General features: G+C 44.1%; 2 protein-coding genes across 7 annotated transcripts; one reads left to right on the top strand and one right to left on the bottom strand.

The window, feature by feature from the left end:
- The first annotated feature begins 19506 nt into the window (after positions 1-19506).
- Positions 19507-56371, top strand: ERAP1 (endoplasmic reticulum aminopeptidase 1). Its single transcript, XM_066603017.1, has 19 exons — positions 19507-19634; positions 30640-31184; positions 32094-32232; positions 33592-33726; positions 38995-39115; positions 39200-39354; positions 41848-41961; positions 44421-44552; positions 46127-46258; positions 46367-46441; positions 46659-46816; positions 48692-48771; positions 50297-50480; positions 51588-51744; positions 51844-52028; positions 52231-52389; positions 54666-54806; positions 54884-54965; positions 55424-56371. The coding sequence occupies exons 2-19, from the start codon at positions 30703-30705 to the stop codon at positions 55568-55570; spliced, it is 2778 nt and encodes a 925-aa protein (XP_066459114.1). The 5' UTR covers positions 19507-19634; positions 30640-30702; the 3' UTR covers positions 55571-56371.
- Positions 56372-59590: 3219 nt separating this feature from the next.
- CAST (calpastatin) lies at positions 59591-208439 on the bottom strand. Of its 6 annotated transcripts, XM_066603012.1 has the most exons (40): positions 208395-208439; positions 205685-205747; positions 189581-189656; positions 172349-172414; positions 144035-144130; positions 106835-106879; positions 103466-103516; positions 97790-97897; positions 97116-97184; positions 96231-96287; positions 94800-94898; positions 93290-93373; positions 93168-93212; positions 91940-92032; positions 90498-90563; positions 89086-89139; positions 88235-88333; positions 85352-85435; positions 84927-84974; positions 84377-84472; positions 81795-81878; positions 78387-78485; positions 77658-77741; positions 77526-77573; positions 77000-77095; positions 76722-76811; positions 74957-75061; positions 73821-73904; positions 73146-73193; positions 72534-72626; positions 72300-72389; positions 70797-70889; positions 69766-69858; positions 69651-69686; positions 69217-69312; positions 68387-68458; positions 67839-67907; positions 64068-64136; positions 62676-62739; positions 59591-60276 (listed from the first exon to the last, which is right to left on the bottom strand). In XM_066603012.1, the coding sequence occupies exons 3-39, from the start codon at positions 189620-189622 to the stop codon at positions 62683-62685; spliced, it is 2808 nt and encodes a 935-aa protein (XP_066459109.1). In that variant the 5' UTR covers positions 189623-189656; positions 205685-205747; positions 208395-208439; the 3' UTR covers positions 59591-60276; positions 62676-62682. The 6 variants fall into 6 exon arrangements, with proteins under 6 accessions (XP_066459109.1, XP_066459108.1, XP_066459111.1 ...); XM_066603011.1 differs by lacking the exons at positions 205685-205747; positions 208395-208439 and adding an exon at positions 202403-202489; XM_066603014.1 differs by lacking the exons at positions 67839-67907; positions 205685-205747; positions 208395-208439 and adding an exon at positions 202403-202484.
- Positions 208440-287709: the final 79270 nt, after the last annotated feature.

The raw sequence follows: 287709 nt of genomic DNA, 5'->3' as shown, positions 1-287709 counted from the left end.
AGGTGATCAAGTTCTCAGAAGTTTACGAACCTTTAGCCAGAATTTTTCAGATCCCTTAGAGGATCTCTGTTTATCGGGAGATCCATTTGGGGGACCCCAAAGCTATTGAGAGAGGTTTATCTCCCTCCGCAACTTTATTTTCTTCCTCTGATGAGGAATTTGAGCATACTATAAGAGAAAGGCCTGTTGGTAAAAAAAAAAGGTTTTTTTTTTACCCCTCACTTTTCTTCAGACTGTGATGGAGATAGGTAAGAGGTCTGTTCACCTTCTTTGCAGTTTTCACTAAGGTCTGACATGGGAGTCTCCCACAATACATGTGAATAAAAAGGCTAGTACTGTGGCCATTGAACCTAACCTGAGGCACTTGCCTCATCTAGTGCCTTTACCCCAGCTTCCATGAATTCTAACCAGATGCAGACAGGGATACAGAATCAGATACACACTTCTCTGCTTTGTCCGAAAGAGGTAATGGCGAGAAATCCAAATGCTGAGGGTTGCCTTGAGTCTCCTCCCCAAAAAATTTGTTTTCACAGAGATGGGCAATTTCTACCTCGTCTCAGGTAAAAGAATTCGCCCAGCTTGTCTTTCACTCTTCCCTGTGTGACAGGATGACAGGAGTTGTAGTAGATGGGAGATATACTTCTCCCAGACTCCTATTATTCTGTAAAGCAGGAGGGAGCAAGCTGTATGTTAAGAGGCATTGTGCATTCTGTCTCTCTCTGCTGTAGGCCTCTCTCATACAAGCATATTGTTATTGCGCATCGCATGGACAATATGCAGCCAAAAAAATCACGGCATGCACTGTCTTGGTGCGTATTATGTGCGCATACACTCCAGAGGATTGGCATGTCATTGCATGTTTGCTGCATGCTCGAATGGGTGTCTTTCAAGAGGCCCACCTCTGCTTACGGCCATCTGAACTTGGCCTAAGGCTGGTCTCACATGGATGGGTCGGATTCTGCATATGGGTGCCTGCAGCGGAATCCGGCTCCGACTGCGGCCAGCGTCCACGCAAAAATGTTCACATTTGTATTGCACATGTCCGGACTGCTCGCCATCTGACATGCACAGTACATGGTTTTTTTTTCAAATTTTTTTTCACGTGCTGTCACTAGGCAATGACGCTGGTACCCGTGACCTATTCGCAATGTCAATTACGGATGGGCCACAGGTTGGACAGCTTCCATTGAAGTCAATGGAAACTGTCCATGCGGAATCCACACATGAATAGAGCATGCTGCGATTTTTATTTCTATGAGCAGAAATTGGAAGCGCTGTCTGCTCATGTGAGCGGACAAGCCAATGTTCTATTTTAGTTAATGGATGCAGAAAACCGTGGATCGTCTGCGCAGGTGAAGATCGCAGATTTCGCATTCCAAATCCGGTCGTGGAAGACCAGCCTAAAAGCCCGTTTAGACGGAACAAGAGTCAGGCAAACGATGCCCGACACTCGTCCCTGCAAATACTTGCTTTTGTGCTACTGCATGGGTGCTAGTATCGCTGGCTCACAGCGGGGAGGCTGCAGGAGATTTCTCTCCTCTCGCTCCCCCGCCCCACTCAATTGACTTAACATAACAGTACTGAACGGCCGCTATTTACACTGAGCGATCAGCGATCTGCTCATCGTTCATCGTTTATGCTGCATCTCAGTGTAAATAGCAGCTGCTCAGTACTGAACAGCTGCTATGTTATGTCAATGGAGAGGGGCGGGGGAGCGCGAGGAGAGAAATCACCTCCTGCTGCCCTGCTGTGAGCCAGCGATACTAGCTCCTGCGCAGCAGCAAGGAAGCTAGTATGTGCGGTGACAAGTGTTGGGCATCGTTTGCCCGACACTCGTTCCGTCTAAATGGACCTTAAGGGAACTCATTGGTGGACTTGTTTTGTTTATGTGGTTGGGCTGGAGGGAGTAGCCCTCTAGTTGGCAGTTAACTGTTTGTTTGTAAAATTAGAGCCAGACAGGCAGATTTTTATTTTTGTAGAAACGCCTGAAAAGGCTGATGTCTGTATTGCTGCACTACACCAACTTGCGTTTGGAAAATCCGTGTGCAGACTGCTTGCATTGAAGGTGTGACCTGCGGCATGCATCCTGAACGATCCCCTGCTGATTTCCTCAAACTTGGTAAAAAAGGATGAGCTAGTTCTGTGAAACATTATTGGCATTTCTGATATCTAAGCCCTGCTGGCACCATAGATTGAGCCAGTCTTGCTTTCCATTACTAGGATATTGTCCAGAATGACATTACTGACCAGAACCTTGCAAAAGTCTATTGTAAAATTGCTGACATTTCAGGTTCTTTGCTGATGCTATCTAAAGCAGAACAGGATATAGTCAGAACATCATCCAAAGTGCTAGGACATTATTGTGTGCTAAATTAGCTCTTTTAAAGGCCACTAGCAGAGCAGTGCTTAGGATTGATCAGACCTAACCAACATCAGAACAGCTCGTTGGTTCACTTCAGCAGACATAATATACTTAGCCTTGAAGTCCTATGAACTCCCTAATCTCAAGAGCTGCAACTATTTGGCCAAGATTTTATCAGAGTTATCAAGGGTAAGCATACAGTTTGCAGAGTTCAAAAAGCCCTTACGTACAGAGGGTTGAGCCAAATCCCAAGGGCAAACCCGAGACTTGCAAGGACAGGCTAGAAGAGGTTTCTCCAGTGCTTCCACTCCTGCAAAAGTTTTATCTTCAAAGTCTTCTACTGCAAAGAAGTCCATAAAGTCCATCTTCAGTAAGCACAGAACTACCACTTCCTTCACATTCCTGTATAGCTTACCACGGAGCTATTTTATCAGACCATTGGGTCATATATGTGATGAAAAATAGCTTGGCACTACTGCCAATAAAGTTCCCATTCCAAAAGAGACCTCCTCAGTATAATGCGCTACCAATCCTTGTTCCTTCCCTTTCTGAAAATAGCCCTGGCTCAGAGACAAAAGGGATGGAAAAGTCACATCTTTCCCGCAGTAAAATTGCAAAGATTGATAAGACTGGTCCTAAAAGTAAAAGCTTTTAACAAGATTATAAAACAAGTAAAGTTCAGTGTGGAAGGTATTCTGTGACTCTGTTACTGACGGATGCGTTCCATATAAAGGTGAAGTTGAAGGCCACATTCCTCGTCATTTTTAGGAGAAGATTCTACCAATGGAAAGTGATGTTCGGCTTCTCAAATGCTCCATACACATTCTCAAGAGTGATGAAGATTCTAGTATCTCACCTCAGAATGTCCGGAATTGCCTCTCTAGTATAGCTACTATATACGATCTCTTAGTATTCCAAATGGAGATTCTCTCATAGTACAGAGAGACTAAATTCTGTAACTGTTTGTAGGCACCAGGTTTGTTAAAACACTACCAAATGTCTGACGCTCTTGGGGTTTTGACCCAACCACCTTACCTATAGGCATCCCTCCAGGGAAATGTTCAAAAATCGAAGGCTCATGTGCAATCCACTATGACCGCAAAGAAGCTATCCCAAAAAGAGTGGGAGTGTCTGATAGGAAAACTGGTTTCTACCATATACCAGCCTTCAAAACAGTCCCTGCTCAATTCAGCAGTTGCAATTCTGGTTAGCAACACATTTTCACAGGTAGAAGCCGTAGAATGCACAATTCTACATTCTCCAAGAGGTCTTGAGGGAATAAATTACTTAATCCATCTGAATACCTCTCAACTAGGCCCTAGATATTACAGTAACAACTGATGTGTCCTAAAAAAGATGAGGTGATATCACCCAGGAGTTGGCAATGAAATTACATTGGCAAGCTTCCGACCTTCACCTGCATATCAGTGTTCTAGAGGTAAAAGACAGATGGCTAGGACTACAGGCATGGGTTCCATCTTCACTTCTACCTCACATCGTGTTGATCTGCATGGACAGCAGAACAGCTACAGTTTATGTCACCAAACACAAATTCCTTTACAGGGAGGCTCTGGATTTTGGAAATGGGCAATAGAGAACAAGTTAAATCTCGCAGCTTAGTACCTACCAGGCCATTCCAAAGAGGTAGTGGATGCTCTTTTCTAAGGAAAAACATCATTAGCTACAGTAGATCTGAGGTTTGAGAGCCACAACAAAGTAGTCCTCCATTTTGAGACAAGATGTAGACCTCTTTGCATCTCAATTGACGACACTAGTTTTCATGTTCATGCTTCAGGTATCAAACTGACATATCAATTAGCCCTGACTATGGCAGCAAGAGTAGCATTATTATTATTGATTCACATTATCGAACCATGGCTTACAAAAACTTCAGGAGGTTTTCACTTTGTCCTGAGAGAAAGGTTGAAAATAGCTCACGTTAAAGGGGTTTTCAGAGTAATTCGTGTCAGTAGTAATATGTACTCCTCTCCCACTGCTGCACTACTTCTCCACCGCCGTTTGCCATCTCCGGTCTTCTGTTTACAAGCAATGCAGCGGTCTTGTAGGTTGTCAAAGTTGGCCACCCAGATGGTCCCATACATGTTCTATTTGTGATAAATCTGGCAACCGGGCAGGCTACAGAAGTGCGTCAATGTTGTGGAGGCATTCCTGTGATACACTTGCTGTTTGCGGCCGAGCATTATCCGTTGGCAAATGCCGCTTGGAAGCCCTGCCATGAGACTGCAGGATGTCCTGAACATATTGCTGAGCTGTCGTTGTCCCTCGTACCGCTACTAGGGATGACTGCAGATTTTGGTGCAGATCTGTAGCTTATTTTACATTTTTAATTGAATTAAAATTGAAGGAGTGAAATCTGTAGCAACTCAGCGACGTGTGAACGCACCCAAAGGGTAAGTTTACATATATCGGATTTTCTGCGGACTGTTGTTTCAGGAAAATCTGTGAGACGAAGGCTTTATGTTCACGGTCGAATTGGTAAACCGCTGTAGGTCTCCCCGCAGCATTTTATTGGTCTTTGTAAATACCGGGTCTACCGGCAGAGACGGCATATGCCTGCCCCATACACAATGTAATAGCAAGGAATTTGATCCAGAAGAAGGTGTATACACACTTTTGTTGGAAGATCCGGAGTACGGGAAATGACACCCACCTAAACATTTGGTAGTGTAGACTAGGGCTACCTCTGGAAGGTGTTTCTGTGTATCGGAGGGTTTTGTATACCACCTTCTTTTCTCAGGTGCAGTGTGTAAATATGTATCTACGGTATGTATACAGTACTGAGGTGAATGTAAGGAATATACGTAATCGCTATGTAGCCTCTGTTCCCCAAATTTCCGTACAGAGAACATGCTGACATATTGTATAATGAATAAGCCACAAAATGTGGTATTTGTTTAATATGAGAAGTGCAATCTGTTCATGTAGCAGCTTTTTATATATTCTTTCTCCAGCACTGTGAATCAGTGTGTCAAGCAAGCTACAGTATTAAAGGAGCATTAATATGAGTATTTACTAGTGCTTTATCCATAAAAGGACAAGCAGGCTGGGAAGACGTGACAATCAGAGAAACATTTCAGGAAGTTGGAACGGTGAGAAGGCTACATGTATTGAACAAGGATTACCATATATATCTATGCCACACACATCATGTAGATTAAAAGTTGGATCAGTACAACACATCTAGATCTCATAAACTGGAGAAATGTTTAACTACTGGAGCAGTAGTGTTGGTTTTGCTAACAAAATAACTATTCTTCTATAGCTATTCAATGCCCCAGAACACAGAATATTATTTGTTGTTATGTAACATCTGTTTTCTATCGGTAATACAGCAGTCTGAAAAAGTGAAGCTGTTCTTAAAGGAATTGGTCAAGTTTTAGTTACAGAAAGAAAAGGTTTTCTTGTGTATAATTGGACAGATTTATCAAAACTTTCTCCCAACAATTGTGCCACCTGTAAATATACCTACACTGCTTAAAGCAAAATTCTGTCCCGGGAGAAGATGCTGGAAGGGGTTGTAGTCTGTATTCTCGGTGGTCTTTCTGTTCTGCTCGTTCTTGGTGCCATTTTTGGGTGGCCATTTTTAGACTAGCAACTGGGGGGCTTTATATCGGGGAGACAAGACAAAAACTGAGAACTAGGATGAGATCTCATCGCCACTGAATTACCTGTAGCAAAACATTTTTGTGGTCACAGACATAACATAGAACAGATGAGAGTTATCATACTGAAGGGCAACTTCAGGTCACAGCGTCACAGAAGAATTTCGGAGTACAAATTTATGGCCATGTTTGATACCCTCAAGAATGGAATGAACCTCAGCCCGGGATTCTTGTATAAGTGGAAAATATGAAAGGTCTGAAGGAGGTCAAGAGGGATGTCCTCTTTCCAATCATTTTTTTTCAATTATTTCATAAAAATTCAGAACTTGACTTGTAATAATGTTGCCATCCAATATGTGGTGCTGCATCTCCTTCCATGTGCAGGTTGAAGGAGAGTTAAGACACATCACAAAACTGTCACATTCCTTAGCTCAATTGACTGATTTAGTATTTATGTCTCAGATCAGTCTGTCTGTTGTTTTAAGTCTCAAATTTCAATCAAGAGGGGTGTCTTCTCTGCGTGTATATATTATATATGTGCCCCAGCCAAACCAGTTCCATTTTAGCCTGAGGAAGGACCGATAGAAGATCCGAAAGCTTGCTGTTACATCATGTATTTTTGTCAGCCATTGAAAGATGTCATATCTACAAGATTACTTGGTTTCTCTCACTGAGAACAATCACACTTTAGACTAGCAAATCATGCTGTTAATGGTTGCGTCGATGGCTGCGACAGGGACGTAGTATACAAAATGGCAGTACTAGGTCAATCCGAGCCACGTTATGATAGTTTTGTGGCTGAACATTTGTTATCGCCTTGGGTTTCTCTGTCATTGATAAAGGGTCATCTGAGTCGTATGTTGAAATTACCCTAGGTGGTTTCTGTTTTCCTTGGCTGGCCAATCTGTTTGAGAGGGGGTTTATATATAGTTACTGATTATTCATCTTTCTTGGGTTAAGTTGGTCTAGTTCTTTTTTTCCTTGGTGCTGCCATCCGGATCAAGCTAAGTAGCTGGTGTATTATTTGTATCTTTGAGTTGCTTCTGTCATTGCTCCTACTGCCATTAGTTGTTACCACCTTATTATTGACATTTTCTGTATCTACCAAGGCTAGGTAAGTATAGTTGGCCTAGGTTCGGATGAGGGGTCATCCTTGTTGAGACAATTGCTCCACTTGAGGCAGGATTATTTTTCCCCCTTTGGCTGGTAGGCCTCGATTCCCCATTTTTCTCTTGTTTGTGTTGGGTGATTGTTTTAGTGCTTTATGTGGGAATTTCTGGAGTTTATTTGTACCATGTGAACACTGTCTTCCATCCATGCTCAGCACAGACGTAACACACAGACCGTGCATTGGTAGTGTTAGGACTACGAATGAAGTATACTTGCTCTATGATTAGCCAGCGCTGCTCATGTGATCAGTGCTGGCCAATCAAAAAACAGCAAATAGAATGGGCGGACCACCTTTACTCTACAGTCCAGGAAGAGAATTTTGTCATGAAACCATAGGGTCGTTTCTAGGGTAGTTTCACGTATAGCCTTTTTCTGAAAATTACTGCAGCAGTTTTTTATGCAGTTTTTTTAGGTAAAGCCAGAGGTGGACCAAGCAGCAAGGAAAGGTCTACCTAATATTTTCTATTCCTTTTGAATCCCCCTTGGCTTTAGTTAAAAAACTGCATGAAAAACTATCACAAAATCTGCAGCATTTTTCTGAAAAAACGTATGTGAAACCATCCTTCGGTCACTTTCACACTGCCGTACTGTATTTTAGCATGTTGGAATGTAATCTAAACACAGAAATATTAGAATGGAAAGATGTGGACCTCTTCCACATTTTGGATCCACTCCTGTGTCAGGTGTTCATCTTGTGGTGGTAGCAGGATTACTGTAGGTTGTAAGCTTTTCTGCAGAGGTGGGTTTTCAGATTACTTTTGAAGCTTTCCCAGGTGGTGGAGTGTCTGATGGGTTGAGGTAGTGAGTTCCAGAGTACAGGTGACACATGGATGAAATCCTGCACATGATTATGTGAGTAACACATTAGGGGGAAGCAGAGGAGGAGGTCTTGTGAGAACCAAAGGTTACGTGTAGGGAGGTATAGGGATATAAAGTCAGAAATGTATGAAGGTGACATGTTGTGGACAACTTTGTACGTCATAAATATCTTGAACTGGCTAGCCAGTGAAGGGAATGGAAGAGGGGAGAGGCCGGAGAGTAATGGGGAAGGTGGATTAGCTGGGTAGCAAAGTTGAGGATGAATTGGAGGGGTGCAAGGGCATTGAAAGGGAGGCCACAGAGGAGAATGTTGCAATAGTCTAGACAGGAGGTGGGGAGGACTTGTGTGTGCAGTTTGAAAGATAATCTGAAGTCAAATGTAACACAGAGACAGCAGACTTATGGAACTGGTGAAAGTATGGAGTCATCAATACTGATTAGTAAGTCTGGTGGGAGTGTTGACTAAAGGTGGGGGCGGGGGGAATGATGAGTTCAGTTTTTTCAATGTTAAAGGGGTTGTCTCGCGGCAGCAAGTGGGGTTATACACTTCTGTATGGCCATATTAATGCACTTTGTAATATACATCGTGCATTAAATATGAGCCATACAGAAGTTATACACTTACCTGCTTCGTTGCTGGCGTCCTCGTCTCCATGGTGCTGTCTAACGCTGTCTTCTCCTTCCATTTAGACGCGCTTGCGCTGTGCGGTCTTCTGCTGTGTTCAGTGGAGCTGCTCCGGCGTGCTCGTGCCGGAGAGCTGGTCTGCGCATGCACAGAAGACCTCGGCGGCATGAGCACGCCGGAGCGGCTCCATTGAACACAGCAGAAGACCGCACAGCGCAAGCGCGTCTAAATGGAAGGAGAAGACAGCGTTAGACGGCACCATGGAGACGAGGACGCCAGCAACGGAGCAGGTAAGTGTATAACTTCTGTATGGCTCATATTTAATGCACAATGTATATTACAAAGTGCATTAATATGGCCATACAGAAGTGTATAACCCCACTTGCTCCCGCGAGACAACCCCTTTAAGTTTTAAGAAGCAGGGAGAGAAAAAGGGGGATATAGCAAATAGACACTCTGTTATTCTGATTAGGAGAGAAGTAACATCTTTGCCAGAGAAGATAGATTTCAGTGTCATTAGCATAAAGGTGGTACTGGAAGCCATGGGACTGTATGAGCTGTCCTACAACATAGGTGTAGATGGAGAAGAGTAGGGGTCCTAGTGCAGAGTCTTGGGGGATACCAACAGAGAGAGGGAGAGGATAGAATGAGGAGTGCAAGTGGGAGACACTAAGGCTGCCTGTCCACGGCCGTTGCGGTATCCGCTGTCCAGGAGCAGAAGCCTGCAGACGGATCTCCACGGCGAGCCTATCTTGCATGCTGCGATTTGCCATCCGCGAGCGGAGTGTTACCATGAGGCCGGTGAGGGACCCTGGGTGGCAGTGGCGCGGTTCGCCGGAGCGTCCTGGGATGACGTTCCGCCCTCGTTCGTGACGGCGCCGTGCTCCAGTGTGCAGGCACGGCATGTGACGCGCCTGCTATGAAAGGCGCGCACGCTCTATCTCTGAGTTATAGTGGCTGGCTGTGAGCTCCGGTTAGCCGGCTTGATTGGTCTCTACCCTAGGGGCGGAGACTCCTGAATATAGTCTGGCAGCTGCTGATAGCAGTTGCTAGTTATTGGTTCCGTCCTCTGTGTGTTTGACCTTGGTCCTGCTCCAGTGGAAATTACCCTGTCCCGATCCAGCTCTGCCTGTGTTCTGTGGTTTTCTTTCCCGTTGGTTATTCCATCTGCCTAGCCTGTTAGTACTAGTGAGTAGTCACCTGTATAGGTACGGCGGTTCCTTCCTGTCCTGCCACTAGGCAACGTAGGGTCAGAGTTGGCGGCCTGGACGTGTCCACCTTCGAGGCTATCTCCAGAAAGGGACATTGGCATGGGTGAGAGTCAGAGAGCCCCCACCCCCCCATGCGTACCTATGCACCCCACTAGTATTGTAACATAATAACTGGCCCAAAAAATATTTTCCTGCGTTTTTTTGGGGTAGGATTCACTGTGTGAAAGAAGTCCTACAATGCGATTACCGGTCACATTCATGACCTGGCTGGGATGATTCAGGGCCTGTCGGGGCATCTCAGCCATCATGAGCAGCGGTTGGTTGTGCCCACTGATCCAGTACCAGAACCTAAATGCCTATTACCCAAGGTGTTTTTGGGGGACCGGAAAAAATTATTTGTCTTCGGGGAGGCTTGTAAGTTATATTTTTGCTTGCGGCCTCGTTTCTCTGGGTCTGAGTCCCAACGGGTGGGAATTGTTATGTCGTTGCTCAGAGATGGGCCTCAGTCATCGGCCTATTCTTTACCGTCTGATTCCACTTGTCTGCAGTCGGTAGATTCTTTTTTTCTTGAGCTTGGGAATATTTTTGATTAACCTGATCGTGCGGGTTATGCAGTCAGTAAGTTGTTGGCTCTACGCCAGGGACGCCAGTCGGCAGAAGAATATTGCTCTAGTTTCGGGCAGTATTTTGGCAAATCTGCATGGAACGACTGTGTGCTCAAAGATTTATTTTTGGTAAGCCTGTCTGACGCAGTAAAAGATCTATTGCTGTCCCATCCTACACCCTCTACTTTGAATCAGGCTATGGAATTGGCAGTCAGAGGAGATCGTAAACTCAGGTCTAGAAGGGAAGTTAAGCTAGAGGCCCGTCAAGAATGTGGTGTCATGTCTCTGCCGACTTCTACAGCCTGTACCCCATTGTCAAAGCCCAGAGATGATGGTATGGAGGTGGACCGATTGAGTCCTGGAGAGCGGAGGTGCTTCCAGGTTTCTAACCAACTTCGCTTTTACTGCGGCAAGGCTGGTCATCGCATCGCATCCTGCCAGGAAAGGCAGCTATGGAAGAAGCAGGAAAACTTCAGCTCCTAGGTGACTGTCGGGAGGGTCATCTAGGAGGTCAGGTACTCCCTAAATTACTGGTGCCTTGTAGTGTGTCTTCGAAGGCTTTACACAGGCATTTATAGATTCTGGGTCGGCCGCGAACCTTATCCATTTGCAGTTTGTAAGACCACTGTTGTCAAGTTTTACCACATTAGGTTTGTCGATCCACTTTACCAGTATTGATGCAACCCCTCTGTCCTCTGGGGTAGTGCGTTGGAAGACACCAGAACTTCGGTTTGTGGTGGGCGCATTACATTCGTAGGTTATTTCATTTCTGGTCATGTAGAAGATGTCCGTGGATATCGTTCTGGGATTGCCGTGGCTAAGGACGCACAATCCTCAGTTCGATTGGACTACGCTGGAGCTAGTTCGGTGGGGAGGGTTCTGTCAGGATCATCTAACGCCTGTTACATTGTGCTCCACCGATACTATTAGTATTCCAGACTATTTACGGGATTTTCAAGATGTGTTCTCTAAGAAGCTTTCTGAGGTATTGCCCCCACACCGCGGATGGGATTGTAGGATTGATCTTGTCCCGGGTAGCCCCATCCCTAAGGGGGCCATATGTATTCTGTCAGGTCAGGATTATGAGGCTCTTAAATCCTATTTTTCAGAGGCTTTAGCCAAGGAACATATAAGACCATCAAAATGACCAGCTGAAGCAGGCCTATTTTTTTGTTGAAAAGAAAGATGGGTCTTTGCGGCCTTGTGTTGACTATCGGGCTTTAAACAAGATCACCATAAAGAATCAGTGCTCGCTCTCTCTGATTCCTGATCTGTTGAATCAGGTGGTGGGAGCATGCTGGTTCTCTAAGCTTGACCTTCGGGGGGTTTATAATCTCATCCGTATTAGGTCTGGTGACGAGTGGCAAACTGTGTGCAACACCCCATTGGGGCACTTTGAGTGTCTGGTTATGCCCTTCGGGTTATGCAACGCCCCTGCGGTTTTTCAGGGGTTTATGAACGCTTTCTTACATGATTACCTACCGTAGGTGTTTTTATGGTTGTCTATTTGGACGACATTTTGGTGTACTTGTCGGATTGGGACACGCATGTCAGACATCTCCATTTGGTGTCAGAGCGGCTATGGGAGAACCAATTGTATGTTAAATTGGAGAAGTGTCATTCCTTGGGTATATCATTACTCCAACTGATGTGTGTATTGAGTCGGACAAGGTTGCTGCAATCACACAATGGGTTGAACCAGATAATTTAAAGGCTCTCCAGCGCTTTCTGGGGTTTGCCAACTTTTACAGAAAATGTAACAGAAATTTTTCAGTGATTGCACAACCGCTGACTGTTCTCACTAAAAAAAGGACCGGACTTGACATTGTGTTCTCTGGAAGCTTCAGAGGCGTTTGTGCAACTTAAGAGGGCCTTTTCCACCGCGCCGGTGCTTGCTCAGCCGGACCCTCAGAAGCCCTTTTTCGTGGAGGTAGACGCTTCTGAAGTTGGAGTTGGTTCAGTCCAGGAAGTGGAGGGCCGCTCAGGGTATAGTCCATGTGCCTTCTTTTCCCTTAAATTCAGTAGCGCCGAACGCAACTACGATGTTGGGAACAGGGAATTGTTGGCAATAAAATGGGCATTTGAGGAATGGCGTCATCTTCTGGAGGGGGCCCAACCCCAGGTGACAGTCTTCACCGATCACAAGAACGCAGTGTATCTTGAGAATGCTAAGCGGCTCAATGCGCGGCAAGCCAGGTGGACGCTTTTCTTCTCGAGATTCAATTTTACAGTCACGTACCTGCCGGGAGATAAAAATGTGAAAGCTGATGCCCTCTCCTGCAGTTTTGCGACTCCGGAGGTTGGGGACTTTTCTCTGGAAGGCATCCTCCCTCCAAGTGTCGTGCATGGAATACCGGTCAATATAGTTTCGGATCGGGGGTGCAATTCGTGGCCCAATTTTGCGTTTCACCTGCAGACGAATGGGCAAATGGAACGTAAAAATCAAGACCTAGTACAATACTTGCATCTTTTTGTGGGCGAGAGGGTCTGTCGATGGGTAGAGTTTTTACCCTTGGCCGAACTTGCCATAAATAATCGTATAAGTTCGGCGACGGGGGTGTCACCTTTCTTCTGTGTGTTCGGTCGGCATCCCTGGTTCCTGACTTCCATTCCAGTACCTACAGTTTGTCCTGTGGTTGATGTTGTTACTAGTGAGTTGCGGGAGGTCTGGAATGGTGTACACCAGAACCTGGAGGAAGCAAGTGGTCGTATGCAACTACATAGTTGTAAAAGGTCCACTGTTTTGGAGCCATTTGAGGTCGGTCAGAAGGTCTATCTGTCCATGAAGAATTTAAAATTGAAGCTCCCCTCGGTAAAGCTTGCGCCGCGTTTTATCGATCCCATTGCCATAACGCGAGTCATTAATCCTCTTGCCTATGAGTTGGATTTACCAGGTTCTTGGAGGGAGTTCCATAAATCCCTTTTGAAGTTGTTTATCCCTTCTTTCTCTTAAGAAGGACTATCTGCTGACTGTAGATACAAGCTGGTGCTTGGTGCGATGCTTGTTCCTGTGTTTTTAAAAGCACAGGAAGAATTATCGCTGGGACAACCTGTCGGGCATCTGTTGTCTGATAGGTCGTCCTGTGTAAAAGCACCCTAAGGGCTCTTTCACACAAGCGGATATACGGTGATGGCATTTTTACGTTTTCCCGCCTGCTCTGCATAAGCGCCAGAATGGGCGTTCTTGCCCGATCACGGCCAGCGTTTTCTCGACCATTCACACGACCGCGAGCGTCATTTTTAGCAAAAAAATACGCCGCACCCTGCAAAACCCTCGCTTTGCCAAAATCCTCGGGATGCCTTCCAGTGCTTATATAGAGGCACCTGTAAGCTTTTGCAGCATTGGACGCTGCAAAAATGCCTTCCCCTCCCTTCTTTTCCCTGCTCCCATAGGAGTCTATGGGACCCGCTGGTGTATATTGGCCAAAAGATAGTTCCAGAGCTATCTTTTGGGCCACCGTATATACGCCAGACGTATTTTGGCCGCTTATGTTCCATCTTTCATGGTGCTGACGTATTTACGCACTGTATAATCGTCCATGTGAACGAATGCACTGGGAACCAATGCTTCACATGGGTAGTGTATATACGCCCGGGCGTGAAATCGCAGTGTATATGCACTCGTGGGAATAAAGCCTAAGGTAGATAGAGGACACATCTAGGAAGAGGAGTATGGGGTAATGTTTTGAGGCTTTTGCAGTTAACAAATCGTTTCTTTGGTTAGGTAGCATATGTTAGAGTGGTGGGGTGGGAAGCCGGATTGCTGTGGATCGAACAGCGGGTTGGAGGAGAGGTAGGAGGACAGTTCAAGGTGGATGTGCTGTTCCACGAGTTTTGACGCAAAAGGTAGCAGTGATATGAGGAGGTAACTGGACATAGAGGAAGGATTCAGGGATGGATTTTTGAGGGTGGGTGTGATCTAAAATACATGATCTAAAATAGTGTTGTGTGAAATAGTTAAAGGGGTTGTCTAAGATTAGAAAAATCTTTTAGTCCTGGACCAGCTCTATTCTTGTCCAAGAGCAGTCTATGGTATTGCAGTTCAGCCTCGCTCATCTAAATATGCCTGAACTATTTTACCAGACTCATCCTATGGATAAAACTGCTGCTGTTTCTTTAGTGATGCATATTAAAACCTCCTTCTGGTTCCGAGGAAAGCTGAGTGATATCTTCTATTTCCAATGCATAATGGCTTGTCAGCTTTGAAAATCCAGTATCAGCTAGACCAGCATCTGAATAAAACATGAGCAGATATAAAAGTAGACAACTCTGACTCTTGTATTAGCTGGTATTTTTATTGTAGGGAAAATAGTAGGTTGTCATGTATTTCTAATACTATAGCTGATATTTTTATTCTAGTCATAGTGAAGGTAGATCCCACACCCCAACCCCCCCCCCCTTTTCTCTATGAGATCAATTATAGGTTTTGGCAAATATAAAATTAAAAAAATCAAAAACTGCACAGCTGCCATGCATATTATCAGGATAACTAGCTATGCTGTGGCTGTGTCTATTGCTCAGCAAAATATATACTTTATTTTAACCCTTTCAAATCCACTGTCTGATGTCTAAAGACATTCTGATTGAAGGCTGTACAGCTCCGATGTCGGAAGACGTCCGGCAGGGTATTCTTACTGTAGATTACTGGCCACTCTGTTGTCGAGGGCCTCTCCAGCATGTTCTATACCGCAGTACTGGCTCTAGCCTGCAGATGGCACCATTGTATAATGGCAGAAAGAGAAAGCCCCCTAGGAAACACTGAATCCAAAATGGGATTGCAAAGGGTTAAATAATGACAAACTGAACCAGACACAGATATAGCTGGGATGAAACGTTTGGGTGAATAAGGCCTTTGGCTGCCCCTCAACAAGTTTTAAGTCTCCTACACAGCTCTTTCTGTTTCAGTTAATGCCTGTGTTTCAACCTATATATGAAAATGATAATCATCTCTCTGGTATTACTGGTGAACTACACCTGACTCTAATCCTACAAAATCCCTGACTTTGTACAAGTGCACCTAGAAGAACCTATGTTGTTTTAAAGGCAAAGGGTGGACATACAAAATACACCAAATACTAATTTTATTAAGATTTCTCTTTTGTTCATTCACTTTACATTTATTAGTGGACAAAAATAAACTACTGTATATTAACACTTCTATTTTTGAAAGCATTCTTACTTTGCAGCATTTTTGCACACCTGCCTAAAGGCCCTTTTACATGAGACAATTATCTGTCAAATTTCATCCAAACGGCCGAAAATGAGCAATAATTGTTACATGTAAACTCGGGCTTCGTGCACTTTTTGTTTGAACGATGGATTTTAGTTCACTTTAACACCATCGTTCAGCTGCTGAAAGACTGAGCAAATACATTTCATTTGAATGTATTTTGCTCATCTTTCAAAAGACTGCAGGATTTTCTCCTCGCGGAATGTTTACACTAGCCGGGAGGAGAACAACGGAATGTGTTGGCAGCTGTTTGCACAGCTAGGCGTGTGTTTAAACACACACTGAGATCTGCAAACAACTAGTGCAGGTCCTTTTACATGCAAATGAAGGTGATAATGTGGTAATTTCCATTAACACTTTATGCAAATAATTTGCTACATGTTTCAATCTTTCAGTCCTTTGAAAGATTGTATTTGCGTGTAAAAGGGCCTTACAACTTTTGAACAGTACTGTATATTCATCACTTCCTTCAGGTGCAGTGTTTACTTAGTCCAAGGTGTGAAACTCTGACCTAAGTAAATTGGTCCCACTGTGCTCAAACCAGAAATACAGGTTTATTTCATTATCTCCACAGTCCACACCTTTACTGAATACACATAATTAATGCGAGGTATGTAATGTAGTTTACCATAGGGTTGGGTGTCTGAATCTACACAGCAAATTTGGTAAAGCAAATTTTGAAGTAGAGCAAAGTGTTGTGAGAAATCCGGGAACTCGGGCTATGTGAAATATTTTCCTGCTTTATTTAACAATTAGTGCTTATACATACAAAGTGTTGAGAGAAAATGGTGTAAGGGGACACAATTAGCTTAGTGGCCATATGTCACCTGTAGGTAAATGGGGTATTACGAAATACATTATAAAGTGTTGTGGGGTTTTGTGTCCTCTTTATGAACTTTTGTGCTTTTCCTAGGTCCATGACATTTATAATGTTGAGATGTGACTAGAGATGAGCGAGCATACTCGCTAAGGACAATTACTCGAGCGAGTATTGTTTTTAGCGAGTACCTGCCCGCTCAGAAGAAAAGATTTGGGTGCCGGCGAGTTGCGGGAGTGAGCGGGGGGGGGGGGGGGGGGAGGGAGAGGGAGAGAGAGAGATCTCCCCTTCTCCACCGCCGCTCCCCGCCCCCCTCCAGCACCTGAATATTTTCTTCCGAGCGGGCAGGTACTCGCTAAGGACAATGCTCGCTCGAGTAATTATCCTTAGCGAGTATGCTCGCTCATCTCTAGATGTGACCGAATTCAGTCAATTTGACTTAATGTGCCACAAACGTGCACTCAGTTTAACAGCGGCCATGTATTGTTCATGAATATTGGTGAACGGGTTAATTTAAATAATGTCAAAGGGCATTTCGCAATAAGTATGGTGAGAGAAGTGTACCAACATCAAACTGATGAAAAAATTTGAGTCAAATTAACAGATTACTTTCAACAAGATGGCGCACCGTGCCGCACATCTAAAGCAAGCATGAGGGAAATTGAAAGTTGTTTTGGTGACTAATTCATACTGAAAGATTTGCTGCCACCAGGATCACCAGACCTGACCTCATCTGATTCCTTCTTGTGGGGTTTACTAAAGGGCTGTATACACAGGAATACATTGTGAAAAATTGACGCCCTCAGGCTGGATTCGCACAAGCATATTTGCGTAGTGATTTGCGCACCCACAATTTGTGTGAGCAATGTGCAGTGAATCACACTCATTAATTACAATGGGTTTGCTCACATAAGCATTTAGTTCACGCAAAAAAATATGCAGCATGTGATATTTGCCTGCACATTTGCACACAAAAACAGCATATATTGAACTAATTCCCTTAATTGCGCTTTTCAATAAATGGGAACATGGTGCACGATTTGCTTGTGCAAAAAATGCAGTAAAACGTGCACGTGCAAATACACAACGCCCAAATGCACCTATGGCCGTGTGACACCGGCCTCAGACATGATGTGGTGAGAGGCTACCGCCATTACTGATGTCTTTGCTAAGGCCGCTTTCACACGGCTGAGGAAGTATCACACGAATATGAACCCCATTCTTTTGAATGGGCTCATACATATGAGCAACATGTCCTATTTTTTGGCGGTCCCTTCGGAACGCCTTGCCCATTATTTTCAATTGGACCTTAAAAGCCATCACATGGCATTCGCATGCTGTATGAATGGTATGCCAGTGCGATGTGATGCTTCCCATTGAGTGTTTCACAAGTGCAGGGATAGCAATTTCTCCGAAGTGATGCAATAAGTTTTTGAATCGAACACCCTTCACATCGGTGTGCAAAAACGTACGAAGGCAAGTGCGATATCGTTCTCACCGGTGCGAATGTAGCCTAAGCGCCAGTCTACACAGCCGTTAGCGCATTTCAGCCACATAAATATGCTGTGTATTCATATGACCAAAAATCGCTTGCGTTCGTGTATTTCGCCCACTGCGGTGTGTTTTTGTGAGCACACTGCGTATTTGTACACTCAAAAATGAACACAAACTTGTACTGATAAGCAACGAATATGCAGGTTTCCTGCATATTTTGCGTGTATTTATGCACAGCCATTTATTTCAATGGGCTTCTACTGTGTTTAATGCGCACCAAGATAGCGCAAGACCCGCTTTTCTTTTTACACATGATCGCACATTGCGTGAAAAAATCCGCTCATGTGAACGAACCCATTGAAATCAATGGGTTTTATGCAGATGCATATTACACATGCAAAAACTGCGGCATAATACATTATACAAATACGTTTGTGTGAACTAGCCCTAAATAGCAGCATGAACCAACTGCGCTCCATGCTCATGTCTATTCACTAGCCGCAGAGCATCCTGGGGTGTGCAAAATAGTGCAATCATTAAACTATAGAATACGTGTATAGTGGCTTACTTACTTACAAGGTGCTCCGCTAAAATCCTATTTACAGCCCCAGAAAGTTGTATTTCAATTTTGGCCCCTACGGACTACCGAGTTGTTCCGGCCTGCTCTAGGCAGACCTTGTTTTGCAGCGTACAAAGTGAATATATGCCAATTTTAACCCTTTCCAATCCAATTAGTATCCTGATTTTCCTAGGGGGCTTACTCTTTTTCTGCCGTTATACAACGGCGCTATCTGCTGGCTAAAGCCAGTACTGTATGAGGTGACACATTGGATAGGCTCTGACAGCAGAGAGGCTGGCAATGTGCAGTAAGAGAACCCCGACGGACGTCTTCCAACATCGAAGCTGTACAGCCTTAAATCATAATGTCTTCAGACATCAGACAGTGGATTGGAAAGGGTTAATAACCATTAGGCTAGATTCACACGGGGCGGATTTGCTGCGGTTCGCCATTGCATATCCGCACTGCGGCAAAACCAGTGCGTTTGCAGTGCCAATGTATTTGACCAAAAATCTGTTCTCACAGGGCGGAATTTTTCCGCACTGCCGCAGTATGAGAATGCAGCTGCGGCGCAGTTTTAGAATATGCAGCATGTCAATTATTTTGGACTTTTTGCTCATAGCCTCCATGGACGCAGCAAAATCCACTGCAAAAGTAAAAAAGCCCTGCGGAAAAAAACGCTTGCCGATTTTCTGAGCCAATAAAGCTGCCAAAATACGCAAGGAAATCCAAAAAGAATCTTTGAGGCGGTTTTGTAGCAGAAGCTTTTTTTTCTGCGGCAAAATCGCAACGGAAAAGCCGCGGCAAATCCACCCCATGTGAACCTAGCCTCAAAATGAGAACGTTATTGAGTTATATTGGGTTTCTTAGCGAGAGACCCCCCCCCCCCAGTATTGCTGTAGATTATACTGCGGTGTAGTATATAGATCATCACACCACATAGCTGCAGAGTCTGGGCCGCACTTCCTGTGTGCTCAGCAGCTAAGAGTGAAAGTGAAAGTGCTGAGAGCTGGAGTCCGGCTTTTGGAGGCCTGAGATGTGTCTTCATGTACCCTACATGCTGTCTACGGCCTGAGGACTACATTGTACAGTGACTGAGCGCCGCCGCGCAGGTGTCAGGTGTGTACGGTGCCCACGGCTTGTTCCCTCCAGCAGCTGTTGGCTTATTGCTTCTTCACCGTCACATCTGTTCAGCTGTGAGAACTGTATTGTTCTAATACTGCACAAAGTATTACATGCAGATGCAGCTGAGCTGAATGTGCGCAACATTCTGGCCAAATTGTATCTGGTTTCCCTGCATTTCTGTTCATGCCATATGACATACTCAGCACTGCTGCTCCTAGCACCTTCAGCTCTGCTACATCTGTATGACTGTTGATTGCATTGCGGCTGTTTATGATTTTTACTACTTATTACCTCTTATGTGAACTGCAGAACGTTACAGTTTTTAACCCTGCGGCTTTGCGTATCGTTTCGGTGTATTTTTTTGTGATAGTTGCAGTTGTTTTACGTGTTTGTATAGGATTGTTTTACTTGTGTAGATGTGTGCGCTGCGGGGAATTCACGAGGGGAAGGTAGTTTCTTGATCAGCATATCTGAAGTTAACAGGAAACAGCATGGCCGACTGCCTTTGTCATTGTAAGGTTATAATGGCTGCCGTTCAGAATTAGCAGACGGTTGGCTTCAGATTACATGACAGGATGGCTGCTGGAAATCCCCCCGGCTGTCATCTGTGACTATAGGAGCGGCTGTGCCCTGCAAGGACACCTCCATCACTTGTCTGTGGAGAAGTGCGGTATTATGTGAACATTGCGTGTTCCTTCTTCGTGTACACGGATGTATATTGGCTTTGTTCTGTACGGCGCCATGACAGGACTTCTAATAAGATATAGTCCACCAGCAGCAAAAAATGTAACCCTTCCTGGGGTCAGGCTGATATATGCCAAGCCGAGTCAGAACCAAAAAACCAAAAGGTTCCAAGTACAAGTACGTATAAGAACATGGCGCAGAGGCCTATGGCCTACCGGTGTCACACAGCCTCTGTGCGCTGCCATACAGACTCAGTAGGGCTTGGTGTGCCTGAGGATACACAGAGGGACAGTCAAGGCCTGCGTGTCTCATTAGAAGTCTGTATAAGATAATGACTGGCAGCATAGGCGGATATGCAAGGATACAAAAAAACTCATGAGGAAGGCCACATAGGCCGAAACGTCGCTATCTGTGTAATGGGGCAATAAAGGTGTTTTTTTGTATCCTTGCATATCCGCCTATGCTGCCGGTCATTATCTTATACGGACTTCTAATGAGACACGTAGGCCTTGACTGTCCCTCTGTGTATCCTCAGGCACCAAGCCCTACTGAGTCTGTATGGCAGCACACAGAGGCTGTGTGACGCCGGTAGGCCATAGGCCTCTGCGCCATGTTCATGCAGTTACCTAGCAACATGAGATGCAGACAATCTCTGTACTCATGTGGAGATGTCGTTGTACCACCCAACATGGGCCCTACAAAAGCAAGATGGCTGCCATTCATTCAGAGCCTGGTAAATTTTCCAATAATGTGCTGTGCTGCGGCGGCGCTGCTGACTCCATCGTAACTGTTCTTTTCTTGATTCTCACCCACACGCACATTTTAGGAGGGTCTTGTTTCTACGGCGTACACACTGCAGCAAAAATGACATGATAACCTTATTCTATGGATCAGTACAATTACTACAAAACCAAACTTGTATAGTTTTTTTTTGCTGTACTAATTTTAAAAAATAAAATATCTTAGGAAAAAATTATTTTCTGCTGCCATCTACTGACAGCCACAAGACTTTTTTATTTTTTTATTGACATAGTTGTGCGAGGGCTTATTTTTGGGGGGGACATCCTGCAGTTTCTACTGGTACCATTTTGACTTTTTCATTGCTTTTTATAATTTTTTTTTCTTGGAGACGGAGTGACCAAAAAAAGGATTTTTGACGTTGTGTATTTTTTTTTTGGACGATGTTCAGTGCGGGGTAAATAATGCGGTATTTCAATAGATAATAATAATCTTTATTTATATAGCGCCAACATATTCCGCAGCGCTTGATGGATGCAGCAATACCATGTATGGTTTTTGGTTCTTTATTTTAGATTTTTTATTATAAATATGGGAAAAAGGTATTTTTGAAACATGAATATCAAAAACTACTTCCTGTAGTCATCCAAGTGTGTGTTGCTACTAATAAAATGTAGGTTTCTGATAAACCGCTTGACAGATACATAAGACAGAGGTGTCATTGTAATCAGCAGGCCTGTCACTACCTTATTCAGCTTTCAGAGAAAATAAAGGTGGTCATAGAATGGTAGAGTTGGAAGGGACCTCCAGGGTCATCGGGTCCAATCCCCTGCTCAATGAAGGATCACTAAATCATCCCAGACAGATGTTTGTCCAGCCTTTGTTTGAAGACTTCCATTGAAGGAGAACTCACCACCTCCTGTGGCAACCTGTTCCACTCATTGATGAAAATAAAAAAGATGGAAAATCAAAGTGACTTAATAACAAGTCTTATTAACGATTGGGAATGGGGAACTCAGAAAACCATGCACAGACAGACTGTTTGGGGTGACTGCCCCTCGTCAGTGTGCAGCAGGCTTCTGGCTTAGTTCGTGAGATGCCTATGATGTTGGTCAGGAGGGGTGTCGTGTCTCCTCAAGGAGAGCATCCACAAAAGTGTGTGGAGATACCTAGGGGATGAGTGGGTCAGTTCCCATGGAGAGCACCCAAAAAGCGGTGTGGGGACACCGAAAAGAGGAGTAAGGAGACTTATAAGGCAGGGCTATCTCCTCTGGGAAATATATGCAAATAAGAAGGATAGGGGTGCCCTCCTTGAGGAAACAAGACACCGATCCTGACCCACGTCATAGGCATTTCATGAAATAAACCAGAAGCCTGCTGCACACTGATGAGGGGCAATCACACCGAAACAGTCTGTCTGTGCATGGTTTTCTGGCTTGAGTTCCCCATTCCCAATCATTGATAAGACTTATTATAAAGTCACTTTGATTTGAAGGAATGCTGCCATCCAATAGATGGTGCTGTAGAGGTATTTTTCCATCTTTCTTATTTGCATAAATTTCCCAGAGGAGATAGCACTGCCTTGTAAGTCTTCTTACTGATCTTTTAGGTGTCCCCATACTCCTTTTGGGTGCTCTCCTTGGGGAGAGACTATGCTATCCCCTGACCTACTCACCGCCTAGATACAGCCCTTTAGGTATTTGTAGATCGCTAATAAGTCTCCTATCAGCCTTCTTTTTTGCAAGCTAAACATTCCCAGAACCTTTAACCGTTCCTCATAGGACATGACTTGCAGACCACTCACCATCTTGGTAACTCTTCTCTGAACTTGCTCCAGTTTGTCTGTCTTTTTTATATTGGGGTGCCCAGAACTGGACACATTATTCCAGCCAGATGAGGTTTGACTAAGGAAGAGTAGAGGGGAATAATTACCTCACATGGTCTAGACTCTATGCTTCTCTTAATACATCCCAGAATTGTGTTTGCCTTTTTGCTGCTGCATCACACTGTTGACTCATGTTCAGTCTATGATCTATTAGTATACCCAAGTATTTCACATGTGCTGCTGCTTAGCCCAATTTCTCCCATTCTGTATGTGCTTTTTTTTCATTTTTCTTGCCCAGATGTAGGACTTTGCATTTCTCGTTGTTAAATACCATTCTGTTAGTCGCTGCCCACCGTTCATCCGGATCTTTTTGAATACTCTCTCTCTCTTCTCTAGTGTTAGCTATCCCACCTAGCTTTGTGTCGTCGGCAAATTTGATCAGTTTCCCATCAATTCCCTCATGTAGATCTTTCCCTTTAACCCCTTGAGTGGCGGGTTTCCTACCACCCTGTCGTGCCCACCAGGGCAGGTTTTTTAAAATGGTCTAATCATTGAATTTCAACTAATTTTGCAGTTGCGTTTCAAGAGCCATAACTTTTTCATTTTTCCATTGACATGGCCATATAAGGGCTTGTTTTTTGCGGGACAAGTTGTGATTTTTTTAAACAGGGGGGAGGAAAAAAAGAAATGGGGAAAAAAGAAAAAAAGGGGCCCTGTCATTAAGGGGTTAAATAATGCATTAACTTCCTTCTCTGGGTCATTATGACGCATGGATACCACATGTGTGATTGTATTTTTGATTTTTTACAAAGTAAAGGGAGACAAGTGTTTTTATTATTTTTTAAATAATTTTTTAACTTTTTATTTTTATTTTTTTTTTTTTGTCCCTTTGGGGGTCTTCCACAGGGACCCATCAGGACCCCCTGATCACATTCCGGGGGTCCGATGGTGACAGCCCTTTATATGCTGCAGTGACAGCTCTTTACATGCTGCAGTCACATAGACTGCCGCATGTAAAGGGTTAACACAGCAGAGATCGGAGGTTTTCTCTGATCTCTGCTGTAAGAGCAGGTACCTAGCTGTCCTCTCACAGCCAAGCACCAGCTCTCCCTGCCACAGAGACAGCAAGCCGATGGTCTCTATGGCAACCTGTAAACAAAGCAGGAGATTGCCGGCATATCGGCAATATCTTCTGCTGGTTTTTCAAAGACCTTGCTTTGTTCTCTGTGGGTCTGTGCAGGCAGAGCACAATGTCACAGCATGTGGCATTGTGCTCTGCAGCTCCCATAGTGATACATAGCCTGGAAATCTTCCAGGGGGGGCTATAGTCCCCAGACTATAAGTCTCCCCGTCCCCCGGGCTTGGATCTCCCATGGTTAATGTAAAAACCGCATTAAAACCAAGCAACATACTAAGTTCAGCCTTCCAATACCTGCTGTCCTTATTATTCTCAAGGAGGGTTATACGACTAATTAGGGATTTCCCGCTCTTATCTTTCTTATTTAAGGCACTTCGCGGTTTATAGGACCAGTCTATTCCTGTGTTACATCCCACTAATCCCCAATAACGGCAGTCTTCTCCCCAGACGTTATCAGTGGCGCAAACATATTGTATTCCCCGGGTATATAAGTCATATAACCAGCTGGACTGAGCTAAATCTGGCCTGCGGTGGGATCTTGCGCCTAGACACGGGACCACAGTACAATAGTCGAAGGAATATGCGGCTACTTGAGCATTGGACGAGTTATACTAGAAGGTAACCATACCCCCATATTCTTCCGACTAAGGATTCCAGTTGCCACCCTCCTCTCTCACTAGCCCTAACCAGAGTAATGTCCTTGGCACAACTAAGACTGGTCTCCCGGATCTGAGGCTTTCTTACAGTATGAAGCACGGATCCATGTAAGTCTTTCGGCTAGTTTCACAGCTGTGGCAGTAGTCAGAAGCACCTGGTAGGGGCCATCAAATCGGGGCTCAGGAGGGTGCTTCCTGAGGAACTTCTTGACGCACACCCAATCCCCAGGCTGCAAGATATGTGTCCCAGTGTCTGCCTCTGAGTCTGGAAGAGAACACCTGTGCATAGGCTTTGGTTAGTTCTTTAACAACGAAAATCACATACTCAGTCAACACATCAGATTGTAATTGTAACCACTGAGGATAGTAACGACCTAGCCTTGGGGCTAGCCCAAACAATCTCATAGGGAGATAATGTATAATCCCCCCTGGGTTCATATCTAACACTGTATAAGGCTATTGGATGACAGTCTTTCCAAAGTGGCGTCATTTTTAAGTATCTTACTTTTTTAGCGTGCCACTACGTCTCTCCACCTTTCCACTACACTAAAGGTGGTACAGTATGTAAAAGGCCTGGGATACACCCAGAGCAGACATGACATGTTACATTCACCTGCGAAGTTTATACCTCTGTCTGACTCTGAATCACCTCTGGTACCCCATATTCACAGTTTACCTCGTTCATGAGCTTCTTTGCGGTTACCTACTTGTTTACCTTGGTAACAGGGTCGGCCTCCAACCTGCAAAGACATCAACAAGCACGTATTCATACTTCCCAACAAGTGGGAGCTGAACGTAGTCAATTTGCAATCCCTGAAATGGGTAGAGTGGTCCCGGCAAGTGTGATGTGGCAAATTTACTTCTGCCCTGTCTCACCTATGGCATAGATCATGCTAAACCGGACAAATGATGCAGCAGCTACAGAGAATCTAGAAGTCGCCCAACCTCTTTCAAGCGTCGTCGTCATTACTGCTTTACTAGGTGGGTCTTTCCGTCCATCAGCTGGGCCATCATGGGATACAGGAACTGTGGTGGGCAAGTGCTGTTGACTGGTCACCACACGCTGTCCTGTTTCTGCTGCTCCCATATTAGTCCATTTATTCTTTCCTTCCTTGCTGGCTGGTAACTGTAAAAGTCTTTAGCATATCAAAGTCCAAATTTTTGTCAATGTCCAAAGTTTTTTGCCACTGACTCATGCTGTCAGTACCTTTCTTCTTTCTTCCACGGCTTGAGGGCCGCTGCCTTTGCTGCGCTGTCAGCGAGGGTGTCGTCTCTCGCCTCTCCAGTGTAGGAATCGGTGCGAACTCTCAACTTTGTCAGGTAGAAGTAGGGCCTCCATGCGACTCTGTACCGCTGCACCATACTCAATTGGTTGTCCTGCTAAGGTAAAAAAACTGTCTGGCCTTCCATATTGGGCCGTAATCATGAGCTGTGCCAAATGCATACCAGGAGTCAGTGTAAAGGATTGCCGGTCTTACCTCTCGCCACTCTACACGCCTCAGTGAGGGCTTCCAATTCCGCTTCTTGTACTGTGACATGCGGAGGCAGAGCTTCTGCTTCTAGGACATCTTGTTGTGTGACCACTGCATATCCGATGTGGAGTCATCAGTCCTCACCCTGATACCATCTGCAAAAAGCTCAACATATGCATTATCAACAGAGGTTCTGATAACTGTTTGCATACCTGCAGTTTCTTACTGAATTAGTACTAAATAATCGTTCTGATGTTCTATTTCACATGGCTCGGAATCTTGTAGCACAAAATCATTTATTTATTTTTTTTTCAAACCCAATAGCTGATCTACAACACCTAGATCATCTATGACCCAGATCACCTCTGCCTCCCCCCTTTTGAACAGGAATACTCAATGCAAAAAGAGTCATTGCGTTCAAACTAGTAAACCAAGAGGCACAAAAACAAGCACTTTGTAGGTCAAGGTGACATTGTATGCAGCGAAGTCTGAGCAAAAATCTCCTTACAAAAAAAATTTTTTTTTCCCTTTCAGGTTGCAGTTAGCATTTTTTAACACAAGGGGGCGCCACACAATTCAAATTTTACGTCACCCAGTGTAATAGTATTTCAGGGTATGGCCAGCGTTTAGCTTTTACTCTCCTGTCGGAATATAATTATAGCTTCAGTGTAGACTGACACTAGAATATACAAAAGACTTAAAGAAAAACTAAAGAATACGGATGAATTAACATCCTACTCTGGGCAATTCAATCCCTCTTTCTTCACATAAAAAGTTAAATTACTTCACCAAATTGCGTGAAAAAAGTTTGCTGGGTGACTATAGGGAAATTATTTCATCTGTAGGAGCCTTCCATAACATCATCTGTCTGAGTAGGCATTGGAGAAGCGGGCAGTGGAAAACAGAGCCCCTGGGAACATGAGAGAGCGTCCCCTGTCATGTATTCCTGGTCTCTGCCCCCCATGCATCAACTCCAATCTTCCATGCACTATAAACCAGCTTAGTCATCTACTATGTCCCAAGCTGCATCTTCACAAAGGTTTGTTTCCCTGAACTTATCACACATCCAAAGTGGCCACATCTTGGAGCGTAACAAAGTCTGGTCAAACAAAACCTTACTTCAGACAATCATGATGTTAGCACTGGATACAGTGGCATTGGGGAATATAGGCCTCCCAAATGCAGCAAAATGGCCGCCAGAGGCAGAAAGGGGCGGGGCTACAAATCTCCCAAGTGAGGCAAAATGGCTGCTGAGTAGCAGCACGTCCAGGTGAGGCAAGATGGCCGCTGGAGGAGGAAGGGGCGGGGCCAGGTCCTGTCCCGGATGGGGAGGGACCGGAAGTAACATCACACACCCTGAAAGTGAGCACATGGGGGGGGGGGAGTAACTTCAGGGTGGGGGCAGGCCTCACTACATTTACTGCAGAGTCACACTATGTTGGATTGTAAACATTGCAAGCCAGCCGCCATTACAAGGAGGGGCTGCAGTCAACACAAAGACATTACATTGTTCATTAGCAATACACATACCCCCCTACATGCTTTCCCCTCTTCAATCTCTTGACTACGTTATACCTTCTCCTAGCAATCTAAAAACACCTTTCTTTCTGCTAGGCTTCCTGCTCATCTTCTGAAACTTTCTACAGCCTATCTTATCTGTCCATGACCTGACATTTCTTTCTGCAACTTTTCCTGATCCTTTCCCATCAGCAACCAAATCACAAGCTCTATGACCTTTGTCCTTGTTCACTTTGCTCAACTCTATGCTACCTGCTTATTCTATTCTATTCAAAGTTTCTATTCATTCTATTCGAAGACACAGTAGTGTTTCTCTTGTAAAATCTGCTTTCTTCAAATCCTTCCCATATAACCTCTTTCCCACTCAGATTACAATACGCATTAATTCTATAAAACACAGGGAAAGACAAAGTAAACAGAAAGGGTTAATTGAGAAGTGCTCTTAGTGGCTTAACTTCAGTCCACTCTCTTACCAGCACCCCTCCCCCAATAATCAACACTGCACATTCTTTCTATAATAGCAGACAGACGGGATTACTGGAGAATACCCACAACGGCTCAAGGTATATATATATATCCACCTTTATATCAACCCAAGGTATATATCTCATCTACCTTTTTTAACAACCCACCGTCTAGTAATCCCCAAGAGCACTCCTTGTACACGATCTAGACAGGACATTTAGCTATACACAGAGACTGACGATTATTTTCAATGACCAAAACTTCAACAATATTCTGGAGAAATCAGCCGTCACACCACGGCTATATTCACCCGTAAATACCTTTCCACATATGAGAACATAACACGCTCAATCATATGGTAAGTATACGTATCATAAATCTTCCTAACCTCACACTAGTTTTACCTAGGAGCACGTGTCACTGGCGTGTTCCCTCAGACTTAAACAGCCGAGTCCGCCCTCCCGACACATTAACCCTCACAGAATTTATCTCTTGGTCTTGCATAAACAATTTTTAACCGTCTCAGACATAACAGCCACAGCATACAAAATACCCCTTAAGCAGGTTAAAACGGTGGTCTTTTCCGAGTAAGAAAGAACTATATTACCTGCCTTTCATTGATTTATCACTCTGGACCAGGAACAGGCAGAAAAGCAGTCAGAACCCAGATCACATCGGTAGATTTACATAAAGCAATCTTACCGTGTTCTGTAGATTTTCGGGCCCCTGAGTTCTGCGTGCCATCCACCGATCTCTGTATTTTTCCAGAATGAAAGAAATCAAAATCTCTTAACTCGGTCCACCCAGGAGACGCCACTGAACTGGATTATAATTTTCTCCAGCAGGCTTTTGGGGTATTTTGTCGCTTCCAAATTGAGTATTGTGTAGAAGCAGTATGCGCACACTGACCAAGTCAAACACGAGGTATCAGTCTCATGCTCAAAATGGCTCTCTGCCCAGAAACAGCCAGACAGGGCCTTTTATTGTACAGACACACAATGGGCGTGCAACAGGTTACATCAGTAACATATAGGATTCTCATTTGTCGGATCATATATAATCCCCCCTCCTTCCTGCCCACCTTCTCTCAAGTCCAATGTATAAGCAAGTCTTTGTCTTTAACATGTGTCCAAATCTGAAAGTGAAAGTAGATATCCCTTTGTTCAAGAAGATTCTGTGTGTGGAGGATGGGAGGACTGGGAAAACACTCAAGCAATAACATAACACTGTGATTTAACTCTTAGAAGCTGGTTGTGCAACTTGTGTAACTTCTATGTACTTAACTAACATTAGATCAGACATCCATTGTCTAGCAAATACTATGATTAGATTGTGTGTGTGTCCTTTAAACTCTTGAGCTAAAAGTCATTACAACAACAAAATACATTTGGGTTATATTAATCGATAGACATTTTATAAATAATCATCATGTCTATCACACTATGAGCAGTGGAGCTCCTCCCGGAAAATTTCCGAGCGTGCCACTCAAGGGGTTAAGCAATCAATAATGAAAACATATACAACTTTTTAATGCATTTTTATTGTGTCTTGTTTTTGAAGATTGTGTCTTGCAGTCATTAAATGTGTACATTCTTTGTTTATGTCCAAAGGTTGAAAATATGCATAGGCCTAATATCTCTCATAGGCCGCCTGCAGATGGGCGAGTCGGATCCGGCGGTGAGAATTCTCGCCGCAGGACCCGACCCGAGCGCCTGCAGGGACCAGCGCGTACTCACCCGCGCCCTCCGGCTCCGGCTGTTTGATGTGCCGGCTTGCCGGGCAGGCGGCGCATGCGCTGCCGGCGGCGGGTGAGTGACATTTCTGTGCGGGGCTCTCATCGCACAGAAATAGAGCATGCAGCGATTTATTGCGCGGCCAAATCGTGTCCGTCTGCATAGGATTGCGTTTGTTAACGCAATCCTATGCAGGCTTTCAGCGGCGGAAATCCCGCAGCGGAATTTCCGCTCGTTTGCAGGGGGCCATAGTTAAGGATTTCCTACATTGTTTCCAGTCTACATATACAGAGCTTGTATTTCAGTGCATAGAGTCAGAGCGATGTGGCCTTCAAGATGCCTTCTTCCATCAATATTTCTCTGTGCCTCTGTAGGAAATCTGAGGCAAATGGAAGTACAATACAGGCCCCATGTACATGTATGAAGACCTTACTATGGAGCTGTAGCATGGCCGTGTGCATGATGTTGCCAGTGAACCATCGCCATAGTGGCCCATGATCATTATTAACTGCCTACCCAGATCACTCTTAGATTACTCCTGGGGCATCTTTTTTCCTTCCATTGCAATATGAGTCCAGGAAATCTTTGCAGAATTTTTTTTGGAACTATGCAGTTCTGACCATCAATATAAAAAATGATGGGATTGTCTGTGGAAGGATTATGGGTTTTTCCTTTTGGTGCTTTAGTGTACAAATGACATTGCTTAAAAGTGACAAATAAGACTAATGTTTTGGTCAATGTTAACATTTTTTGTGCCATTGTTCTTTTAGGTTCTAACATAACAACTTCATCAATTTGTTGCTGAAAAAACATTTCTAGAGGTGAAGGCAACAATGACTCTTCTTTTCCACCCGGGAGTTTTATGCCTCTTCTGGACATTTTACTCTCTGGCTACGACCGCTGAGAACTCGGCCAACGCTCAGGACGCCTTTCCCTGGAAAGATCTTAGGTTGCAAAAATATATCATCCCTTTGCACTATGACCTCTCTCTACATCCAAACTTGACCACGCTCACATTTACTGGACTTGCGAAGATCACAATTGCTGTAACACAGCAGACTAGTTTTGTCATTCTGCATAGCAAACATCTCAGCATAACCAAGACGAGTTTGGAAAGGAAAAAGGGGAACAGGTTAATACAACAAGACTTACACGTTCTGGAACGTCCTTCAAGTGAGCAAATTGCACTTCAAGCTGCTGATCCTCTAAGCCCAGGAGAAAACTATACATTGCATATTGCGTACAAGGCCAACCTTTCTGACAGTTTCCATGGGTTTTATAAAGGCTCTTATAGAACCCCAGATGGGGAGATCAGGTAAACCTGCTTTCCGATACAGTATGCTGATTTCTGATGGCTAAGAAGATTCAATTAAAAAAAAAAAAAAATTTGTTATTTGTATAGCACCAACTTATTCTGCAGCGCTTTCAGGTAATTTTTTTATTTTTTACCCCCCACCAAGCTGGGTGCGCATTTTACTGACCTCGGAACAATGGAAGGCTGAGTCAACCTTGAGCCGGCCACCTGAACCTGGCGGGGATTGAACTTGCAACCTTCAGGTCGCCTGCAAACGGTCAGATTTGCATTGCAGAATCCGTGGTCGGCGTCCGCATTGCAGATCTGCAGCAAATACCGTTCGTTACATGCTATGGAAAAGCGCTTCTTCCTGCACACTCGCGGAATTGAATTGTGATTTCCGCGAGTAGAGGAAGAAATTGCAGCATGTTCCACTGAAGGCAATGGAAGCCGTCCAACTCGCGGCCCTTCCACAATTGACATTGCAGAAAGGTTGTGGATTCCGTATCATCACCTAGCGACGGAGCAGGAAAAATTAACCTTTTAAAAACTCTTTTTTTCACGCCTGAAAAATGTATGTAAATATGATGCAAATCATTTTTTTTTTTTTTTGCAAAAACACATTGCAGACTCAGGAAATTGTAGGGAAATTTCTATATTGTGGTAAGATTGCATTGTGTAACAAACTATGTCTTTGGGTATTTCTAGTGTGCAGATACTGCACTATAACTACCACATTGGGGGACACCATATTGTTCAATCACTGTCATTGTCATTCACTTCTCTCAGTTGTTGGGTCTCGTCCATGTCCTTACTGCAGAACCCTTAAATTGAGCAGTATTAGGCTTGAAGCCACCCAAAGGTGCTCTGAGTAGGGTCTTTACGATACTGTTGGTTTACAGTAACTGCATTGTTAATTCCTGTCTCCAGGGTGCTGGCTTCAACCCAGTTTGAGCCTACTGCAGCACGTATGGCCTTCCCATGTTTTGATGAACCTGCTTTCAAAGCCACTTTCTCCATTAAAATCCGAAGGGAAGAGAAACACAATGCTGTGTCCAATATGCCCATAGTAAGTATTTACTTAGGAATGCTATGTCAACAATTTATAAAGACTGAAGAGTAAAGGTGACATAAAGGGGGTATTCCCAACATGGACATATATGGCATATCTACATGTAAATGTCTGATAGATGCAGAATGCTCAGCTGCTTCCGTAAATCTGATAGAAGTGAACGGAGAGAGTCAAACACATGCGAGGTCACCTGCCCATTCATTCTCTACCTGGATGTAGTGGGTGGCATTTGCCTCACCTGTTGGGTTGGCAGTGTTCTCCACATCTCTGCACCTGCCACACATGTATGGTATGTCCTGAGGATGTCCATAAATTTTCGTCTTGGAAATACCACTTTAAATAATGGAGAAGTTAAGGAGAAAACAAGAGATGTTCTCCCTTTTACCTCTTATCTTGGCCCCCATACAGCTGCACCAACATACTAACTGCACTCGAGCCTTTGGCTACTTCTAGCCTCACCACTACTACTTCCTAACAGTCCTGCAGATTGTGAGATGGGGCACCAGTGACTGTCTTGTGCATTGTGCTTCTTCAGATCTTTTTAGCTACTTTTACACTAAAAGACTTTTGCCGAGATGCAGAATGGCTTTGAGGACAAGTCCCGCTGTCGGCACACCCGGCATGCAACTGATTGTGCTGGGGCAACCTGTGGCCAGCCTGACATTTCGCCTGAAGCAGATGTAGTATTTACAGGGCAGTTTTTCACATGACTGGCTTGTAATAACGGAGTGGCAGGAGGTCTGCCAAGATGGGAGCAGCTCTATGATTTGGGACATAGAGGAGGGTTCACATGACGTACATATGCCTTAATAGGGCATATGAACAGTGGAGGTAAAGCCTATTTAAATGTTTTTTGTGTGCGTGCAGTATGCTTATAGGCCGATTATCAAGGGCGGACACACAATATGTGCAGCTGAACAGGGACCCAGGAGGTAAGGGGGCCACTGCCACTTTAAAAGCAGCTAAAAGGTTCTTAGTAGGGGCATAACTATAGGGGGTGCAGGGGATGCGGTTGCACCAGGGCCCAGGAGCTTTGGGGGGCCCACAAGGCCTCTTTTCTCCATATAGGGAGCCCAGTACTATGAATAAAGCATTATAGTTGGGGGCCCCGTTACATGTTTTGCATTGGGGCCAGAAGCTTCAACTTACGCCTCTGGTTCTTAGTATTAGATTGCATGGACCTAATGAAGTTGAGAGCTCACAATCGCTGGAGATTGTTAAAGAGGCATAATGGAGGTGCTGTATACTGTTGGCTTTCTCTGTCTGCATCTGTTCTGTGAGTTTTTCACTGAAAAACACACTGAAAAAATGTATCCACCCCATGTTCACTTCACTATGTGGCCATTCCTTTTCCAGGTGAAGACTATAAGTGTGGATGATGGGCTCTTAGAAGACCACTTCGGTGTCACCGTGAAGATGAGCACCTACCTTGTGGCTTTTATAGTCTCAGACTTCAAATCCATCAGTCAGGTCACAAATCATGGAGTTAAGGTAAAGATTCACATATACATATTATAGTTCAAATACATTTTATTGTGACAAATCTTGCAGCGTTTTGATTGCAACTTTAGGTTACTTCACAGATTTTTTTTTTTTAAATAAGGAAATAAGAAAAGCAATTGCATATATCAACTTTAAAGTCCATTGTGCTTAAAGGGGTTGTCCCGCGCCGAAACGGGTTTTTTTTTTTTTTCAACCCCCCCCCCCCCGTTCGGCGCGAGACAACCCCGATGCAGGGACGTACAGAAAGCTCACCGGAGCGCTTACCTTAATCCCCGCGCTCCGGTGACTTCTATACTTACCTGTGAAGATGGCCGCCGGGATCCTCTGCATCCGTGGACCGCAGCTCTTCTGTGCGGTCCACTGCCGATTCCAGCCTCCTGATTGGCTGGAATCGGCACGTGACGGGGCGGAGCTACACGGAGCCCCATAGAGAACAGGAGAAGACCTGGACTGCGCAAGCGCGGCTAATTTGGCCATCGGAGGGCGAAAATTAGTCGGCTCCATAGAGACGAGGACGCCAGCAACGGAGCAGGTAAGTATAAAACTTTTTATAACTTCTGTATGGCTCATAATTAATGCACAATGTACATTACAAAGTGCATTAATATGGCCATACAGAAGTGTATAACCCCACTTGCTGCCGCGGGACAACCCCTTTAAGGAGGGCTAGCTAGATCAAAAGGGGAGATTTTAGCGAGAAGATGGGGTCTCGCTGTGAGAATTATTCTGGTGACAAAGAGATTGTATCTATATGGTGGTGCACCCTTTCGCTGCCTCTCCCCTCAATTTTGGTTTGGGATATGAGACTGGGTCACCCGTCTCTATGTAAGTTGAAATTCTAGTATGGACTTCTCCTTTGCTGCCAACATACATTTTACTTATCCTAAAACACAGACATGGGTGGTGGGTAAAAGGGGGTGGGGGGTAGACCGGGGGGAGGAGGAGGAGGAATAGGGGAGAGGGTTAGTGTTGATTGGAAATGAGCGGTGCTGATTGTGGTAGGCGCCCTCCAGGCTCCAGTCCAGTAGATAGTCTAGTCAATTGAGCCTTGATCAATCCATTTTTTGAGGTTGTCCGATCCCCTGAATGCAACCCATGGCTGCCATATCTTGTAGTAAGTCTCCCACAGTTTTGGGTCGTCTGCTCCCAGTTCGTCAAATCTCATGAGGGTGTGTAGTTCCTCCACCCACATACCCCTAGTTGGGGCGTTTACTGAGCGCCAAAGTCTTGGGATGAGTCTTCTCACCGCTATTATAAAGTGTTTTAACAGGCTCGATTTGGCCACTCTCATGGCCCCTGGAAACAGTGAGAGCAGGGCAAGTTTGGAAGTCATTGTTAATCTGTGTGGCTAACATGGTTGTACAGGATTGTCACTTCTTTCCAAAGATTAGCTACTGGTTGGCAATCCCACCATATATGAACCATGGTGCCTCTGCTCCCACTGCATCTTCAGCACTCCGGGGAGGACAGGGGGAAAGCCTTTTGTAGTTGATCGGGGGTCCTGTACCATCTCGATATTATCTTATAGTTAAGGTCTTGGATTCTACCTGCTGTGGAGACCTTATGGGTAAAGGCCCAAATTTTGCCCCAGTCCTCCTCGGTGAGGTTTTCGCCCAGTTCCCTTTCCTAGGCCTCTTTGTAATTCGGGGGCTCATCCCCCGTCTCCCAACCCAGCAGCATCTTGTATATTCTAGATATCGTATGCCTCTCACTTAGAGTCGTTAGACAAAGCTGTTCGAACTGCGTAAGGGGCGCCATCAGGTTCACTTTCAGTGTCAGCGAGCTCACAAATCCCCTTAGCTGCAGGTATTGAAGCCAGTAGCCTGGCTGTGGTGGGGTCTGGTCTAAGATCTCAGTCATGAGTTTAAGTCCCGTCGATGTCACCACATCTCTTAACCTGGGGGTTGGCGTGGCTGGGAGGGACAGCAGTCCCTTCCGGCTTTTGGCAATTTCAAATAGGGGGTTTGCTGTGAGTGGTGTTAGCAAGCCTGGGACTGTGACCAAACCGTATTGAGGTGCAAAGCTTGCCCATGTGTTGAATAGTTGGAGACTGAATGGGGAAATGTTGGGGATGGACTTAACCTATCTGGGCGGGATCCAAGGGGCTCCGTAAAGGCCATCGATCTCTCCTGAATGCTCCATTTCCACCCACAGCTTCGAGCTTCTATTTTTCATGATGTCAAGGGCACAGTTTGCAATGTTAGCCTTGTGGTACAGGGAGAAATCTGGCAAGCCCAAGCCGCCTTTTTCTTTTTCCCTCGTCAGCAAGGAATAACGTAGACGTGATTTGTGCCCCTTCCAAACGAAGTTTGTGATCAAGGATCTGTTTTTTTTTTTAAAGAATGCTCTCGGGAGCCCGATCGGGGTGGCCTGGCAGATGTATAGAAATCTGGGCAGCACGTCCATTTTTATTACGTTCATTCGACCGTTCCAGGAGATGTAGAGGGGATTCCATTTGTCCAGGTCCTTTTCCAGGTTCTCGACAAAGGGAGTAAAATTTAGTTTGTAGAGTGAGGAGAAGTCTGCTGAGATGTTTACCCCCAAGTATTTTAAGTGTGAGCTAACCCACCGGAAGGGGAGCACCGACCCCAGGCGGGAGACCTCGGCCTGCGGGAGCGAGATGTTCAGGGCCTCTGACTTCTGTGCATTAATCTTATAATTATTGACTCTCCCAAATTTTTCGAATTCTTTTAAGAGCACGGGCATTCCAACTCGTGGGTTGGATAAGTATAATAGCAGGTCGTCGGCAAATAATGCCATTTTGTGTTGGAAGGAGTTGATCATGAAGCCTTTTATTGAGTCATTACTACAGATTGCACACATATACATATTAGATACTTATAACGACACTGACCTAACCACCTATTTCTTATTCTCTCCTCCCTACACATTTTTACATGGCAAAAATATTCACATAAAGGGCATCAAAGGGAAACTAGGTTGTCTTTTCAGTAAAACTGCAAAATTCACTAGGCTTTCACTAAAAGACACAAAACTTGCAAATAACTTATGATAATTTGGTTTTTTTTTGTTGAAGGATGGGCTCTGAAACCTAAAACTTAGCACAGCAGGCATGAAATAGATCCAGTGGCTCAGGGTACGACTCTTCTGTCTGTTGGTGTGAGATTGCTACATTGCAGAACACCCATGCGGCACATTTTGTTAGTTTCTCAAGATTTCTCTCTATACGTGTTTATGAGAGTCGGGGATATTACTGTATCTAATGTCTATGGCCAGCTTACACTGCTGTATACTAGACTATATTATGTCAATCAGAAGCCCTTAGGACTCTCTCACACAAGTGCATCATCATTGCGTGTTGTGTGTGATTTTCCCACTCATGAGACTCGATGCCAATAACCTATTGATTTGCATTGGGCCACTCACACCTGTGTTTTTTTTGTGCACGTAAAAATCACAGCATGTTCTATTTTGGCGCGTATTACACGAACATTCGCGTCAAAATAGTGCATGGGGATTGGCAGCATGCAGCAACTGCACATGTGATTGCATATCTACTGCTGCTTGCATGCCTGGCTACATGCATTAGTAACAATACGACATCCACATTGACAATATTTCAGTCGTACTATATATTAACCCCTAAACATCACTACTTTGGATGCTATAAGACCAGTGTGCAAATTTATACATTAAAATACGTGCAGATGTTTTCAATTTTATGACTTCTTAACATTTAATATGTCTCACGTATGTTTTAACAGATATACACATATAGTTGAATGTGGCTCATGACCACCACTCATAGTTCACAAGGTACAAACAGTTGGAGACTCCTGGTGTGGATAATTATCGTAAACCCACACATTGTAACATGTTTTCCTTGTACCTGATACATTATCACACCCTTTGGATACTGGGACCATCTACAGTAGGACAAGTTATTTAAATAGTAACCCCATGCAAAAGGGTAGTACACACTGTGAGCATCCTAAGGCAGCGGGTGGTGTATAGAGCTTGCCCAGGAGCCAAGCTTGCTTCATACAGGGCGGATGTCGGTTGCTTGTGGCACGTCTTAATAGAATGCCTGCAGAGATAAAATTTACTGTATAAGTATGGGGACTAAGAAAAAAAAGTTGAAGTTTTTTAATTATTATAAAAAATACAAATATAAGTTTTAAAAAAAAAAACCTTTTCCATTTTTGACATCAAATCAAAACATAAACATTTGGTATTGCTGTGTACGTAAATGTCCAGTCTATTAAAGTAAATTATTATTTATACTGCATGATGAATGCCAGCAGAAAATAAAATAAACAACGCAAGAATTGCACTTTTTTGGGTCACCCTCATCTCCAAGAAAAAAGCTTCAAAAGTTAGCAAAAAGCTGTATACAACCCAAAATGGTACTGCCTGAAAACTACAGGTCATCCTGTAAAAAGCAATCTTTCACACAACCCCAAAAATGCAAAAATCAAACCGTTACTGTGGTCAGAAGATGGCGCTAGAAGACAATTAAAAAAAAAAAAGATTTTATTTTTTTAAAGTAGCACGAGAAAAAGAGAAACTATATAAATTTGGTATCACTGTAATTGTACTAATCCACAGAATAAAGTTAATTTAACATGTTATTTCTGCTGCATGATGTTTACCCTATAAATAGGACCCCTTAACCCTCCCCACCTCTCTATCCAAATAGGACCCCTTAACCCTCCCCACCTCTCTACCCAAAAAAAGAGCAAAATAGGTTTTGTACTTCTATTTCATCCCACTTAGAAAATTTGAAATGTTCTTTGAGTGCATTAAATGATACCATTGAAAAACACAACTGCCTGATGGCTATGTTGATGGGAAAATAAAGAAGTTAGGATTTTTTAAAAATGAGGAGGAAAAAGCGAAAATGGAAAAAATGGCTCGAGACTGAAAAGTTTATACAGAGGCTTGAATAACACTCACTCTAGAGGGATTGGTGAAATAGCTTGTAATGTAATAATGTAAGCTGTTGCGATAACACAGATACTAGAAGTGTTCACATTCAACCATTTTTGTTTCTTCTGATATGCTGGTTCAGGACTAACAAAGTATTTTTGAGCACTGAACTTGAGGCTCTCTGCTTGGCACCTGCCTCTTCTATGTACCCACGGGCCAGCTGGCTGATCTCACTGTAATCAGTATAAGATGTGCAGCCAATGTAAAACATTGGTGAAACGTCTATGTATCTTTTGCATGGACTGACTGTTCCTTTCTATTTTCATATGAAAATGTGCTTAGTAACATGATCTGGTTTCTTTCTAGATATCTGTCTATACTGTTCCACATAAGCTAGATCAAGCTGTGTATGCCTTAGATGCAGCAGTAAAACTTTTGGACTTTTATGAAGAATATTTCCATATCCCGTACCCGTTGCCAAAGCAAGGTATTGTATAATTGACTGACGGATCTATTTCAGGATGTGTTTCTGTTTTCATGACTTTCTAATGACTTAACCCAAATTATTTAGATCTTGCAGCAATACCAGACTTCCAGTCGGGTGCAATGGAAAACTGGGGTTTAACGACATATAGGGAATCTGCATTACTCTATGATTCGAAGACATCGACAGCCAGCAATAAACTCTGGATTACAATGGTTATTGCTCATGAGTTGGCGCACCAGGTCAGTAGAGAATAATCTGAATTAATGTATCCAATTCCCATTCTCCTGACATATGCACCACTGTAGAACTACAGCTAAAAGTAATTGTTTCATCCCAAGACCACACATTTAGCATTTATCACTAAGGGTGGTACATATGATAAGTGTGTGATATACAACAAGGCATCCATCTTTTGGTTTATACTTAGCATATTTATAATTGGGATACCAAGTTAAAAGGAAAAAATAGAGACCAATTAGAGCTGATCCAGGCATATTTGTCACGCAGAGACGACCCAGTGATCACATAATTGTAAAACTTTTGAACTACTTTGCAAAATCTGTTATGAGCCCCTCCCCCCGCTTCCCCCTTCCTCCAGGTATCACACTTAAAGGAGATGTCCCGCGCCGAAACGGGTTTTTTTTTTTTTTAAACCCCCCCCCCGTTCGGCGCGAGACAACCCCGATGCAGGGGTTAAAAAACCCACCTGCACAGCGCTTACCTGAATCCCGGCGGTCCGGCGTCTTCATACTCACCTGCTGAAGATGGCCGCCGGGATCCTCTGTCTTCATGGACCGCAGGGCTTCTGTGCGGTCCATTGCCGATTCCAGCCTCCTGATTGGCTGGAATCGGCACGTGACGGGGCGGAGCTACACGGAGCTACACGGAGCCCCATAGAGAAGAGGAGAAGACCCGGACTGCGCAAGCGCGGCTAATTTGGCCATCGGAGGGCGAAAATTAGTCGGCACCATGGAGACGAGGACGCCAGCAACGGAGCAGGTAAGTATAAAACTTTTTATAACTTCTGTATGGCTCATAATTAATGCACAATGTACATTACAAAGTGCATTATTATGGCCATGCAGAAGTGTATAGACCCACTTGCTGCCTCGGGACAACCCCTTTAATTTTTGGTATTGATCTTCTCATTTAAGGCATAGGGACTTTTTGGACCCACTTAAGCTTCAGGTCTGAATACCCTGAATGGTATATGCAATGGAAGCAATGACCCTGTCATGACATGCATTCATAAATACATGTATACATATTCAGAAGCTTACCAAGTTGTAGGGAACAGACCAAAGGAAGTGTGACTGCATGAGTAGTCTGTAACTATGGAGAGACACAGGTCTGTATAGAACAAAATACACTTCACAAAAAGTAAATTTAAAGGTGTGATATATACTGTATAAAGAACTGTAGGTAAACTCACCTGGCTTGTCAGGGAAGCCCAAAGAAAGGGCACACCAACGCACCTAATGTCCAAAAAAGGCATCAGAGCAGTCCAATTATAAAGGCAGGTTTCTTCTCCCCCAGTATAGATGAACAGGATATATGCAGCTCATTTCGGAGATCTATTGGATAACTGCCTCCTTTTTTAAGCAAAGAGTAAAACTTATTCTGTAAAACTCCAAAACACGTTGCATATGTCCTGTTCATCTATAATAAACCCCTTTGACTGTATGAATTACTGCTGGTGGATGCCTTCCTAGTGTATTGCAGGCAGGTTTTTGACCTTAGATTATTGTTAAGTGCACCTGGAAGGGGGTGAGCAGCATTTTATGCTACCCCCTAATAGAAGTGAGAACCATTGATATTAAAGGCCCATTTAGACTGGACGAATGTCGGGCAAGCAATGCCTGACACTCATCCTCGAAACATACTCGCTCTAGTGCATCTGCACGGCAGCTAGTATTGCTGGCTCACAGCGGGGCAGCTGGAGGAAATTCAGTACTGAACAGCTGCTATGTTAAGTCAATGGAGAGGGACGGGGGAGAGCGAGGAGAGAAATCTCCTGCAGCCTCTCTGCCCCCTGCTGGTTACTCTGTGAGCGAGCCAGTGCTACTAGCTCCCATGCAATAGCATAGGAGCGATGACACACAGGGACGAGTGTCTGGCATCGTTTGCCTGACATTTGTCCCGTCTAAATGGACCTTAACACTCAGTATCTTTATACATTACCCAACCCAACCCTTGAGCACTCGCTGGTACATTTTCTCTTTCCTATGTTATAGGTTTGCATAGGAACTGTAGCTACAAATTTGAAGGATAGCTTCTAGGGTGCCATAGAAAAGTTTGTTTACAAAGATGAACATAACTTTCACATCGGATTACAGCACTTATTGCATTACAGTATATAGTATAGTAGTATATTATACAGTAGTACATAAAGTTTTTATCTATATTGAGATAGACTATCCTACGAGGTAACATTCAGATCCTGAGGATGCTGCAACAATGGCCAGGTCAGTACTCAACATATAGTGGGCCTATATAAGTGGTGCAGTACATTCTAGCTAATTGGACAAGAGCTGTCCTTTTTGTGCTTGATGGAGTCCCTAGACTTTACCTTTGTACTGCCCTAGCATCCTTGCCATCAAGAAGTAGGGGTGCTGCCCAAAACAGTAGTGTGAGCATAGCCTAACTAAGTATTGATTGTTTATTTATTTATCACAATTTTGAGTGATTAGATAGTTATCAATGAATGGTAACGGTGACTTTTTTCTTGATAGTGGTTTGGAAACCTGGTAACGATGGAGTGGTGGAATGACCTATGGCTGAATGAAGGATTTGCCAAGTTCATGGAGTATGTTTCCGTAAACATTACTTATCCAGAGCTGCAAGTTGTAAGTTTATTTTTCTATGGCTTATTTAAAGCAGATCTGTCATCTGACTATGTTGTGTATCTAAGAAAGGAAAAACTTGAAGTAATTTGCACCAAATTTATTAAAAGTTGCATGCTTTTTAATAAATTTCACACATTTCGGATTATCTAAAAAGTAGAAAACAATATCCAAGCCGCTATTATGGTTCATGAAGTATTTTATTTACGCTGCATCATTGCAATGTATATAAAGTCGTCATAAAGTTTCAATAAAAGGTAACTGTTTTTGTTTAAGAGCAAAACCCATTAACTTATGCAGCATATTTAACTGTATCTCCAGTACTGGTCTCTCCCCGAGATCCATGGGACTGGAGAAAATAGGAAAGAAGAAAAGGAAAGTTAGACATACTAAGAAAAAGGGAGGGAGGGAGGGAATATTACAAGGAAAAAGGGAAGGGGCCTAGGGTAATGGGAACAACCTGTCCGATTAAGTCAGGGATACACCATACATATTATGTCCAGTCACATTTCTAAGGTTCTTTGAGAGGATGGCCATTTGGGCTAACTCAGGGCATGACAATAAAATTATCAAGCCAAGAATTCAGGCCTGGTGAGGAACGGAACTGGATCCAGGCAGCCCACGTTGAATAAAATGTAGTGTGCCTCAGCTCGCCTTTGGCACATAACTCTTCCATATATTTCAGGTTATCCAATGACTCCAGGCACATCAACCTCAAAGGAGGTGTTGTAGACTTCCATTTCCTGGGAATAATCTGCCTCGTAACAAGCAGGAAAAATCTCAGGAGAGAACCTTTACTAAGCCTGCTATTAGCAAGTGGAGATTTGCATCATAATTTGTACCATTTTCATGCTTTCTTCTTACTGACTTTGACAAACTTGGTACCCACACCTACACATTGTAGACCATGCCCACTTTTTAAATCTTTCTTTCAAAACTGGCAAGTGATGATAAGAAAAGTCACAATTTTTTTGCCAATACGGATGCTCCAGAATTATGACTACACAACAATTATAACTGAAGAACCTGTACAGAATCATATATACTGTATAGAAAGGCTGGGAAAAAGTGAAAAATGGTTGCAAAATGTACCTTGTAGGAGGGAAACAAAAATTTAAAGCCCATATGGGGGCAGGCAAGGAGGGAATGACAATACTAAGTGTATATGGGGGGTTGTTTATTAGACACAGTATAAAAGTGTTGCCAGAAACCCTATTTTATGCAAGTAGAACTAGAGTGGCACAGTTGTGTTATCTATCAGTTAGGGCTTAGTCAGACGGGCGTTTTTTGCCGCGATTTGCGCATGCGCATGCGTCCGGCGATTTTTTAAAACCATTGCTTTGCAATGGTATCGGACACATGAGCGCTTTTTATGCGCTCGTCCGAAAAATTATAGAACAAAAAATCGCAGATCGCACCTATCTGCGATTCCTGTTCGCTTCTGTATATGCGCTCAATGGGGCCGGCGGCAGCAGCGCCGACCCCATTGAGAACATATAGAAGACAAATCATTCTTCTCTGCCACAGCTGTAACAGCTGTGGCAGAGAAGAACGATGTTTGCCCATTGAATTCAATGGAGCGGCAATACAGCCGCTCCATTGAAAGCAATGGGCTGCCGGCGTGCGCGGGGTTAATTGTCGGGAAGGGGTTAAATATATAAACCCTTCCCTGCAATTCATGCTAAAATGTGTTAAAATAAAAAAAAATTGTATACTCACCTTTCCGCTGCAGCCGGAGTCCAGCCGCGGCCGCTGTCAGTTCTCCTGAACTGCTTCTCGGCACTATTCAGCCGGCGGGGCTTTAAAATCCCCGCCTGCTGAATGATCTGCTCTGATTGGTCACAGCCTGACCAATCAGAGGCCGGTTTCACTCACACACCCATTCATGAATTCATGAATGGGTGAGTGACTGCTGCCTCTCAGCGCTGAGCCAATCAGGGGCAGGTCTGACTCACATCCATTCATGAATTCATGAATGGGTGTGAGTGAGGCATGCCTCTGATTGGCTCAGCGCTGAGCCAATCAGGGGGCAGGTCTGACTCACACCCCCTTCACACCCACTGCAGGACGGCTGCCCGGAGCTGCAGGCAGAAGGTGAGAATGCAATTTTTTTTTATTTTAACACATTTTAGGATGGATTGCAGGTAAGGGCTTATATATTTAAGCCCTTACCGACAATTCATCCCGGGCTCGCCCGCAGCGCATTGCTTTCAATGGAGACGGCTGTATTGCCGTCTCCATTGAATGCAATGCGCTGGACAGCTCCGGCCCGTTTCTAATGAAACGCGGCTAGGAGCAGATTTTCGGGCGATTTGCGGGCGACTTGCGCGCACCGGTCACGCGATTTGCGGATGCGCATCCGTCATGCGATCCGCAAATCGCGGCAAAAAACGCCCGTCTGACTAAGGCCTTACATGAATGTCCGTTTTGATGGAACTACTGAGCCCTTTTTTTCTCTGCAGGAAGACAAATTTCTAGACAAATGTTTTAGAGCCATGGAAGTAGACTCTTTAAACTCTTCCCATGCTGTATCCACCCCTGTGGAGAATCCTGAACAGATAATGGAGATGTTTGATGAGGTCTCCTATGATAAGGTAATATATCATCCTTACTGATTACGTCATACACTAAGGCCGGCTTCACACGAGCGTGACGGGCTCCGCTGCGGAATATTCCGCAGTGAAGCCCGTCATGGCGCCCCCCAGAGACCCCATACTTACCAGCGGAAGATAGCGTGAAGACGCTTCCCCGCCCACCGCCGACGCGTCATGTGACACGTCCACCGCGTCACATGACGCGGCCGCCCGTGTCACATGACGCGCCGGCCGCGTCATATGACGCGGCGGCGGTAGGCGGGGAAGCGTTTTCACGCTATCTTCCGCTGTGTTACAGCGGGAGATAGCGTGAACGGACGGCTTCCATTGACTGCAATGGAAGCCGTCAGCGCGTACACCCGCGGCAAATAGAGCATGCCGTGGGTGAGAACGGGAGATTTCACGGTGCGAAATTCCGCGGTGGAATTCCGCATCGTGAGCATTGTGCTATTAGGTTCAATAGAACCTAATAGCTGCGGGCAACGCAGCGGATTTTTGCCGCGAATTTACGCGGCGTAAATCCGTTCGTGGGAAGGAGGCCTAAGAGGGGCCATACACATTAGATCAGCCAAACTCCGCAATTTCAGCATGTCCATTCAATCATCTAATGTGTATGGTTCTAACTCTTCTCTGATGGCAGATGTTCACACTTGGCTTAGCATGCATGTGTATGGGAGGGATATCAGGAGTGATCCGCTATTAGCCAAACTAGCCTTCACCTAGCAGCTATCCAATGTTTATGGGTAACCTTAGAGCTGGAATGGTCTAGCCTTTTTGGCAGTCTGAGTTAGATGATCTGGGGACCCATGGTATGTGGAGCATTATTTTTCTTATATACTTCTTTTTCGAAAGCCCCAGTGCCTCCTAAAAAGTCATAGCATTCACAGTTAATTACTTATTGTGCTTGCTCTACTTCTAAGCCTTCTTGATACATGTCACTGATGCTCCTGTTCCGTACTCCAGAGTATATTAGCCATCAGGAAGTGTTTGAGGCCTATATAATCTAAAAGCGCTGCTCAAGAATCACACATCTGTATATCAGAAACGTGAGAGCTCCTAGATGGTGAGTGACTAAGGAAACTTATACCCATGCTCCTCTGGGTAATATGCAAATAAGGGAGATGGAACAGTACCTCTTCAGCACCACCTATTGGAATGCAGCTTTTCTGCAAGTGAATGTTAGACTCTTTATACAAGCCTTGTAACAATGACTGGGAATTAAAAGCCAAGCCAGAATCCATACACAGACAGCTGTTTCGGGGTGTTTGCCCCTCATCTGTGTGCAGTAGGTGTCTGACTTGGCTAGCGAGAGGCCTGTGACATGGGTCAGGAGTGCTATCTTTTCTCCTTAAGGAGAGTACCTAGATGGTGAGTGAGTGAGGAGACTTAAAAGGCCATTCACATACAAAGGATGCCTCTTTTTAGTCTAGACTACAAATAAAGCCGTAATGACTTGCCTGTTGCATGATCCTCTAGTATGGCCAACCGATGTCCTTGAATAAAGCTGAAAACTCTTAATATAATGACTACACTACAGAATTTTCCATACATTATTTCCAGCATCTATCTTACAGGGTGCTTGCATTTTAAACATGTTGCAAGACTACATGGGTTCTGAAAGTTTTGAAGCTGGCATTATACATTACTTACGTCGGTTTACCTATCGCAATGCAAAGAATGAAGACCTATGGGACAGTATGACTGATGTAAGTTCACTTATATAACTTCTATCCTGTTACAGAAAGTAATGGTGGATAATGTAGCTTTCAGGGATTCATTAAACATTATTCCATATCTTTCTTTGCATCCATCAGATTTGTCCTTCAGAAAACAGTGTCAGTGGAAATAAGGAGAACATTGGATTCTGCAGAAAGGGAAAAGAAAAATCTGTATGTAACACATGTGATTATCATTTAGCAATGAAATTATAATGCAGTATGTTAATCCTAAAGCACCTTGTATCCCACCGCCCACTTACAGTAATTCAGAAAGGCAAGGATATGGCATCACATCTCAAGACTACTGACACTTTCGGGATATTTGGTGATTGCCAAGATGTTTGCGCTAAGTTAGATTTTCTGATAAACTTCTGTTTCTTTCTTTCAGCACTGGACAGATAATAATATCATCGATGTGAGGTCCATGATGAATACATGGACTCTACAGAAAGGCTTTCCTTTAGTTACTGTAGCAGTAAAAGGAAAGTATGTCCATGTACAGCAAGAGCATTATCAGAAAGGTGCCAGAGATGCAGAATCAGCTGGGTAAGTTTCATACCACGTTTCCCCAATAATAAGACACTGTCTTATATAAAATTTTGCCCCAAAAGAGGCACTAGGTCTTATTTTGGGGGATGTCTAATTTTACCTACCTAGCAGGCTTTGTCTAGGTCCCTCCCGCTGCTCTCCACAGCTGTAGTGCGGTTCCTGCAGTCCTTGGCTGCCCATACAAGAACACTTCCACAAAGACATGGATGTGATTGATTCTTTGGGTGCTGCTCAGCCAGTCAATGCAGTGCTCAATCAACCAATATGATGGCTGTGATTGGTTCTTCTGGCGCTGCTCAGCCAATCAATGCAGCACTCGATGAACTAATCACAGCCACAGCGTTGTGCCAATTTATAAATCCCACCTTATTTTTGGGTTGGGTCTTATTTTTCAAACCTCCCTGAAAATCCAGAAAAATCAGGCTAGGGCCTATTTTCTGAGTAGGTCTTTTTTTTTTTTTTATTCTTTATTTAAGGTTTTTATAAATTTTCCAGAAAAAGAAAACACAGGAACAAGTCCCTCTGTGAGGGCAGTGCAATCAGTAACATTTCAAACAGCATAGAGAATGCCGATCGTAGTATGCTCCATTCCCAGAGCAAAAGGATGGTGCACCTCTCAAGGCGGGTTGACCAGTAGGTCTTATTTTGGGGGGAAACAGGGTAGTAAGTATTATTTAGGATAATATGGTGGCATGCATTGTCTAATCTTCTGAAAGTGGTATGCCCATCTCAGATAAACATGGCTGAGATGGGAAAACAACCTGTACGCCATGGCCATTGATGACTAGGGGTATGAAAACAGCTGAACCGCTGCTCTGCGCTGTTTCTGTAGTGAAGTGAATAGGAGTTACAGAAACGGCATAGCAGAGCTTTCATGACAATTATATTAGTTGGCAATAGAAAGCAGATTGTGCTTTTGTCATATCTGAATTCTCAGGATTGGCTGGAGTTTCAAGTAAGTCTGTCATTTCCATTTAACTTATCTAAGTAATCCGTATAAATGAGGTGCCAACAACAGATAAATCCACATCTCCGGTCTGCCTAAGCTGGAGACGCTGTGGTTTCTTGAAAGACTGCATCGGCACCGCACTTGCAGCTTTGGCTCATGCGTGTGATATCATTGAAGCTATAGAATGTTTAAGGGAGACCGCTCCATACATTGTGCAGTGGCCTAGATTGGTACTGCAGACACAGCTTCCATTCATTTCAATAGGACTCAGCCTGCAGTACCAACCCAGACCACTGCACATGTACGGAGCTTTCTGCTTTCTGCAGCAAAACAGCTAGAATTGGAACAACCCCATTAAGCTGGGAAGTCCAGTGCTGGTGCCATCTTTCAGGAACACACCTGACCTGGGGATGGCAATCAATAGTATGAGAGGCATGGTTGAGCATATGGATGGGGAGAGAGCCCAGACAAGTTGGGCAATGGAACAATGTATTGGACGGTTTGACAATAATTAGAATACTGCACAGAAAACTGGATTTTTTGCAATTGCAAACACTGAGGAGGGGAAAAAGGTGTAAATGTGTCATCTGTTATTGGCACATTATTTATAGGGATGACTTCAACATGCTAAATGGAGATGACAGGCTTCTTTTTAGTGTTGGCCAAAAAGTAAAACAAGCAATTAGAGAAAAGTTCATAATGTTTTCAGCTACAGTACATTATGAGCGGGGAAAATACTTATTTTTTTGCAAAAAAAAATTCTAGCTGCCACACTATCTTTGCTTTAGATACATTGTAACAAGTATGAGGCGGTCCTGGCACTGGCCCAATCCGAAGTCTATGACTATAATGTTCCAGTATGTATTGAACTATTTATAATTCCCTGTTCTAACCTTGTTGCTTTTATATCTCTATTACCGTAGGTTGCTTTGGCATATCCCCTTGACATACATCACCAGTGAATCAAACACAGTCCAAAGATTTTTGCTAAAAACTAAGAAAGGTAATCCACAGACAATGGGACAGATTTATAATGCACACAAGAAAATGGTATAAACCAAATTTATTATGTTTGTCCTAACATTCAGATATGAATTTATTAAGCACAGTGTTACTTACAGAATTCTGATCTTGATCTGAAGGCTGCTGACGAAATGTGCCAAATGCTTTACCCTTTCCAATCCACTATCTGATGTCTTCCTACATTCTGATTGAAGCTTGTACAGCTCCAATATCAGAAGACGTCCAGCAGGGTATTCTTACGGTCTATTGCCAGCCACTTTGCTGTCGGAGCCTCTCTGGCGCACACACACTGGCTTTAGCCAGCAGATGGCACTGTTGTATAACAAGAAAAAGAGAAAGCCTTTTAGGAAACCCTGAATCCAAAATTGGATTAGAAAGGGTTAAGAGAATTGTGTCTCTTACATTTGGCGCATCATATACCGTCAGTGCAGCACAAACTGAAATCTATACTAGCTATGAGGTGGTGAAAACTTTCGTAATTATTTATACTAATTTCTGGCTAAAACTATGGTAAATCTGTTGGACCAGTGGCAGTCCCACTTCAAATGGTAAGCCCTATCCACTTTCTTAAGTTGGTAAGTGCGGGAAAAGGACTAAAAAATAGATTCATTTAGCAAAATTGCGGCTTGCTCAAAAATATGCAATGTTATTATGTCACATATATGGCCAAAACTACTGCACAGATGAACACAGCAGACATATCACCGTAATCAGTGTGACTGTCACTAGCTTACGGTGCTCTCAGTGAGGGCCGCAAGAACATAGTGACAGTCTCTTTATGCATTTCGCTCACATACCAATACTTAGATTGGATACAGTAATATCCACTTCTCAGCTGGTAGCAGCACTAGCTACTTAGGGGTTTGCAGTCTCTGAATGTAAACAAGTGTTGCCATTCACTGACAGCAAAATTCTTCCAAGTGCTGAATTGACACAAAAAGTACGGTATATTAGAAACGTTTCCTTCATTCAATGACTTAAGCTTTAGGATTGATTCACATCAGTATTTAGCTTTTCATGTCTAATGGATTTCTTTTTCAAAAATGTAATTCCATACTGCTATCAGGTGAAATGAAACAAAACAGGAACCATACTTTGTTTCTTTAATGGATCCAGCAGACAGATGTGTCAAAAAGGACCATTTCTGTCAGTTTGTTTTCATTTTGTTCTGTCTACATCCATTTTTAATCGATCAGTTTTGCATTCTTTTGTCTTTCTTCCCGTTTGCACATGCTGAATTTTCCTGCTCCTCCGACAGAAAAACAAAATAGAAGACAAACCTGCTGATGTGAACGAGCCCTTATTTATATAAAACTGGAAAAACCCTTTAAAATATTGTCGGTTCATTGGAGAAATAAGTCAAATCTTTACAGCTGTAACAACTGCGTCATTTCTGTGGGATACTAATATTCAGATGTCCAATGTTGAGAGCTGCCCCATTCCTTTTTAACTAATGGCACAAAGGAGTATCTATTAACACGTTTTATTTAATTATTTGCTTCTAGATTTGCTGGTCCTGTCGGAAGAAGTTGAATGGATCAAGTTTAATGTGGGAATGAACGGTTACTACATGGTTCACTATGAAGATGAAGGCTGGGATGCGCTAATAAAACTTTTGAAAGAGAATCATACAGCAATTAGTAGCAACGATCGGGCCAGTCTTATTCACAATGCCTTCCAACTGGTGAGGTAAATGGGTCACTGAAAACCATCTTTAACTTTGTAGTTAAAGGGGTTGTCCCGCGGCAGCAAGCGGGTCTATACACTTCTGTATGGCCATATTAATGCACTTTGTAATGTACATTGTGCATTAATTATGAGCCATACAGAAGTTATCAAAAGTTTTATACTTACCTGCTCCGTTGCTGGCGTCCTCGTCTCCATGGTGCCGACTAATTTTCGGCCTCCGATGGCCAAATTAGCCGCGCTTGCGCAGTCCGGGTCTTCTGCTGTCTTCAATGGGGCCGCTCGTGCAGAATGCCGGCTCCGTGTAGCTCTGCCCCGTCACGTGCCGATTCCAGCCAATCAGGAGGCTGGAATCGGCAATGGACCGCACAGAAGAGCTGCGGTCCACGGAGGGAGCAGACCCCGGCGGCCATCTTCAGCAGGTGAGTATGAAGACGCCGGACCGCCGGGATTCAGGTAAGCGCTGAGCGGTTTGTTTTTTTAACCCCTGCATCGGGGTTGTCTCGCGCCGAACAGGGGGGGGTTAAAAAAAAACAAAAACCCGTTTCGGCGCGGGACAACCCCTTTAAAGCAGAGCTTCTTGTAAGCCATCCATAAAGTGTGTTAGTCAAAATGACTGATCTGTAGGACAGCAGCTGAGGCCGTCCACTCAGGTGAGCAGGAAGTTTTAGCATCCCTATATAGTAGATGCCTTAGAAAACAAGAAGCATTGTGCTTTCTAAATCCTTTTCATGTGTAGTAGATCTGAATGACTGTGTAACCTATAATAATATAATTATGCCACTATGTCTGCCTCTGTATTCAGATGACTATCTCTGCAGTCTCCTGATTCTGAACTAATAAAAGACGATTAACGCTGGCTTATTGCTTCATCGTTAAAATTTTACCTAGTTTCCCTTAAATGGGGAAAATTGGATTCTAGTTCTTTTTTGGCTTCCTCTGAATCAATACTGGGTGGTAATAGGCTAAACTGGATGGATCTGTGTCTTTTTTCGGCCTTACATACTATGTTGTTATAATGCACTGATAAAAGCCAGAAAGGTTCCCTATATACTGTATACTGGCTGTCTTCTCTGTGCCCCTATCCAGCAGTTGTTCTTTCTTCTTCAGCATTGGCCGCCTACCAATCGACAAAGCTCTCAACTTGACAATGTACATGACAAGAGAAGATCGGATCATGCCAGTTTTCCAAGGAATGGATGAGTTGATCACAGTATATAAACTAATGGAAAAGAGAGACATGAAGGAGATTGAAGAGCGAATGAAAGTAATTCTAGATAAATGATTGGCATTGAACAGATAAAAGTCGCATAACGGTTCCCCAGTGTCCTAAAGCTTATAGCACTGTGCCCTTTCCTCTTCACAGGCTTATATATTAAACCTTCTCCACAACCTCATAGATGCCCAGACATGGACAGATGATGGCTCGGTGTCCGAGAGAATGCTCCGAAGTTCTCTGCTTCTGTTTGCTTGTTTCCGGAAATACCAACCTTGCGTTGAGAAGGCCCAGAAGTATTTTAACAGCTGGAAGGAATCCAATGGTTCATTAAGGTTTCTGCATATTAATATTATTTACCTTTAAAGCGCCATTAGTTCCAGTGTGCGGCACGGATAACAAGGGTTGCAGTACATAATTATTTGACAGTATTCGAGCTCAGCCTTTATTACAGGCTGCACTTCATTGTACAAATACCCATCTTCAGGTGGATACTGTATTGTTCTAGTAACGTGCAACCTTTTATTTTTTCCTCAGTTTGCCACGTGATGTTGTCTTCGCGGTTTATGCAGTAGGCGCTCAGACAGCTGAAGGTTGGGACTATTTGTTTGAAAAATATAAAATGGCTACAACCAGTGAAATGGATCTCATTCAATTTGCGCTGACTGTTACTCAGGATCAAGACAAGCTGAAGTGGTAATAGCCCATTTCACATGGCTTCTGAATAATCTATTCACTTATGGTACATAGTTTACACTTAGATGGGATTGGCCATGAATAATATTCCTGACATATTGATTTGATGTCATAAATGTGTCACTGGTGAAATCCATACCACTCCTGACAAGTATTGGCAGTCAGAGCCCCACCATTTGGACACTGCCTATCAAATTAGTATGCAGAAATGTTATTTGTGAGGACACTTATTAAAATCTATGTTGGCATGGCCCATTTATGTATTTACAGGTTTGTTTTCATTTAACAGAAATATAGTTTATTCAGACCTACATATATTGGTAATTAAGTAAGTCTTAAGGCATATTCCCATTTCAGGAACCCCATTCCAGTGTGCTGCAAATCCAAAAATAAAGTACTCACCAATTATCTGTGTGGGTCAAAATTGCCTTATTGTCTTCAAAAACCTCAGTGTTCATTGAAGTCTGTTCATTGCTAGGGAAACTGACCACCTCCGCTATGGAACGGATATGACCAGCGTTTCCAACTTAGTGTGCAACGATCTGCTTAGATCTCAATAGCTCCTGCATAGCAACAAGCCAATCCAACTGACAGTTGTAGCCTACAGGGATATACACATGGACATTTCTTCACATGGACCCGTGGTCCACATGCAAAAACCTGTGTTGTGTCTTATTCCTGTCTATTTCAAAGATAACAAATAGGACATGCCAACTCATGTCAATGTCAGAGTCTGTGTATATTGGACAGCACATGGATGCGTATCCATGTGCTATGTGTTGTCCGATGCAAGTTACAGCCGAGTCCCACAGGTTCAACTCACATTATGACTAGTGTGCACCTAGCCTTAGGAATAGCAAAAACATCAACTCCCTAATATGTTGTTAGTGTAATGTTTATAAAAGCACATAGAGGAGTTAAAGGAAGTTTCACACCGCAAGTATTTTATGGCATATCGGTAAGGCATGGCATAAAGCACCGGTCACTGGAGGTCTGGCCACCGGTTCCACTAGTTCAGAAGACTAGGTGACTAGTCACTGCCACAATTGAAAAGAACAGAAGCTATAGAAAGTGCCATTTGAAAGCATTCGATACTCTCCATAACTGCCATTTACAGGAATGGTGGGGGTCCAAGAGGCCAGATCCTCACCGATAAGTGTTCCATGGCATCCTATCAATCCTCTAACATGAATACACCTCTAAGGTTCTGTCCACATTTGCGTTATTTGTTTTCTGGCCATTATTTTTGACAGCAACAATAGTGTGGTGCGATATGCTATTGTCAAAAATACCAGAACCCCCATGAAAACCCGACCTACTCCATTATAAGTCTATACGACCTGCTAGAATTTGAAAATGTATAATAATGGCGTAAAGAAAGCATTCGTGGATCTATTTTCAATTGAAAGCCATGACGCCTGTGTGAACAAGACCTAAAATTTCCAGGTACTCAAAGATCTGTTCAGCTATCAAGCATTCTGCTGCAAGTGCCAAAACAGTTCCAACTTTGGAAGACGCATTTCAATTGTTTTTAGCACATGTATATTACAGTACATCTGCTCTATACGTTGTCAGTATAAGGCTGTGTTCACACAGAGTTCAGCTCTAGTCAACTGTGCTGTTGTGTTCAGAAAAGGGTATAAACTTAATGAAAATGAGGTCAAACAGACACCAAAGTTTGCACCTTTAGTCTCTGCTTGCCTGATTAACCCTTTCCAATCCAATTTGTATCCTGGTTTTCCTAGGGGGGGGGGCGCTTACTCTTTTTCTGCTGTTATACAACGGCGCTATACACTAGCTAAAGCCAGTAGTGCATAAGGGGACACGTTGGATAGGCTCTGACAGCAGAGAGGCTGGCAATATTACAGTAAGAGAACCCCGACGGATGTCTTTCAACATTGGAGCTGTACAGCCTTAAATCATAATGTCTTCATAGGTCAGACAGTGGATTGAAAAGGGTTAAAGTAAATGTACAGTTTGAATACCATTTTTGGCTATTTAAATGGAACCTCTAGATCAGTGTTCCCCAACTCCAGTCCTCAGGGACCGCCAACAGGTCATGTTTTCAGGATTTCCTCAGTATTGCACAGGTGATGTAATTATTGTCGGTCCTCAGACATTGCCACAGGTGTTCTTACCATAGGATATCCTGAAAACATGACCTGTTGGTGGTCCCTGAGGACTGGAGTTGGGGACCTCTGCTCTAGCTGGAAAGGCACAACATAGAGCCGGACGCTATGTGAGCACAGCCTAAAAGGTTTTCCCATCTTCCCTAGGCTCATGGAGGAGACGTTGAAAGGAGATCTTATAAAAACTCAAGAACTCCCACAAATTGTTGTGTCTGTCGGCAGGAATCGAGTTGGTCATATGTTGGCCTGGAATTTTCTGAAGACTAACTGGCATCAACTTATTAAAAAGTACGTGGCTTCTTCATGCACTTCTGTCAATAACATATCAGACGTGTCTTTCTGATGGAAATCCTTGCATCTTGTAGGTTTGAGTTGGGGTCCCGTACAATTGGTGACATGGTTGTTCGAGTTACAGGACTGTTTTCTACGAGGGAGTGGCTGGAAGAGGTAACAGGATCCTTTTTTTTCCCAATTCAGTTTTTATTAAACTTTTTATAGCTAAAACAATTTGAACATTACAGTAATGAACTGACAGACATTCTAAGGGTACTTTTACACTAGCTGACGGATGTCTGAGCGATTACAGGCGACTGTAGGCTGTGTACACACGGGAGCTGAAAGGCAAGTGAGCGGAAATCACTCCCTTGTCTGAGTTGCTCTGTTTTCGGCTCACCTAAAAAATGAGCGTCTATCGGCCCATTTAAACAGGTTCATCTATCGATCGTCTGCTTAGGGTGCTTTTAACAATGGAGCAGGAAAGCGGAATTCCCAGCACAGGTGTGACAGCACCCATGTATTCCGTTTTTTCCTCTGGCTATATTCCTCCATGGATGTGGATTCATACCCATACCTGTTAATGCCGCCGCACTGAAATCTAATTCACCAACTCTCAATTTCTATTTCAGGTAACACATTTTTTTGAACTGTTGAAAGAAAATGGTTCCCAGCTTCGGTGTGTCCAACAGGCAAGAGAAAACATGGAGGAAAACATTAGATGGATGGATAAAAACTTTGACCTAGTTAAAACCTGGTTAGAAAATAATAGTTTATAGATAGCAAGGCTTATTTTTTAGATGATCATGTGACATGTCGGTCTAAGTAAACCCGGTGCCCGGCTACAAGTCACAGATGTACTAAGAGGGACAAGCCTCTTAAAGGGGTTTTCCGAGATGTATAATTTAGACAAATTCAGCTCCCCTGCCATCAAATAACAAATAGGCTTATACTCGCCTCTCCCTCTATCACTCACGTGCCGGTGCTCCGCCCTGTTCCCCTGTTAGTTTACAGGTTGCAGTCCCGCCCAGTTTACGGGACATCACAGACACGGCAGCCAATAACAGAGCTTATCACTGAGCTCTGTTATTGACTGCAGCGCCTATGACATCCCGTAAATAGGCTGGGAAAGCCTGTAAATGTGACCTCAGAGGGGAGACCCAGAGAGGCTGCGTGGGAGACAGCGGAAGCAGAGAGAGGCGAGTATAAGCAGAATATCAGCTAAATTACACATTTCTGAAAACCCCTTTAACGCATTTGTCTTATCTGGTGGCACTGCCAGATGAAAGCTTCCCCCAGCTCCAAGCATCCAGGGTTCCTTAAATGGGCCCGACTGTACTCATTCTTTGTGAGGCAATGTGAAATTAATTTGATGACTTGATCGATATCACTAGCAAGTATGTCTAAAACCAGAGTGTATTAAGGCCCATTTCATTCAGAAATCCTTAGCTGAATGTATCTAATTTGATCGCCTCCTTGTAGGAGACGAATAAGGATTTGTTTATAATGATCCTCTAAGTGAACCTGTTGTCTATATACAGCTTGCTAGAAACTGACTAGATATGAGCGAGCCTATTCAGTAAGGCAGTTACTCGAGTGAGCATCGCTCTTCTCGAGTAACTGCTTAGTGATCCGAGCAGGCTCGGGTGGGCTACGAGGGTGAGCGGGAGAAAGAGAGAGAGATAGCTCTCTCACTCTTCCTCCCGCTCCGCTCCCCCCGTTGCCCACCCGAGCCTGCTCGCATCACTAAGCAGTTACTCGAGAAGAGCGATGCTCACTCGAATAAGTGCCTTACCGAGTAGGCTTGCTCATCTCTAACTGTGACTTTAAGTCACCATGTCAAATTCCGAATCCTTTACACGTTAGGGCTCCAGACAGGCTTTCCATGTCTCTGTTCAGTTTTTGGAGCAGAGAAACTGAATTCACACAGAATTGAAACATCTAAATTTTTTTCCCCAGTGATTTCAATGGGTTTAAAAAAATACAAACAAACCGCAAAGCTTTTAGTTTTCTTCCGCTAAAGAAAGCGAGACCTAACAGAAGGAAACAGAAAAACTTTTTTTCCAAACCAAAATAGAGCCCTAATGCAGGTCTGAACCAGATCTAATGTTTTTTTTGTGATTGGACATAAATGCTGCTAAAATATGCAAATGATTTGATTTCTGTATCCTGATGCAACAGCCCCCCCTTGAATAGCATCTTTTTTTCATTAACATAAAAACTAAATTGTTTCTGGTATTCTATTTCTATAGTGGTCTAAGGCTGCTTTCACACGGAGCGATAAACCGTTCGCACGAGTGACCAACAACAGTCGGCTCATTCGCTCGTACAGCCCGTTTTATACAGGCAGATAAATAGTTTGCAGTTGTGTTCACTTATCGATCAGTCATTCATGGTTACAGCGAATGTAAACGACTAAACTTTCGCTGTTCACACGCAACAACGCGTGAATAATTATTTTTATGCCTGCATAAACTAGATGGATGAGAAGCGAACAAATCTTGTTTGTCCTTCAATCATTAGCAGTTTTTATACTGAACGATTATTGTTCAAATGAGCACGATCCAACGACTGAACAATGATCGGTCCACGCAATTATTTACATGCATTTATCTGATAGAGCGCTCTACACGCCCTGATAGACCTGTGACTCCAGTCCTCAGGGACCCCCGACAGGCCATGTTTTCAGGATATCCCATAGCACCACCACCTGTGGCAATGTCTGAGGCACTGTCCATTAGGACCAGCGCAGGACTAAATGCAGATTTCTGTGGAAAGAAATCTGCTTTGGGTTTTTTCAGTTGTTCCCTGCTGCAGCCATTGGAGAGTTGTTCATATAGAATGAGAGATCTGTACTCCATAGCTCAGATCAGAAAAGATTAGGGATTTAGCATTAATTTTTGACAGTGTAAAGGTGGAGGACATTTTTACTGAAATGTGTGTGTGTGTGTATATATATATATATATATATATATATTTGGCTTAAAATCTTTTGCCATTGGCTTTTATTAAAATCTTCCAACAGTTTGGCTTCTGCAGCTTCTTTGTATTACATAATAGCACAAACTGCAGAACATGCGCTACCAAATCTGCTTGGTCTCCAGCCTCTTCCCCTCATGAATGATCTTCTAAGCAGGTTAAAAATCAAAAACAAACTGTTTTGGTTCTAAATAAGCTTAGAAGATCATTCAGGAGAGAGGAAAGGGGCCAGAGACTCAGTCTGACAGATCTCACTGTGAACAGCATTCTGCAGTTTGCTATCTAATGTGCTACAAGGAAGCTACAGAAGCCAAGAGGATTTTTAGCCGATAAACAAAGTGTCCCCTAAAAACGTATCCATGGCCTTTAAATACCATACCAATATTTTAAAAAAAATTACTTGATTTTTCTATGTATGCTGACAATACTTGATAACACAATAAAAGGTGGTTTGTTTTAGCCCAATGGCTCTTTTTTTTGTACCTTTCATATTAAAGGGATATTCACAAGATCACATTGGTAGCGCAGTGTGTTATATATCTAAAATCCTTAATCACACAGACATGAGTGAGGGCATTATAAGGGGTCATCCAAGATTCCCTTTAGACTGCTTTTATTAAACATGGTCCATTACAATAAAGTTACAAGTGTGACGCTTTGGTAAGATGACTGTCTTTTACAAGTATGCTGGATAATTTGGAGATGGCACTCTGCACCAGCTATACTCCTTGCTGTGGAAAAAACTGCAGTCATCCATCTTTCTATCGTAAAATCATTAATCTTTAGCACATGTTGAGCGTGTGCAGAACAGGCTGTGCCTCTTCTCTCTCCCTTGCGTTCAATAAGCTCAGCTCCCCCTCCTCTGACAAAAGGTTAATAGTTTCCTATGGGCAGGTATGGTTTAGTTGATTTTATCAGGACTGTTGGAGATAGCAGAGCTTCGGGCCCCCTCCCTGCTTCACATTATTTAAATACAGGAAAGAACAGAAGGGTTAATCTGCTCCAATTAACCCTTTAAAGTCCCATTTGCATGGGACAAGCTGTCAGGCAAACGATGCTCAACAGCACATCCCAGTGAAGCTCGCTCCTATGCTGTTACACAGGAGCGAGTATCGTTGACCTCGCTCAGAGCACAGCTAGCGTGGAGGTGGAGCATCTGGGAAGCGTTCTCCCCTCACCTGCCTCCATTCACATGGTATGTCAAGTTGTTCAGTTTTCTGCATGCAATAACTGAACAACTCTTATTCAGTCTCTGCTTTCATTACCATAGGAAGACTATCGTTCAAACGCCCACAGGAGCACGGGAACTTAAACAACTCTGAACGATAATTGTCCCGTGTAAATGGGTCATTAGTGCATAGGCAAAGTAGTGTTACTGGTAAATACGCAGAATTGGGAGGTGTTAGCAGCAAGGAGGTGATGTAGGTGCTTCTAGGAACTGTAGTTTCCCAGATAAAAAATCTAATGATGTGACTAAGCAGAAGGACTGATCTGTTTCCAATGTGAAGAAGCCTTCAACAATGGGAGTAACCGATTCTAAAAACAGAAGGGAGGCACAGAGTAAGCTAATTTGCACCGGTGGTATTCTTTTTAATGATGTTAGAAAGTATTGGGCTTTTGACAAGAATGCTTGATTGTGGGATAACCCCTCTAAGGAGAACATTTACCCTCTGCAGTGCACATACAAAGCATTTCTACTACAGTGCGGCAGAAATGGCCATGTTTTAGCCGTCTGCATGTTACTGCTGTACTCTTGGGTTCTTAAGAGCCAGAATTCCTTACAAACCTCCTGCGACACGATGACAAACGAGACCAGCACATGGGTTTTCATTAAACTTTATTTTCGATAGTGTTCCACAGTTATAAGTTTAAAGCAAAAACAGACCTTATATCACTTCCACTGACACACACCTAGTAAAAAAATCTATTTCTCTGCACCAGGCTATGTACTATCCATATCAAATCCATTTATTGGGAATCAGTGCAACCATCTCCTAAAAAAATATAACGTTTTAATAAAGGCCTGCCCATGCCAAAGAAGCCCCATTACATGTTGTGTGCAGAAAGAACAGGGGATTGGCGAGTAAAAAAAAGGCACAGTTCTTGTAAACAGAGGATGTGTTTTACATTATACTGATCGACGTGCAGCCTGTGAAACATCCAGAAATACTTCCAGTGCTGCCCTCTCACCATGCATACAGTCATGTACACGTTTATCCGTAACCTCACACGTTTTCAAGCTCACAAATTCTTTGTGGAAAGTATGTGCAAAGGCTTCGCGAAGCCTTAAGTTTATTACTTACATTAGACATTTCATAACTATAGAAGCTTTGCCCCTCAAAGAACCGGAAAACAGATTTTGCATAGAAGAAAAAAATAACTAATTTAGCGCTTCCATAAAAACAACTGGGTCTGAGGAAAGGTACAGTGTGGAAGGCATGTGCTTGTAGGAGACTTTGTTCTTCTTAAGCAGTCCTTATACACAAAACTAAGATGGAACCCACATCTGAAAGAAAAGCACAAAGAGCAGATTATCATCAGCATTTACGTATACAGGAATTCTACACAATGCTTAACCCTTTCCAATCCACTGTCTGACGTCTTCCAACATTTGAGTAAAGCCTGTACAGCTCCGATGTCGGAAGATGTCCAGCAGGGTATTCTTATTGTATATTACTGGCCGCTCTGTTGTCGGAGGCCTCTCCGGCATGTCACATACTGCAGTACTGGCTGTAGCCAGCAGATGGTGATATTGTAAAATAGCAGAAAGAGTAAGTTCCCCTAGGAAACCCTGAATCCAGAGATTGTATATAGTTTGCAAAAAATAGAGGACTGATCTGGTCGCAGGAAAAGTGAATACAGCCTTAGGGCGCCCACCCACTGGCGTTTTTTTTCCCTGCGAAATTCGCAGCATTTTTTTCTCTGCAGGGGTCTATGGGACTTGTAATGTTAAAATCGCGATCGCGCAAAATCGCGATCGCGATTTTAACATTACAAGTCCCATAGATCCCTGCAGAGAAAAAAATGCTGCGAATTTCGCAGGGAAAAAAACCGCCAGTGGGTGGGCGCCCTTATACTTGCCTTATGTTTGCCCTTGCAACAAGTAGTCATAAGGGTAAAAGCTGTAGCAGTCAGTAATGCTCTTGTTCATCAGTAAGGTCACCAGTAGTGTCCCTACAGATCATAAACATCATGATGTATTCCTATAGATGGAGGGACTGCATCTAGCACAGCTTCCACAGCTTTTTGTCGTTAAGACAATTACCATTTATCCAATATGAATTAATCTGGCATGTAGAAAATGACACATACAAGGTCTAGCCTAGTAACTGTAAGGGTACCCTTACACAGGGCAAAATCACTGCGGGCATTCCGTAACTGAATGTCAGCAGCAATTCCACGTTGTCAAAATCCACATCTAAATGGTGCTAATTTGGCATGGTTTTAAATTGCAGACCAGCTACGGTATTTAACCATTTTATTTCAGGGGTTGAATCCCACAGCATAAATAGACATGCTGCAGATTTAGAATCTGCAGAGTTTTTCAAAAACTCTGAGGATTCGTTGCAGAAACTTTCTGTACAATGTGATTTCTGAAATCCCCTCCATGTGGCTTGTACTGTCAATACTGTGAAATTTCCACAGCAATTCTGCAGCGTTTACTGCCCTTGTGAAGGTGGCCTAAGGCTTCTGTCACATGATGATTATTTTTTTTTTATCTCCAGCACCAGCTCACAGTCTTGGGTTTTCATTTATGCAGAAAATTACATATGGACAAAGACAGGGATGGAACCATAGGCTTTCATCTGTGAACTAGAGACCTCTTTGGTCTCCATTTTACATGGTTTTCATCCACTCATTCTCTATATCTGGATGAAAAAGTGCCAAGAATGACGCTTTTCTATCCAAAAAAGGGTGACCGTAATGGAAACCATCTAAAACAGAAACTAAAGAGATCTCCGTTAAACCCTAAAATTCTGTAGAGTTGCTGTCTAGGTTTCCGTCCCCAAGTAGTTTTCTGCATAGGTGATGGAAAGTCAAGGCAGGGCAGATGCTGGAGTGTAAAATGTCCGGTGATAGAAGTTCAGGTGTGCAGGTGGTCCAAGTATATGGATCCATGCGATGTACACTGTATGTTTGGTACCTCTGAGACAGCTTCAGCCTTGTCCACACTTAATTAGGCCAGGTACTGCACCTGGATGTGGACAGGGTCTGGCGATAACCCCCTGGGAATGCAAGTAAATGGAGTACTTTATACCCCCAATCACATGCCCTGGAATAGATCTGCATGGGATAATGCACGCGCTGCAGATTGTAATATCCCTAGTTTGTTTATTACTGCCAGAGATTCTGCACAGAAAAGCCATGGATTACAATAGGACTAATCCGCGTACGGATCCATTGATGCATCCGTGTCTGAAATCAGAGTTTCACACTTGGATGTCTGCTGTGGATTGCTTGAAGAAAATGATTTGCTTAAGGAAAATCCAATCCATATGAATAGAGATGAGGGAGTATACTCGATAAGGCACATTACTCGAGCGAGTAGTGCCTTAGCCGAGTATCTCCCCGCTCGTCTCTAAAGATTCGGGAGCCGGCGCGGGTGACAGGTGAGTTGCGGTGGGGAGGGGGGGGGGGGGGGAGAGAGAGATCTCCCCTCCGTTCCTCCCCGCTCTCCCGCCGGCACCTGAATCTTTAGAGACGAGTGGGGAGATACCCGGCTAAGGTACTACTCGCTCGAGTAATGTGTCTTAGCGAGTATACTCGCTCATCTCTACATATGAGCATAATATTCTCTGGTATAAGCAGAGCATCCATGGGAGAAGAGTTCCCACAGTATATTGGAGCAAAGCATACTTTTTTCTTAATGCTTTTTATGTAAATGTCATTACTGTGCTGACTTACCAATGGTCTAACTTTTGTTCGTCTTCTGGGCACTAGGCTTTTCCAATGACCTCTGACTTGTGGACTAGAACAAGGACAAAAGCACAGTGTTTAATATATACAGGTATATGTTTTTTTCAAAAAGCAAAAACTATGCGCCCCAATATAATGTATCAAATGTGTCTGCTTTTTAGTAGGATGTCCGGCTACAAGTGATCATCTGTAATCTGGCAACAAATGTTTTAAAGGGGTTGTCTCTGACTTTACTACTGATGACCTATCCCAAGGATAGGTCATCAATAGTTGATTGACTGTTTTCTGATGCTTGGATCCCTGCCAATCAGCTGATATGGGGCCAGGGGAAATTAAAGGGAGCTATGCCTGCAATTGTAAACTAAGCACTTGCATTATAAACAAATCGGTCTGCTTCCAGCTCAGTCCAAAATGACAGGTGGCTCAATATGAGTTGATCCTTGAGAATAACAAGCAGCAAGACCCCCCACCAACCAGCTATTGATGTCTTATCCGTTAACTAGTATGGTCAGGTATGGTTAACTGCTAAACCAAAGTATCAAGTACAAAGTATAGTTAGAATCATTATTAAAATCAACAGCATGGGAAGTTAATGTCACAGATAAAAGGCTAATCAGCAGCAGCAAAAAAAAAAAAAAATGTTTTCAAGACAATGGGGCAGATACACTATTGTAATGTGCCAGTTTTCTGTCTTGGATGCTTGGCACCATATATAATATGTTTTAGACACCCATTTCCAGTGGTGAAGACATGGTAAAGAGGACCTAAATGTGACAAAAACTATACCAAATAATGGTGCATAAAGACAGAAATGCCTACAGATGCACCATATTTATCACCCAACGTGTGTCATGGTGTTAAAATTGACCAGATTTATGATTTATCACCATCTAAGTTTGCACTATTTAATCTGTCCCAATGTTTAAACACGGCTTCCATTTCTTCTTGGTCACCTGCACTAGAAACATATTGTAGAACAGAATGACTGTTGTCAGTTTGCCTCCACACAGTTCAATTAGTCTCTTAACATGTGTGTTGGTATGGCAGGCCAAGTCCCATTTATTTCAATAGTATTCAGCCTTTACCAACCCGGACCATTGCGCAATGTACAGAGCTGTCTGCTTTCAGCAGCAGAACAGCTATATACACAAAGATACCAGCCTGGGAAAACTGCTGAATCCTGGAGATCTTGGGTGGTAGACCCCCACCGATTTACTATTCATGATCCATCCTGAGGATATGTCATCAATAGCTGGAAGTTGGACAACCACAAATTGTAAGATGATGAAGAGCATTATGCAGCATTTCCTATAGTACATAATTATTGTGAGGTTTTGTATAAAAGCATTGGTCAGAATACTCCAAATGTATCATTTATACCTTTGAGGAATCTGGAACCTTCCCTGATGGCTCTGTTTTGCTGACTGAGGGAGTCTTCTCCACCTTATCCTGCAACAGAGATGAATGATTATGCTGCTAACTGACCATCACTGCGCACAACCCATTTTAGACTTAGACCCAAATTGTGTAAGAGAAGAATCAATAAAATGTATACGCTTGAGCAAGAACTATAATTACATACAGTAATAAGGGGTTGTATCAGGTCAGACATTGATGGCGTAATGCTAGATATCCGATCAGTGAGGTTTTAATCAGTGGTGTTGCTGCATAGTCCACCATTGAATCTAATAGGTTTACCATATGAGTGAAGCCACCAAGAGGTGAAGTGGCAGAGCTCTTTTCTAGCACAACTAGGATGTTTTATCCCCCCACAGTGATTAAAATTGACCAGATTTATGATTTATCACCATCTAAGTTTGCACTATTTAATCTGTCCCAATGTTTAAACACGGCTTCCATTTCTTCTTGGTCACCTGCACTAGAAACATATTGTAGAACAGAATGACTGTTGTCAGTTTGCCTCCACACAGTCCATTTAGTCTCTTAACATGTGTCATGTCAGGATACACCAAATACCTAGAATCCTACTCTTAGGCCTCCCTCACACAGGCGTTTGCAGTAAATGCGTTTACTGCGATTTCAGCATCGCTGGCATGCATTATGCCAGTGTTTTCAGCACAGCTGATAATGCAGCCAAGTAAGCTGAAAAGGCACTTGTCTGTGCCTGCAGGGCATCTCTTGCTGGTAACGGGGTTTCAAGACCACGCCTCCAGCAATAGATTGCTATGATTGGCTGAGCTGCGAGCCATTCATTCATTGAATGGCTGTGATTGGTGCTGGATTAGCCAATCAGATCAATCTCTTCCTGGAGACATGATCTTCCAACCCCGTAACTAGCAAAAGATCAAGACTCTTGACAAGAGTCAGGGACCCAGACAGCGCCAGCAGCACAGAGTAGAATTTTTTTTTTTTTTGGTAGTGCAGCTAGCGCTGCCCAAAACATGGCACCAGGCTTTGCCGTGCTTTCAGCAGCGCTGCTAACACTGCCCATTCATTTGTATGGGCAACACAGGGCTAAAAACTGCCAAAAATAGGACATGCATCGCTGTCAAAGAGCAACGTTTTGTCACTTGTGTGAATAGCCCCATTGAAATGGATGGGAGCGTTGTACAGCATTTAGCGCTAAAAGCTGTAAAAAAACATCTGTGTGCGGGAGGCCTTAGTCATTTAACAACATGTTCCAGGAGACATAGATGCAGCAGTATGTGAAGGATGAGGCGTCACGTGTGCTAACTGTTCCATCTGGTGGTGAATTTAAATAATCATCAAAGATCAAATTTGCTATTCTTGCAGCCTTTAGAGCAAAGCCAGACAGATCTGCATGTATATTTGCATCTCCAGGTGATCCAGGCAGTAATAAATTAATGCATGAGGTTTGTATTGTGATCAGTGATTAAATATTTAGCATGTTCCTCTGTACGACACTGGAAAATATCGGTGTTAAACATGACATCCAAGTGGGATCTCAGCAGTTTACATTTACTATTAAACAATATTTGCAGCCTAACGATGAAGTAACATCCACTGACTTTCTGGCCTTGTTTGAAAATTGTTCTACAGCACAGAAAGAAAGGCACTTGAACAACTATCTAGCAATCCATCATTTATTTGCAGATTTGTGAATGCCCTATGGGTTCTTCTTTCTCACCATCTTAGGCTTATCTTTTAGAGATGCGTGAGCATGCTTGGTTAAGGCAATGACTTGAGCGAGCATCGGTCTTTTCGAGTAACTGCCTACTCATCCGAAAAGAGTCAGAGGGCGGCGGAGGTGGGGGAGAGTGAGAGAGATCTCCACCCCGCAACCCCCCACCGCCCCCCGAATCTTGTCGGATGAGTAGGCAGTTACTCGAAAAGAAGGATGCTCGCTCAAGTCATTGCCTTAACCGAGCGTGCTCGCTCATCTCTATTATCTTTATATGGCCTGGTGGGAGGAGCGTTATCTGTATGCCTCCCAGATTGGGTGGTATGGGAGGTATATAGATGACCTCCTCCTTACGTTGGGCCAAACTCTGTGGATGACTTCGGCAGTTATATCCAAGATAATGGGGATAATTTGAATTTTTCATTGGAGCATTGTATGGAGACTACTTCCTTTTGGATTTGTTTCTCATTGGTAATTCACTTAATCATAGAATTTAGTCGAAGTTATTTAGAAAGGCGGTTGTGGGCAACACTACTTTTTTCAACGAGTTGTGATCCATCTCATACTGTTAACAATTTGCTTGTCGGCGAGTTCGTAAGGGCTAAAAGAGCATGCTGTCTTGCTTCTGACCATGATAGGTTCAAAAAAGGGGATACTCCAAGTCTATTGGCGATGGCAAACCTAGAAGCTCTTATCTTCCAGATGACAAGAGTAAGACAGATACCAATAGTTCTATTATTTTTTCTACTACGTTTAGCAAAGATTTTTCTGCTGTAACTAATGTTATACGTAACAACTTGCCCATACAACGCCAAGATGATGCTTTAGCGGTTATTTTGAACTCAGGAGTATGTTATGTGGCTAAAAGAGCTTGTACAATAGGCAATAGAGTTTCATCAAGTGTGTATAATCCTTTCCCCTCAAAACACCAAATGGCTTAATTGTCATGGCTGCTACCCATGCGGGGGCAGTAGATGTAATCTGCGCCATAAAATGATAGAAGTATTTTCTACAAAATAATCCTACATGTTACAATCCATCAGTAATTGCAATACTACCGTGTTTCCACGAAAATAAGACACTGTCTTATATTAATTTTTGCCCCAAAGTGTCTTATTTATAGGGGTGGGGGGCCTTATATTTACCTGGTCCGCGGCATCCCAATGGTCTTCGGTGGCGCTGCGGTAAATTGTGTCCTCCTTGTCTCACAGCTGAGCTTCTTCCTGGTGACAGGTCTTTGAATACCCCGCCTCAAGCAAAGCAAGTGGTGTGATTGGCTTATCAAGCGCCAGCAGCCAATCACCACCGACGCTTGATGAGCCAATCACAGCCAGTGATGTCATTCACTGAATGGCTGTGATTGGCTCATCAATCGCCAGCTGTGATTGGCTGCTGGCCATCAATTGCAGCGTTCGCTTTGCTAGAGGCGGGGTATTCAAAGCCCCGTCACTAGCAGAAGCTGAGATAGCAGATGGGGAGGACTGAGCAGTTTGCCGCAGCGCTGCCGGAGACCATCGGGCGCCGCGGACCAGGTGAGTATTGATTTCTTGGGGGAAGGGGCACGTTAGCTAGGTCTTTTTTCCGGTGGAGGCTTGAAATATAAGGCTATCTTGGCTATCAGCTGTTATCCTGAGCCGGTATCTTTGTTTACTGAACTATTCTGCTGCAGGAAGCAGACCGCTCCATCTATTGCGCAATAGCCCGAGTTGGTATGGCAGGCCAAGTCCCATTTATTTCAATAGTATTCAGACTTTACCAACCCGGACCATTGCGCAATGTACAGAGCTGTCTGCTTTCAGCAGCAGAACAGCTATATACACAAAGATACCAGCCTGGGAAAACTGCTGAATCCTGGAGATCTTGGGTGGTAGACCCCCACCGATTTGCTATTGATGATCCATCCTGAGGATATGTCATCAATAGCTGGAAGTTGGACAACCACAAATTGTAAGATGAAGAGCATTATGCAGCATTTCCTATAGTACATAATTATTGTGAGGTTTTGTATAAAAGCATTGGTCAGAATACTCCAAATGTATCATTTATACCTTTGAGGAATCTGGAACCTTCCCTGATGGCTCTGTTTTGCTGACTGAGGGAGTCTTCTCCACCTTATCCTGCAACAGAGATGAATGATTATGCTGCTAACTGACCATCACTGCGCACAACCCATTTTAGACTTATACCCAAATTGTGTAAGAGATGAATCAATAAAATGTATACGCTTGAGCAAGAACTATAATTACATACAGTAATAAGGGGTTGTATCAGGTCAGACATTGATGGCGTAATGCTAGATATCCGATCAGTGAGGTTTTAATCAGTGGTGTTGCTGCATAGTCCACCATTGAATCGAATAGGTTTACCATATGAGTGAAGCCACCAAGAGGTGAAGTGGCAGAGCTCTTTCCTAGCACAACTAGGTTGTTTTATCCCCCCACAGTGATTAAAAGCCCCTGATGACACATCCTGAGAGAACTTCCTTTATTAAGACAAAATTGTATCCTAGATTATATTATCAATGTTTTATTATGTTTGATTAGGGCCAAAATGTCAGCACTGATGAATTTTTAGAGATGCTGCTGTAGGTTATTACCTTTGAAGACTCTTGAACCTTCCCTGATGCCTTACATACGGGAGTACTAGAGGAACTCTTCTCATCCTTGTCCTGTAATAGAGAAAAGATTGCCTTAAAGGGGTTGTCCCGCGGCAGCAAGTGGGTCTATACACTTCTGTATGGCCATAATAATGCACTTTGTAATGTACATTGTGCATTAATTATGAGCCATACAGAAGTTATAAAAAGTTTTATACTTACCTGCTCCGTTGCTAGCGTCCTCGTCTCCATGGTGCCGACTAATTTTCGCCCTCCGATGGCCAAATTAGCCGCGCTTGCGCAGTCCGGGTCTTCTCCTGTTCTCTATGGGGCTCCGTGTAGCTCCGCCCCGTCACGTGCCGATTCCAGCCAATCAGGAGGCTGGAATCGGCAATGGACCGCACAGAAGCCCTGCGGTCCACGGAGACAGAGGATCCCGGCGGCCATCTTCAGCAGGTAAGTATGAAGACGCCGGACCGCCGGGATTCAGGTAAGCGCTGTGCGGGTTGTTTTTTTAACCCCTGCATCGGGGTTGTCTCGCGCCGAACGGGGGGGGGGGGGGGGGGTTAAAAAAAAAAAAAAAAAACGTTTCGGCGCGGGACAACCCCTTTAAGGAGTTTTGGTTTAAAGTGAAGTTCAAGCTAGTTTCAGACTATATTAAAGTGACACAGGAATCTCCTACTCCCACAGGCTGCTGATGGGAAACCACAGGCAAACTGCCATCTCACTGCAGTCCACTACTACATGATACTACCATTTTCACACTTCATGGTATACTTTGGCAGATTGGATTCTTTATTGTATTTTCTACTTTATGAATTATTTTATACCTTTGTAGAATTTTGTCTTTTGTCAGTTGAACTGGCTTCACAAGATGCAAAGCCTCCGGAGAGCAGATCAATAGCTGTGTCGTCATCCAAAGATTCCTAAAATAAAAGTCTTAATTACAGATACAGAATTCTACAGGAAGGGAATTTTAGTGTGTGCATGTTTATGTCAAAGGGTAGAATGTAATAAGCTGCCATAAACCTCTAGCAGCAGCTTATCTCCCAAGAGAACACCCAACATGACCCATATTCCTTTTCGGGGAGGTCAGGAAACTCCCATACACATTAGATTTTAGCAGGATCGAAGGACAATGACAAAGTTCAGCAAAGTTTTGTCTAATGTGTATTGGCACCTTTAAAAAGCCCAGACGCTACAGAATTTATTAAGATCAACATATAAGGCCATAGTAAAAGAAAAGGTAATGTTATCGGCTTACTTTTGGTTTTGCTGGTTCTGGTTGTGCAGGCTTTCCCTAAAAGTAGACATGGATGAACAATTAATTACCAATACACTATACATTACATGCCAAATTATATATATTAGAATATTACCTGGTCTTTACCGTCCAGCAAGTGTCTGTACTCCGGTGGGATTGTATCATCTCTGTCGCCAAGCCTTTCGATATGCTCTTTTTTGGCCTTCTCCTGCACATAGAGCAGATATTACACATCAATACCACATTATATACAAACTCTTTATGTCTGCCTGTTGCATCACATTACCACTAGGTGTTGCAATGCTGCTCGCATACAGAATGAAGAAATATGTATTTAGACGGCTTACGCTTGTTTTTTTATAACCTTCTTTATATTCTTTAATGTACAGTATTCTTGTTTTCTGCTTCCTTTTATATTTACATTGTGTTCTCCAAGCAAAACCCCCTCATATGTCAAATGACAAAGACCAGTTTTTCTCAGACTAGGAGGTAAGGCTTATGGATGAGTCTCCAGGTTATGGTGTGGAGTAACTGGTGGGGCAATTATAACAAAAATGACCACCTGCTGCACAGACCTTATTCTTTTTCTGCTTCGGCAAAATAATTGACTCCTGTTATGCTTATGACTAGTGGGCTCAGAAGAAAAATAAAAAAGCTAAAAAGCACACAGCTCCATACATATTGCAGTGGTCCGGCATGGTATGGCAGGCAAAGTTCCTATTGATGTTAAGTACTGGCACACATCAGCTCTGTGTACTGGAAGAGAGGCCCAGTTAACAATTGATTGGCAGGGGTCCTAGGCAGCAAACCTCTACCAATCAACGATTGATGACTTTAGTCTGAGGATAGGCCATCAATAGTTGAAAGATGGAAAGCCTCCTTTAAGAATTTTTAAAATCAATTTTATTTGGACCTTAATCGATGCAGAGACTGGTGAAGCCCTCGTGTAGTTGAAAGTTTGAGAATCCCTGCCAGATCAGAGATAGAAACATGTAGAAGTAATATAAGTATTGCACACAAATTGTATTTAGATGGAATAGGACAGCAGAAGTAGAATAGATCCTGCATACAAGACAGCTACTATATGGTGCATGGTTTTAAGGTGAAGACCAGCTGTGAAGATTAGGACATTACAGTTTCGCTCACCTTTACTACATCCACTACAGGCTTATTCTCATCTGGATCAGGTTGTCTTTCACCCAGAGAACCAGAGAGAAGATCTAGGGCATCATCAGGTATCTGCATATCATAACATACAATGTAAATATATTTTTAGCAATTCTTGTGAATTTCCAAATTAGAGCCACATTCCTGGCTACAAACTAGGTAATAGGTTTTAGGGTGGTTGCACACATTTTTTTGTAATAAGAAAATTCTACAAAAGTTTTTTTTGAGCCAAAGCCAGAAGTGAATCACACAGGAAGAAGTAGAAGTCTATCATTTACATTTACAATTCCTTTTGAATCTACTTCGGACTTTGGCCTAAAAAAATGCATGAAAAATTGTTACATTTTCCAAAACACCAATCAGCTTTTCAGAATTCCATTAATACAACTCCATATCCAACTGCAGCAAGCAGTGTGCCCTCAGTGGGTCAGCTAAATCAGTCATGTAGATAATGACATTTCTTAAATTAGGCTTCATTGCTTATAAATGTATATCAGGAAACAATGAAAAAAAAAATCTATAATGAAAAAAATGCATGTGATAGTTAAATCTGTATGTTAAGAAACTAAATGTTTTGATGCCTTGAATGCATACAGATGTATATGTATATAATAGGTGGCACTGCAGAGGCACTGTACCATCATCCTTTTGCATCCTGAAGAGGTAAGCGTATGTCTCTTGTTTCAGGAAGGGTATCATTTCTCCTTAAGGAGAGCACCTAGAAGGCGAGTGAGGAGACTAATAAGGCCATCAATACTCCTCTGGGAATTATGCAAATAAGGGAGATGGAATAATACCTCTGTAGCACCATCTATTGGAAAGTAGGATTCCTGCAAGTCAAGGTTTGCATTTCTAAGGCTTGTATGAAGTCTATTCCCAGCCTCTTGTTTCAGAAACCGCTGAAGAAGCAGCGCTCTACTTTCTGCAACTCCCACACAGTTCACTTGGGAGAGCTGCATGCAAGTGCAGACATCTCTCCAATGAAACAGGTGTGGATGATTGGCATTGGTAAATGTGGGTCAGGAGACACTTGTTCTCCAGGTTGGTGATAAGAGGACCCTGCTTTTCAGGATTTATATGTATTTGCCTATCATTACAAAAGCAAGTGGCTAACATTATCAAATCTTTATTCTTCCACCAGCAGAACATGGCACATTATCAAGCAGATCGACCAAACTTTATACACACATTACAACATTGTTTCTTCTGCCCGGACTGCTATAATGTGCTGCACTTACTGTAAGTTTGCCATAAAAGGCCCGGCAGCCAGTTTATCAGCTAGACTCCTAATAAATGTGCCTAGCCAGTCTCACATGTCGGTTTTCCAGGCTCTTCATTACCTGTATATCTCAGAAATGCTTTAGCTGAGAAAACCCTTTAGCGATAGAAATCCATGTATAGCAATAATAAAAGTGAACTAACATTACCACTAAACATGCTGTACGAACAGGAAAATGTAACCTCATTCATTCCCAAACTTACGGAGACTGGGGATTTTGCTGACGACGACTGTACGGCAGAAGCTTTAGAACAGGAAATAGTTTCTTCGGATTCTGGTTTTCCAGGTGGCTTCTAAAAGGGAAAGTAAAAGAACTTTGGAAATTAGTGTTTTCATTGTTAGCAAGTACTGCACCTGCTCTAGTGGGCCATACAAAAAGTAACTGTCTAAACCACAGAGGTTACATATAAAGCAGATGGAGTTTGCACACGACTTACCGCAGAGGACTGTGATGGTGCACACTGTGAGGGGAGAGGAATAGTGTCAAACCCTTCCGACAGAGCGTCCAGTAGTTCATCCTCGCTCATCGCCTGCATAGTCATAGTAATATAATGGAATAGAAGAAAATGAGGTTGAGCTGCAATGTTCGAATACAAAGGTAGAACTGATGCTTGTTACAGGAGCGGAGCTGAAATTTGACACAACGGCGAACAGTATATGGGAGACAGTATCAGGTGCCCCATGCCAGAGACAAAAAGCTTTTGCCTAGCAACACTAACAAACAAACGCCTCCCCCAGAGAAAACTATCTGCGTTCCTAGCAAAAAGTAGTGGTCAAATAATAAACACTATATATGTAGTCTACGTTGTTCAAGCAACAAAAATAATACATGTTTTCTACTATACAGGTATTCTATAATAGGTACACAATAATGATATGTATTAAACAAGGATACATGGTTACATGGAACAACTATCATTTACAGTACATTCACTTGATTGAACGATTATATGAATGATAGCTATTCCACATAAAGCCGCCTTAATGCCTTTAATTTGACTTAGGTCAATGAACCAAGCATCACAATACATTAAAAACCAATAGCTCACCTTTGCCTTTTCCTCAGGTTTTGGCAATAAAGGCTTCCCGTCTTTATCCTGTTATCAGAACATAAAAAAAACTAAAGCATTAATGTCTGTTTTTGTTTATTTACTTACACAATTGCAGAGGTGGTATATACATAATATATGGTTTTAACAAAACATCATCCATTTGAAAACACAAATGCAATGCTAGATTATAAAACAGATATTCTAGATGTATTGTCTCCAGCCTCTGAGATATCACTGAGCACACAGATGCAGAATATGGCCGAATGCAGACGGCCAGGTCGGATTCCAACGGTGAGATCCTCGCAGCGGGATGCAACCCGTGCCCCTGCAGTGACCTCCGGCTTACCTGTCCAGCATCTTCACTCTGCACGGTGGATGTGCTGGCTGGCGCAGAGCTGCACATGCGCAGTGCAGAGCCTGTGCATCATAGATTACGTGGCCATGCGAGCCTCGCACTGAAATAGGACATGCCGCGATTTCTCCCCCGCGAGTGGAATTTCGCAGTTGATTCCCACTCGTGGGCATGGAAATGCATTTTCAATGCATGTCCTAAGGACTGTATGTACTGCGGGATGTGGAGCTCCGGATCCCGCGGTGCAAATACACCCGTGTGCATTAGGCCTATGTCAAGACGCATCAAGTTAATGAATCCTAAAAGAACAGTCTGCCTACCTTAACTTCCTTCAGTCTGTAGTCAGGGGGTATGGTTTCTTCATCCTCGCCAAGCTTTTCTTTATTTTCCTTGCCAGTTTTTTCCTGAAAAACACAGCAATGATGTTGCTTTATTTTAAGACAGATAGACTGTATATAAGGAAGAATGGTGAGGGGGTCAGGCATACAGCCGTATTAGGAATTCATGTTTTCAGATATTTAATATAAAACACAGAAACTTGATGCAGAATAAAACCACAAGGTCCATCTACTCCACCCTATGGTTTCTCTCTTGGGATTGATCTAGGTTTATCCCAGGCAGTCTGACTTCATTTATTGTTACATTTTCCAACCAAATCTGATAGACGTCTGTTCCAAGCATCTACTACTCTTTCAGTAAAATATTTTCTGACATTGCCTTTGGTTTTTCCCCCCAACTAATGTCAGATTAGTAGTGTGTCCAGATAATACTATGCCCATTGCCTGTAGATTTCATGTAGGGGGACAAGGATGAGTTTTCTCATGGATGCCATAAGAATCGGAGAGAAAAGGTTTTTTGGCATCTTCCATTCTATACTGTTTTATTGAGTACCTATTGGTTGTTGGAACGCAGCATGCCGACATACAGTGTCCATAGCAAGGGGCAGTAACATGGACTGGAAAAAGTCCACAAGTTAATCAGAGCATGCTGTGGATTTTCAAGTCTGCAGCATGCTCATTCTGTTGTGGAAAGCCTTTGGAATTTCATGGCGGATTCCATCCCTTGCAAAGTACAGGGTAAAATCTGTGGCGAATCTGCAACAAAATCCACATGCAGCACATACTTTTTGAGTAACCTTCCTGTACGCTTCTCAAAGTTAATTGTAAGCCAAATAGACAGACGGCTATAATGTGATGGTGTCACTGTACAGTGAACACTAATTAGGGTTGCAATGGAAATCTGAGCAGGTCTTGTAAATTTATCTCCAGAGTCATTGCTAACACTCATCAACCTTTAATTTTAGTTTCATTAAAAAAAATACAGGAGTGTCACACATTACCGTGAAGCTATGTTACTAGTGGAAGTCTAGAGATCTGTATTCAGTAGAGCAGTATGACTTAAATATCAGCTATAGCTTAAAAATTAGAAAGGTGCATCTTTCCAGAAGCAAAATTACCTTAACTTTATCTACAGCAGGTTTCTTGTCTTTTGGGTCTTCTTGCCTAGTGCCCAATGTGCCAGACAGGGCATCAAGTGGGTCGGCTTTACCTGCAGGAGCTTTCTAGTATAGAACGACATTAAAACACATAAGAGGAGTAAGATATATAGCTATGCCAAAGCAGATTTAATATGTAGTATTATTGTTGCCATAGGGCCCTTGATACTGAGGACACGATGTTCCTGTGGTTGGTGTAGGATATAATACCACACCACTTACTAATTTTTCATTTTCAAGGGAACCTGTGCTTTCCCCTAAGCGGCCCAGGCTGCAGGATATAGTGACAGACATCTGATTTCAGCGTTCTGTCACTTATACCGATTAGTTTAGTTGTTTTGCAAATCTTACTTTTAAAACTTTCCCTACCCGTCTGCCTGCAGATGCCAACTGGTAGAAGTGATAAACCGTTGAAATTAACATGTCAGAGCTAATTCCCAGGACCTTAGCCCCGCCCTGTCCCGCCTCCTCTCATTACAAATAGTGCAGAGGGGCGGAGAGGAGGCAGAGATGGGGTGGGAGCTCAGAGCACTGCTCCCGAATCTTCCAGCCTCCCCCACCTGCAGACAGAGATGCCGTATATTGGCCGGCGTGAATACCCGGCCGATATACTGTCGTCTGAAACAGCCCTAAGGGACGTGACAGGTTTACCTTGAACAGACAAAAAAAAACAAAAAAAAAACTATACTTCATTTATATGGTATATTATTTCTGTCCTGTCTGTTGGTTTGATCAGCAAAACTGCCACCTCATAAATGAAATTCTCAGGAATTATGCATTTATTAGCGTATTAGCGTGATAACAGATGCTTTCACAGTGAATGATGGCTACTTTATTGTATTTCAGGTGGCATACTCGTTCAGAATCCTCCTGACTAAATTTTGGTGTTATCCTAGTTAATTGAAATAAACAGGTTATTTGGCTAATAAATACTTCAGAGAACTGAGAAATAATATTAAAAAAAACAAAAACAAAACATAACCATGAGGATCTGAAAGATTACATTTCTAGTGTAGTAAGGCCACTCTCACATGTGTTAACAAAATGGCACATTTTTAGCGGTTTTGTTTTACTACGATTCCACAAGGCATTTTCAAATGCATTCTACTGTGTTTGACAGCGTTTATTAGGGCACCTCATCATTGTAATGGGGGATGAGGTACGTTAAAAGATGCTAACGTGCACGAAAATAGAGCATACAGCACTCGAAAATCATGGCGTTAGAAACGCTGCGTTCGATTGCTAGTCTGCAAAGCCCCATTGAAATCCATGGAGGCGTTTGAAATGCTCGGGTGACATTCTTATCAGGGAGCTTCATGGACTAAAAGGGTTAAACCTATCCTGTAAGGTGACTGCATATGCATATAGGCTATGCCACCACTTTATACAAAACATGCATAGAGAATATGTATACAATTTTGTATGGTGGAGGCCCAGAGGTCAGACTCACAAGTGCAGAAGCTGCGGTGCTAATTCAGCCCTACATCCTCTTTACCGATCTTGCCTGCTCAGCACCGTGTTGCTTGCTTTTATAGAATATTGTGATGCAACACGGACACCCTGTAAACTGTGTAACTCCAATTCACCCCCTAGTATGGTTTTGAAATGTTGGTAAAACCAGAACATGTAGAGTAATCTATACAAAACATGCAATCTGTAAGCAGGAGTATTCAGTAACTTTCTACATAGCAGTAACAATAGCCAGTCTTAAGTAGATGCTACTTACAGAAGGCGCAGGCGCGGCTTTGAGAGCCGAACAGGAGGCAGAGGAACTAACCACAACATCGGCATCTGACTTTTTTACTTCTGGAGCATCCTGAGATAACAGAAATATCAAACATGTAAACAGATTCTCCTTTTATAATAATGCAAAAATGTATTTAGTTCTATAATGTATTTATCGCTTTTGTGAAATACAACAATTCATAACAAAATTAGCAGAATTGTGACTTTGGACTCACATCTGGAACGACTGGCTGCTACATCTAAAATATAGGCACTTACTTTGGGTTTGACAGGAGGAGCCTGCTGTCCAGCTGGAGGCTGGGGGCATGAAAACTCCTTATCAAATGCATCGGTCAACTCGCTGTCGCTCATGGGCTGAAATAAACAGGAAAAAAATCAATTACTGAGGGATTCTTCAAATGTTAAAGGTAAGGCCACTCACACATGCTGCTTCTTACTGCCATGCAACCACGGTACAACGCCGTCAATGATTTCAATGGGGCCTCGCAGACATGCGCTTGAACGCAATGTTTCTAATGTGGCGATTTTCAAGCGCTGTCTGTTCTACTTTGTGTGTTTTAGCTCTTTTTAACGCGCCTCATCACCCGTCACAATGTTGGGGTGCATCAAAAAGCGCTGCGGCATGCGTTCAAATACACTGCTCAAAATCATTGCAAAAATTAAACAATTTCAAGCGGGAGCTTTCTGAACGCATGTGTGAGAGTGGCCTAAATCTGAGGCTCCGGTCACACTGGTATCCTGGCTTCTGATTTTACTGAACTTTGAAATTAAAAAAAAAGTGTACCTTTTCTTCAGGAGTTGGGGGGGCTGCTGGCTTTCCATCTTCTTTTCCCTGAAGAACACAAACACATTAGGAAGGGCTGACGAGACAATCACAATGGTAAACTAAGTTGACTGTCCTGGGCCTCATACTTACATCTAGGAGATGTCTGTATTTCGGGGGGATTGACCCTTCTCTTTTCCCAAGCTCTTCAATGTGAGTGGCTGTTCTAGAAGCTTCCTGAATCAAGAAGCCAAATATACAGAAACATTTGAAATATATTTACATATTCTTCACATAAAAACGGCAGTTCATGTGATGGAAAGGTAGGCAGAAATACATGAATAATGGATACAAAACAAGTAATGCTGACTGGTGAAAAGTGTGCACTGTAAGGAGAACTGCCAACAATTTAAAGGGGTTTTTACGGTTTGATGACCTTTCTCCGTAGCCCTATTAATATATAGTGAAATAATAGAGGATTCCCTTAGTAGCAGAGCAAGATTGCAGGACGTACAGTATAACGCCACGCTGATTATGAGTATCATGTAAGGCTAAGGTCACACATTGCGGATTGGCCTATGGTAAAATCCAATGTACATTTCATTTAGGATTTTGATCTCTGCTGATGCTGCAGTTTCACTCTACTGTGATTTAATGTGCCTTTTCTGTGCGGAATCCGCAAATAAAATTTTTTTTTGCTCTGTTCTTATGGAATGAGATTTGAGCAAAACCTCTAGTTATATGAATCCTACCTATACCATTAGTTTCACAAGTGATTTCAGTAGCTGATCATCTTGTACTTTGGAAACTTAACTGAACATCCGGGCAAGTTCTCCATTACCTTATCACTACAATTCAAAAGATAAAAGTATATAGAATTACCGTCACTTCTGGACCCGTGTACACAGGAGATTCTGGGACATTGAACTCTGGGCCATCCAAAGTACCCATCAATTCATCTAATGCACTCTCCATACCAGCCTAAAAAACAAATATAAAAATACTGTAAATGCAAAGTTTTAAAAAATGTTACATTATACAATTTGCCATATTTAAAAGGAATAAAGTGGTTTTCAAATACGCGCTGGCACAAAATACCGGCAGAAAAAGGCCTGCATGCAGGACTATGTCATCTGGTAAAATGCTGGACTGCTGAGCGGAAACCAAATGGACCCCATTATAGTAAGTGGTGTCTGTTCGGTTCTATCATAAAGCGGATCTGTTTGGGCAGGGGATTCCCCTTTCATGCTTCCATAATTGAGCAGGAAAAGGGAACTTCCGACACAGATGTGAAAGCAGCCTAATATATTACACATAGTATGATAGTTTACAAGTTCATCATATTATGTGTATAACCTAATACATGTGAATAGCAGCATTAAGGTCTATGCTCCATCCTTTGGTGCTGCATTGTGGTTCCATACAAGTATCCTTAAGAGTGTATGCCTCTCATTCTATACAGAGGCATAACTAGATTTTGTAAAGAACTTACTGTAAAATCTATTTCTCGTCATGTTCATTGGGGGATACAGCTTTGACCTGGGTATATAGCAACTGCTGATTGGAGGCGGACACTAAGCAGACTAACGAGTTGGCTCCTCCTATATATACCCTCTGCAGGTACTCAGCTAACCAGTTTTGTACGCAAGAAATAGGAGCGCCCCAGTGGGGCTTGTTACCAAATGGTAGGGCTTACAATAACTTAGGAGGGTGCCAGTGCGACCATAGACAAACAAAAAAGAAACCCTACTGGGTGGGTGCTGTGTCCCCCAATGAACATAATGGGAAAGATTTTACGGTAAGTTTCTTACAAAATCTAGTTTTCTTGTCTGTATCATTGGGGTACACAGCTTTGACCTTAAGAAATTGCAAAGCAGTACCCAAGGGCTGGGAAAATTGAAGAAGCTGCATGTGCAAAGAAGCGTAATCAGTAAGGATGAGCGAGTATACTCGCTAAGGCACTACTCGTTCGAGTAATGTGCCTCAGACGAGTATCTCCCTGCTCGTCCATAAAGATTCGGGGATCGCCGCGGCTGACAGGTGAGTTGCGGCGAGGAGCAGGGGAGAGCGATCTCCCCTCCGTTCCTTCCCGCTCTCCCTCGCAGCTCCCCGCTCCGTGGTGGCCCCCGAATCTTTAAGGACGAGCGGGGAGATACTCGTCTACGGCACATTACTCGAACGAGTAGTGCCTTAGCGAGTATACTCGCTCATCCTTAGTAATCAGCTCTTTAACCACGACCATCATTAATGGGTGCCTAGGCATCCAGCATTCTCCGAGACAGAGCATAAAGGGGCCTGAGTAAACGGAACCATCCCACCACCAGGAAAAGGGTTCCCGACGAGGAGCTTCCAATAAGGCACCTGTTGTCTGAGAAATATGTGCCATAACACAGCCTGAACATATGACATCTCTGGCACGGTAACCCTGCACTGCCGCGAAGTGGCGCCAGTGCGAGGGTTACCAAACTGACGCTCAAAAATCACGAGAAAAAAAAGTTGCGATTTTGCAGCGACGTTATCGCGATCGCCAGCATGAAGGAGCCCTTAGTGCCCTATGGCCAGAGACACATATCAGATGATATTGCTTTTCTCAAAGGAACATTTACAATCAAGCAGCAGAGTGTAGATCTCGGGTACACACAGAGCATTTACTGCTTAGCAGCTTAGGCTCTGTTCACACCTATATCAGAGCGTCCGGCATGAAATGCAGGACTTGTTTGGCCGGTAAATATCAGACAGCATGACGGGAACTCAAGGGACCCCATTATAGTTAATGGAATCGTTCAACACCGTTCGTTTCAGTCCTGAAACAAAACCGTTCAGTCAGGGGATTCTGTTTTTCTGCCCACATAACAGCAGAAAAAGAATCATAAATGCAGATTTGAGTGTAGCCTTAGTAAAAACTGAATTTGCTGTCATAAAACAAACATAAGGCACAAATGTCCAAAGTGTCATTGTGTATTTTTATGACAAATATGTGTCAAATTCGTGTAACATACTGCAACTGCTTGGAGACATAAGAACAGCGATCCCCGCTGTTAATCCTCTGCATCCATGTAGATTGCAGCATGTAAAGGGTTAACAGAGGGAAAGCGCTCACTCTGTGATGTCATCAACACACTGGTGTCCCAGCTTGCCATGGCCTGGGATCACTATTGTATGCGATAACTACAGAAGTTCTGCAAGGCATTATCATATCAAGCATAGCCGTTATGGTTCAAGTCTCCTACAGAGATATATAAAAAAAAGATAGCGTGAAAAAAAAAAAAAAAAACAAACTTTTGTGCATGTTCCCCCTATCTGTATAGAAAAAATAAAAATGTAAGAGTCCCACATATATGGTAACATCATATCTGTAAAGACCTGTACAATCAATCAATTGAACACACTATTTATCCTGCACGGCGGGAAAAAAAACCCGTATAAATGTAGGCAAAAATATTTATTTTGCTTGTTTTGCCACCTGAAAAACACAATAAAAGTGATCAAGAAAGTCCACACAGAGCTCAGTCCATGGAAAAATCAAATATTTATGGGACTTTGAAGGTAGTGATGTAAAAATAATGATTTTTTTTTTTTAAAAAAAAGGGATGTTATTGTAGAAAAAAAAAATCATAAACGTACCGACCCACATAAAAAAATGTATCATGTCATTTCTGCTGTACGATTAGTGCTGTGAGAAAAAACAAAAACACAAAACAATGGCAGAATTGAAGTGAAGTGTTTTCTGTACCTGCTTTTAAGAAGAAAAAAAAGTTTTACAATACATTATATACACCCAAAAATGATACCAAGAAAAACTACAGTTCACCACACAAAGAACAAGTCCTCAAACAGTCGTGTCAACAAAAAAAATAAAAAAAAAAGGTATGGCTTTTGAAAGTGGAAAAATCGTTGCATCTTCCTGGCCAAAATAGGCCATGTCCCTAAGGGGTTAATATACACCAAAGTAGCAAAACGTGGAAATGTAACAAAATAAATTTTCCATCCCTTTATACTGTTTGCTGGTCTGATGTGGTGTTGGCAAGTAGACAGCATTACAAGACCTGACAGCTGAGAAGAGCCACAAGGAAAACATGCAAAAAATCACGCCAGATGGCATGTACTACACAGTCTGAGTCAGTCCTCATAAACGTGCCCCCATGTACCAGAATTGGGTTTTATGCTTGATTAGAGAAGCTTTGCATCACAAACCAGCTAAGTAACTTGTGTTACATACAACAGAGGAGAGTTTACTTCCATGTACATGTGTAAATCGTACACAAACACTCCGGCTTGGAGTATACTTACAGAGGGTGCTGGGCCAGCTTGGACAGACGGTGCCTTTGAGAGGACTACAACATCGGATTTAGCTTGTTTATCTGGTGCAGCATCCTTGAAAGGAACAAAGATATTGTTTTAAGCACAGCTCACATTCATAGGGATATTAGGGCAGATTTCCTATGGCAAATGTACCAGCATTGTAGCACAGATTGGGACAAAATACTAATCAAAACTGAGTCACCCAAGTTGTTCCATAAGCTAGTGAAAAGTAATTAACATATGGATCAAGAAACACAAAATCTATCACACTGTGTGCAGCATTGTAATACATTTGGTGCATTTTCTACCCCTCTCCTCTAAATCTGCCCCATTGTCATTATATAGCAAGAAGTACTGAAAACCAGAAAGGCAGTAGAGGCACATGGAGCTTACTGTGGAGCTGCAGGCACTCCTTGCCACCACAGGGTGTCACTGTACAGCACTGTCCTATCGAGATAGTCTGCTCTAGAAGCAATGTTCCTTGGAGACAATAGCCTAGATAACATACAGAATCTACCAGGAAAAACTCTGCATGGAATCTGAGATACAGTGCTCCAGTGGGGTCCAATAGAAGGGTATGAGCTCCGTATGATCACTATAAATATATATGGAGCTAGAACACACCCATTTGTATAAAGCCTTAAATCTTCTAGATAATGAGCCCCAACAAGATCAGAGCATGCATCCTGGAAGAGAAAGAGGTAAATACTACAACCAGGCCATGAAGCACAGCTCTATGGCTCTGCATAATAAATATTATATATATGACTGACACACACACACAGACAGACACACAGACACACGTATGCACGCACGCACGCACCTAGAAAGAGATTTCAGAATTGTTATTGACCATGTGGCCTGCCTACATTCAGAAGGCAGAAACAACGTTGGATTTTTTTTTAGTGCAATTTCTGCCTCGAAATCCATGACTGAGGCGCAAGTTTCTCCAGTGGATTTGCACTTCGGTTTAGCGTGGATCCACATGCAGACTTAGTCCTCTTTCAATAAGCAAATCTGAGTGCAATTCCCAATGGAAACCACATCAGAAAGTGACAATTCACTTTAAATCTGCATGCAGAAAAGTAATTTGCCCTGTATAGACCAACATGCAGATACCCATTCAATTGTATAGGACACTTAGATGGTGCGATTTACCGGGGATTTGATGTAGAATCGAAGCACATCTCATGGCAAGAATCCACTAGATCAACAAACTCCAAGAGTAACTACAGCACAAACACCTTGCCCTTTATAGTAATTTGTATACAGGGTATTTGACAACAGGTACAGTTTAATGAACACATCTCCTTATCATAAGCTTTTCATTAAACTGTCCTGCAAAACAGAACTTAAAGAGGGACCTTCAAATTCTGGTAGGTTTTTTTGTGCATTCTTTAGTGGGTCAATAAGCAGTGCTTAACGTGGTATTGGCAGAGATGGGTTTATCAGCCTGAATGCTGTGAACATGAGTGACCAAGATTATGGAACCAGTCAAACTGGATGTTGTATCCGGTTTCTGTAATTTCTATAAGGCCTTATGTCCACTGGCAAAATCGAATTGTGGAATCCGCATTCAATTTTGCCCATAGGGATCCATTAGCCATCCGCGGGCAATTAAATTGTAATTTGCAACCGCGGATGGCATTTTAATGGATTTGCGTTTTCTCCCACACGTGAGAGAAAGCGCAGCATGCTCCATTTTCTGCGGGGCTCCCACAGGCTTCCATAGAAGCCGTCCGGTCCCGCGGTACACTCGCAGCTGAATTTTTGCTCTCCGGCGCATCCGCCAGGCAGAGAGAAAGAAGATGCGGGCGCGACGGACAGGAACCCGCAGCTTCCGGACAGGTAAGAAAAATCTATTTTCAGGCCTCATGTCCCCGGGAAAGGAGGATCCCGCTGCGGGATTCTGCATGGAGAATCCGCACGGGCCCGAATTTCCTAGTGGACATGAGGCCTAAGTGTAAGCAAGCTATGCTGCTTCTGTAACTCCCATTTACGTCTATGGGAGTTCACAAAACATCATAGATCAGTCAATTCCAACTGTTTCCATAATCCCGGCCACCGATGGCCATGAAGATGGTACAGGGTTTGACGATAGGTGTGGGTCTCAGAGGTGGGACCAGTATTTATCAAACTTTTCTGGAATAGCCTATGCATATGCCAAAAATATATGTGATGGGAATCCCCTTTAAAGGAACCTTTTACATTGAAAATATCACTCTTAATCTCTGCTCATTCGGGGTTAGGAGTTCAGTGGTCAGTCTAATCAATACATCCTACCATGTATCAGCATGTATACAGAGATACGGTAGCTGTCAATTACCGATAGGACCGCCCACTGGACTCCTAACCCAGAATGAGCAGATATTAAGAATAATAATCACAAGTAATACTGAATCTTTTCCTACAAATCTCTACATCAATCTGCTCAGCTCTTCTGCTCTATAACTCACTGCTGGTAGAGGAGACTGGATTTTGAACATGACAGTTTTCCTTTAAAATGTTTCACAAATGGAGATTCAAACATTGAATGTATACATTATGCAAAATATGTTTATGTCACACACCTTGGGTTGAAAAGCAGGAGTTGTTTCGGCAGCGGGAGAGATGCTGGTTTCAAAATCCTTTGAGAATGCATCTACTAAACTGGCGTCGCTCATTGGCTGCAAGTTAAAAAGTAGAATCATTGTAAATAAAAGGATCATTTTGAGAGATTTTATAATTGCAGGTTACTTACTATGTGAGCGTAATGCTTCCCTGACTGTAAACTGTTGGTGCTATATACATAGAAACTACTATGGTGGCTTCATAGATTTGATTAGTACTGCTTCCCTTCATGGCAATGAAAAGTGACTGTTCATGAACGCGCCCTAATGACAATAATTGCAGGACATTTCAAGCCGAACATGACCACCCTGTTCATTCTAATTTTACAATAACTGGAACTTTCATGCTTAAGAGATTTTTAGAAATAGTTACATAAATGTTTGGAGGGTTTATATTTTATTAGAATTCTCATGCTTGTAAAGAGAACAGACCCAATAGCATCGGCAGGGAATTACCATCTATGCTATTATACTTATTATAGCGCTGCAGATACTATAGCAGATACCTTACCGATGGTGGTTCAATTGGAGGTGGCACAGGTTCACCATGGTCCTTCCCCTAGAATATACATTTACACAGCATTACAAAAAAAGAAAACCAGTATTCCATAAAAGTTTCAATTTTCTACATTTCTACTTGCTGTTAGTGAATGGAAAACATTCAATAAGACCTTTCCTGACTTTCTGACACAAGTTGTTACACTGTACCAATAGTAGGAGTCTAGGTCAGACATCTGGGCTGCTGGGTGTTTAGATCACAGATAATTGTCTCAAATGATTCTTTTTATTAAGATCTCATAACCTGATTAGGGAAGGTTTTCAGACTTTGAATTAAGATAATGACAGCAAGCATATATTTATGCATATTAAAATAAAAAACTTCCAACATCATATTCCTTATGGAAAACATTTCATCCATACAAGGTGTATACTCACATCTAGCAAATGCCTGTATTTTGGGGGGATTGTGCTCTCCCTCTTACCAAGCTCCTCTCGGTATGTTTGTGTGATGTTGCTTTCCTGATAATGGAAACAAGAGAACAAGAGTGTGATTAGCTGTAGGTCTGGAGTTGGCTAATAACCAGCATGAATTGTCAAAACCGTTTTCCATGACACACTTATGAAAATCAGAGATGCAATAAAAGCTAATCAGTTGGTCGGCCCGGTTCTACTCCATTTGAGGTCACTCTCCACGGACAGCACTTTAAGGTTCTAGTAGAGAACGTCTCACAATAATATGTGATACCGCATCGCTAGGACATGCCAGCACTTGAGGCCCTTTTACACGAGGCAACAATCGCCTGAACAATTGTTCATATGAACGGTCATTCCAATCACCGGCCAGCATAATGAAAACAAAGGTTTGGTACGGTGTTAGCCAGTAGAGTACAGTGTGATTGTTCCCAGCAAGAGAAACCAAGACATCTTGTAGATATGATACCTTTTAATGGCTAACAAAAATACATGATGTTATTGCGAGCTTCCAAACCAATGCAGGGTTCTTCTTCAAGCTTAAATGAAATAGATCCGAAGAGGCATGCACTTATGACAAGGCACAGACAAGGAGGTGATTCTGTTGCTGTATTCCTTTAAGTGCAAACCAAACAAACATTTTTAACTACACAATGATAAGGGAGTGAAAGTTTTATGGTCGCTGAATTACTGTTAGGGGGTGGGTATCACCAGGCCAGAAGTGTTATCTGTGCTATACAATTCTCATACCTCCCATTCACGCATAAATCCTCCTTTAGAAATATGGTGCAATCTACTATACTGGACAAGCATGGAGGGGAAACATTTAATATCAATATGCAGGAAAGAAGAGCCATCTATGCAATTAAGAGCAACAAGGAGATCACCATTAAGCCTGCAGATAAAGGTGGTGCCATAGTCCTCATGAATACATCAGACTACATGAAAGAAGCAGACAGACAGCTGACGGACACCAGATACTACACCAAACTGGATCAAGACCTGACTCCAAAATATGTGAGGGAATTGAGAAGGGTCATCAGAAGCCTGTCTGGGGGCACCACAAAGCTTCTGGACTTGATACCGGAGAAACCCAGGGTTGGAGCATTGTACATACTTCCAAAACTACACAAAGCTGGCAACCCAGGGAGGCCAATTATCTCAGGTGTGGGAACCCTTACTCAAGGAATCTCAGGATGGATAGAAGGTGTCCTCAAACCACTGGTGAAAAAACACAACTAGCTACTTGCAAGACACCATGGACCTACTGATCAAACTATCAACCATAGATCCCCTCCCCGATAGCACCACATCCACTATGGATGTGGAATCCTTATATTCCAACATGCCACATGAAGATAGACTGACCGTCTGACAGGCACAGCTTAAGGCCAATGGGGTTGCCTCGGAATCCGTGTTACAACTCACAAGATTCATCCTCACACATAATTATTTCTCCTTCTTTGAAGTAAGGTTTCTTCCTGTGATCCTGTGTGGTTTTTTTGGCATCTGCAGTACACGGACTGGAGTGTCGAAAAGATCAAAACCAAGGGCGCTGCTTCTTAGTAGACCTTGTTTGGCTACACCTGTTCTGAGGTAGGTGGGAGTTCGTACCACCTGAAATAATTTTTTCTAGCCGAGCGCTAAAAAGGAAGGAACCTACAAAAGGGCTAAGGATTAAGGACTGACCTTCACTTTTGTAGGTTCCTGCTTTCGTCTCTCAAGGAAAGCTCAGATTGCATCCCAGTGGGGTGGGGGTTAGAGGATTGTAGGGCACACAATGAGGTGGATGACACAGAATTGTCCTGAGCAAGATGATCTAAACCACTTTCTGTCTCTACCATGGGAGGGGCCACAGGGTAAGGAGTCTTTTTCATCGGATGCATTTGGAAGTGATTGCTGGGAAGTCCTATACAGCATGTCAACGATCATCTTGGATGCTTTAGTAATGTCCAGCACTGCATGAAACAGAAATGGGCCCATTCCAGTTCAGCGGGGCGGGGGAGAACGGGGAGAGATATCTCCTCCAGCCGCCCCGGCCCCCTGCTGGCCGCTCTGTCAGAGAGCCAGCGATACTCGCTCCTGTGTAACAGCATGGGAGCAAGTATGTGCGGGTACGAGTGTCGGGCATCATTGGCCCTGACATTCGCCAGTTTAAATGGGCCTTTACTGTTAACCAGTATGTCGAAGTCCTCAAGAGTTTTGAAAAGTGTTATTACATTTAATATACAGTGGATTGTCCCAAAATAATAAGCAACATGGTCACCAGCTTCAGCACAAGAAATGTAGCCAGACATAAAGACTGTATCATGCTGTCACAATAGCACTAGTTAATACTGGTAGCTACTGATAGAGAGTGCTGCGTATAAACACACATACAGCACTCATAGTGAATATACTAAGTAATGCAAACGCCAATACAACTGAGATTATACTGCACACATACAGATGTAACAATATACCACAATGCTGTAAAATGAGTTAGGCCGTTTCACATCTGCGATAGAACCTCCGGTCGCAGTTTCCATTACAGATCTGACTCATAATACTGGAAGAAAATGTGCTACATTCAGAGCTTTTTCTTCAATTCAAAAGCTGGGCAGCTGAGCGGAAAAAAACTGAACGGACCCCATTCTAGTCAGAGGGGTCCGTTCGGTGCTGTTCTATGCCATCCTGACACAGAGCCGTTGAGCCGCTGGGATTCCACTTTCCTGCCCCCTGAATGTAGCAGAAAAGTGGAACCCCGGCTGCAGGTGTAAAATCACACTTAAGTTCTTATAACGCTTAAGTGTCAAGTTAATGTTTGTTACATCTGTATACAAAGCAAATAATGATAAAGTATCTTACAGTTACTTCCGGGCCAGTGAATTGGGGAGACTCAGGTTCCGATGCAGGAGGGCCTTCAAGAGTCCCCAATAGTTCATCTAAAGCATCTTCTGACATGGCCTAGAAAAATAGAACTCCCATTACATCAGTGTTGGAGATGTGACAGAGCCCTGTGCCAGTCACATGAGAGGAGCTGTGCGGTGACATCCCCAGTATTTACACAGGACACAGACAATTACATCGGGTTTGATCAGAATTTGGATGATTCAGGAGCCTGAAATGAACTGTAATTCTGATCATAGGGTGTATAGGTATGCTATGGTGTAGCCATTCTGCTCATTGCTGACTGTATTATAAGTGATCGCTGAGCTGTCTGGGCCCTAGTCTTCCACAACTGGCTGTTAGCTGTGTGCAGAACAACTCTTGCTTTGCGCTCTCCCATTTCCTTTCGTCTCTATGATTCAGGCAGGGTGTGGTTTCACGTTGAGAAATTAACTGTGAGATGTTCTGTACTGGAAAGTCTATTGCTGAGTAATGAAACTGCGGCGATGCCAACCTAACCGTGCAGCATGCATATTAACACCGCGATGGTACAGAAGAGAACTTACATGTCAGTATGCTTGCTACAGCACAGTATTGGGATATTTCAGATGGCATTTATCTGTATTAGCTACACCAACATGGAAGGCTATGGTTTTAACAGATGTCTTATGTACCTATGTGAGTTTATGATCATGTTCTCATGACAGATTTTGCTGTGGAATCTGCAACCATTCTGTGTCAATGTGTTCGCTCCTCTTTAGTGCCTTATCTGCTAAATCTGAATTTCTGTATATTTCTCTGGCTTTCATACAGAAAGATTGGCTACTTACCGTGGCGGGTGCAGCAGCAGCCGGAGCACTCACAGTTTTCTGTTCTTGTTTAACCTGTGATTATAGGAAACAGACAGATTTAACATCTAACATCAAATCGCAGTAGTAAAAGACCATCTACTTTAACACACTGATATCTGATAAACATTTCTCTGGTATAGATGTAGCAATCGCCAAACATTCGGCACACTACATCTTTTTAACGCACCATTTTCATTACTCTGCCAGGACTGCGGTGCTACTGTATGTACATAGCACAGGAGTGCTACAATAACCATGTAGCTCACCATGGCAGTCAAGTCTTGGGATGCCAAATCTGTATTTTATTGTTTTTTTAATGTTTTGACAGCTCTAGTGGTTGAAGGGTGGTGCTACACTTTTACAGGTTCTGATTTGCATTGCTGGAGCCTATAGGCCTTTAATTATTGGAGGATCTACTGTCCCGACTGGGTTTCCAAAGTCACATCCCTTTCATTTCAATGAATCTTCTGCCTGTTTACAACTTCTTGATGTGGAATCCACATCGGGATATTAGTCCCATTCAATGGGCATGCAGATCAGTGACATCCTCAGCATGCAAATCAGAGAGTCGAGCAGAATTTGCAAATGCCGATTATGCTGTGTGAGCATGGCCTGAAAAGTTTATAACTAGAGATGAGCGAATATACTCATTTCGAGTAATTACTCGATCGAGCACCGCGATTTTCGAGTACTTCCGTACTAGGGTGAAAAGATTTGGGGGGCGTCAGGGGGAGGCGTGGCGGCGCGGGGGGTAGCAGCGGGGAACAGGGGGGAGCCCTCTCTCCTTCTCCCCCCCCACTCCCCGCTGCAACCCCCCACTCACCCACGGCGCCCCCCGAATATTTTCACCCAAGTACGGAAGTACTCGAAAATCGCGGTGCTCGGGCGAAAAAGGGGCGTGTCCGAGTAGGTTCGCTCATCTCTATAACATACATCAGCAAAATTGGTATGATTACAGCAGGACTTAAAGGGGAGTGCATGACTATCTCTATGTGCCCAGAATCCCCGGATCACACCCTCTCCTCCTCCAGCCCTGCAATGCCTTTGGGAAAATTTTAATTATGACGGTGTAAATAAAAGAATTCTAGGCTTCACCTTATAAGCAAAAACAACTTTATTAGCATATTACTTGTCTTGATAAACCAAACAGTGGCTACCAGGATATAATTCCTGGCCTAGAACGGGCACATCCTGAGCAATCACAATAAATCCCTAAATCAGTCAACATATACATCCCAGCCAATTGTCACTACTGCAGGTTACATTCTTGCCAATTACAGGAGATAGTTGATAACTCCACACCCAGCTTCACACAAGCTGTTGGAAAACATCATTTCTTCTAGAAAGGAAAGGATTTGTGTGGACAAAACCTTATCTACACTTGTGCTTACCACGGAGCCGGGCTGTGTAGGAGCCGCTGGCACGGACGATGCTGGTTTGGCTTCATTTTTCTGCAACTTTGAAGATAATTAAAAATTATTCTCATGTGTTAATAATGCACCGAGTAAGGCACCGAGTACTAAAAATGACCCCCGAAGAAAAAGAACTACTTTTTTCCTTGGTGTGCATCATTGACAGCGACAATTACATAATCCAACATAACTACACAGAATGCTGAGTCTGTTTAGGAAGTAATCACTAAGGCCCCTTTTACATGCAACAATAAGTCAAAAAAAAAAAATTGGATTGTGAGGATTGGAACGATAATCATTCCGTGTAAACAATTGGATGATGAATGAAAATTTATTCACTTCTCGTTCATTCGTTTACACGTCGCTGCATGCAAACGGCAATAGAGTGACTAACAACCCAAATCTAGAAGATTTCACTGCCTGCATAAACTGTTTGAATGAGCGAACCCGCTCAGATTTTTGCCGAATCGCAGGAATCCGAACAATTATCATTCCGTGTAAAAGTATCTTAACCCTGAGTGTGATAGCAGCAGGACGCAGAAAGTATCTTAACCCATTAAAAAGTTATTGTTCTCTTATCTTAACACAAGAAACATAGTAAAGTTATCTAAAGTGTAAATAAACCAGCCTGATGGCCTAGTAGACTGTCATATCAGGTTATGGCCGGATTTACACGGATGTATTTGCGCACAAAAAAAACTTGTGCATGTAATACGCAGAAAATGGACTCCTTGATTTCAATAGGTTCCTTCACATGTTAGTGTTTGGTGTGCGCAATTTGGCTGCGCAAAAAAATGAGCAGAATGCTCTACTTTCCTGTGAATTTGAACAAGGAAAGAACATTTTGAACTCCTGAAACTAATTGGCCATTTCAATGGCTGAGAACGTCGTTGCATGTTTTTTTGCGTGTGCAACTGCGCATGACTTGTGTGCGCATAGAGTCCAGTAAAATACGCAGCACCCATTATACAGAAACGTGGTGCAACTATGCATATGCTTGTGCGAATCTGTCCCAAGAGTCAAGCAAAAAAAAAAAAAAAAGGTGTACAAGCGTCTGCACCTCTGCTGCACCAATCCTGTCCGTTTTGCATACAGTATGAAAGGAAGAGGAGAATATCAAAGCAAGAGAGCTCATACACACTACCATGTCCACACTGCCATATTACAACTCTGTACAACATCCAAGGTGTATAGAGCATAATGCAGCACCCACATAGGTCTATAGAGCTCATCTGTACCTCTATACGCCTACCATTTCATACAGAGATCGCTCCTTCGGATGCCGTGTTACGGAAGTAGAATATCTCAGTAATATGGCCCTGTACAGAATTGGCTACAGATTCTATCTATGGAGTCACAGGGACTGTGTGCGACTTTGTACAGACCAGCAAACAGAGGAATAATATAGATGGTAGACTTACCTCTTCTAGTTTAGGTTTCTTTTCTTCAGGGGGTGCTGGGCAGCTGACAAAATCAGATGAAAACGCTGCAACAAGATCATCGTCCCCCAAACTCTTCAGAAACACAACAAAAGTATCAATAATCAATGTCACATTAATACACAACATTGACTATACTACAATACAGTGTACTATGCCACTTCCCATTCAGAAGCTTTAAAAAGAGGCGTTCTGAGTGTGTGTGTATGTATATATATATATATATATATATATATATATATATATATATATATATATATATATAAATAAAATTTTAGCAAAAGTCTGCTCTGCATGCAGTAACACAAATACAGGCAGATACGTACCTCTCCCTGCTCCTGCGCCACCACTCAGTCCTCCGCTGTTTACAGGCTGCATCTGCAGTCCCGCCTGGTTTAAGGTACATCACAGACTGCTGCAGCCAATAACAGAACCCAGCGATCGAGTGATGAGCTCTGTTAGTGGCTGCAGCGCCTGTGACGTCCCATAACAGGCTGGGGAAGCCTGTAAGCGTGACGTCAGAGAGGAGACCCAGAGCATGGGACACAGCAAGAGCAGGGAGAGGCGAGTATATGTCTATTTGTTTTACTGTAATTTTTTTCCCATTGCGGTCTCACTCCTCTCTATTGGGAGACAAAGACGCAACGGAATGCTGGCGGCCGAACTGCTCCAAAACCCGTGGTGAAATGCTGCGGGTTTTGAAACCGTGGCTCTCCCGTGAAAATCGAGGCTTTTCAGTGTGACCAAGCCACAAGATTTCCATCCCGTGAGAACCCAGCTTTATTATAAGGACACACAATCCAGATCTCCATGCAGTTACAGGAGTATTTACAGCATATTGGAGTGCGAAAGATGCAAAATCATATAAAGCCTTCATTCAGCTCTTCCTCTTTTTTGCAGCTATACCTAGGATGTGGGGAGGGGGATTATTGTGCCCAGGTCAGAGTACCTTGGTTGCCGGGTTCAGATTTTGTCCTTCCATTTTTGTTGGTTTTTTTGCACTGTGCTGTTTTCAGTGCAGCTTTAAGACTCATTATCTCACCATGGCTTTCTCTAATGCACAACGTAGTCCTGTTATTACTAAAGGGGCTTGAGAAGCGAAGAAACTTTGTGGACTTCAACTCACTCTTTTCTGCCTTTTCCCACCGTTTACAATATTAACCCAAAGTTTACCCAATTAATTCTCTAATAGAAACCCCCAGATATTTACCTTTTCGGCTTCCTTCGGAGGTGGTTCTGGTTTCTCACCTTTACCCTATAATGAAGGAAACATTCCTGTGTTAAAAACACTTTTACACAAATTTTGACCCCAACAATTCCACCCGAACTTACATCCAACAGGTGCCTGTATTCTGGAGGGATGGTACTTTCTCGCTTTCCTAGCTCTTCCACATATTCTGAGGTGGCTGGGATGTCCTAAAAGGAGAAATGCAATTAAACATTTGATTTCTGTACAACTAATGTGACACAGGTTTCTTTAACACTATCAATATACAATTCTGGTACATTACCGTATTTTCCTGACTATAAGACAGTTTTTTAAAAGATAAAATCTTGCTGAAGAGCATCTGCATCTTATAGTCCAGAGGCAGGGGTGTCTGCTAGATCCAGAGACCCCTGACCTCTCCCTTAATGATCTGGCAGTGCACCGAAAAAGTGCACTGCCTGATCATCAGGAGAACTCTGCAGCCATACATACCGAAGCTGCACAGTCCTCTGATTAGTCCCCTCCAGCAGATGTACTCACAAGGACAGATAATGGCAAAGATCAATAGGTTTTGCAGTGGCTGCAGGACCGTAGATGTCATAACCATGAGAGCAGGAAGCCGCTAGAGGGGGTCATGTATACTACAATTGTATGTGGGGAAGTTAGTGTTAAAAAAAATCCGTGTTCAACATACCAGTAGCGGATGTGTGGGTGTGTGCATGTGGCAGAGCTGTGTGTGCACGCAGAAGAACTATGCATGTGTGTGAACATGTATGTAGCAGAGCTGTATGTGTGTATATAGACCACCTATGTGCACACGTTGCAGAGCTATGTGTGTATGTACAATGTGCACGCAGTAGTGCTGTGTATGTGTATAAGTTGAATATATGTGCTTGCACCATTGTTTGAATGGACACACTAGCTTTAATAGGAACTGACTGTATACAGGTAACCCCTTTCTTGTACTAGAACACCAAAGCTAATGACGGTAACCCCTCCCCTTTGTTAGACCCCTAGAGACGTTTACATTAGTATACATATTTTTTCCAGCTGTCTAAACCTGTGGTGTGTCGTATGGTCTGAGAGCTCCCTATGTTTGTGTGCTTCCAGTCCGTGCAGAGGAGTCACAACATTTTCCGTGCTTTGGTTTTCACATGGACTAGTTTTTGGGGTTAATCAATTATTTATTGTAGCTGTTTTCTCAAAAGGATTTTCGCTGTGTATATTTAGAAAATGAGGGAGTTGCATGCCGGTGATTGCAGGCCTCATATAAGGTTACGTCTCACCAGCCAGACTTCAACCTTCGTTGTGGAGTAACAAGAGAAAGCTTATAGTTTTGTTATGGACAGCAAGAAGCCGGACGTCGGGCTTGAGAAATGAAGCAACTATGGACAAATACCGCTGCTTGGCACTACTAAGGGACATTAAGCATTGATCAATTAGAGATCATTAAGAAACTACGAAATTAGCAACACACAAGAAAATGAATTACGTTATATGGCCAAATATCTTGTGACACAGACAATATCACACATACCATCATCCATGGAAAGAAATTAAATTCTGCAATTTTTCTAATACAGATTGAAGAAAAACACAGCTTTGACGTAATAAAAATCCAGAATAAATACATACAGCAATCTCTGGACCTGTAAACTTTGGAGACTCTGGCACATCGCCTGGACCTCCCAGAGTATCAATTAGAAGATCCAAGGCTTCATCTGTTTTGGCACTCTTGAAAAAAAATATATTATAGCAATATTTAGAAAAGTGACCACAAGGTAGAAATATTGTATAGTATAGAAATAACATTATACAGATAGTCCCCGACTTGCGAACATTCGACTTACGAATTTCGCTAGATACGAACTATCTGTTCTGCACAGTATGATATAATGCTATGGCATTACATCATACTGTGCAGGGACCGGACAGGCTTCTATCAAGCCTGATAGAAGCCTGTCCGGTCAGATCGCGGGACACTGTGCAGTTGCTAGGCAGCCTGGGGCCTTCTGAAAGGCCCTAGGGCTGTCTATGCAGAGCGCCTATCAAGCCGTGCGCTTGATAGGCACTCTGCATAGGCAGCCCTGGGGCCTTTCAGGAGGTCCTCGGCTGCCTAGCAACCACACAGCGTCCCGCGATCTCATCATGGGACGCTGTACGGGCCCCCTGAATGTCGGGTGCAGGCTGTTTCTGACAGCGGGCACCCGGCGGCAGCAGTTCCGACGAGCCGCGCCGCTCGTCAGAACTGTTAACACTTTAAATACCGCTGTCAGAGCGGTATTAAAGGGTTAACAGTTCCGACAAGCGCCACGGCTCGTCGGAACTGCTGCCGCCGGGTGCCCGCTGTAAGAACAGCCGGCACCCGACGTTGTATGGAGCGGGATCCACTCGCTATCCCCTCCATACAACCATTTGTTCGACTTGCGAACAAAATGGACTTGCGAACGGGCTCCCGGAACGGAACCTGTTCGCAAGTCGGGGACTAACTGTAATGCACTTTATGTATTTCATTGTAGGGGGAACAAGCAAAAATAAATAAAACCCATTTCTTTTTTTTTTTGTTCATCATCAATCTCAAATACATGTAACTTCGAGCACACAGTAAATTATGTGGAGGATACTTTACTTTATATGACTTATTTTAGCTAAAGTGCTTATGTATATACCCATGTATGCCAGTACTTTACATAACGCCTGGGCATTAAGGTTAGTGGTCAGAATTGTGGTTTTCTCAAATTCCAGCCTTTACAGAAGGGGTGTGACTGTATTACAGCCATCCTCCTGCCAGTGATCACCCGATCATCCTGATGTAACACCACGCTAAGGTGTCTAAACTATCTCAGACCCTTCATAACAAGGGGGTTAGGCTAGAAAATGTTATTTTTTCTTCTGCAAAATACCTCAAACAGACCACCAGGTGGCGCAGGAGTCTCTGTATTCAGCAGCAGAGAGTATGTATGTATGTATGTATGTGTAGTACTCGCTCCTATTTAGTGCTTTGGCACCTAAAACTGAACCCCTGTCCATTTCTTTGGTTTTCATAAAGAAAGGTTGACTATTTACCGTGGCGGGTGCAGCAGCAATCTGAGAAACAGTCACAGTTTTCTTTTCTTTTTTAACCTATAATTAGAAACAGCCAAATTAAACATTTAAAGGAAGACATAAACATGAAATAACCTGTTCCATATACTTTTAATATTTTATAAACATTTCTTTCATATCTTTATTGACTTTTGCATGATTTGGCAGCACTAATCTTTAAACAACGGTGTTGTGCTTCACTTGTAGGTTCAGATTGACATTGCCAGCGCCTGCATGCATACAACCACTAGAGAAACTACTGCCATGATTCTGAGTTTCCAGTTGTGGTTACAAGAGGAGGAGTCCGAGTGTCACATCCCCACAGCAGCTCGCTCTATGTTATTTATCCGGTTCACACTGGAGCACGCATTACTCATGTCCGCTTCTTTCAATTACGTACTCCCGTCTGGCCTGTTTTTACTTCTGGAATTTGAATTTGGTATGTAGTGTGGTATCTGCAAGACTCACAGATTGCTGACGCAGAACACAACAGCAGCGAACAGAGCAATAAATATCTACTCCCAAGGAGAGAATGTCTTATTACCAACCCATCTTACTAGTTAAGTAGGGGACTACTTAATAGACATGAATACACATGCTAACAGCAATCTAGCAGAGAAAATAAGGATCCAACTAGTTCAAATGTCCCCCATTTCAACTGGGAAAAGAGAGGCTTTGGCATGGATAAGAGTAAAGCTGCATGTACTTGGTCCCCCTTTACATACAAAGCACTGGAGGAAGGTTTCTGCAGAAGCAAGCTGACTCCCAGCCAACTGGAGACAAACATTCCTCCAAGGACATGATATTTTATTGTATTTTGATCTAGGAACCGTCAGGATAAAAGAATCAAGAATTCCTGGTCCTCACCTTGTCTTTAGGTTTACTTGTGGCAGCTACAGAGGAAGCAGCTGCTTTACCTGCAGCACTCGATGTTACCTGTAAAGGAATACAACGTAACGTCAGCTTTCAGTTGTTGCGGATTCTAATAAAAATAAAAAATAAATAGTTATAGGCTAGATGGACCTGATGCGTCAACAATGGGGATGAGACACCCTCCCTTCTAATTTTAAGAAAGGGGGTCTTATGTCCCCCTCTGCCTGTCACTGCGTGGGTCGCTTTTTCCCCTGCAGTGATATGAAAATGAAAGGAGTGCTGGCCAAGCATATGAGGTCGGCGCTCCATTCATTTCAATGGGGCTGACGTAAATACTCGAGTGCTTGCCGCTCGGCTATCTCCGCAGTCCCAATGAAAGTGAGCAGCATGCTTGTATGACCAACGCTCCATGCAGTATCCTCCTCACTGTGGGTGTACAGTAACCGTGCAGTGAGGAGAATGGGGGGCATGCACTAGAGTGCGGTGGAGATCTCAATGGTGGATTGGGGATTACTTGCATCCTTGTTACAACCCCTTTAGTACTTCCAAACATTTCATGTAAGCTCCATTACTGTTTGCTATTTTCTTTTAAACTATTATTTTTCAGTGCTGTGGCCTTTAAAATATGCTTTGCAAACGGGTAAAGAAGAGCCAGTATAAAAACTTACTGTGGGGTCTGCCTTCTGTTTCTGCGGTACCGCCTTTGAGTCTCGTTTGGAGTCGGCTTTTTCTGGACCGGGTTTCACTGTTGATGGCGGTGCGGTAGTACTCTTTGGCTGTCAATAAACACATTTACATTGTATTTATATGGCTACATTCACATCAGCGTTTTCCTTTCTGTTCCTATGCGGTCATAGAAACAGAAAGCCAGATCTACCCAATGACGAAGAGCACGCAATGCTGGATGTACTCCATCGACTATAAAGAGGCCCTCTGGCTTCCTTCATGCCCTCCAGGCAGGTGTGACTATAGCCCAAGCTGAAACGTCCACACGGGACAAGGCATACAATTATATTGGGAGTCAGACAACATTACAACTGATGGAAAGATTTTATATATAGGTTTTTTAATCTACCAGTCAACCATACTTTATATCAATCAGTGCTCTCCTAATAGCGGCTCAGGGGCCACATGTGTCTCGTTGGGGCCCCTGCATGAGTCTGTTCAGCTGTTAGCAGCTTTGAAAGCTGTTGTGCACTATTAGGGCATAACTAGAACTTGGTACTCGAGTCAAAACCGCATCACTGCCAGTTACCACCAGGGTAACATATTTCATAGGACTCATTACTTTTACTATCGGTCAGATTTCAAAGTGGCTCTCATCCAACAAAAGCGTGGGGACAATCACAAAGAGGAGTCTCCTTTCCACCAGAAGCACATAATAAACCCATCATGGAGGTACAGAAGGTATTTTAGTCTGGACAAACATGTGATTCATGTCATTATGCCTCAAGCAGGCAGATCCATGCTTCATGGGTCCAGAATACAGCACAAGAAAAATAAAAAAACTATGCACCTGTACACCTCCCATGTCATACATACTGTATTACAGCACAAGAACATTGCATTTAGGCTTCATGCAGACAGCCCTATCGTGGATACGTGCCGTACAGCTGTGTTATACGGCGCCAAGGGAAATCTACGGACCCATATAGTACCTCTGACTTCATACACACAGATATGGAATACGTGCAAAAGGGGGAAAAAATTGTATTGCCCTCCATTACATGGTGTATTATGAAGGTGTTATCTCCTAGAAGCATGAATGTCGTAATACACAAAAGGCATCTCATGTGTCCCTAACTTTATACAATAAGTTTCCCGGTATCCTACTTTGGAATAGGCCTAGAGGGGATTGATACTTATGTTACTTCATATTGTTAATACATTTACAGGGCGCTCCCCTCATATGGTCAGGAGGACTCTGGGAGGTCACAAAATCTGACAAACAATAGTATTACTAATATACATTGTGTTTATTATTGAGAATGTCTACTATTATTTATGGCCAAAACACTACTTTTTCTATTCAAGTCTGCGGCCACCTTTGGGGCTTTTTTTTTTTTTTTAACTTAAAAGAATGTATTTTGAACCCAAAATAATTTTTCTCAATAAGATTTCATTAAAAATAGATTCTTTTTCAGCCCTTATCTGCGCTCTCCTGAACTTTAGTATCAGCAGATTTATGGCCAGAACAAATAGAATAACTTTGTCATAGTCATAAATGAGCATTCAGACGTGTTTGTTTTTGCACCTCTCTCCTTCCCTGCTGTGCAAATGCAGCCGGTGGTTTAAATGACATGTGTAAAACATAAATAATGAATTTACCATGGTTCGAGAGGTTGATATAATTTTGTGGAGTGTGCGGGGTTTGGGGGATAAAACAAAGATATGCTGTTTTTCCATCTGTTCAACCATTTCCACCAGCTATTGTTTGTCTATTACAAGCACACTAGACAGGAGATGCTGCACACTTGCTTCACCCTTCTGTATGGGCACATTCTTTCCATTCTGTGTACTCTAGTTATTCCCATGGAGTAAGTGTACTGATTCATAAAAATATCTATTTTTAAAAGTCACAACATTTGTTTTTTTGTTGACATGGCCATATGAGGGCTTGTTCTTCGCGTGGCAAACTGTAGTTTTTATTGAGTACATAAAATGTATTGTAAAACTTATATTCATTTCTTTTGGAGGGCTCTATGCTGCATGAACGATAGACGAGCCGATTACTGATCGCTCAGTGTAAATAGCAGCCGCTCAGTATTGAACAGCCGCTATGTTAAGTCAATGGAGAGGGGCAGGAGACCGAGGAGAGAAATCTCCTGCAGCCTCCCCACTCTGAGCCAGCGATACTAGCTCTGGGGTAACAGCACAGGAGCGAGTATGTGTGGAGACGAGTGTCGGGCATCATTTGCTTGACACTCATCCTGTCTAAATGGGCCTTTAGCCTACTCCATTAAAGTTGTTTTACATGAGTATTGAATTCAAACTGTCCGAAGTGTTAAATGGATCGTGCAGATTTAATGCATATGGTCAGGAATTGTGTAAAATTGTGTAAATTTTTTAAAAGGGTACTAGAGATAATTTTTAAAATTATATCTTGTCAGTATTCGTCTTAATCCTAGAATTTATAATGGGTGTTGATAGGCATACTCTTTGGGGAATTCAGAGAGCATTTATTAGGGGCACGGAAGTTGATTACTGCCTGTTGACAGTGTGATATATGGAATGGATAGCACACATGGAGTACTGGATGCATTGAGGTATCATAGAAAAGCTGATGGGATTTGGAGGCGGGGAGAGAGAGAATGGGCAGACTGGCAAGTATTAAACGTACACCTCCAGACTCCCGGTTTTATAAGCACCATACCTTAGTTTATGATGCTTACAGGATGTGACAGATTCCCTTTGAAGCTTACATCACCTTCCGGCATAGACAGAACAATTCATTTGTTTACTGCTGTCAATGATGCTTCCCTGCCTATGCTACAGTTCTGCTGCTCATCCCAATATGGTGACGGGGTCAGATGAATCATGGGTCTTCTAGGTGTGTCATTGTGCTTAAGGAAAACTACAAAAAGGCCTCCCATTCCCTCGTCCAGTCCATGTAGATCCCTGACTCATCTGCATTGCATGAAACTATTAGATGAATCCTACAATTTCTGATGACAGAGCGAACCTTGGCAATGCGTCATTTCTAAAGAAGCCAAAGTCTTTGGGAGGCGTCTGGAGGAAGAGGATACCGTCCAGGCCTACGGTCTACTAACACTTGTAGGATAAGTTAGAATATCATGTAACTGCAGAGAGGATGCGGATAAATGAGATAATAGAATATATGGACCCCTTGTGAAATACAAGATCCCTGCTAGAGGTAAACCCTCTTCATGTACATGGCTCTATATCATATGTTGTACCAGAAGTATACATTTAAACCATGAGCAATGCAATAGCTCTTGTGTAGCAGCAACATCAGGGATGTGAGATTCATATGCGAAAAACTGGGTCACCATCAGTACCAATCTATATTACAGCCCTCTGGGCACAGCAGATTTAAAGGGACATTAACCCCTTGAGTGGCAGGTTTCCTACCACCCTGTCGTGCCCACCAGGGCAGGTTTTTTAAAATGGTCTAATCATTGAATTTCAACTAGTTTTGCAGTTGCGTCTCAAGAGCCATAACTTTTTCATTTTTCCATTGACATGGCCATATAAGGGCTTGTTTTTTGCGGGACAAGTTGTGATTTTTTAAACAGGGGGGAGGAAAAAAAGAAAAAAGGGGCCATGTCATTAAGGGGTTAAATAATGTATTAACTTCCTTCTCTGGGTCATTACGACGCACATGGATACCACATGTGTGATTGTATTTTTGATTTTTTACAAAGTAAAGGGAGACAAGTGTTTTTTTAATTTTTTTAATAATTTTTTTACCTTTTTTTTTTTTTATTTTTTTAAAAATTTTTATTTTTTTTTGTCCCTTTAGGGGACTTCCACAGGGACCCATCAGGACCCCTGATCACATTCCGGGGGTCTGATGGTGACAGCCCTTTACATGCTGCAGTGACAGCCCTTTACATGCTGCAGTCACATAGACTGCAGCATGTAAAGGGTTAACACAGCAGAGATCGGAGGTTTTCTCTGATCTCTTCTGTAAGAGCTAGTACCTAGCTGTCCTCTGACAGCTAACAACCAGCTCTCCCTGCCACAGAGACCATCGGCTTGCTTCTGACAAGCCGATGGTCTCTATGGCAACCTGTAAACAAAGCAGGACATTGCCGACATGTCGGCAATATCTTCTGCTGGTTTTTCAAAGCCCTTGCTTTGTTCTCTGTGGGACTGTGCAGGCAGAGCACACTGTCACAGCTTGTGGCATTGTGCTCTGCAGCTCCCATAGTGATACATAGCCCGGAAATCTTCCGGGCTATGTTGCTATGAGCAGTGGAGCTCGTCACTGAACTTTTCCGGGCGTGCCACTCAAGGGGTTAAGGCCTCATGTCTACAGGCGGATTTCTGCTGCAGAATCCGGAGCAAGTGTTCCGCTCAGGATTCCGCAGCAATAAACCTCCATAGCATGCTATGGAAAAACGATTCTCCATGCACACGAGCAGAAACCAATTGCGGTTTCTGCTTCTGAATTTAATTTTAAAAAAAAGTCGCAGCATGCTCCATTTTACTGCGATTCCCACACAGGGGTCTTCCATTGCAGTCAATGGAAGCTGGAGTGGCCGCGGATTCCACAGGAAAGCAGTTGTTTAAAAAAAACAAACAAACAAACTGTACAGCACCTCCGCAGTACAGAAAAAAAAGACAAGGACAGGTACATGCGGTCGCTGGCCACGGGCAGGGACGAATGGCGCAGTGGGGTCCCACATGTTGAATCCGACCTGCCTGTGGACAGGAGGCCTAAAAGGTATTCAAATAAATAAGTGGGTGATCACACGAACGTGTCTAAATTGTGTTTTACTCCCGCATTACGCAGTGAATGGCTTCAATGAGAAGTACATTGATTTTCATTTTTTCATTCACACTGGCGTATATTTAGTGCGTATATTATATGCGTAAAAGAAAAAAAAAGTGCAGCATGTTCTATTTTACAGCATATTACACTCGTGCAGCCTAGTTGCTTTCTATGGGTGCGTTTACATTGCGCATGAACGGTGATTTTTACGCACGTTGATAGGAAACTTGGGAAGAAAGTTAAAAATCAAAAAGAAGAAACCAGGCAGCCAGTGCAGGACAGCGTGCGTGACATACACTGTACAGGCGCAGGCAAAACACCGCAATATGCAGCTCCCTACACCAGTAAAATACTAGGACTTTTACGCAGCGTATTACCGTATGGTCGTGTGAGCCCGGCCTAACAGGGTCATGTACCATTAGATCCTCCTTTTATGATCTATACAGCGCTCAGAGGTCATCCACTTTATCACCACTTTAGTATTACAAACAATTTAAACTGAATGATAAGTGAATGAGCCGACAATAATTTTTATGCCTGAATAACATGGATAAACGAAAAGTGAAGGTAGATCGTTCTAACGTTGGTGCGCATTTAGACTGAATGATCATCATTCACTATCGCGCATTTTCTAAATTCAATAATTTTTTTTATTGAGTGTTTCAGCATTTTTTCCAAATAGAAGCTTAAATTTCTAACCCCCTTCCCGCACCCCTCCCCCCCCCCCCAAACCATCACTCGTTTGAATGATGTTTTTGAAAAATAATTGTTGCATCTAAAAGGACTTGAATCCAAGGAGTCCCGGAAGAAGCAGCTGAGAGTCCTTGCAGTTAGCTCAGTCTATTACATGTTGTGCGCTGGCGCCGAGTCAGAGAAGGTCGCTTACCACAGTAGCCTGCGTAGGTTTGGCCGCTTCAGTCTTTGGTGTGGACTTTGGCTGGAAAGAAACAAAATGACACTTAGTACAGACTTAAATCCATGCTCACAACCGCACCACCAAGATGTGGCAAGCAGGTGATCCAGGAGGGGTGCTTTAAATGCAGATATAACAGAATACAATGTAGCTACAGAGTCACTAAGCTCCTTATATAGATTTATTCTACATACAAGCCTAGTGGCCAGCAGCAGGCATACAGGACAACGCAAACTAATACTGGTGACGTGAAATAATCTTTTGATCCCCATTGTCTTGTCATCCAGCAATTAATTCCCCAGTGGTCTAATGTTTTCATCGTTTGCACCTACAGGCATAATAGTTCATGTACAGAAGTGTATTACAGCTTTGTATGACCTTTAACCCTGTAAGGACATGGCCTCATTTGGCCTTATTTTTCAGCTTGGATATTTGTCACTTTATGTGGTAACAACTTTTGAATATTTTTCCACTTATCGCCACAATTCTGAGCTTTTTTTCATGACATATTATATATAAATTTTCATTCTTAAATTTTGTCTTAAGAAAAAATTTTTTTTACTGAAGTTTCACAAATTTTAAAAACTTTGAACTTTTCTCCTTATGAGGGCTTATTCGGACGACCGTATATCAGCTGGGTTTTCACGCCGGCCGATATACAGCGTCCCTCTCTGCAGGGGGAGGAGACTGGAAGAGCCAGGAGCAGTGCACTGAGCTCCCACCCCCTCTCCACCCCTCGGCACTATTTGCAATGGGGGGGGGGGGGCGGAGCTAACTACTGGAACGTAGCTCCACCCATTCCCACCTCCTCATTGCATAGGGCGGAGCTAACCATCGGAACTTAGCTCCTCCCCCGTCCCACTTCCTCTCATTGCAAATAGTGCTGAGCGGCGGAGGGGGGGTGGGAGCTCAGAGCACTGCTCCCAGCTCTTCCAGACTCCTCCCCCGGCAAGGAAGAGACGCCGTATATTGGCCGGCGTGAATACCCGGTCGATATACGTTCGTCTGAATAAGCCCCAAGACAGATAATCAAACACGACAAAATAGTTAATAATTAGAGATGAGCGAGGGTACTCGGAAAAGCACTACTCGCTCGAGTAATGTGCTTTATCCGAGTATCGCTGTGCTCGGGTCTGAAGATTCGGGTGCCGCTGCGGCTGACAGGTGAGTCACAGTGGGGAGCAGGGGAGAGGGGGCGGGAGAGAGGGAGAGAAAGATCTTACCTCCGTTCCTCCCCGCTCTCCCCTGCAGCTCCCCGCTGGCACCCGAATCTTCAGGGACGAGCACAGCGATACTCGGATAAAGCAAATTACTCGAGCGAGTAGTGCTTTTCCGAGTATGCTTGCTCATCTCTATTAATAATTAACATCTACCATAGGCCTACTTTGTATTGCAATTATGTTTTAAGTATACTCTTTTCTTTTTTGGGACTCCACAAATTATTATACTATTATACTTTTAGCAGTAATTTTTCACATTTACTAGCAAATTTCAAAAGCTGTTTTTTTTTAAAGGACCAACTCAGTCCTGACATGGGTATCAGAAAACCCAGATGAATCACCCCGTAGCTGCATGTGGCTTTATGTATAAGCTGTGCGGAGTACATCGGGGTAAATCATGTATCTGTAGTTCAAAGCAATAATAACAAAATTCCAGGGACGTGTGCTATATTCTGAAGCAACCCTTTATGCACGGACCGGGTTGTGGGGGGGAGAAGTTTCAACGAGACATATGGCGTCCTTCCTTATCCCTTGTTTGTATCAGACCACCACAGCCCCCTTCCTAGTCTCCGAATATTAAGGCATTGATGACCTACTCCTGGAATTCAAGAAAAGTGCCCCTCTGGCTGCACATGGATATAGCATCTAGGCATTATTCAGTGCTACCTGTACAATGTGCACAACTCTCAGTTTCCAAATGGCATTGTATGGTTGAGTACTTGATCGGACCGGTCTACCCCTCCCATGTACCTATAGTAATCAATGACAGTCTGGCTTGGGGGTTTCTGTACTGGTACCTCATAGTTGGCTGGGTGTACTGCTATGGCGGTGTATTGTGCTCAATATAATGACATCCCTCTTGTCCTTATACTTCACACACATTACTTTGTTGCTGCTTAGTGCCCGGCTCTCACCCTTTCTGGGAATTTGCCCAAGCAGCAACTTAGGGGGAAAAAAAACAAAAAACAGAAAAGCTTCCCTAAAATTCCACATGCTGCAGTTTTTCTGGAAGAAGCCTTTGAAATATGGGAACACTGGTGTAAAAATCATCCAGGTAGAGATGGTAACCCTGGTCCAGTAATGGGGGCACCAATTACCAAATAATGTTTCCTGTAATTTCCAGGAAGAAGGGGGCGGGGGGCATTCTAGGGGCTCAATTTTGTTGTCCCTCCCTTCATAAGTCCTGAACCTATGTGTGCACCCTGATGTACTCTCGCACAGGTTGTACATCTTCATGTAAGTTTACGTCCTGTTACTTAAGTTTATGTACCATGCGCCAATGATGTAAACTTACGTCCTGTGGTGTTAAGGGGTTAAAGAGGTTTTCAAGGAGAAAATACTATTGGTGAGTTTCCTCAGAATATGAAAAGTCGGACCTGTCAAAACACAATCCTTGTGCAGTGGGCTGATTTGGCGGCAATACCAAACCAACCCATGGCAGAAGTTTTTCATATGGAATCCAATAGAAAAAAAAATTGTACCAAGCTAAAGAGGGTAAAGTATTATGGAGTTACTAGCCCCTAAAAATTAACTGCTGCTTGTTCAATATATTGGCACACGGTGTGTGGAGTGGCTACATACAACTGCACTGCCCATGGATCTACTCAGGCAAGAGGTCTAAATCAGAGAACACAGAGCAGCCGTTCTGTGCCCGGGCACTGGCAATAGGTTACAGATGTATTTACATGACTTGGTGTTAACCTGCGATAAACTGATTAATATTAAACATTACAATGTTGTTGTCGGGCATGAGCATGCTGGACAATCAGGCTTTAAAGTGAAGGCTATCCTGGCACACAGACTTTACAGTGTAAGGGAAAGGTTTTGGTCCCCGAGTCCAGCCAATCTTATAAAGGAGACCCTGGATCAGGTTTTGCCCTGGGGAGAGCTGCATGCTTCAGGAAACTTAAGCACTTCTAGACAACCATTAAGATCAATTGATTTCTATGGATGCCATCTGTATGAAAATATAGGTGAAAGAGGGCTTATTTTTTACTCCACGGAGAAGCGGCACAGAAGAGCCAACTTGGCTGCTTACATAATCTTGGCTACCTTTGGCTGGGGCATCCAACATGGGAATAACCATTAACTCTTAGGTATCCTGCAGATTGAAACAGTTTACCTTTGTATCTGCTGGCTTCATTGTTCTTTCTTGTGATGTTGATACCTACAGAACATAAAGAAATCAATGATAAATACTCCATTTACTATTTTATTACTAGTATCATCATTACTTTTTATTCTATACAGTAAAGACAAAGTTTGTAGTACTTTAGGGAAGCAGCACTGATACTTTTAGCACCCAATGGAAGCAGTCTGTGCGGGAGCCACACAAAAATGGAGCATATTGCGATTTGTTTTCCAGTCCGAAAGGTCCGCAAAACAAACCCACATGCTTTAAATAATTTGCAGACGCCCATGCTGCCCCGTGGGTAGCTTAATTTGATGGAGGGGGGGAGGGGGGCGACGACAAACCCGTCCATTGACATTAGGCCTTAGCTTGATCTTCTGGCTAACAAACTTAATTTCTCCATAAACATCAAAGTCCACATGATATTTGGCTAATGATATTAATATAAAATCAAATGAAAACATAGGCAAAAAAATTACAAAACCCTCTGTATTTATTTATAAATAAATGGGCAAGAAAACTACCTGACAGCACATTCCAAAATTACGTTGGATGCAAAATCCCTAAATGAACTTACGAGTGAAGTGTATGACACTGCAGTAAATGCCTACAAAACACGAACAGTAAGAAAACAGATATTTTTGGTATAACTTACCGTAAAATCTCTTTCTCGTCGCGTTCATTGGGGGCCACAGCCTAGACCATGGGATATAGCCACTGCCCTAGGAGGCGACACTAAGCAAAAAAGTGTTAGCTCCTCCCCACCTGGCTATATCCCCCCTGCAGGCACTCAGCTAATTAGTCTGTCTGCAAGCAGTAGGAAGCCAGTGGGAGTACGATTATACATATTATGTTTTTATACATACCAAAAACAACCTCTTTGGCACAATTTTCTGCCGAACCATGACCGAAGAACAGAAAGTTCCAGCAACCGCCTAAATAAATAAGGGGTGGGTGCTGTGGCCCCCAATGAACGCGACGAGAAAGAGATTTTACGGTAAGTTATACCAAAAATATCTGTTTCTCGTCCGTATCATTGGGGGCCACAGCCTAGACCATGGGACGTCCACAAGCAGTCCCGAAAACAATATATTGGGTGGGCATTCAGAGTTCGGCTGTGCGGTCAACGACCGCCGTCTGCAAGCTCTTCCGGCCAAGAGCGGCGTCGGATGATGCAGCTGTGTGGACCTTATAAAAATTTTTAGAACATATGTAAGGAAGTCCAGGTGGCTGCCTTACCCTCCTGAAGGGCTGAGGCTCCGTGACGGACTGCCCGGTAAGCCCCTACCGCCCGTGTGGAGCGGGCCGTAACCCGACATGGCGGCAAGCGCCCTGAGGTGCGATCCTTCTCTGTTATCAGGGACCTTATCCTATTTGGATAGGATGACTTTTGAGGCTGCCAAGCCCCTTCGGGTCCCCTTCGGAATAGCGAAGAGGGTGTCGGTCCTACGAAACGTCTTTGTTCTTTTCACATAGATCCTCAGCACCCTTACCACGACCAAGGTGGTGCAGCATTTATTATTATATATATATATTTTTTTTTTTTTTTTTTTTTGTACTGGATCTGGACGAAAAGAAGGCAAGACAATTTTCTTCATTAGTCTGACAACCGAGATACCACCTTTGGTAGTAACTCGGGTGATGGCCTCAGCACTACTTTGTCCGGGTGGACGGTCCTATATGGCGCCTGTAGAGACAAAGCCGCCAGCACCTACGGATTGACGTAATGGCGACGAGGAATACCACCTTCCAGGCCAGTAGTCTCCTATGAATCTCCTTCCGTGGTTCAAACGGCTGGCCCGTCATAGTGTCCAACACGAGATTAAGGTCCCAAGTTTGGACCGGGGGTTTAAACAGGGGTGTCGTATGGACGACTCCCTGCAGGAATGTACTGCCATCCTCTTTGCGATTGGTTTTTGGAACAGTACCGTTAATGCCGACACCTGTCCCCTTAACGAGCCTACCCTCAATTCTACCCCGAGGCCTGATTGTAGGGATGCAATACTTCCGGCCACCGACAATTGTATCGGTTGTACCCGCCCCTCCTCACACAGGTGAAGGAGCGCTTCTCAGACTCTACAATAAATTGCAGATGAGGCTGGTTTTCCGGCCCGTATCATAGTCTGGCTAACCTTCTCCGAATAGTCCTTCCTCCTCCACACCTCGGTCTCAACGGCCAAGCCGTCAAATGTAGAGACTTGGAATTTGGGTGTAGAAAAAAAGGCCCCTGGGATAGCAGGTCTCTTTGCTCTGGAGGATGCCGCGGTGTGTCGAGCCGCATTTCTATGATGGTCGCGTACCAGCTTCTTCTTGGCCGGTCTGGTGCTGTTAATATTGCTGATCATCCTTCCTGCTTGATGTTCCCTAGGATCCTCGGTATGAGAGGAATGGGTGGAAATACGTATAGGAGCTTGTACTCCTCCCACGAAATGGTCAGCGCCTCCGCTGCCGCTGCTCGTGGATCCCCCAGGTCCCCGACACCACTTCAGTGACTTTTGGAGTTTGAGGGGTTATCTGGATTCGCTGTTCCAGGGTCATCCGGACCCTATTCCAGCGTGCCGATATCAAGTGTTGTAGTTTCCTTGAATGGAACTGGGCAAACGGAACCGCCTCGAATGCTGCCCCAACTGGCCCAGGGTAGCCATTCTGAGGGTTAACGGTTTCCCCTGTATTAGGGACCGGACCCCCCGCCGGAGCTTGTCTACCTTTGCTTGAGGTAGTCGGACCCGGTGCTGGCTGGCATCGAATATCATGCCCAATACTCCAAGTGTTGCGTCGGTATTCGGCATGATTTTTCGTGGTTCACTATCCCGCCGAATTCTTCTAGAATCTTCATCGTGACGTGTAAGCTTTTGATGTTGCCGTCCCCCAACGGTGCCTTTATTAGTATATCGTCCAGGTATGGAATGGCTGATACACCTTCCGCCTGGAGCGGCGCCATCACTGCTGCTAGTACCTTCGTAAAGACCCTTGGAGAGGTAGGCAGGCCGAATGGCAGTGCCGTAAACTGAAAATGCCTTCCCTGTGTTTCGAAACGAAGGAATTTTTGATGTGTTTCCCGAATCGGGCTATGGAGATAAACGTCCTTGATATCTGTTGATGCCCGCAATTCGCCTGGTTGCATGGAGGTTATCACGGCCTTGATTGGCTCCATCCGGAAAGGTTTTGTTCTGATGAATTGGTTCAACTTCCTTGAATCCAGTACCGGCCTCACTCTGCCGTCCTTTTTGGGTACAAGAAAAAGGATTCGAATAGAACCCTTGCCTCTCTTGTGCCCCCGGTACCGGTTTCACAACCCCCTGTGCCAGAAGGTTCCGCCCTGCCTGCTGTCGGTTGGCTACTCCTTCCGGGGTGGTAGGCACTCCGGACCTGCAGAATGCATTCCGTGGGAGAGTCGTGACTTCGATTGCGTAACCGGATGTCACAACTTCCTGCACCCACTTGTTGCTCATGCGCCTCCCCTATGTCTCCCGAAATTGGGAGAGCCTGCCCCCCCCCCCCCCCGTGGTGACACTGGGTGGGGGCAGCATCTCATGCCGCGCTCTCTGATCCCGCTGTTTTAGATGTTCCGGGTCGGGATCGCCAAGTTTGCCTTGTTTTTGAAGAGGGGCCCCTCTTTGCGTCCGTCGGGGTTCTTGTAGACTAGGACCACTGCCCCGACCCTGGGCGGGATGAAAAACGCCGAAAGGATCTACAACAAATGGTTTCCTTTTTTAGTGGAACCTTCTCCTTTCTTGCCGGCATTTGTGGTAACGACGTGCTCTTGCCGTCTGTAGCGTCCTTTATCATGTCATCCAGTTTAGGTCCAAACAGCCTGTTTCCTTCGAATGGCAATTTTGTTAGGGCCATCTTGGATGCTGTATCTGCTGACCAGCTTTTTTAGCCAGAGAGTTCTCCTTGCCGCAACCGATGCAGCGGACGCCATGGGCGACGAACTTGGCTGCATCTAGTTCTGCTGCGCATACGAATTTGTTTGCCTGTATGACGTTGTCTGTTGGTTTGAGCAACCCATTTGGTGGAGAGCCTGCTACAGTGTCTCTCCGTAGCTGCTTGGCCCAGGCTATAGATGCCTTGCTGACCATGCGGCCGCAAACATCGGCTGTAGGGCGGTGCCTGTGGCTTAAAACACGGTTTTTGCCCACTCATCCCGCTTCCTGTCTTGAGGATTAGCCAGCATTGCTACCTCGGCTGTTGGCAGTGCTGAACTTCTAGACAGTCGCGACACTGGCGGTTCAACTACCGGAGGTACCGCCCAACCCCTTTTTCAGGCCCCCTGGGAATGGATATGTACTTTCCCGAGTCTTCCCGGATTGCCTAAATTTCTTATCCGGGTTCTGCCATTCCCTGTTCAGGACCTCCGAAAAATCCGGATGGTCTGGGAAGACCTGTCGCTGTCTACCTGACACCGCGGAAGAAGGCGTCTCCACTGTTTCTTCCATTACTTGGAGGGTTTCTCTTATGGATATTACCAGGCCGTATATTAGGCTGGCTAGGCGACACCTGTTCCTCGTCTAGTTCCGAAACTGACGAGCCTGCAGAGTGGTCGTAGTATTCAGACCCACTGCCCTTGCCTGCCGCTTGCGCCGTATCCCGGGGCGCCCATGAGCAAGATGCTCGAGGGGACTCATGGCGAGCCCGGGCTGGTCTCGCAGAATACCGGGACCATGAAGAATGCCTTGATCTATGATTAGTATGCACGGACTCCCTGGACCCATGATGGCCATGATAGTCCCTGGATAGTCTGGACTTTGAGGGTCTAGACGACCTCCCGGTATGGCGCGATCTACGGGGAGTGTCCACGCTGCTACGGGACCTCCTCCTCTTGCGTGCCCTCCCTCGTGCATATTCCGAGGAGGACGTGTCTGAGCTGGACTCTAACCGGCGAAAAATCGCCGCAGAGAATGTGGCCCAGCCAGAAACGGCAGCGGCCAGGGACCTTGCCCGTTGGGGTTCGAGCCCTGGCTCCACAGGGGCGGCGGGGGGCACCGGGGTCCCTGGAGCTGCACGCACCGCGGCACATCTAGTGCAGCGGGGGTCGACTTGACCGCAAGCGAACTTAACGCTGCAGATAGTGCAAGCGCCACGCTTCACCCTCCCCTCGGCCGGGCTGGAACCCTCTGATCTAGGGTCAGACATGGCAACAGAAAACAATTCCCAGGTAGCGGGTAATCTAAGTACCGTTACAGGAATGCCTGCAGGGGGGACGGGGAGGGCGAGGGGAGAACACCGCAAAGTGCTGCCTTGGGCAGGGCTTACCCGGTCTAGCATCTGTTTCTGCGGTTCCCCTGGTCCAGCTGGAGCCTCTGGTCCTGACGCTTGGATGCTGTCGGAAGTCGACGCTGGTGTACCATACGATCTCGCGGCGTTGGTGACCCGGCAGGTGCTGTGGCAGGGACTGCTGCGGAGTTATTCCTGCTGCTGGTGCCCGAGACAGGAGGTGCTGCTGCTGTCCGGGTGCTTTTCTCCGTTGCAGAAGGAAACTGCCGAAGAAAACTGCAGGGCTGCAGGGCTGCACGGCTGGAAGGCTGGAAGGCTGGAAGGCTGCACGGCTGCACGGCTGGAAGGCTGGAGGGCTGGAGGGCTGGAGGGCTGGAGGGCTGGAGGGCTGGAGGGCTGGAGGGCTGGAGGGCTGGAGGGCTGGAGGGCTGGAGGGCTGGAGGGCTGGAGGGCTGGAGGGCTGGAGGGCTGGAGGGCTGGAGGGCTGGAGGGCTGGAGGGCTGGAAGGCTGGAAGGCTGGAAGGCTGGTGTGTGCTTCAGAGAGCTGCAGGTGCTGGGCTCAGAGGTGTAGCAACTGAAGTGCCCAGGAGCGCGGCCATTTCTCTGTCCATGCGGACTTTTTTAAACATATCCCGGTCGGAGGGGGCGTGGCCTGGCCCGGAAGCGTCCCCGCGACCCGGAAGTGACGCTTTCCGGCCGTGACGACGGCGCTCCGCCCCCCGGAGCGCCGTGCCCGGAAGCGGCCTGCCGGCCAGCGCCCCGGCGTCCTGCAACACGCAAGCTTCTATCCCTGGGCGGGAGAGCTGCCGCTGCCGCCGCCTTTGCCGCTGCCATCGCCGCTGCCATCGCCGCTGCCATCGCCGCTGCCATCGCCGCTGTCATCGCCGCTGTCATCGCCGCTGTCATCGCCGCTCCTGATGCTCCTTAAGGTATGCTTGCTGCGCCGTCCATAGTCCCAAGGGGGGTGTCTTCCTGGGAGCCACAGCCTGCCTTGCGTCGACCACTCCAGCAGTGCTGCCCCCTACGCGTCACCGTCAGACAGTGCGCTACTCCAGGGAGGGGGAGCCCTATGGCTGGCGGGTAACCGACTCAGATGCGCATTGCATGGTCGGGCCCCTTTTTCTTCTCTGGGTGAGACGCCGCAGTAGTGGTGGAGACACCCCCTGCCTGCGTCTCCCCCGGGAGGCCAGTAGAGCCAGGGAAAAGCCCCGACTCCCCGGATTCCCGCGAATAGCCACGTCTGCCTCCTAGCAGACACTAAGCTAAAGACTAATTAGCTGAGTGCCTGCAGGGGGGATATAGCCAGGTGGGGAGGAGCTAACACTTTTTTGCTTAGTGTCGCCTCCTAGGGCAGTGGCTATATCCCATGGTCTAGGCTGTGGCCCCCAATGATACGGACGAGAAATATAGTTTTGAAGAGCTTAAAGCCACTAAATCTGAACTATTCGGAAATACCAACATAGAACATGTATGGTACCATCTGGGATGCCAGCTTTGACAGCCTACGAGTTTACATGATCTAGGAGGCTCAGTTACAGGAAATGTGGATCGATATGCTGCAAGATATGATACAGAACTTGTATGCCTCCATGCCCACCCGTATCCAAGCTAGAGGAAGTACAACAGGTTACTAGAGCCTTCATGCCCACCCGTATCCAAGCTAGAGGAAGTACAACAGGTTACTAGAGCCTTCATGCCCACCCGTATCACATTTCGTATCCAAGCTAGAAACAGTACAAAAGGGTACTAGAGCCTCCATACCCGCCCGTATCACATCTTGTATCCAAGCTAGAGACAATACAACAGGGTACTAGAGTCTCCATGCCCACCTGTATCACATCTGTATCCAAGCTAGAGACAGCCCAACAGAGTACTAGAGTCTCCATGCCCGCTCGTATCACATCTTACATCCAAGCTAGAGGCAGTACAATCGGGTACTAGAGCCTCCATGCCTGCCCGTATCACATCTTGTATCCAAGCTAGAGGCAGTACAACAGGGTACTAGAGCCTCCATGCCTGCCCGTATCACATCTGTATCCAAGCTAGAGGCAGTACAACAGGGTACTAGAGTCTCTATGCCCGCATCACTTTTACACAGAAATGAGCATTGCTGACTGAATGAAGAAAGAGGAGGCCGGGGTCCGCCTGCCTCGATTCACAGTAAGCAGGCAGTCATTCATAAGCAAACAACTGCCTGTTTACTTGGAACATTGTCAGTTTTCTGTATGCAGAAATCGAAGGACAAATGAGAAATGAACAACTTCTCACTCATCAGTCAACGCAAGCATCTACATGGAATGATAATCATTCAGCTTCTCGCTGGATCACGAAAACCTGAATGATAATTGTTCACTGAATGAAGGCAAAGTGGATTGTCGTTTGATTCTTAGACCTGCGTTAACTGCAAGACGAACCAATTACCATTAGTCGGTCAGTCGCTGGCAGCGTTTACACTTTATTGTTCAATTTCACTCAATCTAGAAATAAACTTAAAGGGGTTGTCCCGCGCCGAAACGGGGTTTTTTTTTTCAATAGGCCCCCCGTTCGGCACAAGACAAACCCAATGCATCAGTTAAAAAAAAAACCCGTTTAGTACTTACCCGAATCCCCGCGCTCCGGTGACTTCTTACTTACCTTAGTAAGATGGCCGCCGGTATCTTCACCCACGATGCACCGCGGGTCTTCTCCCATGGTGCACCGTGGGCTCTGTGCGGTCCATTGACGATTCCAGCCTCCTGATTGGCTGGAATCGGCACACGTGACGGGGCGGAGCTACGAGGAGCAGCTCTCCGGCACGAGCGGCCCCATTCAACACGGAGAAGACCGGACTGCGCAAGCGCGTCTAATCGGGCGATTAGACGCTGAAATTAGACGGCACCATGGAGACGGGGACGCTAGCAACGGAGCAGGTAAGTGAATAACTTCTGTATGGCTCATATTTCATGCACAATGTATATTACAAAGTGCATTAATATGGCCATACAGAAGTGTATACCCCAACTTTCTTTCGCGGGACAACCCCTTTAATGCTAATTATTTTGTGTAAAGGGGCTTTTAGTGTTAAATTGCACCGCACCACAGGGGACATGAGCCTTACAGGAGTGCCTGTGCAGATTAAAGGGTTGCCTCGATTTGTGGCCTCTCCTCATCCTTCACATTTTTCTCTTCAGTAGACAGTGAACATTACACGGTTTAATGAATGGGTTTGTTGCCAAGTTCTTGATTCTGTTCCAAATTCATCAAGTACAGGACATTTCCTACACTTACAAAATGTTGTGCCCAAATTTACAAGAGCAAGGTCATGAACGGTCACTATATCGCCAATATGGCCGAAAAAGGTCTATCCGTCCTACAATTCATAGTCTATCCCAGTGCAATCCTGAAGAGCAGACAACCTGGCCGGAGATCTTGGCAGCAAAGGAAAATGCTCAAGGAAGCTTAGCCGGAGCAGAATCCACTCTTAGGACCGCCGCAGTGACATCCAGCGTGATAATGGAGCAATCACGTATAGAAGTAGAAGCCAAAGCAAAATAGCACGGTACTTATAGGGAGCCAGAAACGTCATATGAACAGAGGAAGACATCCTAAACTAAAGAGAAATCTAACATCAGGGGTCAACGTCTACCTAATCTTCATTTCACATAGCACTGTATCTGACATTATAATCTCGCTCCATCAGCAGGACAAGAAGCTTTCACTACTTGGTTAGTTTTAGCAGCGACGTGGTACAGGTCTGCCCTGTAGATGCCTAGGAGAACATTACAGTTTCATACTTTTTTTGGTACACATATGATTTACACACAGCAGTGAATGAGCAGAACCCTGCAGGATGCAGCAGTGTGACACATTGATACAAAATATTACAGTGTTGCCTAACAACTGACACAACAATGGCCTGACTCATGCCATGCGGATTGCCTGGGAGGAGGTCCAAGCCCCGCAGACACACCCTTGCCTGACTGAACTGCGTTTTCTCTTTGGTCTGAGGAAAAAGGTTAAGAATGTGAACTCTTCTGCCATCTACAAGCCGAAGCTCTGATGCAAGAATAAACAGAGGTGCGCTGAATGCTGCAGCTCTACAGAGCGGGGGTCATCTACCAGGGGCCACCGCTACCTGCAGGGCCCCTAGTCAGCACTGCATGCTGTAGTGCAGAGATTTTATACTTCTTCGTGTGATTGTTTTAAAAGTAAATGTGATTTGCGCAGTGCCGCCTGGCGTGGACGTACAGACATCAGCATCTAGATCTGTGCACAAAGCTCCATCTGTTTACAGATTGTGAGGCAATAAAGCTGGCTATACACATTGCCCAACACCATCAGGGAAAACAAAGATTTCACATGTTGAACCCGGGGATAAGTGGTGACTCACGTCTGGCTGACACTTATCTCTATATAAAGCAACAAGCATGCACGCTCAGCCAAAAGCGGTGGCAGGCCTCATCTAGACGGTCATAGCACTGACGAAAGCCATGGCCTGTCCGCGAGTCTTATGACCCAAATTAGCCGATCCGTAGGTCTGGTAAGGCCTTACAGATGTTTATATGGATGCTAAAATGTGGCCACCCTAGGGCCGTCTGAATGAGGCCTAAGGCTACCCATACTTCAGCAGACCACTACTGTATGCATATTCAACGTTTGTCTCTCCAACCTGTTTTCAACGACCACAACTGTCTCCCACAGATGGAGCGGATTCTGCATGCAGGAAGCCTGCAGCAGATTCCGGCTGCGAGCCTGGCCAGCGACCCTGCGTACCTGATTCCACTGTATTGCGTATGACTGTGCCGGCTCGCTGGTGATCATGGACAGTACTGGTTTTCTTTCCTTTGTTTATTTTTCACACACCGTTTCTAAGTGATGAGATGGGTACCCACAGCCCATATACAATATTAATTGCGTATGTGCTGTGCGTCGGACTTCAATGGAGGCTGTCAGCGCAGAGTCCGTGGCAAAATGCGGCCTGCTTTGATTTTTTTTAACACAAGTGTGAAGGAAATATCGAAAGTTCATGCTTTTCAATGCCTGTGTTTTACCACAGATCCACCACGCTGCTGGCGATTGCAGATTACGCAATCGGAATCTGTCTGTGTGACACCCTCCCCCCCCCCCCCCTTCCTTAGAAATGAAAGCCCTGGACAGGTGAGTTTGTATTTGCTTCATCTGTATTCGCCATAAAATCACCCCAAATACAAGTAAACCACATATGGTTCTGTCTACTGTACGAGCATGAATCCCAAACCTCACCCACCTGCTACAGCCGATGGCCGATAATCTTACCGATAATGTTGGCAAGACTATGTGCCAATTGGCTGCAGTCACCGCACCATAGAAAGCCAGCCTAAGGGGTTTTACCTACTAGCGTTTTTTTTTTTTTTATCTGCGATTTCGCAGCGTTTTTTGTTTGCGTTGCTGTGGTTTTTCTGTGATGCGGTTTTAACATTAGAAAGTCCCATTGACATTTGGGGAAAAAAACCGCAGCGAAATCGCAGCAAGAAAAAAATTCCCCCCAAATCGCATCCCTCTGTTCCATTATACTTCGAAGAAGGATGCGAGTGAGAAGACTGCAAAGTATCAAAACCTCCTAAACAATACTGTATGATGTATTCAGTTACACATCCTGTACCCTGACGGTGGTGAATCAGCAGGAACTACAAGAGTACTACATGGATATACCTCCTTACAACAAAAACATATGGGACATCCTGTATAAGCCTTCTCCAGTCTCCTGCACATGTGGCTGTAGGAATGGGAGCTCCACAGCACACTACATACCTCTCTGGGGTACGGTGTCCAAAGCCGCTCCCAAGGGAAGGTTCAGACGGGACATAAAAAAAACTAAATAAAAGGAATGTATAAATGCATGTGCCGCTCTTATATGCAGATAGAAGGTTTTCTATAGAAACGGTGCTAGCGGGGTGTTCTAGAACTGCTATGGAAAATACAGAAACTATTTTCTAGCCACACTCCCGATGTAAGTGAGGCGTCTCTACTAATGTCCCTATATGTGGATGAGGCATCACTATTGGGCCGCTCTCGCCCAGCCTACTTTTTACAGCAATTAGCGCGGTGTTTCATTTAATCTCAGTACAACGCCTCCATTGATTTCAATGGGGCTTTGCAGACCAGCGATTGAGCACCGCTTTCCTAAGGCCACCATTTTTTTTAGCACTGTCTGCTCTATTTTCACACGTTTTAGCCCTTTTTACATGATGATGGGGTGCGTTAAAAACTGGTGTCAAACACTGTATAATGCGTTCAAAAACAGCACGAAATCGCTGTAATGCCGCCATTTCGGAGACAGCGTTTTGTGAACGCACGTGTGAGAGAGGCCTTAGGGCTTATTCACATGTGCTGAAGCCTATTTTGATCTGTGAACACGCAGCATATTCAATAGACTAATACCTGCGCATTTCGGCCCCGCTTAGGATTTTTTTTTGTACACAAAAGAAAGGCCATTATTTTTATGTGCAAATGACGGTAACAAACATTACTTACAATTGTGCCTCTCGCACACAGAGTTCGAAATTCATGCGCAAAAAGGATCGCGGCGCATGCTACACACACATACACATACATGCCAAGGTAGTGTATGTGGATTGTCAGCATGCAACAAATACGCAATGGATTGTGTAATGCGGCGTCCTCCAGCGCGGGAAATACACCCACATGGAAGAAAACACTTAGGCCTCATGTCCATGGGCAAAAGAAGAATTAAAATCCGCAGCGGATTTTAACTCTTCTCCCGCCCGCGGATCCGCATCCCATAGGGATGCATTGACCACCCGCAGGGTAGATAAATACCCGCGGATCGTCAATAAAAGGGATTTTAAAAAAAAAATGGAGCATGAAAAAATCTGGACCATGCTCCATTTTCGTGCGGGTCTCCCGCGGGGACGGCTCCCGCGGGCTTCTATTGAAGCCTATGGAAGCCGTCCGGATCCGCGGGAGACAAAAATCAGATTTTACTCACCCGCTCCGTTTCTTCTCTTCGCCGCGGTGCCATCTTCTCTCCGTCGCGGCCGGATCTTTTTTCTTCGGGTCGGCGCATGCGCGGGGCACGTCACCGACGTCATCCTGCGCATCCGCCAAGCCGAAGAAAGAAGATCCGGCCGCGATGCAGAGAAGATGAGCCGCGGCGAAGAGAAGAAACGGAGCGGGTGGGAGGTAAGTTTATTCTTATTTATTCTTCTTTTCAGCGCTCATGTCCGCGGGGCAGGAGGGACCCGCTGCAGATTCTCCATGGAGAATCCGGAGCGGGCCTGATTTTCCCCGTGGATATGAGGCCTTAGGGCTCATGTCCACGGGCAAAAGAAGAATTAAAACCCGCAGTGGATTTTAACTCTTCTCCTGCCCGCGGATCCGCACCCCATAGGGATGCATTGACCACCCGCGGGGTAGATAAATACCCGCGGATGGTCAATAAAAGGGATTTAAAAAAAAAAAAAAAATGGAGCATGAAAAAATCTGGACCATGCTCCATTTTCGTGCGGGTCTCCCGCGGGGACGGCTCCCGCGGGCTTCTATTGAAGCCTATGGAAGCCGTCCGGATCCTAAAATAGGAATTTAAAAGAATTAACTCACCCGCAGCGGACCGGGAAGGTCTTCTCTTCCTCACGGCCGGATCTTTCTTGCTTCGGCTCGGCGGATGTGCCCGGCGCCCGACGTGCCGCCGGCGTGACGAGTTCATCCGCCGGCCGAAAAAGAAGATCCGGCCGTGAGGAAGAGAAGACTTTCCCCGCCCGCTCCGGATGGGTAAATTCTTTTAAATTCCTATTTTCAGCGCTCATGTCTGCGGGGCAGGAGGGACCCGCTGCAGATTCTCCATGGAGAATCCGTAGCGGGCCTGATTTTCCCCGTGGACATGAGGCCTGGAGAGCTATAAAGGAGCATTCCTAGAATCAACTTCCATCACCTATCTACACGCTAGGTAACAAGAATCTGATTGGTGGGGGCCTTACTTCTGTGACCGCCACTGATCAAGAGAACAGGGGTCCCTGTCCCCTTCAGGGCTTGCAGTGCGTGGGGTCTCTCCGTTCATTTCAACGGGACGTCAAAAGAAAGTACAAACTGGCACTGATATGGCTGCGCTGCAGCTGAAAAGTACCTTATAATGCAGCTGCTGTGGCTTAGAAACTGAATAAACGGCTGCAAGATTGTGTCCTGGAAAGCAGCTGTTTTACCGCCAAAATCACGTGGAAGTTAACTCCGCCCCCACCCCACCCATTGCAAATAGTGGCGAGGGGCAGAGAGGGGGCGGGCACTCAGTGCACTTCTCCCGTCCCGCCTCCTCCCCCTGCAGAGAGGGGCAGCATATATCGGCCGGGCATGAAAACCCGTCTGATATACGCACGTCAGAATAAGCCCTAAGGGTAACGTGTACAAAAAATATTAGAGTTTACAATTTTTTTTAAATGTATAGTTTTTTGTTTTTTTTTTACTTATAATATTGACCTTAACGACAAATGACGTACCGGTACGTCCTGTGGCCGCGGGGTATGTATGAAAAGAGGTTGCGTGGCAACCTCTCTTCATACAGTGCGGGCATCAGCTGTTTATAACAGCTGACACCCGCGGGCAATAGCCGCGAGCGGCTGCGCGGCCGATCGCGGCTATTAACCATTTAAATGCCGCTGTCAATTCTGACAGCGGCATTTAAATCCCCCGAACCCGTACGGCCCCCCCGCGGTGAGATTGGGGGAGCCGTGCAGGTATCATGGCAGCCGGGGGCCTTTAGGCCCCAGGGCTGCCTTAGCAGACTGCCTATCAAGCCGTCCCCGTGGGGTGGCTTCATAGGCTGCCTGTCAAAAAGCAGTATGACGTAATGCTATAGCATTACGTCATACTGCAGGAGTGATCAAAGCATCGCATCTTAAAGTCCCCCAGGGGGACTTCAAAGTAATGTAAAAAAAAAAAAGAATAAAGTTTTTTTTAATTGAAAAAAAAAAAAAAGTTATAAAAGTTTAAATCACCCCCTTTTGCCATATCTATTATTAAAAAATCTAAATAATAAAATTAAAAATCTGTATTTGGTATCGCCGCGTCCGTAAAAGTCCGAACTATCAAAGTAGCGCATTATTTTTCCCGCACGGTGAACGTCGTCCGAAAAAAAAAATTAAGAACGCCAGAAATGCACTTTTTTAGTTACCCTGTCTCCCAGAAAAAAACGCAATAAAAAGCGATCAAAAAGTCGTATGTATTCCAAAATGGTACTAGCAGAAACTACAGGACATCCCGCAAAAAATGAGACCTTGCTCAACTACGTCGACGCAAAAATAAAAAAGTTATCGCGCGCACAAAATGACCGCAGAAAATAATTGAAAAAATTTTTATGTCTTTAAAAAAAAAAAAAGAGGAGTATAGTAAAAAAAAACCTATACAAGTTTGGTATCGTAGTAATCGTACCGACCCATAGAATAAAGTTATCATGTCGTTTTTGTTGCCGTTTGTGCGCCGAAGAAGCAAGACGCACTAAAAGATGGCGAAATAGCAAAGAAGAGTAGATAAGAGCAGCACTCAGGGGTTAATTCCAGAGAAACTTTATTGCCCACAACGTTTCAACTCAGAAGAGTCTTTGTCAAGTGCACTTGACAAAGACTCTTCTGAGTTGAAACGTTGTGGGCAATAAAGTTTCTCTGGAATTAACCCCTGAGTGCTGCTCTTATCTACTCTTCTTTGCTATTTGGAATACGGTCCAGGATCCAGGACTTTTGAGAGCGAGCACCTCTTGGAGTGGAATATCTTCCCTGGAGATACACAGGGTTTACGTGTGCTGTGATCCATTTACTATTTGAAAAAGATGGCGAAATGTTTTTTTTTAAATTTTACTGCACTTAGAATTTTTTAAAAGTTTTTCAGTACATTATATGGCACTTTAAATAGCACCATTGAAAAATACAACTCGTCCCGCAAAAAACAAGCCCTCATACAGCGACGTCGATGGATAAATAAAGGAGTTACGATTTTTTTAAAGGGGGGGGGGGTGGGGAGGAAAAAACGAAAATGGAAAAAGAAAAATGGCCGCGTCATTAAGGGGTTAAAGTACAGGATTGCAGAAGCTTTAAGCTGGGTTCACACGGGGCGGAATTGACACAGAACTTCCATGCAAACTTTTCACAGGGAGATGTTGCAGGCAATTTTAAACCTGAGACAAAGCAGCAAAGTGAATCTTCATCACATGCTTCCAACAGTCCGCTAAGGACAAGCTGCACGGAAACCGACACGCGGCGTGGAATTCAAATACACGACATGCCAATTGTATCACTGTTTCCGTTGTGGGCTCCCTTCTGTCTATGAGGAGAGATTTCTGCAACGGAAGAAATGGCGCAGGTTTCAAAGCAGTCTTTCCACTGCGGAAATCTTGTGGAATTTCCGTTCGGTCCCGATGCGGACATTCCACAAGACTTCCGTCCCATGGAAACCCAGCCTTAGGGCTTTTCACACTGGCGTATTTGCGCACGCAAAATTGCGACCGTAGAACACAAAGAATAGAGCCCATCGATTTCAATGGGTTTGTTCTCATTTCCTTTTATCTCCCATGCAAAAAAAAAATAAAAAAATAGAGCACTCTCTGTTTTGTGCACCAAAGGGCCCCATATTGCGCACACAATACGCGGCAGGCTGCACCAAAAACAGCGCAAAACTGCAGGGAATAGAACACATTTGGACCTCAAATCAGCTAAACATCCTTTTAATTGCCGCCTTTGTGAAAATGCCCTGCAAGTGCAGAAAGTACAGTAAAATGCGCCTCATTCACGGCACGAATGTGTTGCACTTAGCCACGCGCAAAACCGCATACGCATGTGTGAAAAAGTCCTTAATCCTGCACAATATATTTACTGTGGGCAAGATTAAAGCCCAGGTCTAAACACCATATACACAAAGGTAAAACTAAAAACGTTGGTTACACATCAAACAGCTTGGGTGTTGAGTCCTCACCACTTTGTGCCGCTCCAGAAGAGTTTAGCCCTCTGATCTCTGGCTTTCTGAATGGATGTTGCCTTCTCCCTGCTGCTGCTTCTATGGGTGTCATTACTGGATAAACCCTAGGCTGGTCAGCTGATCCTCCCAGGTGATTATCCAGATAGGGGCCTGTTGGTTTACAAGAGCACCTCAGCAGGCCTACTCGCAGTTTTTGGGATGGAACTAGTCCGTGCGGACAATTCTGCATCACAATGTTGCCCCTTTGGGGCTTGAATTCTGCAGGTCTTTACTTCAAAACCGCAAGATTTAATTCCGCAACAGAATGGTTTCTGACATCGTGTGGAGTTGTTGTTGCGGACGTCTAACATAGATGTAAGTCCACAATTACAGTCTGTGGAAAAGAATGCAAGAAGTTCCACAAACTGTTCCGCAGGACGCATTCTGCAGTTAAAAATGCAACAAAATCTGCACTAATAGATAAAACCCGCGTCTGTGCTGCGTCCTGCGGACAGTTACATCCCATGCGAAAGGTCCCAAAGGGTAATTTAAGAACTCACTTGTGTCAGAATTCTGGCATCAAAAAGTTGCACATTTTTTTCACTACACTGGAATACCTAACAGAAATCTGTCCGGGTGTGGGGAGGCAAGTATGGGGGAAAAGCGTGGATAGTCAGCGGGACCGCGGCTGCAGAGCTACGCAGCCAGTTCTACTGATTGTATTCCACTGACATGTTTAAAAGGATTGGGCAGAGTCTCAAGCTATTTCGAAAGGGGTCTGGAGGAGACAGAGGGGTTTGTCCGATAGATACAAATGTATGGCCAACCTGACAGTGTATTCAGACAGTGCAGTTAAAGCTCCATTAAAAAAAAATGCATTAGAAATCATAAGAAGATTTGCTACGATTTGAGACCATTTTCCATGCACCTGCGGTACAGATCAGCAATTGCAGAAAAAAAAAATCCTGTAAATTGTGGTAAAGCCACGTGATGTTTTCCAATGCATGTTTAACTGCACTGTCTGAATACACCCATAGGCCAGTTGTGCATGAGCACATTAGAGGCACATCATAGCAGAGCTCGTAGGTACTTTTGATGCTCTGAGTTCAGATCAGTAGACCTGCGGTCAGGCTGGGGTCTAGTCTGTGTTATGGATGCATAAATTAAAATCAATGGGAGAAGATCACTATATCCTGCCATGACAGCGACAGCCACGGCAGGAGATTCCCTCAGCCCTGCAGGGATGGGAGTCTGTTTCCCTGCAGAACTGCCTAGCATCCAGCGCTTCAAGAAGAATTGTGAGAGCGATATTGGGTCGTCAATCACATCCCGATATCGCTCTCGCCAGTGTGCAGGAGCCCTAAGTGACATGTCTCTTCTTGATGCAGAAGCGCACAGAAACTAGATTTTCTGTATAGTTATCCCATACGCGGATCTTGCCAATTGACAGAGCAAATGCTGTATGCAGATCCAATTCTACGTCAGACAGCTTTCACACAGCAGAGAAAATTGCATGAGCTTTGAGCGTTGCGAGACGCACGAATATGAACCCCATTCTTTTTCGTGCAGGAAAAAATTGCGGCATGTCCCACAGAACACCTCACCCATTGCTTTTAATGGGGCCAGAAAAAAACATCACAAGGCGTGCGGTGTGAGGTTTGCCATTGAAAACAATGGAAAACATTTGCTGATCCTTTCAGCCACGTCGGAGGATCACTACCTCCCCGAAGTGGCGCAAGGCGTTTGACAGAAAAAGGCCTCGCATCCACCGGAAATTGCATGTTCCAGAGTGCGATATTTGACAGTTTCACGGTCTAAAATCGCGCTCGCCCGTGTAAAATTAGCCTAAAAAACATGGATTTTGACACAGATGTTAGTGGCGGAATTCATGTAGGAATTTTTCCACTGTGAATTCTGCCGTGTGAACACAACCACATAGCACTGGAGTTTTGGTGCGGATTCCACCTCTTTAAATGAGGAGATTATTGCCTTCCTCACACAGACGAACATAGCTGAAAACGCAGCCAAGGATGCTGGAAAAAAAAATCCTCACCTAGCAGCTGCCGTCCGGGTCCTGGCCGCTGATCTCTGGTGCTACTCTGGGCTTCTCCTGCACTGACAGATGATTTATTGCTTGCCGGCTCTGATTGACTGTGACAGTCAATGAATGGCTGTGATTGGGCATCGAGCCAGTGTCGAGAACCAATCACAGCAATCTATTGCTGGAGGCGGGGTTCTCAAACCTCGCTTACAGCAATAGATGATCTGTCAGTGCAAGAGAAGTCTGAAGCAGCACCAGAGACCAGCGGCTGGGACCCGGACGGCAGCTGCTAGGTGAGCATTGATTTTTTTTCCCCCATCCAGTGTAGCTAGGACTGATTTTTTGGGGTAGGGCTTATATTGCAAGCCCTCCCCCCGAAAATCTGTGTGCAGTTAACGCTGCTGAAACTGCTGCCCATTCATTTCAGTGGGCGACGTAGGGCTGAAAGCATTTAAGACGCTGCATTTTCAGCCTTGTGTGAGCAGCCCCATTGAAATGAATGGGAGCGTTGTACAGTGTTTAGCGCAGGAGATCCGCGCAGCTCCACACACACATGCAGACTTAAAGGGGTTGTCCCGCGATAGCAAGTGGGGTTATACACTTCTGTATGGCCATATTAATGCACTTTGTAATGTACATCGTGCATTAAATATGAGCCATACAGAAGTTATTCACTTACCTGCTCCGTTGCTAGCGTCCCCGTCGCCATGGTGCCGTCTAACTTCAGCGTCTAATCGCCCGATTAGACGCGCTTGCGCAGATGGGTCTTTTCCCTTCGGCTCGGCAGCAGCGGTGTTCTGGCTCCGCCCCTTCTAGGTGTCATCGCGTAGCTCCGCCCCGTCACATGTGCCAATTCCAGCCAATCAGAAGGCTGGAATCGGCACATGTGACGGGGGCGGAGCTACGTGATGACGCGTAGAAGGGGGTGGAGCCAGAACGCCGCTGCTGCCGAGCCGAGGGGAAAAGACCCATCTGCGCAAGCGCGTCTAATCAGGCGATTAAACGCTGAAGTTAGACGGCACCATGGCGACGGGGACGCTAGCAACGGAGCAGGTAAGTGAATAACTTCTGTATGGCTCATATTTAATGCACGATGTACATTACAAAGTGCATTAATATGGCCATACAGAAGTGCTGAACCCCACTTGCTGCCGCGGGACAACCCCTTTAACTTGCGGATTCCATATGCAGAAAAGAAATCGCAGCAAGCTCCATTTTAACACAGATTCAGCACGGAAGGCCTCCACTGATCTCTATATAAGCAAGTGATCCACAATTCAATTGTGAATACATTGCGGATTTATAGGCAGATATCTCTCTGATTGCTTGGAGACCAAGCAGGGGCTGGTACTGCTGCCGCCGATCTCACTGAAAACATGTGGAACCCCCTGGATGCGAGAGCCTTGCATCACTGCAAGGGTTCCCTTCATCCTTGCCACAACTATCACAGCTGCGACAGGAGATCACAATGTTTGCCGGGATTCTGGTAGGGGGGGGCAAGGGGTGGATTTGAAATATAAGCCCTACAACGAAAATAAGCCCTGGCTGCATTTTAACAAAAAAAACACACAATACATTACATAACAGGCGCTGTCCACTCCACCGCACTTCTCTTCCTGAAGCTCCAGCGTACTTGTCTGTAGTCTTCAGCCACAGATTCCTAGTTAGAGGGGGTTCAAAAATCCCGCCACTAAGAAATGCTGGCTGTGATTGGTTCTCCAGCGCCGCTGGCTCAGCCAATCACTGCAGCGCTTGATGAACCAATCACTGCCATTCAATGCGATAGCTGCGATTGGTTCATCGAGCGCTGCAATGATTGGTTCTCGAGCCCCATGGCTCAGCCAATCAGAGCCAGCACTTCCTGGAGGTGGGTTTTTTAACCCCTTAACCAAAAAGAGCTGACTGAAGACTACAGACTAGTGTGCAGGAACTTCGGGGGAAGAAGTGTGGCGGAGCAGACAGCGCCTGTTAGGTGATGTATTGTTGTTTGGTTTTTTATGCAGCCAGGGCTTATTTTAGGGACAAACAGTAAAAGTAGCATCGTACTGCAGAAAAAACGCAATTTTGTGTGATACAACACAAAGGAAGGCTGCATAGGGAAACATGGGCTACAAAACATTGCAAATCGCAGCTGTATAGAGCATGCCATGATTTTCTATGCTCGCAATGTAGCAGCCTACAAAGCATCGCTAATGTGAAATAACCCATTGGAAAGCATGGGCTTCACATAAATGCGATTTGTAGCGCTGTGGCATCGTGAGAAAATGGCACGATTTTGTCACCTGTGTGGAAGCGGGCTTAGAAACTCCTATTGACTTTCTCGCAATTAAATTGTGCAATTATATCGAGCAACAAAATCGTGGGCAGCAATGCGGGATTTTTCACGAAAAAAAAGCATCACTGACGCTACAAAATCGCGTGTACAAAGCTGCAATATCGCAGCAATTTTGTAGTGGTGATATTGCTGTCGCCCATGTAAAAGAGGCCTTAGGGTCCACTCCTGAACACGTGGAGGCTGGACCAATGATGCTTTGCTCATGCAGGCCTACAGTTTTCATACATTCTTGTGCTTCAAAGTAACTTCACAAGTAGTTCCAGGTCTCTTATTACAGAACAGACCTCAAGAAAGCAACAGGTGGTGGGTGAGCAATAGACACGATATTAGCGTAGAGAATGGTGGGAAATGCAGAGATGTTAAGCAGAGGACTATGACAGCTGGCACCGGACGTGACTGCTAATGTGTAACGGGGTGACATGGAATGCATATTACTGATAAGTCATCTACAGTTAATCACAAATGGTAGTGTAATGCCGTCTGCTCTATTTTAGTGCGTTTCAGCGATTTTTAACGCACCTTATCGCCCCTTGCAATAATGGGATGCATTAAAAATGCAGTTCGAAAATGCTGCGTTTAACCCAACGCCTGTGTGAGATGGCCTAACTGTGAGCTGTGCCCGAGAACAAGGATGTGTATAGCCTCATAGGCTATAATGGGACTGTGTGCTTTCTGTGGATTAACACGGGCAGCACATGGGGGCCGCAGTGCAGATCCTGATTGTTAAAACACCTGCTTATTTTGGCCATCAGTTTATATGCCCGTGTAGAAGCACCCTTAAAGGGGTTGTCTCGCGGCAGCAAGTGGGGTTATATACTTCTGTATGGCCATATTAATGCACTTTGTAATGTACATTGTGCATTAAATATGAGCCATACAGAAGTTATTCACTTAACTGCTCCGTTGCTAGCGTCCCTGTCGCCATGGATCCGTCTAAATTCGCTGTCTTCTGGCGTTTTTAGACGTGCTTGCGCAGTCCGGTCTTCTGCCTTGTGAATGGGGCCGCTCGTGCCGGAGAGCTGGTCCCGCGTCGTCATCGTAGCTCCGCCCCGTCACGTGTGCTGATTCCAGCCAATCAGGAGGCTGGAATCGGCAATGGACCGCACAGAGCCCACGGTGCACCATGGGAGAAGACCCGCGGTGCATCGTGGGTGAAGATCCCGGTGGCCATCTTGGAGAAGGAAGAAAAAAGTCGTCGCAGAGCGGGGATTCGGGTAAGTAATATATATATATATATTTTTTTAACCCATCCTTTGGGTTTGTCTCGCGCCGAACGGGGGGCCTATTGAAAAAAAAACAAAAAAACGTTTCGGCGTGAGACAACCCCTTTAAATATGGACTAGAAGGTGGGGACTTTTAGTGCACATCTACCGGTATACATTCATCAAATATAAGATCTCAAATGTCTAAGTAGCAGCTGTCTAAGAGTCTGCACGGAGGATTCTGGAAAGGAGTCTTGTAGAGCAATCCGATGTACAATATATACCTCCTATAATAATGTGGGACATGCGTGCAGTGCAGAACGGCTGAGCTGGAGGGCTGTTGGAGGACTCTGGTAGATGCAAGCAGAATTGTGGAGAAACAGTGCTTTCTGGGGAGAAACCCATGCATCCATGAGGCACCAGACAGCTGCATGCGAAGTGCCTGTAGGTCTGTATTACTGATCATGCAATAAGTGCTCTGCCATACCTGTATCCAGTCAGAGCAGAGGGGGGAGCTGTAGAACAAAGAGCCAGGCACACTTCAGAGACAGGAACTATCTCCGGGACACTTGCAGGAGCCGCAAGTCAGGAGCAAATTTTGCTTTCACACTGCTAACAGCATCCTCGCGGGCCGCTTCATCTCTCCCCTGCTAGTGTTAGCTGGCAAAACTGCGCAGACTCCTCTAAAGGCTTACAAAATTATTTACCATTTTGTTGATTTGAAGATGTTGAACCACACCTGGGAAAGGTAGAGCTGAAAATATGTCCAAGAACTGTCCCCACCCTAGAAAATAACACATCTAACCCTTCCACATCACGTTACGCAAGACACATTCTGAGTCAAAACTCAGCAGAATGGATACGTAACACAAGGGGCAGGAACAGAAGTGTAAGGGCTCCTTCCCACGGACGGATTTCCGCCGCGTAATACGCGGCGAAAATCTGCCGCGTTGCCCGCAGCTATTAGGTTCTATTGAACCTAGTAGCTCAATGCTCACGGTGCAGAATTCCATCGCGGAATTCCGCACCGTGAAATCACCCGACCTCACCCGCGGCAAATAGAGCAGTCAATGGAAGCCGTCCGTCACGCTATCTTCCGCTATAGCACAGCGGAAAATAGCGTGAAACCGCTTCCCCGCCCACTGCCAGCTGCGTCATATGAGGTAAGTATTGGGGTCTCTGGGGGGCGCCGTGACAGGCTCCGCCACGGAATTCCGCGGTGGAGCCAGTCACAGCCGTGGGAAGCCGGCCTAAGTGGGGAAGATTATATTATATATATATATATACACACACACACACACACGATGGTCCAAAGAAAAAAAAGTATACACACTTTAGTGGTCATCTATGCCCTTTGTTGAAATCCATATTGATTATGTGGCAGCAATACGTAGTATTATCTGGTCTCTAAAGATGTCAGTAATCACAGGATTGCTAAAGCAATTATGTGAAGAGGGAGAGAGATAGACACACTACAGACCATTTAAATAATGCATGAACTACACTGAAAGCAATGGCACGTGAGCGCCACCATGGTACTGTGCGGGAGACTTATAAGATTGGTACACTTGGACCAGTGGTTCATAAATACACTTCTATGCAAAGTGCTGAACAACATCAAGGAGTTAAGCACATTAGGGTCGGTTTCACACAAGCGTAATACTGATCTGATCTCATGGCATCACAGTTAGAGCTACGAGTTGGGGTCAGTAGACATGCGGTCAGGCTGGGACGCTCATCTGCAATACGGGTGCATAATACACACATGGAAAACTAGTCTAAAATCAATTCCTCACTGAATTGTAGCAGAACAGAAATAAGTCTTAGTGAAATGAGGTGATCTACTTTGGACTGTAACAAGGGGACATCCTACGTCTAGAGAAAAGAAGGTTCCTGCACCAACATAGGGGGTTCTTTACTGTAAGAGCAGTGAGACTATGGAACTCTCTGCCTAAGGATATGATAAAGGTGAATTTAACAAAAGTGCTTGAGAGGGGCATGGACGCCTTTCTTGAGCATAATAATATTTCAAGTTATAATCACAAGGACAAGGAAATGGACTGGAATGAGCGTTGGAAACAACTTGAAGCAGAAGCCATGAAAGGCCATATTCTCACAGGTCAGATGGCCCGAAAACCTTTCATGGCACGCAACAACACAATCAATGGCAAAAATGGGAAGGAACTGAATGACCAACAGACTATCAACGATAGGTGGAGGGAATACTCAAAGGAACGATATGCCTGCAAGCACATACCTGGATCACTGCATGAGGTGGAGCCTGTTGACTTGGAGCTCCCTTTATGGAGGAGTCAGAAGTCGTTATAGCAATGAAACAACTAGTCAAAAATAAAGCACGAGGCATAGATAACATACCAGCAGAGCTATTGCTGCCAGTACCAGTGAAAACTATCACAGCACTGTGCCACGCAGTATGGGCATCCACATAATGGCCACAGGACTGGAACAGATCTGTCTTCATCCCTCTACCAAAGAAAGGCGACTCCCAGAATTGCTCCATTTACTTGACAATAGTCCTCACTCTGCATGCAAGCAAGATCCTTCTTAAAATTTTATAGGAAAGACTGAGATCAGTAGTTGAAGCGGCACTCCCTGATGTGCAGGCAGGATTCTGGCGAGGACGCGGCACCCGCGACCGTATTGCAAACCTGCGATGGACCATGAAAAAAGCTTGAGAATACCAAAAGAATATCTACATGTGCTTCATCGACTACATAAAGGCCTTTAAGTGCATCGACCATGACAAGCTATTGAAGGCCCTACAAGAGCTGGGTGTATCGGCACATCTAGTCAAGCTGATAAAATCACTTTATACCAATCAAGAAGCCACAGTGGAAACAGAGTATGGGGACACAGATTGGTTTAGGATCGGCAAAGGCGTCCAACAGGGCAGCATCCTCTCACCCGTCTTATTTAACTTAGATGAATTGGAAATCGGGGTGAAAATAGGTGGAAGAAACATCAACAGTCTCCGTTATGCAGATGACACAACTCTGCTTGCAGAAACAGAAGCAGGTCTGGAGCAGCTGATATGTAAGATTAAAACTGAAAGTGAAAAAATGGGCCTGTACCCGAATGTAAACAAGACTAAGGCCTCATGCCCACGGTCGTGACGGACTCCGCGAATAGAATATCGCAGCGGAGTCCATCGGGGCGCCTCCCAGGGACCCCATACTTACCTATCCGGATCCCTGTGAGAGTCCCGCCTGGCAAGCCAGCACGCATGCGTAGTACAGCGCGTGACGTGCCAGCAGTGCGTGATGATGCGGTGGGTGGGGACGCGTAATCACGCAATACTTCTGCTGTGCTACATCCCTCTACAGCGGAAGTATAGTGTGATGGCTGGCTTTCATTGACTACAATTAGAGTAGGCCGCGGTTTCTTTCATGCTGCGGAATTCCGCGGTACAATTCTGCAGCATGAACATTGAGCTGTTAGGTTCAATAGAAACTAATAGCTGCGGCATAACGCTGCGGATTTCCGCCACGTGAAACATGGCAGAAATCCGTCCGTAGGCATTATCCCTAAAAGTATGACAACTGCAAAAAATGGCCAAATTCAAATTTAAAAACAAAACAAAAACAAAAAAGCAACAAAAAAAACCCCGAAACCGACAACGAGGCCATAGAATGCGTATGAGATTTAATCTCCCTTGGCTAAACAAAATTGACCAGGCTAGAGAATCTATGCCAGAGATAAAACATAGGATAGCACTGGGGCAACGCGCGATGCTAAACAAGGACAATCTAGAAAAGTTGAGATATCAGTATAGCAACTAAACACAGGATAGTGCAAACCACTGTTTTCCCCATAGCCATGTATGGATGTGAAAGCTGGACTGCGAAAAAAGCCGATAGAAGGAGGATTGATGCGTTTGAGCTGCATGCTGGTGAAAGCCACTGTGTATGCCCTGGATGGTGAGAGTAACAAACAGAGAATTGTATAAGACCCGATATATCACTGGAGGGCAAGATGACCGGACTCAGACTCATGGATTTTGGCCATGTAATGCGAGCAGAGTCGCTAGAAAAATCTATAATGCTTGGAGAGATCAGTGGCGAAAGAAGACCTGACCGCCAAAGGACATGATGGCTGATACTGTCAGAGCTGATACTGGCATGGATATTACACAACTGAAAGATGGAGTGCAAAATTGAAAAACATGGAGCGAGCTCGCCTTTAGCCTGGGTTCACACGGGGCGGATTTGCTGCGGGTCTGCTGAGGTTTGCCGTTGCATATCCGCACTGCAGCAAAACCGCTGCATTTGCAGTGCAATGCAGTGCAAATGTGTTTGGGCAAAAAGCTGTTCTCACAGGATGGATTTTTTTCCGCACTGCCGCAGTGCGGAAATGCAGCTGCGGTGCTGTTTTTCAAGACGCAGCATGTCAATTCTTATGACTTTTCCGCAGCGCTTTTTTGTCCATAGACCTCTATGAACGCAGCAAAATGCGTACCAAAATACGCTGCAAGAGTAAAAAAGCGCTGCGGAAAAAAACGCTTGTGGATTTTCCACACGGAAAATACGCAAGAAAATACGCTAGACAAAAATAACCTTTAAAGCGGTTTTGCCGCAGAAGCAGTTCTTCTGCGGCAAAACCGCAGCAAAACTGCAACAAATCCGCCCTGTGTGAACCCAGCCTTAGGGTTGCCTAGGGTGGTGAATGACTAAATGGCTAACAATAATAATAAAATCACAAGATTACCGGAGAAGGCCATTGATCAGGGATATTTTGGGAACAGAATTTCCCGCCTATAAAAGGAAAATTGGTTTCTACCTCAGGAGGTTTTTTGCCTTCGACGGGGATCAATGCTGCAGAATAATAGGCTGAACTGGATGGACATATTGTATTTTTTCTTTCATGCTTACAAACTATGTTACTAGATATACAGTAGGTGCAATAAGGTCGGTAACCTTGCTCCCAATATAGTCTAACTGGTTCTATAATAGAACTATACAGGGGTGGTGCTTGTTAGAAATGCTCCTAGTTATAGGCACTCATGTTCGTTGTGATCACTGACCGGTCTTGTGAAAATACAAGGCAATTTAATTAATGTTTTTCTACCACAGTGACTTATGCACATATATATTTTCCAAATGTCCAATTGATGTGGCTCATGCTATGTGAAATGCACTATATGTGGGTTTCTTCCTTCCAAAATAGCCTAATTATAGGTTCTAAACTGGGCCCTAACTAATGACATAATGGAGCAGAATACCACGCAAGTCTGCTAAATGTAACACACTACAGGCAGCTAGTGGTAGGGTGGAAGAAAAATGTGATCTGATGACATGGTGGTCTCATCAATGGGGCATGCAATGGCATACCTATGAGCCCATCACGTGTGGCAAGTAGCCTGCTCTATACACCCCAGTAGTATGTGCAACATTTATTTATTTAAAAGGAATCTGTCAGTGACTAAAGTTATGGGTTAATAGGAGTTGAGGCTCCGAGTCCAGGGATGTGACACTTTTACTTACCTTCCCCTCTGTTCGGCTGTTTGCTCTGAAGCCGCACCCTGCATGGATCCCATAGACTACTTGTGCGCACGCTCATAATGTGAGAATTAGACCGCCAAAGTTCAGTAAAAGAAAAAGTGCGTAATAAATGGAGAGAGGACCTTTCTCAAAGAAGTAGAACAAGAACATTCAAAGCAGGAGCCCCATTTACTTTAGAAGGATTGTGACCCCACCATTCCCATTCAATCTCCTTCCTGATGACTTCCCAGGTCTGAACACTCCATAACCTCCATGTAAAGTTTGCTCTCCGTTTTTGTTTCACTATGCCGCTACAGGGTCTACCTGGTGGATATCCGGAGGGTCCGAAGTGACCACTTTTATTAAAGCAATTAATATCAGAAGAGTGCTAGTTTCTACCACTTGAGGAATGTAAGTAATTTTTGCTAATATCTTATGTACCAGGAGGGATTCAACCAATGATTCTTATTATTTCTCTGTAGTGTGGGAAAAAAAAATGCCTGCATAGAAACAGTCAACAAGCAGGAAAAATATAGCTAATGCAACTGTTAGGCCTCCCTCACACAGGCGTTGCTGAAAGTGCCATGATTTAATTTGCGTTGGTTTCCCACAGCATAGGCCGCAGCATCCTCATCATTTATGAGCGGCGCTAAGCGACCAAAAATAGAAGAAACTCCACTCAAATGGGAGCCTCTGATAGACAGCCTCTGTTGCTGAAAAAAACATCTGTGTGAGGGAGGCCTTAGGTGCATTCACAACTGGCTGTACATCCAACTGGAAGAAAGTCTCAAATGGGGTACCACAAGGCTCTGTCCTGGACCCAATGTTGTTCAACATTTTTAGGAATGATCTAAATAAGCGATTTGAGGGGAAACGGATCAAATTTGCCGATGACTCAAAGTTAGGAGGGATAGCTAACACTAGAGAAGAGAGAGGATTCAAAACCATCAAGACAAGCTTGAACAGTGAGCAGCGACTAACAGAATGGTATTTAACAGGGAGAAATGCAAAGTTCTACATCTGTGCAAGAAAAATGAAGAAAGCACATACAGAATGAGAGGAATTGGGCTAAGCAGCAGCACATGTGAAAAAGACTTGGGTATACTAATAGATCACAGAATCAACATGAGTCAACAGTGTGATGCAGCAGCCAAAAAGGCAAACACAATTCTGCTATGTATTAAGAGAAGCATAGAGTCTAGATCACGTGAGGTAATTATCCCCCTCTATTCTTCCTTAGTCAGACCTCATCTGGAATACTGTGTCCAGTTCTGGGCACCCCAATACAAAAAAGACATAGACAAACTGGCTCAACTTCAGACAAGAGTTACCAAGATGGTGAGCGGTCTGCAAATTATGTTCTATGAGGAACGGTTAAAGGATCTGGGAATGTTTAGCCTGCAAAAAAGAAGGCTGAGAGGAGACTTAATAGCCATCTACAAATATCTGAAGGGCTGTCACAGTGCAGAAGGATCTGCCCTATTCTCATTTGTGCAAGGAAAGACTAGAAGCAATAGGATGAAACTGAAAGGGAGGAGACACAGATTAAATATTAGACAGTGAGGGTGATCAATGAGTGGAACAGGTTACCACGGGAGGTGGGAAATTCTCCTTCAATGGAAGTCTTCAAACAAAGGCTGGACAGACATCTTTCTGGGATGACTTAGTGAATCCTGCACTGAGCAGGGGGTTGGATCAGATGACCCTGGAGGTCCCTTCTGACTATTCCATTCTATCTGTTTGAGTTCCCGATATGGCTTTTGTTATCTTTTTCTTTAGTCTAACGAGGTTTGATTTTTGCGACCTGTGATCGACAACTTACACCATACCCCAATGACCTTGTCACGAGTGCAAGGTCACAAGTCTACACAGCAATTTTGGTCGTAGGCAAAAGCCACCAGGTAGCCCTAGCAGCCCATTAATTAGCAGTTGTCTACACATAAATATATAGGCTCAATCCTTACTTTGGACAGAAAAATCAGACCTTATGCGTCCAGCTTAAGTGACACTATTTCTATCAGATCAGAAAGCCGGTTTTCAGATAGTACTGTCTTGCACTGCAGTTCAGTGTTGCTGGATTCACGTGTTTAGGGTGCGTTCTCTCAGGGAGTTCAGCATTTGCCTGTGGTGCCCGGCCCTTCCCTGCATTCATCAAATGTTACATGCTACTGTCAAAACAGTCAACTACAGTCACAAAATTCATAGCAGATACAGTATACACCATAGCGCTCCTATGCAGGCTATATAGTTGTACTACATTATGAACACATATCATATCTGCTCTGAACTGCCTAATCAGACATGTTGGGGACAAATCTGCAACCATATCTTATAACTAGTCCGTACCATCTACTGTACTTCATATAGACTTCAACTATATAAACTGTGCCATCATCCAGACATGGCCCACACCGACCAACTCAAAATCATCTGTGCATGTATAAACACTTAAATGTGTTTAAGTGGTTAATGCAAAAGTCAAAGCGATAACAAGTGGAGTGACCGCCATCAGCAGGACAATAAAACCAGACATGATTCTGTAATGCAGATCACTGCATGGACTCAGGAATACTTCCAGAAATCACTGTGTGTGAACACAGTTCACCGTGCAATCTACAAATGTAAGTTAAAGCTGCATCATGTGAAGAAGAAGCCATGTATCAACACCACCCAGATACACCAACGCATTTAAAATGGACTGAGGCAAAATGGAGAACTGTTCCGTGGTCAGATGAATCAAAAATTTTAAATTATTTTTGGAAACCATGGATGCCGAATCCTGCGGACTCAGAGGAGAGGAACCTTCCAACTTATCAGCGCACAGATCAAAAGTCTGTATCTCTGATGTTATGGATGCATTAGTGCCTGTGGCATGGGCAGCTTACACATCATGAATGGCGCTATCCGTGCTTGGCAGTATATAAAGCTCTGTTCACATTTACATTTTATAGACTGGAGTTCTGATGTAAACCTGATAGACGCCATTATAGGACAATTGGATAAAGGTACTTGTACACAGGACAACTTGTGCTCCTCTGTTTTCACACGAGTGATAGTCGTTCAGAGTATGGAGATGGAGCGTGCTGGAGATCTCTTCCGGCTGTCCACCTCCATTCACTGCAAAGCGGCAGATGTTCAAAAATAAAAGATTGCCCATTTACATGGGCCGATAGTTGCTTGGTTTTTAATTGCGCTAAAAACCCACGGACTCCGACGCGGTGGCTGTGTGTACACGGGCCTACTATAGCTGAAAATGTTTTTATGATTATTTGGGCAATAATTGCCCCGTGTAAAGGTAGATTCAGTTAGCAACACTTCAAACAATAGATCCACCGTAGCAGTCATGGCTCCACTGCGAACAAAGCCATGAAATTAGTCTTCACAGAGCCTCATTTTAACACTCACACACAGTATGGTCAGCACTAAAGAAGCCCAATTAATCATCAGCTTTGTGTTATCAGTTGTTACTGATTGGAAGAAAATATACGGTAAACTCTGCAGATGTTGAGTTGTGAATGCTTACTGTTTGCTCCAGGAAAGTTGCTGGTACATATGGTAAACAGAACCATAGACCCCCATTCACCCAGTGGAGGCCATTTTGGCCTACGTTCAGGTAGCTTTTGTCATGGTTTCCAGGTGTTTTTTGTCATTGTGCCTAGAGAAATCTAGCAAAAAAGCATACCATGGGGTATGCAATATTTTTCAATACCAACCAATGGGGGGACATCCGTTAAATGTATATATCCGAGGTTCCTGTCATAAATCTTCCTGATGAAAACCTTGGACATAAACAAAAGACAAGGTGTGAAAGGAGCCTAAGTCTCAAGATAACTGATACGTCTAATATATCTGAAGCTAAAAGGGAATCTGTCCTCAGCTATAGGCTTCATGAACTAACTTATGGTGTTAATTGTGGTGACTCCGCCAGGGGACACCGCGGGAACCGGGGACCATGTGAGTATGAAAAGACTTTCCCTGGACTCCTCCTCACCTAAAGTATATCCACCAAAACTTAAAGGGGTTGTCCCGCGGCAGCAAGTGGGTCTATACACGTCTGTATGGCCATATTAATGCACTTTGTAATGTACATTGTGCATTAATTATGAGCCATACAGAAGTTATAAAAAGTTTTTTACTTACCTGCTCCGTTGCTAGCGTCCTCGTTCCCATGGAGCCGACTAATTTTCGCCCTCCGATGGCCAAATTAGCCGCGCTTGCGCAGTCCGGGTCTTCTGCTCTCTTCAATGGAGCCGCTCATGCAGAATGCCGGCTCCGTGTAGCTCCGCCCCGTCACGTGCCGATTCCAGCCAATCAGGAGGCTGGAATCGGCAATGGACCGCACAGAAGAGCTGCGGTCCACGGAGGGAGCAGACCCCGGCGGCCATCTTCAGCAGGTAAGTATGAAGACGCCGGACCGCCGGGATTCAGGTAAGCGCTGAGCGGTTTGTTTTTTTAACCCCTGCATCGGGGTTGTCTCGCGCCGAACGGGGGGGGGGGGGGGGGGGTTAAAAAAAAACAAAAAAAAAAAAACCCGTTTCGGCGCGGGACAACCCCTTTAAGCTTGAGCTGAATTGGCTGCTATGAGTTATCCAGGACTTCAGAAGAGAAGGACATAGGGGTTCTGATTTCTGACAGCCTCAAAATGAGTCCACAGTACGGTCAGGCAGCAAAGAAAGCAAGTAGGATGCTCGGCTGCATAGCTAGAGGTATAACCAGCAGAAAGAGGGAGATTGTGATCCTGCGATATAGAGCACTGGTGAGACTACATCTGGAATACTGGGGTCAGTTCTCACCTACAGAAAAAAACTGATAAAATAGAACGAATCCAAAGACGGGCTAGAAATATGGTGGAAGGTCTCAATAACAAAAAATATCAGGAAAGACTTAAAACAACTTAATCTGTATAGCCAAGAGGAAAGAAGGGAGAGGGGGAACATGATCACAAAATTTTACATATGTTAAAAGGTATAAATAAGGTTGAAGAGGGAAGTGTTTTTATTATGAAATTAAACACTAGAACAAGGGCGCACAATCTGAGATTAGTTGGTTGGAAGATCAGAAGTATTGTCATGAAATATTTTACCCCTTTCCAGTGTCGGACTTCGTCCAACATTCAGACTTCCCTGCATAGCTCCAACGTCAGGGGAGGTCCGACACGTTTCTAAAACTATTCAGAACAGCTCTCCGATATGGGAGGCTCTCCTGCATATGTATGTTACAGTATGTAGGACAGCTCTTCGACGTCAGAGAGTTGTCCTGCATAGTGTTTGAAATGTGCTATACATATTGTAAGCAGTTATAGGATGCCTCTGCATGGCACTGTATTACAGAGATACGTAAATATCATTGGAGAAATTAGGAATGACTAGAGTCTTATAACATAAATGTATGTAATATCAATGTACATATATTTACCAGATTATTACAAATGATCTCCCACTCATAACTCATGTTTAATTTTCAAAAAATTACTAATAAAATCTTAATGAAGGTTAATTTTTATGTGTTTCTGATGAGTAATTCCAAAAAATCCACAATGCACTATCCCACCCTAAATAAATAAGAGCTGGGGAGTGTGCGGGTGGCAGGGAAATTGGATTGGAAAAGGTATATGAAAGAGTAGTAGATGCTTGGAACAGACTTCCAGCAGATATGGTTGAAAAAACAATAGTAAATGAATTCAAGCTTCCTGAGAAAAGCACGGATCTATCCTTATAGAGACATAAAAAGGAAATAATATATGGACAGACTAGATGGACCATGTAAATGGCGATTTTCTATGTTTCTATAAGCAGGTTCCCTTTAAAGTCAACAATTCTAATTGCTGATATATCAAACTGAGAGCCAAATCCATCAGCCTGTATACAAAACATAACCTATTCCAGAGGAAAACAAAGCAGAGATGAAAGTGGCATGTAAAGTACTGTCTAACTAGACTTTTTAAAAACTTCTGACGTGACAGCGACATACCAGAAGTTTTGAAACCTCCACTGATTGCTAAACTGAATAGGTGAAGCCCTCGTCTGAGCACTGTCCTGTTTATCTGTGATCATGAATGGTATGCAGACTCCATAGACTTTCTATAGAGTTTGTACACTGCTCCGAGCAGTGGCAGAGACAGTGGAGTGGGCACAATGCTCAGGTGAACGCTTCTGCCCAGCTGTTTTGGTGATCAGTGGGGGTCTCACTACCTGAACCCTTACCAGTCATTACTTCTCACATGTCTCTATCACGTGTCAGTTTTAAAAAAGTTTTGTTACACTTTAAGGTTGCTTTTACACAAGAAGGATATTTCCGCATTACACACTACAAGACATGGAAAATTAAACGCCAAAATCCGCATGCCTCCGTGTCGACTTTAATGTAAAATTGAAAATGACTTAATTCTGCCGACAATTCAGCATCAACATCCGCATGTAGACGTTCCAGTTTTGAAGCAGAATTCTGTTGCGGCAGATTAAGCTGTGTGTTGTGCTGCATATTGCAGAAATGTTCTGCCCGTGTGAAAGCATATGGACTATCCGGACTGCATCATGATAAAAATGAAAAAAAAACAGATGCCTGGAACATTTACACATCTACACCGTTACCTTATACTGGACTCTATTAGTATAGGATGGTATAAGCTTTGTCTCCATGGGTCACCAATGCCTTCTCTCGGCATTTCTGATCCTTCCTACTAGTCATAGGCCTGAGATTAATGTCCATTGTCTGTAGCAACAGGGTGGCTGCCAGACATGTCTTGGCCGCTTATCTCCTAGAGAAACAAAGGGTCAAGCAGATTGACAACCAACCTGTCTAATCCCTTTGCATCAGGGGAAACATTGGGCAAGCACCAGAGACTTCTGCGGTGTTTTTAAAACCAGCTCTAAATCATTTCTACTTAATGTTTTATGCTATGATCACAAATTAATGTTCAGTATTACCAAATAAAACAACATTCAATGACGTTCTGTTTCACATACTCCACATACATGTACCTAAACTTCCTGTTAGCAGCAACCTACTAAGCGCCAACACCGATATGCCTCTTATCTCATAGGTTACCCTTGTCAGTGGCTTCTCTACACTTCACGCAGTTCAGTAGTGAAGGCAAAGCAAATAACAACACCACACCCTGTAAATAAAAGTACAGTTGCTAGAACTCCTCCGTCTGGGCTGGCTATGAATTCTGTGCATCAGCCACATACATAACTTTGTGGATACTTTGTAACCATTATGCACCCACCCACTTCAGAAGAAGTCACTGTGAACTTGTATCAGTTCTGCAAAAATAGAAAGCACGTCACCACGCTGCGCTTATGTCAGCAGCAAGACGCATAGTGCTGCGTTTAAGAAAAAAAGTACCTTATTTCTCAAGAGCAAGCCCTGCGTCCTCAGTGATAGCCTGCACCGCAGCTCAACCACAACATCAGAATCTCTCTGGTAAACCCTGCTGAGCCTGCTACGTCATCAGGCTCTTCCCAAATCTCATGCACACATGACATGACAAGGCCATCCCAAACTGCAACAGTAAGAACCTTAATCTCCACCCAAAGGAGTGACTAATTCCTCCCCAGTGCTTAACCCTCACAGGCCTGGGTGACGTATAGCACCTCTGCATATAGCAGTACGCTGGGCTGCACAGATCACCTCATAGGAACTCATAAAATGCAGAAATAACATTACATTTTCACTATAGATAAAACTTGCTAAACAAACATATAAATGCAAAATGGGATATAAAGGTAGCTTCACACGGGGCGATCATCGTCCAAATAATTATTGGTAGAAACAACTTCAGGCAATAGTCCCCCCATGTATATGAGGCTGTCCACAGGGCACTGAACCATAATTCGCTTGTTAGTTGTTTGTTTTCAACTCACCTAAAAAATTGTCATTGGTTGATGAATTATCATCTCATGTCAGTAGAACTGGGCTCAAAACGAACAACCAAAGTACCAACTTGGTGGGAGGCCTTCAGTTGTTCAGCGTGAACCTTCTGCAAAACACTGATTGGCTCCCCGATGTTTCTCCCCACCTACTAAATCTTCGAAGCGCTCATAAATGTGCGCGGGATCCTTGAATTAACACTCGCTGCTACGTCCGTTAGTTTGTTCATTGCTATGTTTGTTCGTTTGTTCGCTGCTGCGGTCTCTTCAGCACATCACGTCGTTCATGATTAAGCTAGAGAACGTAGCAGCGAGTGTTCAGCCGAGGATCCCAACAGGGGCATAAAAAATTTAAGAAATAAAAATAGTGTAAAAAATACACATAAAATTAATAACAAGAACAAACTTTTTTGCGCACTTTTCCTGTTTTGTATATTTTTTTCAGATCCCACATATTTGGTATTGTTTTATCCGTAACGACCTGTACAATGAATTGAACACACTACTTATCCTGTATGGCCAAAGATCTGAAAAAAAGAACCTAAAAATGGAGGCAAAAAACACGCAAGAAAGGTGTTTAAAAATCCCTGTATCCCAAAATTGTACCTTTAAAAACTACTGCTTGTCAAGCAACAAACAAGCCCTCACAGAGCTCCATCTATGGAAAAAAAAAAGTTCTGGGACGTTGAATGCATCAGTGTAGAAAAAAATATTTAAAAGAAAAGGGTTTTTATTATGCAATAGTGGAAAAACCTAAAATAATTATAATAATTTTGGTACACTCGTAATTAGAGATGAGTGAGCATACTCGCTAAGGACAATTACTCGATCGAGCATTGTCCTTAGCGAGTATCTCCCCGCTCGGCAGAGAAGGTTCGGCTGCCGGCACGATGACAGGTGAGTTGCGGCCATGAGCAGGGGGGAGCGGGGGGTAGAGAGAGAGATCTCCTCTCCGTTCCTCCCCGCTCTCCCCCACCGCCGAATCTTTGCTCCCGAGCGGGCAGGTACTCGCTAAGGGCAATGCTCGATCGAGCAATTGCACTTAGCGAGTATGCTCGCTCATCTCTACTCGTAATCATACCGATCCGCAGAAAAAAATGTATCATGTCAGCGAGGGCTTATTTACATGAGTGTATATCGGTCGGGTTTTCACGGCTGGCCGATATACGCTTCCATCTAAGCAGTTCCCCCTTCCCTCCCCCTCACCAGCTCTCTGCTTCTCTCCTCCAGTCCAGTGTTTGCAATAGGAGGGGTGGGGCAGGGGCGGGGATAAGCTTTGCTCTGTCCTGCCCACTTCCATTGCTGGCTATGGACAAGGGGTGGGGAGAGCGGAGCTTAGCTACGCCCCCACCACGCCCACTCCAATTGCGAAGCGCTTAGAGGGGAGGAGAGAGGCAGAGAGTCGGTGAGTGGGAAGGAAGGAGGGAACTGTTTAGATGGAAGCGTATATCTGTCGGTCGTGAAAACACCGGCCAATATACGCTCGTGTAAAGAAGCCCTTATGCTGCATGATTAACACTATAAAAAAAACAATGGCGCAATTGATGCGTTTTCTACCTGCCCTCGAATTTTTTTTTAAGTTTTACAATACATTTTATGTACCCCAAATTGGTACCAATAAAAACTACAATTTCCACACCAAAAACAAGCCCCCATAAGGCCATGTCGATGGAAAAATAAAAAAGGTATGAAATGAAAATCCTTCAAAAATCGTTGCGTCCTCAACGCCAAAATTGGTCCTGTTCTTAAGGAGTTAAATATTAATTAGACATTTCCTCTATAATTGAAGGGGTTTGCTACAGTAGTAAAGATGGGTGAACCTTTTCAAGTTTTGCTGCTTTAATAGACATTAGGTCATACAGATGGAACAGAGTGTAACTAGGGATTTAACAAGATAGGATACTTTTCTGTGCCAGATTGTTAACCCTTCTAATTGCTTTACAAGTGTTTTTGTTATGATAAGAGAACAATAGTTTGTTTAATGGCTCCAGAAAGTTATCACACACAAGATAAACTCTGCTACATCGGTATTGGTGAGATTTACTTATGAAAATAATATTTGATTTCTATGCGCTGTGTAATAGGTAGTAGACAGGAAGAGTATTTTTCTTACCCTGCTAACTGCAGCACGTGTGCTTGCACTGGTACTCGCACTGGTACTCGCACTTGCACTGGTACTTGCACTCGCACTTGTGGTTCCATGTTTTTTCTGTAGAATGGAACAAAACAGAAAATGTAATTTTAGTTCTTGTGCTCCTAAAACTCCACAGTTATTTAATAAAAGAGACGTACAATTAGTAAACAGTAGACAGAAATGATGTAATAACTGCGCCATTGGATTAGATAGAAGAATGTACAGTACAGTGCGAATACGGCTACAGAATATTAGCAGTACAGTTGCAATCAAAATTATTCAATCCCCATTGCAAATTAGGGTTCTTTGCTAAGTTTACAAACTTCCAACAATTTACAAAAAGAACAATTAAAAACAACAATTTAAATGGCTCAATACAACTAACATAATGAGTAGTTTCTCCAAATTTAACACAAAATGCCACTTTTAATGACTTCTGCACTTTCAGAATTATTCAACATCTTCAAGAGAATCCCCATAAGAGCCCAGATCAGTTGTGGCCTCAAGCAGACCTGATGCAACTACCCTGTTTCCCAAAAAATAAGACAGTGTCTTATTTTCAGGGAATGTCTTATTTTTCCATGAAAAAGAATTTACATTTATTGTTGAAGAAAAAGAATGAACATTTCTTATATGCTGTACAGTAGTTGTCATCACAAACCAACATAACCAGACAAACTGTGAATCCTATCAAGAAATTTCTTGTTACTACCATTATTTACATGTACAACAATCTATGGTATGTTTACCGATCCCGATATTTATGAACACAAAGCAAGATTTATTCAGTGACAGTCATGTCATCATCTTCTAGAACATCATAACAATCCAAACACTGAATTTCCTGGTGAATTTCTTGTGACTCCATTTCTTTCAGTATCATTGGCCCAAACCTCTCATGTCTAGCAATAGCACTGTCCTTAAATAAGCACTTCTTGTCTTGCCTGACACACACAGGGCCACAAAAAATAAGGGCTGTAATGTACCTGGCTCCCACACACTGTCTGGAGACTGTAATGATCACCCACAGCAGTTCCTGGACCGCTTGTACAGCAGGGACGGTATTGCAGCTTCCGGCCATCAGGGGGAGCTCATCACAGCAGACTCGCACAGCAGGGACAGAGCTAGGTCTTACTTTCGGGGGAGGCCTTATGTTTATCACTTTAGCAAAACCTCTACTAGGTCTTATTTCCGGGGGATGTCTTATTTTCGGGGACTTCATAAGTTACATAAAATGCGCTTCAGATAAAACAAATCAACTACCCGGACTGCCTAGGGCTTTGTTGGCTGTGTAAGGCGGAATGCACACAGGCGTATTTGCACTATGGGATCCAGAGCGGGTGTCCACCTCCGAATCCCGCAGCAAATACTGACATGCTATTGAAAATCGCTTTTCCATGCCCACGATCGGAAATCAACTGTGATTTTTCGCTCACCGGAGGAAAATCGCAGCATGCTCTATTCTTGTGCGAGCCTAGCACGGACGGCTTACATTGAAGTCAATGGAAGCCGTCCGTCCTGGAGCCCTTCCACAATGAGCATTGCAGATGACCAGCACATCCGCAGCACAGAAGCCATCTGCACACGAACACATCGGACATGTACGCGGGGGTCACAGGGTAAGATTCCGCTGCGAGATCCCATTCGTGTGCATTCGGCCTTATCAGACTGCATGTTGGGGCGCTATGACACTAGTGTAAGTGGCAGCCGCTATCACTCACACTTCTCCAACAACTACCAGGCAGCAGCTATGAGCGCTGTGCCGTCCAGCAATTAGCGCTGTTACAACTTAATAGCATTATTTGCTGGGCAGTACCTGCACTCACATGTACAGCCTGGCAATTGTTGGGAAAACACAAGCACTAGCATCCCCTCGAAAGGGCCCTTTAAAAGATGGCTGAGTCAAGAAAGTGGGCTAAAAAAGATAAGAGATCACTGCCTTGCACAAATAAAGAAATCGATGCAAAGTGATAGTAAAGACACTGAATGCTCCTACAGATACAGTCGGCTGCATAGTTCACAAGCTCAGGGTTAAGGGCACACTGGCTGCACTACCTGGACATGGCAGAAAGCGGAAACGGTCACCGGCTGCCACCAGATTCCTGAGGAGACAGGTGGTCAGAAACCCTCGAGAGACTGAAAGAGACAAGCAGCAAGATTTGTTGGCAGCGGGCACAGAGGTTTCCGTTTGCACAGTAAGGCACATACAAGAAACTGAAGGTTTTTATGCCAGAACTCCTAGACTACTGACTCAAAAGCACAAGAAAAGTCCAGTATGCTCAAAACCATATAAATCAGCCACAGAAGTTTTGGGATTCTGTTCTGTGCCGTGATGAAAGAAGACTAGATATTTCCGGGCTTATGGATCAGCGGTATACCTGGAGAAGGCATGAAAAGAACACCCTACAGCATAGCGGTGGCTCAGCGATGGACTGGGGCTGCTTTGCTTCCTCTTGTACTGCAAACCTGCAGCGTGTGGAGGGCAAGATGGATTCAATGAAGCTTGGACGTCATTGGACCTTCCAACAGGACAAGCATACCTCACAGTCCACCAAGGCTTGGCTACAAAAGTACTTCTGGAAGATGTCGATGTGGCCATCAAAGTCGTCTGACTTGAACTCCATAAAAAAAATCTTGGATAGGATTTAAAGGCGGTGGTTGTAACACAAGAATATCAATGAGGAATGAACTAAAACCTCCTCGGGAAGCAGAGTGCACCGTGAAGCCATCCTGGACGGCTAAAAACAGTCTCCCAAAACAGCATATCATAGGGACACCGTCAGAGAAGCTGACCGCAGGTAATATACCCCAGGAAATGTGTCCTGAGACCGAATGTGATACAATGAGCATATAAACTGCCGGGACTTAAAACATTAAAATGATAAAGATTTCAGTCTCACTAACTTCAATGTAATCCCTGGACAGTGAGGTTTATACACTGATATACAACGTGTTAAACAAATCTGAATAAGGAATTCATTTCAGAATATTGCATCAAATACATCCCATAAGTCATTCTGGCACTACCCACTAAGGCCCAGTCCAGGCGTTGCAGACATCTCACCAGGGGCGTAACTATAGAGGATGCGGTTGCACCCGGGCCCAGGAGCCTAAGGCCTCATGTCCACGGGCAAAATATGATTTTAAATCCGCAGCGGATCACCCGCATGCGGATCCGCATCCCATAGGGACGCATTGACCACCCGCGGGTAGATAAATACCCGCGGATGGTCAATAAAAGGGAATAAAAAAAATGGAGCATGAAAAAAAACGTGACATGCTCCATTTAGGTGGAGGTCTCCCACGGGGACGGCTCCCGCAGGCTTCTATTGAAGCCTATGGAAGCCGTCCGGATCTGCGGGAGACCTAAAATAAGAATAACTTACCCGCAGCGGACCGGGCAGGTCTTCTCTTCTTCACGGCCGGATCTTCTTTCTTCGGCCCAGCGGATGTGCCCGGCGCATGCGCGTGGCACGCTGCCGGCGTGCCGAGTACATCCACCAGCCGAAGAAAGAAGATCCGGCCGCGAAGAAGAGAAGATCTGCATGGTCCGCTGCGGGTAAGTTTATTCTTATTTTCAACCCTCATGTCCGCGGGGCAGGATTTTCCCCGTGGACATGAGGCCGTAGGGGCCATATAAGGCCTCTCTTCTCCATATGGGGAGCCCAGTACTATGACTAAATTATTGTTGGGGGCCCTGTTACAGGTTTTGCACTGGGGCCCAGGAGCTTCAAGTTACGCCTCTGCATCTCACCACTCATTTGTGGCATGTATTTTCCCCAGAAACAACATATGGGTTTTGCTGAGGATTGCATGCAGATTTCACTCCTATATACTGAAGGTGTAAAAATCCAAGGAATTTCTCCAACAGAATGAACATGCGGCCATCTTTTATAGTCCCATACAATCCATTTAAATGAGTAGTGAAGTCAGGGAAAGTGATGGCATATGACATGATAAGATACTTATATATGTGCTGACTGTGGGGGTCACATTCCTCGCAGCACCTGGCACAGTGACATCCATTGCTATCTGGCTAAGTCCGTTATGGTAGAACAACCCTGCAGAGCTCCATACACAAAATGCTAAGCCGCAGTACCAGTTACTACCACACTCAATCCTATGTCACTGTGCTAGGTACCGCAAGGAACAGGTAGCAGCACTCCGGCGAGTGTTGTTGCCCCTTCATGGAACTCCCCCACCATCATAAATTGACCCCCTTGTTTTTTTAATACTGCTCACAGACTATTGTAAATAATGTGTAACATTATTATATGGGTTGTTAGCGATAGATAATGTTATTGTTTGGGATGTTACAGGTACATGAAATATTATATATATACACACAATATATATTTTAGTTATTTGACATTTATTTACTTGTTTTTCTCCTTAAAGAATGTTTCCCTACTACTTTTTTTTTCATTTACAATCGTTATAATCTAAGGCCTCATGTCCACGGGCAGATCGGATTTTGCATGTGGAACCCTGACCACGGCTGAGGACACTGTGTTGCCTGTCTGGGTCTTCTGCGTGCCTGTATGGGTCTTCTGTGTGCCTGTCCGGGGCTTCTATTTCCTGGTCTGCGGAAATTGACTCCATTGACTTGAATAGAAGCTATCCATGTGGAATCCATACTGAAATGGGACATGCTGCGATTTTTTTCTCTAGACCAAAAGGTCCACAAATCAAATCTGCATGCTTTATTTCATTTGCAGGCGCCCATGTATCCCTATCGGTGGCTTGATTTGCGGATCGTGTGTGCGGGTTCCCAGTGAGGACTCCGCAAATCAAACCCGCCCGTGGACATTGGGCCTAAGGCCTTGGGCTACGAAATCTCGCTACAATATCATCACTATGTTTTGTAACCTTAAAAGAACCCATTGGAAACCATGGGCTTCACATACATGTGTTTTTGTGACGCTACAAAACTCTGCGATTTTGTAGCCCTTGTGAATAAGGCCTAAGGCTCTCATTGCTTCATAGTAGAAAAAACACTGTATTTCCTTTTTATTTTTTATCTGCCAGCATAAGCCATTTTTGTAACTTCATAGAGACACGTATGGGGGTATGGCATCCCATAATTCTGAGCACATTTAATGACGTGGCCTTATTTGGATGCTTAGTCCTGCTGAGCTAGTGTTTGAGGTCATTTGGGAAGCCCCACCAGATGTAAATCGTCTCATCTTAAATATTGTAACTAAATATATTTTATTCCAATTAAGTAAAATATGCCGGCCACGCCTGCAGTGTAAGACATTGTGTCGTCATAATTATTGATTTGGAGCAAAAATAAAAAAAGGCTTGCCATTAGCCGCTGAACCTGCTAAACCAGACCCGGTCGGCCTACATAGTTTAGTCACCATGTACCAGGGAGGCAGTATAGGCTTTCAGATGAGAACAAGCATTAGTATGAAGGTTCTGCTGACATGACTCAACAAGTATAGAAATAGTGAGCAAATGTGTCACACAATTACTATAATGCACACATTTCTCAAAAAGGCTTTCCGTTTTAGCATGTCTGTATATTCTAGCTGTTTTACAAACTAATCTATGTAGACATGGCGCTTACATACTATTCAGCACTGCAGAGGTTCCTTGGTCCTATATGTGTGATGACCATTCTCTAAGGACTAGATACCAGTTGTGGAGAACACACTACATCAGGCTCGGACAAGTGGGTCCGCTCGGACAAGTGGGTCCTGTGGGGGGTCCCCACCCACCCACCTCAGTCGTGTACGGTACAGTACACTTATTTCACTACCTACATATAAGCAGCATACAACATCTCACTCAGCCTATATGTCCATATAATAACTGGCTAGGTAGCTTGGAGATAGTCAAGGTCAAGTGTTCAGCTATCTCTGGCAGGCCCATTGAAATGAATGGAGCACTAACACACATGCTTGAATGTTACTCCATTCAGATACCCCAATTCCCATGTCATGAAGGGTCCCAGCAGTCAAATAACTATCTAAATGGTGATTATCTCCTAGCTTGTGGAATGAAACATTAAAAAACTATAATATGGACCATTCTGCTGACTCGCTGCCCCCCCCCCCCACCACCGCCGCTTCAGTCCTCCAGCAGGTCTGCTTACACTGACCATATGGCAGATAACCATGTGAACGCTACAGCAAGTAGAAGGCCCCAAAACGGGACGTCGTCAGTGATACCCTATAAGCAGGCCAGGGCCTCTAAAGCAGAAGCCCATGCGACCTGCTAACAGACCTTTATGTACACTGCACTTTTACAAGGAGCACTGTGCCTAACATGTGGATGTTCGCCCAGCAGAGCAGCTTGTCACCCGCCACTAACAGGAGGACTTCTGTCCCCTGAGGGGCCACAGCTTCCTGGCTGCAGCACATTTTGAAATGTCTTTTGCAGCCAAAACAAGACTGGATACAAAAGGAGAAGAATTAAAGTATTTGCTTTATGACTTTCTTCCCTTAAGGATACACGCCCGCCTTGGTTAAAAAATGTGAATCATGTTTGTAACGTGATAGAATTCTGTGTCTGTACGTACAGTATTTTAGGATTTCAATGGGGTTGTCCCATCAGGACAGCCCCCTCTATAAGCCAAAGTAAAGGCCGTCACTCTGGCGGATACGAGCTGCCCACCTGTTATCATTAATTTATGCAATGGGAAGATAGAACAATGTCTCTACAGCGCCACCTGTTGGAAGGCAGCATTCCTGGAAGCTAATGTTTGACCTTTTATCAAGCCTTGTAACAATGACTGGGAATATAAGCCAAAGCCATGGTCTTCCCCAGAAGGAAAAGATAATCATGTACAGACAGACTGTTTTGGGGATTTTGCCCCTGATCAGTGTGCAGTAGGTTGCTGGCTGGGTGAGAGGCCTATGATGTGAGTCAGGAAGGGTATAAGTTTTCCTTACGGAGAGCACCTAGAAAGTGTGAGGAGACTTGTAAGGCCATGCATGCTCCTCTAGAAACTTTATACAAGTGGGAAGATGGAACAATGTCTCTACAGCGCCACCTATTAGAATGCACCGTTCCTGCAAGTCAGTGGCAGATCTTTACTTTTATAAATTTTTAAACATAGAACACTGAAATATAGAAAACTGATGGCAGAAAAAGAGCACATGGTCCATCTAGTCTGCCCGTATACCATTCGCTTTTTGTTTCTCTCTTGTTGTTGCTGTTAGCCGTTCTTGACCCTCAGTGACCCCCTAAAGGCGAGTTCCGTTCCCTCCATGTTTTTCGGTTTTGCGCTGCTTCTTTCAGATGGCTGATATCCATGCTAGTATCATTGCAATGGGTGATGAGGTGCGTTAACTGGTCAAAGAAAGCAGACAGCGCTCGAAAATCGTTGCGCTGGAAAACGCCACCCAGCACCGCGATTGAATTCATGTCTGCGAGGCCCCATTGATTTCAATGGGAGTGTTATACCGTGATTACCACGTCGTTAATCGCTGTAGAAAACGCCTGTGTGAGGGAGGTTGCAAGTTCGATCCCCGCATGAATCAGGTAGCCGGCTCAAGGTTGACTCAGCCTTCCATCCTTCTGAGGTCGGTAAAATGAGAACCCAGCTTGGTGGGGGGTAATAAGTAACAATTACCTGAAAGCGCTGCGGAATAAGTTGGCGCTATACAAATACCACGATTTGATTTTTGATTTTTTGATATGTTTATCCCAGACACGATTGAATTCATTTATTGGCGATTTTCTAACTATATCTGCTTGAAGTCTGTTCCAAGTGCCTACCACTGCAGTGGGAATCTTTAGTAGTAATTGCTGGTGGTCTTGAGTGCTGGACCCGTGGTGATCAGCTGGTCCATATGGCAGCTGCAGGGTTACCGAATGGCCATAGAAGTAGGGGACATTATTCCAGCGTCCGTGAGAAATGGATCTCAGTATTTTTTCTTGTTTAAATTAAAAAAAAATGTATCTGGAGGAGCTTGTGAAGAGTGGTATATGGTGCTGTTGTGTGCTAGCAGTACCCCACGCTGTATACATGTCCCTTCAGGATTCATTTTGGTTTTCTTATTTGTCAGCAAAAATATCTGGCAACGATTTTTGGATAACTCATCCAAAAAAAAGAAAAAAATATTAGGTTGGCAGCCCTGAGTGTCTGTTATATTGCAGGGGTACCTGTGATGACACAACCCTGAGTGTCTGTTATATTACAGGGGTACCTGTGATGACACAACCCTGAGTGTCTGTTATATTACAGGGGTACCTGTGATGACACAACCCTGAGTGTCTGTTATATTGCAGGGGTACCTGTGATGACACAACCCTGAGTGTCTGTTATATTACAGGGGTACCTGTGATGACACAACCCTGAGTGTCTGTTATATTACAGGGGTACCTGTGATGATACAACCCTGAGTGTCTGTTATATTACAGGGGTACCTGTGATGACACAACCATGAGTGTCTGTTATATTACAGGGGTACTTGTGATGATACAACCCTGAGTGTCTGTTATATTACAGGGGTACCTGTGATGACACAACCCTGAGTGTCTGTTATATTACAGGGGTACCTGTGATGACACAACCCTGAGTGTCTGTTATATTACAGGGGTACTTGTGATGACACAACCCTGAGTGTCTGTTATATTACAGGGGTACTTGTGATGATACAACCCTGAGTGTCTGTTATATTACAGGGGTACCTGTGATGACACAACCCTGAGTGTCTGTTATATTACAGGGGTACCTGTGATGACACAACCCTGAGTGTCTGTTATATTACAGGGGTACCTGTGATGACACAACCCTGAGTGTCTGTTATATTACAGGGGTACTTGTGATGACACAACCATGAGTGTCTGTTATATTACAGGGGTACCTGTGATGACACAACCATGAGTGTCTGTTATATTACAGGGGTACCTGTGATGACACAACCCTGAGTGTCTGTTATATTACAGGGGTACCTGTGATGATACAACCCTGAGTGTCTGTTATATTACAGGGGTACCTGTGATGACACAACCCTGAGTGTCTGTTATATTACAGGGGTACCTGTGATGACACAACCCTGAGTGTCTGTTATATTACAGGGGTACCTGTGATGACACAACCCTGAGTGTCTGTTATATTACAGGGGTACTTGTGATGACACAACCATGAGTGTCTGTTATATTACAGGGGTACCTGTGATGACACAACCCTGAGTGTCTGTTATATTACAGGGGTACCTGTGATGACACAACCCTGAGTGTCTGTTATATTACAGGGGTACTTGTGATGACACAACCATGAGTGTCTGTTATATTACAGGGGTACCTGTGATGACACAACCCTGAGTGTCTGTTATATTACAGGGGTACCTGTGATGATACAACCCTGAGTGTCTGTTATATTACAGGGGTACCTGTGATGACACAACCATGAGTGTCTGTTATATTACAGGGGTACTTGTGATGATACAACCCTGAGTGTCTGTTATATTACAGGGGTACCTGTGATGACACAACCCTGAGTGTCTGTTATATTACAGGGGTACCTGTGATGACACAACCCTGAGTGTCTGTTATATTACAGGGGTACTTGTGATGATACAACCCTGAGTGTCTGTTATATTACAGGGGTACCTGTGATGACACAACCCTGAGTGTCTGTTATATTACAGGGGTACCTGTGATGACACAACCCTGAGTGTCTGTTATATTACAGGGGTACATGTGATGACACAACCATGAGTGTCTGTTATATTACAGGGGTACTTGTGATGATACAACCCTGAGTGTCTGTTATATTACAGGGGTACCTGTGATGACACAACCCTGAGTGTCTGTTATATTACAGGGGTACCTGTGATGACACAACCCTGAGTGTCTGTTATATTACAGGGGTACTTGTGATGATACAACCCTGAGTGTCTGTTATATTACAGGGGTACCTGTGATGACACAACCCTGAGTGTCTGTTATATTACAGGGGTACCTGTGATGACACAACCCTGAGTGTCTGTTATATTACAGGGGTACCTGTGATGACACAACCCTGAGTGTCTGTTATATTACAGGGGTACTTGTGATGACACAACCATGAGTGTCTGTTATATTACAGGGGTACCTGTGATGACACAACCATGAGTGTCTGTTATATTACAGGGGTACCTGTGATGACACAACCCTGAGTGTCTGTTATATTACAGGGGTACCTGTGATGATACAACCCTGAGTGTCTGTTATATTACAGGGGTACCTGTGATGATACAACCCTGAGTGTCTGTTATATTACAGGGGTACCTGTGATGACACAACCCTGAGTGTCTGTTATATTACAGGGGTACCTGTGATGACACAACCCTGAGTGTCTGTTATATTACAGGGGTACTTGTGATGACACAACCATGAGTGTCTGTTATATTACAGGGGTACCTGTGATGACACAACCCTGAGTGTCTGTTATATTACAGGGGTACCTGTGATGACACAACCCTGAGTGTCTGTTATATTACAGGGGTACTTGTGATGACACAACCATGAGTGTCTGTTATATTACAGGGGTACCTGTGATGACACAACCCTGAGTGTCTGTTATATTACAGGGGTACCTGTGATGATACAACCCTGAGTGTCTGTTATATTACAGGGGTACCTGTGATGACACAACCCTGAGTGTCTGTTATATTACAGGGGTACCTGTGATGACACAACCCTGAGTGTCTGTTATATTACAGGGGTACTTGTGATGACACAACCATGAGTGTCTGTTATATTACAGGGGTACCTGTGATGACACAACCCTGAGTGTCTGTTATATTACAGGGGTACCTGTGATGATACAACCCTGAGTGTCTGTTATATTACAGGGGTACCTGTAATGACACAACCCTGAGTGTCTGTTATATTACAGGGGTACCTGTGATGACACAACCCTGAGTGTCTGTTATATTACAGGGGTACTTGTGATGACACAACCATGAGTGTCTGTTATATTACAGGGGTACCTGTGATGACACAACCCTGAGTGTCTGTTATATTACAGGGGTACCTGTGATGACACAACCCCAGGTTTAAAGATACATTAATGAATCCACTTTATTATGTCGGCACTCCTTGAAGAACAACCCATTAATTCCATAGACATAATTAACGTATTACATGACGCTGTAAAAGAACAAGTCATCTGCAGCCAAATTGTAAACCATAAGAAGCTAGTTTAGTTAATTACAGGGTAAGGCCGGGCTCACACGAGCGTATTACACACGTGATGTGCGCAGTCATTCGCAGACAATCTGCTTCGCTCACATTTGCATGCATGCATTGTAACGTGTTCTATTTTGCTGCGCAACAGAGTCTATTGTTCTCTATGGGCAAGTAATCAACGCCACCCCATACACAATTATATTGCATATGTGCGGCCTATATAGGCATGAGCAGAAGAGCTGGCAGCACCTATGCAGTGGCAGAAACAGAAGGGGCATTTAAAGGGGATGGCCACTCTAGGATTACATGTAAGCAGAATGTTTCTATCATCTATTGATGACTTTTCCAGCTGGCAGCACCTCTGGCGAGCAGCTGGTCAGCAGGTCCCTGGCGTCTGACCCCCACCGATCTCTATCACTGATCATCCTGAGAAGATGTCATTAATAGTATACTCCAGGGAAACCCCTTTAACATAGAAGGGGGAATGAAGAAAGTATCAAATTACATGCAATTCAGTAAAAGGACGTTATTATCAGTGGATATAAAGGTTGGCATAGTTATGCCAGGGCTTTCAACGTGTTTGAAGATGGTCCAAGTTATCAAATTATTGTTGAGAGATGCTGTAAGATGTTCTAGTGAACGGATGTCCTTAAGCCTAGAAAAGAGATCTTATGTAAATGGAGGGGCGATACGTTTACATGTGTTACCAGCACTTTCAGCCCTGACAGCCAAGGAGAAGACGATGGGGAAAGGACCAAGCAATTTACTTTTTCCAAGGCCAATGACTTACTATCATATTCTGGTTGCACTTATACATCTGTAACATAGACAAGTGTCTTATCCTGATTGTGGGTATCCGGACTCGTACACAGCATCATCGCAATAGAGACTCATGATCATGCCAAGACACTTGTCCATATTATGGATGCATAAATGCAGACGGAATATGCTGGTGTGTCCGCAGCCTAAACCAAATACACTACATGGCCAAAGGTATGTGGACGCCCCACCGAATGATTGAATTCAGGTGTTTTTTCCATGCCCTTTGCAAATGCAGGATGGGTTTGCTGGTGCCTCAAGAACCCAGTTGCTCTCAGCTGTTTCACAGAATAGCAACTAAGCAGCTTAGGCAGCGTCTAAGCAGCTGGCTGAAGGGATGCCTTTCCAGTGTTCCATCATCCCTTCTGCAACACAATCGCAGGGTGCCGGAGATTTAACATAGTAGTCTAAGGCCTATTGAAGGCTCCCAGGTCTACTATGTATTTCAGCCTGAAGCAAGGCTAAATAGACTACCGTTAAAAGTACAGTGTACTACAACACAGAAGTATTGCAGTATATTTTACAAGCGGTCAGAGGATTGCTAGTTCAAGTCCCCTAAGGGGACTTAAATAAAAGTTAAAATAAGTTCAATAAACTTTCTTTAAAGGGGTTGTCTGAGAAATGTAAAAAATTAAAAAGTGAAAAAACCCAGTGTAAATAGATATGTGAATAGCTACAGTAATTTCTAACTGCTCGTTTTGTCTAGGGGACAATGATTGAAGAATGAAAATGGCCGCTAAAACACAAAGCCTGTCCTGCTGGCATGGTTTGCGTCAGGACAGACAGTTGAACACCAATCTAAGCTTTGCTTACTTCTCTGCCCATCAGTAATGATCCCCTGCACTAGTAACTGCTGTGAAAGAGAAAAGGGACATAGTATCTGTGGTTGTCACTCCTGTGTCAGTGAGCCAGACAAACACAGCTATTCACTCATCTACCTGACGCAGCGAGGTGTTGTCTCAGCAGTGATAGCCATACATAAAATTGTTCTTTTTCTCTTTCACAGAGGTTTGTACTGCAGGAAATCACTACCAACAGGCAGGGGCTTAAGGCTGGTTTACACGGGCCGATGATCGCTCAAAGATCGCTCTAATGCATCAGATCACATGGGCGTATTTCTGAGACGTAAAAATGCTCGGCCAAGCCAATATAGCACCGGGCGTTTTTACGTCAGGCCCAAAAGATAGTCCTGGAACTATCTTTTGGGATGGAATATGTTGGTCGCTAAACTCCCTCCCTCTGTTCTCCTCCTCCTTCCCCCTTCCTGTGCAGGCTCACCTCTCATTCCTCCCCGCTCATCCTGTGCAATGGGAGGAGGTGGAGCTAAGCGCTCGCCCTCTCCCTGCCCCTTGTCCATAGCCATCAATGGGAGGAGGCGGGACGGACCTACGCTTAGCTCCGCCCCACCTCCTTCCCTCCCATTGCAAAGAACGAGTGGGGAGGAATGGGAGGTGAGCCTGCGATGAGGAGGGAGGGGAAATGGGCGACGGCCTGTGAGCTCGGCGTATTTGCGACAGCCTCACCGGGCCATCTGAATGTTTGATTTGTGCACCCGTTCACCAAATTTTTTTCTCCCGACGTAGCATTTATCGGCCGGCCGTGAAAACGGCGGCTGATATGTGCTTGTGGGAATAAAGCCCAAGTGACAGCTTTGAGCGATCATTTTGCATAAACTATTAAGTAGTTACTCAGCTACTTAATAGCAATTAAGTATGCAAATGAAGCCCTAGCTGAATGCAGTTAATAGCTTGAGTGGTATTATCTGCGCTCAGATCCTTTGTTCTCCATGGGGAAACAATGCTATCAGTACTCCCCATTGAGAACTGCTGATAAGACTGAATGACGATTTTTAGGTTGGACTGAATTTAACAATCAGCTAGCAGTGCCTGAAAAGCGCACGATGGGCGCGCATTTAGACGCGCCGATGATCGCTAAAATGATCGCCGATTAGCGATTTTTTAGCGATCATCGGCTGGTGTAAATGGGCTTTTAGATAGGTGATCACAAGAAATGTGTTGAAGATCGCTAAAAGAAATCTCCAAAATAGTACAACTAAAATCTACATCTGCCCTGGAAAAAGTGAGCCCATGATGCCATTGGTAGAAAGATTGAAGAGTTAACTATTTTTATTACAGGTTTTTATTTTTCACATAGTAAAATATTAAAAACGAAATAAAAGTGGTACCAACGTAATCATACTAACCTACAGAATCAATTCATTTTAGGGTATATTAAATGGTACTATTTTAGAACACAACTTGTTCCACAAAAAAAAGACAAGCCTTCCAACAGGTAAATCGACAGAAAAATAAAGGAGTTATGGATCTTGAAAGGCAGGAATCAAAAAAGAGCTAAAACTAAAAACCAAAAATTAAAATGGCACAGCACTATAGCACATGATGTTAACTTTGCCACAGGTTAGTCTTTGAAGTGACTAATTTGCTAGAACTGCCACGGTTACTGTAAGAGCCATTACTGAAGGGAGTGGTAATAATGATAGGCCTTGACTGAAGCGCGTGGCTCGTGAAAATGGTCTATTTACTGTCACCCTCACTGCTCAGTCCTAAGCCTCAGCCATACAATATTAGACAATCTGTTGTGGATGGTGGTGAAAACCACATTAGAAAAACTGCATGCGGTTTTTGTAGAAGCAGTTCTTACCTCACTACACTGTCAAAAGCTGCCAATGAACTATTGATATGCTATCCTAAGGACAGGTCATCAAGAGTTTTGAGAGAACTTCTTTAATTTCCTGAAAGCGTAATACATCTTTATGGATTGCAGCTATCAGCAGTGTGAATACTTAGTAGACAAACAGATTCATTATCTTAGAAATGGAAGGGAACAGATAAGGAATTACTGCACCCTCAGCTGCCAGCAGATTTGTATTTACAGACTATTCTCACTACTCTTATCACTTCTTCCTTCAATGCTATATATGGCATAACCTGCACTCTACTTGTGCTTCAGCGATGTAAGACCAGACTCCAGATCATTGTGGGTCAGTAAGCAGGCATGCCCTGTGTGTTCGGATACCAAATGTGCTCCTCGGATGTGTCCTGATAGAATCCTGACCCTTCTATGAGAAATATAATGTATCATATCAGATCCACAACATGGAGCCTGAAAAGGGAATCTGCAGTGAATAATTGTTAGCTAACAAAAAAGTTGACATTTCTGTTAAAAGGGAATCTTGAATATCATAAACAAGTGGATTTAGCAACTGCTCCAAGATCATAAATACTAGTTGGTAACATACAGTAGATAAGCCAAAGATAAAATAACTTTCTATGAAATGTGTTCTGGATATTCCTATACAGTGATACCTCAGGTTAAGAGTGCCTCAGCTTGTAAGCTTTTTGACTTGCGAGCAGGCTCTCTCCTGAATTTTAGCTCTGATTTAACAGCAAAAACTTGGGTTACAAGCCTTGCTCTCAATGGGGCCACCGCTGCTGCCGGCGGCCCCGTTGAAAGCAATGGCTTGCTGGCAACCCCTGCGGTGGTTTTCGGGGAAGGGCTTTAAATATATGCCTTTCCATGAAAATCATCCCTAGTTGTAGTAAAGAAATATATACACAGCTGTCCACCGCTGCCGGAGCTCAGGCGTGTCTACCCGCGGCTTGTTCTCCCTGCACTGCTCTGAAGCTTTTCTGCAGGCGGGGATTGAAAATCCCTATCTGCTGAAAGGGTTGGGTCTGATTGGCTGAGTGCTCAGCCAATCACAGTCAGCTCTCTGAGCCCCGGCAGTGGCAGACAGGCGAGTATAATTTTTTTTACTGCAGCTAGGGATGATTTTATAGGGAAGGGCTTATATTTAAAGCCCTTCCCCGAAAATCACTGCGGGGGTGCCGGCGTCCTAATGCTTTCAATGAGGCAACGGAATCCCTATTGAAATCAGTGGGAGAGCTTCGCGATCTGGAACTGATTAATGGCTTTTCCATTCATTTTAATGGGGAAAATTGATTTGACTTACGAGTGTTTGGGGTTAAGAGCTCCGTCATGGAACGAATTAAAACTCTTAACCCAAGGCACCACTATATTTGAATTTACTGTAAGCAATAAAAAGTTTGATTGTCCAAATGATCCAGTACCAACTGTACAGACCTACCCATAGAAAGCAAAACTTTCCTTTACCCTGTCTTCTCTAACAAGAAGCATCAATGCATAGAAAAGCTTGGAGCTCAAAATGCTTTGGTTCTTTCAGACATGCTTCTTGCAAATAGACATTAACTTTATCTCTTTACTGGGTAACAATAACCATTAACTTGAGACTTAACGAATTACGATCAATTTCTGTGTCACATATTGTTTACCATCTTAATTACTTTACAATGGCTTGTTGTGTTAAGATAATCGTCCAATCACTTTTTAATGGTTTAAGAGAAGATAACTTGTTGCAGAAAGTTATCACAGTTAAGTTAAACTTTGCTACATCAGTAAGGGCCCTTTTACATGGGCTGAGATATCGCTCAGACTCCCACAACCCGTAAGAATCTGAAAGATTATCGTTCAATCAAAATGCTTGCACAAAGGAATGACCAACAATAAATGTGTTCGCTGTTCAGTTTCTGCATGCATAAAAACTGAACAACAGATATCCTGTTTCCTGTGAAAATAAGGCCTACCCCAAAAATAAGCCCTAGCCTTATTTTCGGGGAGATTTGAACTATAAGCCATACCCTAAAAATAAGCCCAAGTTGCACTACATAAAAAAAAGAAAAGAAAAAAGAATACATTACGTAACAGGCTTTGTCCAGGTCCCTCCTGCTGCTCTCTAGAGGTTCAGCGCGATTCAGTGTGGTTCCAGCAGTCCTCAGCTGCTCGTACAACATCACTTCCTGGTTACAGGATTCATAAATCCCATCTCCAGGAAGTGATGACTGTATTTCGTTCCACCAATCAATGCGGTGCTGGATGAACCAATCACAGCCATCGCATTGGTTATGCCAGCACTGCATTGATTGGCTAAGCAGTGGTTGAAAAACCAATCACAGCCATTGCTTTCTGGAGACGGGATTTATGAATCCCGTAACGAGGAAGTGATATTGTATGAGCAGGTGAGGACTGCGGGAAGCGCGTTGGAACTGTGGAGAGCAGCGGGAGGGATCTGGACCGAGCCTGCTAAGCAAGTATAATAAGGACTCCCTTAAAAATAAGACCTAGTGTTTTTTTTGGGGGGGGAACAAAAATTAATATAAGACAGGGTCTTACTTTCAGGGAAACACGGTATGTCCATGTAAACTTTTCGCTCGCCGTAGGCATGAAAATCATCATTGGCTCATTTATTTATAATTCAGTTTAAACAGCGTTCATTCAGCCTTTCACATTTGCTAATACAGCGAATGTGGAAGACTGAACAATGTTCTTTTGAACGAGCCAAAGATGTATCTGCCTGTCTAAGCAGGCTGAACAAGAGTAAACAGGCTGGTGGTGATGTCACTCCCTCATTCAAATGACAATCGTCTCGTCCCTAAGGGAAAGTGGTATAAGCACTCAGCTAAGAGTGGTGCCTTTTCGGCTGTGATTGGTGAGTTGTGTGCATAATCATGAATTTTCTATGTGGCGCTGAGCAGAGCTAAAAAACGTTGAATAAGCACAGCACTCAGATTAGCGCTTCTGCCCCTTCACTTTAGTGATTGGTGAGGGTCTCAACAACTGGATCTCATCAATCAACACTTCATTAAGATATGTCTGATGTTTTGTAAAAGTTTAGCTACTTTAATTCTTTTTTACAGTTTGAAGCTGGTTTGGAACAACAATCAAGGAAAGAGTCACAGCCTTCTACTAGTTTGCTTGGTGACGTTAAGGCCTCCTTCACACAGGCGACATGGCATCGGCGCGAGAAAATCGCAGCGATGTCGCATCGCTGGTCCGTGCAATATCGCTGCGTCTTCTCACATGTGGTGCTACAAAGTGGCGAGGATTTTCAGTGGGGTGTGCGATTGTCTTCCCTGGCCAGAAGATGATGAAGAGAAACAGTTCCGGGACCCAGGGAGAAGCTGCGCCAGCGGCGGAGAGCGCTTGTAAGGTGATGTATGTGGGTTTTTTTCTGCAGCTAGGGCTTAGATTATGGCTTTGATAGCATTTTCGTGCGATGCAATGCAACAGAGAGGAAGGCTCCATAGGGAAACCTGGGCTACAAAACCTCACAACTCGCAGGCATATTGCTGGACCCGCAAGGTTTTTGTGTCGGGTTGTTGCATGCTACAAAACATCTCATGTGTGAAGGAACCCATAGGAAAGCATGGGCTTCACATACATGCAATTTGTAGCCTTGTAGCAGCGTGACAAAATCGTGCACCTTTGTCGCCTGTGTGAACGAGGCCTAACAGTAACTTTGACATATTGCAACCTTTGTCACGAAGAGTTGACCAAGTATTGTCGTGTATTACCACTAGAGGGCAGCCTAGAAAGACACTAGAAAAATATTTTCAAAAGAAGGTATTGAATGACATGCTAAAACAGAAGGTACCATAGAGCAATGTCATAGACACCTCTGCACTTTATATACCGCAGAGAAGCCTGGCTTATGTCTGTAGCAATGTAAGAGAAAACTCAAGACTTGTGAAAACAAGGCCTCCAGGGTTTCACTGAACCTCCAATCTCCATATTTCTGAGTGGGCGCAGAGTAATCCGGCTATGCATAAAACATGAGTCACGCAGGATTTTACTGCTGAATAAACCGTGTTGAGCCAGCTTGTCCTCGTGTCTGGCAGCGATATTGTACTGCGCATGACTGCGGTTCGCACATACTTTCATGCGCTGTTTTGCCGCGCTGTTGCTTCGCAATGGCACATATATACGCCTCCCATGCACAGTGTAATTGCATATGAATGGCATTGATTACGCACTCATAGATAATAATGGGCTCTCTTGCACGGCAAAATAGAACACGCTGCGTTCTTTTTTGAGCTCACATATTACGCTATTCTTACACGCAAATGTGAGCGAACCAGAGTACAACAATGTATTTGCTTGCCTGCGAATTACCAGGCATTACACACGCGGACCCTGCGCACGTAATACACAGTAAACTTACATTCGTGTGAGCCCGGCCTACATTGGATAACGACACGTTAAACATTTGCTAATATACTGATTACTGTACAAGAGGTTTTTTATCTTAATGTTTTGGAAAGATTCTTGTAATAATTCCTACTGCTGTGCATTACAGAATATGTTCTCCCCCATACCATCAGGTCTGGTAATGTATGTATACATAGTATCACTGTAGCTGTGGACCTTGGTATAGAGATTTAACCCCACAGTGCACTGGTAAGGTGTTTGAGTAGTGACTGGTATGTGACCGGCCTGGGAAGGCTCAGTGCGCTGTACTTTGCCCATTTTAGAAGTCGGGGTGTGTCGTGTTAATGTTTTGCACAATCCTCGGAGATACCTGCAGAAAAGCTACAGAGAGAATTGGAATGAGGCAGATCAACATTCCTGCTGTACACACATGACCATGAACACCCTCAACACACGGAGCTGGGATCACGGCTCACTACTGCCATGGCCTTCGTAAAATGCCTTACTGCTGATTTACAAAGTTCCCGGGGCTAAATGTTGTCATAAGGATTAAATGACTTATATAGAAATAAACCTGCCATCCGGGTTACTCTGTGATGCTTAGAATACTTACATAGCAATACATTCTTTTATTATCAGTGATTCATATGAATGTCTGCATAAAACAGTCTAAAATATTGTCATAGTCCATGATGAAATCAGGAGGTAATGCAGTATGTTCACACAAGGTCAAGAATACTGGAGTCTGCACTGCTCTAAGTACTCACAAATATCCAAACCCAAGTGGATGCCTGACGGACCCCAGTGGATGCCTGACGGACGCCAGTGGATGCCTGACGGACCCCAGTGGATACCTGACGGACCCCAGTGGATGCCTGACGGACCCCAGTGGATGCCTGACGGACCCCAGTGGATGACTGACGGACCCCAGTGGATACCTGACGGACCCCAGTGGATACCTGACGGACCCCAGTGGAGGTCTATTGGGTCCATCAAGATTTGTTTGAAAATGTAGTTATTATGGTTTTATCCTTCGTTATACACAAGATCCATCCGTCCATCCATCCATCCGTCCGTCCATCCATCCATCCATCCGTCCGTCCATCCATCCCTCCCTATTTTGTTCTTGAAACCATTTGCCTCCACAGGATATAAAGTAGGTGTTGTCAATCTAAACACAGCTGTGAAGGAGACGGTCTTGTGCTATTAGGCTGGGTTCACACGGGACGGATTTGCAGTGGAAATTCAGTGCAGAATTTCTGTGCGGCAAATCCGCCCGTGGCTCCCAATCCCGGGATTAGCCAGCCATGCGGACGAGATTTTGCAAAAATCTCGTCCACACAGGGCGGCCAATCCGTCACGAAGTTGACAACCGCAGCATGTCAATTCTTTATTTTTTCCGTTGTGGCCTCACTCTTCTTTATGGGGAGAGAAAGCCGCAACGGAATATCCGAAATGCTGCTAAACCCACGGCAAATCTTGAGTTTTTTTGGTGCGGCCAAATCGCGGGATTTCCGTTGCGTGGGAACCCAACCTTATGCTTTATTCCACAACTCAAAGAATGTATTTTATAGGACAGGAAGTGTTTACGTTTCGCCATGTCAGATCTCATCAGCACAATGGAATGTTTATACAGGATGCCCAAGGTATGGCGCTAATTACAGGATAGGAGATATTATATGCTAATATATGCATGCATAAACTGAATTAGTTTCAATGTATTTTTACAGGACACATTACAAACTTCATTATTGTTGAATCCTAATGAACTTAGTCATGAACTAATGCTTCATTTACACGGGACGACTGTCGGCTAAACGCTCTGCACGAACCGGTGACGTCACCACTAGTTTTTTATGCCGGTGCAGAGTGTTTAGACAGGCAGACCACCGCTGAGTATCGCTGACTTCTCGCTCAGCCCTTTACATTCTATGTGATACACTCAGCGGGGAGCGTTTAAACGCAGCGAGAAGTGAGCGAACCGGCGATGATTTTTATGCAGGTTGAACGTGAGCGACAAACAGTAAATGAATAGTTAACGATGGCTTCGCATTTAGACAAACCGATTATCGCGCATTTTCAATCGTTTGAAGAAATTCTGCCCGATTATCGTCCAGTATAAATGGCCCTTAAGGCAGCTTTGGCACAAATTCTCAGCCCAATACAACAGTGAGATGTACAGCTCATCAGCGAGCATGTCTTTGCTTGCTGAAAGTCATACATCAGTGGACGAATGAGCATTCACTTTCCATCAGCTGATCGGTGTCTTTTACAAGGCCTGATGATCATTCATAGAACGTTCATTCACCCAGTTACCGAGCCATGTACAAGAGACACCAATCATCCTTTAAGACCTTTTCACACAGCCTGATTATATATAAACATTCATTAGAACGCTCATTTGCCCAATTATTGGGCTGTGTAAAACAGACACTTAACAGCTGATGAATGAGTGTCATTCATCAGCTGACTGGTGACTTTCACAAGCAAAAACTGCTCGATGATTGGTTGTACATCTCCCCGTTAGAACAGGGATTTGTACAACCCCATAACTGATTCCCAGCACGTGCAAAAGAAATTAAACAAGCGTTGATTGACGTGTTTGTCAATGGATGATCCCAATATCAGGCAGAGAACTTAGTTGTCACGGCTGGCCAATATACGTTTCCATCTGGGGCGTAGAGGCTTGTGAACGGACAAAAAAATCTAACGTTTGTGCATATGTGCCGAGCTCACCATGCTGTCGCCCATTTCCCCTCCCTCCCCATCGCAGCCTCACCGCTTGTCTCCTCCCCGCTCGTTCTTTGCAATGAGAGGGGGTGGGGCTAAACGCTGCCCTGCCCCGCAACCTCCCATTGATGGCTATGGACAAGAGGCGGGGAGAGGACGGTAACTTAGCTCCACCCTCGGCCCACCCCTTGTCCATAGCCATCAATGGGAGGAGGGATAGTTCAAGGACTATCTTTTGGGCCCGACGTAAAAACGCTCGGCGCTATATTGGCCAGCCGGGCACTTTTACATCTCAGGAATACGGCTATGTGATCTGATGCATTGGAATCCAATGCATCAGATCACAATGTATATCAGCCGGCCGTGAAAACGGCCAGCCGATATACGCTCATGGGAAAGGGCCCTTAGGCTAACTGCACATGCGCGACTGCATATCGCGTTGAGAAATCTGTCTTGCAACGTGCGATTTACCCATGGATACAACCGAAAATGAGCAATAATCACTACGTGTAAATGCTGTCATCGTGCACTTTTCCTCTGAATGATGATTTTAAGGTGAACTTAAAATCCATTGTTCAGCCGCAGAGAGATAAAGTATCTCTCAACAGACCGCATGCTGTGTTCTCCGCAGGAGTTGAGAAATTACATTGTATTCTGCCAGAAGCTGCATGAAGAACAATGCAGCTGTGTGCACAGCTTGGCCTGTGATTAGTCACACGCTGGGTGTTGCAAACAGCTCCTGGAGGTCCTTTTATACGCAAATAAAGATGATAAAGTGTTAATGGGCATTAACACTTTATGCAAAAAGATCGCTAAAACTTCCAATCTTTCTTAAACGAATTAAAAGTCAGCAGAAGATGTGTGTTTCGGGATATACCCCTTCATCAGTCCGGCTGTGTAGTACATCACTCTTGGAACTGCAGGGATAAGTGGTGGCACCAGGAGTCAGGAAGAACGGGGCTGTGGTATCCGCTTCCCAGCTGGACTTATGAAGTGATTCACCCCGAAACACACATCTTCTGCTGGCTTTTAATTAGTTTAAGAAAAGAGAAGTTGGATATTTCATCCTATTGTCTTCTGACTTTTTTTTGTATATCTCAGATCGAGTAAGGCTTTGATATCGGACTCCGGAGACAGACGTCCCCTGCACACCTCAGCATCTTGTCAAGCAGAATTGAAAACTTTAAAGGGGTTGTCCAGGACTTAAAAATAAAAAGTGCTTAAAATGAATACAAATTGAATACTCACCTATTCCAGCGGCTCCCTGTCCAGCGCTGCAGCCCCTGGTGCCCGCCGCACACAACGCAGAAGAACCAGCAGGCAGTCATGTGCCATTCACTATACATGTGACCACTCAGCCATTCACAGGCTTCAGCGATGATTTTTCTATGGCCTTTTAGGCACTGGAGCTGCAGCGATGGACAAGGAGTCGCCGGGACAGATGAGTATTCCATTTTTATTCATTTTAAGCCCTTTTAACTTTAAGTCCCAGAAGCCCCCTTTAAGATGCCTAATTATGCCACCTAGTCTCGACATTCACACTCAGTATAGCTGGGACTGCAAGCGTGAGCACCAAACTTCTACTTAGTTTCAAAAACGGCCAAAACAGACTGTGATATTTCTGCACAGTACAACATAAAATATCCTGCAATAGATGAATTATTCATCAAAATGGAAATAAACATTATTTGTAATTAAATCAACTTGTATATATGATTGGTTGCTTTCTTCTTCTTTCTTCTGCAACTTACTTTACTGTCCCACTCCAGTAAACATGTGTGCACTTATGTATTCAGTGTACTTATGTGTGAGTCCATGTATGTAGTGAATGTATGAGTGTGTACATGTGTCTATGCATACATGTTTGTAATGAGTGTGTGTAAGCTCATGTTAATGAATGTGCAGGTTTCTATACAATGACGGTATATGAGTGCATATCTACATGTGCTGACATGGCAGTATTATTCTGGCCCTGAATAATAGTATTACTTAGGCTCTTTGGGGAATTATTGTTTTAGCGCTGTGTTGAAATTACTAGTTGGATATTATTTATGTATGACATAAGGTGACATTTTTAGTTGGAAATTACAGTGGTATTTGCATCCCCTGTATGGCAGCATGTTGTTCACATGCACTGTATAGTAGCATTGTTTGAGTGCAGTACAGTATAGCTTTGTTATTAAATGAGTTGTACCAAGAGCTAAAGTTATCCTCTATCCATACGCTAGGGGTAACTTTATGATCGGTTAGGGTCTGATGGCTGGAACCCCCACCAGTCCCGAGAATGAGGGTCTGTCCCAATGTTCCCTGCATGAATGTAGCAGAGATCATGCATGCGTGCTGCCAACCCATTAATATCAGTGACAGTTCCGGGGATTGCGAAGTGTTCATAATCTACTAGTAAAATGAATGGAGTGGAGGCACTCATGTGAGACTTCCAATTCCTTCAAGTGGAGACAGATAGGATCACTGTTGTTGGAATCAGTAAGTGTTTCAGAAGTCGGACCCGTACCAGTCACAGATCTTGGCTCAACCCACTGAATGTGTTCCCCATGAGGGCACTGATTTGCAAGTGCTAGTTAGTGTGCATCCATGTGTATTTCTGTATGTATACACTTTCATAGAAATGGTCAAGAACGCACCCTAACAAAATCCTGCATACGACCCTATAATACCCACAGTTTACATAGAACTTGCCATACCTGCAGTAGATATGAAGTTTCTCTCATACTTGCAGTGTACAAGCTGTTTTATATCTACAGTGCACTCATTTCTGCAGTCCATATACAGCTCCTCTCACATCTGCAAGGCATATACAGCTCCTCTCTAAAGTGTGGTGTATATACAGCTCCTCTCTAAAGTGTGGTATATATACAGCTCCTCTCTAAAGTGTGGTATATATACAGCTCCTCTCTAATGTACAGTATACATACAGCTCCTCTCATATCTACAAGGCATATACAGCTCCTCCCTAATGTGCGGTGTACATACAGCTCCTCCCTAATCTGCGGTGTACATACAGCTCCTCCCTAATGTGCGGTGTACATACAGCTCCTCCCTAATGTGCGGTGTTCATACAGCTCCTCTCTAATGTGCGGTGTACCTACAGCTCCTCCCTAATGTGTGGTTTATATACAGCTCCTCTCTAATGTGCGGTATATATACAGCTCCTCTCTAATGTGCGGTGTACCTACAGCTCCTCCCTAATGTGCGGTGTACATACAGCTCCTCTCTAATGTGCGGTATATATACAGCTCCTCTCTAATGTGTGGTATACATACAGCTCCTCTCTAATGTGCGGTGTATATACAGCTCCTCTCTAATGTGCGGTATATATACAGCTCCTCTCTAATGTGTGGTATACATACAGCTCCTCTCTAATGTGCGGTGTTCATACAGCTCCTCCCTAATGTGCGGTGTATATACAGCTCCTCCCTAATGTGTGGTATACATACAGCTTCTCTCTAATGTGTGGTATACATACAGCTCCTCCCTAATGTGTGGTGTATATACAGCTCCTCTCTAATGTGCGGTGTACCTACAGCTCCTCCCTAATGTGTGGTTTATATACAGCTCCTCTCTAATGTGCGGTATATATACAGCTCCTCTCTAATGTGTGGTATACATACAGCTCCTCTCTAATGTGCGGTGTTCATACAGCTCCTCCCTAATGTGCGGTGTATATACAGCTCCTCCCTAATGTGTGGTGTACATACAGCTCCTCCCTAATGTGCGGTGTACATACAGCTCCTCCCTAATGTGCGGTGTTCATACAGCTCCTCTCTAATGTGCGGTGTACCTACAGCTCCTCCCTAATGTGTGGTTTATATACAGCTCCTCTCTAATGTGCGGTATATATACAGCTCCTCTCTAATGTGCGGTGTACCTACAGCTCCTCCCTAATGTGCGGTGTACATACAGCTCCTCTCTAATGTGCGGTATATATACAGCTCCTCTCTAATGTGTGGTATACATACAGCTCCTCTCTAATGTGCGGTGTATATACAGCTCCTCTCTAATGTGCGGTATATATACAGCTCCTCTCTAATGTGTGGTATACATACAGCTCCTCTCTAATGTGCGGTGTTCATACAGCTCCTCCCTAATGTGCGGTGTATATACAGCTCCTCTTTAATGTGCGGTGTACATACAGCTCCTCCCTAATGTGCGGTATACATACAATACACACTCAGTTGCTCAAATACCTACACCGTTACATACCTACAATGTGCATACAGCTCTTCTCATACCTACACGGTCTATTCATACTGTCACTACCATTACTGTACATAAAGCTTTTCATTGTTGCATTTTGCTTTTCCTGTACAATCTGTACAGTTTAGTCAGTTTCTTATTTCCTCACTTTAAACAAGGTTCAAATTACTAATCCTGATTTTAAAAAAACACTCAAAGATAAGATCTTTACTGGATACAGTGCTTCATCTCTAACATTCTGCGGAATATTACTCAAGAGCTATCCAGTAGCACTACATAACAGGTTACTTCCTTTTCAGCGTGTGTATATGTATAAACGCCAGTACATCTATTGTTCTGTATTGACAGCACAGCTATAGTTACACTGATGGCTACAGTATCTGCACAACATCTGTTCCCTGTATTCCTATTGGTGTAAATCTGCCTCAATTATATACCGCCATAAGAATAAAGCTAATGAAATCTGCATCACATGTGATATTTTTTTCCCAGTGTCTGAAATATAGATTACTTCTAGGGCCATTTAAACATGTAGTAAATAGAGATGAGCGAACCTACTTGGCCACGCCCCTTTTTCGCCCGAGCGCCGCGATTTTCGACTACTTCTGTACTCGGGTGAAAAGATTCGGGGGGCGCCGTGGGTGAGTGGGGGGTTGCAGCGGGGAGTGGGGGGGAGAGGGAGAGAGAGAGGGCTCCCCCCTGTTCCCCGCTGCTACCCCCGCTCCGCCACGCCTCCCCCCCGCCCCCCGAATCTTTTCACCCGAGTACGGAAGTACTCGAAAAGCGCGGTGCTCGATCGAGTAATTACTTGAAACGAGTAGGTTCGCTCATCTCTAGTAGTAAAACTATCTTTTAGCTACTCCTTCTGGACGGTGGTTACAGACTTCCTGGGACAACTGTTGGGGGTGTTACTCCCACCAAACCCCGCTGTATGTCTGCGAGGTATTCTGGATGAAGAGCGGTGGTAATCCCATATCCATATTTTTCTTGTTGAGGCGCTATTTCTGGCCTGTAAGGCTGTAGCATTGCTCTGGATGGATAGGAGACTCTCGACGCTCCCCCAATGGCGTAATCTAGTCAATTCTATACTCCCATATGAAAAAATAGTATAAAAAAATAGAAAGTGCCCAGATAAATTCTATAAAATCTGGGGCGGCTCATCAACCCCAGCCCACATGCAAAACGCATTTCAGCAATTGGTGGACCAAATGAAGTCTTCGACCCTTCCAGGTACCATATAGCTCTTCATAGGTAAGGTGATTATATCCTGAACTCAACAAGATACCTCATCATATATGTTATACAGTGTAAATGGTCTTAAGTAATTGTAACCGATTTCTATACTTGAACCATGTTATACTCAGGTTTGTCATATATATCTTTTAGCTGAAGCCTTATGCCACTCCTAGAAGTGTTCATACACCATCACTAGTGGTTACTGAACCCTTTTTAGGCTGACAGCTATTTCTTCCATATTCGCCATACACATGAACGCACGATTCATTTGATCTATTTTCAACAAGTAGAGCGGAGAAAGCCACCAGCAGACAGCTCTGGCAGCGGCTTATCTCCAGAGGAAAGGAAAGGATCAAGGGGCTGAAACTCAATGTGCCAGATTTTTTTTTTTTTGTGGGGGCCTCCAAACACATCATAATCGGTCGAAATCAGAGAGTTTGGTTGACGTTTCCCTAATATGTATGGTTGTTATAACACACAATAAAACATAGTACATTGGACTGCAGACACAAGACAATACAATTCTGTTTTCTGACAGATGGAATCTTAGCTTTCTTCAGCCATATAACAGAAAGGTCACATGGCTAAGGCCTCATGCACATGGCAGGCCCAGATTCCGCCTGCGGAATCCTGCACGGAATCCGGTCCTGACCGCAGCAGGTACCTGTGTGTGCAGGCAGCGGCTCCCGCGCGGGCCTCCCTTCTTCTGGGTTTTCTGTACTGTGGATGGTCCGCACGGCTCGCTGTCGGACATGAGCAGTACAGAATTTTTTTTAAACTCCTGCTTTTCCTGCAGATCAGAGGTCTTCCATTGACTTCAATGGAAGCCGTCCGTGCGGGAACCGCAGAAAAATGGAGCATGCTGTGATTTTTCATCCACGAGCGGAAACTGCAATTGGTTTCCGCTCGTGTGCATGAAGAATCTTTTTTGCATTGCATGCTTTGGAGGATATTGCTGCAGAATCTGGAGGCAGACACCCGCTCCGGATTCCACAGCAAAAATCCGTCAGTTTGAATGAGCCTTAATGAGTATTTCTGATGCTAAAATAGCAACTTCCTGATAGATCTCTGTTTCAGTTTAATAAGGCTATAGCTAGTAAGGACATTGTTATAGAACACTGATATGTGTACACTTACCTCGGCAGGTTCACTGCTTTTCTTATCTGTAGGATTTGATGTCCCATCTGTTTTCTTACCACCATGCTGAAATAAAACATAATTCCATTGTTATCTACTATTCCAGGGTTACAACTGAAAGCAAAACACTGTTTTACTGCATTATACATGAGCTATTTCCCAGTATACGGCTGTCTTTTGTGGAAGGACTGGCCAGGTTCCACAGAATTGCTGTATGTATTTGTTATATACCAAACTAGAATGTATAATAAACACATGCAGCCAGAAACAATTTGCAGATCTTTATATAATACACAGTATATTTTATATTGTTTAGGCCGTCTGCACATGGCTGGGTCGGAACCCGCTGCGAGAATTCTCATAGCGGGATGCGACCCGTGCCCCAGTATTAAGCTTATACTCACATCTCCGGCGTCTGCACTGTGATGTGCCGGCTGGCACACAGCCGCGCATGCGCACACCAAAGCCGGCACATCAGCCGTGATGTCTTTGCGAGGATCGCACAGAAATAGGAAATGCCGCAATTTGTTTACCACGCAAGTTTTCATGCGGTCAAGTCACGGCTGTTTGCATAGGATTGCATTATCTAATGCATTCCTATGGCAGTGGGCACGGGTGGAAATTCTGCAAGAAATCCCACCGCAGAATTTCCGCCCATGTGCAGGATGCCTTAGGGTGCTTTCACATCTGCATTGGGTATTCTGCTTTCCTGCGTTTGGGGAAAATGAAAGGGTAATCCCCGCGGCCGAACGGCTCAGTCTCTGGAGTATAATGGGGTCTGTCTGTTTTCCGTCCAGTTCCCTGGCTATTGGATGGAAGAAAAAGTGCTGCATGCAGAGCTTTTTCTTCCGGCATTTTCAGCCGCATCTCTGATGGAATCTCTGATCACCATCAGGACTTATTCACATGACTGTATGAGTTTTTACGCAGCAGCACAGAAATCCATGGATCGGAAGAAATCCTTGGAATGACTACTAATGCTTAAATAGAGGCAGCTCTGTTCTTTTCTCAGCATTGGGCGCAGGTAAACTCCCTCCCTTATTTTCCTGCTTCCATAGAAGTCTTTGGGAGCTTCCTGGGTGTTACTGTATCAGTAATGTTTTTGGGTCCTAATAGGATGAGTCCTATATATTCATCTCACACCATTGTAATAATGCTTTCCTAAGAAACATTTAAGCAACTCCCCCTTTTTTGTGTGGGGAGAAGCCTAATGATGGCACAGTTCCTAATGATTCCAAGCCAAAAACAACAAGCAAACAAAATGAAAGCATAAACATTTGTTCCTTTAGAAGTTCACATTACAACCTCATGGGCAACCATTCTTTACCTACTACCAGACCTGGTTACATGTGAGATAATAGATAAGCCCAAACTGCCTTTTTTAGGATCAGCTGATAGCCTTGTGTATTGCAGCCTCCCCACTGATGCAGATGTCAAAGGGGAAAAAGAGATTGAGCATATTAGATTTTACATGCCCAATCCTTTGTTTCCAAGCCACTGAGAGAGATGTCTAGTGGAAGCTTATTGCCCTCTTCCCACTGAAATAAACTTGCAAAGTCAGAACAAATAGCCAAATCTCAAGTGTATGGCTGGCGTAAGGCGGTGTGCACACTGAGGTTTTGGCTTGGTTTGATGGATATGATGAACACACACTTTTTTTCCCACTGTTGCCTGTCAATTTTCTGTTTTCTTTGCTGGATAGAAGAGTGCAGCGTGCTACATTAGTCTAAGAAACCTAACAGAAAAGAAGTAACAGACTTTTGAAGACAGCTACACGTACTTGGTGAATAAAGGCTTTTCAGCGATAGCCATTGCGGGTAAATGCGCGCCGATTGTGCACTCTTCGTTCATCGCTGACTTCTAGTCAGCATAAAATCCTTCCTCCCTGATAAGAGGAACGGCATGCTGTGTTCTCTGTGGGCAGCGCTGATAGCACTGTATGCAGCCAGCAGCCCGCTACAGAACAAAGCAAATGTATTTAGAGAACAGACCACCCGCTATTCCATAAATACATGCGAATGAAGCTAGTTAGCTAGTAATGGGCTCATTAGCCCATTAGTAGCTAATGCTAAATGATTGCTCAAAACTGTCCGTTTCTGACAAATTTTGAGGGATCATCTTTGCGTGTAAATGGGCCTTAACATTCACCCTAAATCCTTTAATTTTAAATACTTGAACACAGCTTGAAAACTCACCATGCTCACTAAATCAAGGCATGGATTGCCCAAAGATACTTATTCCACCCTGCATTCTCTCTTAGAACCGTTTCACACAGGCGAAATATTTGCTAAAGATGCAGAAATCACATTAACTGCATTTGTAGCTGCAAAATGCGGAAAGATTTCACCCACCTTTTTTCCAGTCATCCAAAGTTTCTAAAATCCCTCTTATTATGGTAAAAACATCCAGCTATATATGTTTACAAGAGAATGGTCGCATTGGTCGCCATTAGCGTCATGTTTAACATACAGCATCCAATGTATAATGACTGGCTAAAATAAATAATGTTGGAAACCCCCAGAAATGTTGTTAAACAGTGAAATGTTTGTACTGAAAATGATAAATGCCCAAAAGAAAAGATAGCTTTCATTGGGCCGGAGCAAATACAATGGTGCACAAAGACAAAGGGTGCAGGTGGTGAGCTTTGCCAATTTTCTGCTCATGCTCATTCCGTTTTTGATGCATGTGAACCCCTAAACACAGGATACATTCAGAGGTAATTAAGCACTCCAGGTCTCTGGATTTTACATAGAAGTATGAAATTAAAGCTACATAAAACAATGGAACCGTAAAGAAGGTGGAAACTTGGGAGTGCACAGAGTAACCGAAATACTCCATCTTACAAAAGAAGGTGACGGGAATCAGGGTACTTTTTCTCAGGGTGAGTGTCGGGCGTTTTACTGCCGTCCCAACGATTATCACTCCTTTGCTTTCTCACAGGAGCGATAGTCACTCGCTGAATGGAGGTGGAGGGTGCTGGAGATCCCTTATGGGCAATCACCTCCAGTCAGTGTAAACAGGCAGTTGTTGATAGATAGATGACTCCTGTTTAAACAGGCCAACAGTTGCTTGGCTTTTAGGTGAGCTAAAAAACAATCAATTCAAACAAGTGAGCGACTCTTGCTCACTAAGGCTTTTTTCCCACGAGCGTATATCAGCCGCTGTTTTCACGGCCGGCCGATATACGCTACATTGGGAAAGCTAAAACTGGTGAACCGGCGCTCAAATTAAACGTTTACGCCGAGACTAGCATGCCATTGCCTCTTTTCCCTCCCTCCCCATCGCAGACTCACCTGTCCTCTCCTCCCCGCTTGTTCTTTGCAATGAGAGGGGGTGGGACAGGGGCAGAGCTAAGCAACGGCCCGTCCTGCCTCCCCCCATTGATGGCTATGGACAAGGAGTGGAGAGGGGGTGGAGCTAAGCCCCTCATCCCCGCCCCTTGTCCATAGCCAGCAATGGGAGGAGGCGGGACGGGACAGTGTTTAGCTCCGTCCAGTCCCGCCCACTTCTCATTGCAAAGAACGAGCGGGGAGGAGAAGAGAGGTGAGCCTGCACGGGGGAAGAAGAGAGCAGAGGGAGGGAGTTTAGCAGCAACGCTGCTAAACTCCTTCCCACCTGCGGCCGCTGCCATGGGCTCCCGTAGGAGCCCATGCAGCAGCAGACGTATTCCGGCCCAAAAGATAGTTCCAGGACTATCTTTTTGGCCCGACGTAAAAACGCCTGGCGGTATATTGGCCGTCCGGGCACTTTTACGTCATGGGAATACGGCCATGTGATCTGATGCATTGGAATCCAATGCATCAGATCATAGTATATATCAGCCGGACGTGAAAATTAATTGCTCTTTTGAGTTACTACTAAGGCGACTTTCCTCCCATGTAAAAGTACCCTTACCCTTTAAAATAAAGGTGCATAAGAAAATCCCCCAATCAGCTCTGCAAATTTTTCTGGAACTAAAGCATTAGTGGCCCGTCCTAAGAACAGCCTTTATGGCTCATTCGTTCTAATGATTGAAAAAGAACCTGTGGTTGAACCTCCAATGATCAAACATTGAGGGCCTGTCCTAAGAATATGTTATCAATGTTTTATTCCCAAAACCCGTTTAAGGCTAGGGCTTGTTTTTTGTGGAACGAGTTGTAATTTTCCATGGTACTGTTTAATCTACCCTATACTGAAAAGCTTTTAAAAAATTCTAAGTGGAGTGAAACAGAAAAAAAACAACTAAATTCCACCATCTTTGGGTGTGTTTTATTTCTACGGTGTACACACTGCAACAAAAATTACCTGATAACCTCATTCTATAGGCCAGTACAATTACGACAAAACCAAATTTAAATAGTTTTGTTTTTTGTTTTTTTTGCTGTACTATTTTTATTTTTTTCCAAAGATATTTAATTCTTTTAAATTATTTTCTGTCGCTACCTTAGGGAGGTAAACAAGTGGCTCCGGAGTTGGTGCAAGAAGGAGGGATTTGGGTTCCTGGAGAACTGGGCTGACTTTGCGGTCGGCTACAGGCTCTACCGTAGGGACGGGCTGCATCTAAATGGGGAGGGTGCAGCTGTGCTGGGGGAAAAGATGGCTAGAAGGCTGGAGGAGTGTTTAAACTAGGGACTGGGGGGGAGGGTAAAATGAGAAATAGTGGGGTAGCCAGTGTAATTAGTGATCTGGGTCCAAGCAAAGGGAATGGGGGACGAGCAGGGGGTGGGGTTAGTACAGTTAGAACTGACAGATCAGCCATAAGTACGAATAGCAACAAAACAAATTTAAAAAACAAAAAAAATGAAATAAATTGTATGATCACGAATGCACGAAGTCTGATCGGTAAAGTGGGCGAGCTTGAAGCGAGAATGACTGATGAAAACTATGATATGGTCGGAATTACTGAAACATGGCTTGATGATAAGTGCGATTGGGCGGTGAATTTGCAGGGGTACAATCTCTTCAGAAGAGACCGAAGGAACCAGAAAGGGGGAGGGGTATGTCTGTACGTCAAATCGAACTTGAAGCCGAGGCTACGGGAGGATATAGGGGTAGGAGACGAACAGGTGGAATCTCTGTGGGTAGAAATACAGGGAGGAAAAAACAACAAAATCCTGATAGGGGTCTTCTATCGACCACCAAAAGCAACAGCAGAAACTGAAGACTTACTACTAAGGCAGATAGAGGAGATGTCAAAACGAAACGAAGTAATTATCATGGGGGACTTTAATTACCCAGATATAACATGGGAGAACGAAACCTGCAAATCTCACAGGGGTGATAAGTTCTTGAGAGTAATTAAAGACAATTACCTGAACCAACTTGTGCAGGAACCAACAAGAGGGAAAGCCATTCTGGACCTAGTGCTAACTAACAAACCGGAACGTATAAAGGGGGTGCAGGTTGAGGGGCACTTGGGGAACAGCGACCACAATATAATCAACTTCCAGCTGTCAATCAATAGGATGCCTTATCAAGGAGTGACAAAGAAACTAAACTTTAGTAAAGCAAAATTTGATGAGCTTAGAACTACTATCGGTAACATTAATTGGGACAACATCCTCAAAAATATCAGTACGGAGGAAAAATGGGAAAAGTTCAAAAGGATCCTAATCGCCTCATGTGAGCAGTTCATTCCCTTCAAAAATAAAAGTAACTCAGCTAAAAGGAAACCAATGTGGCTCGACAAGACGGTACGAGGGGCAATAAACGAAAAGAAGAAAGCGTTCAAACTACTAAAGCAACAAGGCAGCGAAGAAGCGCTAAAATCATACAGGGAAAAAAACAAAATATGCAAAGATACGATCAAAACTGCCAAGGAGGAAGCGGAAAGACGGATCGCAAAAGAGAGCAGAAACAACCCGAAGCTATTTTTCAACTACATAAACAGCAAAAGGATTTGCAGGGAGAGCGCTGGCCCTTTAAAAAACAATGCAGGAGAAATCATTGATGATGACGAAGGGAAAGCAAATCTAATAAACAGTTTCTTCTCAAGTGTGTTCACCAAAGAAAAGGAAATGCCACACGAGGAGCAGGGGAATAAAACGAACCCCTCACAAAATATCTCATACCTAACGCAGGAGGAGGTGCGGAAGCGTCTAAAGAAAACTAAAATTGATAAATCACCGGGCCCTGATGGATTACACCCAAGGATACTAAAGGAACTAAGTGACGAGATAGCTAGGCCGCTATACCTTATATTTCTAGACACTATCAAGACCGGAGTAGTACCATTGGACTGGCGCATTGCCAACGTGGTTCCAATCTACAAAAAAGGGAGCAAAAGTGAGCCTGGTAACTACAGGCCAGTAAGTCTCACTTCAGTAACGGGAAAAATTTTCGAGGGGATTCTGAGAGACGCCATCGATGAGTACCTCAAGGAGATTAAGGGAATAACTCCTCACCAGCATGGATTCATGAAGGGTCGCTCATGTCAGACAAATCTGATTAGTTTCTACGATGAAGTAAGCTCTAAGCTGGACCAGGGAGAATCTATTGATCTTGTATATCTGGACTTCTCTAAAGCCTTTGACACCGTGCCACATAATAGGCTAATATACAAAATGAGGCAGCTCGGACTGGGCGAAAACGTGTGTAAGTGGGTAAAAAATTGGCTCAACGATAGAAAGCAGAGGGTGGTAATAAATGGTTCGTACTCTGATTGGACCACAGTCGCTAGCGGGGTGCCACAGGGTTCAGTATTAGGCCCCACTCTGTTCAACATATTTATTAATGACCTGATAGAGGGGCTGCACAGCAAAATATCAATATTTGCAGATGACACAAAATTATACAATGTAATTAATGCAACGGAGGACAATGTGCGGCTACAAACGGACCTGGATAAGCTGGGGGCTTGGGCAGAAAAATGGCAAATGAAGTTCAATGTTGAAAAATGTAAGACTATGCACATGGGCAAGAGGAACGGATGTCACAAATATTCACTTAATGGGGTACCACTAGGGAAAAGTGATATGGAAAAGGATCTGGGGGTATTAGTGGATAATAGACTAAACTGGAGTAACCAATGCCAGTCAGCCGCTGCAAAGGCAAATAAAGTCTTGGGGTGCATCAAAAGAGGTATAGGGGCGAAGGACGAGAACATCATCCTCCCACTATATAAGGCACTTGTCAGACCTCACATGGAATACTGCGTACAATTCTGGACACCGGTGCTCAGGAAAGATGTCACAGTGCTTGAGGGGGTTCAAAGAAGAGCGACTAAACTAATACATGGAATGACGGGACTGGAATACCCAGAGAGGCTATCAAAATTGGGACTATTTACTCTAGAAAAAAGAAGGTTAAGAGGCGACCAAATAACCATGTATAAGTACATGAGGGGACAACACATGGATCTCTCCCGCGATCTGTTTACACCCAGGACCTCGACGGTAACAAGAGGACATCCGCTACGATTAGAGGAAAGTAGGTTTCATCACCAACACAGAAAGGGGTTCTTTACTGTAAGAGCAGTTAGACTGTGGAACTCTCTACCGGAGGAAGTGGTGATGGCAAAATCCATAGAGGAGTTTAAAAGGGGACTTGATGTCTTTCTGGAGAAGAAGGATAGTACAGGATATAAATATTAGGTTAAGTGTCAATCCTGGTATATAGGCAGGTAGGAACTATTAGGGGTTGATCCAGGGAACAGTCTGATTGCCATTAGGGAGTCGGGAAGGAATTTTTTCCCCAAAAGGGCTAATTGACTTCTGGCCTTGGGGTTTTTTGCCTTCCTCTGGATCAACACAGTAGGATAGACAGGCTGGACTAGATGGACAATGTCTTCATTCGGCCTTACATACTATGTTACTATGTTACTATGTTATCTTCTGACCGCCATAATCTATCAAGCCACGTCACGGCAATTTTCAATGGCAGCTCTGGGGCCTTTCAGAAGGCCCCAGATTGTCATGGCAACCGCACAGCACACAGCGATCTTATCGCTGGGGTTAGTGTGGAACCCCCGAACATCAATCGGGGCATTTAAAGACCGCTGTCGGAATTGACGGCTGCATTTAAACGCCAGTGACAGAATTGACGGCTGCATTTAAAGAATTGACGGCTACGATCCCTCTCCATACATACCCCGAACCTGCAGGACATAATTGTACATCCTGTAGTGTTAAGGGGTTAAGAGAACCCTCGAAATAAAACGGTCTTTTGGATTTGAAAAAAAATTAAGCCAATGAGAAGAAATGTGATTTTTAAGAAACGTCAAAAATTCCCCAACGCTTCAGCGCCAACATTTGGCCAATCTTTGTTGATTTTCCTGCAGCGGTCAGGTGGCGTACAACCATGTGACTGCTGCAGCCAATCATTGGCCTCAGTGGTCTACTGACACACATGCTAAATTAGCTGCAGTGCTGAGGCCGGTGATTGGATGCAACAAAGTGAACAAAGACCGTGGAGGAGCAGCAAATCAGAGGTGCCGAAGCAGCAGAGGAGTGTTTATAGTAGTTTGCATTTCCTCTTAAAATACATTTAAGGTCCGGCTCACACAAACAGGTTGGATTCCGTTTGCGGATGTCCACAGCGGAAGACCTGCAAGTGATTGTGGAAATGGATTGTAAATGGTCATGTATGTGAGTGGTTTTCCACACGGATGTACGCGTATGGAAAACGTATTGTCCGCATGGAAGAAAGATCACAAACAGGGAATTCTCTCTCAAAGAACCCCAAAATTCCAGCTTTTCTGTCTGGCCTCCTAGCAAGTTGTGAGTAAATCCGCGCCCATACTCAATGTTAATTGCGTATGCACTGTGGATCGCATTCATCTATTGAGATCAATAAAGCCCATATGTGCAGACGTCGCGCTAAAATAGAGAATGTTGCGATTTTTCTTCCGCTCATAGAAATTGCAATTCTTACCCGCACGTCTGAGTGAACCAGCAAAAGTCCATGCCTTTCAATGCCCGCGTATTACCGTGCATTGTTCGTGCGGACGGCGGTCGCTGAATCTAGTATACCATGTGCGTATCTCTCCCGCGCGAGCACTCAGCAAGTACGTAATGACAATACGTGCCGCCAATCCTGACACTCTATCTTTCCATGTATGCGCCCATAATATGCGCTAAGATGGAACATGCTGTGATTTTTTTTTAGCACACGGTTCGTGTAAGCGGCACAATGAAAGTGCATAGGAGATTGCGTTCAAAAACTGTGCATGTAATACGCAATTAGCATCCGGTCGTGTGAGCCCAGCCTAAAGCACTACATTCCACTGTAGACATGACCCATATAGTACAACATGTACAATGAAAAGAATGAAAAAGGGCAAAGAAACAGTGAGAGGAGGAGGAGAGAATATTTTTTTAACTTTGTCATTACTGTAAAAGCTGGAGAAGAATGCAGAATTCAGTAGAACAACTTCTGGACAAACGAGTGTTTGTGTGAATGTAGCACAGGAGTCACGGAGGTGACTGGGAGCTGGCTTCAGCAATCAGATACATCTACCTACCACATTACTGGGATTTCGGTGCTACAATATATTTTACATAAACTGCTAACACTGAATGTCTGAAGTAATAGACCATAAAACAATTAATAGTTCTGTTGCTTTGACACGTTTTAGCTTTTAGAGTAAGAGTCTACAAATGCTCAACCTGTTTGTTCTTGACCTAATTCATTAGAAATCACACACTCATTCTCACAAGTACTGTATTTTAATTAAAAGTTTTCCAAGACTTCTAAAAAGTGGCTAAGGGAATGGGGCAAAATATCAAACTATGCCTTACTAACGTTTTTGCCTTCAGTCCAGAGCAGCCGTTCTGATTGCTGCCACTCCAGTCCTGTAAGCGTCTTCATCCACGGGAGCGCTACAGACAATCATTGGCCTCAGCAGTCATGTGCCTGAACGGCACGTGGTCATCGGGTCTGGCGGCAGTAGTCATGTGATGGGCTGTATATGAGCGCTACAGGACATTCTGTGACCAAAGCAGTGGGGACTGGAGCAACTGCACTGGATTGGCAGAACAGTACTGTATAGCTTATTTTCTCCTATTACCCGCTTTTAGCCACTTTTTTGAAGTCTCAGAAAACGTTTTTAAAGATAAACTGTTACCACAATAATCCAAATTTTGATAACCTCTCTGGGTATTGTAGTCCAACTATTGCGTTTATTACTTTAGTTGCCCACCTTTGTACCCATATCAGAGCTTTAGTGGGTACAAAGATGGGCAACTAAATTGATAAATGGAATGGGTGGACTACAATACCCAGAGAGGTTATCAAAATTGGGATTATTTAGTTTAGAAATAGGACGGCTGAGTGGTGACCTAATAACTATGTATAAATATATCAGGGGACAATACAGAGATCTCTCCCATCATCTGTTTATACCCAGGACTGTGACTGTAACAAGGGGGCGCCCTCTACGTCTAGAGAAAAGAAGGTTCGTACACCAACATAGAAGGAGGTTCTTTACTGTAAGAACAGTGAGACTATGGAACTCTCTGCCTGAGGACGTGGTGATGGCAAATTCGATAAAAGAGTACAAGAGGGGCCTGGATGATTTTCTTGAGTATCACAATATTACATGTTATAATCATTAATTACTTCAGAAGGGTTGGTGATCCAGGGATAATTCCAATTGCCAGATTGGAGTTAGAAAAGAATTTGTTTCCATTAGGCTGCATTCAGACGAACATATATCAGTTCGGTTTTCACGCCGAGCCGATATACGTTGTCCTCGTGTGCGGGGGGGGGGGGGGGAGGATGGAAGAGCCAGGAGCAGGAACTGAGCTAAGTGCCGCGAATTAGCCCCGCCCCGGCTCTCCCCTTTGCAAATAGTGCAGAGGGGCGGAGAGGAGGCGGAGAGGGGGCGGGAGCTCAGTTCCTGCTCCTGGCTCTTCCATCCATCCCCCCCCCCGCACACGAGGACAACGTATATCGGCTCGGTCTGAAAATCGAGCCGATATACGTTCATGGGAATGCACCCTTAGATGGGGAAAATTGGGCGGGGGTTGCCCTCCTCTAGATCAACATTGGGGGAAATAGCCTGAACTGGATGGACATATGTCTTTTTTCGGCCTTACATAGTATGCTACATAGCTCTCTCCCTAATATATGACTTTGGAACTGTAAGCTTCTTTAGTTACATTTTCATTGCGCTATATTACAGTAGATCTGTCTTCATAACTGGACTGGAGACATTTAAACAATACTTAGCATGATCTATCCAATTCGTTAAATAAGGATGGCATCCCTTCTTCTCTTGAGATCAGAAAAATAGACAACAACGAAACTTAGGGCTCATGCATCCAGCTTGTACTGAGGCACACAGAGGGTATTGGTGTAGTATGTCGCCACCCGAAGTATAGGTTGGGGGCTGACCTACAGGTAACACCCAGGTCACGCCTCAGTGGAGACATACTACAGTATCGCAGGCTCACTCACAGAGCGGCCAGCAGGGGGCTTTATGCAGCTTAAAATCCTGAACGATGATTGTTCAATGTAAACAGTGAATGGAGAGGGGCGAGTGGTGGAGGGGGAGAGGATTCTCCTCCACCCGCCCCTCCTCCCCGCTGAGCAAGCCAGCGATATTCGCTCCTGTGCAGCAGCACAGGAGCGAGTACACACAGGGACCAGTGTCGGGCATCGTTTGCTCTATTCATCCAGTTTAGATGGCCCTTTAGTGTAGTATGTCTCCACTGGGAGCTTTTGTCCGCTTTGGGTGTGACCTGGGCGTTACCTGTAGGTCAGCCCTGGCCAACCCACACTTCCGATGGAGACATACTACACTAATACCCAAATACAGAGTCCCTACAGGTCCATATTATGGACTCCTAGGCACTCCATGGGCCTTCATGGGGCATCATATTCTCCACTAGAAGCAAGGCCAAGAGAGGTACAGTAAGTGTGCATAGATTATAGGCGACGTATTAAAGAAGATGTCCCACAAAATGAGCTTCTCTCTTATTCACAGGATAGAGAAGAAGCATGTGATTGGTGGAAGTCTGAAAGCTGAGACCACTAGCATTAATGAAGCAGCGGGTTCTGAGTGTCCTCAAATGAATGACGCAGTGGTCATTAATGAGCACTACCACTGTATTAATTTCAATGGGACTATTGTAGATAGCCGAATACAAGTGGCCTGCTATCTCCAGCAGTCCTACTGAAATGCAGCTTTAGGATAACCGTTCTTGGGATAGGTTGGAGTCCCAGTAGTTGGACCGCCACCGGTCAACTAGTTATCCCCTATCTTGTGGACAAACCCTTTAATAGAATGTCCTGGTGCCACCTGGAGAATAGCAGCGATCTGTATGCAGTTACAGCAGATCATCGGGAACGGGTATCCAAAATGACTTTGAGGGCCCCAGACTCACCCAGGATCACAAATGAGCAGTTAACCAACAATGCAATACAACTAGAACCAACGTCATCTTAGTACGACCAGATCAGATTCCACTACTGCTTCAGCCTTCATATACATCTAGGAGGAGGATACTGAGAAACCAGATCATTAAAAGATTATTCGTGAAATTAGACTTTAAAATTAGCATCATTCAATAAAGTGGAATGGATGACTATTATGTTTAGCAGCTTTATAATTATGCTTAATGACTTTTAAAGCTGCTTGTCTGTACAATGTCTGCTCCACATAATATATACAGCCGTTTTAATTCTCATCTCTCCAAGCTAATTAAAAAGAAAACCTACCAATCAGCGAGAATGATTTCTTATGGAGCAATGATTAAACTACAGCCATTAGCTCTAGGCTACATGGGTGCGTATGAAGATCCCATCCGTGTGCTGTCCCATGTAGCATGTCCTATCCTCGGTCGTGATTACAGGTCAGAATCGGACATGCAGCAATTTATTTCATGCAGTCTGCAGGTCCGTGTGAGAATTCGCTCATGTGTTTATCTTCTGAAGTCCCCAGACAGAAGATATGCCCATGTGAATAAGCCCGAACTCTACGCCACTGAGACTTCTTGTAGCCCTAGTGATTGGTGTTAACAGCGATCATTCGATTGCTTCTATAATGCTTTAATATATATTTAGTATTTCAGAGCAGTATCATTTGCTAGTGTAAAACTGACACTATTAGGCTTTTCTCCATGGCAGACCTGTGGGCTGATAATCCAATGGCAACCCATGATTGCTTCTCGGGTGGCACGTCCGCTATGTGTAGGGGCACCGCAGTGTACCACATTGGAGGCACTTAGTATAAAGGAATATTCAGGACCTAACCCCACTGACGCCCAATGCTCTATGCTCATGCGTTTTACTTTCCTTTGATGATTGATGTAATGCATTGTGTTGTTTGTTACTTCATTTTCCCAGTAAAAGCCTTCTCGGCTCTTCGTGCTTAATTGACACAGATTTCATTTAGTACTATTGTAATTAGATAAAGGGAACTGAAGTGTGTGCCAGCTTCCCATAATAAGCTTACAGGATCGTAAATTCACCAGCGATGGTGATTTAGGGACAGAATTCAAAATTAGTTTTTCCGCTGCTCCTCGCTACATATAAGGAGCGCCAGTCGCCCCTAGGTTTCTGGTGGGTGAACCCCTCTGTTGTATGAATGAACATTAGTTCTACACATGGCCGAGGATAAAGCCTCTTTCACACGTGTGTTCGGACTTCTGCTGTGTGGAACCGCCCTTGGAGACCAACAATGAAGATACCAGAGCCGCCAGATCCAGGACATGTCTGATGTGAACAGTGCCAGAAAAACGCCAAGGACTATAATGGGTTCTATCCAGCTTCTGACCTAAAGGCCAAAATATTTCTGGATGAAACAGTGCCGCACGCTGCGTTATTTTGTGCCGAAGTCTCCAATGCAGATGTCAAAGGGGGTCTAAGTTACGGCAGAGTTGGCATTGGCGTCCAAGAACTTCAAAGTATACTTCTGCTGCCTAGCTATAGCATGCAGATGATGCTGCCCCTAGAGGAAGGGATCTGGGAAATAACTACGTATCACAGTATATCGTTTGTGTATCAGTCCACACGGAGCGGATTCCCGATGGAAATCTTGCGGTTTGGCCGCAGCGAAAAACCGAGAGATTTCCCCTGGGAGAACCGCTGCTTCAAAACCTGCGGCGGTTTTGAAGCGGCCGCTTGCTCTTCTGCTGAGGCCAGCACTCCCATAGAGGAGAGCGCAGCTGCAGCGGAAAAAAAAAATTAACATGCTGCGGTCGGCAAATCCGCGCCGCAGCGGCGGCTTCTGCAGCCTTAGCCACAGCGGATTTGCCGTCCCGTGTGGACGAGATTTCTGAGAAATCTCGTCCACATGGCTGGCTAATCCCGGGATTAGCGTCTGCATGCGGATTTGCTGCGGCGAAATTCCGCACGGAATTTCCGCGGCAAATCGGCCCCGTGTGAACCCAGCCTAAGAATGCAGAAGTGAGCCTTCCTGTCTGTATGGCTAGGATATATACATTGATTTGTATGGACCTATTTTATATAGTGAGGATGGGGAAGCCCTTTTCTTGAGATTGGCGGGGTTCTCAGCTGGGAGACTCCAATGATCCGCAGATTATCCCTTAAGGTGCATGCGAGGGCAATGTTTTTGTAAAGTTTTCAATTGAAAACAATTGAAAACACTTTGCGATCCTCGGCTGCGGCTAAAAGCCATGGTGGAGGATTGCTACTTCACTGAAGTGATGCAACACAAATACCCCTTGCATCCGTGGGGACATCACACAATGGCAAGGACCATATGGGGCTGAGGTTCACAGCCCAATACTGCACTCGCCCGTGTGAAATTAGCCTCACTGAGACATTAAATCCCGTCAGGATAGACATACAATGGCGTGACAACCTGACAAGTTCCAATCTGCCACAGCAGCTCTTAGTCATAGCATTGCACTCGCATCACAGTACTTGCCATTTTCTCACACACGAAAATCGTCCATTATTCCCCAGGGGAGCCAAAAACAAAAAATTGAATTGAACTCGCATGAAACTTGCATGTATATGTGAGCGCAGTGCGGTTTTGTTTTATATATCCCATAGAGAAGAATGCCTGATATTGCCCCAAAAAAGGACATGTTGCAATTTTTCTCTCGCATCGCCTCTTCTTGCAGTTGCTGCAAGAGAAAAACTGCAACATTAAAAGAAAAAAGGGTTCTTTTCCCGTCCATCTCGCAACGCACAAAAATCGTGTGGGAAATAAATCACCCGTGTAAATGTACTGGCAAAGTGTTCTTCATTGTACTAACATGCTGAGCGGGTCCGAGCCAGGGGGATCCCACTGTTTCCTGCCTGTCAGGATAGTGCATCACTGGGCATCCCCACTCCCAAACAGGAACTAAATAGCTGGAGAACCTCTTTAATAGGAGGAAATCCCTGCCCACAACACAACGCTGCCAGCTGCCTGTGCCAAGCAGGGTGCCAGCCACTAGTGCCCTGTTGATGTAGGGATTAGAGGGCATACTATAAAGAAGAAAAGGTTTTGTAGAGTGTTAGCCAGCGGAGGAAAATGTGATTGTTCTCAGTGGGAGAAACAATGTCATCTTGTAGATATCATGCCTTTTAATGGTTAACAAAAATACATGATGTTACTGCGAGCTTTCCAACCTACGCAGGGTTCTTCATCAGGCTTAATGGAACAGATCTGAAGAAGCATATATATCCATATGTCTGTGTGTATACGTATATATATACTCCTACACATATATTCTTGTATATACACATACCTCTTCAGATCTACTTCATATGCCTGATAAAGAACTCACACTAACATCAGGTATTCTTGTCAGCCATTAGAAGGTCTCCTATCTACACGATGACTTGGCTTCTCTCACTGAGGACAGGCGCACCGCTGACTATGTAACAGGTAGAAGTTGTTGGGGAAGTCTGTAACTTCTGGTAGGAGGGAGCTCCCCGCAGACAGCGGAGGAATGTGGAGAACTCCCCGCACACTGGCAGGAAGAGCCTCGTATATCCGTATATCCGCATCTAGTGCTGCCCTCCACCATTATACATGTATATAGTGCTCAGTATACATATATACAGTGCTGCCCTCCACCAGTATACATGTATATAGTGCTCAGTATACATATATACAGTGCTGCCCTCCACCAGTATACATGTATATAGTGCTCAGTATACATATATACAGTGCTGCCCTCCACCAGTATACACATATACAGTGCTGCCCTCCACCATTATACATGTACATAGTGCTTAGTATACATATATACAGTGCTGCCCTCCACCAGTATACATGTATATAGTGCTGCCCTCCACCATTATACATGTATATAGTGCTGCCCTCCACCATTATACATGTATATAGTGCTCAGCATACATATATACAGTGCTGCCCTCCACCAGTATACATGTATATAGTGCTGCCCTCCACCATTATACATGTATATAGTGCTGCCCTCCACCATTATACATGTATATAGTGCTCAGTATACATATATACAGTGCTGCCCTCCACCAGTATACATATATACAGTGCTGCCCTCCACCAGTATACACATATACAGTGCTTAGTATACATATATACAGTGCTGCCCTCCATCAGTATACATGTATATAGTGCTGCCCTCCACCAGTATAGATGTATATAGTGCTGCCCTCCACCATTATACATGTATATAGTGCTGCCCTCCACCATTATACATGTATATAGTGCTCAGTATACATATATATAGTGCTGCCCTCCACCATTATACATGTATATAGTGCTCAGTATACATATATACAGTGCTGCCCTCCATCAGTATACATGTATATAGTGCTGCCCTCCACCAGTATAGATGTATATAGTGCTTAGTATATATGTAGTGCTACCCTCCACCAGTATACACATAGATAGTGCTCAGTATATATACAGTGCTGCCCATCACCAGTATACATATATATACAGTACACTGCAGGCCGTGTATTTACCGTGGCGTACCACCAGCTCGCGAATGCCATGCTGCCGCCCGGGTGCCTGCTGACAATAAGCTGTGTGCTGTGCAGACACCTCCGGGTGAGGCAGCGGTGAGGGCAGAGCTACATATCAGGGGGAGGAGGGTTGTGTTTTGGGGTTACGCAGACACCACCACACCCTGATATCATCTCCTCCGCGGCAGCCAGCAGCAGCAGGCGGCAGGGGGCGCTAGTAGCGGCAGGCAGGTATACTCTCCTGCAGCAGGTATCCCTGCACATAGTACCTCAGGGCAGGAGGGGCGCCGTGCTGCCCCCGCGCGGTGACTCACTCTAAAAGCACGCACTTACTGCCCCATAGCAGCTGGCACAGCTGCCCTCCTCCGCACACGAGGCCCGGTGCAAGCAGCCAGCACTTACCCCCTTGGCATCCCCTGCGGGCTTCTTCCCCTTGCGCGGCATGTCGGCTCCGGGCTGCTCCTCTGTCTGCGGAGAACTAGGGTAAAACACAAGCAGTATGTCAGACACTTCCTCCAGCCTGAAGTAGAGCCAAGCCCTCCTCCCTGCTGTCCGGCTGCCAAGGGGGCTGTGCAGGCTAACGGCGGGCTCTGTGCACTGTTTACACCAGCCCGTCGTCGCAGTTTAGTGACAGGGGGACTTGTCTGTCTGTGGACCGGGGGCTGCATGTACCAGTTGACAGGGATCTGCATGTACCAGCTGACAGGGGGCTGCATGTACCAGCTGACAGGGGGCTGCAAGTACCAGCTGACAGGGGGCTGCATGTACCAGCTGACAGGGGGCTGCAAGTACCAGCTGACAGGGGGCTGCATGTACCAGCTGACAGAGGGCTGCAAGTACCAGCTGACAGGGGGCTGCATGTACCAGCTGACAGGGGGCTGCATGTACCAGCTGACAGGGGGCTGCATGTACCAGCTGACAGGGGGCTGCATGTACCAGCTGACAGGGAACTGCATGTACCCGCTGACAGGGGGCTGCATGTACCAGCTGACAGGGGGCTGCAAGTACCAGCTGACAGGGGGCTGCATGTACCAGCTGACAGGGGGCTGCATGTACCAGCTGACAGGGGGCTGCAAGTACCAGCTGACAGGGGGCTGCAAGTACCGGCTGACAGGGGGCTGCAAGTACCGGCTGACAGGGGACTGCATGTACCAGCTGACAGGGGGCTGCATGTACCAGCTGACAGGGGGCTGCATGTACCGGCTGACGGGGCTGCAAGTACCGGCTGACAGGGGGCTGCAAGTACCGGCTGACAGGGGGCTGCATGTACCGGCTGACAGGGGGCTGCAAGTACCGGCTGACAGGGGGCTGCATGTACCAGCTGACGGGGCTGCAAGTACCGGCTGACGGGGCTGCAAGTACCGGCTGACAGGGGGCTGCATGTACCGGCTGACAGGGGGCTGCATGTACCGGCTGACAGGGGGCTGCAAGTACCGGCTGACAGGGGGCTGCCCGTACCAGCTGACAGGGGGCTGCAAGTACCAGCTGACGGGGCTGCATGTATCAGCTGACAGGGGGCTGCATGTACCGGCTGACGGGGCTGCAAGTACCGGCTGACAGGGGGCTGCAAGTACCGGCTGACAGGGGGCTGCATGTACCGGCTGACAGGGGGCTGCAAGTACCGGCTGACAGGGGGCTGCATGTACCAGCTGACGGGGCTGCAAGTACCGGCTGACGGGGCTGCAAGTACCGGCTGACAGGGGGCTGCATGTACCGGCTGACAGGGGGCTGCATGTACCGGCTGACAGGGGGCTGCAAGTACCGGCTGACAGGGGGCTGCCCGTACCAGCTGACAGGGGGCTGCAAGTACCAGCTGACGGGGCTGCATGTATCAGCTGACAGGGGGCTGCATGTACCGTCTGATAGAAGGCTGCATGTACCAGCTGACAGGAGGCTGGGCATACCGGCTGACAGGGGGCTGCCTTTACCGGCTGATAGAAGGCTGCATGTACCAGCTGACAGGGATCTGCATGTACCAGCTGACAGGGGGCTGCAAGTACCAGCTGACAGGGGGCTGCAAGTACCAGCTGACAGGGGGCTGCAAGTACCGGCTGACAGGGGGCTGCAAGTACCAGCTGACAGGGGGCTGCATGTACCAGCTGACAGGGGGCTGCATGTACCAGCTGACAGGGGGCTGCATGTACCGGCTGACGGGGCTGCAAGTACCGGCTGACAGGGGGCTGCAAGTACCGGCTGACAGGGGGCTGCATGTACTGGCTGACAGGGGGCTGCAAGTACCGGCTGACAGGGGGCTGCATGTACCAGCTGACAGGGGGCTGCAAGTACCGGCTGACAGGGGGCTGCATGTACCAGCTGACGGGGCTGCAAGTACCGGCTGACGGGGCTGCAAGTACCGGCTGACAGGGGGCTGCATGTACCGGCTGACAGGGATCTGCATGTACCGGCTAACAGGGGGCTGCAAGTACCAGCTGACAGGGGGCTGCAAGTACCAGCTGACGGGGCTGCAAGTACCAGCTGACAGGGGGCTGCATGTACCAGCTGACAGGGGGCTGCAAGTACCAGCTGACAGGGGGCTGCAAGTACCGGCTGACAGGGGGCTGCAAGTACCGGCTGACAGGGGACTGCATGTACCAGCTGACAGGGGGCTGCATGTACCAGCTGACAGGGGGCTGCATGTACCGGCTGACGGGGCTGCAAGTACCGGCTGACAGGGGGCTGCAAGTACCGGCTGACAGGGGGCTGCATGTACCGGCTGACAGGGGGCTGCAAGTACCGGCTGACAGGGGGCTGCATGTACCGGCTGACAGGGGGCTGCAAGTACCGGCTGACAGGGGGCTGCATGTACCAGCTGACGGGGCTGCAAGTACCGGCTGACGGGGCTGCAAGTACCGGCTGACAGGGGGCTGCATGTACCGGCTGACAGGGGGCTGCATGTACCGGCTGACAGGGGGCTGCAAGTACCGGCTGACAGGGGGCTGCCCGTACCAGCTGACAGGGGGCTGCAAGTACCAGCTGACGGGGCTGCATGTATCAGCTGACAGGGGGCTGCATGTACCGGCTGACGGGGCTGCAAGTACCGGCTGACAGGGGGCTGCAAGTACCGGCTGACAGGGGGCTGCATGTACCGGCTGACAGGGGGCTGCAAGTACCGGCTGACAGGGGGCTGCATGTACCAGCTGACGGGGCTGCAAGTACCGGCTGACGGGGCTGCAAGTACCGGCTGACAGGGGGCTGCATGTACCGGCTGACAGGGGGCTGCATGTACCGGCTGACAGGGGGCTGCAAGTACCGGCTGACAGGGGGCTGCCCGTACCAGCTGACAGGGGGCTGCAAGTACCAGCTGACGGGGCTGCATGTATCAGCTGACAGGGGGCTGCATGTACCGTCTGATAGAAGGCTGCATGTACCAGCTGACAGGAGGCTGGGCATACCGGCTGACAGGGGGCTGCCTTTACCGGCTGATAGAAGGCTGCATGTACCAGCTGACAGGGATCTGCATGTACCAGCTGACAGGGGGCTGCAAGTACCAGCTGACAGGGGGCTGCAAGTACCAGCTGACAGGGGGCTGCAAGTACCGGCTGACAGGGGGCTGCAAGTACCAGCTGACAGGGGGCTGCATGTACCAGCTGACAGGGGGCTGCATGTACCAGCTGACAGGGGGCTGCATGTACCGGCTGACGGGGCTGCAAGTACCGGCTGACAGGGGGCTGCAAGTACCGGCTGACAGGGGGCTGCATGTACTGGCTGACAGGGGGCTGCAAGTACCGGCTGACAGGGGGCTGCATGTACCAGCTGACAGGGGGCTGCAAGTACCGGCTGACAGGGGGCTGCATGTACCAGCTGACGGGGCTGCAAGTACCGGCTGACGGGGCTGCAAGTACCGGCTGACAGGGGGCTGCATGTACCGGCTGACAGGGATCTGCATGTACTGGCTAACAGGGGGCTGCAAGTACCAGCTGACAGGGGGCTGCAAGTACCAGCTGACGGGGCTGCATGTATCAGCTGACAGGGGGCTGCATGTACCGTCTGATAGAAGGCTGCATGTACCAGCTGACAGGGGGCTGCAAGTACCAGCTGACAGGAGGCTGGGCATACCGGCTGACAGGGGGCTGCATGTACCAGCTGACAGGAGGCTGGGCATACCGGCTGACAGGGGGCTGCATGTACCAGCTGACGGGGCTGCAAGTACCGGCTGACGGGGCTGCAAGTAGCGGCTGACAGGGGGCTGCATGTACCGGCTGACAGGGATCTGCATGTACTGGCTAACAGGGGGCTGCAAGTACCAGCTGACAGGGGGCTGCAAGTACCAGCTGACGGGGCTGCATGTATCAGCTGACAGGGGGCTGCATGTACCGTCTGATAGAAGGCTGCATGTACCAGCTGACAGGGGGCTGCAAGTACCAGCTGACAGGACGCTGGGCATACCGGCTGACAGGGGGCTGCCTTTACCGGCTGATAGAAGGCTGCATGTACCAGCTGACAGGGGCTGCGTGTACCGGCTGACAGACATACTTGTGAGGCGCCCCCTGTTGTCCCTGTGACAGGCATGTCTGTCACCGTTTTGTGGCTATACGCCTCTGACGGTTGGTCACCACGTATAACGGTTGAGTTGTGCGGCTGCGTGATACGTGGTGAATGGAGGCAATGAAAGTGAATGTGCATTCATTGTTCCACATTTGCGCACTCCCATTGACTTCTATGGGGACCTTTGGTGTGCAAATACGCAGAAGGATAGGGCAGCTTCTAGCTTTTTTGGCGTGGCAGAAAATGCACACAAAATACACTCATGTGAGCAAAACTATTGAAATTAAAGGGTTAAATATTACTGATGATCTATACCAGTGATGGGCGAACCTTTTAGAGCCCGAGTGCCCAAACTGCAACCCAAATCCCACTTATTTATTGCAAAGTGCCAACACGTCAGGGGGCGGGGCTTATCACGACGTATGATTTTACCCCCGTCGTTCTAAAAAGGACAGCGCTATTTCAAAATAGACAGGGGTGCAGATTGTGACTGCTTTTTGGATGCGGAAATACTGCAGAATGTCCGCAGCGGAAATTTATGTGGAAAATTCTGCAGTATTTCCGCATCCAAAAAGTAGTCAAAATCTGCACCCTGTCTATTTTGAAGCAGCCCTGCCTATTTCCGACACATGTAAACATACCGCAGTGGTACCAGTGACACCCCACAGCCCCCCCCCCCCACGTACTAGTGGCACCCCACAGCGGCCCCCACGTACTAGTGATACCCCACAGCGCCCCCCTCCCCCGCGTGCTAGTGACACCCCACAGCGCCCCCCCTCCACCACGTACTAGTGACACCCCACAGCGCCCCCCCTCCATCGTGTACTAGTGACACCCCACAGCGCCCCCCGCGTACTAGTGACACCCCACAGCGGCCCCCCGCGTACTAGTGACACCCCACAGTGGCCCCCCGCGTACCAGTGACACCCCCCCGTGGCCCCCCGCGTACCAGCGACACCCCCCAGTGCCCCCCCGCATACAAGCGACACCCCCGAGCGGCCCCCCGCGTACCAGTGACCCTCCCCAGCGGCTCCCCGCGTACCAGTGACACCCCCCAGCGGCTTCCCGCGTACCAGCGACACCCCCCGCCAGCGGCTCCCCATGTACCAGCGACACCCCCCCCCAGCGGCTCCCCGTGTACCAGTTACACCCCCCCAGCGCCCCCCTGCGTACCAGTGACACACCCCCCAGCGGCCCCACAGTCTGTGCTGAAGTCGCTCTGTGTCCTGCTCACCAGCTGCTGCTACCGCCACTCTCTCCAGCCTCCGCTGCCAGTGGCTGTGCTCACGCCTCCGGCGCTCCGTCTCCTGCTACTGGTGGCGCTCCCTCCAGCGTTCCTGCTGCTGCCGCCGCAGCTGCTCCATCTCCTGCTGCCGCCCCCGGCGCTCCGTCTCCTGCTGCCAGGGAGCCACGGCCCCTCCAGGTACTAACTAGTGGTGAGCATCCGATGGCTCTGCGTGCCAGCAGGAAGGGCTCTGCATGCCGCCTCTGGCATGCGTGCTATAGGTTCGCCACCACTGATCTATACTCAAGAGAGGGCATCAGTAGTTGATCTGCTGGGATCCATCACCTGTGACCCCAACCGATCAGCTGAGCGGGCGTCTGCTGTCAGCGACACAAATACACAGAGGTGGGAGTGGAGACTTCCTCTGGTTCCGCTCCGACCTCTGTGTATTTGTGGCGCTGACAGCATGCGCCCGCTCAGCTGATCAGTCGGGGTCCCGGGTGATGGATCCCAGCTGATCAACTATTGATGACCTACCCTTAAGATAGATCATCGGTAGTATTCTCTCTGGAAAACCCCTCTAATGGGCTCTATTTACCGTGTACTGCACACACACCTCCGTGTGACAGAGCCCTTAACCCTTTCCAATCCACTGTCTGACGTCTTAAGACATTATGATTTAAGGCTGTATAGCTCCGATGTTGGAATACGGCTGTCAGGGTTCTCTTACTGTATATTGCCAGCCTCTCTGCTGTCGGAGCCTATCCAACGTGTCACCTCATGCAGTACTGGCTTTAGCCAGCAGATAGCGCTGTTGTATAACAGCAGAAAAAGAGTAAGCCCCCTAGGAAAACCAGGATACAAATTGGATTGGAAAGGGTTAATGCTGTTTAGTTAGGCTGTGCTCACATTTGCTTTCGCGGATCCCATTTTCCCACTCAGTTCTGGCGATCCCCCAGCCCAGTGGACCCATCTTGTGACAGGATCGGTCACACCCCATTGACTATAATGCGGTCCATTCAGTTTCCATTCAGCTGTCCGGCATTTTATCAGTGCCGGATCTGCAGCGAAACCTCGGAGCCCACGTGAACATAGTGGGGGCTTCTGATGCGCAATTTAACTGCACAACACTGAAAACTGCGCGCAGCTTAGGGCTTATTCACACAAGTGAGCTTGTCGCACGGGTTATGTGTGAGGCGATGAAGACAAACTCACACAGAAATAGATCCCATTATTTCCCATAGGTCTATTTCTATGTGAGATTCTTCCCTCACAGCGATGCTACAAGATGGAAAGCTCACAGCTTGTCCTATTCTTCTGCAGTTTCACAGAAAGCGTGCCCATTATTTCCTATGGGCAAGTTAAGTACAAATTGCATACGCAACTGCAGGCAAAAATCACAGGCTCAAGGCCCAATGTCCACGGGCAAATTTGAAATGCGAAATCCGTGAGGACAATGCGCAGTTCAAGCCGCCCGTAGGAACACATGGGCGTCCGCAGGTGAATCCGAAGCGTGTGGATTTGTTTTGTGGACCTTCTGGTCCGGAAAACAGAGCAGCGTTCTCCATTGTGCTGCAGTTCCCGCACGGACGGCTTCCACTGTCTGCAGTGAAGACCCAGACGGGTAAGCACTGCCCTCGGCCGCAGGCAGGGTCAAATTCCGCTGCGGGTTCCCACATACGGAATTCTACCCGCCTGTGAACATGAGGCCTAAGAGTGCGATATCGGTCCTTGCTTCTTAGACCAATACCGCACTCGTCCAATACGGCCTGATAGAGATAGTCCCTACTTAGGAACAGGTTCTATTCCAGGAGGCTATTCGTAAGTGCATTTGTCCGTAGGTCTGTACTGGGGGTTTGTATGGAGGTGGATTGGCGGGTCGATCCCGCTCCATACAACGCGGGTGCTAGCTGTTTCTTACAGCCAGCACCCACCCGCAACAACTCCGATAAGCCGCGTCACTCATCAGAGGTGTTAAATGCCCCGACCATTTAAATACCCAGACCAATGTTCAGGGGCCCCGTACAGCACTCCGAGATGAGATCACAGGTAGCCACAAGGGTGTCATGGCAGCCGGGGGCCTTCTAAAAGGCCCCAGGGCTGCCATTGCAGAGTGGCTATCATTCCGTGCCTGTGGCATGGCTTTATAGAATGCCTGTCAGACCGCAGACAACTTTGTTTGTATGTAGTGCAGTTCATAACTTGAACACAAGTGTAAACTAAGACAGACAGTCCAAAAATGCATCAGAGATGTCACTGCAATGCATGTTGGATGGTAAACCTGTTGAATTTTAAGACTGTCTAATCTAAGTTTATATCACCTATTAGTTTGCTTACTTTACGCAAAAATTTGGGCCATTTTTACATGAATTTGCAGCAGATTATGTCACAATTTAAGCACCCCAATTAAACCCCCCTTTTTCACAAAGTCACTCTCTTTTTTGGATGAGTCTGATAAAGTGTCTAAACAACACAGTAAATGTGGCGCAAAGCATGCAGTTTTTGGAATAATAAGGCTATTCTCACACAGGCGAGTTTTAGCGGCCGCTTGAAACGCCAGCTAAAAACGCTTCATTGATTTCATTTGTTTTTGCTTTTTGAACGCTGTCTGCTCTATTTTAGTGCATTTCATCTATTTTTAACGCACCTCATCATCTATTGCAATGATGTGCTGCATTAAAAACGCTGTCAAACTCGTTTGAAAACACTTAAAAGCGCAGTATTTTACAAACGCCTGTGTGAGACTGGACCAAATCTGCTCCAATGTTTTTTTCATTTTCTCTTGTTGTGCTCTGCTGCCACCTACTGTACAGTGTTAGAAGAACAGGCAAAGAAAGCTCATCTACTGCTCTGCATTGCCTGCCTTCTGGAAGTAGAAGCTACAGTTTTTGTGTCATTACAAAATGTAGAAAGAGTTTATATATTTGTGTGTTACAGAAACTGAGAAACACAAATACACATTTCAATTTTGCAATATTTCAGTTACTATTTACAGGGGTTTTCAAGTATAATGTATATCAGAGGTGTAACTTGAAGATTAGGGGCCCCAATGCAAAACCTGTAACACGACCGCCAAATTATAATGCTTTGTTCATACTACCAGGCTCCCTATATGGAGAAGAGAGGCCTTATGGACCCCCTAAGGCTCCTGGGCCCGGGTGCAGCTGCATCCCCTATAGTTACACCACTGATGTTGATGTTACAATTAAACAGATCCCTTTTTTAAAATTAATCTGTCAGTTTCATCATACTGTCCAAACCGCAGACATCATGTTATAGAGCAGGAGGAGCTGAATGGGTTTATATATTGTTTAATGGGAAAATATTCAGTAGAACTTGTATTTTATTCATTTGTTTCTCTGCTCGTTCTGAGTTTAGAGGTCCAGTGGGCGGAGCTATCAGTGATTGACAGCTATGTGTATGGCTGTGCATGCGGAAACAGCTGTCAATCACTGATAGCTCCGCCCACTGGACGGTTCAGCTCAGAATGAACAGGGATATAAATGAATAAAATATAAGTTATACTGAATCTTTTCCCCATAGAATTACATATCAATCTGCTCAGCTCCTCCTCCTGCCAAGTAATGGCAAGTCTTTAGTAATGGAGTATCGTCTCTTTGAAGGGGTTGTACCAAGATGACTAGTTATTCTCTATCCACAGGACAGGGAATAACGTGTTGATTGGTGGTGATTACCACTGAGACCCCCGCCAATCTCGAGAACAAGGATCTGAAGAGGAGACTGAATTGAGCACTGGTTGCACAAGCACACTAGCACTCCATTCACTTTAAATGGGTCTGCCAAGATACCCAAGCAGCAAGTGCTCTAGTATTTGAGTTCGGCCGATGGAAATGAATAAAGCACCAACTGCGCATACTCGGCCAGCGCTCCATTCAGTCTGACAACACTGCATGTGAGGAAGCGACCCTGCAGCAACAGAGGGACACATGGGAACCCCTTTCTTGAGATCGGCAGGGGTCTTAGTGGTGAGATCCTCACTGATCAGCAAGTTATACCCTATCCTGTGGATAGAGAATACCTTGTAATCTTGGTAGAACCCCTTTAAGGCTCACTTGGCAATAACATAATATAATTGTAACTTCCAATAACTAGGTGATTAATACTCGCAGAATACAATGTTAACTTTTTACAAATCTGTCCCAGTTATTGAGGAAGAGAAGGATGGATGTATCCCCACTCATATTTCAGAGTCTCACCCTCAGGGTCTGGACTGCATGGGGTACGGAACCACTTTTCACACTAGACAGGGTATACTAGAGTAAACCTTGTCTGCTGACCTGGTATATACAGTAATACAGCTTTGTCTGGCACTCCTACACTTCAGGCGCACTAACTGCCAACTGACCTCCTCCCCTATTTGTCTCCTCTGGCACCACAACAATTAGCACCAACTGATATGAATGATCCGCTTGACTGCCAGGCCTAGCACAAGTCCATATTGACAGTCAATTCCTCCTTACTGTCCGATCCCCAAGAGAACCCTATTTCCTTGCATAAAGTGACGCTTGTTGGAGGCTGAACTGGTATGCATCTCAGCTAAGGCACATCACTGGCTTTTGCAAACACCCAACTCTAGAAGTAAGGGTTTCGCCCTTATATATGCACCAAATGTTGGTGGATATCTCTGAGGATTGCATCTTTATGCACAACACAACATTTTATGTTACTGATACATCAGGTGGACAAGCTGCAGTAATCTAAAAGACCAGCAGGTGGTGACAGCAGACACAAGACAAACCGTCAGTAAATTTACAATAGATCATATCAGTCGTGTGGGTCAGGAAGGTGTCATTTAAAGGGGGTTTTCCAGAACTAAACTATTGATGCCCTATCCTCAGGATAGTTGATCAGTGGAGGTCTGCCACTCAGGATCCGCATAGATTACCTAAATTGCTGTGATATTGGCATTCAGGTGAGCACCATAGCTATTTCATTACATAACATGCAGAGCAATGTACTTTGTATAATGGTTGTGCCTAGTATAGCAACTTAGTCCCATTCTTTTGAATGGGACTGAGCTGCACATAGAACATGTGCCTGAGAAAAGGATCACCATGCACTCTTTAATGAGCTGATTGGTGGGGATCCTGAGTGTCAAACCCTTGCCTATCCATTATTGATGACCTGTCCTGACGATAGGTCAATAATAGTTTAGTCTCGGAAAAACCCTTTCGATTTTTTTCCTGTCAGTTTTAGGTCTGCACCAGGCCTGATGACGAAACCCAACATGTTTCAAAAGCTTACTTTTTATCCAAAATTGTGTACCTTTTTTGATAGGTCACACAGCACAAAGCATTTTATCAACACATCATGGGCACTTCTTTACTTACTTTGAGTATATAGGCTGGGTTCACACAGGGCGGATTTGCCACGGTTTTGCCGCAGCAGATCCGCCCGCGGCTGCTAATCTCGGGATTAGCCAGCCATGTGGATGAGAGTTCTCAGAAATCTCGTCCACACGGGACGGCTAATCCGCTGCGGTAAATCCGGTTGAAGCCGTGGCTGCGGCCGCCGCAGCCGCGGTTTCCAAAGATTGAGCATGTCTGTTTACCTTTTCTTTTTTGTTTATTTACGTCGCGGCCGCGCTCTCCTCTAGGGGAGAGCCGGCCGCAACGGAAAAGCATGCGGCCAAGCCGCTTCAAAGCCGCCGCGGCTTAAACCGCGGCGGTTCTCTCGGCAGAAATCTCGCGGTTTTTGCTGCGGCCAAACCGCGAGATTTCCGACTGGAATCCGCCCTGTGTGAACCCACCCATAATACACTTGCAATCCAAATGATTGAAGCCCCCATTACAAATTAGGTTATTTGCCAGATTTACAAACGTTTAGCTGTTTGCAAAGAAAACAAACAAACAAGAACAATGTGAATAGCTCAAGACAACTAATATAACAAGTGTTTTTTTCCAAATTCAACACAGAATGCCACTTTCAATGACTTCTGCAGTCTCAGAATTATTCAACCCATTAGGCCTCATGTCCACGGGCTTAAAATCCGCAGCGTTTCTCCCGCACGCGGATCCGCGCCCCATAGGGATGCATTGGACACCCGCAGGTAGTTAAATACCTGCGGTTGTCATTTTCCCCCTCAGGCGCGGATCCGCGTGCGGTAAAAAAAATGGACGTGCTCCATTTTCGTGCGAGTCTCCCGCGGGGACGGCTCCCGCAGGCTTCTATTGAAGCCTATGGAAGCCGTCCGGATTCGTGGGAGACCCGCACCAGAATTAAACTCACTTGCTCCGGACGATGCACTTCTTCCCGACCGTATCTTCTTTCTTCGGCCCGGCGGATGTGCCCAGTGCATGCCCGTGGCACGCTGCCGACGTGCCGAGCACACCCGCAGGGCCGAAGAAAGAAGATCCAGCCACGAAGGAAGGAAGATCTGCATCGTCCGGAGCAGGTGAGTTTATTCTGATTTTTAGGCCTCATGTCTGCGGGGCAGGAGGGACCCGCTACGGATTCTAGATGAAGAATCCGCGGCGGGCCTGATTTTCCCCGTGGACATGAGGCCTAAATGTCTCCCCGAATGTGGCTGCACTGCACACACACCCGCGGTTTATCCATTTCCGAATAATGAACTTTGGAAGATCCAAAAGTGCTGCAATGTTCCATGCTGATTGGTTGCTCGGGTGACATCCCACCAACGTATCCCGTGGGAAGTCTGGCAACTGCCACATATACCTGTGTGATACTCTGCTTCATACCTAATGCTCACACATCCAATTTGTATATCCCCGTCACCTTACAGCACAGGATTGGTGGGGGCCCCAATACTTTTGTCAGCATAATGTATAATCACCTCTAAAATCCCAGAAATATCTATCCCTTTCTGTTTTTCCACTTGCACTGAAAAAATTAAATATGGAATTCATTACCAAGATCAACTAGGACACATTGCACGCCCTTATCTAGCATCACAGGGGGTGTTTTTCATTTCCTTACACATTGTCCATAAATGAGGAATGCATCCATCCCCACTGATAAGAAGCTAAGAGACATTCCTTCCCCCGCAGCTGCACTTCCTACAAGATATTCTATGGCGTACTCTACAGTCTATATAATATATATTTCACCATTATGTAGTGAACATATTTACTATTTTGATGGTTGATTCATTGCAGATACTAAAGTAGAACAGGTTTTCTTGTCCTATGACCCTTCGTAAATAACCCCCACTTTTCCCAATGACGTGGTAGCTGCGGCCATTCTCTCTGCCAACCTGAACCTTACTATTGTAATTGTGCCAGAAATCTGGCTAATTTATCGATAAGCATGCCCCAATGCGCAGGCTGTCTACCCCCAGAGAAACATGTAATAGAGTTCAATATGACATTTCACAAAGTTGGAAGACAAGTGCATATCCTTCTGGTCCGAGTATGATCGCATGTCACAAACAGAAAGTCATAAGGGTGCAGCATAAAACAAACATCTGCAACATCATGTAAAAACAATACAAAAAAACATATCCTGCAATATAAAAATAGTAATAGTCTCCCTACCTTACTGTCCTCAGAGCTAAGCCTGAAATGTTTTTCCATGAGTAAGATATGGGAGGAGCATGCCCCTAGGCAAATATTTCTGAGCAGTCCAAACCAGGCATGTTACAAAACATAATTGTACAGTGACTTAATGTGCATGATACTTTTAAAGGGAAACAGCTACTAGGTGAACTACTGGGTGCAAAACCTTTTACCTAACCCCTGATATACCAGTCAAAGCCACCCTGAGGCATGTGACTTGCTGGGAAGGCGTGACATATGTGATAAGCTGTCCCCTTACTGCCTCCTTGAAAGGCTGTGTGGTGTTTGCAATGATGTGCTTTAGTTCAGCATTATTATGGTATTTTTATTTAGTTTTACAAGACTTTGAATTTAGGGCAGGTTTCCTTCCTTGTCCCCCAAAAACGCTAAACTGGCACATACTTTTATTTCTTCATGCACCCCAAATTGTAGAGCATTTTTTTCTACATGTCTACATTCCTCTGCAATCAGCTCTGTTCATTTGAGTGGCTATTATGCCAATTATTAAATAAATTGACAACTGGGCAGTCTGTAACACAGTGTCAAAAAGGCGTGAACGAAAGCCGCCCCTTTACTGTCCAACCAGCTCTTGCAGAATGATCTTGTGAGGCTTACTCCATTTTCCAAGGTCATGTTCTCTTCTGACAGCAATGCACCGAGAAAAAAATCAAGCATCCTGCAGCTTAAGGGGTGTCAGAAATTGTATTTACTTGGACCTGAATGCTGGACTCCTCCATCATGCTTCACCACTAAGCATGTTTGTCCTAGCTTTTCTCAGCCATGCATTTCTTGCTGCCTGTGAATGGTCAATAACTTCACCTGCTGTGACCAATCACAGTGTTTGCTGGACTATTTAAACTCACGGCTTCCTGTATTCTTGGTTAATTCGGTTCACTCTTCTGGTATTCTTCTACTTACCTGGACTATCTGCTGGTAATCCATGATGTGCTTCAGACTACAATCAGCTGTATTTATATTTCAGCTGGTTTTTATTGTTTGCTTGTGCTGAGACTTGTTTTTGCATCAAATTGGACTATTTTACAGTATAATTGAAACTCAGTTTCTGCCTCACTTGTTGGACTCTAAACACGCTACCAGATCATGAGAAGTGGAACAGGCAAGAGCTGGATGCCGTCAAGGGGAGCCAGAAGCTCCAATCCTGCATACTACCTGCTGAAGCTTCTGCTTTCCTCCTTGCCGGGGATCAAGACCTCCTTGGGCAATGGCCTAATTTCCCTGAGAACAAAACAGACACCTTGACATACCCAATCCTTCTCTTCCCTGACACGTTGTCAGGAGGCCCCCATACACGTTAGATGGTCTACCAAATATGGCGTTATCAGCAGATAGTAATGTAATATCTACTTTAATGAAGACACTTCAATGGATAACTGATCTTATGATGTTAATATGCACCCCTGACTCCCATGTCATTGAGGCGATAGTAGTTGGAAAGATAGTTGGAGCAAACCCGTAATGGTATTTATTCGCCCGTATGACTGTGGTAGGACGAGACCAACAGAGAAGTGAAGCACTATGGTGAAGAAGATACATAGGTGCTGCCCACCAGATGGACACCTTGCTGGGTGCAGGCTCAATATAACACAAGTGAAAGGCGACTGGCGAATACCACAACCTTCCAAATAGCAAACTGGGAGTGAAAAGGCAGAAGAATTGTGTCGAACCTCTCTTTTATTGTGATAAACAGCAGATAAACACTTTTTGAGGCGCAAGGCCTCTTCTTCAGGTACAGTACAGCTATGGCAGGGGGCTGTGCTTAGCTGTATCGGGAGTGCTGGAAATATATACCAGCTGTGGGGAAACCACGTGCGCCCAGACTAAAACTGGGCATCTGCTTTAACTGCGTGACCTAAAGTTGGATGATACATCACATCCTGTATCTGACTAGTACTCCTGCTCTATACTTCGTGATAGGTATCTGTCTGATCTCTTTTTCAGCAGGTTTATTCCACTGAGATTCTTTAATGCTCTGAAATGGATTCAAAAATCAATTCTATGCCATAATTGTTTCTGTATCCTGAATTAATGATCATTTCATACTGCTTATAAAGCAGAATAGCTCAGCTGTGCACGCATCTGTCTACAGGAATAGCAGGAATTAAAGGGGGTTTTCCACCTGACATTTATAACAAATTCTGTGGCAGATATGGGAACCCATGACTGTGCTGTTATGTCCACATAGGCTTTAGTCCAGCTGTGCTGCTTCCTGTGTAGCAGGTGCCCGGGACTCCATTGTACAGAGAAACATTGAATGGATGGCGATATGTGATATTATAACATGCAAATATCCCTTTAAGATGAATTTGTCCATAGTGACATATAATCAGAAACCTATAGTTCTTTAAATGAATATGCACATAAAGTTTCAATCAAAATTATTCAATCCCCGTTGCAAATTAGGTTTATTTGCTAAATTTACAAACTCTCAGCTGTTTGCAAAATCAAAGAAAAAACAAGAACAATTTAAACAGCTCAACTAATGTAACAAGTGGTTTCTCCAAATTCAACATACAAAGCCACTTTTAATGACTACTGCAGTCTCAAATTATGGTTTATTCACCCTGGACAGAATGTTCTGTCAAAATCTGCACCCAAATCTGCACATCGAAATGTCGATTTTGAAGTGGAATTTCCAGCAGAATTTTGCCATTTTCAATTCCGTATCAAAACCTGCACATTAGCCATGTAGATTGTGGTGCATATTTTTCCATAGCATCCTGCGAAATGTGAAAGAATCCTTATTCAACCCCTTAAATAGAATCCCTCTTGACAGCACACATTTGCATATCAGGTGTTATCTCAAACACACTTGATGCAACTAATCAAGGGCTTCATTAGTTGCATCAGGTGTGCTTGAGATAAAACACATCAAATACCTAGACTGACTAAGTCTTCATTGAATGTGATGTTTGACTGCATGTTAGAAAGTCAGGAAGGTGGTCTAAAACGTTAAAGGGAACCTGTAACGTCTTTTCACAGTGCTGTGTGCGCCCTCCCACATACTTATATCGGAAAGCACACGCACAGCACTGTGAAAAGAGTCAGATTTTCAGTGCTGGTGTGATCTTCAGCGGTAAGCTCACTTGGTTCCCTGTCACATCCCCTAACAGCACCATAACTTAGTTCATTGCCTTGTACAAACAAGGAAAAGGATCTCTGCTGACCCAAAAGCGCAAGAAAAGTCTGCTCCAATATGCTCAAAGCCAACGAATGAAGCATACACTCGAAAGAACACCTTACCTGAAGTATGGCGGTGGTTCAGTGATGCTCTGGGACTGCTTTGCTTCTTCTGGCACTGGAAACCTGCAGTGTGTAGATGGCAAAATGGATTCAATCAAGTATCAGGACATTCTAGGAGAAAACATCTTGCCTTCTGTGAGGAAGCTGAAGTTTGGGCATCATTGGACCTTCCAACAGGACAATGATCCTAAGCATACCTTGAAGTCCATCAAGGCTTGGTTGTGGGTTAAATAAGTTTTAATTACAGCTGTATGCTTGGTCTATGATAACTACTATGGAAATCTTGTAACTTCGTTCCCTGCAGCTATTTAGTAGAGTGGAGCAGGCCAATTCTGTCAGGTTTCTCTTTTATCAAGTTCATTGCTCAGCTTCAGGACACGTCAAAGAGAATTGCAGAATATGAATTGAAGAATAAATCAGCAGTAGCCTTGTTAGCACTTGTCATATCATGTACATAGCCTCTTCCAATGCACTATCACAGACTCACAGCTTAAGATTAAAAAGAAATAACTTTTACTTTTTCTTCCAGTCACCTTAAACATACAATCTGTACAAGGTTTTATAGAAGGATGAGGGTGTGGATGGGCGGGTTAGAGGGGAAGAATATCTGCATCGGCAGATAAGTGTGACTCATGGAAGAAATATTTCACTGCCCTCTAAATATTTACTTGTCGGGGCCATAAAAACATTGCACTGATATTGTGTATATATGTATACTAACTAGAGATGAGTGAGCGTACTCGGAAAAGCACTACTCGCTCGAGTAATTTGCTTTATCCGAGTATCGCTGTGCTCGTCCCTGAAGATTCGGGTGCCGCTGCGGCTGACAGGTGAGTCGCAGCGGGGAGCAGGGGGAGAGCGGGCGGGAGAGAGGGAGAGAAAGATCTCCCCTCCGTTCCTCCCCGCTCTCCCCTGCAGCTCCCCGCTCCGTGCCGGCACCCGAATCTTCAGGGACGAGCACAGCGATACTCGGATAAAGCAAATTACTCGAGCGAGTAGTGCTTTTCCGAGTACGCTCGCTCATCTCTAATACTAACCTAAACTCGGTCAGTATTGTCGCACTTAAAGATATAAACAAAAGAGTCTCCATGGTAAAGCTAATGCCGATATTGACATTAACAATCCTTTAGCCTCTGTAGGTCAGCTGGCTATGTGCATTTGGTGCTGTCATGTCAACCATTGCATCGACTTTCTGCAAACAAGTTCTACTCCACTTGATTGTTCATCCGTAATTATTTTAACACTATCAATTAACACTTTCATGACTAAGGGTCATTGATGTACCTGTGTCCAGGTCACATTCTGCAGCACTGCTATCCTTCATTTCCAAATAATCCTAACTTTTTGATTTTTCAGGTGACATATCTACATGAGGATTTGTTTTTTGCGAGACATGTTGTATTTTTCAATGGCACCATTTAACGTATCACATAATGTATTGGAAGATTTACAAAAAAAAAATTCTACGTAGGTTGAAGTGGGAAACCCCCCACAATTGAACTATTTTGGTTTTTGAGCTGCAATACCACATACAAACTGCTGATAGGTTTTTACACTGTTTCGGGAGACCGTAGCAAGGTTTTTCTAATCCTGGACAATCCTTTAAATCTGTTGGGTCAGGCGGTCACACTACCTCTCGATAAGCCACATCTACTTTTTGAAAATTGGTCTACATTCTTTGCATAGATGCAGCTTGTGGTAAAGTTTGTGACTTTTTCTATTCCCTTTTTAGCATAATTTCCCCCCTTTATATGATAATGTTGCACAGGCTATCTAATATCTCTATACCACTCATGCAATAAAGAACAGTTTTGTATCTTCTAGGCTCTTGTATTCTATATCTTAGTGTCTGCTGCAAAGCTCCACTTGATGCTAAGTAAGTAAGTGGTACGCTAATGGTATGTTCACTTGCGGCAGATTTATCGCAGACATTTCTGCGACTATTCCAGACATCAACATTCCATGCATCACTGGGGAAATAGCGCCGTTCAGGTCTATGGGATAGATCTTCAGTGGCAGAAACTTTTGCAACAAATCTTCCACTTGTGATGAACATACCCAAAGGGCTCATGCACATGTCACAGTCCTGGGCGAGGAGACTACACAGCAGTGCAGAGAGACTCATTAATACATGTACGTGCCACCTTGCATACAGCATCCGATGGAGCATGCCACAAGATATAAAGGCCGAGGCATACGGAGGTACAATAGAGGTTACATTTAAAGTTCCCCAGTGATAAACATCAATTTATATAAGCTGTCTGTGCTATTAAACTGTGGTAGCATTGGACAGCAAAAATATTGAAGCCGGATAAACTCTGCACCATGTGCGTACATGCAAGTGATACTTTCACACTGTATGAGATGTCAGGGATTGTCCCAGCTGGCAGGCCCACAGTATTTGGAGCCATAAGTTGACCTTACACAATACTAAACTAATTGCCATGCCATAATATAAAAGTAGTAAACCCTTAACAGTATACCATTTATTTAAATGACTAAAAGTACAGTGAACATATTAAAGAGGTAGCAGAGCTGAATTTGTCATTTTCCATTTTGTGCCTCATTACCTCTAGGTGGGCTTTCCTAGAGTCCTCTGTAAGAAGAATGGTTTGTGATACATTCAGCTTTACTACAGACACATTTACCAGGCTGACCTCTGCTACATCTGTGGCCGGCATGTTAGGGGGATTGCAGCCTCCTTCCTTACCTTGCAGTGCGGCTGTACAGACGTCCCAGGGCTGTGCTCTTACAGTGCAGCTCTACCAGTAGAGCATTTTGTGCAGTAATCCACCTAGTTACATTACTCATTCATTACCTGCTGAAAGGCTTTTATTTTTAGCCAATGAGATAGGCTATTTACTTAACTTCTTGGCAGAATGCAGAAATGCTTTCAACTGTGCATAGCTTTAATACTTTATACTGGGGATTAGTTCTGAATGCATTCAAGGATTACCCTCCCCCGTTAATGGCATTTTCATATGCGATGTTGTAACACATTAGAATTATACTGTAAAGCCATTTTGTATTATGGATATAGACTACTATAGTATTCTGGTTCACTAGCTGAGAGGCCATCAATGCAAGTCTGGGGGAGTAATGCATCTCCTGGTGGAGAGGGGCAAAACCCCAAAACAGCTGCTGCTACATGGATATCCTGGTTTGGCCTACTCCCCTAGTCATGTTACAGAGCTTGTTAAAAGGTTAGATAGTGGCTTACAGTGTAGTTATATTCCAGTAGGTGGCGCTGTGCATCATTATTCCACTTATTTGCTTGGTTCTTACCCCAGGGATCTTTGCATGGCCTGTAAGACTCCAGCGCAATTCCAACACACTAATGTGATTGAAACTGCATAAGGCAATGTAATTGATTGCCTGTGAGTTATTGTGCATCATACAGATCCTGCGCAATACGCGGTAAACATATGCCCTTGTGAGCCTAGCCTAGGGGCTTATTCAAAGAGCGTATGCATATATATATATATACGTTCACACTTACGGAACGTATATTCACATGAATGAATTTGTGACAAGCTCAAGTCCTGATCGTAATTGGCATTTTTAAAGCCATTCACACCGGGCGCTGCAGCGCGAATGTAAAAAACTCGCTGAAGCAATGGCAAGCAACAATCAGGGGAAATGTTTGGAATGGCAATAAAATGTCCACTTGGGGATAGCTGTCTTCTTTTCCAAGCCTTGTACGCAGGGTAACTCTCTCCCCCTCACTTTTTTTCAGCTGCGATAGAAGTCTATTGAAGCTTTCTGCACAACACAGCCGAAGATCTTTTCACGCCACATATAAAAGATACGTCCGAGAAAGATAGAGCAGGTCCCATTTTTTCTTGCACAAATATTTTACACGGAAATAACACATTCGTCTCCATGAAACTATTGAAAACAAATGCATTGCTTGGTTGCATTATAGGTCTGACTTTTTAATGTCCAGAAATGCTTGCGCAAATACGTCTGTGTGAAAAAGCCCTAAGGGCTTATTCATACAAGTGTATATCGTCCGCCTATATACGCAACCATCCAAGCTATCTTCCCTCCCCTTTGCTAGCTCTCTGCCTCTCTTCTCCTCTCTGGCTGTTTGCAATGGGAGGGGGCAGGGCGGAGCTTACCGCTCCCTCCTATTGCTAGCTGCGGACAAGGAGAGGGGGCAGGAGCTCATCTCCACCCCGTCCGGCCCCCTCCCACTGCAAACAGCTAGAGGGGAGGAGAGAGACAGAGAGGTGGAGAGGGGGAGGGAAGGGGGAAGACAGCTCAGATAGTAGCCTATATGGGCCGGCTGTGAAACGGCGGCTGATATACACTCCTGTGAATAAGTCTTTAAACTGTATTTTTCATGCTGTATAATTTTTCGATATAATAGTACAAAGGGTAATAGTCTCCTTATAACAAAACCACATTAGAAAGATATTATAATAAGAAAATATTATAATAATACAACCTGATTTCCAGGAAAGGTGCACGTTGTGTAAAATGTAAGTAAATGTAAAGATAAAAAAGAGAGTGCAATGATTTAGAAATCTCACATAACCATATTTCACAAGAGAACATACAACACATATCAGAAGGTGAAAGGGAGTCATTTTTCTTTAGAAATTGATGACAACAACACATCTCAAAAGGCCATGTCTACCATTGTGTCTAGAAACTGAGGAGACCAATTGCTGGAGTTTTGGGAGAGGAATGTTGTCCCATTCTTGTCTGATGTAGGATTATAGCTGCTCAACAGTCCTGGGGCGTTACCGGATTGTTTTTATTTCTTTTTTATTTCATAATACGCCAAATGTTTTACTTGTTGCTGCAGAAGACGTGGATAAGGTGGTTCCGCAGTCTCTCAAAAGTCCTGTGGCATAGAGGGTATTATAGGCGTGCAGAATGGAATTCCTCAGGCAACGTTGTTTGGGAATTACCATATATGCACATTTTTTAATGCTAAAAAGCCCGCCTCGGCTTATACTCGAGTTAGGTAAAAAAGCAAAAAAGACGCGATACCCATCTCCCAGTCGGCGCCTGTGTCCCTGGTGCGATGTTTTCTCCAGCAGTGCGTCAAGCTGCTTGAGATTTCCCCCCCGCTGTAATCTCCTTGCTTGGCTTTGAATTCCCCCCCATCAGTGCTGTGTAAGTGCTGTGATTGGATCGAGTGCCAGCCAAGACAAAAAGTATTTTCTTCTAACATAGACCATAGACCTTGGTTGTTCCATGCCCCTATATCTAAAACCAATAAAGATGAATATAACTCGCCTCCATCATCTCCTTGGAGACTTAATAATTCCCTACCTAATGATTTAAACTATTCAAATTATTTGATTATTTTTACTTGAACGATGTTGATTATAGATTGCATCAGGTATGTACACAAGGCGGTAATGAGAGGTCATTTGCTAAGAAAAGTTGCATTCAAGAAAAAGCAAAGACTAAAAAGAAGTAGACAAACTTTTAGCCAATATTAAACGTTTGAAAGAATTAAACAAAAATCATTTCTCTCATAAGACTTTACTAGAACTGAAAAACTCATGTTTCCAGCTTTATAACCTTGTACATAATAAATATGAGCTTCACCTTCATAAATCTAGGCTCATCAATTACAGCCAAGGTAATAAAGCCTCTAAACTTCTCGCTAATAAAATCAAACACAAAGAAGCTAAAACTAGAATCCCATTTCTGCGTGATTCTTTATTATAAACTAAATTATAAACCCTCAAGAAATAGCAGAAGAATTTGCTCTATGTTACAGTTCACTGTACAGCTTAAAAGATGATGCTGATATTTCACAATTTATAGATGTTTTTTTTAATGTATTTCTCTTCCATCTCTAGCTCCCAAATAAATTTTTTATATCATAAATTTTCTATATTACGGTATATATATTTTATATCATATATTTTGGATACCGCTACTTCTTTAAAAATTAATAAATCCTGTGGACCTGATGGTCTTATAAATGAATATTATAAAAAAAAAATTGCTACTACCTTGCCCCATATCTTTTAAGGCTATTTAACCATGCTGCTCAAAATGGTTCTCTCCCCTATGGAATATTAAATGCTTTAATTATCACTTTTTTCCTAAAGTGGGCAAATTACATACTATCGCTTCAAATTTCAGACCCATATCATTATTAAACTCTGATGTCAAAATCTAGTTAAGAGTTTGGCTTCTAGACTTGTAGATATTTTTCCCAAACTTAACCTAAAATGACCAGGTGGGATTTATTAAAAAACAAACATTTGTGACTAGAAGATTTATCAACCCAAGTGTCCTCTCAGCTTTTATCATTAGATGCAGAAAAGGCATACGACAGAGTACATTGGAGATATCTACAGGTTGTTTTGGTTTTCAAGGAAATTTTTTTTATTCACAATTATGTCATTCTGCTCTACACCTAAGGCCGGTCCCACCCTGCCAGTCACCCGCTTGGATAATCTACTGTATTCCGCATCCATTAACAAGAATAGACCATTTTTGCTCACGCAGCATGTTCTATTTTTGTGCAGATTCCGCATCATGGCTTTCGACCTGTGGCTCATCAACGATTGACATTGCGGATAGGTTGCGGGCACCCACGTCATCACCTAGTGAAGGCACGGTAAAAACAAACATTTGAAAAAAAAATCTGTACTGCACATGTCAGAGATATGTGCAGATGTCATTGATTTCAATGAGAGCTGCAATTGCACTTACGAGCACAGGCCACTACACAGGGGTCGAAGCAGTGCTTCCGCTCTGACCCTGTGTAACCGGTTGGGTGCTGCCTGGATAACCCCATTAACCCCTTAGTGACGGGGCTATCGTAAAACTACGTCCTGCTGTTGCAGAACGTGTATGGAGGGAGGTAGCAGCGCTATCTCCCTCCATACAGCGCGGGCGTCAGCTGTTTATTACAGCTGACACCCGCGGGCAATAGCCGCGCTCGGCCGTTCGGCCGATCGCGGCTATTAACCCTTTAAATGCTGCTGTCAATTCTGACAGCGGCATTTAAATCCCCCAAACGCTGTTCGGGGTCCCGCACGGCCCCCCCGCGGTGAGATCGGGGGAGCCGTGCAGGTATCATGGCAGCCGGGGACCTAATGAATGGCCCCAGGGCTGCCTTAGCAGACTGCCTATCAAGCCATCCATACAGGGTGGCTTGATAGACTGCCTGTCAAAAAGCAGTATAACGTAATGCTATAGCATTACGTCATACTGCAGGAGTGATCAAAGCATCGCATGTTAAAGTCCCCTAGGGGGACTTCAAAGTAAAGTAAAAAAAAATCAATAAAGTTTTTTTAATTGTTAAAAAACAAAAGTTATAAAAGTTTAAATCACCCCCCTTTTGCCATATCTATTATTAAAAAATCTAAATGATAAAATAAAAATATGTATTTGATATCGCCACGTCCGGAAAAGTCCGATCTATCAAAGTAGCATATTATTTTTCCTGCACGGTGAACGTCGTCCAAAAAAAAAAATAAAGAACGCCAGAAATACACTTTTTTTAGTTACCATGTCTCCCAGAAAAAACGCAATAAAAAGCGATCAAAAAGTCGTATGTATTCACAATTGATAGTATCGGAAACTACAGGACATCTCGCAAAAAATGAGACCCTGCACAACTACGTCGACAGAAAAATAAAAAAGGTATTGCGCGCACAAAATGACCGCAGAAAATAATTGAAAAAAATTAAATATCTTAAAAAAAAATACAAGTACTACAGCAAAAAAATACTATATATGTTTGGTATCGTAGTAATCGTACTGACCCATAGAATAAAAATATCAGGTCGTTTTTGTTGCAGTTTGTGCGCCGTAGAAACAGGACGCACCGAAAGATGGTGGAATGTCGTTTTTTTTCCATTTCTCTCCGCTTAGAATTTTTAAAATGTTTTTCAGTATATTATATGGTACAATAAATAGTGCCATTAAAAAATACAACTCATCCTGCAAAAAACAAGCCCACATATAGCGACTTCTATGGATAAATAAAGGAGCTACGATTTTTTTAAAAGGGAGTAGGAAAAAACAAAAATGGAAGGGTTGCTATTGGCCTCTGGCTGCGCAGCATCCCTGAGACTACTATGGGGAGTAACTATTACTACTGTAGACAATATAGGATTGGTGCTACTACTGGGGCCATTATGGGGGTCACTGTTACTACTGGAATCACTGTGGGGGTAGTGCTACTACGGCTACCACTATAGGGGTAGTGCTAGTACTGCGGCCACTATGGAGGTAGTGCTAGCGCTGTGGGCACTATGAGGGTACTGTTACTACTGGTACCACTAAGGGGGTCACTATTACTACTGGGTCCACTATGAGGGCACTGTTACTACTGTGGCCACTACATGGTCAATGTTATTGTTTGTTCACATGGGCATAAGCAAAATACGCTGCATATTTGTGTGGCCAAAAATCGTTTATGCCTGTGTTTTTTGGCCGGTCTGGTGTGTTTTTATGTAAGCAAAAACACAGTGTATTTGCACACACACAAAAAGAATGCAGACAGACTTATTGAAATGGTGCGCAAATATGCAGTCAATATGCAGCTGTACTGCGTAGTCAGGCCTGCCCTTTCATTTCAATCACCTATCACTTCAATTACCTATTCTTGAAGTAAAGAAGCACTGATTGTAACAGGTACGGAATTCAAGCCCTGTTGGGATAACAGTGATGCAGAAATGTCTGTGCGGACTAATTCTGTCCCGTGTGAAAAGTTCCATAAGGGGCAGAAATCTGCAGCAGGAGATTAAGCTGCATCTTTAGGTGCAGGTGTGAAAGGTCCCTATAGATTCAGAATGCATAAAATGCACCAGCAGCTGCTATTTGGCCTAACTTAGGCTATGGTATTTATGAAAATTGTCTTAGTTGGCCCTAGCAACCAATCACAGTGCGGCTTTCATGTTGTATTCTGCTTTGGTAAAATGAAAGCTGAGCTGTGATTGGTTGCTAGGGACAACTAAGGCCTCATGTCCACGACCGTATAGGTAAAATGCTTCGAGTCTTCCCGCAGCATTTTACTGATGTTTATAAATACCCGGTCTGCCAGCTGGGAGCTGGCAGAGGCCACGTATGGCTGCAAGTGCACTGAGCATTCCCACGTATCACGTGCACACGGTCATGCACAGTGTGACTCTTTTTTTTTTTTAATGCCCCATTCTGTTTTATAGCTGGGTTGTGTATGAAAATGTCACCCATACACAATGTATTGCGTATGGACAGCGTTGCATATGCTGCCTATACAAATCTATAGGGCTCACGCTGCGCGGTACGCCGAGAAATAGAGCATGTTGCGATTTATTTCTTCTGGGTATCAACACCTAGTGTTCACATACATGTGTGAATGGATCAATGAAAGTTTATTGACCTTCATTGACTCCATTCACCGCCTATCATGCAGCAACACATGCTTAAAGGAGATGTCCCGCGCCGAAACGGGTTTTTTTTTTTTTAAACCCCCCCCCCCCGTTCGGCGCGAGACAACCCCGATGCAGGGGTTAAAAAAACCACCCGCACAGCGCTTACCTGAATCCCGGCGGTCCGGTGACTTCAATACTTACCGCTGAAGATGGCCGCCGGGATCCTCTATCTTCGTGGACCGCAGCTCTTCTGTGCGGTCCACTGCCGATTCCAGCCTCCTGATTGGCTGGAATCGGCACGTGACGGGGCGGAGCTACACGGAGCTACACGGAGCCCCATAGAGAACAGCAGAAGACCCGGACTGCGCAAGCGCGGCTAATTTGGCCATCGGAGGCCAAAAATTAGTCGGCACCATGGAGACGAGGACGCCAGCAACGGAGCAGGTAAGTAAAAAACTTTTTATAACTTCTGTATGGCTCATAATTAATGCACAATGTATATTACAAAGTGCATTATTATGGCCATACAGAAGTGTATAACCCCACTTGCTGCCTCGGGACATCTCCTTTAACCTTACATTTCCCCATAGGAAAATGGAAACTATGTTGGGCTACCTCCATCGTAATATCAGCAAACATGGGAAGGTGAAACTGGCCATAAAGTCATATCTCTCAAAGATTATATTAATATTAGTCACGCACATAAGAAAAATAATCAGCTGAATGCTGGTTCGGCCAACAGCCATGTCTCCTGACTCCCTCATGCACTCACACTCTCTGAGCAGTCAGACTGCAGCATACACATAAGGGCTCATGCCCACATGCGGAATTTCACTGCTTATTATGCGTGTGATGTACAATTAATGGCCGGGAAAAGAGGTGGTGAGAATGAAATCCCATAGAGATCAGTGGTTTCATATTATCCTGTTATGCTAATGATAATCACGGCCATATAAGGGGACAAATCCACGCTCATCTGAACCCCTTGCCCTCACACTGCGTATGACTGCGTGCACGAACCCTGCCATATGCAGCGCCAAGCAGCTCACCGCTTGCTTTCATGACAGATGAATAAAGAAGTTATGATTTTTTAAAAGGACGGGGGGAACGAAAATGGGGAAAAAAAGCTTAGTCACTGAGGGGTTAATGAACAAAAAAAGAAAAACAGTTCAATCTTCCAACTGACTTTTGGAATCTGGAAATAACTTCAAATTTTGGGCTCCTAAATATATCCACCATTCGCCTGTATGACAGCTTTGCCTACTCTGGGCATGCCGTGGATCAACTTTTACGTTTTTCAGTCTAGAATATTTTCCATTCTTGGTGGAAAACCTCCCAGAGACTAGTGATTTGCTGTTTTAGGACTTCTTCACAGGAGCGTATTTGCACATGCAAAACACAGAGAATAGAGCCCATTGATTTCAATTAATCTGTCCCTATGAGTGTGTTTTGCGCACGCATTTCACATATGCGGAAAAAAAGCATGCTGTATTTTTGTGCATGTTTACACACCAAAGGCCCTATAGATGTCTATGGGAGGTGCCCAAATACCCAAGGGGATGCGTGAAACACTGCACACAACCGTGGGAGTAACAAACACATATGAACCTCATTAGGCTAAATAGCCTTTTAATGAACAGAATGGCGGTGTCATGCGTGTGTGAACTGGCCCTACAGGCGCAAAAAGTACAGTACTATACGCCGATATGTGCGCAAATCTACCTTGTTCAAGCTCATTCTTGGCACAAATACACTATGGTGAGTGTTTTGGCGCATACGTTCATTTGAAGGGTCCTTAGGGCATGTTAACACACAATGGAGAAGCTGCATCAAAATCCGTGTCAAATTCTGCTTCACAATCTGCATTGGTGCAGATTTTGATGCAGATCTGCAGCAGGCTTCACCCTTTCAAATGGTGCCCCCCCCATCCCTCCAATACACTAATGATAATTATCACTGGGGGTATGACTGCTGGGACCACTTGGTATCACTGGGAGTCCCAGTGGTCAGCCCCCAACTATCAGAAATTGCATTAATAGAAAAAACCCTTTTAAGTAATTAACCTGTGAGAATGAAAAAAGTTTGGTACGGTTTTAGCAAGTAGAGCAAAATGAGAAACCAAGTAATCTTGTAGATATGATACCTTTTAATGGCTACCAAAAATACATGATATTATAGCAAGCTTTTGAACCTGCGCGGGGTTCTTCCTCAGGCTTAAATGGAATAGATCAGAGGAGACATTATATATCTATATATATATATATCTATATATATACAGTATATATACACATATACACACATGTAAAAAAGAGATTAATTTGCACTTAAAATAATACCAGAACAGAATGAGTAGAGAGGTAAACCTAATAAGTCCACTGATAAGGGATGTGGAAGTTTTATGGTCTCTAAATTGGTGTTAGGTAGTCACCAGGCCAGTGTTTTATCTCTGCTCCAGATTTCTCATATTCTCCACGGATGCAGGAAGCCCCCTCCGAGGTTCATTCCAGTCTTTACAGTGTCAAATATTGTTATATATTTATGGCGCAGAGTGTTACGGCAGCATAAATGCAGTCCTAACCTCTCACTCACAACCTGAAGGTTGCGGGTTCAATTCCCGCTTGGTTCAGGTAGCCAGCTCAAGATTTAATCAGCCTTCCATCCTTCTGAGGTAGGTAAAATGAGTAACCCATTTGGTGGGGGTAATAAATTACCTGAAAGTGCTGGAGAATCAGTTGCCACTATACAAAAATAACAAGATTATTTACTCTCAAATTCTTCTGTGATGTTGGGATTTGTAGCTTTCATATGTTCTATGTTGTGTCTCAGATTAGAAAAATGCTCTTCCAGAGGTGATTCTGTCTTTCTTTCTTTAATTGTGTGGTGATGAGATCTCATCCTTGCTCTTGGTCCGGTTTCACCAACATAAAGGCCCCCAACAGGACATTTACTGCACAGGATCAGGTACACAACATCAGACGTGGAACATGTGATTGTCCCCGGGACCTTATAGTCCTGCTGTGTGTTGGGGATTTGTATCCTGTCCGCAGTCAGTACATGTGAACAGGTTTTGCAGCTCCTTACATTACAGGGAAAAGTTCCTTGTGTGTCAGAGGGAAATGCTCCCCTGATTATAAAGTTCCTCAAATTTGGAGGTTGCCTGTAACACATAAAGGTAAGGTCCGGGCATATGGTCTTCAGGCAGTCATCCTTGGGTAGGGTATGATGGATTTCTGGATATCCTGGCTGCTCTGGTGATTTGGTCATCAATTGAGTTGGGATGGTAACTCTGATTTAAAAATATCCTTTTAAGATGGTATAAATGTTCCTCTCTGTCTGCTGGATTGGAGCAGATCAGGTTGTATCTGATGGCCTGGCTGTAAGCAAAGGACCTTTTGATGTATTTAGGTTGGAAACTGTCCCATTTGAGGTATGTGGGCCAATCAATCAGTTTTTGGTATAAGAATGTCTGTATTGAGTTGTTTGAAATTTTTATGATGGTATCCAAAAAGCTAATTTCTGTATACGAGTAGCCTAATGTCAGGTTTATGGTGGGGTGAAATGCATTGAATCTCTCATGGAATTTTGTTAGTTCTTGTTTGGTGTTCATCCAGATGATTATGATGTCATCAATGTAGCAGAGGTAGGCCAATGGTTTGCTGGGGCAGGAGGCCAGAAAGTCACTCTCCAGTTTTGCCATGAAAAGGTTGGCATGTTGTGGTGCCGTTTTACTGCCCATGGCGGTTCCGGTGAGTTGTATGAATATCTCTTTGCCAAAGAAGAAATAATTGCATGTGAGGATGAATCTTGTCAGTTGTAACACTGATTCAGAGGCAACCCCATTGGCCTCAATATGTGCCTGGCAGGCGGTCAATCCATCTTTGTGTGAAATGCTGGAGCATAAGGATTCTACATTCATGGTGGCCAGGATGGCGCCATCGGGTAGGAGTCCTATGGTTGACAGTTTGTTCAGTAGGTCTGTGGTGTCCTGCAAGTAGCTGGTTGTGTTTCTCACCAGTGCTTGGAGGACACCTTCTATCCATCCTGAGATTCCTTCAGTGAGGGTTCCCACACCTGAGATAATTGGCCTCCCTGGGTTGCCAGTTTTGTGTAGTTTTGGAAGCATGTAGAATGCTCCAACCCTGGAGTTCTCCGGTATCAAGTCCAAAAGTTTTGTGGGTCCCACAGACAGACTTCTGATTGCCCTTCTCAATTCCCTCATATATTTTTGAGTTGGGTCTTGATCCAGTTTGGTGTAATATCTGGTGTCCGTCAGCTGTCTGTCTGCTTCTTTCGTGTAGTCTGATGTATTCATGAGGACTATAGCACCACCTTAATCTGCTTTCTCTTACTCTCAATCACATTTTAATCTGTGAGAAAAATGTTGGAATGTACAAGACTATATAAAATGACCACCAGATGGCACCGCACCCATATGAATTTACTTATTGTACAACTTTCTAGTTTTGTTTATACATACTGTGTGTGTATCTGACATGCTCATTATTATGCTTCTTTATATGTGGATGTGCACTAAAGCCCTCTAAAACCTAATTTCAAATTAAAGGCTATTTCACACAGACGTTTATGTCTTTGTGCTTGCCTAAGTGCAATGCATTTGCGTCATGAACAAAGTACTTTTGTGCACGCTCACTGTCAGAAAATTTTTCTAAAATCTAATTTGTCTCTCCTCTTTTTCAGTTTCATCCCATTGCTTTTAGCCTTTCTTTGTGCAAATGAGAATAGGGCTGATCCCTCTCCACTGTGACAGCCCTTCAAATATGTGTAGACAGCTATAAGGCCTTATGCACACAGCCATGACGGGCTCCGCAAGCGGAATACCACAGCGGAGTCCGTCACGGCGCCCCCAAAAAGACCCCATACTTACCTCCGGATCCACTGCGCGAAGTCCCACATGATGCTACGGCGCGCATGTGCAGTACAACGCATGACGCGCCGGCAGTGTCACATGACTCACCGGCAGCGTCATATGACGTGCTCGGTGGAGGGTGGGGCGGGTATTCATGCTATACTTCCGCTGTGCTATAGCGGAAGTATAGCGTGACGGGCGGCATCCATTGACCACATTGGAAGCCGTCCGCGTGTACTCCCGCGGCAAATAGGATATGCCACGGGTAATTTCATGCTGCAGAATTCTGCAGCATGTACATTGAGCTATTAGGTTCAATAGAACCTAATAGCTGCAGTGAAACGCCGCAGATTTCTGCCACGTAAAACGTGGCGGAAATCCAGCTGTGGGCATTAAGCCTTAGACTCCTCTCACCTATCTTTTTTGCAAACTAAACTTTCCCAGATCCTCTAACCGTTCTCCATAGGACATGATTTGCTGACCGCTCACCATCTTGGTAACTCTTCTCTGAACTTGCTCCAGTTTGTGTATGTATTTTTTAAAGTGGGGTGCCCATAACTGTACACAGCATTCCAGATGAGGTCTGACTAAGGAAGAGTAGAGGGGGATAATTACCTCATGTGATCTAGACTCTATGCTTCACTTAAAACACCCCAGAATTGTGTTAGCCATATTTGATGCTGCATCACACTGTTGACTCATGTTCAGTCTGTGATCTATTAGCGTACCCAAGTCTTTTTCACATGTGCTGCTACTTATCTAATTTTTTTCCCCTGGATGTAGTACTTTGCATTTCTTCTTCTTAAATACCATTCTGCTAATCCCCGCCCACTGTTCAAGCTTTTCTAGATCTTATTGAATACTCTCTCTCTTCTCCAGTGTTAGCCATCCCTCCTAGCTTTGTGTCATCCATACATTTGATCAGTTTTCCCTCAACTCCCTCCTCCAGATCATTTATAAAAATGTTGAACACTGGGCCCAGGACAAAGTCTTGTGGTACCTCACTTGCCACATTCTTCCAATTGGAAGTGCAGCCATTTATGACCACTCTTTGAGTACGATCACTCAGCCAGTTGAGTTGTGATTCTACCTAACAGTTGCCTTGTCAATTCTGTATTTGGTCATTTTTTTCAATACGTATGGTATGAGATACTTTGTCACATGCTTTACTAAAGTCAAGATATACTATATCTACTATATTTCCCTGATCAACCCAGTTGGTGATTCTATCATAGAAGGAAATTAGATTAGTCTGGCAAGACTTGTTTGTTAATTACTCCATTCTCATCCAAGCACTTGCATACATGCTGTTTAATAATTTGCGCAAAGATATTTTCCGGTATAGAAGTCAGGTTCACAGGCCTGTAGTTTCCTGGATCCACCTTCTTCCCTTTTTTGAAGGTAGTGACAACATTGCCCTTTCCAATCTTCTGGGACTCCTCCTTACCTTCCCATATTGTTCTAGCTTAAAGCTATCCTGATGAGTGTAGCAAGGCGCCTGCCAAATATATGCTTACCTGTCTTTGTAAGGCGCAACCCGTCCCTAGCGAGGAGTCCATCATACAGGTAATTCACTCCGTGGTCTAGAAATCCAAATCTTTGCTGACAGCACCATCGACCATCGACGATTGGCTCCTGATCCCTCTCCATACAAACTCTGAATACACAGGATGTAACGGTACGTTCTGTGTCGTTAAGGGGTTAATGATATCCATGATTATTGTAAAGCGTGCAGATAAGTGAAAATTAATAATGTCAGACTGGTTTGTACTAATTTCTTACTTGTCGCATAGAACTGACTGAGCTAACCTTATTTACTGGGGGTCCGTTCGTTTCCGTCATAAGATGGAATTGTTCAGCCAGGGGGTACCATTTTCTTGCTCCCTAAATGAGCAGGAAAAGAGAACTGCCTAATGCTGATGACAATGAGATGTTAGTAATCTTTATTTCCCAATGTCTAGCGCAATGTATCCATTTATTGTCACTTGCAAATTAATGTGTCAGATGTATTTTCCATACAAGATGTATGTATTGATTTTAGCTTTTTTTCTCTCCAGACAAGTGCTCCTTGGTATTTAGTGGCTCATTTGAACCACTCATTTATCTTATTAAGACTCAGCCTAAATTATACAGCAAAAAACAACAACAAATGCATTGACCACCCTCGCTACTAAAATACATTGGGACAGATTAACCAAACAGAGGCTGCCAAATGTTAGTACACACACTTATTATATCCTGGATAGATAACCTGCTTTTGTGGCCTGCCAGCAAACATATTGACCTTTTCCAATCTATCCTTAATGCTGCATGACATCAGGCCAAGTGGTGCAGGATTTTCATAAATAGGACATTAAGGGCTCCTTCCCACGGACGTATTACGCGGCGGAAATCCGCTGCGTTGCCCGCAGCTATTAGGTTCTATTGAACCTAATAGCTCAATGCTCACGGCGCAGAATTCCACCGCGGAATTCCGCACCGTGAAATCACCCAACCTCACCCGCGGCATGCTCTATTTGCCACGGGTGTAAGCTCGGACGGCTTCCATTGCAGTCAATGGAAGCCGTCCGTCACGCTATCTTCCGCTGTAGCACAGCGGAAGATAGCGTGAAACCGCTTCCCGGCCTACCGCCGCCGCGTCATATGACGCGGCCGGCGCGTCATGTGACGTGGCCGGTGTGTCACATGACACTGCGGTGCGTCATGCGGGACGTAGGACGCCGGATCTGCAGGTAAGTATTGGGGTCTCTGGGGGGCGCCGTGACGGCCGGCCTAAAGGTGTTCTACAGGAAAATAAGAAAAATTATACTTACCTGCATCCTACCCTGCATCCCTGTAGAGTCTAACCTGTGAAAAGGAGTAAAAAAAAACTAAGTAAACTCACCTAATTCCATTGTATTTCTTCCCTCCATTGTTTAGCTGCCGCGTGAGGGGTCATCTCCCAATGGCTCCTGCGCGCTGACGCCGACCTGGCCGTGTCTAACCTCTGACGTCCTCAGAGAGCCGACGGCGAGTGCACAACACGGCAGGAAGGGGGAAGCACGAGCACTCGCCGTCGACTCTCCAAGGACTTCAGATGTTAGATGCGGCCATGCCAATAAGTGGGCGTGTGACCCCTGACCCAGGCGGCAGTGGTCGGAACAGTGGAGGAAGCTGGCACCAGCTTCTGCCCTGCGATAGAAAGGCTGCAGGAGGGGAAGGAGAAGAGCGGCAGCTTCCTGGTGAACGGCCCGCCCAGGCACAGGTGAGTATCAATTTTTTTATTTTCCTGACAGAAATGTCAAATTAAGCTCAAATGTAATATTTTTTAATGTATTTATTTTGAAATTCTTCTAAATGCATAATTCTTTTCTTTGATGAGTCACTTATGAAAGATTTCCTGACAGTTTTTCTTTTCTAGAAAAGTGGGAAATCTTTCATAAGTGACTCATAAAAGAAGGATTTTTGCATTTCGAACAATTTTCAAATGTAAACACATTGAAAAGTATTATATTTGTTCCTAACACCATGTTTACGACTAGAAAAGTGCCGTAAGACAAGTCTGATCTCACGTTATTTAAATGATAGCACTGTGAACAGGAAGTGTACCCAGTTAATTAACATGGGTCGGACCTTTATAGGGGTGAGATTGGCACCCGATTTGTACAGTGCATCAGTAGTAATACGGTAAATCCTCTTCAGTGTTTACAAACAGGTTTTGTACATAGTGTGTTACGTAGGAGTTATTAATTAAAGGGTATGACGACTGTTTCAAAATTTTTTTTATTGTATCAATGGACATAAAATAAAAATGTGAAGAAACTTTACAAATAGTCTAAAAGGAGTGGTTCCATCTACAGGATATGCATAAATGTATGATAGGTGTGAATACACCTATCAGACCTGTACCTATCACCAGAAGGGGGTCCCCCAATCCCTTGTCCCACTGGTGCCATGGCACATTTGCAGCTTTCTCTATTTTCTTTTATGCGAGTTCCAAAAATAGCCAAGCACATATATATATATATATATCAGAGTTGCTTTCCATGGCTTTCGAGTTCAGTGAGTATGACGCAAGACTTTTTATTAGATCTCATTTAAACAAGAGGCAACAGGAACTACGGGTTACGTATTAGTATGTGATTCTTCCTCAGTTAAGTTGACCTAACCTGAGGAAGGATCATGTGCTGAGCCAAATTGTCTAATTCCTGTTTCTTGTTTATCCATATTAGAGCAATACCTGCGCTCCAGGTATATTTTGGTGTTTCAAATTATAAAAAGAATGAGATGAAGTGCTTCACAGAACCAAGACATGTCACACTCAGCTTGGTGTAATTGAGGTAGTTCTCCCCTTTATTAGTGCCGTGTTTCAATTTAGGTAAATTAGGTAAACAATTTAGGTATTAGATAAACAAATATATTTCTAGCATGCACAGTAAGCTTCTTTATTAGAGATGAGCGAACGTGCTCAGCCCCGCCCCTTTTTCGCCCGAGTACCGCGATTTTCGAGTACTTCCGTACTCAGGCGAAAAAATTCGGGGGGCGCCGTGGCGGCGCGGGGGGTTGCGGCGGGGAGTGGGGGGGAGAGGGAGAGAGAGAGGGCTCCCCCCTGTTCCCCGCTGCTACCCCCCGCACCGCCGCACCTCTCCCCGCCCCCCGGCGCCCCCCGAATCTTTACGCGCGAGTACTGAAGTACTCGAAAATGGCGGTACTCGGGTGCGTAAGTACTCATTACGAGTACGTTCGCTCATCTCTATTCTTTATCATTTTTTCAAGAACATGTTCTTAAATATGTGATAAAGAAGCATACTGCTCATGGTAGAAATATCTTTGTTTACCTAACACTATAAGACCTAATAAAAAGTCTTTTGTTATACTCATGAAATCTGACTTCCATGGAAAGAGCTGCTTGCATACATGCTTTACACTACCTGACATAAGATGGATCTGTGGCTACTGACTAACAGGATTCAAGCCACCTAGGTTGCCTCTTGGCTTTTTTACCAATACACTTACAATCCACAACAATACATTTTTCCATGCCTGTTTCCTTTATCTGATTGCCTGTCACAGTCTGGACATATTCTATGTATATTACAGTGACTTCCATGCTATTAATCCCATAATGCATCAGCACATCACATGAGCAGCTATAGACTGTACCGTCTCTGCCTGCATGGAGGACACCATGATTATCACTGCTCTGTATATTCACCTTATTAAACTATTAACCATACATATACAGTCAGGAGGCTGAACTATCATCTCCTTCATTATAACTGTGTGATAGGAGCCTCTAATCATCAGTAGAAACTGCAATAGGAGTTTCCATTTACCTCTCTAAAGAGCTTGAAGGAAGTTTCAGATTAAAATGATTAGCTAAACAAGGTTATAGTATTCAACTTTTATGGACTGGGGGATAGTTACACAACAAATGAAAAATGAATTCCCCAAAATGGTTCTTTAAACTTGGCTACATCTATACACGACTGTTTACAGAACTCCCATAGAAGAGAATGGAGAGAGCTGTGCTAACTGAAAATTTGATTTAAACCTTAACACATATTTTGGCCAAAGATTCCCTTTAAGATTGGATGGAAACAGTAAAGTGGCAGAAGCAAAGAATTGAGAAATGAACTGCTTCTCCTGATTACTCCATGTCTGGCGAGCACAGAACATTCATTTTACTTCAATAGAATGAGGTTAGCCACCACCATTGTAAATGACCATTGCTAGTCAGGAAAAAAAACTAAAAAAAAGTAATCCAGTGTTTACAAGCTTTTTCATTTCCCTTTGACTGACACCCTAAATCCTATAATGAATTTCATGTTAGATTAGTGCTATTGAGAGATGTCCAGCGGACAATAACATGTTGACAAGAAAGATTCATGGCACACAAATTATGTGTTCGCAGCCTTGGCCTGCAAAATAAAAGGACATAATTAGATTTGGTCAATATGACTTCAGCGTTATTATGCTTCCTGGAATTTTCTGTAGTAACCGAGCTGCACACATAATAAACATGGAAATAATTAATGAGCTGATGTATTTCCAGGGATGAGATGATGAAGCACGTAGCTAACATATCTGCTTTTGTCTGCCTTAAATAGGCTTTATATTTCCATGTATTTTTTTTTTTTTTTTTAGAAAATTCCCCTTTACTTGCTTTTCTGAAATTATAGCTTTATTGAGTCAAATGTATACATGGCTGAATAATCCATCAGTATACTGTACCAAGATAAAAGCAAGTACATCATGTCACCTTGAAAGTAAATGGGCAACGTAATGTATTCAGTAAATTAAGTTAACCAGATTAATAGAACTAAGAAAATGTACTGGTTATGAAAAGTCAACAGCTGTTGGAAGTAGAGCAAAAAAAGATGTGTTTTATCATCCATATAGGTAGGTATGAATATGTAAGTTGGATGGAAATGACTTGTGGAGGGATGGAAAGATAGATGGTTTTATTGATAGATAATGAACTGGCAGCTCTATCCATAGCTGAAATGTCTACACATTCATGCACTGTAAGAAGTCAATTATATCCAAAGCTACATTGTAAAATGACAAAACAATACATAAAATGAATATAGATTATTTGCATCATAGATCACGCATCTTTGAACTGAACAAAACATAAATTACAGATTTTCTTACTCTAATTCCAGTCATGTTGGCTATGGACAGTCTAGGTGTAAACTCAATGTAGGTTTTTGGACGCGGATTCCGACACAAATTCCGTGTGTCGGAATCTGTACCCTTTAGCATCCTACTGAATTCAATAGGAATCCTTCCGAGCTGATTTTATCATGTGTAGTGTTTGAAGTCGAAGTCACAGAAAAAAAGAATTGACATGTCAATTTTTGACACAGTTTCCATACAGAAACTGTGTCAGGTGGCCACATATGGATCTACCCTATTGAACGAAGCTACATCTGCATGTGGATCCGCCTTCGAATCTCCAGCAGTTTCAAAGCTCAGTCTCAGACTTGTGCCGCAGATTGTGTGGCAGATCCACGTTGGAAAAATCCCATATAGGTCTGCCACTTTAAATCCCTTGTGATCACTAGAGATAATAGGCGAATTGGTTCACTCCTTGTATTCTATGAACTGGCTATTAGAGATGAGCGAACGTACTCGGTAAGGGCGATTTCGCAATCGAGCACCGCAATTTTCGAGTACTTCACTACTCGGGTGAAAAGTACTCGGGTGCGCTGTGGGGCGGGGGGGTTGCAGAGGGTAGTAGGGGGTAGCAGCAGGGAACAGGGGGGAGCCCTCTCTCTCCCCCTCTCCCCTCCACTCCCCGCTGCAACCCCCCGCTCACCCACAGCGCACTCGAGTACTTTTCACCCGAGTAGTGAAGTACTCGAAAATCGCGGTGCTCGATTGCGAAATCGCCCTTACCGAGTACGTTCGCTCATCTCTACTGGCTATCTTTCTGCAAATCAATAAGACAGGCAGAACAATTTGATCAGCTCAATTCTGGAATATAGAGACCATTAGATAGACCCCCTTCATGTGAATCAAAATGTAGGAGCAGACAAGCGTCTTTCCTTCCAGTAATAATATGATTTCAGATTATTTATTATTCCCGTATCTTCTGTGAAAGGGTCACATACCCGTGAGTTAAGATCATTGAATATATTTTTGTCAGTCATATCCACATCACTGCGTAGCTATAATATTTGTAATGCCTAAATGGTGTATTCAGTGATAGATGTGTCCTTCGTCTTCTTTTTCTTCAATGACTCATCTGTATCTATGGCAGCAGTGTCACAGTAAGAGATATAGGAAGACGTGATACTTTATCATGGTGAAGTGAATATGGTTGGGTATTAAATATTTGCTTTCATTGGAAGTCTAATGCTCATGTTTAATATATGTCAGAAAACTCAGGGAATGCGTCTTCCAGAAGAGCCAACAATGTAGTAGTTACAGTATAGTGTATCACCAGTTGTAAGAAAATGTATAACAAGTTTCAAAAAACTTTTAAGTATGCAAATATTTCATTAAGAATTTCTAGTTTCAGATATTGTCTCACTGATCTCCTCTAGTTCATGCTGCTAAGCCTAACATTGTTAAGAAGGAACTGCAGAAATGAAGACAAAGAGCATGCTTTTTATGACACTGTACATGTTATATGGATGAGTGTATACTTAGTGGAACATGGCCATGACTATGAGTTGCATAGGTCTGCGTGAAAAAGAACACCAGTTGGGTAGCCCTTTTTGGGGCAGGTGCTCTGCTGCTTCCCTAGTGGAACTGACTAGGTCAATTTGGGGTTTGGTTCAAAGCATCTTTTAGTTCTCTGTACCCACAAATCTGTTACTCTGATTCTTACATAGCTTTAAGTACATCCTTAGGTCGTTTGCATAATCCATGCAGGACAGACATAACAATAAAATTTCCATCCGTTATTTAGCTCTGCCATCCTTGTATTACCACGCTTTTATTTAGCCCTCTTGGATTTTTTCACTTTTTGGTAGTAACCTTCTTCTATTAAGATTACTTTTAACAAGTTTTGTATAAAATCCAGATAATGTACTTGATTTTTTATGGTGTGTCTGAGTTCAATGGTTTTATCAATCCTCGCCTTCTTCAAATTGATCAGTGACATTAATCTGATACAGCTCTGCTGCCCCATTGGTTGGTCACTATATTTCTCGTCTTCAAGCTTGTTTATTTCATTGTGTTTCTTCAGAGAAGCTTAGCTGAACCTTTGGAAACTCATCAGCCTACAATACTATCCAAATCAGTAAGCCACAAAATGTACTGTATAAAAGGAAAAAAATCACTTATATCACAAATCATATGTTAGTAAAATGAATAGGACTCCATGTTCTATCCTAAGCATAGCCATTTTGTGAGCAAGTATTATTTTGTACTTTTCCTTTAACAAGATTTGCTAAAGTGTATTGAAGAATAAGAAGAGACCTCGATGATTAGAACATTCCAAGGCCCTAGATTGAATGTCTCGGGTCATTGAGCCCTGTTCTCTTGTCTCTCTCTAAACAATTATTGTTTATATAATTAAAGTTCCTTTGTGTTCAGAGAAGTTAATCATGTAGGATTCTACTGCATCTGCGCTGCTTTCCCTTTAGCAATTTAGATGTTAACTTCCTTATCTTGCATATTTATGTTTCTTTGACCAATGGTAATAAATGAATTATAATTAGTGATGAGTGAGTATACTCGCTAAGGCACTTTACTCGAGAGAGTAGTGCCTTAGCCGAGTATCTCCCCACTTGCCTCTAAAGATTCGGGGGCCGGCGGGGGGCGGGGAGCGGTGGGGGAGAGCGGGGCAGAACGTAGTGGCCTCTGTTTGACTCATTAAAGGTAAAATCCATTATTCCATTCAGGCTTCTGCCTGAATGCCGATTTTGGCAATTCAGACAGAACTATACAGCAGAAGAGCTGGTTGCACACTAAAACACAGTGTGAAACGTACCTTAATCTATTTCATCTGTGCATATCCCTTTTTCATTTTATTGTCAAGTTGTAACTAGAGATGAGCGAACGTACTCGGTTCGGGTGTTTTTGGACTCGAGCACCGCTTTTTCCGAGTAACTGACTACTCGGACGAAAAGATTCAGGGGGCGGCGTGGTGGAGCGGGGGGTAGCAGTGGGGAACAGGGGGAGCTCTCTCTCTCTCCCCCCACTCCCCTCTACAACCCCCGGCGCCCCCAGAATCTTTTCGTCCGTGTAGTCAGTTACTCGGAAAAAGCGGTGCTCGAGTCCAAAAACACCCAAACCGAGCACGTTCGCTCATCTCTAGTTGTAACCTTTTGCCACGTTGTATGAAGAGAACTCTATGCAACAACAGTTTATGAGACTAGGCCTCATTCATACAAAGCGCATTCTGTGCTGAAATCTATATCAATTTAGCAGTCCATTGAGCTTAGTGGAAATGATTGCAGCACAGATTTTTCAGGGGACGGATTTTGCTGTAGAAAAAAAATAGTTGAAATATCAATTCTTGATGTGAGCTCCATGTGCAAACCCCATTGGGTGCCCGTATGTGGATTTGACCCATTAAATGGAGCTAAATCAGCATGCGGATCCACATAATTTAAAATTAAAAATTTGTCCTGTAGATTTTATAGCAAATTCATGTCACATTTTTCTGAAGCAGACTTTGCCCTTGTGAACAAAGACTGAAAAAAGTTAATCTACTTCTCTGTTATTTAGTGACATGAACAAGTCCCCAGAAAACGCAAAACAACCAAAATGCTGGTGCATTTATATTTAGTTACAGGGGTTGCCCAATTACTCCAAATGCATCTCAATGGGTTCGCAATGGTGTAAAATATCAAAGCAGCTTATACCTCTTCCTGCTCCATACTTTTACCCTGCCGGTGGCTCTGGGTCTCCCTGCTGGTATCACTTTTACAGGCTGCAGTCAGCTTGAGGCATTTCCAAACAAGCTGCTGCTGGCAATGACAGTGGTCAGTGACAATAGCTGAGCACTGTAATTGGCTGAAGCAGTCAGTTTATGGAACGTCATAGGCTGACTGCAGCCTGTAAGCAAACAGCACAGAAGAGAGGCAAAGCAACCAGTGGGGGTAGAGCGGGGAGCAGTGAGTATTATAAGCTGTTTTGTCATTTTACACCACAAGGGACCCTTTAACTGCAAAATCATCCTGTGTGATTGAGAACTTTTTCTATGCTCTGCTTTTGAATCTATCAAAGTCTACGGTAATTCCCTAGTATACGCTAGCACTTTGTAAATAAATAATAGTAATCTTTTTAATGAGTCTCCCTTGACTTCTTAACCAATGGAAATAACTAGATTTTTATGGTCTGACACTTCAGAATAAGCTTCCATGTGTATACATGAGGAACACTATTTCTGGGCATTATTTACCTTGTATCCTGAAGTTTTCATTGTTTTTTTTTACCTTTACAGCCTGTATGTATAATTGTCAGTGGGAGAAGCCTGCTGTAATGAAGGCTTCTATATACTACACAGTGAGAAAACAACAGATTCTGCTTCCTAACTCACTGTAACACACATACAGAAATAACATCATCATGTAGGACACCAGGCATTTCTGTATGATTCTCACACTTCTTCTCCCTCCCCTTTTTGTAGAATCCTATGGGCAGCACCCCCTCCACTTCCTGTTCTCCATTTTGTAATCTCTATTACTAGAGGCCAGCATCACTTGACAACAGGAAGTGGAGAGTAAACTCAAAGAAAGGAAAACCCCTAGTGTTTTTTAAATCATCATTTTAGGCAAACAAAGTGATTTCCCTTTTGCTAGTAATCACAGGGGTTATCACATAAGCACAACCTGTTTGAAAAGTTAGTGATCATTTAAATGGGGCATCTTTGCTTCCATTTATTGAGAAAACAGGGTTTCCTCCCACATCTGGCTGTCGCTGACTACTTTGATTTCCATTTTGGGGCAGGAGATCCATGTTTTCCTGAAAAATGGGAGTCTCAGCTGTTAAACCTTCACATTTCAGACATCTACAGATATAAAAATGTTTAACTTGATACCTTGTCAAGAAAAGGTTTTGTATCACAGTTCATTTGCCCTTTCAATAGTTTTTGTAATGACTTTTGTGTTAAGATGAGGTAACAATAAATGTTCAGTGGCCTAAGATAAGATATCTGGTCACAGAAAAATATAACTTGTCATACTCAAATTAAACTTTGCTATATCTGTACGTCGTATCCCAATTTATGTTAGATCATTTACAATTTGCAATCATGTGCAATTTTCAACTTTTGCCCTATAATCTGTGGATTATATATCAATGCCCATTAAAAATAGTCCTTCAAAAGAATAAACACGGAATACATACTGTACAATGATAAAGCAGGGTGATGTGTGGAGCCAGAGGCGTAACTTGAAGCTTCTGGGCCCCAATGCAAAACCTGTAACGGGGCCCCCAACTATAATGCTTTATTCATAGTACTGGGCTCCCTATATGGAGACGAGAGGCCTTATGGGCCCCCTAAGGCTCCTGGGCCCGGCTGCAACCGCATCCCCTGCATCCTCTATAGTTACGCCCCTGTGTGTAGCTCATTTAACACTAATCATAAATAATCAAGGGATTTTTCATACTTTCATTGTCTTACATTTTCTTTGTTATATCAGTTTTTTGCTCGTCAATTTTCTCTCTTTCCTAGTACTGTGTCGTGCAACAGCGCTAAGATCTAGTCGTGGCTATGCGTAAGTATATAAATGATTTTAAGTCTTTTTCATACTACATTATTGATGTGATGGAAGACAAACACTAGCATCGCAAATGAAGGATGTATTAGTATTTTTATCTTGTAAGGATTAAGGATGCCTCTGACCCATCTCTAGTCAATTACATTTCTTCCGGGACCAGTTATGTTAAAGGGGTTTTCCAAGACTTAAATATAACTGACAGGCTTAGAATTGTATAAAAGAAAGAAAAAAGTCATACTCATCTACTCCAGAAGCTCCCCATCTAGCACTGGTGCCCGTTGTTTGAAACCCGGAAGTAGCAGGCTGGAGGTCACCAAGCTATGCACAGTGCACATGACCGCTTAGCAATCACAGGCTTCAACGGAGATTGACCCCTTTGATTGGCTGAGTGGTCATGTACACAGTGAATAGCATGTGACAACCAACTTTTTCTGGCTTCCAAGCGGCAGACACCGGGGCTTCAGTGCTGGATGGGGAGACATTGGATTAGGTGTGTATGTATTTTTTCTTTCTTTTAGCTTGTCAATTTTTTTTTTTTTTAATCACAAAGAAACTCTTTAATGATCTGCTAGTAGAAATAATTACATGTATTGTATCTCTCCTTTCTGATAACATGCATGATACCTCACAGTAGATACTTTGTAGCATGAAATGATTTATCCTATATAGTATTGGAAGTAGACATGAGTGAACTTTCAAATGTTTGTTTCAGCCAATTCATCCAAAAGTTCAGTTTACTCCGAATGAGTTTAAACTGAACCAGAAGTTTCTAAAACTAGTATTAAAACACTGTCTCAGAGCAATGAAGTATAGTGGCGAGTCAATGGATGTAGCTCAGTGGTTAGCTCTGTTGCCTTTCAGCGCTGGGGTTCTAGGTTTGAATCTGACCAAGGAAAACATCTGCATTGAATTGGAAAACTCCATGCAGATATTGTCTTTAGTCAGATTTGGCAGGCAGTGCTAATCACTAGTGATGAGCGATTAGTGAAATAATCAGTTCCTGTCAGTATTTGGCTAATTTCACGAAAATCATTGTGAATTAGGACTGCTGATTCCAACTCCCATCAAAGTCAATGTGAGACTAATTTGCTCCCCCAAATTGCATGGGAATACAGCAGCACATCTGGGGAACACTGTGCTCCTCCCAAAAATTATTCAAAATTGTGTACAGGGGTCAATCATAAAACAGGGAGTCCTAGATCAAAAATTACACCAAGAAAGGCAGCAAGTATGCTGCTTGTTTTAAAAGCAATGCAATAAATTCTGCAAGGTGAACACAACACTCAAGCATGGACCTGCTCCAAGGAACAGCTGTAGAGCTACCAAAAATTTCACTATGCAAGACAGCATTGCTTGTTTCAAAAGCAGTGTCATAACATTTGCAAAGGCCAAATTTTACTAGATAAACTGAATAGCTAAGCACTGACCTACTCCAAGGAAAATCTGTAGAGCTACAGCTGTTTGTTGTGCTTTAGATAATTTTCGTTTTGGGAGAAGGAGGAGAAAACATTGCGCTATGAGCAGAAGAAGAAGAGCAGCAGCAACAGCACCTTGAAGGCAGAGTGTTTTCCTTATGAAAACATGAGAGCTGTAGCTCAGTATTTCCATATTGACATATTTTTCATTTGGTGGGAAGTAGTAGGAGGAAACATCGTGGAAGCAGGAGGAGAGCAGCATCACATCAGCAGCAACATCGCGGGCATATCCCGCTCCGTCCGTGGGCATGAGCCCTTAGGATGTATTATCCTGCAAAATGAGGCCACTGCCATTAGCATATATTGTTACCATGATGTGGATATACTGTAACTGAAAGGGTAAACTGCTGGGATACCCAGGGCATCAGGCAAAAAATCTTAGGTCTGCGCCTATTGTGCTGAGGTGTAATGATATCACTGTTTCCACATGTAAAGGGAGATAGTCTGTTATAGCTCAACAAGAAAGTTCTGTTATACGTCAACAGGAAAATCAGTATTTTTTTTATTTAGCAGCCATTTTGGCTTTTTGAAACTGTTTGCAATATTAAATTCTTTATAACATCCTTTAGGCCTCCTGCACACGGGCGACCCGGGTCAGACCCTGCCTGTGGGATTCCCGCAGCAGAGTTCGACCCGGTGCCCAGACGGTGACCCCTACGTACCTGTCTGGTGTCTTCTGTTAGCGCTGCGGATGTGCCATCCGGCACTCCATCACACATGCGCAGTGGCCGCTGGCGCTAGGCGATGACGCAGATCCCGCGATACTACCGCAGTGCTCACTGCGGAAGTGCCGCGGGATAGATGGGCTCCATTGACTTCAATGGAAGCCCTCTGTGCGTAGCCCGCACAGAATAGTAGCATGCTGCGATTTCTTCTTCGCGAGCGGAATATCGCAATTGTTTCCACTCGTGGAGGTGAAATTGCGATTTGCCATAGCATGCTATGGGGCGATATTTGCTGCGGAGTCCGGAGACGGACGTCCACCGCGGACTCTGCAATGCAAATCCGCCCATGTGCAGGTGACCTTAATATGTTCCCTGCATGATTATGTGCAACCTACTGTACTCTTCCCTAATGGACATATGGCATGCACTGTACTTGGTTGTCAATGAAATTTGTTCTCATGTATGAAAATTAGATTGTAAGCTTATCTTGTCCAGGGACAGTGTGAATCTAAATTCTCTCCTATGTTCTGTTGAAGGTATTGCTCTACATAACTAATATGCTCAATACATTTCCTTTATGGAAATGTCTATATTGTTGCCCAATGTATCACTTCTTGCTATCTTAACTGCTTCCAGTCCATACAGTACAACAGTAAAGATGCAGCGAATCTCATCTGTGAATCACCTATTTATGACACAGCCCCGAGGACGTATTGTTGCCAAGGGAATAACCGTGATGTAGCTCTCTGCAATGACATCATGAGATGAATCAGAGGGGAATGCAATGCACTGCCTTAACGACCTTTCCTAGTGAAGGATAAACACATGCAATCTGCTTGCAGTTTAGGATGTGATGTATAGTACATTCTCAGTACTGTGGATGCTTTGGACCCGCAGAGCTCTTCCAGGAGGTCCACATTATTTGCAGCCAAGGACGCACTATTGTCTAGTTATGATAATCATGTTAATAAGGGTTAACATATTACTATGTCCTTCCAGAGTTCAATACACTGCAGTATAATTTTATAATCTGCAATATCTAGGCAGAGCCAGAGCATTATTCATCCTTATCGTCCTAGTTCATTAAATCAATGCTAGAGCTACAGTGAAGACTGACACATATACAAGCTTATGAATGTTGGAGAAGGAGCAGGAGTGTTGTAGGAATAGCTTCACACCAGGTGTCTTATGTAAGAGGATAGATGGAACAATACCTCTGCAGCGTCACCTATTGGAAAGCAGCATTCCTGCAAGTCAATGTCAGACTCTTTAGACAAGTCTTATCCGAATCATGTCAGAGGAGAAATCGAATGCAGCAAAGGATGGCTTCTTCTCTTCACAGCGCCCAGCGGAGACATGAGGGCGGCAGGAAAACAAAAGACAGAAGCTTCATAAAAATATGGGGGAAATTTGTATGTAAATTAATAAAAAAGACTGTCATTTATTAATAGACAGGAAGTTCAGATCCAATTCCTGCTCTCTGGCTATTTACAAATTCTGTGTGTGCTGTATAAACTTTTTAAAAAAATCTTTTTAATATTTTATATGGTGAGAATTTTTTTTGAAGGCTAAAAATTTTTCTAATAAAATCTATATTGACCCCTCAATAATATGTCTTCCTTAGGGTGGCTTCAGACGAGCTTGCATTTTGTACGTACGTACGCACGCACAAAAACACATGACTATTAGCTGCAATGCATTCCCTATGGTGTGTGCACATGTCCGTGCTTTACAGTCATGTGCCTACAAAGATAGGACATGCGTGCACCATAGGGAATGCACAGATTGTCTTCAATGGAGCCGCGGCTGCTGCCGGCGGCTTCATTGAAAACAATGGTCTGCCGGCCCCCTGCATTCTTTTTCAGTGAAGGCCTTTACATATAAACCCTTCCCTGAAAAAGAAAAATGTTTGTGTAAAAAACACACACACACACATATATATATATATATATATATATATATACTTACCTGTCCGCAGCTGCCATGACCCCCGCGGGGATGAAGAACACATCTGCCGCAGATGTTTCCTTCATCCTCGCTAGTATAAAGAATTTCTTGCTGCAACATCTGCCACATCTATGACAGATGCAGCAGAGGAATTCTTCATGACAGCTGCGGTAGAGGATTCTGCTAGCACCCGTCAATTGATTTCAGGGAGAGGCTTTAAATATAAGCCCTTCCCTGAAAATCCAGTAAAAGTGGTTTAAAAAACCAAAAAAATTACATACTTACCTCCCTTCGGCTGCCGGGCTCAGCCACGTCTTCTCCTCGCTGTCCCCGCCTCTCTAGTGCTGATCTATCAGCAGGCGGAGATTTAAAAATCCCCGCCTGCTAAAAGAGCTGTTTGTGATCACAGGCAGCTCTCGCCCGTCATTCATTCGGCGAGAGCTGCAAAAAATCGCTTGTCTGACTTCTCCCTTAGGGTCCGTTCACACGTTGCAGAAATGCTGTGGAAAAAAAGCAGTGCAAACGTTTACTATCAACGTGAATGGGATTAAGGCCTCTTTCACACAGGCGACAGCATTATCGCTGCAAAAAAAACGCAGCTGTGTTTTGCCGGATTTTCGAGGCATGACCGCCTGTGTGCCTCTGAGGTAATACGAAATGCAGTCACTTGCCATATGCAGGGTGAGCGGCCGGTTGCATGTGAAATACGACCCGCTTGTTTGAGCCCGCTCTTAATGTACTTTTTCTTGCCTTTTAGGAGCTTTTCGATTGCTTTTGTTATATTACAGCAATTTAAAGCTAATTTCACACAGGTGAGTGCGATATTGGGCCATGAAACGTGGCCCGATATCGCGCTCACCAATGTGTGATGTCCCTGCGGATGCACAGGGTTTTAGCGTTAAAAACACCTTGCATAACTTCAGGGAAGTAGCGATCGTGGAGTGTTTCCCATTATTCTCAAAGGTAAACCTCGCATTGCACTTGCATGCACCTCACACGCTGTGCGATTCTTTGCCGGCCCCATTGAAAACCATGGGTGATGCATTCTGAGGAATTGCCCAAAGATAGGACATGCTTGCATCACTTCGGGGATGCAGGGATCCACCAATATGGCTGTCACAGCCGCAGTAGAGGATCACAGAGTTCTCCCATTGCTTTTAATAGGGCCAGCGCTGTTGCAATTTCTTTTTCGTATAGCATCGTGATGCGAGGCAGGAAAAAAAATCGCTCATGTATATGACCCCATTCAAAAGAATATCAATAGTGTACTTGAGTAGAAAGACATGGATGTGCTACACAATGGTATGGTGCATGGACTCCTGGGGGCCCCAGAACATGCATTTCAATTCTGTGTTGTGGCCCAGTAAGAAATAGAGAGTAAAACCCAACTGTGAAGTTGAGGAGTAGCATGTGAGAAGTAGAAATCTAATTTCCGTGTCTCTCTAAGGGCTTCTACTCACTAGCTTTTTTTTAACGCTGCGATATCACAGCGTTTTTTTCAATGGGACTTTCTAATGTTAAAATCGCATCACACAAAAATCGCAGAAGCACAAACTTGCCATTTTTGTGCAATGCGATTTTAACATTAGAAAGTCCCATTGGAAAAAAAAAGCAGCGATATCGCAGCGTTAAAAAAAACGCTAGTGGGTAAAAGCCCTTAGTCCTGTAGGACCACTGCTATTACTGAAATAAGGAGAGCGTACCCAAAGTGGCCTCCTACTGCTACAATACATGCATGGAGTCGTCGTTGGACCTGTGTTCATTACAGGGACTCTCAATACTGATCGGCACCTGAATCTCTTGGTGACAATGGTGGATGACTTCCTGCATCATCTGCCCCATCGTAGCAGTTTTATATTCTAGTTTGATGTATTCATTACTATTTATGCATATGGAATTAGTGGTGTGTTTATCACCTGACTACTTCTGTATTTGGCATGCATACCGTTCCCCTTTTTAATGACTGATTTTATTATCTGTGAACTTAATAAAGATGAATTTTTGCTATATTCCCCCGCTGTGTGTGCAATGTATATTTGGTGGTTGCCGTTGGTTTGCCACACATAGTGATTGGATGTTTGACTATACGTGCAATATTTGGAGTAATCTGTATTGTGATGCTATAAAAAATATGCCATACAAAACTGTCTGTAATGAGGAAACTCCATCTAGTATCATTACATCCTTCTAAAATTGCAAGATGCCATTTCTTTTTCTAGGATAATCTGTGGTTCAGATAGCCGGGGTATGATTGCAACCCCTTTGCTTATTATTTCTATGCTATTGTCACCTGGACCTTTGGCAGCGATTTCTCAACTTGCTACTCCTATTTAAAGGGAATCTGTCAGCTCCAACAAGTTATAGAGCAGGAGGTGCTGAGCAGTCCAGTGGGTGGTTCTACCAGTGATTGACAGCTACTCCTGTATGTACAGTCCTACACAGATAGCTGTCAATCACTGATAGCACCGCCCATTGGACTGTCCAACTCATAATGTGCAGAGGTTCAAACTAATAAAATACAAATGATATCTTTTCCAGTAAAGCTATATATCAGTCTGCTCAGCTCCTCCTGCTCCATAACATGCTGCCTGCGGTTTGGACAGTATGTGCAAGTTGACAGATTCCCTTTAAATAAACTTAAAAAGAATAAGGTTTATATACATGCAAGTTCTGTGCGTCTCGAGATTTTCTCGGCTTCACTTTTTTAAAAATCAAATCTCTTTTTATTGAAATTGAAAAAAAATACGGAAAATGAAATTTTAACAAATTCAGAAAGGAGGCAGAGAATAAATCAGCGAGGGGCACTCTCTATACACAATGAATGCAATCAAGCAGCCTCCAACAAGTAAATCCTGATTGCGGGAAGGGAGGTACAAGAAGGTAAGGAAAGATGCCAAATAAATTACTTTTTTTGACTAATTTATTACTACATTTTTCATTTTTTTTTCATAGACCATCGTTTTTTCTTAATTGTTTTTGACTTATTTTTAAAATCGATTGAGCTTCCATTAGAAAGCAAAGGGTTAAAGAAGCCTGTGGAGGAAATGTAATACTCATTACATTAGGTCTTCTTTGAACTGCGTTATCAAGGATATCCTGCTGTTTACAGAAAATATGTCTATATGCATCATGACTCTCAGCTGTATCATCGGAAAGACAAATATCCCTGTATCCGAGCAGGCACCTGGAAGACAATGCATAACCATTTTACAATCTGCGTACTTGATAGGAACGGATCACAATATGAACATACTAATCCCAGTATCATAAAGTGAGACACGAGGGTAATAATATTTTGGCGTTGTCTGCCTCATAAGATTAACTTTTAATAAGGTACGATGATGGTAGAGATATGGGTACTGCCTTATATACAACACAAGGATGGAGAAGGGTTGAATGGCTGGAGGCCAAAAGCAATTGTTTTAAATTGAGCTTCTTCATTAATGATAAAGTCTCAGATCTCCATCACTTTGTGCATGTTTTCTCATTAAGGCAGGATTATCCTTTATCGGGAAAGTAGTTACAAATGTTAGATAAAGTTTTGAATTAAACATCTTCAAAATGAGAATTCTGTGCTTTATCACACCTGAACAAATACTCCTACACTTGGCAACAGGCAAGAGACTATAACATGCGGTGCCAGACACACTGCTACTGGTCTTGATTTATGTAGTGCCAAGCAATGCACAAATATATACCATTACTATAAGGGACATTCAGCAAATTTTGTGAAGATGGTGTTTGAAGGGCATACACACACTCACACATGGTCCTGCAAATATAAGCACACACTAACAAGTCTAAGTTCGTGCAGGTGTAACAAAGGCCCCATAAGGGCTCCCACACACTTGCGTTTTTGTAATGCTGCGTTTTTTTGTTAACGCGATTGTCAATGGGACTTTCTAATGTTAAAAACGCAATGCAACTTGCGTTTTTGGTGCATTGCTTTGCGTTTTTGACATTAGAAAATCCCAGTGACAATCGCGTTAACAAAAAACGCAGCGTTACAAAAACGCAATGTGTGGGAGCCCTAACAGTGTCAGACACATTGCCCCCTTAACAGTGCACTTGCATGCCCCCTTTTCACTGCATCTATAAGCCCAGTAACAGTTGTTGCTCATTAAATACTCTTGGCAGTTGATTTTGCTGGAAGAAGCCATGGCCAGCCCAAAAAGTAGCATTACATGATGGCCATTCAGATGAAATACATAGGCTTGAGACTACCAGGCTCAAATGAACATTTTTCCATAAATTACTTTACTCTGCTGTTCTACCTCATATGAGGTGCTTGAGCAAAGGACCCCCTCTATGATGTTCAAATGCTCTAATAAAGCATATGACACAACCTCATTAGGGTACTGGTGTATCTTGACGCCACCAGGAAGTACTGGTGGAGTCAAGATTGACAGGGGAGGTGACACCCCCTGTACGTGATTGGTTGCAGAGTGGTATGGGCTGCAGGTCCTAACAGCCCACTAACAAAGGATTTCTGCCCCAGCTCCAAAGTCCTTCCCCGCCGGCCACCCAGAAGGCATTATTGCTAATACATACCGTGGCCCCCGCTGCAGGCAGGCAGCCCAAGCACCACAGTGCCATGAAGCTCCTTCTCCAGATGCACCCCATTCACTGCATAGGGTTGTGCCTCAGCAGCGACACCACAGCAACGTGAACCGCCTTCCCTGCAGTTGCTGCAGCACGGACCGCAGAGCGCCATGGGACAGGCACTGAAACCCCGGCGGCCGCAGCGTATCACAGTGGGAGGGCGAGACCTAGGAGTGCGGGGGACAGTGACTCACTGCCTGTGCCAGCGGTCGCTGAATACCACCAGAGGACAGCAGAGAGTGACCACAACAGAGTGACAGCCTGCATTGGCAGAGTAGCACAGGAGGACTGCAGCAGGGAGGCCATAGAGCGCGGGGGGACAGTTACTCACTGCTGCAGGGAGCCCACAGCGCCGGGGGACAGTGAGTGACAGCCGGCGCACGCACGCACTGCACTGCCAACTTACACTGAGGCCGGGGAGGAGAGTCACACGCCTGGGAACAAATTCCTCCTAGGAGCTTCCAGGACCTTCAATTCTTGCACCAATCGGGAGCTAGAGGTGTGACAGAGGCATTCCTCCATGGAAGCCCTGTCAAACCCCTAGCTTCCAGTGGCGTCAAGATACACCAGTACCCATCATTAGTTATTCCCTATCTTATAAGATGATTATATATTGCTGGAATATACAGTACCATCACTTTATGATTGGTGGAGTTCCAACCTCTGGGACCCACCATGAATACAAAGAATACTAAGCATTGATTTAGAGAGGAGTCCCCTTCAGTGTTCTTCTCTGTACAGTGGCACACCAGCTATCTTCTGTGCAGGGAACTACAAGGTAATGCCCAAGATTTTGTGGCAATGCAAGATTTTGTTGAGGGTGCTGGTGATGTGGGAATATCGATCAAGCCAGGAAGGGTGGGGTTGGAACCTAAACTGCAAAACGCTTCCTAATCTGGACAATGCCCAGATGGGCCTTCAATGGTAATTTAAATATAGCACTCAGCATTTTAAAAGTGTTTTCTGAGACTTGATTTCATCGGATTTAACATACAGGAGTAATAAGGCATGGTAGTGATTTAGGGCCATACAAACAGCTGGCAGGTTCTTTTTAGGAGGAAATCCAGTCAAAGAAGGTTTTGAAGTAGACAGAGGAAACATAAAATGGCACAATCCTCTTGGACTCCACTGCTAAGGCCAGACATAGTCTTTGCAAGGTAACACAAATGTCACACACAAACACATAAATAAATATACAATATAAATAATACTCCTGCTGACCACCAAATCAGGTACTAATGGAGAACTTGGAAGAGAGTCCTCTTTCCACAAAAGAGAAGATTCACAGCACTCTTTAAATTCTTACAGTTAAAATCTTTAATTGTGCATACATGATGATGTCCAAGGCTTTAGATGACATGTTAGTAGTGTTAGTACATAAAAGCAAGATATCACAGAGGACATTTTGTTATTAGCAACTTTTATCAACCATAGTGGCTCCAAAAATAAATAATATATCTAGAGTTGAGCGAACGTACTCTGCCGAGCTTGATGCTCGTTCGAGTATTAGCGTACTCGATGGTGCTTGTTACTCGAACGATCATCACGCCGTGTTCGACCCTGCCCCAGTTTTTGGCTCCTTCCCGCTGTGACGTGCCTGTTTTGGCCCCTCCCTGCCGCAACGCACGTGTCTATGGCAAATTTTTGGGCTGGCTGGCAAGGAGACCTAGGGGGGAAAAAAAAAAGCTCGGCACCCAGCGTCCCACATACAAAAATGCTCGTGTCTCCTATTGTAGTCAATGTACTTCGTTACTCGAGTAGAGCTCTCAAATTTTACGAAAAGCTCAACTCGAATAATGCGGACCCGAGCATTTGGGTGCTCGCTCATCTCTAAATATATCTCAGAACCAAATCCATCAAGTAACTATCATACATGAAAACAATATAACCAAACAAAAAATAATAATATCCAAAGTATCATAAAAAAATAAACATGCTATTAGATTCATAAAAGGAGAACTAAATAAAGTACAAATACTACATAAACCTTTAAACAATCACCCCATAAAGATATCGCAAAATTTGTCAATTAGTTATAATTCATGCCAACGCGCTACCTTAGGACATGATATTCCACAAGCAGGCAACCTGTCCTTCATTACATAACACTTGCAGAAAAGTTGATGTTAGCATTGGCCAGTAAATGAACAGTTAATACCCCGCCAATATTAACAATTGCTATTAAAGTCAGTGTATAAAAATTCACCAGAAGAAACTAACAAATGAATCACCAACCAGTAGTGTGTTGGGAGGATACTCTGACAGTGTCAGAGCTGTCAAAATCAGCGCAGGCACCCTGTTGGTCAAGTGCACACACACCGGGCACCTGCTCAACTGTTCAATGTGCGCATGCACTTTAAGGAAAAAACAGCACTTGCGCTCTGCAATAATGATTTAAGACTAAAGGCTGCTTTACATGTAACAATTATTGCTCAAAACTCATTCAAACAACCGAAAATGAGCGATAATTATTACATGTAAATGCAGGCATCGTGCAGTTTTCGCTAGATTGTTTTCCTTTTCAGCTACGGAAGATAAAGCAACCACATTTATCTCTCAGTAGACTGCCCATTGTTATCTCCACGGGAGTAGGCAGATAACATTGTCACATTGCCAACAGCCTTAAAGATAACAATGCAGCTATGTGTGATTAATTACATGCTGGGCTCTGCAAACAGCTCATGGAAGCCCTTTTACATGTAAATGAAGATGATAATAATGGCCATTAACACTTTATGCAAATAGATCACAAAATCTTTCAATTTTTCAGTTGTTTGAAAGATTATCTTTGCATGTTAATAGGCCTTAGGTTACCTATATTGAAGAACGAAAGATACTATGTTATCCACTCTGTTATCACTATGTTTTCCAACATCTATTGACTGGTCTCATGCCCATCTGAGCTCAGTGTCCACTCCAAGGGACTTTCATTCTGTCCTACTAAAACGCTCTGCAAAACAGAACTCTGCAGTGACATGGAGGAATATTTCAGGAGACTAAGACTGAAAGAGTTCTTCCATGACAAACAGGACACAGGACTTTCAAGCACTCAAACACAGGAGAAACTAGGGACCAAGAAGAAGTCTTAATGGCCATTCCCTCCTGGCCGCAATCGCACTTTGGATAAATATATAGACTCCTTTAGACTTGAGGTACAATCTGCTTTACTGGACAAGCAGGAAGATGAAGCATTTAATATCAATATGCAGGAAAGAAGGGCCATCTATGCACTCAAAAACAACAAGGAGATCCCCATTAAGCCTGCAGATAAAGGTGGCACTATAGTCCTCATGAGTACATCAGACTACACGAAAGAAGCAGACAGACAGCTGACAGACACGAGATACTACACCAGACTGGATCAAGACCCGACTCAAAAATATGCGAGGGAGTTAAGAACGGTCATCAGAAGCCTGTCTGGGAGCTCCGCAAAACTTTTGGACTTGATAACGGAGAACCCCAGGGTTGGAGTATTCTATATGCTTCCCAAACTACACAAAGCTGGCAACCCAGGGAGGCTGATTATCCCAGGTGTGGGAACCCTCACTGAAGGAATCTCGTGTTGGGTAGAAGGTGTCCTTAAACCACTAGTGAGAAATACAACCAGCTACTTGCAGGACACCACGGACCTACTGAACAAACTGTCAACTGTTGGTCCCCTCCCTGATGGCACCATCCTGGACATCATGGATGTGGAATCCTTATATTCCAACATCCCACACAAAGATGGAGTGACCGCCTGCCAGGCACACTTTGAGGCCAGTGGGGTCGCAGTGCTACAACACAAGATTTATCCTCACACACAAGTATTTCTCCTTTGGCAAACAGATAATCCTGCAACTCACTGGAACCACCATTGGCAGTAAAATGGCACCACAATATGCCAACCTTTTTATGGCAAAACTGTAGAGTGACTTTCTGGTCTCCTGCTCCAGCAAGCCATTGGCCAACTTCTGCTACATTGATGACATTATAATCATCTGGACCAATGCCAAACAAGAACTAGTAAAATTCCATGAGAGTTTCAACATATTTCAACTCACTATAAACCTGACATTAAGCTACTCGTATACAGAAATCAACTTTTTGGACACCACCATAAAAATTTCAAACTCAATATAGACGTCCCTATACCAAAAAACAACTGATTGGCCCACATACCTCAGATGGGACAGTTCCCATCCTAAACGCATCAAAAAGTCCATCATACACAGCCAGAGGAACATTTATACTACCTTAAAAGCACATTTTTAAGCCAGGACTGCCATTCCACCTCGATTGATGACCAAATAACCAGAGCCACCAGGGTACCCAGAAATCAACTACTCCAATACACAGAGAAGGAAGAAAAAGATTGTGTACCTCTAGTAGTGGCCTACAAGACCTACAATTCACAGCTAGAGGTGCTAGGGAAAACCGCAAAGAAACTCCATCACACCCTACACAAGGATGACCGTCTGAAAACCATACTCCTGGACCCTCCCCTTCTGTGTTACAGGCAATATCTGAATTTAAGGAACCTTACAATCAAGAGTACATTGCCCTCTGACACACAGAAAGCAACTTATCCCTGCAATGTAAGGAGCTGCAAGACCTGCTCACATGTACTGACTGTGGACAAGATACAAATCCCCAACACACAACAGGACTATAAGATCCCGGGGACCTTCACATGTTCCACATCTGATGTTGTGTACCTGATCCTGTAAATGTCCTGTTGGGGGTCTTTAGGTTGGAGAAACAGGACAAAAACTGAAAGCCAAGATGAGATCACATCGCCACACGATTAAAAAGAGAAAGACAGAATTATCTGTGGCAAAGCATTTTTCTAGTCACAGACACAATATACAACATATGAAAGTTATTATACTTAAAGGAAATTTTAAGTCCCATGGTCACAGAAGAATTTGGGAATATAAATTTATAACTACCTTTGATACTATCAGAAATGGTATGAATCTCTAAAGTTTTTTCGTACATCAGTGGAAATTATAAAATATGAGAAACCCAGAGCAGAGGTAACACACTGGCCTGTTGACCCCCTAACATCAATTTAAAGACTATTAACTTTCACATTCCTTGTCACTGGACTACTTATTTACTGCTATGCTCACTCTTCCTTGGTATTTATCTAAGTGCAATTAATCACAACATATCTGTGCCCTCTTATCCAGTCTATCTAAGTGCAAATTAAGTTCACTATGTCTGTGTCCTCCCATGTGATCATGCGTATGTTTTTATATAAATACATCTTTAAATTTTCTCCATTATGCCTGAGGAAGAACTCTGCATAGGTTCAAAAGCTTGCTTTAACATCATGTATTTTTGTTAGCCATTAAAAGGTATCATATCTACAAGATTGCTTGGTTTCTCTTACTGAGAACAATCACACTTTGCTCTACTGGCTAACATGGTATTAAACTTTTTTTTTCTTTTTTTTTGATTCAGTGATGACTTTTACATTCAAAAGAAAGGGTGTCACATTGTGCTACTGGGACCTGTAGTTCTATGGGTTTTCAGGAGCACACTGCTGCAGGTGTGGTTGATTTGGCTGGCTGGGTGTCTGGATTTCTCCAGCCAGCCAATCTCTATTGATTTGTGCACATAAATACCAGCCCCTTTTACTAGAAAGTACTGGTCATTTATCCATTGTCCCTTTCCTACTCAGTACTTGGTGGTTTGTGTTATGCATGCTACTTGTCTGAGTTGTTTCCCCCACCTTCCCTGAAGATGGTCTGGACACCTGATCTCCCTGTCTGCATGCTATGCAGGCCCCTGCTCTCTTCCCTTTTATCAGGTGCGGCTTCCAGACATCAGATGACTGGTACACTGTCACATGGGTGATATCTGACAACCTGTTTCTTTTATGTCAGATTGGTGTCTGACTCTTTTTCCCCTTTATCGGTGTGTGGACACTTGAACTATCTCCTGTTTATACATGCATGAGGTGCTGAGTGGGGTTTCCTTCTATCTGTGAGGTATGCAGACTTTAGGTGTGAACAGTAACTTGTTCAGTGTATGTCTGAATTCTCAAGGTAAATTTTTTAAATCTTCTTTACTGGAGTCCCATTTCATAGGACAGTCTCTAATTTCATTACTTTATTTAGGTTAGATGTCCTTACATTTTCAACACTGAGGTTACTCTGTATGATTATAGCAAAAATGAATTAACTAAAATGACTTAAAACTTAAAATTCATTGGGCGAGATTGATTTCTGTTTCAGAAAGTTTTCGCTGCTACTAGCGTATATTCACACAGGCGATTTTCCTGTGTGAGTTCTTTCAGATTCTGAGATGGATAGGACTTGTACAAGAAAAGAACCCATTTTTTTGAACAGATAATTCACATGAGGATCTTTCTTTCAGACCGATGAGATTTAAAAATGGCTGCATGTCCTTTTTGTATAATTATTCTTCCAGAATTGCCCACTATTTTTCATGGGACCATTAAAAAAATGCATCATAATCGCATGCCATATGATTTGCATTTGCTTTTCATGTCAGTGCAATACAGTCTTAACGCAGGACACTGTGGCAACAGCATTAAAAAAAAACTAGGAAGTGCACAGCAGAGAAAAAACACAGATAAAAAACCATTTTTCACCCCTTTAAAAATGCGCATGAAAATAACAAGAAAATCACATGATAATTGTGTGAAAAATGGTCAGTTTTTCACTAACCAAAAGTGCAGTCATCTATGTGAGTACAGGCTTAGTGAGTTTCAAACTACTGAGTTATAGTTTGAGAATAAAAAACATCTGCGATATGGTGGCTATAGCTGATATGGATCGTATTTCTCATATTCCACAACAGTTTTTTACAAACATATCATTGGGGTACTTTCCTTGTTGTGCCACTGTTATTAACCCCTTCCAATCCAATTTTGGATTTCTCTTTCTGCCATTATATAATTGTGCCATCTGCTGGCTAAAGCGAGTATTACAGTATGTGACACACTGGTGAGACAGCGGCAGCAGAGTGGCTGGCAATAAACAGTAAGAGTACCCTGTCGGATTTCTTCCTACATTGGAGCTGTACAGGCTTCAATCAGAATGCCGGAAGATGTCTGATAGTAAATTGAAAAGGGTTTAAGATTAGAGATGAGCTAACATGCTCGTTCGAGCATGATGCTTATTCGAGTATTAGGATACTCAATGGTGCTCGTTACTCGAGCAAGTAACACGCCGTGTTCGACCCCTCCCCGCATTACCACTTCCTGCTGTGACGTGCCAGCGTGCGCACGTTGACAGCAGTATGTGGGTGCAGGGTGGCAGAGAGAGAGAGAGAGAAAAAGCGTTCGGCACCCGGCGGGTTCATTGCAAAAATACTTGGGTCTCCCATTGACGTCAATGGGGTTCGTTACTCGAATAGAGCTCTCGAATATTACAAAAAGCTTGACTCGAATAACGAGCACCTGAGCATTTTGGTGCTCGCTCATCTCTATTGAAGATTCAAAGATCACAAGGTATTCTTTGAGTGTCATGGGAGTCTTGGGCCTTCTGAAGCTCCCCAGGGTTGCCATGGATTTTTGCCTATTAAGAGCTGCCTTTTGCTGGGTCTTAATAAATTAATTGCAAAAATACAACATACTGCAATACTGAACTATTGTAGTTTATGGTACAAGGGATCAAATGACCAATATTTGCAGTCCTTTACAGGAAATATAAAAAAAGCAAAAATAAGTTAATTTACTTTTTAATTATTCAAAAAATAAAAAAAATATTAAATTTGCAAAAATTTTACTCATCTTTTAATATTAAAAAATAAACATATTTAGTATCGTTGTGTCCATAAAAGTCTGATCTATTAAAATAGTACATTATTTATTATACACAGTGAATGCAGTCTGGAAGAAAAAAATGCCAGAACTGTGCTTTTAGGTCAGTCCATTTCCAAGAAGAAATTTTGTAATAAGCAATCAAAAAGTTGTATGTGCCTCAAAATGGAACCTGAAGGTCATCCTGCAAAAAAAACAAAAACAAGTCTTCACTCGACCCCCATCGACAGAAACATAAGAATTGAAAGTCATAGTGGTCAGAAGATGGCGACAGAGAGTAATTTTAGTTTTTCTTTACTTTTTAAAAGTAGTAAAAAAAATAAAAATTGATATTGTCGTAATCATATTGACCCACCAAATAAACCTAACATATCATCTTTTCTCAAATGCATACTGCCTAGAAACAATAGTTTTTTTTCATTTCACACTACTTAGAAATGTTTTACATTTTTTCAGTACATTATATGGTACATTAAATGGTACCATTATAAACTACAACTTTTGCAGCTGTTGAAAGAAATATAAAAAAGTTGTGATTTTTCTGAAAGTTGGGAGGAAAACTGAAAAAAGAAAATGTCTGTCTCCAAACGGGTTAATAATGGGAGGGTCCAAAGATACAAGGCATTTTCAGCCTGTAGGCTCCTGAGATATATATTTAATGCTAACTAAATCCATTATTAATTTATTTAAAGGGGTATTCCCATCTTGGCTTTTCATAGCCAGGATGAGGAACTGCTGCTATAGTTACTAGTCACCTGGCCGGTAACTACGAAAACAGCTTAGCGCTTCAGCCCAGCATTGAATCCATAGCTCGCATTGAAGTGAATGGGAGCTACTGAAATGGCACAGCGCACTGTACTACGCTGTTTCCATAGATCGAATTTGTTTTAATAAAAGCTACAGAAACATCACTGAACTGAAGCACTTGGCTGTTTTCACAGGTGGTCAGAAACAGAGAGCTGGGATTTTCTATGTCCACCATAAAAAGCCGAGATGAGAATACCCCTTAAAGCCATGGTCTGCAATACGCTATTGAATATGACTATATGTTGGAGACATCTTCAGTTTTTACAAGATATTTATTATGGCTGACTTGGATCTACAAAAGAGGGTGGGTGGAGGTATATCTAGCCCCCCTTTTCAAGTAAGTGCTATAAATTTATTCATCATTGCCATAGGCCCGTGATGGCGAACCTATGACACGCGTGCTCCAATGAAAACAATGGACTGCCAGCAAGCACTGCAGTGATTTTCAAGGAAGGGCTTCAAATATAAGCCCTTCCCTGAAAATCAATTCAAAAATGTGTAAAAAAAATATATATACTCACCTATTTACAGCTGCCAAGCTCAGCCGCCTCCAGCCGGGTCTTCTCCTGCACTGCTCTGAGTAGTATTCAGCAGGCGGGGATTTAAAATCCCTGCCTGCTGAATGGGCTGCCTCTGATTGGCTGAGCACTGTGACCAATCAGAGGCAGCTCTCAGCTATTGAATGCCAGCTGAGAGCTGCCTCTGATTGGTCCCTGCGCTCAGCCAATCAGAGGCAGCACTCACCCATTCATGAATTCAACTCTAAGCTGGCTGGACAGTGTCCAGTGACAATGGGACTCCCCGTGGAGACGAAGAAATCCACAGCTGTCACATCTGCAGCAGGGGATAGCGGGAAACGCCCGTGTGACCAAGCCCTTTTGAGCAGATAAATGCTGCTAGTAGCGTTTTTTCCGCCGTGACGCCAGCTTAGGTAATGCGAATATTTGAACGCATTTGTGCGTCAAAACGCCCGTGTGACTAAACCCTAAAAAGTTGTCAAATTAGCAAGCTGCAAATTTAACTAATTATTTACACATGTTTAAAAACATGTGCCAATAATACGACATAAATCACACAGGCAGTAGCATTTTTTTTTTTTTTATTATGTCTATTGGGGAATTACTGTACATCCTTAATACTTCACCCTTATAACAAGCCGCATTTTGAAAAAATATAATCAAAAGCAAAAACACCAAATAAATTCGACAAACCAAAATGTACTTTGTGTGAAGAACGTAATACTTTCCTAATGCCTAATATCAAATATCTGGATGCAGAGTTTTTGGCTATGAAACGCTGTGGAAAAAAGTTATAAAGACCAGACCTCCGATTCCTGCCTTAGTGGCAATGGTTTTAAGGCAGTTTAATTTTCTTGCCCTATGAAATTTTCTGACTACGCTTCTATCATACTGCTCATTAGCTGCCAGAGAAAAGCAGTGTCATTTTATAATTGCATTTTTAAGAAGCCTTGCATATTTTTTGTCCCAAATTAATTATTTTGTTTTGATGCGGACTTGGCACAAATACCACATGTCCCTCATTAAACACAATATCCCTGTACATTTCTTTCAGTCTGCAGATGCTTTTGTTCCAGTCTTTTATATAACAAATGTGCTTCATTACTTTCAGATTTGTCATTACTGCACACGTAAATGGCAAGTCGTATCTCTAATACTATTTTATGTATTCCACCTTAACAACGATGGCTTAAAAGCTCCTTTTTAATACATGATATGGATAGGCCATAAGTAAATGATGTAGAAATAAGGTTTTGTTTCAGCTCTATATATACTGTAAGTAAATGTTATTTATTTTTACTAGTTATTTTTTTTATTACCAGGAAAATTATCCCCATATTGTGCAGCACCTTGAGAGCCATTTCAGCTAATGTCACTTGGTGGCTCCCCTTCGAGCATCATGTACAGCAGTGGTACCACCTAGCTAAAGTCATGGTTGTGTGGCAATCCTACACCCACAGTAACATAAAGGCAAGTTTTAGTTTTGTCGTGGGGAGGGGGTTAATTAAGAATCAAATATAATAAATGGATAGTACCTTGCTGTACTGTGGATAACATGTAGGCCCATTCAAAGGTAGTTGGGGAGATTGCAGAGATTGTTTAACAAGTATTACATTTTTTGGAGCTCCATAAGGAGAAATCTCTCTGCAGCAGGGGGTATGTATTTTTCTCTAAATTAACTTATAGGTAGAGGCTCCCCAGGCTACAATAATCATACCAAGTATGTATACTAACCCTTTCCAATCCACTGTCTGACGTCTAAAGACATTCTGATTGAAGGCTGTACAGCTCCGATGTCGGAAGACGTCCGGCAGGGTATTCTTACTGTAGATTACTGGCCGCTCTGTTGTCGGGGGCCTCTCCAGCATGTCACATACCACAGTACTGGCTCTAGCCAGCAGATGGCGCCATTGTATAATGGCAGAAAGAGAAAGCCCCCTAGGAAACCCTGAATCCAAAATTGGATTGCTAAGGGTTAAGTTAGTACCACCAACAAAAGGTAGTACTATAATAGCCTGGTTGAAAATTGCAATATGCTAATACGGGCGTAAGTGGAGAGAAGACGGATGATAGCTTATAACAAAGTTTAACCCAATGCCGGAGGAGAAGGGAATGGTAGAAAGGGAACTTAAATATTTTCTATGCCTCAGACTACACTTTTAAGCTAATCACTCATTATAACTTATTCTTTTCTGTTTTTTTCTGCAATTCTACTCACTGAAAAACAGAACTTCTGATTGATATAACTTATTCAGGAGTGACTCACATTCCTTTAATTAGTGCTTTAACACGACAAATATCAGATTGAGCATATAATAGCTGCATTAGAAAAGAGAGGTCAATTTAAAACTAGGACCGAAAGATCATGACTTTTATATTCAGGACATGTGTCCTTATTACGCATTCTAAGTAATACTGTGTGTTAGTGCAAACCATTATTTGCTATACGATATGCTATTGGGGTCCAAATTCTTAGTTTGGTAGAGGTAAGCTGAGCTCAGGAGACTAACATTAAATCACAAAGCATAAGATGTGATCCAAAGTAATCTGTTTATTAACTGATGGAGAGCAGCTTATGTATAGGCACATGATCTAATTACAATAATTTAAATCAATTATAATTAATTTATCATCATTGGTCAAAGAAACATAAACATACAAGATAAGGAATTTAACATCTAAATGGCTGAAGCAAAAGTAGCACAGATGCAGTAGAACCCTGCATGATTAACATCTTAGAATACAAAGATACAATAATTGTTTAGAGAGAGACAGGAGAACAGGGTGCAATGACCTGAGACTTTCAATCTAGGGTCTTGGAATGTTCTAATCACTGAGGTCACTTTTTATTCTTCAATACATTTTAGCAAATCTTGAAAAAGTATAAAATAATTGACACAAAACATGGCTTCTTACTCACAAAATGTCTACACATAGAATAGAACATGGAGTCCACTGGCGTAACTATAGTGGATGCAGGGGATGCGGTTTCACCCGGGCCCAGGAGCCTTAGGGGGCCCATACGGCCTTTCTTCACCATAAAGGGAGCCCAGTACTATGAATAAAGCATTATAGTTGGGGGCCCTTTTACAGGTTTTTCATTGGGGCCCAGGAGCTTCAAGTTACGTCTCTGATGGAGTCATATTCACTGCCTCCAGCAAGCTAATGCTCTGATTGGTTAATTGAGCGCCACATTAGCCAATGAGAGCTGGTGCTTGATTAACCAATCACAGCCATTCATTGAATGACATTATTGAATGTCTGTGATTGGTTAATTGAGCGATGGTTTTCATTGGCTGATGTGGCGCTCAATTAACCAATCAGAGCATTAGCTTGCTGGAGGTGGGGTATTCAAGCCCCGCTACCAGGAAGAACTGCTCTGTCGACGTGCAGGAGGACACGGAAGCCTGCAGCAGTGCCGCAGCCTATGGTGAGGTACCCGAACGTCGGCTGCTAGGTGAGTATTGTATTTTTTTTTTTTACATGTAGTGTAGCTAAGCCTTATTTTTGGGGAAGGGCTTATATTTCAACCCCCTCTTATCCCGAAAATTAGGGTACGGCTTATTATCAGGTAGGGCTTATTATCGAGGAAACACAGTATAATGCCTATTTATATCAAAATTCTTATGAGCACCATGGACATAGAACTGCTGATGTCAGTCTGTCACTGGTTGTATGGGGTTAAATAATAGCTGAAACCCAGTTCCACTCATATACAATTAATTTCTTTCTTAGTTTTGAGTGTCTTATAACAGTGAAAGTAATATTTGCAATTCACACTCTTCTAAAGTTGTCAAAAACTACTAGTTTATGCACTGTGTATGTGTAGAACTATTTTCTTTATATATGGCAGTAGAAATAAAACAAGGTACTGTATATGAAGAGGCAGAGAACACGAAGGAAGGAATACAAGTCAGGTCATGGAAAACCCATGTAGCACAGTGATTTCCTCTGGCTTTGATAAAGACATCAGTGAGACTATGTACTTAAAATTTATCATATCCGGTATAGGTAATAAGATAATTATAAACTATCTACGGTATATACACACATTGTACAGCTGCATGGTATGATTTATGTGTTCTTTTGCAAGTGACACTATTTGCAGTTTGGAGAAGATTTGTAGCTAAGCTAGTTTGTAATAGAGATTTTTGTTACAGGTATTAATCATTTTAAGGTAGTCTGTAATTTTGCTGATGTAAAGCAGCTGGCAGTGCTGTATAGGGGCACGGGAGCACAGATAGATCATACCTTTGTGCAGTTTGTTAGTAGGAACAATACTGATAAAATTAACTTTAATTCCTCTCCTAAACTTCCACAAGTGCTTTGTGGGTTCTCTCAATTGAGCAGTTCTGTAACTCTGATTGATGGCTGTGCCGTCTTCTTGTTGGACCCTACATCTGTCAATCAGAACTGTAGGCCAGGCCGCTCTTTATTAGTGGCTCTCTGCTGATGGAGCTAGAGACTATCCTGATGTACATACCCACTGATTGAAAAATTCATTTAATAAACCACAGTTGCTATAGATTGTATTAGGCTTTGGCCAAGTTGTTTTCTTTAATGCTGGCAAAAATAGTGTTATACGAGGGGGTGCTGATAGGTATTGAGCCTTACCCAGAAAAAAAGTAGCCAGGAAGCTGTAAATGGCAGGGTGTACTTGTCTATTTGTCTATATTCAATGATGCAAAAATCAGCCACCCATGATTTTAACTTATATATTTTTTTCCGGTCCAAAGTGAACATGGCAGCATCTCCAAAGACGATCAGTGTGGAAGAGCATAGGACCATAATCAAGTACCTGTTTCTCCAAGCGAAAGGTGCAAATCAGATCCATGATGAAATGTTACAAACTTTGGGTGACAGTGGCCCTTCACGTTGGGTTGTACATTTTAAAACTGGCCATTTCGGTGTTGAGAGTGTGAAACCCAGTGAAAGGCCTGTCTCTGTCTCCTTGCCTGCAAATGTGAAAACCATCCATGACATGATCATGGAGGACTGCCGAATATCAGCCAAAGGTATTGCTACATATCTGGGGATATCAAATGAGAGAGTTGGTGCCATTATCCACAATGACTTGCGAATGAGAAAGCTTACAGCCAAGTGGATTCCAAAACTTTTGACAACTGAACAGAAGAGGAGACGTGTGGAGACATTGGTGGCTGTTGGTCTCCTTAGGCTTTCAACTGATGCCCCATTCATCTAATTCACCTGACCTGGCTCCATCTGACTACCATCTGTTCCCCAGAATAGTGTGTAGAATAGTGTGTCAGTTTCAGCTTCCTAGCTCGATTTGTTTTTTTGAGGGGTAAAGCTCAATACTTATCAGCACCCCCTCATAGATATGGACCTAATGTGTGGTTTCAAAAATACTTGCCTACGTATTGGCCTGAAAAAGGGCACTACATAGTGCTGTTTAGCTGTGGGGACCAGTAATATATTAACCGGCCCTAGGAGTTTAATTTGAGCCATTTTGCACAGATGATGCAGGTAACCCAGCAACCAGTTAGGTTGTTTTTATTCAGCTGCACAGGATAGAGAAAATGCCTACAGACTCAGGTGATGAAGGTAGCCTAGCAACCAAATAGGTTGTGATTGGCTACAGACAGACTGGTTAGGTGACTGAGGTGATATAAGGGGACACAACGGTCGCAAAAGGGAGAAGAAAGAGAGAAGCAGGAGAAGAGAGGAATAAGAAAGAGAGAAGCAGGGGAAAAGCAGAGAAGCAGAAAAACAGAGAGGCAGAGGAGAGTCAACTGTGACAGTGAGTAGAGGGGAGTCTGCTGTCACAGGGAGAGTGAGCTGTCGCAGTGAGGAGATGCAGAGGACAGGAGAGGTAAGAGAGAGAGCTGAGACGAAGAGAGGGAGATAAAGAGATGTAGGTATGAAGATGCATGGAGAAAAGAAATCTAGAGTAAGTTCCCAGTATATAAATGTGTTATACACAAGTATCTTCATTGTTGCAAATTGTATATAATTCACTGGAGATATCATTTGTTACTTACTGTGTGTGTTGAAGAGAATTATCTCATCTCCCTGTCTGACTTAATAATAACACTGTGCTTACTACAAGTTAAGCAGAATATCTGGCTCTGGGTGTTATTCAGCACCTCACTACTCACTACTACAAATCATGCCAAAAGGCACTGGCGTCTCGGACCATAAAAAGAAAAACAATAATTACCCACTAATAAGCCCACCATACCTGTTACATATGATAGAAGACATATACGTATCTACCCCGTTTCCCTGAAAATAAGACAGTGTCTTATATTAATTTTTGCTCCAATAGATTGTACTTTTTTACATGTACAGCTGCCTGGACACTATTTATATTGTCATTTTTTATTAACTGTAAATAGGGTTCAATTTTGAAGTAGGGCTTATACTTCAAGCATCCTCAAAAATACTGAAAAAGCATTCCGCATCCTCAAAAATCCAGAAAAATCCTGCTATGTCTTATTTTCAGGGAAACAGGGTATCTAGTTAACCTAGTTGAAGTGGTTTTCCAGGACATAAAAAAATTAGAAGGATATCCTTTTTTAGGAGCTTAAAGGGGTTGTCTCGCGGCAGCAAGTGGGGTTATACACTTCTGTATGGCCATATTAATGCACTTTGTAATGTACATTGTGCATTAAATATGAGCCATACAGAAGTTATTCACTTACCTGCTCCGTTGCTAGCGTCCTCGTCTCCATGGCTCCGTCTAATTTTGCTGGCTTCTTGCTTTTTTAGACGCGCCTGCGCAGTCCGGTCTTTTGGCTGGTGAATGGGACTGCTCGTGCCGGAGAGCTGCTCACCACGTCGTCATCGTAGCTCCGCCCCGTCACGTGTGCCGATTCCAGCCAATCAGGAGGCTGGAATCGGCAATGGAATGCAAGGAAGGAGAAGAAAATCCACGGTGCACCATGGGAGAAGACCCGCGGTGCACCGTGGGAGAAGACCAGCGGCGCCATCTTTAAAAGAAGAATAGAAGAAGCTGCAGAACGCTGATGCAGGTAAGTGCAATGTGCTTTTTAAAAACTAACCTATGCTTTCTTTTTAACAGGGCAGAATGCGGGGGTAAGTGAAAAACAATTTTTTTCGCTTTCACCGTGAGACAACCCCTTTAAGAAAGCATAGCAGAGTACACTTTCCTATTTTCCTAAAAAAGCTGGAAAGGAACACCGATGTTGTGAATCAGAGACCAAAGTGGTCCCTGCTTTACACATTAAAGCCTATGGTTCTACTCATTGTTCTATCTCAATGCCATTTTCGGCATTTGAGATGGGAGCAGAAATCTGGGACAGAGCAAACAACTAAATGTAAAAAGCGCCTAAGCTGTCAATTTTGTAAAACCGCTTTTATTTAAAATAATTTGTGATATATAAAAAAAAGTCTGACCTGACCCCAGTTGCAAAACTGGATCAACACTCAAAGTTATAAATGTAACCCTCCAAATTATATATAGCAGATCTGCATTGCAAGTTGTTGCTCAATTTTATGGTTTTGAATCTGTGGTACATGTATCTCACAGGATATAAAAACATGTATCTAGGAAGTACCTTTACTGTCCTCATGCTTTGCCTTTAGGTTTCATTCACACAGGTATGACGATTTTCAGCCGGCCATTTCACAGCCAGAATGCGGCCAAAAATCGTGTGAACGAGAGGCAGCCGTAGCCAAGTCACGGCTGCAACTCCCATTTAAATGCCCATTCAGACGGCCGAGGCTGCGGCACACATATGGTACAGCCTTGGAATACCGTTGTCCGGTGGAGGTGGGGGAGTAGTTTAGCAGAGCTAGTCTTTCCCCCTCTCCACTCCAGCCTATGAGAGCTCCCAGCAAATGGGAGGGTGTGGGACTTTAGCACACTAGCTCCCTCCTTGTCCCAGAACCTCCCATTGCGTACAGCCAGCAAGGTGCGGAGAGGGGGAGGGAAGGAGTTTAGCAGTCATGCTGTTAAACTACCTCCCACCTCCCCTCTCCAGTGGCTGTCATAGGCTCCATTAGGAGTCTATGGCAGTGGCCGTGTTTTGGCCCAAAAAGATAGTTCCAGAATGCTTTCCTGTCCGGCATAAAAATGTCCATCCGGAATGCGCAGCGTATGTGCTATCTTTACTGGCCAGACGTTTTTACACATCACGAATACACCTAAACTGATGTATTGAAAACCAATACATCAGATGGGTAGCGCATATCGGACGGCCATGAAAACATGGCCGATATACGTTCGTGTGAAAGAGCCCTTAGTATCATCATCGTATTGGGGTACTTATGTGATTAAAGCCCCATTTACACGCAATGGTTATCGCTCAAAATTGGTTCAAACTATGGCACATGAGCAATAATCATTGTGTGTAAAAGCTACCATCATTTACTTTTTGGCTGAAGGATAATTTTAAGGTGAGCTTAAAATCCATTGTTTAGCCAGAGAGTAGAAATCCACTGTTCAGCTGGAGAGTAGATGACAGGGACCATATGCTGTGTTCTGTATGGGAGTGACTGATGACATTGTATTCATGCGGACAGCCCATCACAGCCCATGCAAGAACAAAGGAGCTGATTGCAAAGCTCAGACTACCTGCTGTGTTCTGTAAAAAACAGCTCCTGGCGGCTCATTTACATGCAAATGAAGCTAATAAAATGCTAATGGACATTAGTGTCCATTAACACTTTATGCAAAATGATCGCTACAACTGTCAATCTTTCAATCATTTGAGAGATTGTCTTTGTGTGTAAATGAGCCTTAATTGAGTAGAAAGTAATTTGCTTAGAAACATTGAGAACTACAACTGCTTAGCATGCAGATATTTACTATATACCCCAGATACAGAATGTAATTTTATATCTAAAATACACACTGAATCATATTTGCTATGAACATATCCACTCTGTTTTTCCAGCATCTAAAGTCTCCAAAATAAGATAAAATAAAACTTTTTACTTGCATGATTGAAGCGAATGACATAATAGCTCCACAATTACTCATCTTAAAATACCACTAGGGTAAAACTACTATTTTGTGTCGTATATTGTTATATATAAATAGCTTGTAGTGTTCAATAATCAAAGTTACAAAGATAAATTAAAGACGTAAACGGAATTGTTTTTTTCTCTGGGTTTTATTGATTTTATGTCATTGTTTGTGCAGGTTCACTGCGTAATAACTAGGACGCAGTTGGTGATACGGCTTCCTCCATTCCCTCAATTAACCATCTTCAAGCTCCTGTACCTAGGTGACTATCAGTAAATTAGAAATAACTGTGTATTATTTGCAGCTCTGTGTAACAAGGCAGTAGTTTGAGATGGTGGAAGAAAATCTGCAAAACTGACATTAGTACAGAGGCAACATTTTATTTTTATTCTTAATATATGTGTGTATCATGTCTGTCTCTCTTGGGGTTATTTCCCACGCAGTGGGTTTTTTTGAGAAAATGTGGCAGCTTTTGTGGTTATTTTTCACGTTGTTCTTTGAGTCAAAGCCAGAACTAGATTCAAAAGGAATAGGAAATACAGTTTAAAGAAAGGACTCCCTCCTGCTGGATCCACTTCTAGTTTTGGCTCAAAAAACCATCAGAGACTGCAGTAGGGATTTCTAAAAATAAAAAGTCAAAATATACTATATCCTGCGGTATCTCATACTGTATTTATTGAAAAAATGACCAAATATGGGATTGACAAGGCAACTGTTAGGTGGATTCACAACTGGCTGAGTGATCATACTCAAAGAGTGGTCATAAATGGCTGCACATCCAAGTGGAAGAATGTATAAAGTGGGGTACCACAAGGCTCTGTCCTAGGCCCAGTGTTGTTCAACATTTTTTTAATGATCTGGAGGAGGGAATTGATGGGAAACCGATCAAATTTGCCAATGACACAAAACTAGGAGGGATAGCTAACATTAGGGAAGAGAGAGAGATTATTCAAAAAGATCTAGAAAAGCTTAAACAGTGGGCGGTGACTAACAGAATGGTATTTAACAAGGAGAAATGCAAAGTCCTACATCTGGGCAAGAAAAATGAAAAAAGCACATACAGAATGGGAGGAATTGGGCTAAGCAGCAGCACATGTGAAAAAGTATACTAATAGATCATAGACTGAACATGAGTCAACAATGTGATGCAGCAGCCAAAAAGGCAAACACAATTCTGGGATGTATTAAGAGACGCATAGAGTCTAGATCATGTGAGGTAATTATCCCCCTCTACTCTTCCTTAGTCAGACCTCATCTGGAATACTGTGTCCAGTTCTGGGCACCCCATTTTAAAAAAGACATAGGCAAACTGGAGCAAGTTCAGAGAAGAGTTACCAAGATGGTGAGCAGTCTGCAAACCATCTCCTATGAGGAGCGGTTAAAGAATCTGGGAATGTTTAGCTTGCAAAAAAGAAGGCTGAGAGGAGACTTAATAGCAGTCTACAAATATCTGAAGGCCTGTCACAGCGCAGAGGGATCAGTCCTATTCTTATTTGCACAAGGAAAGACTAGAAGCAATGGGATGAAACTGAAAGGGAGAAGACAAAGATTAAATATTATAAAAAACATTCTGACAGTGAGGGTGATCAATGAATGGAACAGGTTACCACGGGAGGTGGTGAGTTCTCCTTCAATGGGAGTGTTCAAACGAAGGCTGGACAGCTATCTGTCTGGGATGATATAGTGAATCCTGCATTGAGCAGGGGGTTGGACCCGATGACCCTGGAGGTTATTTCCAACTCTACCACTCTATGAGTCTATGAAAAAGGCTTAGTGTGAAACCACCATAATAAAGGTGACTGGCTTGACCCAGTCAGCAATTAATCAAATCAGTGTCAAATATTGCCATGAAAGGTGAGACTCCTTGCAGGGGCTAACATAGAAATCACGGGGCACCATAGCAAAATTTAGAATTGGGCGCCCCATTAAAAATAAAATTATTAAGAAGGTGGACCAAAAGAGGCTTTTCACTCACCTAGGTGCCATTTTGCCATTCACGGGTATGATGATAATATCATGAACTCTGCAAACTATCTTTCCAAATATGCTATGTTAAACAATGTATATTGTTTCAAGTAATTGTAACCGGTTCATAGATTTGAACCATGTTACACTCAAGTTTGTCACGGAGTAATCTAATTTGATGTGTTTTTTTATTCTCAATAAAACGAGTGGGTGGGTTTAGATAGGGGTATCCTTGAGTTGAACTGCTAAATGATACAGTCAGCATATTATAGTCAAATACTAGTTCTACTTGTAAAGTCTCCAGTGATCACAGGTGGCTTCTCTGACTGTTAAAAGTTTATTTTTGTATCTTATGGGGACATAGATGACCAGCCATGATTCACCGGTGAGCACTCTTACCATTCCATGACCACATCTAATGAACCTCTCAGTACCACCTCATAGTGCTAGTGTCCATAGCACTGGTGTTCCCTCTGTCCTTCCCCTCCCCCTCAAAGCTCTAGTGTCCTCCGTGTCACACCTCAAAGCATTGGTGTCTTCCTTGTGGCTTCCCCAAAGCACTTATGTCCCCCATATGGCCCCTTGAAGCACTAGAGCAGTGGGAATGTAAGTGAAACTTGTGCTGTTAGTCATATAGGGGAAGGGGGAGGCGAGTCAGTGGTGGGACATAGGGTGCGGCCATTTAGCCCCAGGTTCACCTGCCCCTTTGGGCCTATAGTAGTAGCATTGTCTGCCTACATTGGTGGCACACTACTGACTCCATCCATGGAAAGGGCTGTGCAAAAATAGTGATACTATTGAAGACTCTAGATAGTGATGGACTGACGGCACATTATTTGAGAATTTGAAAAGCAAATTGATAGAACATGGCTTTGTCTATTAATTTTTTGTGTATAATATAAGGTTCTACCAACTACTAAGTGGTATTTCACCAGTAGCAGTAACAGGAGTGAGATGAGATGGTCCAGTAAATAACGGCTTAGCGTCTAATCCTTGTGGGCACCAAGAGAAAATACACTGATGTACACATATTGAGACTTCACTAATACTACTGCTGAATCCCTATGAACACACTACATCATGATAATTGCACTAGTGCATCCATGACCTCACTCCTGCTTTTACTATACTTTGACAGTACTGATTGAGTATGATATGAGTCTATCATATATATAGTACAGCATAAATATACCGCACTACTAAATTGTAATATACTACTACAGTACATTACTACAACTAGATTAGCCAGGGCTCCAGATGGTGACCAAAATAGTCATCAATGCAACCAAAAAAATATTGGTTTTCATTTGGCTTTTAAATTTTTGGATTTGGGAGCTTAAGTCCCCAAATGAGTTTTTTAGCCTACAGCCTGGCTGTATTGACATAGATGTAAAACACATAATTCTGGCTGGCTGTGGATACCACTAGAGGGAGCTGAAGTTCTTCTGGCCACAGTCTAGAGCAGGGGTGTCAAACTTATTTTCACCGAGGGCGACATCAGCCTTATGGTTGCCTTCAAAGGGCCGATTCAAATTGTAAGACTGTATAGTAATAGTGAACCCCATAGTGACCCAATAAATAATAGCGATCCCCATAATGGCCCTGGTAGTCATAGTGCTCCTATAGTGGTCGCAGTAGCAATAGTGACCCCCATAATGGCCTCTGTAGTCATAGTACTACTATAGTGGCCCCCGTGGTAATAGTAATCCCCATAATCGCCCCAGAAGTCATAGTTGTCCCATAGTGGTCCCAGTAGTAATAGTGATCCTCATAGTGGCCACAGTAGTAATAGGGTCCCCCATAGTGGCCCCAGTAGTAATAGTGCTCCCATGGTGGGTCCAGTAGTAATTGTGTCCCCTGTATTGGCCACAGTATTAAAAAGTAACCCCCACACTATTATACATACATATATACAAAGACGCACACTATTATACCTATGTATGCACAGACGAACAATTTTATATATATATATATATACCGTGTTTCCCCAAAAATAAGGCACCCCTGAAAGTAAGACACATTAAGAAATTTTCAGAAGTCGCAAATATAAGGCACACCCCGATAGTAGGGCATACTAAAGTGTGCAGGCAAGTCAAGAGGCCTGTCCCCTGCTGCCATTCCCAGGTACGTTACTTTACAGCCCTTATTTTTTTTATGGCTCTGTGTGTGAGTCAGGCAACCATATGTGTGATTCTTAAGGCTGGGTTCTCACAGAGTGTATTTCCAGCCTTAGGGGGTGAGCATTACAGTCTCCAGACAGTGTGTGGGAGCAAGGAGTGTCAAGAAATTCAGTAGGAGATTCCGGGTTCACATGTTTATGATGATGTGCCAGAAAATGATGACATGACTGTCATTGAGTAATTTTTGCTTTGTTCTCACAGTTTGTCTAGCTATATTGGTTTGTTGTGACAACTACGGTACTGTGCAGTATATACGGCAATAAATGTTCATTTTTTTTGTTAAACAATAAATGTGAATTCTTCTTCATTGAAAAATAAGACACCCCCTGAAAATAAGACGTAGCACATATTTGGGAGCAAAAATTAATATAAGACGCGTCTTATTTTCGGGGAAACAGGGTATATATATATCTCACACACATATACATACACACACGGACACTATTATATATATGCATAAATGCATATGCACAGGTGCTCACTATTATACATACATACTCACACTTTTATACGTTTATACATATATTATATTTACACACACACATGCACTGGCCGGCTCTCATCCTGCAGCTGCTCTTAGCGTTCTCCTCACCGCTCTCCTCGCACCAGAGATCATGTTATTTTCAGGCTTCTTCCCTCCTCCATGTGCCGTTGTCAGTGTGATATCGGTACTCATCTATTTTTGTCTGCTCTACTAGACAAAACAAGCCGATAGATGATCTCATAGTGACAGCAGCAGGGAAGGAACTTGCTCCACAGTCGGCGGGCCACATAAAATGAGGTTGCGGTCCAGATTCGGCCTGCGGGCCTTGTGTTTGACATGTGTGGTCTAGAGTAAACTATAGAAATAAAAAAGATATTGCTCGTAATTTTTTTAAGTGATTTATTTCAAATTGGTGACATTATTAGTTGCTGTAGATAACTCTGTATTCGGTTCCTAAATGAAAGTTACATTTATTTCACTGCTTGGTACAAACCTCACTGGTTCTTGTCAGCATCTCAAGACAGTAGATACAAACTAGGGCAAATATAATTGCGTCAGCGTCTTTATTTACAGTACATAATGTATCTTGTGCTGAGACTTTTTGATGCTTGTTGGTGTAAAAATCAAGATGCAGTGATCCCTCAAGTTACATTGGCTTCAGGCTACACTATTATCAACATACAATGGTCTTTCCTACGCTATTGTAACTTGAAAGCAGATTTAACATACAATGTCACAGAAAGTCTGCATTTGCATCACATGCACTGTGCAGAACAATCCAGCCAATCAGCATGGGCATTTCAATGGTAAAACTCATGTATTAATGTGGATTTAGACACAAAGATGATGGCTCAAAAGACAGCTTTTGAGCGATCATTTTGCATAATCTACTAATTGGTACTAATGCCTATTAGTACCAATTAGCAGCATGTGAGTTGCCAGGAGCTGAATTTATTCAGAGGACTGCCCACTGTTCTCTGAATAAATTCTCTTTGTTCTGCTGGATAACAGTGATCATGTATAGTTTAAAAAAAAAGTTATTCACCACAATATGTGGTGAAAAAACGATGTCAGAATCACTTGGATATGCAAAACCTTTACAGAGTTATTCTGTTAGAGTGACACATGTCAGATTTCCAAAATTTGGCTCTGTCACTAAGGCGCAAACAGGCTTCGTCACTAAGGGGTTTAAGTTGTATTCTGAGGGACCACTGCATTTGTGCTCCTTTAGCACTTCAAAGTCCATAAAGTGTGAGCATCCGCTACTATCATTTCCTATAATGGGAATCTCTTGTCTAGTGGTGAACTGCAGCCAGTTAGACCCTTCACCTAATGAGCGTTCGGCTGACATGGTTTGCACAGAGTCTAGGATTACTGGCTCAGTGATTATAACATTCTATACTTTCACTTACACTTAGGAAATTAGATAATTATCCTCTGGTAATTTCTTTCTGCAGTCATTAAGCTACATTATAACTAAACTACAGTTCTAAAGGATAAGAAATGAACTTCAATAATCTGGATGAGAGAAGAGAAATGAGATGCATCACTCACATATTCCTATATACATTACATAGTTATTTCATCTGTGATATATGTTACAATAAAAAGCTAATATGCAGCTTAAAGGGTTTATGTCATTAAAAAAAATACATACTTACCTATTCCTCCCCCGTCAGTCTTCTTACCAGATCTTCTCCTCACCAATCTTCTCCTGGCTCCTCCAGTTCCCCGGGTCACATCACCTCTTCTTCCTGTGACGTTATGTGCATTCTTGGCATTCTGCTTCCTGCAGGGCAGTGAACACTATGTTACTACATAGCCTAGCAGAAAATGCTGAATCCTCGTCAGCCTTCTTTAGCGCATGCGTGCTACAGCAGGCTGCCGAGGATTCGGCATTCCCTGCTAGGCAGTGAACGCTACGTCACTTGTAGCTTTCACTGTCCTGCAGAAAGTAAACTGCGGCTGATGGACGCTCCAAAACTGATAGAAGAGGATCCGGCTGGCTTGCAGTGAGGTGACCGGGGGACTGGAGGAGCCAGGAGAAAATCGGGGAGGTGAAGATGCGATAAGAAGACTGCCTGGGGAGAAATAGGTAAGTATTGATTTTTTTTTGTCTAATGACACAACCCCTTTAATGAGATATTTCCACTTTGGACATTTATGGCATATCCAAAATATATACCATAAATGTCTTGATAAATTAATGGATGCCAGTCCCATCTTATGTGCAGAACGGGTCCTATGCAGTCACCTATCCATTCAATCTCTACCTGGATGTGACAGATGGCCTCTTCCAGGGGACTACTGTTCTCCACATAGGTGCAGGTCCCAGAGACGGGGCTCACAACTATCAAATATTTATGGCATATAATGTAGTGATATGTATGTTTATTATCAGGACATATGACAACCACTAATGGCAGCTATTGCAGTTCCAACCTTAGGCCCCCTTCACACAGGCATATCTACTTGCGCAATACGCAGAGAATAAAACCCATCAAATTTAATGGATTTTTTGAAACACGCATATTTTTCCTGCACATTTTAATTACTCAAAAAAAAACCTGCAGCACGCTCTCTTTATGCGCAATTTCGCACCCAAAGTCCCCAAATTTGCACACAATTCACTAGATGTGTAAAACACTTTATTTAGAGATGAGCGAACGTACTCGTCCGAGCTTGATACTCGTTCGTGTATTAGCATGTTCGAGATGCTCGTTACTAGAGGCGAGCACCACGCGATGTTCGAGTTACTTTCACTTTCATCTCTGAGACGTTAGCGCGCTTTTCTGGCCAATAGATAGACAGGGAAGGCATTACAACTTCCCCCTGCGACGTTCAAGCCCTATACCACCCCCCTGCAGTGAGTGGCTGGCGAGATCAGGTGTCACCCGAGTATATAAATCGGCCCCTCCCGCGGCTCGCCACAGATGCATTCTGACAGAGATCAGAAAAGCGCTGCTGATGCCGGAGCTGCTATAGGGAGAGTGTTAGGATTAATTTTAGGCTTCAAGAACCCCAACGGTCCTTCTTAGGGCCACATATGACCGTGTGCAGTACTGTTGAGGCTGCTTTTTGCAGTGTTGCACATTTTTTTTTGTATATCGGCCGTGCAGAGCATTGCGGCCAGAGCATTGCGTCGTGCAGTAATTTTACATAGTCCAGGGCCAGTAGTGGTGGTGAGGCAGGGACAGTGAAAGACATATACAGTCTATATAGGCAGTGGGCTTTTCCAAAAAAATTTGGGAAAAAAAATCTATTTGGGCTGCCTGTGACCGTCCTGACTGTACTGCGTCTCTGCTGGGGGTAGTTGTCCTAATTCATACGCAGCCAGCTAAGTGTTACAGCAGGCTTGCGCAAAATTCTTTCCTGGCTCTGCGTTGCCTCTTACATCACCGCTGTCATCCTGTCCAGAGTGAAACAGTCTGCAGTAATTTTACATAGTCCAGGGCCAGTAGTGGTGGTGAGGCAGGGACAGTGAAAGACATATACAGTCTATATAGGCAGTGGGCTTTTCCCAAAAAATTTGGGGAAAAAAATCTATTTGGGCTGCCTGTGACCGTCCTGACTGTACTGCGTCTCTGCTGGGGGTAGTTGTCCTAATTCATACGCAGCCAGCTAAGTGTTACAGCAGGCTTGCGCAAAATTCTTTCCTGGCTCTGCTGTGCGTTCCGTAAGCGAAGTCAGCCTCCAACCACAGGCCAATAAGCGGCACATTTAATTACAGCGTTCTGTTTCTGCACTACTGGTAATACAGCATGCTGAAGGGTAGGGGTAGGCCTAGAGGACGTGGATGCGGGCGAGGACGCGGAGGCCCAAGTCAGGGCACAGGCCGAGCTCCTGATCCAGGTGTATCGCAGCCGACTGCTGCGGGATTAGGAGAGAGGCACGTTGGTGTCCCCACATTCATCTCACAATTAATGGGTCCACGCGGTAGACCTTTATTAGAAAATGAGCAGTGTGAGCAGGTCCTGTCGTGGATGGCAGAAAGTGCATCCAACAATCTATCGACCACCCAGAATTCTGCGCCGTCCACTGCTGCAACTCTGAATCCTCTGGCTGCTGCTCCTCCTTCCTCCCAGCCTCCTCACTCCATTACAATGACACATTCTGAGGAGCAGGCAGACTCCCAGGAACTGTTCTCGGGCCCCTGCCCAGAATGGGCAGCAATGGTTCCGAATCCTCTCCCACTGGAGGAGTTTGTCGTGACCGATGCCCAACCTTCGGAAAGTTCCCGGGGTCCGGGGGATGAGGCTGGGGACTTCCGGCAACTGTCTCAAGAGCTTTCAGTGGGTGAGGAGGACGATGACGATGAGACACAGTTGTCTATCACTCAGGTAGTAGTAATTGGAGTAAGTCCGAGGGAGGAGCGCACAGAGGATTCGGAGGAAGAGCAGCAGGATGATGAGGTGACTGACCCCACCTGGTTTGCTACGCCTACTGAGGACAGGTCTTCAGAAGGGGAGGCAAGTGCAGCAGCAGGGCAGGTTGGAAGAGGCAGTGCGGTGGCCAGGGGTAGAGGCAGCGCCAGACCGAATAATCCACCAACTGTTTTTCAAAGCGCCCCCTCGCGCCATGCCACCCTGCAGAGGCCGAGGTGCTCAAAGGTCTGGCAGTTTTTCACTGAGAGTGCAGACGACTGACGAACAGTGGTGTGCAACCTTTGTAGCGCCAAGATCAGCCGGGGAGCCACCACCACCAGCCTCACCACCACCAGCATGCGCAGACATATGATGGCCAAGCACCCTACAAGGTGGGACGAAGGCTGTTCACCGCCTCCGGTTTACACCGCTGCCTCTCCCCCTGTGCCCCAACCTGTCACTGAGATCCAACCCCCCTCTCAGGACACAGGCACTACCGTCTCCTGGCCTGCACCCACACCCTCACCTCCGCTGTCCTCGGCCCCATCCACCAATGTCTCTCAGCGCACCGTCCAGCCGTCGCTAGCGCAAGTCTTGGAGCGCAAGCGCAAGTACGCCGCCACGCACCCGCACGCTCAAGCGTTAAACGTGCACATAGCCAAATTTATCAGCCTGGAGATGCTGCCGTATAGGGTTGTGGAAACGGAGGCTTTCAAAGGCATGATGGCGGCGGCGGCCCCGCGCTACTCAGTTCCCAGTCGCCACTACTTTTCCCGATGTGCCGTCCCAGCCCTGCACGACCACGTCTCTCCCGCAACATTGTACACGCCCTCACCAACGCGGTTACTGCCAAGGTCCACTTAACAACAGACACGTGGACAAGCACAGGTGGGCAGGGCCACTATATCTCCCTGACGGCACATTGGGTGAATTTAGTGGAGGCTGGGACAGAGTCAGAGCCTGGGACCGCTCACGTCCTACCCCCCCCCGAATTGCGGGCCCCAGCTCGGTGCTGGTATCTGCGGCGGTGTATGCTTCCTCCACTAAACCACCCTCCTCCTCCTCCTCCTACGCAATCTCTGTCTCGCAATCAAGATGTGTCAGCAGCAGCACGTCGCCAGCAGTCAGTGTCGCGCGGCGTGGCAGCACAGTGGTGGGCAAGCATCAGCAGGCCGTGCTGAAACTACTCAGCTTAGGAGAGAAGAGGCACACGGCCCACGAACTGCTGCAGGGTCTGACAGAGCAGACCGACCGCTGGCTTGCGCCGCTGAGCCTCCAACCGGGCATGGTCGTGTGTGACAACGGCCGTAACCTGGTGGCGGCTCTGCAGCTCGGCAGCCTCACGCACGTGCCATGCCTGGCCCACGTCTTTAATTTGGTGGTTCAGCGCTTTCTGAAAAGCTAGCCACGCTTGTCAGACCTGCTCAGAAAGGTGCGCCGGCTCTGCGCACATTTCCGCAAGTTCCACACGGACGCTGCCACCCTGCGCACCCTGCAACATCGGTTTCATCTGCCAGTGCACCAACTGCTGTGCGACGTGCCCACACGGTGGAACTCTACGCTCCACATGTTGGCCAGGCTCTATGAGCAGCGTAGAGCTATAGTGGAATACCAACTCCCACATTGGCGGCGCAGTGGGAGTCAGCCTCCTCAATTCTTTACAGAAGAGTGGGCCTGGTTGGCAGCCATCTGCCAGGTCCTTGGAAACTTTGAGGAGTCTACCCAGATGGTGAGCGGCGATGCTGCAATCATTAGCGTCACCATTCCTCTGCTATGCCTCTTGAGAAGTTCCCTGCAAAGCATAAAGGCAGGCGCTCGGAAACAGAGGCGGGGGAAGACAGTATGTCGCTGGATAGTCAGAGCACCCTCCTGTCTATATCTCAGCGCGTTGAGGAGGAGGAGCATGAGGAGGATGAGGAGGAGGGGGAAGAGACAGCTTGGCCCACTGCTGAGGGTACCCATGCTGCTTGCCTGTCATCCTTTCAGCATGTATGGCCGGAGGAGGATCCTGAAAGTGATCTTCCTAGTGAGGACAGCCATGTGTTGCGTACAGGTACCCTGGCACACATGGCTGACTTCATGTTAGGATGCCTTTCTCGTGACCCTCGCGTTACACGCATTCTGGCCACTACGGATTACTGGGTGTACACACTGCTCGACCCATGGTATAAGGAGAACCTTTCCACTCTCATACCCAAAGAGGAAAGGGGTTCGAGAGTGATGCTATACCACAGGACCCTGGCGGACAAGCTGTTGGTAAAATTCCCATCCGAAAGCGCTAGTGGCAGAAGGCGCAGTTCCGAGGGCCAGGGAGCAAGGGAGGCGCGGAGATCAGGCAGCATGTACAGCACAGGCAGGGGAACACTCTCTAAGGCCTTTGACAGCTTTCTGGCTCCCCAGCAAGACTATGTCACTGCTCCCCAGTCAAGGCTGAGTCGGCGGGAGCAGTGTAAAAGGATGGTGAGGGAGTACGTAGCCGATCGCACGACCGTCCTCCGTGACGCCTCTGCCCCCTACAACTACTGGGTGTCGAAGCTGGACACGTGGCCTGAACTCGTGCAGTATGCCCTGGAGGTGCTTGCTTGTCCTGCGGCTAGCGTCTTGTCAGAGAGGGTGTTTAGTGCGGCTGGGGGAATCATCACAGATAAGCTTACCCGCCTGTCAACCGACAGTGCCGACAGGCTTACACTCATCAAGATGAACAAAGCCTGGATTTCCCCAGACTTCTCTTCTCCACCAGCGGACAGCAGCGATACCTAAACAATACGTAGGATGCGCCCCCAGATGGAAGCATTGTTCTCTATCACCATCAAAAACGTGGACCTTTTAGCTTCATCAATCTGTGTATAATATTCATCCTCCTCCTCCTGCTCCTCCTCCTGAAACCTGACGTAATCACGCCGAATGGGCAATTTTTCTTAGGCCCACAAGGCTCAGTCATATAATTTTTGTAAACAATTTTTATACGTTTCAATGCTCATTAAAGCGTTGAAACTTGCACCTGAACCAATTTTTATTTTAACTGGGCTGCCTCCAGGCCTAGTTACAAATTAAGCCACATTAACCAAAGCAATTAATGGGTTTCACCTGCCCTCTTGGTTGGGCATGGGCAATGTTTCTGACGTACATTAGTACTGTTGGTACACCAATTTTTGGGGGCCCTCGCCTACAGTGTAATCCAATAAATTTTTTGCCCACCTGCATTAAAGCTGACGTTACATCAGCTGTGCTGGGCACTGCAATGGGATATATTTATGTATCGCCGGTGGCTTCCTGGCACCCACCCATGCTGTCGGTCCACATGGAGTTGTAACTGCATGTGTCCAGTTATAAAGAACCCCAGTCTGACTGGGGCATGCAGTGTGGGCCGAAGCCCACCTGCATTAAACATGACATTACCTCAGCTGTGATGGGCACTGCAATGGGATATATTTATGTACCGCCGGTGGGTTCCAGGGAGGCACCCATGCTGTCGGTCCACACGGAGTTGTAACTGCATGTGTCCACTTCTAAAGAACCCCAGTCGGACTGGGGCATGCAGTGTGGGCCGAAGCCCACCTGCATTAAACATGACATTACCTCAGCTGTGATGGGCAATGCAATGGGATATATTTATGTACCGCCGGTGGCTTCCTGGCACCCACCCATGCTGTCGGTCCACAGGGACTTCACAATAGGGAGTTGTACCTGCCTGTGTCTATGAATTAAAAACCCCGGTCAGGTTGGGGCATGCAGTGTGGGCCGAAGCCCACCTGCATTTAATCTGACGTTAGCTCTGCTGTCCAGGGCACTGCAATGGGATACATTTATGTACAGCCGGTGGGTTCCAGGGAGCCACCCATGCTGTGGGTGCACACGGAATTCCCATTGCGGAGTTGTACCTGCCTGTGACTATTTATAAAAAAACGCGGTCTGACTGGGGCATGCAGACACCTTGACAGAATGAATAGTGTGTGGCACATAGGTTCCCCATTGCTATGCCCACGTGTGCAGCTCCTGATGGCGGTGGCACAGGATTATATTTCTCATTGCTTCTGTACAGCATTGTGGGCTATCGCCCCGCCCCTTTTAAAGAGGGTCGCTGCCTAGCCGTGCCAACCCTCTGCAGTGTGTGCCTGCGGTTCCTCCTCATGGCAGACGCACTTATAAATAGACATGAGGGTGGTGTGGCATGAGGGCAGCTGAAGGCTGCGCAGGGACACTTTGGTGTGCGCTGTGGACACTGGGTCGTGCGGGGGGGGGGGGGTTGGGCAGCATGTAACCCAGGAGAAGTGGCAGCGGAGTGTCATGCAGGTAGTGATTGTGCTTTCTTGGAGGTAGTGTGGTGCTTAGCTAAGGTATGCATTGCTAATGAGGGCTTTTCAGAAGTAAAAATTGTTGGGAGGGGGGGGGCCCACTCTTGCCGCTATTGTGGCTTAATAGTGGAACCTGTGAACTTGAGATGCAGCCCAACATGTAGCCCCTCGCCTGCCCTATCCGTTGCTGTGTCGTTCCCATCACTTTCTTGAATTGCCCAGATTTTCACAAATGGAAACCTTAGCGAGAATCGGCGATATACAAAAATGCTCGGGTCGCCCATTGACTTCAATGGGGTTCGTTATTCGAAACGAACCCTCGAGCATCGCGAGAATTTCGTCCCGAGTAACGAGCACCCGAGCATTTTGGTGCTCGCTCATCTCTAACTTTATTATAATTGAGAAGGAAAAGGAACACATTGGGAGCTCATTAGACTAATCAGCCATTTTAAATCAATACATCTTTGTTTGCAAATGAACATGCCTTGCAGGCACAAGAAGTATATTAAAATAAAGCCCCATTTACACTCAGAGATTATTACTCAAATTCATTTAACAATAGCTTTTGAGAGATAATCGTAACGTGCAAACGCTTCCATCTTTCACTGTTCAGCTGCACAATGGTTTTTAGTTGATCATAAAATCCACTCTTCAGCCAGAGAGAGATAGCAGGGACCACATGCTGTGTACTCCATGGGAGCAGCTGATTACATTGTAGTCAGCTGACAGCCCACAGCAGCCCATGCAAAGACAATGCAGCTGAGTACAAAGTCCAGACCACATGCTGGCATTTGCAAACAGCTGCTGGAGGCTCATTTACATGCAAATGAAGGTGTTAAACTGCTAATAGACATTAGTATCCATTAGCAGTTTATGCAAAACGGTCATTTGAAAGATTGTATTTGTGTGTAAATGGGCCTTTAGCCAATGTGCACCTGAAAAAAGCATTGTTCATTCTGCAAATATGCAGTACTCAGGTGTGGGCGCAAAAAACGCATACTCTCGTTTGAAGGGAGTCTTAGATTGAGAAAGTGCAAACTGTGTTATTGGGGTTTCATCAGAGAAGCATAGGTGCAGAAACGCTCTTGATACGTGACTTTTTGCGCTGCTTACTGCGCCTGCAGCGCTGCTGGGGTCTGTTCACATCAGCGCGGGACACATCCGTGCTGTTATTAACAAGGCAAAACTGTGCAGTGCGTAATTTCATGGGGATTGAGTGTGCATTTACACACACCCACAGAGGTTTATGATGCCTTTGGTGCGCAAATGCACACAAAAATAGAGCATGTCGCGTTTTTTGCAAAAGCAAAAATGAGGATGAACCCATTGAAGACAATAGGTTCTATCCTCTGCGCAATGTGGACGCATATTTTGTGTGATTATGCCCTTAGGTTCCACTTTAGTCTTTCCAGGCAGAACAGGATGGTTGCAAGATTAACATCCTCTCGTTTTACAAGAATTTCCTGCCAGGGCACAACAGAATTATGACCAACTAAGGAGACAATTCTTTTGCAGCTTTGTTCTGTCTGTGTAATGGGGAATATGGAATAATTCTCCACAGCGCTATCTATTAGAATGGTAGTAACAATATGAGTCAATATAGGGATGTAAGTAGAGATGAGTGAGCACGCAAATGCTCGTGTCCGTGTTATTCGATTCGAGCTTTTTGTAAAATTCGAGAGCTCTACTCGAGTAACAAACCCCATTGGCTACAATGGGAGACTCGAGCATTTTTGTATGTGGGACGCCGGGTGCCGAGCTTTATTATTTTTTTTTGTTCTAGGTCTCTCTCTCTCTCTCTCTCTCTCTCTCTCTTTCTCTCTCTCCCCTGCCTTCCAGACAAAAAATTTGCCATTGACGCGCGCTGCGTCGCGGCGGGGATGGGCCAAAACAGGCACGTCACAGTGGGGAGGAGCCAAAAACTGGGGCGGGGTTGAACACGGCTTGATGCTCGTTCAAGTAACAAGCACCATAGAGTATGCTAATACTTGAACGAGCATCAAGCTCGGCAGAGTACGAGTACATCAACTCTAGATGTAAGCCAAACAAGAATATCCAGTGCTTTATGTAAGAGGAAAGCCACTTTATTAGTACAGGTAGTTTTACAAATTATATTTTTATTATCTTTCAACAATTCAATGAGTAAACTAAAGAGCAATAAAATTATAAAAAATATATCATTTAGTTACATGGTGCAAATTAAACGCAAATTAAAAATAGAACATTTCTTCTCACGTAAGATTATTTTCAATATATTTTAATATAAATAATGTTATTTGGTACAAATTATTGTGTGTTAAATGTTTCTCTTTAGATTTTTAGCTAAATTAAGCTGTGCTTTATGTTAGTAAGCCGGCCTCAGATACGATCGGCCACCATCAGAGATAAAAAGAAAACATTAAGGGAATTTTTTAAAAACTTCCTCGAGATAGAGATTGAAATTAAATAAAATAATATCAAGCATGAAATGTCCCTTACTACAATGCAGCTGCTGCACCCCCTGCTGCTCATGTGAATGACGAACAGTACATGACTGCTGCATATGCTTCTAGGAGTGAGTATTGGATAGTTTATTATTATATTCCATTCGCTGCTCTTAGCCAGTTTTTAAAAAAGTACTAAAAAACCCCCCTTCGGGCATTATTGCTATTGATGAACTACTGTATCTGCAGGATAGGTCATGAATAAATGATTGAGGGGGTCTATCACTGGGGATCCCCACCAGTAAACTGATTCCCGGCACTGCTGTCAGTAAGGACAACGCAGGAAGCTGTCTGTGCCGTCCGTACTGTAGAGTAGCCCGGGTTGGTAGTGCAAGCACAGCTCCCATTGAATTCCTGTGTTGCCTGTACTGACAGGAATCAGTTAATCAACAGGGATCCCCAGCAGCGAACCCCCACTGACCATCAATTGATAACCTATCCTAACCTATGAATAGAAAATATGTATGAAGTTCGGACAATCCCTTTAATTGTGATTTAAACAATAACAGAATTATCTAAGGGGGGGGGGGGGGGTAAATACTTTTTACATCTCTGTTGTGATCCACCAAATGAGTTATGTCCCATGTGAGATCCAAGGCAAATTCTCAGGTTTGGTAACTATATTACTCACAGGTTGAAGTTACAAATCAAAGTTTATTTTATTGATCGTACGTATTCATCTCCTGTAATGCTTATATTTATTCCGGCTGACTAGGGTGGTGTTGAAAAGGTCAGATCCCTTAGAACAATCATTTCAAAAGACAGATTCATTTCATGAAGCAAATGTCCAAGTCATGAGGTTATTTTTCCGTAAATATGCTAGATGCCCATGTTGTTTTTATATATGAGCCAACAAATGATGTGGAAGATTTACTGGATACTACAAAATATTTATTAAAACTAGTACAAGGTGGATCCACTGCATGCGGTGCTGAAGGGGGCAAGAGCGGAAGTCCACCCTGATGCATATACTGTAAGTAAAAGGAACTCTGCCCTTCAAAGTTGCTTAATGTGATAATATAGTTAAAAGCAAGGCAATAAGTAAGAGGAACCCTGCACTCCAAAATTAGGGCTTCTTCACACGAGCATATGCGTTTTTACGTCCGCTCGGACGCGCCGAGAATTCCCATGAATGGACAATTTTCCGCTATCAAGTTCCGCCTTAATAAGCATTTTCTCGTCTATTCATATGGTTGGGTGCAAAAAAATACGTTGCAGCACGGAAATCCCTCACTCCGAATAAATGCTCGGAATGACTTCAAATGCCTAAATAGAGGCACTTGTAAGTTTTTTTGCAGAGTTGGACGCAGCTAAACTGCCTCCCCCTCCCTTTTTTTTCCAGCTTCCATTGAGGCTATGGGACCTGCCGCTGTATATCTTTTTACCCAGCATATAATAGCAGGCAAGGATTTTGGTCGCGTATGTTCTATTTTTTATGGTGCAACAATTTTATGCGCCGCATATTCACCCATGTCAACGAATGCATTGGAAACCAATGCCTCAGATGGTTGCATATATCAGCTGGCCCTGAAAACGTGCCTACATAGCGGCGTATATACGCTCGAGTGATTCAAACCTTAAGTAAAGGATAGGATAAATCTGTCATTTTCCCATTTGATTTCACTTGTTGACAGTTTTGTTTTATGGCACTAATTGGCTCCAAGAAGATTAAGGCCCCCTGTCCATGTCCATGACGGAATATTGCTGTCAGGGGACGGGAGTGGAGAGCTGTCAGGTCTCTGCGGTGAGCCTGACAGATAGGCTCACCATGGAGAATCGCGGCAAATCACGGCATGCCGTGGTGTGAATCCCGCGGGCGGAGAATCGCTATGATTCTCCGCTCATGGATGTAGAGGCTGCACTTATGGAAAGCGTGCTCTGCGTTCCCCATGGCCTGATTATCGCCACGGGTAATCACAGCATGTTCTATTTTGTGCAGGAAATCGCACGGACGGCTTCCATTGCAGTTAATGGAAGCCGTCCGTCCCGCAATACTTCCGCAGTGAGCACTGTGGAAGTATGGTGAGAATCTGTGTCACCGACCAGCGCCAGGTCATCATGCGCTGCACTGCACATGCACACCGGCTCTCCATTCAAAATTCTCGCTGCGGATCCGGACAGGTGAGTATAGGGTCTTTGGGGGGTGCCAGGTCTGATTCCGCTGTGAGATTTCGCAGTCGGAATCCAATGTGCATGAGGCCTTAAGCTAACTTGTATGTATGATCCAGGTTGGCTGGTTGGCCCCAGCCAGTAAAGTTATGAGCTGCTCATTTACAGTTACATGTTTAAAAATGCTTTCATTTGTTACAAAAATACTACTTCATGTTATTGTAGAAAACTTGTTGTCTTTAGCCGTTAAGTTGTTCATGCCCCCCGGTGACCCTAAAGGCGAGCTCCCTCCATGTTTTTCTGTTTTGCACTGCGTCTTTCAGTTGGTTGATATCCATACCAGTATCAGCTTTGACAGTACGATCATTAGTGAGAGGCTAATAATATGTTTATGCCTATATAAGGCCAAACTGCATGTATCACCCAACAGACCTTTGTGAGAAGGTAAAATTTCCCGCTAGGTCTAGTGCTTTGATCTGCTAGGACCTGAACTCTGTGCTGGTTGGCCAGTTAGTGAGGGTGGCCTCAGAACCTTACAGGCTGTGATGCAGCAGAAAAAGAGAATAGCAGTCAGTATAAACAGCAATTGAAGTGGCGGAGGCCGCTATTAAAGAAGCGTGGTGGGGACTACAGCCCTTGTATTGGTAATGGCTATGTATGCAAATGTGAGCCATAGCTGAGTGAAGGAGGCTCTTTAACCAAAAAGGCTGGTTGACCAAGGGATCAAAGATAGTGTGCAATGTGTGGAAGGAAAAGGAGACTCCCTCTCTGATTCCTGGATGCCAAGTGACTGTAGGAGTTATAAAGGTCTGCACACTGGCTGCTGCATAAATAAAAAGAAGAGCAAGTAAAGTACAAGTGAGTCATGGGGAGCCATGTCACGGTGAGTGCTCCCGCGTGTTACAGTATGAGAGACTTTGGGACATGCTAGGGGCTGGTTAGGCAGTACACCTAACTGCCTCTACCTCCATCTGTCACCATCATATACTATCTACTATCTAACTTACAAAACTTCAAAAAACATTCCCACATTTTTTATGTTTTGCATAATTTATATTTAAACTTTATATAAAAAATTAAACAAGAGGTCATTTTCTGTTATTACATTCCCTTTAACTGAGGTATCACATCCTGTTAAAGAAAAAAAGACTTCCATAGTCAGTGTCATACATACAATATCAAAATAGAACACCCTAACGATGCTGGTTTATACCATCATACCTGAATATGTTAGTACAAATAATTGTATTTATACAGTATACAACCTTTCCCCTTAATTTTAGCTCATGGTTTTTCCTCCCTACTACTGATAACTCTTATTTTCCATTGATGTAGCTGTCTGAGGGCTTGTTTTCTGTGGCATGAATTGTGTTTTGCAATAGTACTATTTAGGGCTCAGTCAGGCGGGCGTTTATTCAAGCGTAAAAATAATCGCATTGCGCTTGAAAAAAAACAAAAACACGTGACCACGTCCTTTGCCACCCATATGTTTTATCTTTTGTAGGTGCGAATATTATGCACATGTTAAAATCGGACATGTGACCGCTGCCATTGAAAAGCATTGGTTCTATGCAGATGCAGATTGCAAACGCAAGTAACATGAGGCCTATTATACCATATAATGTACTAAAAAACTTTCTTTACTCTTTTTTTTTTTAGTCCCCATAGGGGACTTGAACTTGCGATCATTGGATTATTCATGCAGTATTGCATTATACTGCATTCTAACAGGCAATCAGTTATGGCAGCCCTGACAGGCTTCAGAAAGCCCCAGGCAACTATGGCAACTGAAAACTTCATTTATAAAAAGTACATGTTTTAGATAACCATGAGTGATATTGAAGCGATGTTTGTTAAACAGGAACGTAGTGTATTGATAATTCTTCCAATATATTTAAAACTGCATGGACACTCCAAGAGGTAAATCACAAACTTACTTCCACAATTAAGGAACTGTTTCAAATGGATAGGGTCTAGAGTTGAGCGAACGTACTCTGCCGAGTTTGATGCTTGTTCGAGTATTAGCGTACTCGATGGTGCTCGTTACTCAAACAAGCATCACGCCGTGTTCGACCCCGCCCTAGTTTTTGGCTTCTCCCTGCTGTGACGTGCCTGTTTTGGCCCCTCCCCGCCGCAACGCAGCGCGCACGTCAACTGCAAATTTTTTGGCAGACAGGGAGAAGAGAGAGACAGAAAGAGACACACAACCCCCCCCGCCCCCCCCCCCCAAAAAAAGCTCAGGACCCGGGGACTCACATACGAAAATGCCTGAGTCTCCCATTGTAGTCAATGGGGTTTGTTACTCAAGTAGAGCTCTCGAATTTTACGAAAAGCTTGACTGGAATAACGCGGACCCGAGCATTTGGGTGCTCGCTCATCTCTAATAGGGTCCTGTTGAGATCCCTGTGTTGTACCTTGTGATGAATGAAGTTTTGAAAGTCACTTCTGTGGTTCCTGGTGGTGGTTTCTGATTTCAAAACTTTATTCATTACAAAGGACAACTCTAATCATGCACAATTTAAAAAAATCCTCTTGAAACATTGGGGAATTCTTCAAAATGACCCTTTTTTAACCAAATCCATTCCGGAAGTCCCTAGGGTAATTTTCCGCAAAAATAAAAGCCTGAAGAACATTCTAGCCCCCTCGTACCCTTGTTTAAATACCCATAATACTACAGTACAGAATTGCCCTAAACCCTTGGTAGGTTCATTTAGGTGTGGGATCACCAGATGCAAGTGCTGCCCACATATAACACATAGCAGAAAAAAATACTCAGGGATCTCAACCGGACCCTATCCATTTGAAACAGTTCCTTAATTGTGGAAGTAAGTTTGTGATTTACCTCTTGGAGTATCCAAGCGGTTTTTTAATATATTGGAAGAATTATCAATACACTACGATCTCGTTTAAACAAACATGGCTTCAATATCACTCATGGTTATTTAATATTAAAAAATAGGGTCTCAAGACACTTTTAGGAAACACGAGAAGGATGCTTCTAGGCTTCGGGTGACTCCATTGGAGGAAGTTAAGTACGGTGCATTTTCTTCCCTTAAGGCAAAGGAAATCTACTGGATTTTCAGGCTTCACACTTTAGTCCCGAATGTCTTAAATGAAATTTTGGAAAAGTTCTGAGAAAGGCATTTGTTTAACTGTATAATAATCTATTTGTAGGTCATTGGAAGGGCTTTCAGGTAAAACTTTATGAACCACGAATCGAGATTAGTAAGTACACATTCATAACGAAAGTGGTAGTACAATATGCTTTTATTTTGTATTACTATATGGTTTGTATATTACCAAAGGAATCACACATCATGATTTGTATATGTGTAATTTTAGGTGGTACAGTATATGTTTTATATTTCTATTGAGTATTATAACATGATTTTACTAACTGTATATGCAAACATGTGTTTTCTATTAATAATTATTTTTATGAATAAATTATTTATTGTATTTATTATACAATTTTTAGAAATGTAAGGATGTTATTTTTTTTATATATAAAGCTTTTTTGTTTTTTGAATGTCTGCGCAGTCGACGCAGTGATGTCACAATAATCATGGACGCGGTGACACAACAGCACCATTCCGCGCCGTTCACCGTGATCCATATGAAATAGCTAGCTGGAACGCAACGCGTGTTCCACTTAAGGGGCACGCCTCGTGAACATCGTGACATCAGTGCCCCAGAGGCCGTGACGTAATCGCCTTTCACAACTAAGGAATATTTGGAACGCAACGTGCGTTCCATTGAGATACATACCCTGCATATGGCCTCTTTGACCCGGCAGCGGCACTAACGGTCCATGTGACTGATAGCGGGCAGCAGAGTCTTTCCCATTCTGGTACTGGAGATCAATCACCTTGTATGTAAGTGTTTAGATGTCTGTGTGTTTTTCAGTATTGCATACTTGATAAAGGCGGTAATGTACGCTGAAACACATTTTATGTCTTTTGTAATGGATTAAAAAAAAATTTCTTCATGACTGGGACCCCCTGCCCTGGATCCAAGTGATATTTACTGCCCTCTGGGCCATTAGGAAGGGGTTTGCTGAAGGATTAACCCCTTCCTCCAAGTGGAAGTTTCTTCTCCAGTATATAGAATCCTTTGAGAGCGGCTGTCTTTTTTTCTCTTGTTTTACACTTATCTTCACCCATTTTCTCCTTGATTGTGGGTTACCCGCCACTGCTCTCCCAACACAGATACCCTGAGAAAACCTATTCAAAGCCTACCAGGACTTCAGGTGCTAGCGGGCTGGTCTCCATTAGAGGCCTCCCCACTTGCACCAGGTAAGTCCCTTGCTTTTTTTTCCCTTGTCACCATTGATCTTATTCCACTCCTCTAGAAGGCGCTGTCCAATTAATATCTGTACAGACACTGATCAGGGCATTTAAATGCTGCTGTCAGAATTGATAGAAGTGTTTAAAGGGTTAAAAGCTGTGATTAGCTGTCAAAGAAGACCAACACCCACTGTGCATAGAGCAGGATCGCCTCCGGTTGTCGCTCCATACAAACCCTGTGCACTCAGTACGTAACTCTATGTCCTGGGGCATGAAAAGGTTAAAGGGTTAACAGGGGACAGAAAAGTATTTAAAACTGCCCAGTCTGCTGAAAAAATAAATAAATAAAACAGGCCAAGCACACCTCGCTGATTATCCCCCTCTCCCCCTCTGCTGCTCCTGTTTTGCCCTGTCTCCCTCTCGAATTCACTTGCATTGGTGTCAAAAACTGGCCAAAGTGCAAAGGTGATTGACTGTGGATTTATTCCTGGTGCCGTTGTCAATGCTCATTGAGCAGCTTTGGAAAAACATTTCGCCCCCAGATAGTGGCTTTAACCCTTTGTAATCCAATTTTGGATTCAGGGTTTCCTAGGGGGCTTTCTCTTTCTGCCATTATACAATGGTGCCACCTGCTGGCTAGAGCCAGTACTGCAGTATGTGACATGCTGGAGAGGCCCCTGACAATAGAGCGTCCAGTAATACACATTAAGAATATCCTGCCGGACGTCTTCCGCCATCAGAGCTGTACAGCCTTTAATCAGAACGTCTTCAGACATCAGACAGTGGATTGGAAAGGGTTAATATATGTTTTGTGGTGTTGGAGGTTTTTTCATTGTATACTGCACTCTAGGTTTACAATTGAAATCTGGCTGATCGATTAGGGAAAGTTAAACGGAAGAGCTTTCTCGTATGTGGATTAGGTCAGGTCCTTGAATTCGGCTGTGTAAATTCTGCTTATATTAACTGCAGTTCAAACATGAGCCTGACAGCAAACATTATCTTTTCTTTCAGCTTCTCAGTAATAGAGCAGAGAAAACAGTCTGAAATTGTTGTATTTGCAGAATTGAGACAGTTTTTTTTCTTGTTCCTTGTATCATGGTTGACATAATTTAGATGTCGATTTCAACCTTGAAATTGGAGCTCACATTTTTGTGACTGGTAAAGGAACAAGCATTCTGCGCCTGTTAAAAACAAACAAGCGGTTTCAGTAGTAAATCAGAAGCATTACTATCTTTAGAATGCACCCTGACAAATGTGAAATCCATTCTTTCATTTTGCATTATGTGGTCCAAGTTATCAGAATTCTATTGGCTAGAAATAACTAACTGTAATTATAAGTACTGTATCTGATTAATGTCTGATGCATGTATTTGTTACGTTCACAGAGACATAACTTGAAGCTTCTGGGCCCCAATGCAAAACCTGTACTAGGGCCCCCAACTATAATACTTTATTCATAGTACTGGGCTCCCTATATGGAGAAGAGAGGCCTTATGGGCCCCCTAAGGCTCCTGGGCCCGGGTGCAACCGCATCCCCTGCATCCCCTATAGTTACACCAGTGTACGTTCATGAGGGCTGTGGGAACAACGACCTACATGAACGCAACCCAAATAAAAGCTGAAGGGAAACAAAGGGGAATAGGGTCATGCATATACAAACTGACACCAACAATATACATAAACCGACCGTGAATGCAAACAACCACAAAGACAACAGACGCCAAAATACTTACCAATGAACTAATATACATAAACAGATGGAATTGCTAATAAGTACATACAAGGTATTGGTTTGTATATTGGCCAGAATACGTAAGCTCACAAGCCTACGTCAAGGGTCCTCGTTGTCTTGTGAGTCCCTACTCTAATAAGACAACTAAAACCACAAAAGGGAACCCTGCCTACAAGTGGTACAATCATCCCAATAGGGACGGCCCTACGCTGGAACCTAGGGGCCTGGCTCGCCCTAAATGGTAACAGGCAGGAACAGGGGCGTAGCTAAAGGCTCATGGGTCTGAGGGCAAAAGTTCAGCTTGGGCCCACCCCTAAATACATTCGAGACAGCATAATAATATTATACACAATAGAGACAACATAAGCTAACTTTTATAACATGTCAGTCTCCTGTACAGCGGCTCACTTCTAATATACTTCTAATAGTGAAATCTGCAATGTAATGGTCAGATGCCAGCCGACTGATAGTGATTACAGTGCAATTACCTACAGTTTTCATCTCTATCCGGCCCAGACCACCATAAGTGTTTTTTCCAGCCACCATTCGTCTCTGCAGAATTCGGGAATGCTGATACCTTTGGCTACATGTTTTCCCAACACATCTGCACACTATTAAAAAATTCCCTCAATCTGCTGCCCTCTTTAAGGACACAACAATTTTGGGGAGAATCTCATCTCCACTTTTCACAAGCCATAACTTTTTAAATTTTCCGTCAACATGGTTGTATGAGGCTTGTTTTTTGCATGTTGTACTGTAGTTTTTATCGGTATCTTTTGTGTGTACATACACTGTATTGCAAAACCTTTTTTTGAGAGAGAGAAGACACATCAATTCTGCCATTTTTTTACAGCACTAATCATGTTGCCTTAATTATATGATACATTTTCTCTACTGGTTGTTACAATTATGATGATACCAAAATTATTATTTTTTTAGATTTTTCCACTTTTGCACCATAAAAACCCTTTTTTGGAAACTATTATTTTTACTGCATTATTGCTTTCAAAGTCCCATCACTTTTTTTTTATTTTTCCATGGATGGAGCTCTGAGGGCTGGATGTTTTTTGCGTGAGAGATGTAGTTTTTATTGGTACAAATTTTGGAATGCACAGGGCTTTTTTGATCAATTTTACTGCATTTTTTTGGGAAGCAAAACAAACAAAATAATATTTTAACCTCCAATTTTTATGGGGGAAAGTTCTTACAGGTTTTGACATACAGGATACATAGTGTGTTCTATTTATTGTACAGATCATTACAGATACGATGATACAAAATATGTGGGAGTTTTAAAAATGGTTTAATCCTTTCTATACAAATAGGGGAAAGTGGGCAAAGGTTTTTTTTTCTCCTTTTTTTATGTCACTGTAAACCATAGCAGCTCTGATTGCTATGTTAATGCATTGCAGGACTTCTGTACTGCAATGCCTTATCACTTACAATAGCGATCATAGGCAAAGGCAAGCCAGGACAGCAGTATCTAGCATACGGTTGCCACAGCAATCCTTGGACCTGCCGCAATTACATCTGGGAACCCTTTACATGCCGTGATCTACATAGATTGTTACATGTAGGGGATTAACAGCAGGAATCGCTGCTTTTATCGATCCCCGTTGCAGTGAGAGCCTGGCTCTAAATCACAGCTATTTCCTGCTGCAGGATGATGCAGGTTCTACTTCTGAGCCTGCGCCATCCACAGGACGTAAGTTTACATTCTCTCGTGTTATGTACCAACCTGCCCCGACACAAACTTACATCCTGAAGCATAAAGGGGTTAATAAGTACCAACCAGCTGTTATTCCTAGTAAGTAATCCTACACAAACTGCTCCCCAGGCTATGCGCTTACAGACCATTGCCCAAACTGTCTTTTCTCACAGATTGTTCAACTCTCTCTATTTTTCGCTTTTCTTTGAGAGTGCTGAAACCTCTTATGGTTCTGCCTCATCAGCATCACACTGAATGCCTCTAAGGCTGCTCTCACACATGGTGTCAGAAAATGGCTTTTGAAATCACTGCATTTTAACCGCGATTTTGATAGCCATTTTCAAACGCATGTTACAGCATTCAACAGCGTTCAACAGCGCTTTTTAACCCTTTGCAATCCAATTTTGGATTCAGGGTTTCCTAGGGGGCTTTCTCTTTCTGCCATTATGCAATGGTGCTATCTGCTGGCTAGAGCCAGTACTGCAGTACAGGACATGCTGGAGAGGCCTCCGATAACAGAGAGGCCAGTAATCAACAGTGAGAATACCCTGCCGGACGTCTTCCGACATCGGAGCTGTACAGCCTTCAATCAGAATGTCTTTAGACGTCAGACAGTGGATTGGAAAGGGTAAATGCACACCATCATTATGATGGGTGATGAGGTGCATTAAAAAATGTGGAAATGCACGACAATAGAGAAGACAATGCTGGAAAATCATGGCGTTAAAAACACTAACGCTAAACGTTCGAAAGCTAGTCTGAGAGGCCCCATTGAAATCAATGGGAGCGCTGTACCGCGATTAGTACGGCATTCAAGATGCTGCGCTAATCAAGGTAAAACTCGTCCTGTGTGAGAGTGGCTCTATGGTTCTCTTCTCCTCAATATACAGTGTACCCCTAATGGTACACCCCTCCCCCCACATCACACAGGGTGCTTCTTAGGGTATGTTTCCAAGTAGCGGAAAATGGCTATTGTTGTTAGCCGCAGACGATTCGCCCAAAATTCTGCATCAAAAATCTGCTGCAGATCCGCATCAAAATCTGTGCCAATGGCATGGATTTTGAAGTTTTTTTCCATTGTGGTTTTGATTCAGACAATCCACACCATTTTATGCTGCTAGGTTCACCCCCTCCTCACCATTCAGTATGCCACTTCATGCCCTCTTGCTCTGAATGCTGCTTTGATCCCTCTTCCTCCTCTGAGGCAGACCCATGTAAGTTACTTTCTGTCAAGTTGGCATTGCATCCATTACCCTGTGCTAGGTGAGTGGTGTGAGCAGCACTGCAGAAGCCAGAGTAGGGGGCACGATGAAAAGCCCTTGGTCTCCCAGCTAACCACAGAGTTACACTCTCACTCGGTCCTCTGCGCAGCGCGGGCAGCTTCTCCTGCAAGCTAGCACTTCCTCCATGACCTCCACTCAGTCTCCTCCCTTGTCTTGTTCTCCTCCACTGAGATCATCCGAGGGGATCAGACTTAGCGGAGGTCGAGGAGGAAGCGCCAGAGTGCAGGAGAAGCTGTCCTCACTGCGCAGAGGACCTAGTGAAACTATCTCTGCGGTCAGCCAGCATAGTGCTAATGTGGAAAGCCTTAGGGGCTGGGTCACGATTGCGACCTCTATAGCTACGCCACTGGGCCGGAACACCAGAGAAGAGAAATAACACAACAGGCATCTGCTGACCTACAGACACAGGGGAATACAACTTTACCATAAATACCTCAGTGCCATCTACTGATTATAGATAAATCTCCAGGTCAGTGGCCTGAAGCCACCTGTTTAGCAACATTTGAGAGCCATATGTAGCTCTCGGGCCTCCTAGATCAGCCTTTCTGGCTGTTGGCCCAGTGTTGTGTACAATGGGTGAAACTTGAACTGAAACTTGGAGCCATAGTCAGAACCATACCTCTGTCATTTAGTGGTTATTTGGTTTACAAATCCAGTTTTCACATACTATTAAGGAATTCTGAATTAATGGAGAAGATTTTCAGGACCTTCATCAATTAGCAAGAGCAGAAAGTAGTTAGAAAGAGCAGCTCTTACTCCGGAGGATGCACCATTTCCGCACATCAAATTCTGTTACAGTTTCTATTAATTTTTATATGCTGTATCTGTCAGTATACAGCATCTCTTGTAATTTCTGTACCAATTAACTAATCTTCCTTTGTGCCTCTACCTTGCAGTGTTTGCCCTTTGTCACCGCATGATGCCCTGTAGTAAGCACTTTCCATTGCTTGCAGTTAAATGGCCCATAGAAGACTGAGCAAACAAAGGCAGATTGGTTGCTATGAATGAAAAGGGTAAGATTTCTTGCTAACTACTTCCTGTTCGCATGATGTGTCGGCAAAAGGCAATATACCCTGTTGTTAAAATCATGTTTTTTCCAGGTTTTGCTAAAACTGCACATTTATGTCATTTATACACATTACTAATGCATTTTGTTACAGCTATAGATACACATACAAACGTCAGCACTCCAGGAACTCATCACTTCATCTACCGATGCAGGAAATTGATACCAGGTCAAACTACTCTGCAAAGCTAGCAGCGTAACCCAGGCCACTGTAATATGCTGCATACACGCACTACCCAGAAATGACTGGGATCTGTTACAGCTAATTCACTGGGCATTCAGAGGAAGAATGCACAAGCGTCTGGCCCTGGACTCAGAACATGCTTAATGCTAGTTAGAATCTAATGTTTCTTTCATTCAAGCTGTAATAGTCTGTTTAATATGGTGTTTTATTTACTCTGACACTCAAGGTGGGCATCCAGATAGATATAAGCATCTTCTATATGTTCAGATGAATATAATTGTCCATATGGACAGCATAATGGTACTGTAGTTAGTGTAAAGGAGTGTCGCGGTTGGTACTATAGCGATGCAGGATTCAGGATATGTCGCTGCAGATGGAGTAACCAAAATGACGCTGCAGATGGAGTAACCAAAATGAACAGTTTTTATTTGTGAACAGAGAAATAGAACATAAACTGTGGAATACTGATAGTTATACAATTAGGCTAGTTCCACATGGACGATCACGATTTTTCCCTGAGAAAATCGTGGCAAAATCGCATCTTTGTTCCTGCGATTTTTGAGTGTCAGCGGTGCTTTTTTTTTAGAATAAGCTCGAATCGCTGCCGCCCGCATTAAAATCGCACGAGAAAATTACAGGTTTTTTTAACCCGAGAGTCAATGGGACTCTCTAATGTTAAAAACGCAACGGCGATGCAATAAAAAGGAGGCTCCATAGTGAAGCACGGATGATAAAAAAAAAATCGCACATCACAGAAAGAGCATGCTGCG

Source organism: Eleutherodactylus coqui, chromosome 5 (genome assembly GCF_035609145.1).
Source record: "Eleutherodactylus coqui strain aEleCoq1 chromosome 5, aEleCoq1.hap1, whole genome shotgun sequence".
In the NCBI taxonomy this organism is placed as follows: domain Eukaryota; kingdom Metazoa; phylum Chordata; class Amphibia; order Anura; family Eleutherodactylidae; genus Eleutherodactylus; species Eleutherodactylus coqui.
The sequence above is the reverse complement of the archived record's forward strand: the minus strand, read 5'-3'. Positions and strand labels throughout refer to the sequence as shown.

What these genes read in the sequence shown, in the direction of transcription:
- ERAP1 (XM_066603017.1), top strand. Translation starts at nt 30,703, where the DNA reads ATGACTCTTCTTTTCCACCCGGGAGTTTTATGCCTCTTCTGGACATTT. An exon ending in TCACAAATCATGGAGTTAAG is followed by an intron (nt 33,727 to 38,994) that starts GTAAAGATTCAC and finishes GTTTCTTTCTAG; the next exon opens with ATATCTGTCTATACTGTTCC. An exon ending in CTTATCCAGAGCTGCAAGTT is followed by an intron (nt 41,962 to 44,420) that starts GTAAGTTTATTT and finishes TTTTCTCTGCAG; the next exon opens with GAAGACAAATTTCTAGACAA.
- CAST (XM_066603012.1), bottom strand. Translation starts at nt 189,622, where the DNA reads ATGCCGCGCAAGGGGAAGAAGCCCGCAGGGGATGCCAAGGGG. An exon ending in AACAGAAGGCAGACCCCACA is followed by an intron (nt 97,185 to 97,789) that starts GTAAGTTTTTAT and finishes ATTCCTTTACAG; the next exon opens with GTAACATCGAGTGCTGCAGG. An exon ending in ACAGACTGAAGGAAGTTAAG is followed by an intron (nt 73,194 to 73,820) that starts GTAGGCAGACTG and finishes TTCTGATAACAG; the next exon opens with GATAAAGACGGGAAGCCTTT.